This window comes from Nyctereutes procyonoides, unplaced genomic scaffold (genome assembly GCF_905146905.1).
Source record: "Nyctereutes procyonoides isolate TBG_1078 unplaced genomic scaffold, NYPRO_anot_genome, whole genome shotgun sequence".
NCBI lineage: Eukaryota > Metazoa > Chordata > Mammalia > Carnivora > Canidae > Nyctereutes > Nyctereutes procyonoides.
In genome coordinates, this window is record NW_026575035.1 from 14710640 (window position 1) to 14998997 (window position 288358).

The 288358-nt window shown below is 38.4% G+C and overlaps 2 protein-coding genes across 2 annotated transcripts; one reads left to right on the forward strand and one right to left on the reverse strand.

Annotated features, from left to right (window-relative positions):
- Positions 1-6753: 6753 nt before the first annotated feature.
- LOC129505294 (cytochrome P450 7B1) lies at positions 6754-183581 on the forward strand. Its single transcript, XM_055318287.1, has 6 exons — positions 6754-7064; positions 149595-149731; positions 157907-158494; positions 159002-159208; positions 170131-170306; positions 177524-183581. Exons 1-6 carry the CDS (start codon positions 6952-6954, stop codon positions 177809-177811), a joined length of 1509 nt encoding a protein of 502 aa, XP_055174262.1. The 5' UTR covers positions 6754-6951; the 3' UTR covers positions 177812-183581.
- An 8812-nt stretch (positions 183582-192393) lies between these two features.
- On the reverse strand, positions 192394-193790 carry BHLHE22 (basic helix-loop-helix family member e22). The gene has a single exon (XM_055318303.1). It carries the CDS (start codon positions 193700-193702, stop codon positions 192611-192613), a length of 1092 nt encoding a protein of 363 aa, XP_055174278.1. The 5' UTR covers positions 193703-193790; the 3' UTR covers positions 192394-192610.
- Between the last annotated feature and the right edge of the window lie 94568 nt (positions 193791-288358).

A 288358-nucleotide genomic window follows, 5' to 3' on the forward strand; every position in this document is an offset into this window, starting at 1 on the left:
ATGTTCCTAATCAGAGTAAATATTTGAGTGGACCTCCTAGAGGCTTTCCTTGTTGCAATATTTCCTTGTTGCAATACTAAAACCTTGATTCATAAATAGTATATAGTTTTTTCTTTAAGATTAGAATCATTTAATAAATATGATTGCTGTATCATCTCAGAAGCTGAGAGAATAGTGTTACTATAATTCTGCTAGCAAAAAAGAAAACTCCAGGGATGTCTGGGTGGCTCAGCATTTAAGCATCTGTCTTCTGCTCAGGGTGTGATCCTGGGGTCTGGGATCGAGTCCTACATCAGGCTCCCTGCGAGGAGCCCGCTTCTCCCTCTGCCTATGTCTGTGCCTCTCTTTCTCTCTCTGTGTCTCTCATGAATAAATAAATAAAATCTTAAAAAAAAGAAAGAAAACTCCAAAATGAATGAATCCAAGAATCATTACTATCAATGTGCTATTTGCCCCTGAAATATTTCTTTTTCTTTTTTTTTTTTTAAGATTTTATTTTCAAGTAATCTCTTCACCCAATGTGGGGCTTAAACTTACAACCCTGAGATCAATAGTCACATGCTCTATCAACTGTGTCAGGCAGGTGCCCCTGCCCCTGATATATTTCTGTAGCACCATAGTAGACCCTATGTATTTAGTGGGCACTGTGTTGTGTTGCTCAGACTGTCTGTCAGAATGGGAGGATTTGTACTTCCAGCTTCTGGGTTCACCAGCTGCTTTCAGAAACTGTCTTCAGCTAAAGAGAACTCCCTTGTCTAAGCTCACTGTCTTCACTATCCTGAGGACAGTCCACAAGCAATAGCATATTGCTATTGTGCTCTAAAGATCTAATCCTTCATCCTATTTTGCAACAAACTCAAGAGAGCCATCTGAGTTCTAGTTATCCTGAGGGGCTGAGTCTTGTTGAAACTTGCATCTCAGCCCAAATTCTCCCTCTGTCCATGTGTTTGCTTTACTCTCCCACCCCTGGTGCTGATTCTGAGAGCCTGCCCTAATAATAAACTCCTGCACTGGTCTCTCTCTGAGTCTGTTTCCCAGGACTTCTCCTGTAACAGGTAGAAATAGCAGAAGCTAGTAGGAGAGAGGTGGTGTGGGCAGATTTTACTTCATTTTGTTGCTTCTCCAAGAACCAGCCTGACTCCAACAAAAAGAAAAGAAAAAGTTTTTGAGTCTATAGAACTTTCCTTTAGTGAACAGAACTCTGCTATAGCTGGAGAGTGAAGGTAGTGGGAATGGTTCACATGTAAAGGAATGCTCAGAGAAATCCTTGTACTTTCTGTCCTCAGAAATCTCATTTGAAGGGTTGATTGGGAAATGAAATGTTGGAAAAGGCATTAAGTGAGTCAGAGACAGAGAGAGAATAAATCTCAAATACTGGCATAGGAAGTAGGGTCAGATCGTGAGAATGAAGTAAGGTTTAACACAGGATTGTGAATTTATAAGCCAGAGTATTCAAAATTCAAGTGTGTATAAGTAATGCCAAGACTATTAAACAAGAAATGACAAAACTATTTAATCTATTCCTTGCCTCTTAGAGATAATCAGAGCCATCTGTTCTACCATTTTTAAAGCTGCTTCAAAATAATTACATCCCGGTCTCACCTAGAATTGTACTTTTTAAAAAAGAGATTTAGGGATCCCTGGGTGGAGCAGTGGTTTGGCGCCTGCCTTTGGCCCGGGGCAAGATCCTGCAGACCCGGGATCGAATCCCACATCGGGCTCCCCGTGCATGGAGCCTGCTTCTGCCTATGTATCTGCCTCTCTCTCTCTGTGTGTGTGACTATCATAAGTAAATTAAAAAAAAAAAAAGAGATTTAAATGTAACCGTCTCTATTGTTGGGTCACTCTAGTCACTCAACAGCGTTTTATTTAATAAGCATTTTTGCCTGCCATGTCTATAAATGTAAGCTGAGTGCTAACTTAATACTATAAACTGACTTTTTGGGAGAAGAGAATACTAAAAAGAAAATAAGTACCATTGTTTAAATTGTAAAGAAAGCCAGAATAAGAGGAAGTGATTGTAATTTAAGATAACTGCAGTCAGGTATAGGGCTAGTATCTAAAATGCCTCACTCTTTACATTGCGACAACTAAACAGTAACTTCCAGGCTAATAGCCATCTCAGGTCTTAGTATATACCATTATTGTGGCCATCTCAGCCACAAGCAGGATAGTCACCTTAAGGAAACAAGAAAGTGGCACGTTTTATATTTTAATTAGGCAAAAGTAGCATATCTACATGCTAACACCTCAGCTGGGCTGAATTTGTCTGATTAACTCATTTCTACTTAAACCCTATGTCAGTGAAACGGAAGGTGTTCGAATGTGAAAAAGGGAGAAGATGCAGGCATTTCTGTTGTCATATATCTACTCCTCCCAACTTAATCCTCATAAAACTAGAGGGAAGGTAATCTTGTATCATTTTACAGATGGGAAAACTGAGATTAGCCTCAGAGTTGGAGCTGCTGTAGGCCAAGTTACAAAACAGAGGCCCATTTGTCGTCATGGGGTATCTTGGTTATGGGCAGCTCCAGGTAAAAACAGGATTCATAAAAATGGAGATAAGAATGACTGAACAGATATGGTGAAAGGTTAGTGAAACTCTAAGGAAGCCAAGATGATACAGCGACAGGAGGGGCAACTTTGCGGTGGAATGGAGGAGCAGACTAACCACGAGTGCTCTAAAACTGAGTCTTGTCTCTCTGTTATGTTAAAGGAAATTAATACCTACATTTGAGATCAGTTTTAAAGATTAGATGAAACAATGGATGTAACATAAAGCAATACCTGGTACTTGGCAGGTCCTCTCAATCCACGTTCTTTTTTCCTTTCCTTCCTCTGCTTCACAATTTTGCTCAGAAGGGGTCTTAATTCTACAGAAAGAGAAATGAAATCAAAGTCAAGACAGAGCTCACAAAGAAGGGGGAAAAGATAACTACAATAATTATTTAGTTATAGATAAGATGTAAAACCCAACAGATATTTATGTCAAAAGTCGACAGTACCTTTCAGGCTTGAGTAATCATATCCAATTTTAGGAACTTGCTGATATTGGGGAAAAAAAATGTGTGGAGTCCACTTTAAAGTTTTCACAGTGGTACTTTCAAATATTTCCCAACAACTGAAGCCAGAATGTAATCTACTCTTTCTCTAGCACATTATTTGCTTCCCAGGAATTCACAAAATTAAAGTCATATGAATGCATGTGTTTACAATCTCCCCATTGTCACACCACAATCTCATGTAGACTGGCCTCTTTTAGTTCTTCTTTCTGATGTCAATCCTTTTTGTTTTCTTAGTCCCAGCTCTGAAGGAAAGGTCATCTCATTCATTTTTATAGTTCCAGCAGGCCAAGTATAGTGCCATGAACAAAATCTACACTTAACAAAATGTTGTTGACTACGAAGGTGGATTTGGAAGTGTCAATCCAGTGTATCAGTATTATCGAAGATAATAGAGCAGAAGAATTAGAAGATATGTGAAAAGCAGAGGGATAAATCAGAATTCAAATTTTGAAGACTTCCAAACATACTCTTTAAAAGGAAAGGAAAAGGCCACAAGGGAAATTGGGCCAGAATTCAAGATTAGATTAGAAAGGGCAGAGAAAGAAGCTGGCAGCTCTGGCCAACTGGCAGATGAGGGTCACCTGGAAAGGTGGGGGAAACTTTGGTGGATGATCTGTCATCTGAATTTTCATGGCTCTTACTTTAGAGACTTGAATATATCACTGTCTCTCTTTACTCTCTCTGATTTTTCTGTTTTTTTGCTTGTATTTCTCTCTCCACATGTTTCACAATCAATATTTTCTGGAGGAATATGACTAGGCCGGATGTTTTCTATATCAAACATACTTCCACATCTGCACACCTCAAAGTCTAAGTGCTACTCAATGACTCTTCTAGGTCCGTTAACCCTGGTCTAATTAGTATGGCCAAGGCACATAAGACACTAACATTGGTAAACAAGGTTGAGGAAAAACCTGTGGTTTGTTTCTGAAGGGGACTGCTGGCCAGTCAGAATTTTTCAGTTGCCTCTCCCATATACCTTATGAACCTCTGTGTAGGAATTAACCTAGCATTGACAAATTTAGTAATAAAAATATAGGATTCCCAATTAAATTTGAATTTCATATAAACAACAAATAATACCAAATGCAGTATTTGGGATATATTTATATTACTAAGCTGGCTGTTTGAGTTCCAGGCATAGTGTCCACGTTCAAAGCAGTGGAAAGGGGAAGGAAGGAAGCAAAAGGGTCTGTTCATACCTGTTAAGGACACTTTCCTCAAATAACACTTGAACTTAGCTTACTGGTGAGAACTTGGCTGCATAGTCACATCCAACCACAAGAAGGCTGGGAAAGCAGTCTTTTTAATGGAAGGTCAAATGTTCAGTTAAAAATCAAGGACTGTTACTGAGAAGCAAGGGGGAAGCAGAAACAGAGGAGCAACTACTCATCTCTGTCAGAAAAGTGATGAGAATTAAGGCATTTCAGAGGTAAAGTAAACTGAACTAGATTGAATGTAATGATGCTGATGCTGGGTGACAAAAGATAACGATAAAAAATGTCTTTCAATTTTATTTGAACCAGGTCAGTTTACAGAATGGAGGTCCCTTTTAAAATAAATGGAAAATATAAGAGAAACATACATTCAAAATGTATTAAGTGTATACCCTAAAGTGTTCAAAGTAAAATATTATACAGATACTATAGGAATATGACACAGTTGCTAACCAAATCTAGTAGGTGACAGTGTGGTCTTCCTTCTTCCACTTCCCTAAGAGAGTGTGATTAATGGCAGGTGTTTGTTACTATTGCTATGAAATAAAATGTTTAGCATGGTGCCTAGTACATAGCAAATATTTAATAGATGGATTAATGCTTAATATTTTTACCTATATTTTCAAACAGAAGCATCATCCAGGAGATCAAATGGAAAATGAAAGAAAAAGTTGAGGATCCTTGTGAAAATTAGTGAGAGGTGTTCTGCAGTGGTTGTAGAGATGCACAGTATGGATATCATCCTGGTCCTGTAAACTGGCTCTGCTGGCCAGTGATGGAAACCAATTTGTTTTCCCTTGGAGGAGACAAAGTAGCTGTTGGCTCACTGTATCCTTTTGGATTTCCTGGAAATTTGAATTTACAACAGGAGGAAGGAAGGAGAGGCAGTAGAAAGACCCTGGAATAAAAATCAAAGAAGATACTCATAACCATTGGAGTTCTAATGCTAGCCCAGCCATTTACAGCTTGAAGGCCAAGGACAACAGTGCCTCAGTAATTCAGTTATGGAGTATTAAGAGCCAGGCACATGCAAATACTTACAACTATGTCATATCAACTCCAGGGTGGGGATTCGGGTGGGGGAGGCAAGAGAGTGGGTGCAGACAAGGTTGTCTGAGAGATGGTTCCCACCTTCCATAGCAGGAAAGACAGACTTAGAAATAACTCAGACATGATAGAAAAATGTGACGGGGCACAAAGTCGAGATGGTGTTCAAAGTATGGAGGATGAAGAGCTTAATTACAAAAGAAGAGTTAGGGATAATTTCTAGAAGGAAGTAGGATTTGAATTGGGCCTTGAGTGGTAGGTAGAATTTTTAGTATTTAGGGAAGAGAGGAAAACCGTTCAGGCAGAGTGAATATCATAAGCAAGGGTGTAAAAGGGCTGACTGTGATGAAGAAGGAGGCTCAAGATTTAGTGTACATGGAACTGTACTAGCTGTGGGAGTTATACAATGGAGACAAACGGTGGAGGGCTTCTCATCGCAGATGGAAGATTTATGAGTTTGTCACAAAGGCAATCATTAAGAGCTCTGAACAGGGTAAAAGCGAATAGAATAGGTCTGTGTTGTAGGGATGTGCAAGGGGGAGGATGGACTGGAAAGGTCAAAGGTCTGAGGTATGGCCATCAGTCCCTAAGTTGTTACAATAGTCCGGAGAACCTTGTTAATATAATAAAATCTTCCATAAAGTAGAAAACACAGTGGGCTTGGAGTAGTCTGGTTAGAAAGGTCATTCGTTACTTATGAACTGAGCAACGAGGGTAAACTGGCCAGAGTGTCATTATATGTTCTCTAAAATACTGCCAAATATTGTATCACAAGTTTGGAATGGAGGGTAAATAAACACGTGTCAAGTCCTTGCTGAGTGGGCCTTACTCCGGCAAAAGTATTTTAAAAGTTCCTCCCTTATCCCTTGTAAGAACCACCTGTAGGGCAAGTACCACTTCTATTTCGGCCCTTCGCGTTGTTCTGCAATAGACTGGTCTTTCTTCTCTCCTCGGGGACCTGTGTCCCTCGTGGCCCCGCTCTCCATTCCCGGCCCCTCGGACAAGCCTCTGCACGTAGTAGGCTCTCAACAAAAGCGTGTGAGCTCTCAGGCCGAGCGGGCAGAGGCGCCCCCCCCCCCCCCGCAGGGGACCACAGCCGCTCTGCCCGCCCCGGGGTCGCGGCCCCTGAGCCCCCGCGCAGTCCCAGCGCCGTGCAAGGGGCCGGGGGGCGCCCTCCGGAGGAGGGGCGCGGGCTGGGGGGCTCGCTTCCAGAGCTGAACAGGAATCTCCGTCCTGCAGGCCTCCGGAGGTTCGCGGTCCGCAGCTCCTAACCCCTGCCCCCGCTTCCCGGGCCCTCCTTCCGGCCCCCAGGAGCCCCGGCCGCAGTTCTCCCGGAGCCGCGGGGCCGGAGGCGGTCGCCGAGCGGGGCGGTGCGCGCGGGTGGGGGCTGGGCCGGGGGAGGGAGGGGAAGGCGAGAACTTTGAGACTCGGCTCGGGGGCCCGCGGTGGCATTCCCGGCAGCGCCGCGAGCAGGCCCGCCTCTGGCGCCCGGACCGGGGCGGGGGTGTGGGGAGCCGCCGAGAGCCGCCGCGGGAGGCAGCAGTGTCGCCGCCCCGAGCGACACCCCTGGCGGTGCGCTGCGGCCGCGCGGGAACCGGGCGGCGGAAGACGAGTCCGCGGGCATGGGCCTCCTCTCGCTGGAGCCGTCGCTGCCGCAGCTACCCAGCGTCCCGGGCCTGGTCCTCGCCGCGGCCCTGCTGCTCTGGGTCCTGTGCCTGCGCGCCCGGCGCACCAGGTAAGCGCCCCCGCGGCCTCGCCGCGCGGCCGGGCTCCCGGGCTCCCGGGCCACGCATGCGCCCTGGTCCCCGCGGGCCGAGCGCGACCCGGGCTCCCGAGGGAGCCCCCCGCCCCGCCGCCCGCCGCCCGCCGCCCGCCGCCCGCCGCGATCTCAGGTGCGCCTAGTCGGAACTTGCCGCGGGCAGCGGCGTCTCGGGGACCGTGTGTCCTGACAAAGGCTCCTTCTTCCCCTCCCCGGACATCCGCATGCATATTCAAGCGTTGGGACCGAATTCGCCTCGCTGCTCCCGCGTAGGTCGTAGGTAACGAGCGCTGCCTTTGCATTATTCATCATGCATCGCGCACGGCTTCCGAGCAGACGCAGTTTGGTGCTGAGTTACAATGAGTTACTTGATGCTTTATGGCCTAGACCTCGTCGAGCGTTTCGAGGGGGAATTCTCTTAACATTTCATCCAGCTAAAAGTGAAGAGTTTCAGGAAAATGGCAGGATGCGGTCTGGTCCATATCTCTGGGTGTTTCGCTGTGCCTCAGTTTACTTCGTGGGAGTTTGGTGACTCCTACATGAGTGTATAGTGTGTATTTTGTGCAGTTACGGGATTCGTGTCGTTAGAGCAAGAGCGGTAACAACACACTAAAAGCGCGTCACTTCTTTGACTGATTTGAAATGTGGAACTAGAAACATATTCAAAATAAAAGCATTCAGTCGACATCGTTGTGTTTTCTGTTTGTGATTAGATCTGACATACACGTGTGTGTGCGTGCGTATGTACATATACACTCAGACGTGTTTATATGAATAAATATGTGTGTGATACAGGTTGTTTCTCAATAGTTTGGGGAAAATGGCACCGTTGTACTGCGTTCAAATACCTGTGGACGTTTCTAGAATGTGCATGGATGAATACTCCAGAAGGGAGCTTTTGCTATCCCCCCCCTCCCCCCCCCGCATGAACATTTTTAGTGATTTTTCCTGGGATGTGCCATTCCCGCCCCCAGGTTGTCTTTTCCAATGGCTGTGCCCTTGCTTTGGAGCCCAACGTGAGGATTTAGGATAGTTAGATTTCAGTGTTACTTGATTCTTTGTAGGTTCCATCTTCCACAGTGTCTATGCCTCGCCCACACCACATTTAAAATCGATAAATTCAAGATATGATTTAGGTGGTGCTAGGAACCTCGGTTCATTTCCAGCAAGTCGATAGATAATTAGAGACATATGTTTTTAAAAATCACCACTTTTTACTAATAATTGACCTACGTATAGATACTTTCTAAATTAGTATAAAGACAACATATGAAAACAGAGTCTGGTTAGCAAGGCCAACTTGAAAACAAACATGTCTCTATTATTCTTTCCCTACCTCCCATTCCGTGTAAAAATGACAAAGTCCTATCAGAACAATATAAAATAAATATAAAATGGGTAAATTCTTCTAAATAAATGAAATACAGAGTGGCACTAAATTATATATGTGTTAAAGGGGACACTTAGAATTAAAGAGCTTATTAGGAATAGAGGAAAGTGTTCACAGAAAATATGATAGGGAGGGGGCAGTAACAGATTTTTAAATCCTGCGGTTCTGGAAATTAGAAGTCTGAAATGGGCCTTAGTTGATGAAGTTTTGGAATATAGGTGAGGTTTGGTGGGGTGAGGCCCAGAGCCAACGACCAAGATAGAATTCTTGAGACGTCTGTGGTGCAAAATGGTGGTTTTATTAAAGCACTGGGACAGTACCTGTGGGCAGGAATAGCTGCTGCTCCAGGCCTGTGAGAGGTGGCTCTTTATATACTTGGGAGTTGGGAGAGGTTTGAGGATCGTGTACTCTCTAAGGAATTTTGGAAGCAAGGTTTCCAGGACCTTGAGGGGGCTGGATATTGTTGGGAAAAGATCACTTATTACCATCTAATAAAACCTGAGTCATGAGACCCTTCAGATGTATATTGGTGGGCCATGTGCTTAGAGGATGATTGCCAACACGTATCTTGGGGGTTTAGAGATAAAGGGAAATTTCTAAGGGAATTTTTATATGTTAAAGTAGGCTTAGAGGATCCTGGGGGGTCGGGCTAAGATTGCCTTCTGCCTTGGCAAAGTGTGAACATCGAGACAGTTGAGTCTGTAGAGGAATGCCACTCACCTATTTCAAGGACTTGTCAATGTGCTTTTTGTCCTCAGCTAGTCCTCTGTTCCCCCATCATACCGGCCTCTATCAAGGTGTTGGCAGGACTGCATTACTTTTGGTGGACCTAGGGAGAATCCATTTCCTTATCTCTTCTAGTTTCTAAAGACCACCAGAGTTCATTTTTTTTTTCATACTCTAATACTCCTGCCTCTATCTTATAAAATAGAAGAACCCTTGTGATTATGTTGAACTCACCCAGATAATCCAGGATAATCTTCCCATCTCAAGGTCCTTAATTTAGTCACATCTGCAAAGTCCTTTTTGTCATGTAAGGTAACATATTCATAGGTTTGGGGGATTAACACATGGATGTATTTGGGAAACATTATTCTTCCTCCCACAGTACTCCCTCTAACCTCCAAAGATTTATGTCCATTTTACATGCAAAATATATCACCCCACCCAACATTCACAAAAATCTCAACCTATTACAAGGTCCAAGATCTCATATAAATCTCATTCAACTCGAAAGTCCCAAATCTCACCATTTAAATCATTTAAATTACTGTGGGGATCTTGATATGATCCATCCTAGGACAAAAATTCCCATGAACATCATGGGTCTTCCATGTACGGAAGGACTGACTCGATGAGAAGAGGTTCCTCCACAGATTTTTCTTGGATCATACCATTTATATTCCTGGCTTTTTTTTTTTTTTTGTCATGGCTAAGGGGAAACAGTCACATGCATAATCTTTTCAATGATTGACTAATACGCTACATGTGAATGAGTGTGTATGACTGAATGTCAAAAGTTCAAAATAGCCAATGAATCACTGAAGTAGTAATTAGTAAGAAATAATTGTGCACACACCAGAAAGACAGTTCGCAGACTGGAAGTGCTCAAACCAGAACATGGAATGAGTCTCGGGTATATTTTTATAAAGTGGCTTATGTAGTGAGAGAGCAGTGAGTGTTTTATCTTCACAGTAATGGATTACATTATTACAGTTTTCAGTGGTTACCTCATATAAACCTTGGGAAACAATTCAAGTTTTGCTTATCATTTCCAGAGGCATAGGCTAGAAATAATCCAGATCAAGTTAGCCTCACAAAATAAGCTAAATTAAGCTTGGCCTGAATGACTAAAAACTAGCTCTATCGAGGGAAGCTTTAAGGCTGGTCTCCATCTATCCCTGATTTTACCAGAATACTCCATCCTTTTGATTTTTCCCAGGCACTAGAAAAATTTGTCCAGCAACATGCTTGGCTTTCTCTCCAGAGCAGTCTTTCTTGACAGTTTGCAGTCTGGATAGGCTGAGAATTTCCCAAAACATCAGTTCCTGGTTCCTTGGTGCCCAAGAATTCGTCCCTGCTTCTACATTTTTCCTCTCACATTTTACTATAAGCAACAGGACAAACTGGGCTGCTCCTTCCACACTTTGCTTAGAAATCTCCTCAGCTCAATATCCAAGTTCATCCTGTATAGATTCTGCTTTCCACATAACTGCAGGACGCAATGTAGATGAGCTTTCTGCAACTCTAAGACAAGGATCCCTTTCGTCTAGTTCACAATGGCGTGTCCTCATATAATCTGAGCCCTCACTAGCTGTGCCTTTAATGTTAATATTTTTACTTATGGTCTATTCAGGCTTTAACTTATGATCTATTAGGCTTTTAGATGATATTTATGTTCTCTCCCACAGTCCTCACTTTCTTCTGAGTCCTTATTAGGGGAGTTGCTATCATCTGTATTTCTACATCTGTTCATGGCAGTCTGGATATTTTTCTGTCGTCTTCCTCAAAATTCTTCCAACCTCTGCCCATTCCCCAAGTCTAGGTATTTGTCACAGCAGGATGCCACTTTCAACTACCAAAATTGCACTAGTTTCCTATTGCTGCTATACCAAATTTTTACAAATTCAGTGGTTTAAGACACACAGACTTATTTTCTTACAGTTCTGGAGGTCAGGGTCTTACTGGACTAAGATTAAGGTTTTGACCGAGCTGAGACCCTTCTGAAGGTGCTATTAGAGAATAGTAGGTCCTGAGAGCACAACTGAACTTGCACTATGTAAATCTTCAACTGGAAAAACACCTCAAAGAGTGAGCCCAGAAGAGGTTGCCTCACCAAATGACATTTTCCAGACTACCTCAGAATCTCCTTCCTCAGCAGGAGATTCAAAAGATCCATGAATTCTGTGACCCCTGACTATGCCTAACTGGAAAATGGAAAGAGCAGCTACCAAACAAGGTAGAAGTGAGAAGCGAAGTGCATGAGAAATGTAAACACAATTTGTAAAGTATGATAACAACTTCAAAGACAATTGACTCATACCTTTAGGTTTCTTTGTCACTACCCAGAAACCTTTTTATCCTAGTTACTGTTTAGGAGAAAAATGGGATGGTTTTCCTTTCCTCTTGCATCCCTCTTCCCCAACACACATATCCCTTTGCCCCCCAAATGCTGTAATTGGTAAGAAATAAGATTTAAATGCTGTTAAGATTAGTATGAGCCAAAGTAAAAGTTCAGTGATTTCAAGTTGTAAGATGTCAAGGTATATGGATAATGTGTTATTTTGAAATGTTGATTTGTTGACATCACTGTATCACATAGGTCAGTTATTTCCTCATTCTAATGGATTGCTCCCAAACAAGACCCATGGTGTTCTGGAACTCTCAAATTGTTACCACTCCCTAGACAATCAGAAGAGCTAGGTTGCAATCCCTGTGGATTTTTTCTTGTTTCTTCCTCTTTTCTCATAACAAAGTATAGGACAAAGATGTGGGCAGCTGAAAGCAAAGTAATTTTCTACTCAAGATTGTGCTGAATTTAACAGGTTGGGTTTTAATGTTTTTACATAGGAGGTGCTAGAGAGATATCCAGGCACATTTGTGGCAAGGAGTAATCAGTTATGCATGGTGCTACACTTTCCCTTATGAAACTTAAGTGTTTGGATTGGTCTTGTTACCATTTGAGACAGATTTCAGGCTTGCTTTGCTGTTTTATTTTATAACTTAAAAAGGAGAAGGTTCTGAAGGTAGAGAATCTTCCAATTGTGTAATTATAGGAACATGTGAGCTCGTTGAAGACACTTCACTATTTCTTTGTGTGCCCTTCAAGGTGACCATTTAATATGTTGTGAATTGGGCCAGCACTAAGGATTACTGAATGCTGTGATCATATTTGCTGATAAATCATGGCTATCCCTTAGAAGATAGTATCTGTTTGCTTAAGAAAAATCAATTCAGAATTTATACTAGGTCAGGGAGCTAGGTGGCTCAGTCAGTTAAGCATCTGCCTTTGGCTCAGGTCATGATCTCAGGGTCTTGGGATTGAGCCCTGCATTGGGCTTCCTACTCAGCAGTGAGTCTGCTTCTCCTTCTCCCACTGTTCCTCCTCTCTGCTTGTTCTGTGTCTCTGTCTCAAATAAATAAAATCTTAAAAAAAAAAAAAGTTATACTAGATCAGCATAAATCCATTACCTCTATAAGAATAAAATCTTGGAGTGCTGACCTTAGAAATGTGGGACTATTTATGTATGTCAAGTCCTCCATGACTTTAGTGTTTCCCAGCAATGAGACCTTCTTGTAGAAGACAGTGTAGTGTAAGGCAAAGAGCATAGTTATAAAGCCCAATGGACCTGGATCCAGTATCCAGCTCCAGCCCACTAGCATGTTGACTTTTGAGAGGAAGATAAGGGAAGACAGAATTGAACAATGTTGAGGCACTACTTTATGCCACACTTTCTCCTGAGATGTTTTGCATATATTATCTCATTTAACCTTCACTGTGGTTCATGAGATAACTGTTACCGAGATATTTTTCAGAAGAAGAAACTAACACATAAGAGATTAGCTCATTTGCCTAAGGTTGCAGATTGACTCAGAAGTAGAACTGGGTTTTTGATTCCAGGTCCATTATAGCTGTGGTAGATAAAATAAAGCCCCCTCAACCCCAAAGTTGTTCTCACTTCATTCTCAGAGCCTATGAATCTGTTAGGTTACTCGGCAAAGGGGAGATTAGGGTTGCAGATAACATGAAGGTTGTTAATCAAGTAATCTTATCCTGAATTTTTGGATGGGCTCAATGTAATCACATATTAACACAGGAAGAAGGAGGTGGGAGAGGAAGTCTACTAACCACTGGTAGCTTTGGAAATGGAGTAAGGAGTCCAAGAGACAAAGAATGAGGGCAGCCTCTTGAAGCTAGAGAGACAAAAGAAATAGATTCCCCTCTAGAACCTCCAGAAAAGGACCAAGCCCTGCTAACATCTTGGTTTTAGCCCAATGAGACCCACTTTGGGCTACAGAGCTGTAAGATAATATTTGTGTTGTGTAAGCCACAGATTTGTGGTAATTTGTTATAGTAACCACAGAGAACTAATACAATGGCCGTATCTGCCATGCCCTGGGCCTTAAACTACACTGCCTTTTGCAAGAAAGTTCAGAGTGGGAAAGACGGGGCCTTAGGTGACTTTGCTGGTTACCTATTAGGAGTAGGACAGAAAATAAATATTTCTAAATACTCAGTGCCTTCATCACTATTTTAATGAATAGTAATTTGAGAACTTGAGGTCCTAAACTTCACAGATCATTATGGGCTGCTCATCAGTCTCTCCTACTTATCCATCAATATACAAGTAAGTTTTGAATGCTTATTATATATCCTACATCTCTGAATCTCTAAAGTCATTTTGAAAATAAGTCATAGGCTATAGACATTGAGATCCAGATGTGAACTGGTCAGATTTCTGATTTCCCAGACGTGGTGCATCCCTGCATCCTGCTGTCCACAGTGTGGAGGATAAAGCAAAGAGGACTCTGAGGATTTGAAGGGACCTAGAGGGATGGGATGCTGCGCTTCACTGACTTCCCAAAAGTAGTAGAGCAGAGAGAATCATCAGCTATAGAAGAAAGATTAACAACCTCTTGTAGGAGAGTATTTTTGTATTTTATACAAAGTAAAATCCCACTGAAACTACTTCACGTTACTCTTGTGTGAAAGGCAAAGGACAAAATTATAGAAAGCTACTTTGCTGAATAAGAGAAGGTGACATCTATTATATTGTGCATTTTTATAGCCAGAGTGCTCATTTTTATGGCTTTGGCATTTTTTTCAACACAGAAATATTTGGGATGGGGTTTCTTTCTTTCTTTCTTTCTTTCTTTCTTTCTTTCTTTCTTTCTTTCTTTCTTTCTTTCTTTCTTTCTTTCTTTCTTTCTTTCTTTCTTTCTTCTTTCTTTCCTTTCTTTTTTGGTTTATAGGAAAGTGGAAAGGATTAATTAAGTCTATAATTGCTTAATACAGAAATTAATAGAAAATTTAATAAAAGTGCAACCATAACAGGATTTAAATCCATTGTCATTTCTCCTCATAATTTTATCCTAAATAGTTGATAATAATAAAGAAGAAACTTTCAATGCTTTACTGACTAGTTTCTCAGTGTATATTTGTCATAAGAAATGAAGGATGAACAAATAAATGGACAATTCAATGTGGTAATTCTTTATTTCTAATGTGAATATTTTAGAGTTGTAGATATTGATGTCAAAATACACAAACTGCATACAAAAATGATTCATCAAATGTCAAACATAACACGTTTTCTGCTGCTGTAATTAAAAAGTGAAGATGTCATAGCAAGTGCTTACGTATCATGAGTATTTATAAATAGAGAACCTAACAGTGCAATGGTTATTCTTTAGCATAAACCTAACTGAAAACATAGCAATTGGAGTGCAGCCAAGTCCTAAAATTCCTGTTTCTTCAAATTCAGAGTTTAAACATAGGTACTATTAACTTTTAGTTCTAAGTGCTGGATTTGATAACTGTGCTTATGATTCCCTTCCCTGGCATAGGTGGACAGTGTACTTTATTTAACAGATCAGAGCTCCTTTGAGAAAGGGCTGAGCCTAGTTTGGTTAATCAGATAAAATCACACGCATTTTGGTCCTTAGTATGCTTCAATAATGGTAAGATAATTACTTATAAACTATTAGAAACACCATGTTTTCTGCTTGAAAATCAAAATTGTCCTGGTGAAAGCATTGCTTTGTATTAGCTGTAACTTGGAACTATGAACATCCAAACAATTTTATCTCAGGAAGACAAGTGACTTGTTGCTCAGTCTTGTCTAGTGAGGGTTTAGTGTCATGATATTGTATTTTGGCAGTGCTGTCCTTTTGGGGCAAGATGTGAGGGGATTAACTTCTTTGGACAATGGACAGTTACCACTTTAGGGTTAGCTACTATAGTATTGTTGACTCTTATCTGTTTTTGTGTATTGAGTATATAATACTATAAAATTATTTTTGACTTGTTATAATAATAACAGCCAACACTTTTGAGCACTTCCTATGCCTACTGGACATAGAGGCAAGTATTTCATATTCATTATTAAATTGTTAAATTTATTGAGTCTTCCCTCACAATAACTTTTCTCATTTTGTAGAGGTAAAAAGTAAGTCACATTTAAATAATGTTCCAAAGTCATACAACCAAAATGTAGTGCAGTCTAGTATTCAGATCCACCAAGTTTAACTTTATGTCCAAAAATTTAACACTATTTTATCTTTTTCTCTTATTCTTTTTAAATCTTTGCAATAATGTTCTGACATACACATTTACCCTTAACTGAAAACTAAAGTATTAAGATCTAATACAACTTTTAAGCATTACTAGTGGAAATTTAATTAAGACTAGAAGACATATTTTAGGACTTTAAAAGAAGAATGTGTTAAATCTAAGAAAAGCAAATAATGATAGTCTATCTGCCTCTTGCACTAGACTGTGTGAAAGTCACATCTGATGGACAATGTGAGAAAATACGTCTTTTTCCTTATCTTATACACTGGCTTTTTCACCTATTCATTTAATGATTCAGCAGAGAATTTAAGATTCACTTCTTGCCCAGACTGCCCTTTTTTCAGATACAATGGAGAATAGGACAAATGATCCTATTCTCCTAGGTCCCCCTGCCCTTTTTTTCCCTTTTGGACATAGACAAGTCTGCACATATTTAATATGTAAAATTTGATGAGTTTGTAGTTAAGTATACATCCATGAAACTGCCATAAACATGTCCATCACATGCAAATTTCCTCCCATCTTTATTTATGATGATGATGAAAAGAACACTTGACATAGTATCTATGCTCTTAGCAGATTTTTAAGTATGTAATATAGTATTCTTAACTCTAAGCACAATACTGTACAGATCTCTCGGAGTTATTCTTCTTGTATAACTGAAATTTTATACCCTTTGACTAATACTTCTTTGTTACACCCTCTTCTTGCCCCTAGTAATGTTCATTCGTTCTACTCTCTTCTTCTGAGTTTGACTATTTTAGATTCCATAAATTATATGTGGTATCATGTAGTATTTATCCTACATTTGGCTTATTTTTCTTAGCGTAATGTCTTTCGGCTTCATCCAAGTTATCTCAAATGGTGGGATTTCCCACCTTTTTTAGGGGTTACTAATATTCCATTTTATTTATATATCACATTTTCTTTATCCACTTATCTGTAGATAGATACTTAGATTGCTTCCATATCTTGGCTATTGTGAATAATGCTTTAATGAACATGGGAATGCATATCATGGGATCCTGATTAAAATTTTTTTTGAATATATACCCAGAAATGTGATTGCTGGATTATTCAGTAGTTTCATTTTTAATTTTTTGAAGAAATTCTGTATTGCTATTCAGAATAGCGGTACCAACATTCCCACCCATACTGTATAAAGGTCCCATTTTCTCCACATATTTGCCAACACTTGTTATTCTTTGTTTTTGTTTTTATTTTTTTAAGATTTATTTATTTAAAAAAAAGATTTATTTATTTATTTGAGAGAGAGAGAGAGTGCACATGGGTAGGAGAAGTGGCAGAGCAAGAGAGGGAATCTCAAACAGACTCCCCACTGAGCATAGAGCTAGACAGGGGGCTTGATCCCATGACTTTAGAACATGACCTGAACCAAAATCAAGAATCAGAGGCTTAAGTGACTGAACCAACCATGTACCCCTTGGTTTTTTGATAATAGCCATCCTGGGTGATATCATTCTGGTTTTTATTTGCATTAACCTGAAGATTAGCACCTTTTCATAACCTGTCGGCCATTAATACATCTTCTTAAGAAAAATGTCTGTTTAGTACCTTTGTCCATTTTTAAATCAGTTTTTTGTTTGTTTGCTTTCCATTTGAATTGTAGGACTTCCTTATACATTTTGGAGATGAACGCTTCAGCAAATATATGGTTTGTAAATATTTCTCCCATTTTGTAGGTTGCTTTTTCATTTTATTGTTTCATTTGCTGTGCAAAAGCTTTTTGGTTAGATGTAGTCCCACTTCTTTATTTTTGCTTATTTCTTGTGCTTTTGGGGTCATCTCCAAGAAGTCGTTGTCAGGAAGCTTTTCCTCTATGTTTGCTTCTAGTGGAACATGCCTCTTGACCACAAAGAATAGTAAGCAGGCCAAGAGACACCTTAATCTATGTGAAAACTTGTAAAATTTGATTCAAGATCACTGTTTTCAGAGGGTTGAAAACAATGTTGAAGCAACCTGAAATCAAAGAGTAAGTCTTTTTCACCCTTTGGGAATCAATTAAAGACAGTTTAGTGTACTTCCCATTTGAACAATTCTTTAGAAGTGGATTATACAAGCTGTTGCACCTATCATTGCTGCAGTTACTGTTGCACTTGCAGAAGCAGCATTAAATATTGTGTGAGAGAGTGTTATAGACAGTTCAAATATTACTCGATGTAGCAAAGCGTAGTGGTTCTTGATATGTCTCTTGAATGCTTTCAGGTCTATAGTGAACTTTCAATCTTGCTTTGGATTTTGATTGACTTTTTTACATGGACAAAAATCTCAGCACTATATGCAGAATGTGTAACTTTGCCCTTATATTTCTTTGCAGGCATACATGCAAATTCTTTCACTATACATTCAGTGTGTGTGTGTGTGTGTGAATATATAAATGTATAAATATATGTGTGTATATATGTGTATATATTTCAAACTAGTTCTACCCTTTTTGCTTGTCAGTGTGTTGTGCCATATGGTATAGAGCATCATGCCAAAAGATAAAAATATTTCTAGAACATATGAAATCACCAGTCAACTGAAGAAGGGTAAAGACTTTTGACCACAGCATTTGTGACTCTGATGCATTTGTGGGCAATAGAACGTAGCTTAATACCCCAATTCTAAAAACAGGACATATTTTGAAGTTGAAATGGCACTTACTTTTTAAGGGAAGGAATCCAGAAGCAGAAGCTTCGAAAATTTTATTTTTCTAAAGGAATTGATTCAAATCAGTGTTTTCTCTCTATACTGAAATTCTCCATATTTATTTATAGAACTTTCCCCCTCTTATTTTAATCTCTAGAGTTACCATACAGAGAGGCCTTGGAGATGGAACCTACCCCACTGCAGGTGGATAGAGTCTTTTGGCTGTGGATAACATGGCCACCACATAGCTTTTCTAACTTATTCTGTAAATGGGATGTTTTAACCAAAAAAATAAAGGTGTGGAAAACCAGTTCTCACAGCATTCTTAGGGACCATGGAATAAAGCCATAATAACAATGATTCAGAGCTATTTACTCTACAACAGTAAGCAATAAGCATAAGCAACCTGCAGGTGGTCTATAATATGTGTTACTATGCTTCTTGGATTTTCCTCATTTTAGGTCTCAAGTAAACCTGGATTCCTTTGTGCCACATTGAATCTTGTTTTCAACTACTTAACAAAAACGAGGTGAAAAAAGTTCAGCAGTTTATTTGCTAGCCAAGGGTTGAGTGTATTTTTTTACTAGAGAGATAAACTATTACATAAAAAAGAGTGTCATTGCCATGACATTTGTGATTAACAGTTCTGTAAATAGTAATCATGTTCTTTGACAAAGATCCAGCCCTAAGTTTTCATCTCTTCACAAACTGTTCTTCTTTCGTATTTATTCACCTTCCCCTATTGTCTTTTTGTTGTTGTTTTACAAAATGACACTACATGGGCTTGTTTTTTTACAAAATGAATCTATAATAGAATAGTCTTGCTAGAGTGCATCTTAGCGCAATACTCCTTCTCATTTTATGCTTGAACCCTGGTATATTGTGATTGACTTCGTAGGCAATGTTTGCCTTACCTTGAGACAAATATAGATCCCAAAAATATTCAAGCAAAAAATCGTATTCTAGAAGCATCTATATATTTTATTTGTTCTTGTGTTTTCCCCTTTGTTCACTAGAGATCTACTATAGAAAGTTTCTCTAGTTCTAAATATAAGTTAATGAAGTTGAGGAGGTAGGTGAAAATGTTCTTAATTACACTGCATTGGAAGATATATGTAAATTATGCTCCACTTTATAGGCAACTATAATATTTTTAAAGGGCTAGTCTTTCCTTTTTTAGGAGCTAAAGTGACTGATTCATGTCAGTTTCCTCAATCTGCTTTAGTGGGACTAAGATAACTCAGTCCCTCTTTGAAACTCTGTATTTGTACTCCTTTAAAACAGTCATGTTTGAGAAGAAATGCTGGCCAAATAGAACCAAAAACTGAAATAGTGTATATTTTTGGACTTTAAAAATTGTTCGTGTCTTAGGAACACATAGCCAGAGAGTCTCAAGCACTGTTTATATGATAGGGTAAGAGGGCCTTCAGGTATTTTAGGATAACTCAGATTTGTAGGATATCTCATGACTTCTTTGGGAAATTTAGAATAATGCTAGGTTATTTAATCACTTAAAATTGGGGATGCCTGGGTGGCTCAGTGGTTGAGTGCCTGCCTTTGGCCCAGGGCTGATCCTGGAGACCTGGGATCGAGTCCCACATTGGGCTCCCTGCATGGAGCCTGCTTCTCTCTCTGCCTATGTCTCTGCCTCTCTCTTTGTGTCTCTCATAAATAAATAAATAAATAAATAAATAAATAAATAAATAAATAAATAAATAAAATCTTTAAAAAGAAATCACTTAAAATTGATCAGTCTTCATTTGTCAACAGCTTTGAACAATGACACTTTTATTACTCTAATATGATATGCATAAGCTTATCTTCAAATCCCCCTCCTTATTTAGAATTTATTATCAATAAAAGGAAAAATAGGTAAGAAACATATAAGGAGAGCTGTCTCTGTCAATTCCACAACCAATTCCCACAGCATTCTTAGGGACCATGGAATAAAGCCATAATAACAATGATTCAGAGCTATTTACTCTACAACAGTAAGCAATAAGCATAAGCAACCTGCAGGTGGTCTATAATATGTGTTACTATGCCTCTTGGATTTTCCTCATTTTAGGTCTCAAGTAAACCTGGATTCCTTTGTGCCACATTGAATCTTGTTTTCAACTACTTAACAAAAACGAGGTGAAAAAAGTTCAGCAGTTTATTTGCTAGCCAAGGGTTGAGTGTATTTTTTTACTAGAGAGATAAACTATTACATAAAAAAGAGTGTCATTGCCATGACATTTGTGATTAACAGTTCTGTAAATAGTAATCATGTTCTTTGACAAAGATCCAGCCCTAAGTTTTCATCTCTTCACAAACTGTTCTTCTTTCGTATTTATTCACCTTCCCCTATTGTCTTTTTGTTGTTGTTTTACAACTGCCTGTCACAGGTTGACTAGAAAAATGACTAGAATTTTGGCTACATCTGGAGCTTATTTTTCACAGGTCTCTGAAGCCTTGGTAAGATCAAGTAAAGAAAAATCTATAGTAGTGAATGCTTTTCTTTTCCAACTACTCTCCAGGCTTTCATTGGAATTCTACAATTTACCAGGTTAAGGAAATAACTTAGAGGGGCTCCTGAACCTTCTGCCTTCAGCCCAGGTCATGATCCCAGGGTCCTGGGATCGAGCCCCATGTTGGGCTCTCTGCTTGGTGGGGAGCCTGCTTCTCCCTCTCCCTCTGCCTGCCGCTCCCCCTGCTTGTGCTCTCTCTCTCTCTCTGACAAATAAATGAAAGTATAATCTTTTTAAAAATCCATTTCAAAAGGAAAGAAAAGAGCTTAGAAAACTTATCTTTATTAGAACAACTAGGATCATGATATTTATGAAATCAGAAATAATGGAATTCCCATGACAGAGGAAATGGCATGATAATATTTCTCACTCTCTCTGAGCCTCAGTTTTCACATGTGTAAATAAGGAAGTCAGACTAGATAATCACTTTGGGAATAATTTGATTCTATAGGGACATTGCCATTCTCACATTAACCTCTCAGATTACACATATTTCAGCTATACACAGTGTACGTGTCCTCAAACACAGTATGTCTTCTGACTCCATTGCAATACCCTTCTTTCTAACCTTTTAGACCTAACATAAAAGCTGCACCTCTCTGGAGCTTTTCCAGCTTCTTCTCAGGCAAAGTTTACTATCTCCTTCAGCCTCCACCAGCACCTTAGATTTCACATCACAATGTATTATAATTATTAATCAATATACATTGCTCCTTGGCCAGTGTGTCAGCAACTAGGATGAGAATCAGAGTCTGCTTTTTATTCATCTCTATGTCCCCAGCACCTAGAAATAAATGCCGGCTTATTGTAGGTACTCAATAAGTAATACATTAATAATTTAAAAAGAACTATCCTTAAATAGAACCAATGCTCATCACAATATGGACTATAAAGCCTGTGGACATTTTTCTTTTTAGTCATTTTTGGTTCACAAAAGGATATGAAACCTGACATACACAGTTGGACTGTAAAGAATATGACATATGTCTCCATGTGAGTTAGAGCTAAGCCAATTATTGGGAATTACTCTTAGACTACTTGTAAACTACAAGAGTAGTTTAAAGGCACAACATATAATGATTTTAAGACCTTGAATCCCATAGTGAGTTCAGGACCATAAGAAACATCTCATTCCTGAAGACTGAGAACAACATTCTTTTTGAGAATTAGAGAAAAGAGTTATTTGAATGGGATTGGGTAAGGACATTTGGAAATCTAAGCATGTCCCCAGAACTCAGATCAGAAACAAGAAGTCCATTTCAAAAAACAAATCAGAAGAACCTTGGTACAAAAGTGAAATAGAAGAGGGTGAGGTATTTGACCACCCATATTTACATTTATTCAGAATATTTCAGGTGCCAATATGGCAGACTGTTTGAGAGTAAGGGCTTTAGAACCAGAGAGATAAGGAGGAGTTTGAATACTACCTCTGCTATTTATTTGAGGTAATACTTTCCACAAGTTATTTTACCCCGGAGGATCAGAAATAATTTTGGAGGCAGATGGATGAATATGAAAGGTTTCTTTGCTCAGACCCTTGAAGAAAAGCAGATATGCACTATTTAGTAAATAGTTATTGAATTCCTGCAACATGGGATGCCTCAAGGTGAGTAGAAAGGAGAATAAAATACCATTTCTGCCTCCAAAGAGTTTATAACTGAATTGGGAAGATATATACAAATAAGTCCCAATCTCAGTCTTTAGTGTTCACATTTCCCTACTCTATTAATTCAGTATTGCTTAACACCTATATTGGTCCATGTTTACCTACTTAGTTTCTTTCACATGATCTTCTAAGGCTGACTTGCACTGGGAGGAGAAGTTGAGGCTACTGGTGTCAGCTGTTAGTACTGACATGAATTTCTCAACAATCATAAAGGCAAAAGAAGTAGATTTTCTATCCCAACACCTATCTCTTAAATCCATTAGTTTCCCCTTAGTATGTTCTTTTTGGTTCAATTGAACAAATATTTATTGCTTACCTACAGAGATAAAAGTCAGTTTCTGTCCTCAAGGAACTCAAAATCTATAGAGACACATAAATAATCAAGCAATTCCACTGTTCAATATAATAGATAATCAGGATGGAGATAAAGCACAGAAAAACAAGTGTTGATGGTGGGGGGCTAGATTAAAGAAATTCTTAGGAGAAGGAACTACTAGACTTGGCATTAGATTATGTGTAGATGGAAGGAAGGGGGTGGGAAAGGTGTAAGGATTACTGTTTTGTTATGGTCTGAGTGACTGGAACTGGGCCATTTGATAAGATAGAGACTGTTTACTAGGAGGATTTGGGGCTAAGAGTATGAGTCCACTTTTTGGATATATTGAATATTCAGTGACTGTGAGATGCTGTGTTATAGTATTATCTTTGTATAATTATCTTTGCAGTTGTATGCATAGACATTATTTTTCCTTCAGTTCTACCTTCATGGTTTTTATTGGGAAAAAGGAAATAGTGATGGGTAGTTAGTAGAAATAAATTGAGGTAACTGCCAGCTCAGGACAATGCTCATCAATGTCATATCTTCACCAACATCTTATGTTACATATAAATGTTATCTGCCATTCTTTCACAAGATATCTCTTCTAGGCCAAAGTAATTGGTTAAAGGTAAGGCATATGACCTGAGTCTTCCACCTGAAATTTTCAAACTGCAGTTGACAGGGTATATCCCATTCATTTATGGTCCTAGAGTTGTAAAGATGTGAACCTGGACATGACTAACAGCCATTTGTCTTATCTTGAGGGAAGCAGTTCTACATTAGGAGAAGATTTAGCTAATAAACAAACAAAAATCAAAGAGATTAGCTGAACATCATCCTTCTTCATTCACTCAACAAATGTTTCTTGAGTGTCAAAATATGTGCTAGGCATTGTTTTAGATGCTTGGGAAATGCCAGTGAACAAAACAGACACAAAAAATCTGCACTTGTGGAACTTGGAGACAGACATTAAATACAAACAAAATAAATAAGTAAATTATATATATATATATCATGTGAATAAACACTATGGAAAAAGTAGAGCAGGATAAGAGGAATCTGAAAGTGGGACTAGTTGTAATTTTAATAGGATCATAAGTTAGCCATCATTGAGGAGGTAATATTGAGCAAAGAATTGAAAGAATCGAGGAGGAGGAGATTGTGAACATTCCAGTAAGAAGGAACAACCAGTGTAAGGAATGAAAGGTGAGGCATGCCTGGTGTCTCTGGTGTATGATGAGCTGATCAGCATTGCAGGAGAGAAATGTGATAGATGTTGTTGAAAATCAGGTCAGAGGACTAATAATAATAGTCAGATTGTGAAAGGCCTTCAAGACCATTGTAAGGCTTTGGCTTTAATTCCTAGGAAAATGAGGAGCCATTGGAGTATTAGCAAGAGTGGAATCAGGTAGTCTGATTCGTGATTTAAAATGATCACTCTGGCTGCAGCATAGAGAGAAGGGTGGAGGCCACAAACAACCAGGAGGTTAAGAAGTGATTGTGACTTGGGTCAAATAGGTTTTTGGCAGTGGAAGTAGTGAAAATAGTCAGAAGCTGATTAGATTTTGAAGGTAGACTTGTCAAGATTTCCTGGAAGAGAGAAGTGAGACTCTAAGATTTCTTGACAACTGAAGGATGGAATTGCCATGAAGTCATGTAGAAAACTGCAGATTGGGTGGATTTGGGAGGGAAGATCAGTGGCTTTGGACAGTTAAATGAACATGCTCTGTGGGCAGTTGGATATTTGAGTCTCAAGTCAGGAGAGAGGTCTGGATTGGAGATACAAATTTGTGGGTCATTAGTATGTAGATAGAGAAGTAAGGCAAAGATAGTAGATGAGTGTAAGGGGATAGTGTAGGCCTAAAAGAGCAGAAGGACCAAAGGTTGAGCCTTAGCTACTCCCACATTCAGAATTTAAGTGAAAGAGGACTGGCAAGGGGCAATCAGTAAGGTAGAAGGAAACCCTTGGAGTATGGTGTCCAAGTGAAGAAATCATGTCAAGGAAGAAAGACTGACGAACTGTACTGAATGCTGCTGACAAGTCAGGTGAGAAGAGGACCAAGAAATGACTCTTGAATTTACTGAGATAGAGACCACTGTTGATCTTAACAAGATAAGTTTTTGTGGAGTGGAATTGCTGAAAACCTGTTTGGGGGAGGCTTAATGGAAAAAGGGAGGAATGAAATTGAAGGCAGTGACTACAGATAAATCTTTCAACAAAGATTGTTCAAAAAGTTTTGTTGCAGAAGGAATCAGAGAAATGGGGGCAGGAGCTGATGGGGGGACATTTAATTAAGCAAGGTTTTTTTTTGTTGTTTTTTTTTAGATATATGTAAGAGAAATGACAGGATGTTTGAATGCAAATGGGTAGGATCCTATAGAAAGAGAAAATGATGATATACACCAGAGAGGTAAGAATTTCTAGACAGAATTTCTTGTGTTAATGAGAGGGATGGTGTATTAGTCAGGGTTCTCCAGAGAAACAGAACCAATAAGGTTGTGTGTGTGGGTGTGTGTGTATAATAAATACATATATTATAAAGAATTGACTCATGTGATTATGGAAGTTGGCAAGTCCAAAATTTGCAGCCAATAGGCTGAAGACCCAGTAAAGAGCCAATGTTGCAGTTCAAGTCCAGAGGCCATCTGCTGCAGAATCCCTTCTTGCTCAGAGGAAGTAACCTTTTTTGTTCTATTCAAGCTTTGTGTGTGTGTGTGTGTGTGTGTGTGTGTGTGTGTGTGTGTGTGTGTCTATTCAGGCCTTTAACTGGTTGAATAAGGCTGATCAACATTATGGAGAGCAATCTGATTTATTGAGAGTCTACCAATTTAAATGTTAATCTGATCCAAAAACACCCTCACAAGAATAGTCAGGATAATGTTTCACCACATGTCTGGGCACCAAGGCCTAGTCAAATTGACACAGAATTAACCATTCGAGGCAGGGTCTCATGTGCAAGAGGAGGGTTGGATTACACAGGAGCCTGAATTGTCCCTTCATAGAATAAGGCAGGAAGGCAGAGCATGGGTGTGCAGTGCTGGTTGGTGGCTGGATATGGTGCTGAGAGCCTGTGAAGGTTGTCCTCAGATTACTTTAGTTCTCCTGTAAAGTAGAAAGCAGTGTCATCGGATGAGAGTAAAATGGGGAGGGGGCGCAAGGTGTTAGAAATTTGAGGAACAAAGGAAAGAGAAAATATGATTTAGTTGTTCAGCAACATGGGAGAGTGAATGGAGTAGGGAAATGTGGCATGATTGCTAGACAGAATTCAGGGCCACTTGAGATTTGAGGTCATTGATTTTTTTTTTTTTTTTGAGGTCATTGATTTAAAGTGAGACTCATCAGCAGGATTATGCTTTTCTCTGGCCATGTTCACTGCACACGCTAGGTGAGGAGAAGGCAGTGCTTCCTGCTGTGCATTTATGGCTTTGCCTGTGAGCTGCCTGTCATGCGAGAGGCACAGTAGTTGAAGGAGTAAGCCGGGGAGTGATTGGCAGGACTGGGCATAGAATTTGAGCTAGGAAAACAGGCACAGGAGGGCATCAAGTGGGAGAGAGACTCCAAAGGTGGACATCCTGAGGGCAGTAAGCTCCTGGTGCATCTCACTCCCAGGGCCACGTTCGCTCCTGACTTCAGGTATAAGAGCAGGCTTTCTTTTGAGCCTAAGTAGGTTGGGTTTCTGTCCCTTGAAACTGAAAAAATTCTGCTAGTCTGGGTAGAAAATATAAGAAAAAAAGAGGGAAGGACCTACCTGACCAAACATCTATCTCCAAACAAGTAGCTCTTAGCTCTCACAGTGTATCAGAATTAAAGTGTATTGATTAAAAAAAAAATGATGCTCAGATCCCACCCCTGAGATTCTGATGCAATTGGTGAGGACTGAGGAAATTGTTTGAGATTCTGATGCAATTGGTGAGGACTGAGGAAATTGTTTTCAAAACTCCCCACATAAGCCAGTGTTCACCCTGGGTTCAGAGTGATAGTTCTAAATCCTCTCAACTAAGGTCTTTAGTGACAGCTTCAAATTATTTACATGCTGCAAATTAATCTTTGAATTAAATGATCAATTAATTTTTGGATTATCTCTGCATGCTACTGGGAGATTTATGGGAGAAAGAAAAGGTGTTCAGATTTCCCCTGGATAGTTTTTATAGCTCTAGTGACCAGCCGTGTGTGAAGCCTAAGGAGGCCAGTGATGGACTGTGGGTTCACCCACAGCATACATGTGACCCTGGTGTGCCAGGAACCGTGGGAACAAATGCATGGCTATGCTCTCCAGGAGCTTGCTGGGGGTTTTTATTTGTGTTATTGTTTGTTTAATGTTTATTATGGGGAGTATATTGGTTTTAGATTTATGGTTCAGTAGTTTTATTCTTTATGGTAGATGAACACTTTATTGCAAATTAAGCCTCCTTAGTCAGTGTGTAAAGTATGCATGCCCCTTTTAATAGGCATTTATAGCAGGACAGCAGAGTATACTAGAAAGGGCTTTGGTCTGTGTGTCAACAGAGCTGTGCTTGAGTTCCATTCCACTCTATCCAGTTCTGAAATTCAGGGCACATTTCTCACCATCTTTGTGCCCTGGATCCCCACCTGTGAAGTGAGGTGCTTGTACTGAAGATCTCATATCCATTATAGCCCTACAGCACTATGACTTAAGCCATAGTTTTATTTCTCCCCCAAATTCCATTTGAGATATGGAGGTGTTGTATTTTTTTTTTGGTTTTATGACACACTGTTGGTCTCACCTCTGGTTTATGTGTTACCCCTTGTTATTGGAATAATGCATGGTGCCAAGTAGAAAACATGAATCAAAGTCTACTTTCCTTTATAACTTTTAGGGATGTATTGTGTTGAATGGTGAGGAGATCTATTCACAGAACAACTGAGTGAGAATACTAAGCAATAAAGATGAAGTAAAGAATAATGGTAGGAGAGGTGCCTGGGTGGCTCAGTCGGTTGAGCATCTGCTGTCAGCTCAGGTCACGATCCCAGAGTCCTGGGATGGAGCCCTTCATTGGGGGCTCCCTGCCTAGCAGGGAGTCCTGCCTTTCTCTCTCTCCCCCCTGCTCATGCTCGCTCTCTCCAATTCTCTCTCTCTTTCTCAAATAAATAAAATCTTAAAACAAAAAAAAGAAGAAGAATGATAACACTGGTTCTCACTGGACGTCAGAAAGGAAGGAGAGAGAGCTGTTCCCATGTTGTTGTGAAAGGACTTCAGGAAAGAGCTGGTAATTGACCCAGGGTTTGCAAGATGAACGGGATATCAGTTTTCAGGAAGAAAACTGTGTGTGTGGCTGGGGTGGTGGAATGAGGGTGAAGGCATGGGCCAAGGCATGCCAAGCGGGCTGAGGTGGAGGCAAAAGTTATGTTTGGAAGATGGGTGGAGCAATCATTTTGCTTTGGAGAAGCAAAAGAAAAGACTGGTGGTGATACAGAAAGGTTGATGTTGAACTGAATACCGGTGTTTGACACTGCTATGAAATGTAATTGATAGAGCTCATTCAAATATTAATTATTTGTTAATTCTTTTTATTAAAGGTTATACAATTATAATGGGGAATGGGGACTTAGCAAGAGAAATCTTTGGAAAAGCAAAATACAAAGTGAGGCTTGTACCTCCCTGGGAGGACACACAGAGGACAGTGTGAAGGTAGTTTGGGGCTCTCAATTTTTCTATACTTTATAAACTTTTAGTCTAACACTGATATGCCCAGAACATGCTTGAATGCTGAGGAGACTCTCCTACTTCCTCTTTTACAATCTTCCAGCTCTTACTGAATCTAACCATTGTCTCAAGGTATAAAAGCCTCTTGGGTGGGGGAAAAAAGTGAAGATTCAAAATGTGTTTGTCAAGATTCCTTTAATTAGGGCACTGCACCATCCTTCCCATGCATTTCATTAAAGGATTAGATTCCAATAAATTTTGCTTTTTAGGTTGAATAATAATGTGTCAAAATGTGTAATGCATTTAATTTGTTTTGTTCAATTGTGTGCTGCTAATGATTGAAATACTTTAATGATAATCTAACCCAGATGAACATTTTTAACAGAGTATGATGCCCATGAGCATTAAAAACAGTATTTTAATTTTTAATAGACATATTTTTTTTTTGCAGAGATGTGTAATGGGATGATCTAAAAAAATGCTAGTGTGTAGCTAATAATCCTGTGTAATTGATTTTATACAGTTTGTAGTCCCACCTTGGAAAATCTGTCAGGAATTGGAACCACTCAAAGGGAACTATTGATTTGTTTTCATTTTCTGAATGGCCAAGTCTGGCCAAGTCCGGTGGCTACAGAGATGGCTCTTCCCAGGGCTAACCCTAAAATCAAACAACCTTTTGAATTCAAATATAGCCAGCTGCCAACTATATAATCTTTAATAAATTGCCTAACTTCTCTGGGCCTCAGTTTTCTCCTAAGTAAATTGGGGATATAAGACATACTCATAGTTTTGATTTGAAGAAGAAATGAGATTGATAAGAAGTGCTCAGTACAGTTTCAGGTACATGTAAGACTGTCAGTCAAAGGTCTCGCTCTTTCTCTTGCTTCATTACGTATAAAACCTCAAGTTGATTGTAGATCAATCATTAAGTTAAATATAGCTTTAAAAAGTAATTTTGCAGGTACCTGAGTGGCACAGTTGGTTAAGGAGCAGACTAGGTTTCAGCTCAGGTTGTGTGTGATCTCAGGGTTGTGAGATCAAGCCCCTTGAGAGGTTCCATGGTCAGCCTGGAATCTGCTTCAGATTTTCTCTCTCTTTCCCTCTGCCCCTCCCATTCATGCATACGTGCCCTCTCTCCAAAATAAATAAATAAATAAATAAATAAATAAATAAATAAATAAATAAATCTTTAAAAAAGATAACTTCACTTGTAAAATATCATAGAAGGTGAATAAATTAGTTTTTTTAAAAAAGAAACCAAGTATTGGAAAGGCATCAGAAGAGCAAGTTACAAAATAATTGCTCCTTGAAATATAAATAATAACTTTGTTCACCTCATGTTTTAGATTTTTTGTGCATTATTCATATCCATCTATCTATCTAGCTACCTACCTACCTGTTTATTAATGTAAGAAATAGCTGAAAAACATTTTTTATCCACTAGTAGTTATAACAATGAATAATAAAATAGGGGGGAAGAATACTACAAAATCTTCTAGTTAATTTCTGTTTATAAGATTAATGCATACAGCAGTTATCTGAAAGCTGATTGGAGGTATTTGAACTTTTAGGTGAATAATGGCCACCCAGAATGGTTTCTTCTCAAAAATGTATGCCTTTAATATTAAGTGTGCAAACTTGTGTGATAGCAAACAATTGGCAGCCTTGATCTTTGCATCATTTAACCAAGGTTTCAAATGAATTATGAAAATTTAGTGAAATAATCCATTTTCTTACTTATTTGTATTGTCCTTTCAAACTAATTCACACAAGTGTTGATAATTCATTGTCTTGATTTCCTTGCAAGTAAACTACTACCAGAAAGTCTAGAAACTTTTTTGGCTAGTTGTTTGGTTAATATAAGTAAAATTGATCATTAGACCTGTAATTGAAGAAAAGTCAAAAATCAATATGATCACTCATGAACAGGTAGGTTTATTCTCAGACATCAAAATAATTTTAATACTTCCCAATGACCCTTTTCAGACTTATATGCAGCTTAGACTTATATGTAGCTTTACAAATAATTCTTTTAGATAAGATTGCACGCATAATATTCTTACTGATGCACTAAAAAAAATCTACCATAGTAGGTTTTTGAGCTGTAATTAGGATAACTACCATACTGTGTGACTCTCCATAAGCTGAATGTGTATGTTCTGTGCTATCATTTATAACAGTTTTTGCAAACTAAAGAAATTTTCACATTTGAAAATTTGGAAAGCAGTTTCAGAATCTCAACTTTGGAACATGCCTGTCTTTCTCATTTCCTGCCTCCCTCATAATCCCTGCATTTCTCCTCACCATGGAATATGCATAGGAGCGAATGGTTTGAAGACAGTACTGTACACAGTTCACACAAGGTCTTGTTAAGAAGATGGGACTGCATCTTCAACCATATGGAGTGCTGAAATTTTTGGGAACAAACCAAAATGGTAATCTGAAGTCTTATTTAGGAAACAAAACTTGTGTGACTAGAAATAGACCAACTCCTAAATATATTCTGGTTTATGTGCATTCTGGTATAAACCACATGTCACTAAGTAGGGTTTTAGGGGGTCAGTAGAGGGCAGACATATTTTTTACCTAAGGAATATGTATGCCAAGTCCATGAACTGATTATATTCTTTTCTAGCTTAATAGTTTCAAGTCTTCTCTACTCTACTGACAAATCTATTCTTTAAATACAGATTTTTTAATATTGTCAATCCCTTTGAGGAAATGAGTGTTCATTTTAAGACAACTTTGATTATAAATTATGACTTCAGAAACCTTATTTCTACGTTTCGATTTTTAAATTATCATATAAAATATAATCTGAAATATTGGTTTTCTCTTGGGCTTAAATAACTGAAAATAAAATTGAAAACTCCTACTATAATTTTTACTTTTTTCACCAAATAATCTGTTACCTGTGATATGCAGTTATGATAAAGTGGGTTCAAACTGCTAGGCTTTGAAGCATCAATATCTTTCTCATTAATTAGCTTCTTTATCTTAATGCAAATTATTCAACTACTGTGAACTTCAGTGTCCTTGTTCATAAAATTAAAAAAAAAAAATGCTGCGGGGCGGGAGCGCAAATCCAACAACACAGGCCCCGGAGCACAGGGCGCCGGGACACAGCCCAGGATCCGGCCTCCCCCGGGACAGGCAGAGGCCGGGAGGGCCCAGGACAGCGAGGACGCTCCTGCCCGAGCAGAGCAGATCAGCGGCCCCGCCCCGGAGCCTCCAGGCCCTGCGGACCGAGAGCCGAGAGCCCCGAGCCCCGTAGTTCCTGCGGAGGCTGAATCCAGGCTTCCAGAGTTGCCATAGCAACTGCTGCTGTTCCTCCTGAGACCTCACGGGGTAAACAACCCCCGCTGAGCCCTGCAGCAGGCAGGGGCAGAGCAGCTCCCCCAAGTGCTAACACCTGAGAATCAGCGCAACAGGCCCCTCCCCCAGAAGACCAGCTAGAGGGACCAGTGATACTCCCCCGTGTTCCAATACAACTTGTTTTTGGCCACTCTGCACTGAGCAAAATGACTAGAAGGAAAACCTCACCTCAAAAGAAAGAATCAGAAACAGCCCTCTCTCCCACAGAGTTACAAAATCTGGATTACACTTCAATGTCAGAAAGCCAATTCAGAAGCACCATTATACAGCTACTGGTGGCTCTAGAAAAAAGCATTAAGGCCTCACGAGACTTCATGACTGCAGAATTTAGATCCAATCAGGCAGAAATTAAAAATCAATTGAATGAGATGCAATCCAAACTAGAAGTCCTAACGACGAGGGTTAACGAGGTGGAAGAACGAGTGAGTGACATAGAAGACAAGTTGATGGCAAAGAGGGAAACTGAGGAAAAAAGAGATAAACAATTAAAGAACCATGAAGACAGATTAAGGCAAATAAATGACACTCTAAGGAAGAAAAACCTACGTTTAATTGGGGTTCCCGAGGGCGCCGAAAGGGACAGAGGGCCAGAATATGTATTTGAACAAATCCTAGCTGAAAACTTTCCCAATCTGGGAAGGGAAACAGGCATTCGGATCCAGGAAATAGAGAGATCCCCCCTAAAATCAATAAAAACCGTTCAACACCTCGACATCTAATAGTGAAGCTTGCAAATTCCAAAGATAAAGAGAAGATCCTTAAAGCAGCAAGAGACAAGAAGTCCCTGACTTTCATGGGGAGGAATATTAGGGTAACAGCAGACCTCTCCACAGAGACCTGGCAGGCCAGAAAGGGCTGGCAGGATATATTCAGGGTCCTAAATGAGAAGAACATGCAACCAAGAATACTTTATCCAGCAAGGCTCTCATTCAAAATGGAAGGAGAGATAAAGAGCTTCCAAGACAGGCAGGAACTGAAAGAATATGTGACCTCCAAACCAGCTCTGCAAGAAATTTTAAGGGGGACTCTTAAAACTCCCCTTTAAGAAGAAGTTCAAGTAACTCTGAACGTGAATGGGCTTAATGACCCCATCAAAAGGCGCAGAGTTTCAGACTGGATAAAAAAACAGGACCCATCTATTTGCTGTCTACAAGAGACTCATTTTAGACAGAAGGACACCTACAACCTGAAAATAAAAGGTTGGAGAACCATTTACCATTCAAATGGTTCTCAAAATATACCCTAAAAACTACAGAACACTTCTGAAAGAAATTGAGGAAGACACAAAGAGTTGGAAAAATATTCCATGCTCATGGATTGGCAGAATTAATATTGTGAAAATGTCAATGTTACCCAGGGCAATTTACACGTATAATGCAATCCCTATCAAAATACCATGGACTTTCTTCAGAGACTTAGAACAAATTATTTTAAGATTTGTGTGGAATCAGAAAAGACCCCAAACAGCCAGGGGAATTTTAAAAAAAGAAAACCATATCTGGGGGCATCACAATGCCAGATTTCAGGTTGTACTACAAAGCTGTGTTCATCAAGACAGTGTGGTACTGGCACAAAAACAGACATATAGATCAATGGAACAGAACAGAGAACCCAGAAGTGGACCCTGAACTTTATGCTCAACTAATATACGATAAAGGAGGAAAGACGATCCACTAGAAGAAAGACAGTCTCTTCAATAAATGGTGCTGGGAAAATTGGACATCCACATGCAGAAGAATGAAACTGGACCACTCTCATGCACCATACACAAAGATAAACTCAAAATAGATGAAAGATCTAAATGTGAGACAAGATTCCATCAAAATCCAAAAAAAAAAAATTTACTTCATGATCTAAGACTCATTCCAGGTCTGAATATCCATTTTCACAGAGGTCTAACGTCCCATCCTCATAGTTTGATCATTTTTCATATTTTTGTCTTATAATTTACCTGTCAGATTGCTTATTTGCTGGTTCTCATAATTTAGCATATGGCTGTTTTCTTTGTTGCTGGCTGTTCCTTTGATCTTCTGGTATATTTCTTGTGCAGTTATAGAGGGGAGCCCACTAGAATTTATTGTTGTGGAAAAGTATAGATATTTAGAGATACATGTGATTATCAACAATATTCAGTCCATCCATTAGAAATGAGAAAAGTTGGGATGCCTGGTGGCTCAGCGGTTGAGCGTCTGCCTTTAGCCCAGGGCGTGATCTTGGGATCTGGGATCGAGTCCCATATGAGGCTCCTTGCGTGGAGCCTGCTTCTCCCTCAGCCTATGTCTCTGCCTCCCTATCTCGCTATGTCTCTCATGAATAAATAAATAAAAATATCTTTTTAAAAATGAGAAAAGTTCTAGCAGAATTATTGAAAGACTTGATTTTGGTTTAGAGGGAGGATCTATGAACTCAGATTAACAGGCTGATGACCTTTCACATCAGTTGGATGTACGGCCGTTTGGCTGTGTTCTCAGCTCTAATATTTCTACTCTGATGTAATCTCTGCTGGTGACATTTATGAATAAATCTTTGGTTCTGGTGACCTATAACTATTCCAGTTTCTGTACCCAGGGCTCCATTTCCTCCCTCCCTCATTGGTTCAGAGCTGACCGGGCTATGGAGGCCACCCTAACAATTATTTTGCTTCCTCCTCTTCTGCTTTCCCACAGTACAGCAGGACCCCACAATGCTCCATGAACTCCTTGGACAGCCTTTGTTTATCAGCAGATTCTGCCTTGGGCTTGTCTTCCTGTAGATAGTGGTTGGAATGGTCGGATGCCCCAGATAGGAGGCAGCATAGTGTGATAGGAGGAGGGACTGAGGGGTTTGCCTTTAATTAGGTAGGTGATTTTGATTTCTTAACCCCACTGTTTTAAAAGATAGATTTTATTATTATTCAGATATAGTGAATAATATGACCACACAGGGGAGGAGGAGGAACAACACCCACCAGCAAGCACCAGCGCTGGTCAGGTGGTGAAGAAAGCAAAAGAAAAACATGGGGAAAAGAAGGTAGGCAGGATAAGTAGGCTTTAAGATTGGCGGGTTTGAATGATGTGAGCAGGCTCTGGGGCATAGGAGTTATCCCTAGTTTTCTGGTCCTTGGCTCTGGGGTGATTAGGGCAGGGGTATAGTCACCCAGATGAGAGCCCAAGGTAAGAGGAGATGGTCGGGGCTTTGGGGTCTAGATAGGTTGGTTTGCATATGAAAGATATGCTAGCAGGTGAGTGATTTATTATCAATGGGAATTGGCTAACCGGGAAGGAACTATCCCTTCAAGGGATTGCAAGGCCCTAAAATGTCAAAGTGTCAAAATATGGAATAAAGAGACATGGTTAATATAACTTACAAAGCCTCAGAATTTTTCATTTGAAATAATATGAATAATTATATTAGTAATAATCTTATAACTGAAAACTGTTAAGGTCCATTTATTCACATTTGCTCCTCACCACAATGAGGAATGAGGTGTGAATTTATCCTTTACACAGATGTAAAATATAAAGATAGGGGTTTACTTGCCAGTTTTACCAATAAATCATTGTGTCTGTTCTTATCTGTTGATCGTGTTTCAAAATAAAAGGGGAGGAGTGTGGGTGACTCGGTTAGGTGTCTGACTTGACTTCAGGGTCCTGAGATCGAGCTCCCCTGACAAGTCTCCCAGGTTAATCCCTTGGGGGGAGCCCCTTACCACATCCAGCCCCCCTTTGTGGAGCCCCTCACTCAGCAAGGAGCCTACCTCTCCCTCTCCCCCCACCCATGTTCTTTCTTTCATATAAATTAATAAAGTCTTTGAAGAAAGGGAGAACAGAATAAAATTTATCGAGTATCTCTTATGTGTCAAATATCTTCTTAGGTGCTTTTGCATATTATGTTATTAAATATTAAGTAATTAAATTTAAATGGTACTAACTACACTTTATAACAATGTGGAACAGAAATTATTATGCCCATTTCATTGATGAGAAAAAATGAGGTTAATGAAATTTAGGAAAGGTGTTTCAAGCTTACATACTTAAGTGGCAGAACTGAGATTTCAACCAGCTTGGTCTCTTGTGTCCAAGGCAGCAAATGAATTTCATTTCAAGCATCAGCTTCAGTTAGTTGGCAGAGACGTGTGAAGTAGCAGTTAGGAAAGGATTCTGGGACTATGTCTAGGCTCACTGGAAAAGAATGTCACCATTAGTTAGTGACTGTTGTCACAGGAGCAAGGGAAGAGCGACAATACCCAGTCATTTATTTCTCATCCTTGAAGTAGATTCCTCTTTACTGTCTTTTCAACTCCACGAATCTGTTATTCTAGGTAACTGTCAGAATAGGTGATGTCTTAGCCCACATTTCCCTCAGAGCAGATCATGACACAGAGGCTTGTGTGCCGGAAGTCTCTTTGAGGATATGACCCAGGGAGCAAGAGCAAAAGGTGGGGAAGGTGGGGAAGCCAAGGTTGTGTTATGGAGGAGACCACCACTTAGAGGGACAAATGCATCGGGTCTGACCTCTTGGGAAGCTGCATGAAATGTCTTTGAGCGCTCTCCATATGAGCGGTCACTGGGGAAGTATTTATGCATAGACTTCTGTGCCATCTTGCACTGGGCCAGTACAACGAGTGTTAATTCCTCTATACTGCCAGGTGGCACATGTGTGTGTGTTTAGGAAGGTGATTGTGTGTGGTCTACCCGTAGTCTCAGTGAAACCCAAAAGTAGAAAGCAAGAAATAGGCATTGCAGATCAGGGAGGTGCCATTAAGTTGCACGTGAGTAAAGCTGATAGAAGCGTGTGCTGTACTTGCTCAACTCAGGAGTGGCTGGTGTAGGCAGTGGGACTAAGGTTGTTGAAGTGGTAGAAAAGAGGACACTACACTGACCATTGTTGAACTCTGTAACTCGCATAAGGCCTGGGAGACTCCATGACCTTGAAAAACTATGTTTATCCCAAGGGAGTACTGACTGATATCTAGTCTTAAGTACTTCCTGAACTTTCTCTCTCTCCATCCTTTTCCAAATAATAGGAAGTTGAGCTCATGAATATCAGTCTGTTTATAAAAGAGTAAGGACGTTGTGGTTTTAATAATCCTATCTTTTTTGTTTAATCTATTATGTGCCAGTCCCTATGCTAGACTCTCTAAGCCCACGATCTCACTCAATCATAACCACGCTGTTGTAGGCAGGTATTGTTTGCCTGGCCATCTCAGAGGAAACAGGAGAGAAGCCCAGCTGAACTGAGCAGGGCCACCCCCACAGAGCATCCAGCTGAAATTCAACCACACTTCTAGCTGATTCCTATGCTCACATTCATTTCACTCTGTAGGTTTTCTGATGGCGTAAGCCTGGACTGTCCTTTGCCCAGTGCAGTTGAGCTCTCACTGTGGGACTCTACGAAATGAACTCACTTCTGTGAGTCAGCCTCGTCAGCATTTTGCAAGTGAATCAACTGGAGACCTGGCCTGTCTCCACCATTAGTGCTGGAAATCCCCACCACATCTCTGACTCAGAGATGTATTTCTTAGCCCATGAATCTTTCAGCCGTCTGGGTAAGCATACACTGAAGTTGAAAGTTCCTAGAAACTGTACCTTTTTTTTTTTTTTTTTCTCAGAAGTCCTGTAAGGCCACATTTTCTCTAGAACTGAGAAACATGAAACAGCACATCTGAAACTGAAGCTAAGGTTCCCAGGAATGTGGCTGCAACGTATCTCTCTCCTTGGTATTTAGCACAGAGCAGAATCTGAACCTGGATTTGCCACAGCGAGCGAAACTGACAGGTCCCCTTTTTGCCTTCCTTTACTCCATTCCTTGATAGTTCTTCATCCCATCCTAGCACCTATAAATTCTTCCAACACAAACCCTGTGCTAAAAAAATGGTTGGACCGGGGATCCCTGGGTGGGTCAGCGGTTAATCGCCTGCCTTCGGCCCAGGCCGTGATTCTGGAGTCCCGGAATCAAATCCCACATCAGGCTCTCTGCGTGGAGCCTGCTTCTCCCTCTGACTGTGTCTCTGCCTCTCTCTCTCTCTCTCTGTGTCTCTCATGAATAAATAAATAAAATCTTAAAAAAATAAAAAAGGTTGGACCTTAGTGTGAAGGATCTCAAAGCAGTGTATTCTCCTCCTCAGGTATATTTGCATATTGAGATTTGCATTAACTGGGAAATTAAAAGATGTGCCCTCCCATTAAAAAAACTTCACACATCAGCCAATTTCATTTTTTTTAAGATTTTATTTATTCATGAGAGACACACAGAGAGAAGCAGAGACATCGGCAGAGGGAGAAGCAGGCTCCCCTGGGATCACGACTTGAGCCAAAGGCAGATGCTCAACCACTGAGCCACCCAGGCGTCCCGCCAAATTTCATTTTTTGAAGAATGATGTCTTTCTGAAGCTCTAAAACCATTCCATTGGACATAAAATGCACATTACCCATTTGGCCATCATAGCCTAGGAAAGAGCACTTTTTCCATCAAGGACATCGGTGGGGAGGAAGGATGAGAGAAAGGAGTGGAGAGTGGAACATGAAGCCACCATGGTCACACTATGGAAACCAGACTCTCCTTTCATTGTTGCTGCAAACTCACCAGGTATAAAGCCTACAAGATAGGCAAATGACGTGACTGTTCTAAGCAGAGGCCAGGAAACTGTGATCCAAGTCCAGCTCAATGCCTGTGTCTCTTTTTTATAGCATGTGAGCCAAGAATGGTATTTGCAGGTGAATATATACAACTAATTTGGTGATTGAGAACACTAACTTCAATCAAGTGAAATGTTAATCCTCTCAAAAGAATTTGATTCCTTTTATTAAGACCTATATTATTAAAAAATCATACTGTTATTATTATACTTTAAATTTCATCAGTGAGAAATATGAAGAAATTTTGTCCCCCTCTTCTTATATAAATACCTATATAATTGATTTTAACTCTTGGGCCACAATGCTTGAAATATTCACTATCCAACTCTTTACAGAAAAAAAATGTGCCATCACCCTGTTACAAGGAAAAGAAACAAGACAGTAGAAGAGAAAGGCTATGGGAAAGGGTAAAAGGAACAAAGGCAAATGAAATGATGCTACAAGTAAAATAGAGGTGGAATGTTCTTTCTGTACTCATGTGAAGCACTTACATAGAATCTTTGAGGACTGGCTGTCTCCTCCCTACCCCACCAAAACATTATCTTCTCTATTAAAATACACAGATGCACGTGCACACATACACAGCACATGCCTGAAGATGGCCTGCTATGAGGGAAAAGTGACCCTAAGCCAAAATCTCAACTTTGCCATGAACTCATCATGTGATTTGGGGAAGCATTTCTCCTCTGGCCTCACCACAATTCCCTAAAGTGCCAGCGGAACTTGTAATTATTAAAGCCAATGGGTTTTCCCGCTTCCTGATCTCCTTAAGACCTTATCGCTAACGCTGCTCTCATAATCTTTTATTCTGGTTCTCTACACAAATCTAGGCCTTGCCTAGACTTGTCCTCAGAATCCTGCCCTCGTGTCTTCACATTTTTCCTCAGAGAGCTCATTCCTTCTCTAATCTGATTACATTATAGCTTTTCACTACCCTAGCAAATGTTACACAGCTATCTGTGGTATATGAGGCATTTACCTCCGCACCTCCATCCTCACCAACCCTAACAGATGCATGCATGCTGTCACCATGCCTTCTTCCAGTCATGCTTCAGCATTGCTAAATGGCTGGCCTCAAGATCCCAGGGCTCATGCCTGCCTGCCGGCTTTGTCTGCCAGGATCCTCAGCCTTCTCTCCTCTCACGTGTGCTAGACCAACTTCTAGCCTTCAGATCCCCGTCTGCCTCAACTCTTGCCTGTAAGAGAAGGTATGTTGAGCATGTAAATGTCATTTTAAATTCAACATATTAGATTGTCTTTTTGAGCACTTGCAGTTACTGTCAGGGCAATCACAGCTCCAGGGCTAAGACATTCTCAGCTGCAGAGACCTTGCAGATCTGAAAAATTAGATTGATCAACGTACTCTGTCAAGAATGCAAAAATATTCCAATATTAAAAAAGAGATCCTGCGCTTTGTGGGCAGGCTTTTAAAAACTTAATCAGATCCTGTGTGCTACCTCTCCACCTCAGACTCTGCATGGTCTTCTGTTTCTCAGAAGAGAATGCACAGGGCACCAGCCACACTGGCCTTTTTGTTCCTTAATGTGCCAAGCTGTCTCCCCTTTGGCACTCCTGCTCGTTTGACTACAGCTCTGCCCCCACATTCCCATGATGGGCTTGAGACTGTCATCTAAAGCACAGCTCAAATGTCATCTCCACAGAAAGGCTTTTACTTAACCACCCTCTCCAAAAGCTATCCTCTCATTGTGTCAAGTGAATCCATTTCGTTTTCTTTATAAATTTATCACAATCTGAAACTTTCTGGCTCATGTGTTTGTGTATTTATTTATGTCTATTTGCAACAACTAAAATGTACACTTCATGAGAGGAGGAATCATGTCTCTTTTGCCGTTATGATGCCCCTGTTGTCCTGGCACATATTCATTCCTTTAGAATGAACAAGCAAAAGTCAGCCTGAAAAGTCTGATTCTAGGTGCCTGGTTGGGCTCAGTTGGTTAAGCATTTGATTCTTAATTTTAGCTTGGGTCATGATCTTGGGGTCCTGAGATTGAGCCCCATATAGGGCTCCCCACTCAACGGGGAGTCTGCTTGAGGATTCTCTTCTCCGTTTGCTCAAACTCTCTCTTAAATAAATAAAAAGTCTTAAAAAAAATGAAAGGCCTGATTCATTCTATATAGAAAATGGGTTATTTTTCCTCAATGTGAATGTTAATCTTTGGTGTAACAGGGTTACATATTTCAGTTTGAAAGAAATATTGTGTGTACTTGGCTAATACATGGAGAGGAATCAGGTATGTTTGCAAAGTGGTGGGAGCTGAAGCAATGCTAAATGATTGTATAATGCTTCATATTTTAATAAAAGAAAACAAATATTTGTAGCTTATCAGTAAATTAGAATCAAGAATAGCTGAAGATAGTTTTTGGCATTTTTTTTTGTTTTGAAAAATTATTATAAAATTCTCTTAAGAAATTCCTGTCAGTCTTTCCAAATCTGAGTCCATCATCTTCATTTTTTAAAAAGTGTTAGCCATTTAAAGAGAACCATTGAATTCTGATACATTGTAAGAAAAAGTCTTCTCTTTAGATCTTAGAGAAGAACATTTCAAACACTGGATGACCTTAAAAAGTTCATATTTGAACTTTACCTTTTGTACATTCTGTTAACTTTTCCAGATTGTTAATCCTGTGTGTATTTGGGAAGGAGGCATTTCTCTCAACATTTCTTCTCACCCTTTTAACATATAATAGGAGTAGTACATGCATGGTGAATTTACCAAAGCTGTCATAATCCCTGACTAGAAAACCTAAATGAAGATATTCAGTAAGAAGATATTGTAAGTTGCCATTAAAGTATAGAAATTTCTCAGATTTTACTTTCTTCATACATTGCAAGAGAAGTGGTGACAAAATTATATATAATATATATAAATATATAATGTTTGTATATAGGGTCAAAGTTGCAGATATATAATATCTATATATATGTATAGACTTACATATATAGAAAAAGACATAAGGTTTTGCAGTTTTCCTTCAAATACCAAGTGTATAAATTCACACAGAGAACATTGGAAAAAAAAATTCTATCCTTGAGTCCCATTCTGTATCCCTTACCACCTACCTCAGCTCTACATAATATCCCATATGTCTTTCCTCATTACTAGCATATTTTAAAGTCATTAGAACTCTGTGGGTGGCAGAGATACATTGGAGAACAGCTCATAATTAATATAAACCTCTTGAGGGAACTTTAGAATTTATCTTGATATATACATGTACATATACATATATACACACACATACACACACACGCACACACCGAACACACTATTTTAACAGAAAGTTCGACATGTCATTTAGTTATGAAAATATATTACAAAGTATGTAGCCCGGCTTGTAAGTAAACTTCCTTTACATAATTTTTACATAATCTCAGCTGTGTACCAATCATGATCCAGCTAGAACTTTGATTTGCTTACAGGACCTGGAACCTCACACTAAAGACTTTTTCTGGTATACATCATGGATCAGGTAGTGGCATCTGCTGGCAATGAGTGATATTGCCTTCTAATTCTATAGGTGGCCTGGCTTTTCATCACAGTATATCCAGTATATCCCTGGAAAGGAGATGACGGTGCTTTTTTTTTTTTTTTCCAAACATATACATGAAAAGATAAATAACAAAACAGAATGGTGATGGTAATTTATGTATTGACTGGCTTGTGACATATGGAAGGAAGAAAATGAACTTTTATTGGAATTTACTGTGTGGTTATGTGGTGGGTCTTCTTTCACATGCTAGCAGAGGTAAGAGATCAGAGAGGTTAAGAAACACTCCCAGGTTCACAGGCTAAGGAAGACTTGTGCTGTGGTAAAGAGTTAAGATGACCTAGTTTCTGAGGAAAGGAAAGAAAAGGCTATTCAAACCAGGATTTGGGTAACAACGAACACTGTCGCGTACTGCTAGTTGTAGCCTATACTGCTTCAGTTTTTCTGAAGGACAACTTTTCCATATGCATTGAAAGCCTTGAAAACATTCATGCCATTTGAAGAAACAATTCTTATTCAAGTAATTTATCCTCGTAAGTAATCGTAGAGGTGCTTGAATATTTATTAATATATATGATTATTGCGTCTGTATGTATGTATACGATATATTATAGCATTTACTGTAATAGTGAAACATAAATGATCCAAACAATAACTAATAACAAAGGATTATTAACATAGATTATAGTATGACCCTAAAAGGAATTATATTCACTTGCAATAAGTATGTTGTATAGGAATATTCAGTGACATGAAAAAATGTTTATTCCATGTTAAGTAAAAAAAACTAGTTTATGATGTATTTTCAACATTTTCAAAGTGCCATTTTCAAAGTAAAATTCTACATATAGACATATGAGTTGTATGGGTTTATAAAGAAGATATACCCAAATGGCAGCAATGGTTAAGATAAGGTGACAAAACACATTTATTTTCTTTTTTCCTTCATCTTTATTTTATAAATTTTCTTCAGTGAGAACACATCACTTTTAAAATTCAAAACCTTTTAAATTTTATTCTATTTTTAAAATATTTATTTATTCATCAGAGACACAGAGACAGAGACAGAGGCAGAGAGACAGAGGCTCCCCGTCGGGAGCCTGATGAGGGACTCGATCCCAGGACTCCAGGATCACCCCCTGAGTTGAAGGCAGATGCTCAACTGCTGAGCTACTCAGGCGTCCCCAAAACCTTTTATATTTTAAGAAAAGAATTAAGAATATGGTCATAGGAACCAACCAGGGGACCTAGAATACAGAGAGACTTGAGGATAGAACAGGGGCCGAGGGAATGATGAACCCTGAAGCAAGAAGTTAATGGAAAGTTGATGTAAAACAGCAGAAAAATTCAGTATTGGGCATAAGATGGTATCTTAGCATGTCATCAGGGGCAGGGCAAGAGGCATCTGTAGGGATACACAGGTAGCATCAGAGATGTTTAAGTGGCAGCCGTGGTTCCTGGAGAGTAGCCCTAGGATATAAGCCATTTTTGTCCTCCCACAGGGAGAGCAAAAGTTAGGAATTAGGGTTGGCTCTGAAGCGGATGTAAAAGCCAGGATAGAGGGAGAAGCAAACCCAGTTCGATACTGGTTGCTGAACAAGTGTCCCAGGACTCTTCATGTTTCCCCTTGATAATGCTCCAGATGAACTTTGTTCCCTCTCTTGCATCTCTGCAGAGAAATGAACCACAATATATCGTGTACTAAAGCTTGCTTAAGGCTACTAATGTACTTGGAATGAGTTGGGAAACATACAGATAAAACTAAACCAACAGATGGAGCCAATATCTTTTTTTCCCCACTTAATTTTTCCCTAGGCAGCAAAGGTGATTAAATTCATTCCTTTGACTTCAGACATGCCCTTAGATTGGGATCATTTGCAACATCTACATGTTTTAAACCTTTTGAAAGCTTTTAATTATAAACTTTTGTAGAGAAAAAGACTATTGGCCTCAGATCAGTAGATCTAGATCCTTTTGTGCTACCAGGCCTGACTGGGAAGGTGACTTCAACTTTTTAGATTTCAATTCCCTCATCTGTAAAATGAGATAAAGTGAGATAAAGATGGAGGATTCTTTCAGCCCTGAAACTCCAGAATTCTCTGGACCTGAAACTTTGCTCTCATTTTCATATCCATATCTTCTGTCATATCTACCAACCCCTAGCCCCAAATAAAAAAGCCACAAAAGGGAAAATCAATCACAGAAATTCAGACTGAAGGGAGAGCTGGCTCTTTTCTCTTTTTCTGGAATATCCTTAAAGACTGATTGCATGGCTAAAAACCTAGGAGCATTTTAGCATTCGTTTATTCACCTACACATTCATTCAAGAAACACTGAACACCCCAGTCTTGTTGCAGATACTGTGCTGGGTTTTAGGTAAACAAAATTTGAAAGGATAGTTCTCCTGCTGTCAAGAAACTTTCTATGCAGTGGAGGATTTTCAGTTCTCCTACTATCTATTCCCCTGGAGATTTTGAACTTCCTCCCTCTTCTCTTCCCACTTCTACCCACATTGCTTTTTGTAAGAAACATTATGATGGAAGCTGATTGAATATATGGATGGTAGGTAGAAAAATAGGGAAAACCACTGACTGGGTGCAGGAGACAGATTTACAAATTGCTGTCATACAATCTATAACAGGGTGATACTCTTTGGGTCATGGAGCATAGCCATGTGAACATGCCTGATCCCATGTTTTCTGCCCTGCTTCTAGGAGTTTGTTGCATATCCAGATTCAAGGCTCAATTAACAAGTATTGTAGATCTCTTTAATAGATTGCTCTGAAGTCCATCTATTTCTTTCTATCCCCTATGCTTCTCCCTTAATCCAGTTTTCCATCATCATTTACCTAGATTAGCATCTTCTAACTCCTCTCCCTGCCCCCTTTGAATCCATTTTTCACATGAGAGACAGAGTGAGCTTTCTAAAGCACAAATTTGGTGTCTTTTTTCCTGCTGTTAAAGACTTCAAGTAGAAACCCTCCGTGCAAGTTAGGCTAACCTTCTCTGTGCATTTATCTCTGTGCATCATTCAATATTGTAATTACCTACATAGTTATCTTTCTTCTAGACCACTACAGAAAGCTTTCTGAAGATGGAGACTTGTTTATTTATTGGGAAATAAAGGAACCTAGCCCTGTGTTTCTGGCACAGAATGAGTGCTTAACAGTATTTGCTAGATGAATGCAGCATATAAGTTTAGAGGTCATATTTGGTTGAAGTTATAGGCATAGATAAAATTTGGATATAGGAGGTACTCAGGATTTTGTTGAAGGAATAGATAGATAATGAAGATTGGTAAACTAAGAACCTAGACAGTAGAACCCCGAAGAGACACTAACATTTTACTGGGTGATGGAGAAAGGTAAATCTGTGAGAGGGACTGAAAAGATGGTAGGAAAGCAAGGAGAGAATATTGGAGGGGTGCCAAGAAGCAGAGGATCTTAGTAAGTGCTTCTTGGTATCCCCAAGGCCCAGGACAGGGGCAAGTAAATGAATGAGTGGAGTAAATGGTTGTCACAGATTCGGATTCTGCAGCACAGAGACGGAGAGGTGTTCTTTGGATTTGGCAGTTAGGGGATTTTTGGTAATCAAATGGATAATTACAGCTTCAACGGAGCATTTGATGCAGCTGCAGAGGTCCAGAGTGGGACACTCCAGGAAGGAGATGAGGAAGGAGAGCTGGCGAGTCTAGATCAAGCTTAGAAGGAAAGGCAGGGAGAGGAAAGGGGAGTTTCTGTTTGTTTGTGTTGAAAGGTGGGCCATTTGTGATGATATATGCACATTGGCCTTGAAAAACTTCACCTCCTATCTTGTTGCTTACCTGGAGTCATTGCACCTCAGCAGATGCTGAATGGTGCTGTACTGTGAGTTCAGGGAGTACAGGTGTTTACTAGGCAGCATCAAGTGAGAGAGGTTGAAGTGGAAAGTGTCTTAGCAATAGCTGTGCTCTGGAGGTCCCAGAAACATCTGATAGCCCCCAGAAGAGGAGTTTTGTTGAGAAGGGTTAAGCACAGATCTGGAAGTTGTGAAGGTCCTGCTTCTTCCAGACTAAAGCACAGAAAGTCACAGACTAGGCCAGGACCTTAATTTTTCCCTTTCAAGTGCTCAGCTTTGCCCATTGGGTAACTTGATACTTCCTTCTGACAATGATGGTGATGGTGATGATGATAATAGTAATCATAAGCCAGGTCCTGTCTTAAGTGCTTTTATTTTATTTTATTAAATATTTTATTTATTTATTCATGAGAGAGACAGAGAGAGAGAGAGAGAGAGAGAGAGAGAGAGAGAGAGAGAGGCAGAGACACAGGCAGAGAGAGAAGCAGGCTCCATGCAGGGAACCTGACGTGGGATTCAATCCCGCTTCTCCAGGATCAGGCCCCGGGCTAAAGGCGGCACTAAACCGCTGAGCCCCTGGGGTCGCTCCTTAAGTGCTTTTTATAAGAACTAATTTAATGCAGCTAAGAACTCAATGATAAAGATAAAATTATTATGCCCATTTTATAGATATGTAAAATTAGTTGAATAATTGAATATTTTTTATTAATTTGTAATAAAGTTAATGACAAAACAGAATTATTTATATAAACTTATTTTGTACTCAAATTTTAGGAATAAAATCTTTCATAAAGTGAGAGTATATACAGTGTTGTAGATTTATAAATGCAAATTGGGGCTAAATATATTCCACAAAAGACAGTTGGTAACAAGAGTATGTCAAAATGTTCCTTTTAGTCTCTTTTTGTCCTTAGAGAGTTATAACATAAACAAATGGTCTCTAGAAAAAAATATGTAGCATTGGGTTAGGTGCCTTTTCCAAAATTTTATATCCCAGGCATTGAAAAACCTTGATTTTAAACTTAATATCCCGTTTCTAATAATTTATTTTTGAAATTAATTCTCCTGGCTAATGGGCAAAACTTTTTACTATAAAAATGAATAGGTAAAGCAGTATTGGGATGATAGCTCACATATAAAACATAGATATTCTTTCTTATAAAGCACCAAAAACTGAATATCTTTAGGATCACACCATTGCAACCAACTGAATACAAAATATATTTTAATGTATTTTATAAATGAGTGATATTAACACACAAGAATGGCAGGGTTTCTTGTGTTATCCTCTATGTAATTCTCAGAAATATTTTTTGTTGTTGTTGTTGTGTATGGTAAAACAAAACCAGGCAAAAAATACATTGCTTTTAAAGTAATCTTAAAGACCTGTCTTTAAATAGATGACAGCAGCTAGGAGACCAACGCCGGGGGATCCTAGCTGCATTATTAATCTACCTTTCTGTGTTGCAGAATTACTGCACATAACATACATGAGGGTCTACACTGCACTTTTAACAAAAGATCTTGGCTGTACTGACTTAAGAAAAGGATTTTATTCTCACTTCCTACATACCTACTTCTTTCTTTTTAATTCAACTTAGATTCAGCAAAAGAATTTAAATACATTTGAAAATTTTAGTGGAGAGAAATACTCCTTAATATGAAATAGATGAAAAAACATGCGTTGAATGCTTGACTCAGGGGCTTTCACTAAACTGGCCATGAATGCTGAAACCATCTGTTTTTCTGGACGTTGTCAGGGTGAGTGTGGCAGAGGCAGCTGTTTGAAAAGGGACGCTTTGGATGATGAACCAGCCCATTGTTTCTAAGCAATTCACTTGCATTCAGAGGCTCTACCCAAGCGTACTATAGAGCAATCAAAATCAAACTATTGTTTGTACCAATCATATTGATCTGAAAAGAACGTGGTGGGATGACCACATTGTAGATGCAAATAGTTGTTCTGAGCAGCTGTATGCTGGCCAATATGTACCTCAGTAGGAAACAGGCTTGGAAGCTAGAGGGCTCTCTGCACCCTACTGGGGGAGGAAAAAAGATTATACCAGATTGAAGTGCAGTTTAAGGGGACTGAGGAGAATGAAGACACAGGTCTGCTGGTATCAGTGGTAATTTTCTCTTGCAAAAAAAATTGTCAACATGAACTCTATGGTGGTGAAGCTATTTTTATATTAAAGCTTTCTGCAAACTAGAAATCTAGAATCTCCATAAAATTAGATAATGACTTAAAACTATAGCACAAAAAGTGATTTACTTTGGTTGCAAATGTCAAGTCCTGACTAGCTCTGCAAATTAGAAAATGCACAATCTTGCCCTGTCTGGAATTATTCATATGCTGTTTAAAGTTTTATGATTTATTTACAACTCAGAAAAATGTAGAAACAATCTTGATATTGCAATATTTGCATGAATATGCAAAAGGACAGTTTTGTCTTCAGAGAGGAAATGGAAGCACACAAAATGAAAATTATATTGTTTCAGGTTTTGGGTTTTTTTTAATAACCTGAACGCTATCTTTTATCCATTAACATTTAAGCTTTTTGGTTGTCCTTGTCACTTCATTGCATGCATGCTAATATCTTCTCATATAAAATTTAATCTGTTGAACTAAATGAAGGAATTAGTATCTGAAAGACATCTTTCATTAAGCAATTAACGAATCTCTCCAACAAATCTACAAAAGCATATGTGTTTATATTTAATAATTATTTGTATGATCAGCCAGTTATAACACATGCATACATTTTGTTTTAGTCATGATATTTATTACTACACCTAAACTTATTGCCGTTGTACTACAGAGTCCTGTAGTACTGTGGTTAAAAACTGATTATTTGCTAAAGAAGATATACATCTACAGTTTATCGACTTTTGAAATTCCTTTGTACTTCAGAATAGAGCAAAGACAGTTCCTCCAAACAGAACTATTTGGTTGTGGATGAAGTTTTGCCTTATATTTTGGTGAAAACCAGAAATAACATGGTAAAGTTAAGATAATTCAGAGATTTATGAAATGTGTTTAAAGGAAGTTTCAATATCATGTGCCAACCAATCTTTATTGTCAAATATAGAGGCCATGATAAGACTTTGAGTCTTTCTGAATAAAATAAACTATCTTATCTGAATTATCCACAATTTTCATTGCTTAAATAAAATCACTTCTGAGCAACACTTTAATTAGTAGCCTCTCCTTCTTCTTCCTGAATATATTCAGTTATCTTGGTGTCACTGTGAGTATGGCATGGTGTAGAGCCTATGGAACATTTTATCATGGCAAATTAAGTCCATCACTAGGTTGGTAGGCCAATGTAATATGAAAGAAAAATAGTACTTTTAGGAGAATGAGACCAATTAGAATTTTTTTAGCCAATGCAAAGGATTTATTCCAAAGAGCAATTCCCAGTTTATATTCCTAGTATGAGTAAACATTTGGCCAAATTTCCCATGCCTATATGTAGAAATAACTATAACTATAGTAAGTAATATTTTAATTGATGACAGCCTGAGGTTCCATAGTGACATGTCAGCCACCAAAGAATAATTAGATCATGTTCATAATACTGTACTTAACAATAGCCATTTATTACTGGATTTTACTATGTGCCTATAGGGAAATTCAGTTTCTGTATATGGAAAGAAACGATGTCCTACTCTAAACTAATAAAATGAAAAATATATTAGTGTGTGTTATGGACTGAATTGTGCTCTCTCCCTAAATTCATATCTTGAAGCCATAACACTCAGAATGTGATATGTGAAGGTTGAACCTTTCAAGAGGTAATTAAGGTTAGGTGAGGTCATATGAGTGGGCCCTAATTTGATCTGAGTGGTGTCCTCATAAGAAAAGGAATTTGGACACAGAGAAACACCAGGAATGTGTATGCACAGAATAAAAACCAAGTGAAGGCATAGAAGACAGCCATCTACAAGCCAAGGAAAGAGGCCTCAGAAGAAACCAAACCTGCCAACACCTTGAAAGGTAGGTTTTTGTTTTCAGTATACATAAGGAAACAGAGGCTAGGGAAGATTCAGGTTGACCATGAGTTCCACAAGGAATAACTGGGAATCTTGGTTTTGAACGCATGTTTTTGTGTTTCCAAAGCCTTTCTCTTGACCATTGCTCTCTCTCTCTCTCTCTCTCTCTCTCTCTCTCTCTCTCAAGCAAGTAAAGGAGTGTATCAATGCTTTTGAGAAAGAATTTCAGCAATATATGTAGAACTATAAAGCGTCTTTATGTTTTTAACTCTTATTAATAAAACAGCTAGCTAACAAAAATAGTTGTAATAATATTACCAAGATTTTTGTTAATATAGACTAATATTACATGTTAAATATTTCACCTTTGGTAATTTTATTTCTATTAGTGAATTCAGAAAAAACTCGTATTGATTCTGTAGTATGTAATCTTAACAAGACAAATTCCTCCAGGAAATGCTAACGGAAAGAGTTTAAGTCTATAAGAAAATTGTGCCTAGATATAGAATATTGTATAATAAATAATTTAGGAAATTAGTAACATTATTTTTTAAAGAACTAAATGTGTTTAGAGGGAAGTTCAACTTCTTTATATGGAATGAAATGATTGACTACTCTAAGCTAATAAAATGAAGTGTGTTAGTATGTGAACGTTGTGTCATTTACACCATTTTTTAAAATTTTGGCTGAACTATGTGATTTAGAGGGTGGTTAGAAGTTAAAGCCAAGAAAACAATAAAATAACCTACTTGATATTTGCTCATATATCCTAGGAGTTAGGGGGACCATAATTTATCCAAAAAACTATGGACATAATGATTCCTTTTCTTTTTGATTTCTGTCCTGTCATCACCTGATATCTTAAATACTTGTCAAGAAGAAAAACATTCAGAAAATCCTATAGACCTGGTTTTTATTCTTTAAACATACAAAGAATGCTTACTTTAAAGTTATTCAAAAGTAATCTTTTAAATTAAAGGTTTGCGATAGATCAAGGAAATAAGAAGCGCTACACCATGCACTAATCAGGAAATAGAACATTATAAATAATACTGACAACTTTTTTTTTAAGGAGAGATAGAGAGTGTTCATGTGCATTATGGGGAGGGAGGCAGTGGGAGAAGAAGACAGAGAATTTTGAGCAGGCTTCATGCTCAGCACATAGCCCAGCTCAGGGCTCCATCTAATGACCCTGAGATTATGACCTGAGCCGAAATCAAGAGTTGGATACTTAACCAACTAAGCCACTCAGGTATCCCAATACTGACAACTTGCTAAAGGAAGTAGCCAAAATTGGATCTCCTCATCCCTTCCCGTGGAATTCTTATCTCCTTGATCATGGGTCGGCAATTGGTTTTTCCAAAATATTCTGGACTAAAAGGAGTTCCAGAAATCCAGCCCAGTACTCTATAGTGTATTATGCCAGTTGTCTAGACTATTTGAACTTGGAAGCTTGAACCTATATTATAATAATTGAAATGTCAGTAGTCAAGACTATCCCATACTTTCCATCACAGCTCAGAGTCTGTCCCTTGCTGAAGATGCATTATTTTTAGTGTGGAGTTTATAGCAGAGCCTTTAGGCACACATAAGAAGAAAGCAGAAACCTCTTGCTGCTGACAGTATCCAATGGCTGTATTAATGATTATGGTAACCAATGTAATGTTAGAAGATATGAGAGTAAAATTTTCTATTAAAGTATAATAGAAAATATAAAAATATAAAAATCCTGTGTTATAAGAATTTTGTTGTGTTCCCCCTGAGGAAAGAACAGCAGTAATGACACTGACAAATAGTATCCCTGAGATATATTTATATTAAGAACATGTTACCATATAAAATTAACTTATGGAAAGCTGTTTCTCCTTCGATTTGACTGCTCTTTCCTGCAGCTCTTACAACTAATTAGCGCTAAATCAAATAAGAAATATTGAGGCAACTAAACAAACCTAATTCTTTCTAGTATCCTTTTTTTTTTTTAATAAAGAAAACAAATCTTTATGATTGCCCAGGAGCCATCTGAGAAACCTTAGAAATTGTTTGGGTATAAGAAATAAATTCAAAAAAGTTTTTTTGGGGGGAATCTATTCTTGGGAAGGCAAAATCAAGAGTTGTTAGTGGAAATTTGGCCAGTTGATTGGGAGGATCATAGATGCCTGGAAAAATGGATGGTGTTAGCTACTTATAATCAGAGTGGCAATACAGTATTTCTAAGTAAACATAGAAGAAGGGAAAAGAATTATAATGAGCCTGAGCAGTCTTAGAAACAAGAAACATTTTTACTGATCAAGGATATTATAAAGTAAGCAAAAAGCATAGAAAATTATCCTGATAACATATAGTAGGATACAAAGAAAAATAACCCTTTCATACAATATACTGAATTCTCCAAGACCAACTTGACATTTTAACAGAGAACAAAATTCTATTTTTCCACTAAAGTGTTCATGAATTCTTTTTTCTCATGAATAAGCTCATCAAAACTGAGACAGTTTTCCCAAAGTTTTAATGTATTTCAGTGCTTCTTTTCAGTCTTATTATTTGCAGTAATTGTAAACCAAGACAAATGAATTTTACAAAATTCCTACAATTTTCTGTATGCATTTAAATTATGTATTCACTATCCTCTTTTGTACTCTGGAAAAGCCAGATACTTTACGTTAGGGCAAAACTACTCTTTTTCCTTTGATAAACACATCTCATTACCTTGCATAGACAATCTATTTCTCTGCTACTACTACTTATATTAATTATAGTTTATATATTAATATAACTATTAACTATATTCATTATACCTTATAATTAATATAACTGTATTAACTATATTAATTATAACTTTTATCTAAGGTAACTTGTTTTTCAGGAAATTTTTTATTTTTTTATGTTTTTTATGTTTTTGTTATAAAATATTTGTCAGAATTATATTTCAATTTAGTCAAACACATGATTTTCTATTTTTCATCATCCAAGAGCTTTTTTTTTTTAAGGTTTACTTCTAGATTTATTATTTGAAGAATAATCCAGCAACTCAGTGTTAAATAAAGCCAGCTAAGAACTTGGCCAACTTGATTAGAGTCAGTTTCAGTTTTCTGAAATTCTCATGTCTTTGGAAAGTCACATGAATGTGCCAGGCCAAGATGTCCATGAAGAATAGCCTCAAATGTTTTAAGATGCTATAAAACAATGACTATGTATATGGGAATAATGATAACTTATATGATAAGTAAATCAGTATTAGAAGTTTAGGGAGTTTATATTAGTTTGTCTTTGTTGATGTCTACCAAATAGATTGCTGGGATTTTAAATGGGATTGTGCTGAATCTATAGATCAAGTTGGAAAGAATTAATATCTTCATATTGAGTCTTCCAATCCATGAACATAGAATATCTCCCCATTTATTAAAATATTTTAATTTCTTTTTTCAGAGTTTTATAGTTGTATATGTATAAATCTTGTACATATTTTGTTAGATTTACACCTAAATATTTTATTTTTGCTACCTTTGCTAATGTAAATGGTCTTGTGTTTTTCATTTTAAATTCACAATTTTCCCATTGCTGGTATACAGAAAACAATTTTCTTTTGTATGTTTCTCTTGTATCATGTAACTTTGCTATAATTAATAGTGCAAGGATTTTGTTTGACTCTCTGGGATTTGTATATAAAAAATCATGTCTTCTACAAATAAAGACAGTTTTGTTTCTTCCTTTTTCTCTGACTCTCCCAATAGGTATACTTTTTGTTTCCTTTTGTGGTCTTACTATACTAGCTTAGATTTCCATTATGATGTTAGGAGTGGTGAGAAGGGACATCCTTTCCTTCTTTTCTATCTTAGGGGGAAAGTGTCCAGTCTTTTACTATGAAGCATTATGTTTTTGGTATATCCTTTATCTAGTTAAGGAAGATCCTTTTTATTCCTAGTTTCTTGAGAGTTTTTATCATGACAGATGTTGGATTTTGTCAAATGCTTTTCTCCATCATTTAATATTGTCAACTAATCAGTTAATATTATGACTTTCTTTTTTAGTCTGTTGATGTGGTAAATTACATTAACTGATTTCCCAGTGTTGAATTAGACTTGCAGACCTGCAGTAAAACTTACATGATTGTGGTGTATAATTCTATTTACACATTGTTGGATTTGACTTGCTAATATTTTTTGAGGATTTTTGTGTGTATGTTCATTAGACATATTGTTCTGTAATTTTCCATTTTCATAATGTATTTATCTGGTTTTAGTATTAGAGTGAGACTGGCCTTCTAGGATGAGTTAGGAAGTGTTCTGAAAGGTTTGTAAAAATAGATATCATTTCTTAAAATGTTTGGAAGAATTCACCAATGGTACCGTCTGGGCCTGGTGCTTTTTTAAAAAAATAATTAATAGGGTTGGATTTCATTAATACATATAAGCCTATTCAAGTGATCTGTTTCTCCATTTATGAGTTTGGGTAGTTTCTGTCTTTCAAGGCACTGGTGCATTTCATCTAAGTTATCAAATCTATGGGCACAGAGCTGTTCACAATATTCCTATATTATTCTTTTAACATCCATGGGATCTCTAATGACCCCTTTTTCATTTTTGATATTAGTAAATTATGCCTTCTCCTCTCTTTTTTTTATAGTTATCCTGGATAGAGGCTTATCGATTTCATAGATATTTTCAATGTACCAGATTTTGGTTTGGTTGACTTTTTTTCTCTTTTTTTATCTATCTATCTATCTATCTATCTATCTATTTATTTATTTATTTATTTTAAACAATTTTATTTATTTATTCGAGAGAGAGGCAGAGACACAGGTAGAGGGAGAAGCAGGCTCCATGCAGGGAGCCTGACGTGGGACTTCATCCCAGGTCTCCAGGATTACACCCCGAGCCAAAGGCGGCGCTAAACCGCTGAGCCACCCAGGCTGCCCCTTATCCTATTTTTTAATGCATGCTTTATGCTTAAATTGCTGCTCTTTCTCTGATTTCTTAAAATAGAATGTTAGATTATTGATCTTTCTACCTTTATGACATGTACATGAAATGCTATAAATTTCTCTCTAAGCTTGACTTGCTGTATCCCACAAGTTTTGATTAATTGTATTTTCATTTTTACTTAGTTCAAAATGTGTGTAATTTATCTCAGGACTTCTTTGATCTCTATGTTCTGTATGAACCATGTAGCACAAAAGTGTATCTAATTCCCAAGCATGTGGGGACTTTCCAGCTATCTTTTTGTTACTCATTTCTATTTAATATCACTGTGGTCTGAGAGCACACTTTGTATGTTTTGTGACTTTTTAAGGTGTGTTTCCTTGTCCTTCTTGGCAAATATTCTTTGTAAGCATGAGAAGAATGCTTATTTTGCTGTTGTTCTTTTTCGAGTGCTCTTTTTTTTCTTTATGTAGAGCCAAGCTTTTGTCCTATTATCATTTTCCTTCTCTCTCAAGAAACTTTTCACATTTCTTGCAGGGCAGGTTGGCTGATGATGAATTCCTTCAGGTTTTGTTTCTCTGAGAAAATCTTTATATCTTTTATACCTTTGCAGGATAATTTTGGTGCCTTTGGAATTCTGACATTTTTTAAGAAAGATTTTATTTTTAAGTAATCTCTATCCAATGTGGCACTTGAACTTACCAGCCTGAGATCGAGTCACATGGTCTAGGAACTGAGCAAGCCAATTAGAATCCACCCCTATGGAATTCTTTTTTTTTTTTTTTTTTAATAATTTAACACTTAATATTTCAATTCGCTTTCTTCCTTCTTGCATGAAGAGAGAAGTCTGCTGTAATTCTTACCTGTGTTCCTCCTTAAGAGTAAGAGGGGTATTTTTTCCCTTCTAATTTTTTAAAGAATTTGTCTTTGGTTTTCTGCAGTTTGAATATGATATGCCCAGTTATGGATTGTCAGGATAACTGCTTGATACCCTAAGTTTCCTGTATATATGGCTTGGTGTCTCTCATTAATTTTGAAAATTCTTAGTCATCATCACATCAAATATTTTTCCATTTTGTTCTCTTTTTTCCTTGGTATGTATTTAAATTATGTAAATGTTGCCATATTTTGAAATTGACCCATAGTTTGTAATGCTTGATTATGTATGGTTTTAAAGATTCTTATCTTTTGCATTTCAGTTTGGTAAGTTCCACTGAACTATCTTAAGCTCACTAATTCTTTGGCTGTGTCTAGTTTATAGATAAGCCCATCAAAAGTATTCTGTGTCTCTGTTACTGTATTTTGATTTCTAGTATTTTCTTTTGGTTCTTTCTTAGAGTTTTTATCCTTCTGTCTCAAACATCTGTGCTTTCATGTTGTATACTTTTTCCATTAGAGCCATTAATATGTTTATCACAGTTAAATTCCCTATCTTATAAAACCACAATCTGTGTTATATTGGAGTCTGGTGCTGGTGCTTGCTTTGTCTGTTCAGACTGCTTTTCCCCCCATTGATTATTAAGATAATTTTGCTCAGTTTCAGCATATATAGTTATTTTTATGGTTCTGCACTGTGCAAAATGAGGACTGCCTCTGTGTGTGTGTGTGTGTGTGTGTGTAAGTATTTTGATCAAATAATGAAGTACTTAGTGTAGGAGGTCCTGGGTTAATGTTTTCATTTTGCTTTGATATACCAAATAACACAAAAACATCTGAACATATTCTTTAAATAAGCTGTTATCCTTTAGTTTCTCTTTGATTTCGTTGTGGAGCTTTCTTTCCTCAGTCTCAGATTGTTATAGAGTAGAATTCCTTCTGTGAAGTTTTCTTTCTTAACAGAACTTTTCTATAATTGCATTATGAAGAACTGAGAAAATAGCAGAAATTCCCTAAACATATTGAAATTGAATTTCAGTTATTTTCCTGATTTTTTAGAAGCATGTGATAATTCCCTGCAGTTTTTCTTAATGATAGTAATAATTATAATAATAGCATCTAACACTTACTGAACATTTGGTCTGTGTCAGCTTCTTTACAAAGAACTTTATATATATTATGAGAGGATATGATGCTTTTCTTCTACCCGACAGACATAATAACTTGAAACTCGAATATAGCCAGAAGAAAAAAATCTTTTACACATCAATATTATTGATGCAAATTATATCTTAGACTTTTTCCCAGCTGAAGCAAGGGGCTGACAGAGTGTGAGGAAGAATCTTTTTAAGATCCAGGCACTGTCTGTTCCCTGCATGAGACCATGTGGCTCTAATGGCCTGAGACTTGCCCTTGGGAGAATGGGTGCAGGAGCTGCTCACTGAAAGCAGCAAGGAAATCTAAAATTTGATTTTATGTTACTCTTAGTTACAGCCTACTTGGTAACTTGGTTGTATGATATAAAAACTTACACACAGCCCTAGTTTAGAAAAGGAACCAGCCTACTGCCTGGAGATACTGGCAATGCATGATAATTATACTCTCCAAATCCTCCCATAGAAAACTCAATGAGCTGTATTTACTTCTTTCTGGCATTATAAAAATTATGTATCCTTTTATGCGCAGAGACAGTTCCTTGGGGATGAAGAGTTATGCATGCTCATTAACAGAAGAATATGTACCACAGCAGGTACTGCATGCTAAACCCAAGACTTATGACCCTATTGTCCACATGAGTGGCAACCATAACTTCTCCATTGTGGTGGTGAATGAGAGGATGAAGAGATAATGATGATAATGAAAGAAGATAATTTAAATGTTCTTGCTCCAAACTTTGGTTGAATATTCAGATACATTTCCAATTAACCATGCTTCTTCAGAGGTTGGAATCCAAGTGTGATTCAGACATTACTTTTTTGCTTAATTTGCTGTGTTTTGAAATGGAAGATACCTTGGAATTCTGTCTTAGAATTGGCAAAGCACTTTGCCCTAGCTGTGAACTTTGAGTATCTGTTTTTAGTCTTGTGGGCTCAGAAAGATTGTTCTCATTGTTTTTTCTAGGCCGACCTCCTCTGATTTAGTTGGCAAGTATGTTAGCATGGTCTTTGCTTAAAGATTTTTACGTGGTCAACTGTTCCGTATAGTAGTCCCTTTCAGTTTAGAAGAATGAAGTAGTGGGACAGGTGCGGTCACTTTGATGTTGGAATCTTCACGATAATTATACTTTTCAAGAATTCAGGTCCTTTGTTTTGTTTACTGTTATGATCAATCTACATATTGTGTGAAGACCTGATGCATGAGAATGATAATGAAAATTGATTCATTGGTAATACATACATTAAAAGATCTCAAGTGAACAGAAAATAATTTGTGAGGAAAAAACAATTTAAGGAAAGCAATGAATGCTCACAATTATGTCATTTTGAAATGTAGTCGGCAAAGAGAAATGGCAAATTATTACACGTATTCTTTAAAAGAAATAAGTGGTAGGAAAATGTAAGCTCCAAAATTAAGTAAAATAAGTTACAAGGGACTTTGTAATAACACATTTTATTAAGTTGGGGCTTTTAGAAGCAGAACTTCTGAGAAAGAGCTCCCAGGGAAGCCTTAGGGGAAGAGGGAAAGACAGGGAAAGGAAGAAGCAAAGGAGAGGAAGGGGATCTCAGGCAGAGTTCCCCAGAAGTCGGGCTTTAGCCTAATCCTGCAGAAGAACTCTGGAATATGAATTATATTTATATGTATTGAAGGCTTATATTCCCTTACCACATAGGGTGTGTGGGAAGGTCATTGACCCTCAAGCCCTTCCCATGCTCTACCTGCAGCAAAGTAGCCTCAGCAGCCTGAGAGTTGTCTTCTAAAGAGCTGCAGGCCTGGCCATCAAAAGCACTAGGTTACAAATTCAGGGGGTGGGGTGCATACAGAAATGGCCAAAAATAATGGGAGGGCGTTCAACATTGTCTGCTAAACAGATGATCCTAAGTTACATAAGCGTAATATGAAAAAATATGTATAAAAATTCAGTGAGGATAATTCAAATCTGTATAATTTCTTAGATTAAAGAAAATCATCAAATCAGCCATATCAGGAATCTTTGTTGCTTTGTTCTTTTATTATTATTATTATTATCATTATTATTATTAATTTGACACAGCACAAGCAGGGGAAGTGACAGGCAGAAGGAGAGGGAGAAGCAGGCTCCCCACGGAGCAGGGAGCCTGCCGACATGGGGCTTCATCCCAAGACCCCGAGATCATGACCTGAGTTGAAGGCAGATGCTTAACCTACTGAGCCACCCAGGTGCCCTTGTTGCTCTTAATCATATAACAAACAAACCCTAGTATTTATTGAGCCCCTGCTGTAGGTTGGTAACTGTACCAGGCACTCAAAGTGCAGTAACTCTTTGATCCTCAGAGCAATGAGTATGGGTGTTAGGAGGGTAGAGACTCTGCTGAGTGTGGTGGTATGCCAAAAATGATTGTTGAATGAGCAAATGGACGAATAGGCCATATGGAATCAAACACAGCCTGGCTATGTACTTTTATTCCATTTATTTCATTAAATTGTAGCTAGTAAGTAAGTGGTTCACTCAAAACACAGGTGTATGTCTGTCTAATTCTAAAGCCCCAGGAGTAGTCAGTTCCTGTACACTGCCTTTCTAGAAGAAAACTGTTTTTAAATACATTTAATCTCTATTTCCCAAATAATAATAACTCTCTGCAGTTGTACAGCATTATACAGTTAACACACCCTTTCATTCATTATCTTTCATTCAGTCTTCCCTCTACCAGAGAGGTATAACACCCTCCTTCCTCACAAGTTAGACAGCTGATGTTCAGAGAGGTTAGGTAACTTACTGAAGGTCACAGAGCCAGCAAATAGTAGGGCTAAAGCCAAAACCAGCTCTCCTGAAGCCCAGTGCTTTTTCCAAAATAGGAAGTTGTTTTGATTATGTACCTTTTTTTTTTTTAACATTGTGAGTTTCCCTGTGGGATTCCAAGTATTTTGCAGAATTTGTGCCATTACAGGATCCTTAGTCAATACATATTTTCTATTCTGATTTCTATGAAATTGCACTGAAATGAAGGACTTTCTGATGCCCCCAAGGTATGTGTTCAGTCTCTTTAGTTTCTCAGATACATGTAGCTTTATGGGTTGGCCTATGGTTCATTTTAAATCACTTCCGAAACAATTTGCTAATTAAAAGATGAAAAGCCTAGGGAATAAGGGAAACAATGGAGGGATTTTTTTTTTCCTTTAAAGATCAGAGGGCTCTAAGAAGGTGTCTTATCCTACAACTTGTTCTATAAAAGGGATATATTTTTCCTTTAGTTTCATCTCAAGAAGACAATACCTTAATTAAACTCCAGTGGGCCAATTTAATTAAAAAATGTCAGTTAGATCCTCATAAGGGGACCAGATACCCATGAAACACACCGTCTGCTTTCTTTGTGATTACTCAGAAACTCTGACCCCACGGTGGGCAGAGCACGTTGAGTTTCCACTGCTGAAACTGCTGCAGAGCAGGCCTTTGGTGGGCCAGTGAGCTGGATCAATAAAGAAGGGATACAACATAGCTCATTAGGACTCCGATTTTGGACATTGAGACACTTGTCTATCACTGTACCAAACTAAGAGATTCGTAGCATATGTTCTTTTCGCAAGCATACGGAGAAGCTAGGAATTGACCTGCAAAGCTATCCATGACTGGAAAAGCTTCCAACTAGACGTACTTCTTAGCCATCTCTTCTTCTTTATTTAGGAAAGTGGCTTTATGGTTTTAATCTGATTATATCAGAAAAATAGCTGTTTTTATTGAAGAACGTTGAAAAAATAATTCTCTTTGTTATCAGCCAATCTTCCAATCCCCTACTTCCTACTTGCCTCCCCCCTCCGCCAGCACCTTCCATGCTTATGTCAACAACCTGTTAACATATTCTTTCAAACCTTTCTTCAAAAGCATATAATCAGAACAAACTAGCATGTGTGCACACGTCTATGAATAGGGATTTTGATATTGTTAGTTTTTTTTTTTTTTTAAATGTGCTCTCTGCATCTTATTTTTCCTTCAGGAGCACATTATGGAAAAAAATTCTGGTCAACTGGTATAGCTCTAACACTTTCTTTGAAAGCTATTTAATATTCCATAGTGTGGAGAGTCCATAATTTTCTACTTTTGTTTCAGGTTTTTTGGGAGTTGGTTTGGTTTTCTTTTTCCTTTTTTTCTCCCCTAAGAAACGTTTACTACATATATTTGATTACATAGGATTTCATAATGGTGCTTTAATTTCTATGGGACAGATTTCCTAGAGGTGAGGTTTTGGGGTTTAAGAGTATATGTATTTTTTTTTTTATTTTAATAGAGATTTCCAGATTGCCCAAACAGTTTCTAGGACATGTGATTATACCTTTAATCAACAACTTATCAGACATACATAAGAATGGATACTTTTGTTCCCAACTAAAATTTGGTTTTCACAGACCTTGACTATCCCTTGTCAAATATTACAAAGGTTTCAGCTGAGAATTAGGTAAAGACTGGAATCCATAGGAACAAATTGAAACAAATTGTCAGAGATAGTATGTTTACTTGGTTACACCCCTACTGAATTTTTGGGTTACTTAAAACTCACAAAAGTTCTACAGATATTATTTAGTGGGCATTTGGGTAGCAAATCAATCGGGGCATTTATTTATAGACTCTCTCTATGAGGAACCACTATAGAATCGTAAGAGTTTAGGGCTAGAAGTGTGACATTGACAGTTCCCCCATATATTATAGAGAATCTCTGGGACTCACATCTTGATGAGATGTGCCTTTGAAGCATGCTACAATGTTATCTCATTTAGTGCTTTGCTGAAAGCCTATTTCCAAAATGTTTTTCAAAATGTTCAAGTTTTTAAAAAGAATGAGACATTTATTTAAATTTACTTTAAAGACCACTGATTCAGGGCTAATGATTGTATAGTTTATTAATCAAATGTATTTAGCAGAAAAAAAGCCAGCTACAATTCACTTACAATTGAGATTTTACTCTATTTTAACGTTATTTTAATGAGCTACAGATTTGAATGTGGGCTTTGTTCATCTGTTGCTTCCGCTCAATTGCAGTTTCACCCTAAGAAGACACAAGACAGATTGATCAGGCTCCCAGTCATTGTGAGGCTTAAATGAAGTGAACAGGGCCTTATGTTTCTAAACCAAATGAGAGGATTAAGGCAAAAAGAAAAAGAAGGCAAAAAATTTTTAAAGTCCTCCCCCCCCCCCCGAAAACACTATACATCCTTTAAATAATCTGTTTGCTATTCTTGAATTTGCTACTACAGTATCCCAGTTTTCCTAGGAGAGCATCAGAAGATACCATAAAAATGAAAATCGCAAACATTCCAGACAATTTAGCATGGGTAGATGTAAGGAGAAAGCTACTGTCCCAACTCATTTTGAGACACACTACAATTTCAATGCAGAAGTAAAAGCATTTTAATTATGTTGGATTTTCTGTAGTAGATAATGTCCTATGTCCAAATTTTAAAAAGCTAGTTACCATCTAATACTTTGTTAAAACCTATTCCACATATATAGAATTGATTTAAATGAAAATAAAATTTGTTTGAATTAAAAGTGATTTGGGGGATGAATATTTATACCCATATTTTCAACACTGGGTATATTTTGGGGGAACTTTTCTGATGGGCTCTTTTTCTGATGGGCCCTTTAAGTTCTGCAAACACATAGTGATCAGGTTTGGGCTACTCTTGTTTTTAATTTGCTAGGGTGGCCTGGAGAGGCCATAGCTTCCAACATGCAGTTTTCCATTGTATTTATACACTAACTATGCTTTTTGAAGATGAAAAAGGAACTTCCAGGAAGCAGAACTTACAAAGTGGCCTTAAGGCTGTGGGAAGCTTTATGGCAGCTGTGGCCAACCGCATAAAACAAGAAATTAATCATAGTTCCTGAAGTTCCATGATTTAACGTTCTGATAAAGCATTGCATTTCTTTTCTTTTTAAATTGTAAATGGTTTATATTTAATATGGGTTTCATAAGTTAAGTTTTTAGTTAAGAACAGCTTTTTTTTTTTTTAAGAACAGCTTCTAATTAACAATAATCCTATTTTTGTGAACTAACATTCTTGGCAGAGTAATACAGATTCTATGGACTTATTTGAATAATATAATAAACAAAAACATTTGCAATAGGTAATATACTATAAATATGAAATATTAGTTTGTGTATTAGATATACTCTAGGACAGTTGTAAGTAATTTATATTTTTAAAACTGCAGATTTCATTAGGGGAGCTCACTACTAAAGAATTCCTATTGCTAATGCCTTGTATTACAAATATAATCTTTTAACCATCCTACACCTACATTTATATGTTGCTTTTGCTTAAAGTGAGACAGACCTATTTTAGTTTTCCCTGAGAGTTTGTTGCTTATTTTAATTTCTTTCTTTCATACTGATAATAAATCGATGTGGTAACACCAAAAACAATATAAAGTAAAATATAGAAACTAGATATTTTTAAAAAGGGTGGAGAAACACTGTATCTGTGTGATTCTGACTGAGCAGCACCACAGAATTCACTTAGAGCTTCCTGACAGGGCAGATGTTTATCTTCTACTTCAGCTAGTTGTGTAACTTGGTGAATGACAGAGTTGTTTGTAATTTCAATGAAGATAAATTTTGTTTCATTATTTGTTAGTTAAAATTAATGTTGAAGTTTCAACACATCCTCTATTAAAAATAAAAACAATCACAGAGCAAAAATAGGCAAGAAAGTTGATACTGATTTATGGATAAAAAACTAAGTCAGGATCAAGTGTTTTTTCTATATTTTGCCATTCGTGATTATGTGTGGCTTTGTAATATTTTAGACTTTAATCTTCTGTTTTGCTTTTAATAATAGATTTTGTTTAAAAAAAGTTTTATTTATATATTTTGATAAACTTTGCATAAAGAAGAAACCTATTTGGAAGTAATTTACAAATAGATTAAATTCAGAATATAATTGAGAGGCTTTTAGCAAGCTCTGTTGAAAAATTTTGCTGAAAAATTGTATAATACTTCCATTACACAGAGACCATTATGCTAGTTATTAATTATGATAAAATTTAAAATGCATCTACATGTAGTTTTATAATTATAAAATGTAAAGGAATACTTTCCTCACGAGAGATTTATCTTTGTTTATTTAGTGTGTCTTTTGAAATATGCACATGACATACGTTTTGGCCTCAGACAAAGATGCATGAATTAAAATTATATAGTGACATACAACCAACCTTACAGAGCTTAATATCCTTTTGATGACATGTGTGTACACCATTGTGTAGATGTTTTTGCATTGCTTTGAGCGTTAACATTTTCTCTGAATATTCTGTGTATCTAAGTAACCATGATTGTGGTTCATTTCACTTAATGGTCATTCATATAAAATTAAAGCTTTGAGAATATTAGTATTTGCTTCAGGTAATACCAGTTATATTACCCTTTTATAGGATGGCTGATATTTTCACATAACAGATTTTCTCAGTCCCTTGACTTTTCATTTTATTGTGTTGTTCCTTTCATTGAAATACACTCATAATAAGTTCAAGGTGAAGTTTTCAGTCTCAAAGTGGAAAGTCAGTTTTCACGTAAACAATTGGCAACAGTCATCTTTGACATCATCCTTTTATTCATTCATTGGGTTTTTCATTCTGTGATGCAAATGACCATACCTGTATGTTTTTTTTAAAAAAAATCATTCTTGCTAATGGACATATTAAAAAAATTCCTTAAGTATTCAGTACTTTTCTGCAAACAAATGTAAAGCGAGTATATTGCACCCTAGATTAAATTTAGGCCAGCAAGGCAGACAAAAGGGACACCATTGCAAATTAAACCATAAAAGTCTGAAGTATTATTAAGAGGTTCACAGATACTATGTTCCAGTCAGGCTCAATAAGGGATGAATTCCTATTATGTTTCTAAAGCTTCCAAAAAACATGGGAAGGGACCCAAAGTTAAAGTCGTCAAATAGAAAGCACTTAGGCCAAGAGCACATGAATGTATGACTGCGTAATGGGCCTTTCATCTTTGAAATAAAAACAGTCCAGTTCAATTGGAACCAAAGTTTCCCCCTTTGAGAAAGTTTATTTTAATGAGTTTCCATTTTATGCGTGGGCTGCTCTTTAATCCGGGCTGTTCCATTGAAGTCTTCCCGAATGAAGACGCAAGACAGATTGTCCTAGCTTGCGGCTATTGTTAGGGGTTGATGAAGTGTATGGGCCCTTATGGTTGATAACAGAAGTAGATGGTCAAAGCCAATAAATAAAACTTTAACTCTGATTGTTGAGTACTTTATGCTGAAAAGGTTTCCATTAGCATGGATCTTTGGTTTTGAAGGACTTGTGAACCCAAAGGCAGCTTGTAGCTCTGTCACACAAACTAAGTCACTCAGACAAGCAGCAATCTGTCCTAGCCGATCAACTCAGTTTGGATTTTAAAATTCTAGACTTCTTTGTAGAAATCAACACTGTTAATATCTTGACAGACAATTAACTTAACAATATGTGAATCTGCTGCACTATCGATGTATCACCAAAGTGGCTTAAGATGGAGGGAGTTTGTGCTTTGCTCTGTAGAGTCTTAATAATGAACATTTTAGTATATTTTAAGTTGTTGATATTTGAGTGTTGGGGGGGCGGAGGATATTTTACAAACAGTGTCAGTAATGAGACCATCTCAAGTGTCCTGTATTGGTTGCTCATCTAAACGACATTCATAAGCTCTCTAAATTTTTGTCCTTGTAGATCCCACTTAATCTAATTTTTTGGATGATGGATATGTACCCATAACTGTCCTAAAACCTACCCAAACCATTTGCGTGAGCTGAAGTTCCTTAAAAATTTTCACCATGACCTTGAAATTATACAACATTGACTTAGCACTTTAGAAGCCACTATATCCCATGACTGTTCAAATCTTGATTATTGTAGCTCAGCAGGTGGAACCCTGAAGACCTTGAAGGCATAAGTTTACCCACTGTTGCCTTGAAATGTTAGTTAGGCCCTTAAGGAAATCTCCCTCACATTCACCTTTTCAGTTACCCTGTGGAAAATCCACCTCTGATATTTTTGAGGCAGAGATGCCAGTGGCAGCACATTCTGCATCTGCCACTGTACAAGGGACCTTGCATACCTGGAGTGGACCACTCTGCCCATGGGAATCATCATCAGACTTGACCCACCCCCAACAACTGCCACTGGCTAACTACAGACCTGAAGGTGAACGTGACTGTGGTATGGAGAAATAGAGGCAGAATCCTGAGGTTGTGGCAGAATAGGATATTCTCTTTTCTTTTCTGGATTTTGTAGTAAAGTTTGTAAGAGTGAATAGTGACTAGCAAGGATAACAATGAGAAAAATCAGAGCCAATGACTTTGAGGAATGAGGAAATGAATGAGCCAATGAGGAAATGAAAGAAGCTGAATTAGGAAGCTTAGTGAGGAGAGGGCAGTGGGAGTGTTGTTTGCTTATTTATATAAATTATCCAATGAGTGTCCTTTTCCGTCCACTTTCCCCTTTAAAGAATACAGCTTATAGTTTATAACCATGTTCACCGTTAGTGATTTCTCATTCTTTCTCAATAATATTACAATTCTTTTATAGCCTTTTAACATTTCTCAATGGTGTCAGACTTTATGTATCATTAAAATTTTCTAGCATTTTTTTTCTTCCAGAAAGGAGAACTTAAGTAATTAAATGCTCACTATTATTAAATTATGGTCTTTGAAAAGTGACAAAAATCCTAATTGCCATCAAATTTCCAGGTAGATATCTTAGGAAGCAACAAAGATGCTTCCAGAATTCTAGCCTATAATTTATTGGTTGGAGGCCTTGGGAGTCTTTAGGGTCTGAGTTCTTCCACCAAATTCCCCAACTCCCTTATTTGATTTGTTTAGTGGTTTGAATTCACAAACAAGGAGCAGGGTCACCTTTATTCATACATAGGGAGAAAGGAGTCTTCATCTTTCTATAAGACATCCCTTCTCTCTGCATCATTAGATTAAATATTTGTTTACAATATGGTTAAATGTTGAGTTTATCTTGATTTTTTTTAACCTTCAAAAATCTCATTATCATTGTATACAGCTATTTGTCTGAGAGTAGAGTGAGGGGGACATCAGTTTTCATATGGTATGTGACATGGAACCAGAAGTGGGATATTGCATGTCTAGATCTGTCCATCATTAAGGAATGACCTTAGACTTACTGATCAATTCTGACAAGTCACTGACAGTTTGCAGGGAAAGCACATATGTGACAAAGGACAAGCAGAGGCTACATGTGTCAGTAAGAACCTTAGGATTCTGAATAGGAGTCAAGTTGCTGACAACTCTGGTATTTGGATACTCTTGGTTTTCTTAAATATGGCTTCAGAAAATTACAGGTGCTCATTCTTCCAGATACAGAGTTTTCCTGTTAATTTAGTCAATGGCTAAATGGCCACAGGTCACTCTGATTTGGATGCTAACATGTTCTTGGTATTTTTGCCAGTTTTTTTAAATAAATTTGCATATATTTGCAGACATTAATTCTGGTTCCTGGTTGATAAGGGGTAAATTGATGTTATTTATAAAAACCACAATGGAATCAAATCATTTTAAAATCATGTTTTGCATAAAAATGGACACTTCTGACTCAGGTTTGAGTCTTAAAGTGTTCATGTTTATCCCCTGTACAGGTAGAACAGAGGTTGTGTAGCGTAGTGGATAGGAACTTGGATGTCTAAGCCAGACTCCATGAATTTAAGTCCTGGATTCACTTAAGAGTTGGGCTATGTTGAGCACACCACCTGATATTTCTGGGAATCAGTATCTTTATCTGTAAAATGGAGATAACAAGCTCGTACCTCCTCAGGTGGTGTGGATTATGTGGGTTACTACCTTGGAAGCTTTTAAAACAGGCTCTGCATATGGCAGGTGCCATGTAAGTGTTTGCAGTTATTATGTTGCTGAATTTTTACATATCCAATATTCAGTTCCTATTGGATAGAATCATGTAAAAAGAAAGGCTACATGAGTTTAGAATTTTGATCAAATTTGGAAAAATTTGAACCATTATTCTTTGAAAATGTTCGTATCTCACCCCTTTTGCTTCTCTCCTAGAATTTCAATTGCTCATACTGCTTAAGCTGCTCTAAGTTGTCCCACATGTCATTACAATTCTTATTTCTTTTGTCTTTTCTCTCTTTTCTTTCTTTTGGATAGTTTCTATTGCCATATCTTCAGGTTGACTGATCTTTTCTTCTATAGTATCTAATCTAATCTACTGTTGATCTTATCTAGTATTGTTATTTCATTTTTCATTTCTAAAATTTCCCTTTTTTGAATCTCTCATTTATCTTTATTCAAATTCCTGTCTTCTACAGTCTTGAAGAAATGGAACATGTTTATCTTTATCATTTTTACATCCTATTTGCTAATTTTATCCTTTTCCCCCATTTTCATTTTTTATTGAAAGCTTTTTATAGTAGCTTCTATTGATTGATTTTATTTTTTGTATTTTCCTGCTTCTTTGCATGTGTGATAGCTTTTATTGCATACTGAACATTGAGGGTTTTATTTTGGGGTGCTGAGTTTTGTTGTATATCTTCTAGTAGTGTTGGGCTTTGTTTTGGCATGAACTTAAGCTTCTTTCTATCAGTGTGATTAATTCAAAACTAGCTTTTAAACTTCTAGGGTTAGATCCTGAAACAGATCATTTGACAGGTCTCATACGATACATTGACAATTTTTGTTTGATGGTGCCACATATTAACTTAGTAATCAGCTCTCTCCCCATTCATTCAACTAATGTTTTATTGAATTTCTCTAATATGGTAGAATAAAGATGAATAAGGAATCCTCAAAAAACTTACAGTTTAGGAGAGAAGATCAGTGATATGCCCTGATAGAATTATATGCAAAGTGCTATAGAATCTGCTGGTATCTTACTTTCCTCATGTGTATATATGATGTTCAACCAAAATGTACTCTCTTATACTGAATTTTCTTTTCTCCTTGACTATTCTGTCTTGGCCTCACAATGTTTAAGAAAGTTTTAGTATTATAGAACTATACATATATAAAATGTGGAGAAAACAACATCTCCTTTTATAAAAATTCAAACGTTTATTCAACAAATATATCTTGATTAGCTATAATGTGCCAGTTCACAGCTGGAATGACAATCATGAACAAAACAAAGTCCTTTCAAAATGCAAATTCAAAGTACACAAATCAAGTAGAGTGATAATATATACCATATTTTGAAATTATGGCTTTGTATTTATCTTACTGCTTTGAAAGTGACATGATGATTGAGTTAATAGTAGCAAAATTGCCCTTGGGCAGTCCAGCTTGTTCCCTGTTCTGAGCTCCAGATTATAAATGCTGCTGAAAATGGCTAGTTCCAGAGAAGTGTTTTAAAAAAGGATTGCTGATGTATCTATACTTTTGTCTGTGGGAGTGCTATTTTTGCAGATACAAATTGGATTCCTTTTTTTAGAGTTTTAGGGTATGAATTTCAAGAAGATTCTTAATTGCAAAAGGAAAGCCAGGCTAGAAGCTACTACTACAAATGTTACTACTACTGTTATTGCTGCTGCTGCTGGCTATAATTTCCTGAATTGTCAACATCTGCCAGTGCTTTGTGATGTTTTTGACTTAATTTCTTTCATCCTTAAAAGAATCCTATGAGATGTAGGATATTTGCAGTACAGAAGAAAAAAGTGAGGATGGCCACAGAATCATTTTTTAAAGTATTTATGAAAATGAGACATAGTCACTGTCAACCTTAAAAATAAAATACCCAGTTATTTTACTAGCAAAATGAGTTTATTTGGGAATAACCGAGGAATTGTAATTCAAAACCTGCAAGCTCTGGCAAACCATAGGCAAGCCTCAAAAGACAAAGGGAAGATCAGCTGTTCAGAGGTTTTAGAAGAAACTGGGAGGATTGTTTTGAATAGTTCATTGGAGAACCAGAGTTCGAGATTGTGACAATTCTCATTGACTGCAAGCAGTGGTTAGTGTGTTGTTGCTGGAGCAGGGAGGGATCTTCCTTCTTGTTCTTAAAAGCAGATGGAATTCCTGTATGAAGAATGTCCTCCCTTGTCAAGATAATTCTTATCTTCCTTCTTCCTGATGGTTATGCCAGCAAGCAATGAGCGGTTCACGTGTGAGAGCTCCCCCTTCAGGGAGTCCTGACTCTGGTTTAAATGAGGTGTCCTTCATCTCCACAGTAATAAAGACAGACATCCCTGCATTATCAAAAGTACTATAATAAGACTATTAGCACATGCTACATTGCATATTGTAAATTACAATTAGCATTATTGATTTCATGACTAAGTAGACGGCTTCCTGAGCAAGCCTTATTTGGAAGATTCAAATAAAATTCTACATTATTTTCTAGAAGAAAGGTATATTATAAGAATATTTGGAACTGGGCAGCCCTGGTGGCGCAGCGGTGTGGCACCGCCTGCAGCCTGGGGTGTGATCCTGGAGACCTGGGATCGAGTCCCACGTCCGGCTCCCTGCATGGAGCCTGCTTCTCCCTCTCCCTGTGTCTCTGCCTCTCTCTCTGTGTGTCTATGAAAAAATAAATAAAATCTTAAAAAAAAAGAATATTTGGAACTTAAAATAGCCTTCAAAAGAGTGCCTTCTTAGTGTCTCTGCCTTAGTAAATGGCAAATATCTCACTTAGCTAACTTTCCGAGGAAGTAACAGAGTTGAGTGGGAGGCAAGATTTGAATGGTCAATGGAGATGCACACAGGGATTATTTTCTGCAGACCTCTGCTTCCCTTTCTAAGGCAGAAGCTCCTTTCAGATAGTGACAGCTGACAAGATCAACACCAGGCAGATGATCTTCCCTTGATAATTTGCCCTCTGGTAGCAAGCACCACCATTTGCCCCTTCTTAGCAAGTGGAGGTAGGGGGTTGCTCTGCAGTAACTGGACCCAGGGTGGTGGGGTTGCTGATCTGGAAAGACACCAGTGGGTTTACCTTGCAGATGTGAAATTATTTTCACTCAGAAGTGAAGTGTGTAAAAATATAGAGTTGGTTTGCAATGATTCTCCCGTTCAAAGTGTTGTAGCAGATCTTTTTACTTATCTGTGCTGAGATGATAGAAAATATTACTGATAATATTAGAGCTAAAGTTTCAGCACCTCCAGCATTGTCTTCTTCTGGTAGATTAAACCAAAAGATTAGAAAATGAAACTTTTACTCTACCCCTCCACCCAGCGCTCTCCCTCTTCTAAAATTATGAAATGGAAATGTACTTACTGCTATACATGCAATTTGTTATGATGGGAGAGAAAGTATTTTTAAGCTGAAAAGTTATGTGACTTTTATTTTGTAAGATGTTGCAAAAGTTTTCCTGTTTTAAACTACAACAAAGAAGTTATTTCCTTTTAAAATTAGTTTACTTGAATATTTATGTAATTTTAAATATTAAGCTTAATTTGAAAGTAAAATATTTTATCTGTTTTTATAAGGTGCTTTATGCTTCTGTATGTTTATATTTATATGAATATAATGTAAATAAATATAAATAAACATACTATCTGTATTTTACAAGGTGCTCTATATTTACATTTTCATCTGTAACTCAACTAGTGATAACCCATGCATGAAATTTATCAAGTTCCTGTTATGTGCCAAGTACTGTGAGCCTACAGTGATATATGAAACCGTTTTCTGAACCTAAATATGATTAAGTGTCTTAAGGTACAAAGTGCAGAATTGAAAAGCCAAGATTGCTTTCCAAGTAAGATTAAAGGATCTAGTAATGTAAGATTAGTTTAAGAGAGAAAGTGCCTAACACAGTGCCTGGCATACAGTAACAGCTTATACAGAATTTGCTCCATGAATGAATGGTGAATGAACAAGTGAGAGAGAAATGGCACTTGACCATGCAAAACAAATCAGTTGGACTTGAAACAATTCCAGAGCAAAGGCAATCATGTGAGCAAAGAAAGAGAAGAGAAAATTTAAGGCAAGTTTAGGGAGTGGTGAACAGTTTCGTTTGACTGGACTTCAGGGATGAGTGGTGTGTCTTAAAAATAGGTCAGAGCCAGATAGTAGATGCCTCAGACTCCACTCTAAAGATTCTGGCTTTTATCTGTACCATGGGAAGCCTTGAGAGCCTTTCAGAAAGAAGTGGTGACCTGACAGATTGGTGCTTTAAAAAGACCTAGCTGGTGACACTGTTCAGCCAGGAGGAATGAGAGATTCTAGAATCACTGGATTCTGAGCAGTTAGCTGGTTCTGAGACTAATGCAGTCATTGAGATTGAATCTGCTGTGATTGGCTGCTGCTTGAACAACACCCTCAGAGTGAACTGAGCCCCATTGTTGTTATCTGACAGAACTGTGTTTGATATGGCCCACAGAAAAATGTCAACCAAATGCTGTGGCATGACACAATCAGTCATGAAATTGGACTGAAATACATTGTTCCCAAATGGTGAAAAACAAGGTGAAATAGCTCATGAAAAATAAAAATCTATAAGTATAATGAAACTTAGAGATAAAATCCTTAAAAAAAAAAAAGAAACAAAATCCTTTGCCATCTTGTTGGTGCTTCATTTTTGACAGTGTTACGTGCTTGAGGGCAGTACTTTGTAAACTGATATTTTCTTTTTCTTTGAAAAGACTACACATTGTTTATACCATTTATTCTTTTTCTTGTGCTTAAAATGTAAATTATGGTTCCATCCAGACCAGTGCTAAGCAGTTTTAATATCCTGAAGAACAACTTCATCCTTTGTAAAACATACACAATCAAAAATATTAACATAGAAAGTAGTCCAGTTTTTCATGAACAGCCTTATAAGTTCCGTAATTTTAATTTCTTAATAATTTTCACCATGACAGTAATACTTTACACATGTCCTGAGTAGATGAAGGTATTACTTGAATAGACACACACACACACACACACACACACACACACACACCATTAGTTTGGCAGGGAGTAGTGACAAATCAATGCACAATGCTCCTTTCTTTGCCCTCTATCCCATTTACTCAGAAACAACTGATAAATAAGCTAGAAGACAGAAAGTTGGAAATAAAAATATTGAATTTAGTGTTCTTCAAGCTGGTTGGAAAAATAAGGCTTGATGTTTGTAGCTACAGGGATTTGCTTAACATTCTCTATTTCTGCTCTTCTTCCCAACACATGAGGGTGATGGCCCACCTATGGAAATCATTGTGTTTTCAGAGCACACACATTTTACCAGGAAGATAACTGTCCCCCTTGGTCTGGAGCTGATATGGCAGAAGAAAAGATACCCCCACTTCTACTTTTTCAAGATTAGCTCCACCCATTGGAGTAACGGGGACCAGTGCTTGTCAGATCATAGTCATCCACACTTAAACGAGTTAGCATTTCTTCTTTGTGGGGAGGCAAATGAGGAAGTAAGTACAGGATAGACCAAGAGAGTGATTGTGTTAACTAGGGAAAATCCCTCCACCTAGCTACACAAATCAGTAGAAGGCACCTTGCTCTGTAATACACACATATATACACTCTCATTCATAAATATCTTCAGGCTTCATTTGGAGGGAAAGTTTTTGGAAATATTTTTGACTATGATTTTGCTATGTGTGTTGTGATTATAACTAATAGTTTTAGTTTTGAATATTTAACAGATCAGAATGCATGTATTATTACATACTTATATACATCCAAGAATGAAAAATACATTAAAGCTATATTTTTAAAAATAATGAATTTTTAATAAGGCATTAATTTGGAAAAGTAACAAGTTAAATTTCAAAAGTCGTTAAAATATTAAATATGAAAATTATGGTATTGTTTTAGAAATCCTAGTATAGCTTATGATGATCAACAAAAACATTTAACTGCTCAAACTTTGTTTACACATCTTATTCTTAGTTCTTCTTTTATTACCTTTCCTGGAAGCTTTTCATGTGCTTTTTAATTTTGTTATATGGCTTCTCTCCAGTTACCTTCTAGAAAGTCTTCATTACTCAGGATCAAATGGCTAACAGGAAGATATCACACAAACAGTGCATAAAGCAACAAACTGAAATGTCGAGACTACATAATAGTCCTGATATTGAGGTAGTACTGATACTGACATTAAACTTTGAGGAAGTGTTTTATTCATACTTTTGTGGTTTTTCATGGGAGACGTCTTAAAGATTTCGGTTACAACCAAGTAGTGAAAAATACATATAAAATAACAGGAGTACTTGTGTGGCCCAGTCTGTTTAGCATCTGACTCTTGATTTCGGTTCAGGTCATGATCTCAAGGTCATAAGATGGGGCTCTGTAGTCAGCAGGGAGTTTGCTTGAGATTCTATCTCTTCCTGTCCCTCTGCTCCTCCCCTGCTCTCTAAACTAATGAATAAATGAATCTTAAAGAAAGATAAGTTTTACAAAATACAAAGCACAGTGGGATATTGGCTGTTGTGAATGGAGTAAGAATATCTTGTTGAGTAGGATGAACTGGGAGCCACAATGGAGGCAAAGTAGAGAGAAGATGATATCATAGCACCACCAAACCCAGTAAATTTAAGAGAGTAAAGCTAAGATTTCATTCAAATCTTTTATAATCCAGGCAGCCCAGGTGGCTCAGCAGTTTAGCGCCATCTTCGGTCTAGGGCATGATCCTGCAGACCCCGGGATCCAGTCCTGTGTCAGACTCCCTGCATGGAGCCTGCTTCTCCCTCTGCCTGTGTCTCTGCCTCTCCTTCTCTCTCTGTGTCTCTCATGAATAAATAAATACAATCTTAAAATCTTTTATAATCCCATGTGAAATATATAGATTAGATAAAAGTAATACTCAAGAATTTAGATAAGATTTATACTCTATTGGGGGACCTGGGTGGCTCAGTGGTTGAGCATCTGCCTTTGGCTCAGGTGGTGATCCTGGGGTCCTGGGATCGAGTCCCACAGCAGGCTCTATGCAGGGAACCTGCTTCTCCCTCTACCTATGTCTCTGCCTCTCTCTCTGTGTCTCTCATGAATAAATAAATAAAACATTTTTAAAAAAAGATTTAGACTTTGTTGTCCAAATCTGTTTCTCAATCCAGATAACTTGGTGCTGAGACAGACTGAAGGACAATCAGTCAAGGAAGGACAGAGAAGTTCCTTTGCCTCTTGCTGCCCATAGCCAGTGCACCCAGAGGCCATGGTATATATTTAGATATTTCAAAAGAAACAACAGTGAACCTGAGGGCATTTGAATTATGTAATTAGCACATCTGACCCCAGCATAGTTCCTATAGTTCCCATCTCTGCCCCCCCCCACCTCATTGCCCATTCTACACCAGTGCGTATTTCTCTTTACAGTTTTCTCTTTACTTTGGTAGCAAATTATGAAAAATGGTTTCATCTCATTTCCTATGTATATTTACCAGTACCTTCTTCAGAAGTCTGGAGTTTCTGATTGGTCAGAATAGAGAAAATTTTACATTTGATTTGGAATTTTAAGTCTTTAGAAAAACAAGTTGGAGTCCAAGAAAATGAAATAAAAAATCCCAATGTTAATATTCTGGTGAAATGGTTTACTAGTATGGCTTGGGGATAACTGACTCTATCCAGTTGATCCCTGCCAAGTTAGTGACTAGGGAGACTCTTCATTTCAAATGGCAGTGAATTCCATTCCCAGTGATTAGCTTTTGATTGCCAGTCATGTTTGCAATACAATCTATTGAGTTTTTAAATAGCTCTAGTCTGATTGGGCTTGTGGGGTCTCTGTTTACTCAAAAGAGAGGAAGAGGTTACTCTTTGGTACCAAATAAACCCCCTTGGTTTACACTTTTGCCTAGAAAAGAACTTTCACCTGGAGATGACATCGGAAAGCTGACTAGTTAGTTACCAGGGGAATGTGGCCTTGAATCAGAATAGATAATAGACTCTGGAATTTGGGAAATAATGTTGGCTCAGATATTCATTTGTTGGCCTCTAGAGACCCTCAAAACTAAATGAAAATGAACTCCATTAAAGATGAAAGTATTATCTTAGTAGAACTCTCAGACTTTCATTTTCTTTCTTGCAGGCTTGTTTGGTACACACATATGTTGCAGAGCATATGCATTTTGAGTTATTCAGGTGTAGATTCTAAATGCATACTAATTTGTTATTGTTTTAAAGCTGAATCATTCAGGGTTTCTAATACAAATTTTGATTCTAGGAGCTACTAGATGGCAGTAAGTAGATGAATTGCTCAATTCCATTTTTTATAGCAATTTAAATACCTTCTTTAAGAAAACATTTTTCTGATAACAATCCTTGCTCTCATTTCTAAAGGGCTTACCATGTGCCTATGAAGCACTACTATCCCTGTCCACTTTAGAGATGCAATTCAAAGTAGTAGGACACATGTATCATGTGAATAGCTGAGACAGGCACAATGCAGGTCTTCTTTGAAAGCCTGTTTTTGGTAATGGTGCTGGACAGCCTCTCTCTGAAGCAATGTCATTGTTTTATTGGGGTTAGTTTAATATTTTTTAATAGGGAATGAAGTGGACCTAATTAAATCCAATTGATAAGAATACTAGGCTGTTATTTAGGACAAAAACTTATTTCCATTATCCGGAAGCAACAAAAGAATTTCTTGCTGTAGCTTGCTTATCAGAAACCAAATAAGTGAAGGAAACTTCCATATTTGATAAACTTTTGATAACTATTTCTATGCCATTAAAACTGGGATATTACCAAAGTTAGAAAGATGAGAAGTTTGTACCTAAATGCTAACAATTGCTCAGTTAGTAGATGGGAAGAATAATTGTTTTAAGAACTAGCTTAAGCACGTTAAGGAGCCCCTGAATTAAATTTTTAAAATTAAATTACCTCATTTTACTTGAATCTCATAGTCAATTTTACCAGGAACTCTGAACTTCAGCTTCACCTTTGCATTCTAAAATTTCCTTGAGTTCAGATCCCATTTACCGATAAATAAGGTATTCATTTGTTTCAAAGACAGTGCTACTGAATATATTTTCAGAGAATTGTTATTGTAGTAACTACAAACATCTAATTAGAGACATTCTTAATACTGTTTTCTTTTTCTAGCAAAGTGTTTTCCAATAGATATTTAGTAAAAAGTAGTTATTATATAAATAAAAAATTTAAGGTTTATTTTAGGTCTCAAGGGTTATCATAACCTGTTGGAGTTCAGAAGTCTTCTTCCTTTGAGAGAAAGAGAGAAAGAGAGTGCACAAGCTGGGGGGAGGGGCAGAGGGAGAGGGAGAAGCAGGCCCCTGGCTGAGCAGAGAATCTGAATCAGGACTCCATCCCAGGACCCCAGGATCATGACCTGAGCCAGGCAGAGGCTTAACTGACTGAACCACTGAGGTGCACCTTGAGTTCGGAAGTCTTAAATGTACAATACAATGTTAAGTGCTCCAAATATCAAAGTGCCATGTTTCTGAATTTTATTGTTCTCACTGAATCACTGTATTATCTTGATACTTTCTAGCATTTTCAGTACAATTATTAAAACAGTTATAGTGGCTCTAAAGGAATGTAATTGGAAAAGAAAGATGGCCTGTACTGGATGAAATTCTTAATTAATCTTTCACTGTTAAATTGTTCAAAATTAATCAAGTATATTGCCTATAAGAAGGCAACTACACTTTACATACCTCAGTATTATCATCACCAAGCCATATATTAAAAGTTAATTTCTGATTTAAAAGCGTTCTTTAACTGCAAAACCATCAATCCTAAATAATTCCATTACCCAAAAAAAAAAAAACTTATAACACCAAAGAACAGGATAAAGTAGTTTGCGCTTATCGTTTTGAGATTTCTTTTTGATGTGAGCTTTGCAACATCAAATTAGGATATACATTTTTTTTTAAATAACTAACTTGAAGAATACCATTTATTTACTCACTGATTCCTTCCTTCCTTCCTTCCTTCATTCATTCATTCATTTCTTCAACAGTATTCATTAGAGAAAGTGAGGTTCCAGGCATTCAGAATAATGACCATGAAATGCAATAACAATTCTCTGATATATAAGGAGAATATAAAACACTTGAATTTTAATCAAATTCGTTGATAAATATCCTTGGGACTATTTCAGAAAATTATGGAAAGGTGGTCTTCCCCCAACTTGTTTTGAATTATGAAGATTATACTCTCCACTGGTTCTCAATATTTTTATCACTGCAATACACCAGAGTGACAAGACTCACTCCGCTAGACACACTTAGCCCCTAGGACAGTGCTTCTTCACAGCTGGAGGGAAGAAGTCACTGGTCCTTTGTCTTGAGCTGCAGATAAGGGAAAGAGTCCCTTGGCTGTCTGCCCCATTCATAGTTTAAGAATCACTGCTAAGTGTAAGCGTGCTTAATTATTGAGCAGGCCAGGGGTGCCTGCTGGTGGTGGTTCAGTTGGTTAAGCATCCGACTCTTGGTTTTAGCTCAGGTTGTGGTCTCAGGGTTGTGAGAAGGAGCCCCAAGTGGAGCCCATGACCCTGGGCACTGTCCTCAGTGGGGAGTCTGTTTGTTCCTCTCCCTCCCCTTCTGCTCCTCCCTTCACCTCCTTCTTTCCCTCCCCACCCCCCATCCTTGCTCAGCCCCTCTCTCTCAAAAAAAAAAAATTAATTAAATCTTAAAAAAAATTATTGAGCAGGCCACAGAGATGAATGCCTCAGTAGATCCAATGCAAGGTTCATATGGTCCAAATTCTGACAGTAGAACTAGGTGAATTCAGTTGATTTTTTCCCCCATTAAAATCAGTTAGTTGTTCAAGTTAATCCATTAACTTAACCAGACGTTTTTGGGCCACACACAAATAATCAAGATAAAATAAATATATTATTTGGTTGGATATTTTGTTAAGATGTGATTGTGATCAGGATCATTTTATGATAACAAATGATGCTCCTGTAACAGATGCTCCTCAAAACCAGAATAGCATGAAATACTGGATTTCATTACAGTATTTCAGTACAAGAGTCAAGAGTCAAGTCTAAGGTACTTTGATGCTAGAGTGCTCTTGATCTTTTTGAAGGTGTCAACAGCTGCCACCTGGCTGACAAAGATTTTAAGAAGCTATTTCAAAGAAGTAAGATGTTAAAAAAAAAAGTGCTGTTGTTCTTATCAATGAAGTAGGGGGTAATACCTTTTCCTAAGCTTTTTGTCTATGTCTCTGCCTTGCCTCTTCTCTAAAATAGAAGTGCTTTCCTGAGAATTAACTTATCATTCTCCTAACAAGTTAGTATGAGTTAGTCTGATGGCTTTCTTTACTGACTAGGAATACAGAAAGAAAAATGCAGAAAACAAAAGGATAACGCTGAAGAAAAACTTGAGCCATTTCTCTGGTTTGCTTAATCTCCTGTCAGGACTTCATTTATCACCTACAATATTAATTTTAGAAAACAACTTTAAGGAACCAGCAAACAAAACGTTAAATAATGAAGATGAGGTTCTTCTACAGTTACAGTCACTTGTGTGATTTGAAATGTGAGAATGGATGATGCTCAATTAAAATTTGTTTAAAATGACTTCTTTTTAAAAGGCAGACCATTGCGTTAATTATGAATTCTCACTACCCAAAGTTTCCAAAATAAACACACACTCTTGCTATAAAGATAAGAAGACTGGATTAAAACAATCAAAATATGCCAGAGTGTTTTCTTTAATATTCATCTATTCTCTTTCCTTTCTGGATGACAGAGCTGTGGCTTTCTAATGCTTCATCCTCGAGACAAGGGATTTGTCCTGATGGCCTAGCGGCTACTTAGATTTTCCTGGTTTCTTTTGCATGGTCTTAAATATGATTTAGAGATGTCATCAGATTTCATTTGCATTAAAGGAAAAAAGCAAACAAGCATGCAAGAGTTGGACAGTTTTATAAGAATAGTAGAGTATCACGGTGTGGAAGATTAGTCTGTGTTTCTGTTGTAAGAGTTGGGCAATTCATTGCAAATCAAGGTAATTTGTCTTAGAAATCAGTCGATTAGTTTTCTCCTATTGAATAGGGGCTATCTTTTATTTCGTTCAAAAATGCATTCTTACCTTACATGTTGGAACTGAATAGAAACCTTTAAAAAGATAGAATTTTGTATTATCGAGAGAAATGGGAGACAAAGCCCCCAACCTTTTCATAAGCCTCTTTCAGTCCATCTCCAACATGGTGACATTGGTACAGACAGGGTTTGTCACCCATAAATTTACAGCTTTTTCCAGTCTCTTCATAAATTGACTAATTTTTTTGAAAGAAAAAAAATATATAGGTGTATAAAATACCCAGTTACAGGTTGTGTTCTATTTAGCCCTTGATTGAAACGTATTGCTCCTCAGTATCTTTTAGCTATGAAAATTATAATATGGAACAGAGATTAGAATGAAATTATCATGGCTAGAAGGCATTTACTCAGTGGTGGCAGCCACATAAACCTGGGTCCTGAGAATGATGATAATACATTAGGTTCTGCATGCCCGATATTATTGCCGTACATTATGTATGTTTCATTTATACTATTTCGCACACACCAGCAACGCTGACAGATAGGTAATTACTCTCTGCGCCAATGAACAGTTATCAGCACCACCGCTGTTTATTGCTGGAATGAAGTGCGTTTGTCAGTCAAGGTCACTTGTTTGTGTGTCCTCTTTAATAGTTCCTTCACAGTTGTTGAACTTTGCACGCAGTTCTTATTGCAGGGTTCCTGGAGGTTACTTTACTGCATAATGCGTTTCCTGTGTTATCAAAGTCACTTGTATTTATCAATTTAATTGATAAACAACGAAGTTGCAGGAAGCAGAACTGAAGATGCGAAAGAACATATTTTGCTAGTCAGCTGATCCCACTAGGTATTCAGTAATGAATGCTCTCGAGAAGATGCATTCAGCACAAACCCTCTTAGGTTGTGATACGCCGTCAGCCTGAGCTAGTGAGATTTCATTTTTATAACGTTAACCTTAATTTCAGCCGCTGATGGATACTGCCACAATTTCATGACTACTATAGACCACATTTGTACCCTCTAGAAGTATGTTTTTGTTGTTCATTTCTTGGGCAGTGCAGAGGTTATTTTCACGTTTAGTATACTTACATAATGGGCTAAATCCATTTGGTTTGACTTTACACCGATCGTGTTTATTTTTTAGATACGTGCCATTAAGCCTCCCCTTCCCATAAAAAATGTTATCAGTCTAATGCCGGTTATCATCGTTGTGTTAAAACCCCAGTCTTGTTCCAAAATGAACATTGTATGGTGCATTTTTGAGAGTAAAAATAAATTCAGTGCCATTGTGTCTTATCCTATGCAGCCTGTAATTTCATCTGTTAGAAAATAAAGAAAATGGTTGATCTTTTTATTTTTGTTTGTTAGCCACAGTGCTTTATTAGAAACTGGAATAACCTCTAGGATATAATAATTTATCCAGTCAAGATAACTGGAGCTATTTCCTTAAGCCTGTGATCAGCTTGAGTTTGTGTGTTGGGAGATTTATACTGCCGTTGCTTATTACCAAAGAAACAGTTAAAAAGGATTTATGGTGGTGCACATTATGTGTGTGTCTGGAATTTTTGTGTATTTAACTTCTTCCCTTGCCTAGCTCTGTTTTTCCTCTCTTAACATTATTGTCAAATAGAGGGAATATCTATACCTACTATTAAATGCAAATTTTATTCAGGCATTTAAGCAGAATCACATTCATTCATTAAACTAAATGATTCTTTTATTTGAAAAAATATATCAGCACATGGTAATATCACACCCTGTTTACAAGGGACTCTAGTTCTCCGGCAGTGCAAAAGTTTACTATTTCATTATTAAAGGATTAAACTATGGCAAAAGGTGCCTGGTGACCGTGAATGTTTTAGTTAATTTGATTATACCCATAAAAAAAGAATTTAATTCCAGAGCAGCCACTGGGTCGTATGCCTGGCGGTGTGGTTCCAGTGCATCACGGTTCTGATCTTGTCCTGGGAGGGACTGAAATTGCCATTTGGACGAGGCGTGGAGGAAGAGATGAGCAATTCGGTTCACTCGTGAACCCAGGTTAACACCATGCCTCGACGTTTTCAAAACGCTTCCTTTTCTTAGTTCTTAGTTACCAGAGTGTTACAAAGAAAGGGTTTTGATCTCATGTAGATAGCATAGCATTAATTACCCTGACACTAATTAAACTGCATCAAACAAATACCACCGTGTTCCTCAGGGGGACAACAGAAGGCAGTTTAAAATAATTACTGGAGCTTCATGCATGTGTGAAGTTTTCATTACTCTTAGGACACAAGCAAAAGAGATTTGATAGCATTAAAATAGCCACCCTTTAGTGATTGCAACAACAACAAAAAAAGTGACTAAATTTTCCTTGGAGCATATTGATGTCTAAATAGTAGTGGCTTCAATCCTTGAGAATGGTAACTTTTCCTTAAGAATTGCAAGTCTGTGAAGCAGGAACAGGTGTTCCAGTTCACATTCTGGTATGATTATGTATTAGCTTATGTTTGTCAGACCATTTCATTAACCACCCACTGCTATCACATATACATATACTTTGTTCTTTCTGAACCATGAAATGAAATGCATATATCTTCACTAATGCTTGCTATCAATGTAAATGAGAAAAAGAGGCTTATTACCAATCATGGCTGCTGTGAAGCCCACACCTCTGTACACTTACAGGTAATAAACATCTTCTCGTAAGTAGGACACAAGATATATTGGGTTCTGCCTGTAATAAGAAATGGCGATCTTGTCCTACTTTTTGTATTAATGGATGTACTTCCCATACGTATTTAGACACCATGCAATGGTACCGTTTTGAAGGAAGCTTCTTCTCTCAGTACTGGAGGTAGTCATTATTTTTTGAGACCTTTTGTCATCCTGGAGGTAAGCAGACCTTTCTGGTCACAGGTAGTGGGTTTTTTCTTTCTTTTTTTTTTTTTTTTTTTTTTTTTGCAACTGGACAAGTGCACCAAGTCAGTGGCCACTCTCAGAGGGATTGTAGATGGTCTCTGAAAGGGAGCTATTAAGAAACACTGAGGTAAAAATCCACTAAATCCTAGCTCAGTGAAGTCATGTAAGTGACTGATAGTATCATGGACAGGTGCAGTGGTTGTAGAAGTTGTACTTTTGATTCTTTCAGTAGCAGGTGTGCCAGTGAGCGTGGGTATGCATGTTTGTGCATTCGTGTATCCCCGCACATGTGTGCATGCGTGTGTGTGTGTGTGTGTGTGTGTGTGTGTGTGTATGGTGGATTTTCCCTTCCGGTCTGTTCTGCATATATACACATTGCATAGTCCATGATCTTTACTTCACAAGGTCACTTATCCTGTTTGTTTCAGTGACATATGAGCAGTGGAATCAAGTTGCCTGGGTTCCAGCACCAGGTGCCAGCCATCCTCCCTAAAAGGTATTGGGAATTAAATCGAGAGAGTGGTCATTTCCAGATTTATGCAACTCATATTTCATTCGGTGAATGACTCTTTGAATGTGATTATGGAGTGTTTCTGCGTATGCAGTACTGCATATTATAAGCCATTTATTTTTTACTTCCCTCTGAAAGCAATAATTTAAGGGAATTATGCATTATGAGGGTTTTCCAGTGATTTTTTAAAAATTAAAATAATACCAGATATTTTAGGAAACCTGTTTAAGAAAATAACACTGAATTAGTGTTTTATAATTGTCACACTAAGCAAAAAATGGATCAAAACTGATTGTAGAAGAATAAAATTTAATCCAGTTGTAGAAATTTGATGGGTCCAAAAAATATGCAAAAAATATACTTTTGTTCCTTTATAAGCCAGATGGTTTGTCCTATTTTAAGCCGATAGTATCTTCATACATCTCTCTTGAATGTCATTGGTTTTAACTGGCAGACAGTGTCTACTATTAGAATTTTCCTTATTCCTGGATGATCTAAAGTATATTTTTGGAACATTTGGATGATCATACTGTACACCAAGAAAATTTTTTTCATTACACTTAGCTCATACTCAAAAAAGTGTTTATATAATTAAAAAAAAACCTCTAAAAATGAACAGTTCTTTTGACATGATGTTGACAGAAGTCACTTTGATATAGTTTAGAGTCATGAATTTTCTATCTGTTCCATTTTTCCTGGGGCTCCATCAACTCAGACATCCTGATCTGTCATTTTCCAACTCTTTGTGAAGGCCTTGACAGATAGAGGTTTTGACAAGTGCTGGACATCAGCGGCAATGCAGAATAAGCAGTGTATATTTCTCCAGGTAAAGTGACAAAATGTCTAAAAGCGTCAGAGGAACTGTGTGGTCTTCAATCATATCTAATATTATAAAGTAAGCCTTTGTTTATGTTCGGTGTTTTAGGACTGTATCATGGAGAAGATTTAAAATTATGTCAGAACCTGAGATTAGAGATCTGTTACCTTAGTTGCCAGTGTTTACAGTAATAAGAGTATTTCAGTCACTAGAAAAATTCTTTACATTCCTACTGAGTGAATGATGGGAATAATCGCATGATGTACAGGAGTCTTTAAAACTGTAACATGTCGTTATGTATTCTTTTTTCTGTGTGTCTGCTGCACTGATTCGAGTAATTCTGCTTGATTAAAAATACTTTCTCATCCTTCTCCAGAGTTGACAGTTCAGAGTTCAATTGAGAACTTTCATTGAGCACTAATTAGAACTGTTGACAGGGCATTAACTTTTTAGACATGTCAGCATCTTTCATTGTTATATCCTCTGTTAATGGCTATGTAATAAATGTAAACATTGTCCCACTTATCGAATATGTTGTTCTTTTCGTATAATTATTTTGCGTCTGCATTCGCTCAAGAAACAGCTGTTGAAAGTAGAGTGGGATGCAAAATGGCAAAGCCTGAAGATGTTCTTGTTCATGCAGCTAACTCCTTTTTGATGTGATACCTACTGGCAGGGTTGTGCGATGAATTCAACTTCTTTGACAGCCATCAGCACTACTGACCAGTGGTTTCGGGTTTTCTAGTGATGAAAAAGAGTAAGAAAGGATTCCATAGTTTAGTATTTTTCCCCCTGCTGCTGGATCTAAAGCTTCTGCCAACAACCATCTAAATCAACACCATGCCAATGTGCTCTGCAGACCGAAGGTCACCCCAACATCTGGCCCCACTGTCTGCTTCTTTCAGGTTTGTCACTGGGCAGCATCTGCTTATGGATTCTTTCTCAACCTCTCTTTGATCTCTCTGACAGTAAAAAGAAGCTTCTATCACCCATCATGCGTTAGGATTTAGGGGAAAAAAAAACATTAAAAAACATGGAACATTGGAAAACAAGTGGAATTTCACAGGTTTTCAGCTCTCTTTTTTAAGTTGAGCATTTTGTTTGACACAGACACATGGAATGAGGTGATTCTACTCTTGGTTTTCAAAAATATTGTCACAATCAATAAGTCTAATATGTGAAGACATCTATTCTAAATGAGCCCTATTTTTTTCTGTTTTGGTCAGCCTTTAAAGAGTAAAAAGGTAAATCGTGTGAACTGGTTTTGTTTTTGTATGCATTTTGTTTTTTATTAACGCTGAAGAATCAATGTTGATATCTATTGCCTGCTTTTCTGACATTTCTATCAGTGGTTAAGATTTCACACTTTTTTTTTTTTTTATCCAGCAACTTGGAATACAGAGGACAGTTTGGGGATGCTATGTAATCTGTGGATAAGTATTGGCAGATGTGGTCACTATTTACCCACCTGAAAAGTGAAGCTCCAACTGAGTGTCCTCCCGAAGGTTTAGGTAGTATGCTGTTTACAAAGGTGCACATCTCCTGAGCAAGGCACTAAACCACCTCCATCCCTCTGTAGCTCACTTCCTCTTTCAACCCTTCAAGCCTTTGCCCTCCAGATGGGCTCTTCTGGTTTCCAGTCTGGAGTTCAGCAAATGCAGGGTGAATGTTCACGCCGCACCTGGAGCTATCCTAGGTGCAGGGCACACCGAAGTAGACAAGACAGACACACTTCCTGTTTTCGCAGAGTTCAGTTTGGATTGATAAGGGGGTCTTCTACATTTTCAAGACATGAAATCTCTGAATGGTTCAAAATGTGTCTGGCCTTCCCCAAGAATTAAAAATTCATTGTTTTTAGGTGAGTATAATTGTGATAGTTCTCAGCTATGTTTATGACAAGAGTTTAATTCTTATCCAGAGCAAATGCTAAAACTTTCAGGAGATACATTCTTCCACCCCTAGCACAGAACCTGCCACTCAGTACACATTTGTGGAGATAATGGGTGATTTTCTTCTGTTTTCCTTCATTCTCCTCAAAAATAGGTGATTTCGTTCTTTTTCTTTCATCTTTCAGAAAACTAAAGCAAGAATTTTTTTATAGCATTTACCACAATTTTCAAAGCACTTTTACTAATCTGGCATCATTTGTTCTTCACACACACACAAAAAAAACACCACAGAAATTTACAAGAAACTCAGAGTTAAGTTTTAAGTCCATGGTAATTAGGAAAGTATTGGTGCCAGGAATCTGCATATATTATTGTTATCATTAATTAGTAATTTCTCATTTTCATTCCATAAAAGGAATTCTCTAGGAGTTTGTTCTGTCTGCTAGCAAATGCTTCTGAAAGTCCTCAAATAATTGCTACAATGTAAAAAAAAATAATGTGATATGTCTAAAGGAATGAGCCTTTTTCATCCGGGAATCATTCTAAATACAGTATAGTCACAAGTCAGGGCTAAGATGCAAGCGGAAAGAACATAACTTGAGGACTATTTCTCCTCAGTCGTCTGTAGACTGAGAGAGTCAGGGGAGTCAGATTCTAGCTCCCTCTTCCCTGAACCAGTACAAGGACCTGGTTATTGCAAGTCATTTGAGCTTTCTGGTTCTCAGGTTTTTATTTTTCATCTGTAAAACAAGGCTTCAGGAGTACATGGAAAAAATGATTTATATACAATTTTATTTATTTATTTATTTTTGCTTTGGAGGTTGTAGAATTACCACATGTGTTATCTTCTGTATCCAGAACTTATGGTTCTAACATTTTAGGAATCTGTCATTTCCCCTGAAAGGATAAGTGCTTATTATGTTAAATAAAGCCTTCATCACAGGCATCAGATTATAATGATTCTGTTTAATGACCTGATACCTGCTTTGGAAATAATCTCTGTAGAAATAGTCACCTAAGTGATAAGCACTAGTATTGGTAAAGAATAATTATGGACCTATTAATAAATTTAATGAGTGTTCTTTGTTCTGAACATTTAATATTACAAATTCAGAAGATGAATTTCTGTCTAATCAATTACAAGAATTATAACTAAATACATATCATATACACTTAATTTAAGAATAAAATCTACATTTTGCACTTTCTTTGATTTATATGTAATTACCTCATGTGAAGTACTCCAAAAAGAAATTGTACATCAAAGAAAATTATTTTCTTTTGAAAACAGCCAAATCACAAAAGATAACTCTTTTTTTTTTTTTGTTAACAAACCTGTGAATTTACGTATGTTCCTTTGGCCACTAGAGGGAGTCCGCATTGTCATGAAGCCCAAGAAATCCGGTAACAGGAAACGCGGGCAGTTTTATAGAGTGTTGATAACACATCCATTGTCTCCTGACAAAATTATATGCAATCAAAATATCATGGTTAATCAGACTTAATTTTATCGGGCCCATTATCTCCCCTCCCCCCAAAAAGGAATTTTCCATCATACCTCCTTTTGTCGTTAAAAAAATGTGTAACTTTCAAAAGGTGGTAATTTACAGTGCTTCCTCAAAAAGACAGATTTAGCCATCTGAACGATGAGGATTAAAAAGCCTAATATTCACGATCACCGGATCACTGATTGTCTTAAGTCAGTTTTAGCACGGGTCAAAGAAGGAATCTGGAAATGAAAATCTTCCCTTTCTCCCCCAGGGCCTCACCACATAGGCAGCAGATGTGCTGGCTTTTTTCATCCTGACCTGCTGATAGACATCACCCCTAACCTGCAGGGACTTCCTTCTAGGGTGAGAGGGTAATTGTGTCTCATGTCCGGTCAGTCTTGTGCCCCTCTTCTGAGACCACCCAACAAGTGGCTTCACGCGTGTATATTTTTGCAGAGCCAGTTTATAAATGAGGGCCTGAACTGAAACCACCTGCTCACTTCACCTCAGCTCCCAAAAAGCAGAGGGAGGGTGGGGACAGCCATGCCTGTCTCAGCGTGGCCGGTTTTAGTCGGCAGCATCTGATCGAAGAGTTCAAATGTTTAAAATTTCAGGTTTTCAGCAGGATCCCTTGGGTTTATGCTTAAATATCTTACCTTGTACGATGATTGACATTTGATTTTATTCATTTCTGGGTTGTTTGCTTCCCTTTACCCAGAGGATCACAATGCAATGGATAATCAAAAGTGTAGGCAGTTATTACAGAGCTATATTTCTGTTACCTTATGTTCTCACAGTGAGATGTAGGTATCCTTGAAATTCTAAGAAATCACTATATTCCTCCCACATAAAACATGACTCAGAAGACCTGGTGGGGTTGGCTAACACAGTGCTTCTGTCTCTGCACTGTCTGTGCTGAAAGACCAGTTCTTTTGCTTCTTTTCCAATTTGTCGTGGATCAATACTTCTGTAAGACACAATAAAAACAAATGACTAGAAAAGTGAAATAAAAAAGCATTTGTGATACTACCTCCTTTTTTATTATTATATTCAACAGACATAAAACTGCTCTGTGAAATTGCTATAAGAGTTTCTAAACACAGGGCGCCTGGGTGGCTCAGCCCTTTAAGCATCTGCCTTTAGCACAGGTCATGATCTCTCGGGGTCCTGGGATGGAGTCCACATTGAACTCTCTGCTCAGCAAGGAACCTGTTTCTCCCTCTCCCTCTTCCTGCCACGCCCCCTGCTTGTGCTCTCTGTTAAGTGAATAAATAAAATCTTTAAAAAAATTAAAGTTCTAAACACTTGCTCTCCTTTTCTGTGTCTGATGGTGGAGGGCATGCACACTGGTCATGGGTGGGCTGCATGGATGTTGCAGTGGCCGGCTGGTTTTCTTAGTTCTCACTGCAGTTCCATACCTGCCTACGATCCATTCAGAGAGTAGGTGACACTGCCTCCCAGACTGATGCAGAACAGCGACAGGCTCAGAACTCCCTTATTCTCCCTCATCTGGAGCAAAGGAGGAGCTGGAAGGTCGTGCTTCGGGGCCGAATGCAGGGCGGGGGGGGGGGGGGGGGGGGGGAATAGAAAGGGAGCTGTGTGAAAAATTAAAAGGCAGGGTTGATGGCAGTGCCAGCTTAATGAAAATAAGGTTTCAAATGTTTGACCCTGAGCATATAATTAAAAGTTTGTTGCAGATGATATTTTCTAATCACCTCACACTACAAAAAGCTTCAAAATTAAAATTATTTTTGTCTTATGAATTTGGGCCAGGAATGAAGTAATTAAAGGGGGTCTTCATGTGCATGAAAAATTCAATAGGTATAGAATCTGGAGAGCTTAGTAAAATAATAGACTGAACACATTGTCTTATTTTTCTCTTTCTTTTTAGTTGCCCTTTTGAAATGGAGCTGATGGTAATTTTGTCTCCCAAGCCTCAATGCATATTGAGGATAGATTAACTAAACAAACACACTGGTCTAGGAATCAAGGACCCCAGTTATCATCTTGTCACTACTTACTAGCCATCTGGCCTCCAATAGATCACTTTAGACCTCAGTTTTCTCTTCTTAAGATAGGAAGACTGTTACTTCTCTGTCTTACTCAGAGGACTTCTCTGTCTTTCTAGGAGGACCAGGTTAGTTAGTGGACTTTGGAGATCATCATGCATGTCATACACACTTAGATATGTGTACATATCTATGTACGTGTGGCATCACTCTTCATTTTCATCAAATATTTATTTTCTTGAGCTCTCTTGAGTACATCCTAAGTTTATTATTAACTCATCCATGTATATTTTAGGGGCCTTTCATCCTAACCTCAGTATACCCATGACATTCAACATAAAAATTTTGTATTCTTGTTTTAAAAGGTAGAGGAAAGAATGAATCATTTAAATATCATCTCCAAGATGAACCTCATTTGACCAGTGATGCTAAGCATTGCTGTGGTGCTAAGCTTCCTGGACTGGATGAAAGGGAGTCCTGCACGCACATACACACCCAAGCCCTTGACACTCAGCTGTCTCATGGTACCCCTGGTCAGGCCTTCGATTCCCACATGATCATACTTTATTGTCCTTGTTATGCTTCACAATTGGTCACAATGGAACTTCCTTTGGAGAACAGTCATTGCAAATGAGAACACAAAGGAGGTCATTGCCCTGGGAACAAAGAAGCAGGTGGTCTCAAGGCTATGACCCTTGGCAGAACCTAGTCCTAATCAGCCTCTTTGACCCCTGGGGAGAGAGGTCTGAACAACCTAAATCTAAATAGGAAAAGTTCTGGAAATGGAAAATGGAAGAGTACTTTTCACCCTAGTAACTGGAAGGATCTACATTAGCCTCCAGAAAAGTTACTTAAGACTCAAGAACAGGTTGGAGGATCCACCCATCCATTCAAGTATTATTTGAGCACCTATCCTGAACCAGGGCCAGTGCTTGGTGCTGGGTAAAAAGAAACAATGATCTGGATCCTGCTCCTGAAAAATACAGATTATTGTAATATCACATGTGGAAATAGCTTCAGGAAACTTGTTTTCCTTTTCTGCTTTGAAGGTTAATGCCGTGTCATAAGGTCAGAGGAAGTTGCAAAAGACCAGCTTGAGTTTATTTTCATCTTTATACAGTTATAGCTGTGATTTGCTTAGACCACTGCTCCAGCTTTTACTATGTTCTGTCCACTAGACATTCTTCAAAATGTCTGTGCCCAGTTTCTGTTGTTTTTAGGGCTGAGCTAGCAATGTCAAGGGAAGCATTTGACAGGCCAGAGTGAGGTCCTGGCTCCCTCCAGGGTGTGGTTCTTTGTCCTGCAGTCCAAACACTTGCCTTTGTCAGTGATCACAGATAAAGCATCCTCTTGTGGATTGATGTATACTTATTGTCTAACAAGAGACATGAGTAAATGAGAATGCCCATTTGTTAATTTACAATTGGGTTGGACCCTTTCTGAGATATAAATGCTTGTATATTATAATCGGGACAACTCCTCACTGATATTCAGGTAACTTGAGGTCATGCTGGTCTTCCAGAGGCTGCTTCCTGAGACTGGAATCAAAAGCAATGGCAAATAATCTTGGGGCTACTTGGGACAGGCACCTAATGTTAATGTATTGTGTTTTCATTTCCATGATTCTTTCTCTTTACTTCATCTGTAAGTTTATTTTCTGATCATGTTTTGCCCACAGAGGACACTTGGTTAATGCTGACTGCTTGCAGGCCTTGAGAATCTGGAATCTAGAAATCTGCACTCTGTACTTTCCAGTAGAAACACATTTGAGGGATGCCTGGGTGGCTCAGCTGCTGAGCGCCTGCCTTTGGTCCAGGGCGTGATCCTGGAGTCTTAGGATCAAGTCCCATATCGGGCTCCCTGCATGGAGCCTGCTTCTCCCTCTGCCTATGTTTCTGCCTCTCTCTCCATGTCTCTCATGAATAAGTAAATAAAATCTTAAAAAAAGAAACAAGAAACACATCTGAATTATGTCAAAAAGTATAGCCCTTTGGGTGTCCCCAGGAACTCTTTGACAAGTCTGGTCGGTATTGAAGAATCTGAGTGTGGAAAGCACCTTGATCTATGAGTTAGGAGGCAAGAGGCTTGGTCTGGCTCCTCCCCATTGGTGCAACAGTGGCTTAACTCCTCAGCAGGAGGAGGAAGTTAGAAAGGGTGAGCAGTAAGGACTTGTAATGTTCCAGTTATCCTGGGCTGCTGGAGCTAGACACAGACTTGTTAGTTCCTCAGGCTACATTGAAGTGGAAAGTACTCTGTGTGCCATTGCCATTTTGTTAAGTGTATTCCTTTATATACCTACTATGTCTCAAGCACTTGGGAGTCAGTGGTGAGCAGAGACAAGAGTATTGCATATAGACTTGAAAAGGACTCTGCAGACCATCCATGTCCCACATCTAACCCTCATGATCTCCCCACCCCCATTGCCATCACAACCAGATGTTTGTATTGGTGCCTGCTTATACATATGTTGGATGCATGTGCCAGTGGGATGCCTGCTTTTCTGGCAATCTGTATCCTTTGAGAGTGGACAGAGGGGTTAAATAGAGAGATGTGGATATCTGTTTGGCTTCTCTCGTCTTTTATTTCAGAGCTTTTGGGAGAGCTGATAAGTCATTTTCTGCTGTGGTCACTAAGCCAACTTAATTTCCTTAACCTATATTATCTATTTAGTGGTTGAATTTGTGTTGATAAATGAGAACATTTATACTTTTTGGTAAAGAATACAATTTTGATAAATGTTTATGTCAATTTAGGCTTTTTGAAACCGTTTAGAAACTGTGAATGTTGATGTAGAATGTTTAAATTATACTTAAGCTATTTATATGACTCTTCTCACTTTCATTGTTAAACTGCCCCCACCCCCAGCCCTAAGCAGCATTTCACCCCAGGAGCTGCACCATCCCAAAGCACTGAATTGTTATAAAATCAGCAGGGGGGAAGGAGTGCTGAATCCCGGGCACAGTGACACACGTGCAATCCCTTCATACCATGAGTATTCGGTTCCATTTCTTACTGGAAGGCATAAAACTAATTGCTATGTGCATTTTTAAACCACAAAAATGTCCTGGCAGAAAATGAATGCCTGGGGATATTTGTATCCACATCCCACAGTGGAGTAAGCAGGAGAAGTACTTCCAGTGAAGGGAGAAGCATAAGTCTGCCTTGAAAAATCTCTTCAATTTCCCAAATTTATTTTATATATTCTCTTTTGAATAGAACAAGTTTCAAATATTTCTTCACAGCTCAACAGATATATGTTATTGAAAGTGCATATTATCCCTTCAAGTTTGGGAATGAAGAATACATACATTTTCTGTGGGGTGTGTGTGTGTGTGTGTGTGTGTGTTTAACCAGCATTTTCTAAGCAGAAAAGGGGATTGCAAATACAAGGATCTTAGAGCTACTTGACTTAAGTGTAGACTGCAAATAAGAGTTGCTCTCCATGCTTCAAAATACACAACATCTGGGTTTGTTCATTACTTTTTAAATAGAATGTTTTATCGTAAACATGGAAAACGTGATGACATTGAATAGTTGGTCTTATTTTAAAGACTCTGTAGAGCTGGGATATTCTTTTCAACTTAGAAAAAAATATTTCATCAAAATGTATTTCTCCTTATTTATAAGGGAAATAACATATTTTAATGTAGGAAGTACACCGCTGCAATTTATTTGAGGCGTTTTCCAAGAGTGGAGATGCCAATTGAAACTCAGAATCAAATACGTTTTTTTGCTAGACTATTACCCAGTGAGGGGTTGCGTATAATCAATGCAGACAATGGGCATTTTAACATTCATTAATTTGTTTAATAAATAATTGTGCAGAAGAGAAAATGTATCATGCTTTTCATGATTTAGGAGATAATAATATCTCTAGGTGTCTGTAGGTGTCAGCATATAAGATAGGTCCTTCTGGTTTCTGCCAATAAACAAGGAGCTTTGCGTGTAGGTGCATTGTGTGAAAATTCAGTTGTTAATATGTCCCCTCTCCTTTTTAAGGAAATTCTAGAAAGAACATAGAATTTGTAATCCGGGTATGAGTATTTTGAATTTATATTAAGTATTTATTCATTATTTAAATATTGAGCATCAGTAGGACATTGTAAATATAACCTATTTGAAAGTTTGATGTTCATGTGTATTTTAAAGAATTTATCTCAAAAAGTATGCATTATATTTTGAAGTAAATAAAATTTTGAAAAGTTAAAAAAAGTAGATAGCTATTTTATAAAACCAATTAAACACTAGGAAAGAAATGAAAGGCTATTTAAATTTAATGACAGACATTTTAAGAATTTATCTTTAAATCAGAAAATGTTTAACTGCCAGTGCTAGAAACACAGAACCCCAGAAACTTGTACTTCTATGAAAATTGAACTAATATAAAAGCTTACTGGGAGAAGTGCCTTTCAAAATGAAGTGTAAGCTCCTCATAGGTATGTCTTTCTTTTATTCTGTGTATCGTTTTTTCACTCAGTATATCCTCAATGATCTTCATTCAGTGTTTCGTAACTAGTCCATATCTATTAAATAGTTCTTGCTAAATTAATAGGTGAATTTTTAAAAAAGATTTTATCTATTTATTAATGAGAGACACAGACAGAGAGGCAGAGACAGGCAGAGGGAGAAGTAGGCTCCCTATGGTGAGCCTAATGTGGGACTCAATCCCAGGACCCTGGGGATCAAACCCTGAGCTAAAGGCAAACGTTCAGCCACTGAGCCACCCAGGGGACCCAATAGGTGAATTTTTAAAAGGTGAAGGAGGAAAGAAAAAAGGAAGAAGGGGCCTAGAAAATGGGAAGCTCCACAGAAAGTGTTTTAGATGCCTTTTACACATTCATTGTAGCCAGCGACCCAGTCTCTAAAGCTTTGCCAGGGGGAGGTGATGGAGATGAACGGGTAGAAGGACGCTTGCAGGAGCTGCTGCGGAAGCATCACAGGCACAATGATCCAGCTTGAATTTGGGGTTTCACGTGCAGATATCTTTACTATCACCATGGATCTCGCTGAGTCAGGAACTGCTTTTATGCTGATGACAGGAGCTGAGGGCTTAGGGAACAGTGGTTGAGTACTACTATTCGGTACTAAATGTATTTGTCTGGATTGTGATTTGGGCTGAGAGAACTCTGCAAACCCAGGGTGATGGCTGGGAAGGGAAACAAGACTGGCAGGGTGTTACCTAGGCTCCTTGAACATCATGTCCTGACTCCCTTCCCACGGCCCAAAGCAGTTGTTAAGCCACATGCCTCATACTGAAGAGAGTTTTGCAGATAACTTCAGGTAAGTCCACTGGAATGCAGAAATATTTTATCTGGAGAAAAGATCTATAACAAGCGAGTGAGACTTATTTATCCCTCCTTTCACAATGTTCAAAGCAGGTAGAGTTATTTTCCCAGCTATACAGAGTAACACACACTTGGAAAATGTTTAGAGGGGCACCTGGGTGGCTGAGTGGTTGAGCATCTGCCTTTGGCTCAGGTCATGATCCTGGGGTCCTGGGATCTAGTCCCACATCAGGCTCCCTGGAGGGAGCCTGCTTCTCCCTCTGCCTATGTCTCTGTCTCTCTCTGTCTCTCATGAATAAATAAATAAAATCTTAAAAACAAACAAATAAAAAGAGCATGCTTAGAGAAAGTTTGAATTATCCAGGAGTAATTTTTTTTAAAGAAGCTTACATTTCTTTTTTTTTTTTTAATTTACATTCTTGAGCATCTGTTGTATGCCACATACTTTTAGATGTTATTGAGTTTGGGTTTTTTTTTTTTGCATTGATTTATTTTCTTAATTGAGATATAATTCACACACTGTAAAATCTGCCTTCTAAAAGTGTACAATTAATCATCTTTCAGTATATCAATGAGGATGTACAACCCTCACTACCATCTAATTCCAGAACATTTTCATTATCCCCCCAAAAAAATATCCCATTACCAGTCACTCCCCATTTCTTCTCCTCATCCCTAGGTAATCAGTAATCTATTTCTATTTTTATGCACTTGCCTGTTCTGGACATTTCATATCAGTTGAATCATACAATATGTGACCTTTCATGTCTGACCTCTTTCACTGAGCATAATGTTTTCAAGGTCCATCCATGGTGTAGCATGTACTGTACTTCATTCCCTTTTATGGCTAAATAGTATGCTGACATGTAACCATAGACCGCATTTGTTTATCCAAATGAATATTTGGATGTTGTTTCCTTTTTGGTAATTAGGAATAATACTACTATTAACATTTATGTCCTAGTTTTTAAGCAGATGTATGTTTGCATTTTTTCCCGTGTATTTACCTAGCAGTGGAATTGCTGGTCTTTTTGATAGTTCTGTGCTTAATTTTGTCAGGACTCTTTTTCACAGTGGCTGTGCTACATTACAGCCATCTAAGTGGGTGTGAAGTGCCATCTCACTGTGGTTTTGACTTCCATTCTCTAATGCCAGGGATATCAAGCATCTTCTCATGTGCTGATTGGTCATTTGTACATTATCAGAGGTGGAAAAATGTGGAGGAGTAATTTTGTTTAGTATTATTATGCGTTTCTGAATTATTCCAGGAGATAAAAATTAACAGACTTCAATTCTCTTCATCATCGAACATTTATTAATCACCGTCTATGTACCTGCTGGCAATTGCTTGGGAAGATGGCATTCATTCGTACTTTTGAGTGAAATTGTCTCTGAACTCAAAAGAAATTTTTGGATGCTGATTATGAGTTTACATATTTTTATTCTTTAAAATATTTTTAAACATATTATTTGTAAATACTCCTTACACCCATCATGGGGCTCAACTCACAACCTTAAGATCAAGAGTTGTATACTCTTCTGACTAAGCCAGCCAGACCCCCCGAGTTTGCGTATTTTTAAAAGTAAAACTCTTTATTATGTCTGATTTCTATAATAAATTGTATTTTACTATTATTTCTGCTGCTTAGAGAATCTATTAACTTAATTATTAACAAGTCTGTATACAGTGTTTGGTGTTTATTTAGGCATTGTTGTAAGCATGTTAAAAATGTCAATTCATTTAATCCTCATTACAACGAATAGTAGATATTGTTATCATTCCCATTTTACAGATGAAGAGACTGAGGCAAAAAGAGATCAAGTAACTTGCTCAGTGTTACACAGTTAGTAAGGCGGTGTGGCTCTGGAACCATGCTCTGCCGTCCCTCTTCTACTATATGATCTTACTCATGTCAGTATTTGGGATAAGGAATTTATAGCCCAATCATGTATTTATTTAACAAATATTTGTTGAATACCCTCTGCCAGCCACATTCTAGGCACTGGGGAAGCACCAGTGAGGAAATTGAGCAGAGCTCCTGCCCTTAAGGAGTTTCTCTTCTAGTCCATAAGATAGACCATATTTTATAACCAGAGAGACCTATTATCTATAAGGTGGTATTTTCTTTTTCTTTCTTTCTTTCTTTCTTTCTTTCTTTCTTTCTTTCTTTCTTTCTTTCTTCTTTCTTTCTTTCTTTCTTTCTTCTTTCTTTTCTTTTCTTTCTTTCTTTCTTCTTTCTTCTTTCTTTCTTTTCTTTCTTTCTTCTTTCTTTCTTTCTTTCTTTCTTTCTTTCTTTCTTTCTTTCTTTCCTTCCTTCCTTCTTTCTTTCTTCTAAGTAACACAAGGTAAGGGGAGAGATAGTGATGAGGTGGTATGAGAAGTGGTTAGGTAAAGAGTCAGGGGAAGCTTTTCTGATTAAGTGGCATTTGAACAGCAAAGGGGAATGAAGTGAACCATAAAGATGTCTAGAAGAACAGCATTCTAGACTAAAGAAACTATAGGTGTAGAGGCCCTGAGATCAGAGCTTCACTGGCAAGCTCCAGGAACAGAAAGGAAGGTGTTTTTAAAGGATTGCTAGAATTGATAACTGGAGAAGAAGCTGTTGTGGGGCAAGCATTCAACCAGGGACAGGCCATTGCAGTTGTACAGGAAAGGGGTGATGCTGGCCTAGACCGGGATGGAACACTACTTGGATTTAGGAAATATTTTAAAGGTAGGACCCAAATGACTTAGTGATATTATGCGAGGGTTATCAGAAAAAGATAGAGTCAAGATTAAATCCAGATTTCTGGGTCTGAGCTACTGGGGTGTGTGGGCCTGCCATTTGTCAAGTTACAGAACCACTGAAGAAGAACATTCTTGGTAGGAAAATTCAGAGCTCATTTTGAATAGGTCAAATTTAAGATGCTGTTAATCTCTTAGTGGAGATGTTGAATCAGCCCTAGGATCAGGAGTCTGGCATTCAGGGAAGAGGTCCACCTGGAGGTTCAAACTCAGGTGTTTTCAGAATGTCAGTGGTACTGAGCGAGATCCGAGGCACTGGCCTAGACACCAGGCTAGAGCATTTGGAGAAAAGAGCAGAGGTCTGAAAACCAAGCTCTGAGCTGCTCCTGTGTTCAGGGATACCCGAGATGGGGACATGGGAAAGGAGATTGCAGGGAGGCAGCCAGTGAGGTAGGAGCTAAATGAAGAAGCAGGATAAAGAGTGTTTCCAGAGAAGTTAGTGAGGTGTAAGCCCAGCTGGGCTCTCAATGGTTGAAATAAGGAATGGAGGAAATATTATCCCAAATCAGAAATGAGCAACTCTGCTAATCTGTGTTGCTAGCAGTAGCAATGGGTGGTACCTTTTAGTTAGTTTCCTACTTAAAAAAAAAAAAAAAATGCTTCCTTTGTCTTGCATTACAAATGCTTTACTACCTGACTCATCCCACCTCTTTTCTAACTACATCTTCCACAATCCACCACTCCCAAACCCAGACAACTCTATTAATCTGGCAGTAACAAGCTGCTTCTGCCATTCCATCTGTGTGGCCCATCATTTCTTCCTCTTTATTCCCTAATGGGAATAAATATACAGTTTAGGTGGTATGTTCAGTGGAATACTCCAATAAGGACTTTCCTGGGCTTTCCTCTTAATACCTATATTATTCAGGGTTCTCCAGAGGTACAGAGCTATATATATCTGAGAGAGAGACTTTAAGAAACTGGCTCATGCAATTGAGGGGCTGGCAAGTCTGAAATCTGCAGGGTTGTAAGGACTAATGTTGCAATTTTGAGTCCAAAATCCGTAGAGCAGGCCAACAAGCAGGAAACCTGATAGGGTTTCTATGTTACAGTCTTCAGGCAAAATTGTTTCTCCCTCAGGAAACCTGTTTGTTTATTAAACTCCTTCAACTGATTAGATGAGGCCCACCCACATTGCAGCCGTTAATCTGCTTTACTTAGAGTCAGTTTATGAAATGTTAATCACATCCACAAGTACCTTTACACCAACATCGAGATTAGCATTTGACCAAGCAACTAGTCACCTTAGCCCAGCCAAGTTGGCATATAAAATTAACCATCACAATAATTTCATAATTTGCTTGGTCTATGATTCTATTTCAGCTACAGCTCTTTCCACTAGACTTACGTCTTGGGCTGTCTCTCTGTTCCAAATGCATATTAGTTATCTATTGTTGTGTAATAAGTTACCCTCTGACCCCAATTTTAGCAGCTTAAAGCAACAAACATTTGTTACCTCACAGTTTCTGAGACTTGGGGGATCTGTGAGTGGCTTCGATATCTGGTTGGGGCTTAGGGTCACTCATGAGGTGGCAGTCACAATGTCAGGGGGGCTGTAGCCATCTCAAGATGTCACTGGGGCTGAAGAATCTGCTCCCCGTCCAGGCCTTTGCAACACAGCAGCTTGTTTCCCAGAAAAGTGGTTGGAAAAAGAGAGAACCCAGTACAGAAACCACAGTCTTTTATAACCTAATCTTGGAAATGACATAACTTCTTTTCTGCTGAATATCACAATGTCGCACAAACCCATCCAGTCCAGTGGGAGGGTGTGAATACCAGGAGGTAGAGCTCTCTGGGGGCCATCTCGGAGGCTGAAGCACCCCTGTCTTCTCAGCTTCTTCTCCCACCACACCAGTCATGGCGTATGGCTTGCAGAGGACACACACTCAGTGGATGTTTGTGGGATGAATAGCTGATCGAATGAGGACACAAACCCAGAGAATGTGAGGTTGTGTTGAAATTCTGATGGCATTTTCCACTAAAAAATAATGTGCAAGGAGGAGGCATTCCTTTCCCTATATTATTAGAAATGTTTGCATTGCCAATAATAACCATTTATGTCTGCAAGTATTTTAAAACTCCTGTTAGGGATCCCTGGGTGGCGCAGCGGTTTAGCGCCTGCCTTTGGCCCAGGGCGCGATCCTGGAGACCCGGGATCGAATCCCACATCAGGCATCCCGGTGCATGGAGCCTGCTTCTCCCTCTGCCTATGTCTCTGCCTGTCTCTCTCTCTCTCACTGTGTGCCTATCATAAATAAATAAAATAAAAATTAAAAAAAAAATAAAACTCCTGTTAAAAGTCAGAATGACCCAGTCACTTTGCTTTTATTTTAAACAGTTGAAATAATTTCCACTGAAAAAAATAGGGATTTTTTTGGGGGGGTGGATATTGGGTGATGTCTGGGTCAATAAGGAGGTAATTTGGGAATGGACCCAGTTTTAGGTAGAGTGGATCTGGGTGATACTGGTTGCAGCAGTACAAAACTTGAAGTGGCATGCATGGATTGGGTACTGGGATTCTTATGCAAAATGGGATTGGAAGGATGCTTAAGAAAACCTTCCTTTCTCACGAATATAGCATTGTTAAATATTGCTTCAGATTTTAATTTCAATTTTGAAAGCTAAGCAAAAGTGAAAGTATGTAATGGTCAGGATCCTCTGGGTCTTCTTATTGTCCTGTAATGTGCTTCATTGGAACCATACTTCTGGATAGAATTTTGGAAATTGTGTCACTGGCAACTGTTACCACCTTTCTTTATTTTGTTTTTAATTCTCTAAGGTCCCATGAGTTGATTATGAATTCTTAGAAATCATAAAAAAATTATTTTTGAAATGAAACAATGCCTCAGTGCTGCAGGACATGTAAATTTTGATTTTCATATTTTTAATTTAAATAAAGTAAAAACTTTGGGGCTTTTCTCTCCTGGTCGCAGACCTGAGTGGGGCATGGACTGTCATTTTTCCCTCTAATAAGAAGATGAGGGACTAGTCCAGCTCATTAGTGGGAAATAGCATAAGAAACATACCAGGAAAATAAGTGTATTTGAAAGGAAAGCTAACTGGTTAGAACACAGTAGCATGTACAACACTGCAGAGAAAAATGAAGGTATGATGCCAAAAAAAGCTTAAAAGAAAAAAAAATCACAGAGTGACTGGGAGAAGAGGCTGGTTATCCTAACAAAGAATAAAATCTTCTATACCTGAAAGCAAGCAAGCAAGAAAGAAAGAAAGAAAGGAATCAAGGGGGAAAAGTTTTCTTTTTTCTTTAAAATAAAATAAAAAAATCAGAGGGAACCTGGATGGTTCAGTGGTTGAGCATCTGCCTTTGGCTCACATTGTGATCCTGGGGTCCTGGGATGGAGTACCCCATCATGCTCACCTCAGGGAGACTGTTTCTCCCTCTGCCTGTGTCTCTGTATCTCTCATGAATAAATAAATAAAGTCCTTAAAAAATAAAAAAGAGGGGCAGCCTGGGTGGCTCAGCGGTTTAGCGCTGCCTTCAGCCCAGGGCCTGATCCTGGAGACCCGGGATCGAGTCCCACGTCAGGCTCGCTGCATGGAGCCTGCTTGTCTCTGCATCTCTCTCTCTCTCTCTCTCTCTCTCTCTCTCTGTCTCTCATGAATAAATAAATAAAATCATAAAAAAAGAAATCAGAAAGCAAAAAAAAAAGTTGAAAAACTTATAATAATTTCTATTGAAAAGGACTTGAGCTATCTCTGCTAGCATTCACCCAGTTGAACCTTTTGCCCAAAATGATTACATTTTATGAATCATATTTAACTGATAGCAACAAAAATATTTTCAAAAGCAAGAGAATATTTTAAAGCTTTTCGTCTACTTACATAACACTAATCCTAGGGAAAGGTTCATACGTTTAGTATGTGGGGCTCAGAAGGCCAGCTGAGGTGATCAAAGCCAATAGATTTGGCATGTATTTACAGACTCACAACATCTTCCTTTTACAGAGAGTTTCCTAATTCACTGTTCCCTTGCTCCACAGGCCTAGTCACCAGCCAGTGAGGTAGGGATGACATAATACCTGTCTACTGACTTCCCCAAGAAGTCCATTAACTGTCAAAGTGCAGGCTGCGTTTGGCCATCACTTAAATCTTGCAGGCCTACTTTAAATGAATGTGGAGGTCTATTGAAGCTGAATTCCAACGGAAAGATTGGGAATTTTCTAGGTCTATAAATCATCAACTCTATACTTTTCTGCCCCCCTAGAAACTCAGAACATAGAAGGGCTGTCATAATTAAGCAACTAAATACATTTTCTTAAGGGTCTTCTGCCCAATTGCTAGTATGCTGTCTTTCTTTTCAGAAACTGGTTCCACAATCTCTACTTCTCTCTCTTTGATGATAGGTAGATGATAGATATACGTGTACACACATACACACATACACACACACAATGATCTTGCATATATATGGGATTGCTTTTATTTTTTTTTTTAAGATTTTATTTATTCATGACAGACACAGAGAGAGAGAGGCAGAGACACAGGCAGAGGAAGAAGCAGGCTCCATGTAGATAGCCTGATGCGGGACTCGATCCTGGGACTCCAGAATCATGCCCTGGGCCTAAGGCAGGCGCTAAACCCCTGAGCCACCTAGGGATCCCCGATATCATCTTATTTAAACAAAAATAATAATCAAAATGTTTAAAGAGAGATGCCTGGGTGGCTCAGTGGTTGAGCTTCTTGACAAGCAGGAGTGAGCCCTGGGCTTCATGTGAGGGAGGTTTTGCTCATAGCCCGGAGAATGATATGAAAGACAATGTTGGGGTGATGTGAGCATAAAAAGCAAGACATACAGGTCAGAGAGCCTCAGTCCTAAGCATTTAGGCAAAGAGGGTGAATTTACACAAAAGATGAGAATTTGGAACTAGTGTGCTAAATGAGAGCAAAAATATGTAGCAAGAAGGCTAGAGACAGAATTAGCTGAAATTATTTTATGGTTGAGCCACAAGAAATTCTTCCGGGGTTCTTTTAAACCTTCGGAAGGAACCATGAAAAGCATTGAGCTAATTCTGACACCACAATAATAACAACAATAATAAGAGCAGCTAACATTATCAGACACTTTCTGTGTGCCAAAATGTATGCTAACTGCTTTATAACAATGATCTCATTTGGCAGACCAGATTTTATATTTAGTTTATTTGAAAATGTAAGTCCTGCGATATATTTCTGTGTAAAGAAATCAAAGAATGTAGTTCCTTCTTATGCATTCCTTACAGCACATAACCTTTGGGAATATTTTGATGAATCCTTAATTTTCTGACATGCAATGATTTTAGATTAGATTTTTAATGTGATGGTGATAGAGCTTTTACGGCTTGTCCTCCTCAGTTGCTTGAGAACGTTCTGGTGAGCTGTTAGTTCTGTACTTGTATATAATTGTCGTTTCTCTGGCAATTGGCTAATATAATCATCAGGAAATCATTGCTTTTTTAGCCTTTAAAAATGTGCTATTTACCTCATTTCTATGGCTTTTCTCTAAGAACTTTTAATTCTTATTTAGGTGTTATTTAAACATTATTATTACCTCTCTTGACAGTTTATATTCCAGCATATCATGTTGGTCTGCTTTAAAAGGTTTAATTTTTTTCTTAGGATTTCTGATTGTCCAGAGAGCACATGAGACTGCTTTGTTCCGAATTTTAATGACCAGTTAGGGTAGCAAGCGCCACTTTTTGTTTTGAATATATTTTGCCATGAGTGTATATTTTTTCCCTATAACTCAAAATATTGTATGCGCATTAGGCTTATAACAAGCTTAATTCAAATCGTACATGTAAATATATTTTGTCTAGTGGGCTTTTCTGTTAACATTCCTGAGTTTTTGTTTTAGCATCATAATGTGCTGCCTTTTACATTAGAACAAAAGCCCCCAAATGTCGGTTCATCAGCTGACAATACCAGTTTTGTCTCTTAATTAGAAAAGAGAATAAAGCTGTTTAGGGGTGTCAATAAAATGACAGATGCATCATTAGCAGACGGCTATGGTGGATCAGTTCTGTGCAAATACTTGGAATGGAATTAATAGGAATTTCGGCTAGCATATTTAAATCACAAGCTGGGGGAAGAAAGCAGTGTTTTAATGCGGTGAAGTAGTAAAAGAAAACGGGAGTGAACGGCCATTTAAGACTGAATTAAGAGTGTAAGAGAAATCAGGTTGCAATAGATAATAAATTACTGAGAATTTTATATATTATTAATATATCACAAATGAGCCATTATGGGTATTGTATGATTAATTCATTTAATAAATATTTATTGAGGGTCTACTACATGCCAGGTGGTAAATTTAATGAGAGAGTACAAGCCCTGAGTCCAAACCCAATGTGACTGTCCCTTGTAATTAGTAGGACAGAATTTCAGTTCAACCATAAATCTCTGAAGAGGTTCTTTGAAGTTTTTGCATTTGGATGGTCTCACACTGTGTAAAACCCAGGTCACTCAGTGTGATTCAGAAGAGAATTCCATTTAGTTCCTATTTCCTCAATGGTTGGCGAGGTTGCTTTAGCAAGCTAGGCAGGTGCACATGGGTGTGTCCTGCACAAGGTGTTAAGATCATGTTATTCAGTGATCAAGAAGCACTTTACTCACAAGACTAATCACTATGCTTATTCAATTATTATATTCCCAGTACTTCAAATAGTGCCTCCATAGAGTAGGCAACTGTACATACTTATTAATAAATGATTGAGAAAAAATCCATATGAAACTGAAATCAAGCAATAGACTAATTAGATAAATTGTAAGAAAAGTATGAATTATGCTCAAAGATCTTCATTTTGTTTGAAATCTATTCAGTGCTTGCTCACTCTGTCAACGCTTAGAACACCTGAGTTATGCCATATACTGTCATTGTCTTAGAGGGTTGAAAATGAAACATACAGTCCCTGCCCTCCAGGAGCTGCCAGTTTAGCCTTTCTTTTGGAGTGATTCTGGCCAAACTAGAAATCCTCCCCATTATGTATGATCCTATGAAGTAGAAGAATACAAAATCTCACAGACCTCTAAGGGTTGGCCTTGGAGCTGTGTAAAAATGCCACTTTTTGGTAAATCTCTGCAAGAAAAATGTATCCACCCTGAGTCAAGACCCACATACATAGTATTGTGGGTGACCCTCAGATTATGCCTGGAAATTTTAAGTGTGCCCTCTCAGGAATTGCCATGCTCTCTCTTTTACCTCATATCCCCCATTTCAGCCACTTTGTTCCAATGATGTCTCTAGTGTGTTTAACACCTAGACGGGATTTTTAGCACTCGTTTCTCTATATGACAATATCATCTAATGATAAATGATAAAGAATCAGGAACAAGTATTTTCTTAATATTTTAGTTTTTTAAAAAAATTTAGTTTTTACATTAATAAAGAAATTAAATTTAATGGGTATTATTCAAAATCAGTAAATAAGTAGGAATAGGAATAATAGGTATTATTCAAAACCAGTAAATAAGTAGGAATAGGAATAATAGGTATTATTCAAAATCAGTAAAATACTTCATGTGTGAGCTGAAATTTTCATTTCGCAAACAAAAGTACTACATCTTGCAGTTTGCAATGTCTCATTGTTTAAGATTTTAAGCATAAAAAAAAATTCCAGAGGGTTGCAAAGAATGGCAGAATTGTGACTGGTTCTCTTCCTTCATCATTACGATCACTGTGCTATCACATATATTTAGAATCTACTATTTAAATAAACCACCGAGGTTAGGAAACATTAATTACATTAAAAGTGAATTTATATATTTTCAAGCAGTTAAGAATTGTACTCTTGAAATAAATGCATGTAGTTGAGTCTGGGTCAAGAGAGACAGCTATATAATTGGTAATTCTTCTAATTTAACTTTCTTGCAGAATACCATGTTCATAAAAGGAAAGGTAAGAAAATTGCTTATTTGTGTAAGCCCAACAATTACTTAGACCTTAGGTCAATAAAAGGAGTACTTATCTCTTAGATTGTTTAGAAGTGTTGACACATGGTAATGATAAAAAGCAGACCTACTTTTAATAGTTTCATCATTGTTTCTCAATCGTCTGTGGAGTGACCACCTTATTGTCTGTGTCCTGAGTAGATAGCTCCCACCATTCTGCCCTTGGTCTGCCATTGTAACTATCTGCCAAACCTGTGGACCAAGACTTACCTGAACCTAAAACCAGGGTTCTCCTCAAGCAGACCCTAGCAGGGCTTGGTGGCCTCACTCTGACTTCTTTTTGGACCCTGATCTGTGTGGGACCACTTGGTTGGTCCCTGAGTATGAATCTCTGTTATTACCCTACCCTAGTACGATTCCTTGACTTCATTGACATTCTAGACTTTGAAACTTGTCTGCCTGAACCTGCTGTGCCTAACTGCCCCTCTTTGTCTTCTGTGACAGTGGTCTTCCTATCTTTTCTTACTAATCAGCTCACATCTGCCCTTTGCCTTTGTCCACATTTTGTCCCTGGCACACCTACCTTCCTGGCTTGTTTGCTGGCCCAGCTTCATTACCACTAATTTCCTTAGTTTGGGTAGTCAGCACTTAAGGAGGAGCACATTGATAAATCAGAGTATGGTTGTATAGATTTCTTCCAGGTCTGCTGGTAGAGATGGGACACAGTGTTGCTTTGACCAGATGAGCACACTGGCAAATGCCAACTGACTAAGGCAAAGGGCAATGAAAACACCTGTCTGCCCACTGTCTCCTGCTGCCTATGTACTGTTTCACTAAAGTGACCAGGTAGAGGGTTTTTAGGTTTCCCTGGTTTTTCAAGTATTTTCTCACTTTTGCTTATTTGTCAGTGCCACCAGAAGGATTTTTAAAATAATCCATCCTCACTCCTAATGCAAAACCTTTAATGACTTGACCTTTTCAGTCTGATAACAAATTTTCCAGCTGGTTTACAGACACCAGATTGCACTCTCTACCCTAACCTTCACCCTTCACCCACCCACAACCAGTTCCTGCCCCATGCTTGTATTGTGTTATTTCCATCTCATCCCCTACTCCATCTGCTAAAATTTTGCTTAGCCTCCAAGGCATCAGTGCCTGGGTAGACTCCACGTCTACCCCCTTCCTATTCTATGCGGGTCTCTGCTGTCTTCTCTCTGCCCTGCGGCCCATTTGTGGACACCTGTGTTTAGTACTACTACATTGTTGGATTTTTGTATTTTTTGCATCTGGGCTTTAGACCTCCTAAAAGAGGGACTGTGTTTTGTTCATTGTATATATATATATATATTCAGTGTCCAGCCCTGTTGTTGGTGATAGAATTTTTTAAGTGGTTAAAGAATGAAAGAGAGAAACAAAAATAATGCTATAGTGACTTTGTGAATTACTGTTCTTATTTATTAGAGCTATGTTTGTCTTAGAGTTTAGAGTGAGGATGGAGGTAAAGTGGTCCAAACTGCCAAGTTTAAAGGGATCAAAAAGAATATAGACAAGCAGCCCTATGAAACTTAGAGGACTGAAACAATCACTGTTGTACAGAATACGATCTGATAGTTGCTATTTATGGTTAAGACCTACAGTCATGAAAAAATATTTAAACTTATGTGATCATTGTTTAATGATACCAAGTCAGGGAAATTTGTGATAAAATTTACAAGTACTACTATCCTGAACATTTTGTAATAGAGCTATACAAAGCTGACTCATCAGAAATATTTCCATTCCTCTGTGATCCAAAACAAAGGTATTGCTTTATTTTTCACCAGTAGCACTTCAAGTATATGTCAGTCTTAATTGGCAGCAGGTCTACTTAGAGCTAGGCCACTACGAAAGATTCTTCTACTTACTGCATAAGGTTACATACATTGACTTACTTAGTTTCTGCAAGGAAGAAAGTGCTCAGTTCACTTTATCTTTCCTTTTTTTTTTTTCACACAATAACCACAAGGTGAGGAAAAGAAGCTGTAATGTCAATGCCATCACTTATTATCACTGATTTTTTTAAGTTATAATTACTGACTCATTCACACATTCATTCTTTCAACAAACATATATCAAACACTTGCCATATGTCAGATACCTTGCCAGGCTCCAGGCGAACTAGATCCACCAAGGTCAAGGGTATATGGTATCAATAGACAAGGAACTGTCCTCTGTATATTGGCATGGCCTGTACCTATGGCAGAGATGGGCCCTCTCTGCTTGGGGAAAATAGGCTCTTTTGGAAATGGGAACACGAAAGCACACAAGAGAAAAATGGAAATGAATTTAAAATATCTGTCTCTGTGTGCATTATAGCTATAGTCAGTACTCAGCTGTTAAATCCAGCAAAAATTCCATTGCTTTAATTAATTTCTTTGTGCTGATTCTTCCTAGTAAGCCTTAATTTTAACAAAGTTAATTAGGTTGAAGATTAAAAATCCCATTAGTGTCGATCATTCACTTCTTGGCTCTGTCAACAAGGTGCTAAAACCTTGCTCGGTTCCGGAGGGGCAGGGGAGGAAAGGGGCAGAAAGAAGCACTCAAGCTAGCCATTTGGCATTCTTCAGAACCAGATATTTAATGCTGTTTTTAAAGCTTTAAATGGATATCTGATACCAGTGTCATTTTAAAGCATATTTTTTGTACTTTTCCAAACATGGCTTATCTGAAATTCTTTAGACCCATGGCTGTTTGTTTTCTGAGAAGTCTATGGCAATTGTATGTTTGCTGAGAAACTCTATCCCATCTACTCTGATTATCTAATTTGCAGGTTTGCAGAACATAGATTTTTAATCAAGGACCTGTTTCTACTGTCACCTCGTCCGTCTGTTTATTATGGTTAAAGACTCAATGGTGGCTAATATCTCACCCAGAGCAGGAAAAAACAAACCATTAATAAATTCATGAATTATCTACAAGCCCTAAATTGTGTTCAAAATACTTGTTTGTTCAAGTTATACTTTCTGCTTTGGCTCCCATACCCAACATAGAGTGGCAGGAACTGCAGAAATTCAAACACATGCTGTCGACACTCACTCCCAGGTGGTGGCTATAATGCTAATGCAGCAGCCACACAGATAGAAGGGGGGCCAAGACCAGAGCAAGGGAGCCCAACTGCAGGCCTAAATATATTATCTTGCTCACAGTGGAAAGTTACTGGTGAGGAGGAAGCCAGAGAAGGTGGAGGAGGTGGGAAGCTATTGAAATCAAATTCAGACAGGGACAGGGCAAGGGCACTCCACTTCTGACCGGAGTAGAAGGCCATGGGAAATTTGATCAAGGGTTAAGATTTGAAAAACAAAGTAAATGTTATCCAGAACATTTTTCTCCAAGCAGATGCACCTAAAAATGAAGAACAATCAGAGCAAGGCATAGCCCATAAAATTTCTCTGGGACATGTGAGCCCACAAAAGATGGAGGAACTCCAAAAGACTAGAGTAAATGGGAGGACAAGTAGGTAGCTTGAACCCTCAACGTGTGTGTGTGTGTGTTTGTGTGTGTGTGTGTGTGTGTGTCAAAGGGAGTGTGTAGTGGTACATAGAATGTTCTGCACATAGTGCATCATCAGAAGTATTGTGTTCACATGGGAAAGCAGAACTTCTTTCCTGGAGCTACTGCACATAAATCCCTACCACTGGCATTACTATTATGTAGACAGGTTAAGTCGGTATGAATAGGTATGATCACAACAGGCCAACACATGAAATGCAAAAACGGGCGCCTGGGTGGCTCAGTGGTTGGGCATCTGTCTTTGGCTCAGATGGTGATCCAGGGTCCTGGGATCAATTCCCACATTGGGCTCCCCACAGAGAGCCTGCTTTTCCCTCTGCCTGTGTCTCTGTCTCTGTCTCTCTCATGAATAAATAAGTAAAATCTTAAAAAAAAAAAAAAGAAATGGAAAAACACAGAGTTTAATTTATAGATGGTCTCTAGCTATCATATCTTGGAAAACTAGGGCCTGGATCAAGCTCTGTAGAGATGGTTTCCTGTCAAAAACCTATTGATAGACTCAGGTGGGTTGCCTCCACCCGGAGAACAGAAGTACCTATTCATGGTGAAGCAAGATGGGATTTCTTCAGGGGAAATGTGTTTCTCTTTGAGCTTTGGGCTCATCATTTAAATAATGAAGATGGGAAACTCCGTTATTTCTGTGGTCCAATTTAATTATGAAAATCTCTGATTCTTGGCTCTATGAGTGTTGTTATATACGCTTATCATTCCCTTTTCCCCTCTTCTTTTCTGAAAAAACTCTGAATCTATCGCCTATGAATCCACCCCAAAACATAGCCTGCTACTGTGGAAATCCTGTTCAGACCTGTTGGGCAGAGTATTCTGTTTCTCAGAGCTTAGGTGTTAATTAAGCCTTTAGCACCGCCTCTTATCTCTTCACACACTCCCTGTTCTGGTCAACCTCTACTGCCTATGAGAGTCTGCTTGAAAATGTTCCAACGTACCTTCTCTGTTCAGAGCATCAGCCTTTGCTCATGCATTTTGCATCACAGTTCAAGATAGGAAGGAAAGAAGTTGTATTGACATCTTGCAAAGGGACAGACTGCACAGTCCTAGCTCACTCAGTTAATTCCTCTCAATAAGTGGAATCATTGTTTTAATGATTCTCTGCTAGAAACTTTTTGGACATTTAAAGATGGTTTCTCTGCTAGAAACTTTTTGGACATTTAAAGATGCCAGTAAAAAAAAAAAAGAAAAGAAAAGAAAAATAAAGATGCCAGTAACTTACCTGGCCCTATATTTGCGTGTGTGTGTGTGTACTCACTTAGCATATTCTTATGTGCCAAGAACATAAACTTATGGACTTTAAGCCTGCATTTCTTGGGAGACAGATATGGGTCTGGTTGCCCCATCTGAAATGGTTCTGTCCAGGTGTCTCCTAATGAATATGAGGTACGGCTCTGAGATGATAAAAATGTCTCTTGGGTTAAGGTTTGAAGGAATCTCAATTTTCTATCTGCCTCCCTCCCCTTACACACACACACACACACACACACACACACACACACACACACAAAACAATTCAATAAAAAGATAGTGTGATTGTTTAGATAGTAGAAATCATGGACGAGAAAGATGAAATATGGGATCTTTTCTCCCTGATTAATAATCCATCAAGTCTTGTGGGTTTAGGGTGGGTGAGTATCGGTATGCTTTGAGGAAATGAGGGGAGGAATGAGGTAGGAAGAGACAGAATAGGGTCTGCTTTGTACTTTGTCTACCAACTGTGTTACATCATATTGTTTTCAAATTAGTGCAGGTAAAAGGCATTGCATACCCAGAACGACTTAATCAGTCACCTCCATTCATTAATCAAGTCAGAAACAAGAGCGTCCAGGTCCATGTTGATGTAATTTCAGCTTGGAGGAAAGACTTTCTTCTCATTAAGGTCTTAAACTTGGCTCGTTTCTTAGTTACCTAAAATTAGAATGGCCAATCTTCCATAAGTACATATTATTAATCTTCTCATTATTATTCAAAATAATTTATTGAGTGCATACTATGTAAATCACTTTGTACAAGCTCTATGAAAGGAATGAAAAAAAGTAATGAAAATATCAACTCCTGTTTCAGTTTAAACATCCCTGCTTCAGAGAAGCCTTCCCAGACCATGTGGTCCAAATGCAGCATTCCAGCCACTTGCAATCATATCCATCTTGCTTTATTTTCTATGCAACTTTGTCACTCACTCTATTTCTTTCAATTGGTGATATGTTCAGGTGATAACTAGTTTTCCCCAAGGAGGATATAAGTTCCATGATAATAGAATCTCGTTCAGTTTTATATTAATCGTCTCCAGAGAAACAGAATCATTTGGACATATAGGTATATGTATGGGTATATGTATATGTGATATGTATACAAGAGATGACATGGATATATGATATTTACATATGTATGTGTATATGTTTTATTTTAAGGAATTGGCTCACAGAATTATAGGAGATGTCAAGTCTAAAATCAGTTGGACAGGATGGCAGGCTGGAGAAGTTGATACTGTATTCTTGAGACAGAATTTCTACTTTCTAAGGAAAAATACAGTTTTGCTTTTTATTTTTTTCATAGAGACGGTGACTTTATTTTTTTTTAGATTTTATTTATTTTTATTTGACAGAGAGATAAAGAGAGCCAGAGAGCACAAGTGAGAGGAATGGCAGAGGGAGAGAGAACAGACTTCCCACTGAGCAGGGAGCCCAATGCTGTGATTTTGGGCTCAATCCCAGAACCCTGGGATCATGATGTGAGCCAAAGTCAGACGCTTATCTGACTGAGCCACCCAGGGCACCCTCAGTCTTGGTTTTTAGACCGTTCAACTGATTGGATAAGTCTGACTCCCATTGTTGTTGGTAATCTCCTTTACTTAAAGTCAACTGATTGTAGACATTGACCACATCTATAAAATACCCTCATATCAACACCTAGATTAGTGTTGGATCCAGTAACTTGGTACTATAACCCAGTCAAGTTGACACATAAAATGAATGGCCATACCTCTGGATCTCTACAGTTTAGTACAGTGCCTAGTGCATGGTAGGTAGTCATTAATATTCATCAACTACCTACTAATTAGTTCATTGTATAGGCTTTACAAAATACCCTATAAGCTACAATGCTGCCCTCCTGTACTTATGATCAAGATCGAAAGATACATCCCATGCAAGGAAATTAAGCCACCAGCACCAGGCGGTGTGTGATTCAGAGCTAACATGAGTGATACTAACACCAATTAAAAAAAAAAAAAAAAGACTGGGTACTGAGAGAAGGGAAGATCCTTGTTAGCAGGAGGAATGTGAAAAGTCCTGTTTGGGGGTCTGGTAGTCTATGTCAGGTTGTTATTTCATTGCCATTTTTTCACTGTTTGACAATAACTAACAACCCAGTGGGGTGGCTTTTTCTTTGCCCTCTCTGGGTCTGTAGCTGTCTGTCTTCAATTCATCTCCGCAGGTGAGAATGGCAATGAACTGTTTTCTTGGGGGGACGTGCCTCTGTGGTTTGGTTCCTGCAGAAAGAGTGGCCCTTCTGCCTTCTTTGAACTATCATCCTCTTGGATCTTGTGGGTCAGCTCTTAATTGGGTGGGTGAGGTGACTCATTTAAGCTATTTTGTACTTAGTGACTTCAGTGTTAATACTTTACTGACTGCAATAAATGTCATTTTGTTAATTAGTTTGGGAATCTTTTTATCTTGGAGAAAATAGTGGAAACTATTTTATGTACTTGCTCAGATCATCTCCTATAAAAGTTATCCTTCTTAAGAAGCTAGAAGGCTTTATGTTATTCCACTATATATGATATTAAAAGATAAATATAAACATTTAAGGAAAAATGATTAGGAAAGCTGGTGTAGGCTGAAGTGTATTCATCCCTTTGCCTCTATTGCTGGCTGCTTCTGACTTACAAGGGAGGGTATCTGTGATATATGTATGAGATGAGGGCACCCCGGGATTATACAGAAGCCATGTGGTACAGAGCAAGAGACCTACTGTTCTCTGGGATCTGACACTGGGGTGTGGCCTTTAGCAAATGCATTGTGGGGACAAATTCAAAATAGTTGGAATTGGAATAGTCTTTAAACATTTTTAAGTCCTGAAACACTGTTTACACAAAATTTTACATTTTTTTAAAGACTTATTTATTTTACTTTAGAAAGAGAGACCACAAGTGAGTGAGGCAGAGAGAGGGAGAGAGAATCTCAAGCAGACTCTATGCTGAGCATGGAGCCCAAGGCTCAGCCTCACAACCCTGAGATCACAACCTGAGCCAAAACCAAGAGTTGTGTGCTTAACTGTGTCACCTAGGCACCCCCACAAAATCGTACATTTAATTCTAATCAATGAAACAGCGAAAGCCAATGCTGGAAGCCAGAGTTGGCATGGAGGTGGCTGGGTGTAGGTGTGTGTATATGTGTGTTTGTATGTGTGTGTGTGTGAGTGGCTGAAGCCCACCAGCTTCGGCCTTCATTCTCTGTCCCGCAGGGGACTTTAGAAAATCCCTAAGGCTTCAGAGTACAGTGTGCAAACTATAAATTCAATGAAATGGAATGATGCCTTTGCCTGCTTTGAAATCCTCTGGGAAAAAATATAAGTGACATAACTCATAAATGAGTTTTTACAAAAAATGTTTTCTTTAAAATAATAATTATGTAAGAAATATTGGGACATGTCTTGCCGTACAATGTTAAATTGATACAGGAGTATCTAGAGTTACAGTGTGAAAAACCCCTTCAGTTGGCTTCTCTTTCCTGCTTCTCCCACGCTCACCCAAGCTCTGTTGGGAGTTTGGTGTGAAAGTTCCTAGATCTTTATTGTTGCATTTACTTTATTAATACATGAGGGGAAAGGAGGCGTTTATATAAATTGGTTCATATAAGACTTCTTACTCTATAACTTTCCTCTTTCACTTAATAGCATGCCTTAGAAGTCTTTCTGTGTCAGTAAGATATACCTTATTTTTTCTAACGTTGTGTGTGAGAATCCCCATTTACCCCATGCTATCAGTAGCCCTGGAAATTATCAATCTTTGAAATATTTCCTGTCAGAACAGCAAATTTAAAATCTTCCTGTTGTTTTATTTTCTCTGATTACTCATTCATTTGAGCATTATAAATTGGCAAGGTAGATTTTCCAGATCTGTTATGTTGAAGGCTGCCTAATGTCTAAAAAGAGATTTTAACCATGGAATCTGTTTAACAAATCTATTAACTGTTATGCTTTATGTCTCTCAAAAGAAAGTAAGGCCCTGAAACCTATAAAGCAGTTTTCTTCTAGGATTCAAACATATATTCATGGACTTATAGTTTTTTTTTTTGTTTTTTTTTTTTATTTTTATTTTTTTTTAATTTTTTTTTAATTTTTATTTATTTATGATAGTCACAGAGAGAGAGAGAGAGGCAGAGACACAGGCAGAGGGAGAAGCAGGCTCCATGCACCGGGAGCCCGATGTGGGATTCGATCCCGGGTCTCCAGGATCGCGCCCTGGGCCAAAGGCAGGCGCCAAACCGCTGCGCCACCCAGGGATCCCATAGTTTTTTTTTTAAAGATTTTATTTATTTATTCATGATAGTCACAGAGAGAGAGAGAGAGAGAGAGAGAGAGAGAGAGAGAGGCAGAGACACAGGCAGAGGGAGAAGCAGGCTCCATGCAGGGAGCCCGACATGGGACTCGATCCCGGGTCTCCAGGATGGCGCCCTGGGCCAAAGGCAGGTGCCAAACCGCTGCGCCACCCAGGGATCCCCATGGACTTATAGTTATTAGTGGTCTTGAGTAGAGAACATTTTATTAATTAGAAGAAACTCATTGTTCTCATGATGAAATGTAAATAAAATTTGAATTAATAAGTGCAATAGTTACCATCCCTACTTTGATTTAAAATGCCAGGTCTAATATTAAAGTCCCAGCATTCTCTTTTTAACTGGGTTTTGGGTTCGTTTGTTTGTTTTTAGATCTTATTTATTTATTCATGAGAGGCAGAGACACAGGCAGAGGGAGAAGCAGGCTCCCTGCAAGGAGCCTAATGCAGGACTCAATCCCAGGACCCCAAGGATCACGACCTGAGCCAAAGGCAGATGCTCAACCGCTGAGCCATCCAAGCATCCCTCCTTTTAACTGTTTTTGGCCCAGTTTACTTGTCAGTGTAATAGAGATTTTTAAAATAGAGATTTAATAGATATTTTTCCCTTTAAAGGCAAAACAAAACAAAACTGAGTATCAAGCTTTGACTTCTTATTTCATATACTAGTACATCCAGTAAGTTGCCAAACCAATCCATCATAAGGGGGCACAGATCTCCTAAGTAAATGCCACTAAAAAGGAATAGACTTAGTAAGATTAATAATCATTTTAATTTATAGCACTCTCTCTCCCAAAGACACTTGGGAAGCTTTGCAAACATTTGAACCAAAATGTACTTTAAACCACTGGGAAACAGATATGTAAACTTGCTTTAAAAAAAAATAAAATACGAGCCTCTTAGAGTGGTCCTTCATATTCAGGGATGACACATTCATATTATATAGTTATCAGTTCAACAAGTTTTTACTGCATTTTATTTGTTCTCCCCGAAGCCTTATTTTTGATAGATGATGCCTAAGATATACTGGGAGCGTCCTTTCAATATCGTGTGACTGATGAAAGGCAAAACAAAACAATTTATCAAATCACACTGCACACATCCCTATAAATTTGGAGAGTGATGAATCTGTAGACCCATAGAACTTGGCATGTCATGTATTCATCAAAGGTAAAGCCCCAAACATCTCAAACACTCTGATGACAGGAAGGCTGATCTTACATGGGGGGAAAAAAGAAAGTAATTACTCTCTGCAACTATTCCTATACTATAAGAATTCTTTGAGAGATTGAGAAGTTGTCTGTAGAGTTTGAGTTCAGAGATGTATGGAGAATTTGATATGAATATTTGAACAGAGGATGATGTCATCATATTCCTTTCTTATTTAGCAAAGTAAATGGGTTTACAAAAGGGTCAAAAACACCTACTATGCATTATGCTCTGTCTCATATTTATAGCTGCTATATAAAGTTCCAAATAAAACACTTCCATTCTGCTCCAAGGAACTAAAAGATAATTATTTTGCCCATCACAGATATTTTACAAATGCAGATAAGAAACATATTGACCTAACTTCATTCTCTAATGGCAAGGTGCCCACCCAATACCTAATTAGAAATGAGTTTCATCCCTTGTAACTTGGTGAGTAGACTAATGAATTTTTGCAGTGTGCTTTTTTAGTACAAAAGGATCAGAGAATCATTGTCTTCCATGTCTGCTTCAAAAGCTCAAGATTTTTAAAGGTCAGTATTATTACCAACTCCTAAAACACTTAAAATATTTCCTGAAAGCATTAGGTAAGTGGTGGCTTTCTTTTTTTCTTTTTTTTTTTTTAAGTGGTGGCTTTTTAGGATCCTTTGTGTTAGGATGTTCAAAATAGGCAAGAATTAATCTCCAGCTCTTGGCGTGGCCCTCTTGGGCCAGGATGCTCTGTCGAACCATACACTGTACTAGTACAAGGACGTTAATATAGTGACCCCTGAGGGAATGTGTAATTCTGCCCAATTTGAAATAACCTAGGTATTATGAGATCCTTGCTTCAAAAGCCTTTTTATGCCTGTTTGTTGGTTGGTTTAGTTCTACTAGCACAACTTAGCATATAGTGATAGGGTGGTGTAAGGTTTTTTTTTCCTTCTATTTTCCCCAGGCATTCAGAACTTCCCCCACTTGCTTTGAGAAGAAGTAGTTATATTTAATTAAAGAAGATATCTTCCATATTTACCAGAAACCTTATTTTGGTGGATAGCCCTTGATTCCATGAGAATCCTGGCTTCTTTCTAGAATATCCTGGTAACTTTGAAGTTGTTTGAGTGAGAAGCTGGATGACAATAAATGCAGTTGAGTGGAAATATCCTCTTACAGGATTGTGAAGACATTAGAACTAGAACAAATGAACATTTCAGGGTAGATACTTTTTCACCTCAATTCCCAGATTAATTAATAATACTAGCTTAACACAACTTTTTTTTTTTTTAATAGCCAACAATATTTGTTATCTGGTGGTTTGTGCACTTTTTTCTTAAGGCAGATAACTAGTCTAGCAGACTAACTAATCATGTTGTTAAATAATAAGAATCATCAACACTGTTGAAAGGAGAAAATCCAAATAAATAATTGGATACTAGACTGTTTTCTCTTCAGTTCAATTCAGTTTTTTTTTCCTGTTGGTAAGTTATACTCATTCTCCTTTACTAAAACAGCTATAAGTTAGTGTCATCAAAACTCACCATTCTGCAAAACACAAACACACATTCCTGTATGGTCATTTAAAAATTTTCTCCTTCCATTTGCATTTCCTCTCTTGAGTTAGATCCTATAAAGTACATTTGTGATAACATGAAAATTAGGCTTGCCTGGCAGTGTACAGTATATTGGCTTATTCCAATTCCAGTAAAATTTAATGATGCAAACCTAAAACAATATTTTAAAAAATAGTATGTATGTACATGTGTGTTTGGGTGTATGAGTAATTATATTTATACAAGCTTGTTTCTTTTTTATAAAATCTGATACCCTAAAAACAGGCTCTTTAATTATATATCTCTCTTAGTTATATAAAGAAAAAACTCATACGTGTTACTTTGGGTTTTATCTCTGAAAAGAAGTAATGGAAAGGATTTTTTACACTCCCCAAAAATTTGCTTGGTAATTGCCATAATTATTTTTCTAAATTGATTACCATGCTCTAGGTGCTATTCTTCAAATATGTTATCTCTTACTTACCCCTAACTACCACTTTACCATCATGAGGGTGGGGTTAGTTCCTTTCTCCAGATGAATAAGGTGGAGTTTAGAGAAGCTGAGTAGGAGCATCTCCAAGGGAAATCTGGGGTTCATTCCAGGGCCAGTTGACTCAAGCATCAGAGCTCTTTGCCCCTGTCTCTCATTGCCTTGAGTTTCTACTAGTTACTCTTTTTTTTAAAGATTTTATTTATTTGAGAGAGATAAAGTAAAAAGAGTGTGTGAGCACAAGGATTGAGGAGGGAGGGCAGAGGAACAAGCAGACTCCCCACTGAACAGGGAGCCCAATAAAGTGGGGCTTCATCCCAAGACCCTGAGATCATCCTGAGCCAAAGGCAGCTGCTTAACTGACTGAGCTACCCAGGTGCCCTCACCCCTTCCTGAGCTAAATACTCTTGAGGACCGATTTAGTTACCAGCAGACGACAGTTTATAAGTTCCCATGAGATCTCGACTTCCTCATTGCTCCAATTTCTCTCACCCAGTCCATCCTTCCCATCAGAGTACTCCAGCCCTATGTCATTAGTCCTGCCACTAGGCTCAGCTAGGTTCCACCCCAGGGCAGAAGCACGCTTCCCGCTCACCCCAGCTGGACGCTCTTCCCCAGTGCGCCCTACTCACCTTCAAATCTAGCCCCAGACACCACCTGCTCTGCCCTCTCCCTGCCACCATTTTCATCATGTTTGTTCCCATGACTCTCTTTCACAGGACCCTGTTCCTCTCTTTCCTTTATGTCATAATGATATGTATGTAATCTATCTAAGTCATTTGATTTCTTTCCCCTCAGTAGACTGCAAACTCCATAAGGGGACTGTGACTCACCTTTGCATCCATGACAAGGACAGTGTCTGGCATGTGAGTGGACTTACATATTTGTTAAACACGTGAACTTACTAGCTGTGACTCTTTATCTAGAATAACACAGGTAAAGGACCATTCTGAGTAACTTTTGTGCTTTTAACTGGTTACAGAACAAATTTATCTTTATTCCTGGAAATTTGGGAAGCTCAGAAAAGCACAAAGAAGAAAATGAAAATTAATCATAGTCCCAATACCCAGAAAATATCAGTTAACATTATGGGGAAATCCTTCAAGTCTTTTTTTTTTTTTGTCCTTTTTTTCATGTTTTTATTTAAATTCCAGTTAGTTAACATACAGTGTAATATTAGTTTCAGGTGTAGAATTTAGTGATTCATCACTTCCATACAATGCCCAGTGCTCATCACAAGTGCCCTCCTTAATCCCCATCACCCAAAACCCATCCACCATCCACCTCCAGTAACCCTGTGTGTTCTCTGTAGTTAAGTCTGTTTTCTGGTTTGCCTCTCTTTTTGCTTCCCCCTCTGTTCATGTTTTGTTTTTTAAATTCTACATGAGAATGAAATCATATAGTATTTGTCTTTCACTGACTTATTTCACTCAGCATAATGCACTCTAGCTCTATCTACATTATCACAAATGGCAAGATTTCATTTTTTATGGTTGAGTAACCTTGTACGATATATACACATATACATATACACACACATACATACCTCATCTTCTTTTTCTATTCATCAGTCAATGGACATTTGGGCTCTCTCCATAAATTGGCTATTACTGATGATGCTGCTATAAACATCACAGTGCATATATCCCTTCAAATCACCAATTTTGTGTCCTTTGGGTAAATATCCAGTAGTGCAATTGCTGAGTCGTAGGGTAGTTCCCTTTTTAATTTTTCAAGGCACTTCCATCCTGTTTTCCAGAGTGGCTGCACCAGTGTGCATTCCCACCAACAGTGCAAGAGGGTTCCCCTTTCTCTCCATCCTTGCCAACACTTGTTGTTTCGTGTATTGTTGATTTTAGCCATTCTAATAGGTATGAGGTGATATCTCATCAAGTCTTTTTTCTGTTAGCAATACACTTATAAAGCAAACCATTTTAATTTTTTTTTATGATAGTCAGAGAGAGAGAGAGAGAGAGAGAGAGAGACAGACAGAGGCAGAGACACAGGCAGAGGGAGAAGCAGGCTCCATGCAGGGAGCCCGACATGGGACTCGATCCCGGGTCTCCAGGATCGGGCCCTGGGCCAAAGGCAGGCGCCAAACCGCTGCGCCACCCAGGGATCCCTAAAGCAAACCATTTTAAATAAAGCATTAACATTAAAGAAAGAGTACCTCAAGCTTTCAAATATTTAAAGCGCATCTTCCATTTGTTAGTGAGCTAATATTTTAGGACTGGGCAGTCATTTAAAAAAAATTGAAGAAATTGTATTCATTTTTTAAGTTGCCCTGAAGGTGAAGCAGTTTGTGTGAGTTAAAACCATTTGCCCAAACTCAGTTTGCCTATCTTAGTTTATATAGCTTGTTAGATGTTGACATTTTTTTTTCAAATGACTTCCTCCAGCGTTTCTACTCTTTGACGTAAAATGCCCCCTCTTTCTTGAAGACTTTCCAGATCACTAGAGAGGAACCTGACCCTGATCTCCAAAACTTGAGGGTACCGGATACTCCATGTTTAATCTCCCCTGAAGTCATCTGAGTTTATCCCCTCTTCTTGATGATGCACTCTTAGCAGACGGCAAAAGTCCTAGCTTTTCATCTAGCTATTGCACACGGAGCCTGCCACAGCATCTGTAACACACTATGCATTCAGTAAATGCCTGCCAAATTAATAATTATTAATATGTGTCCCACTGACAATAATAGACTAGCATCATTTTCATATATGACACATAGAAAATAATTATAAAAGTTGCCAGGGGGCAACCCAGGTGGCTCAGCGGTTTAGCGCCGCCTTCATCCCAGAGTGTGATCCTGGAGACCCAGGATTGAGTCCCACATCGGGCTCCCCGCATGGAGCCTGCTTCTTCCTTTGCCTGTGTCTCTGCCTCTCTCTCTCTCTCTGTGTGTCTCTCATAAATAAACAAATAAAATCTTTAAAAGAAAAAAAAAGTTGCCAGGGTCCAATTCACTGGCCAGCCTTGGTGGTCTGGGTTCCTTTCTTATGATGATGCCAATGTGATTGGCAGAGACAAATTTTAATTCCATGCATAATCAAGCCAAATTTCAGTTGGCTTGTGTTCCTTTGGACAAACTAAATTATGCCATTGTTCTGTTGGTATTTCAACTCTATAATCTGTCTCAATGTTTCTCATGCTTCAGTGCCTTTAGGACAGACAAGAATTTATAGATAAAGGACAGGTGCAACCAGAGTAACTCCCTCATGGAGATTACTGCTCAGCTCACGGCCTTGTTCTTATTACAGAGCCTCGAACACACATGTACCCCTTAAGTCAGCACTGAAGTGAAGAGCCATGAAACTTGGGGGGAAAGCATCAGCTTAATTCAGTAGCAGTTTTGGGGTGTGGTTTTCATGTAACACTTAGCCTACTGACTGGGAGCCCAAGTCCAGCTTGGTGGCTCAGCACCACTCAAATGCCAGCTTCTCTGCTGTGCAATGTGGGACAAGTTTCTTATCTCTCCATGTCTTGGCTTTTCTCTTTGTAAAAAAAGAAAATTATAAAATCTGCTTCAGAAGGTGATTGTAAAGATTAAATAAGATAATCCATTCAAAGCATTTAGCATGATGTCTGATATAAACAGGTTCTATAAATAATAGCTATTATTATTAAAATTGAGCCAGAAGCAATAGCAGTGTGTGTATGTCTGTGGGTACCTGTGTGTCTGTAACTAGATATGGTGTGGCCTGAAAAAAGGTGAAGTCTTGTTGGCTGAATTATTCAAATTGCAAATAGGTCAGATTTTAACCCCATTCCCTTTTCCACACATATATACGCATGCACGCTTACACTCCACAGCTGACCTTAGGCGGGGACAGTATGTGTGATCTGAGACACAGCAATGAGAAACAGTGCAAGCAGGGATGCCTGGGTGGCTCAACGGTTGAGGGTCTGCCTTGGGCTCAGGATATGATCCCAAGTCCAAGGATCGAGTCCTGCATCAGGCTCCCTGCAGGGAGCCTGCTTCTCCCTCTGTCTATGTCTCTGCCTCTCTCTGTGTGTCTCTCATGAATAAATAAATAAAATCTTTAAAATAAAAAAAAAAGAAAGAGAGAGAGAGAGAAACAGTGCAAGCAGCCTTTTCCTTTCCCTGGCCTGGGTGAATCCAGGAACTGCCCAACTGCAGTCTGTATTTCCAACTCTTCTGGAGTGGGCAGTGTGTCTGACCAGGGAGAGCAGTGGCAGGGACAGTGTGCTGAGAACCAGGGAGCATTGGACACCTGGGTGTCAGGAGGCAGGCAAGAGAGAACCATGGTGCTTCCAGGTCAGAGTGAACAAAAACTCTTGGTCCTCAGGATCTAAGGAAAAAGCTCAGTTCAACCTGGTGGTGCCCTGTAGTGAAACAGTCACTGAAACACGCAGAACTTAGCCAAGAAAGGATGAAGAGCACGGCTGTCCATGCCCTTGCCTATGTTCTGTCTATGAAACACACCTTGGTGTTGTGAACAGTTTGGATGCTGGTTGACACAGGACGGGTGAGAGAGCTGGAGAGCTCAGGGCAAGAGGACTCACTCTATTGGAATTACCTGAGACGAAGTTTTCTTTGTATTTGGAATTTTCAGGATTTAGAAGCATTTCTTGGCTATTTAATGCATGTTTTAAAACTTGGTATTTAGATCTAGAAGGCCCTGTCCACAAAAGAAGACAAGTGAATCATGGCTAACCATATTTCAGGAGCTTTGAAGTCTGACTCAGAAATGACTGCTGTTGATTTAGTTCCTGCAAATTCCTGAGTGAAGCCCCCATTTATCAGTCATTCATTCATGTAGCCATTTTCTTGACTATTTAAGTGTCAAGCACTGTGTTAAAAGCTGGGAAAACAGAGATAAATATTAGACACATCAGTAGGCATTTAGGAATAATTAGTTATACAAAATGAATCAATATATGATTCTCTGTTACCATCTATTATAAAGAAATGTGTGTAACAAAATAAGGATACAGCCTCCTCACAACTATTTATGAAGTATCATTGAAAATAATCATCTTCCAGCAAGGAGAGGGTGGTGGAGGAAATTTTTTTTTAAAAAAGAAAAAGGCCCAGAAGAAGCTGACTCTTAAATGATATCTTGAAGAAGCTTGCCAGATAAGCAAGAAAAATAAAGAAATTCTGGATATAGGAAAGAGAACGTTTCAGAAATTGCCTGTGTTCTAAAATTGCTTGAGCATAAGAGTAGAATGCAGGGAGGAGAAGGAAAGGGGAAGAGGAAGCGATATGGGTTGGTAGACGTGAGGTGTTAAGAAAGGCAGAGTGGCAAGGAGAAAATACAGAACATGGTTTGAATCCCATTTCTGCCAATTGATAATTGCTTTGTGACCTTGGAAATCACCCCGAGGTTTCATTTCTTCACCTACCACAATGAAAAGCACACATCTCTTACAGGGTTGAGGTAAGAATTTGTAGCCATGTGGACATGTAGGAAGTGCTCCATATTCGACTATGATAATTTTTCTTTAGCAAATTTGTGCTTCATTTGCTTGTTGAGAAGAGTCAAGATTTCAGTTGGCGAAGTGGCACCGTTTGCATTCATGTTCTAGTTGAATGGGAAGAATAGAATTGACTTAGGATTTGAGTCAGCTGCTCATCCTCTCTGAGTTTTTGCATCTGTAGAATGGTCAGCAATAGAATTTACCTTCCCACCTTATTATGAAGATTAAGTGAGATTGTGAACAGCGTTTAGCATTTAGTACCGTGCCTAACTCAACAGGAATCTCTCAGTATATGTTAGCTATTGTTCTGACTCTCTTGATAGGGGTGAGGTTGAAAGCAAGGAGACCAGCCACTGGGGGGCCTTTGTTAGAGTCTAGTTGAGAAGCAAGGTAGGGCCAGGCCTTGTGAGATGGGCTGCAGAACCAGATGTTAATTTAAGAATGAAAATCTACAAGCCTACTATTCATTGAACGTGGAAGATAATCTCGCTGTTGATATTCTTTTCTTCACAACGTGCTTTTTCCTCTCCAGAATAAAAACTGTCACTACAGTTATTTTTCTAAAGTATGCATTTCGTATTAAAGGCATACATTTCCCAAACAGTCAGGTCCACATTCCCTGAATGTCCCTACGAATGAACCATTGCAGTTGAGCGTCAGCTTAAAGGAAGAGGTTACTTTGAGTTCAATAAAATTGGAACAAGTACTAGAGACCACAGTTGGATTTAACAAATCAACAGAAGTCCAGCAAAAGCTGTGACTTCCAATCTGTACCAGATCTGCCCCCTTTACCCTGCACACAAATTTAAATATATTAAAAGGATTATTAGCCACATTAAACAGTTTAACAGAAATCAGCCTAAGTGACAAAACCATCTGGATATAGCTAGGATCAACTACTCTGGCTCCACTATAATAAAAAAAAAAAATGTTGAAATCATCTCTGGTTCTCAAAAAGAAGGACACAAACTAAAAGCTGGCTTCCTTGCAAACAAATGGCAATAAATCGTATCGGAGTTCTTGAACTAGCAGAAACTAACTTTCAAGAACACCAGCGTGGCCATACATCGAAGATTTGGCTGTTGTAATCCAAACATTTACAGAGTCCTTTTTAATCTTGCAAGGACTTTAATCTAGAAGAAACCTACAACATTTGATCTAACCTCTCATGTTCAGGAAGGGCCACCGTTGTACTACTCAGACTTGCAAGAATATGTGTGAATTACAGTCTCCATTTTTGCACTTAGCAGTTCCCATGAAGGCTTTGCCCTTGGGGCACATGGGTGGCTCAGTGGTTGAGCATCTGCCTTTGGCTCAGGTCAAGATCCCTGGGGTCCTGTATCAGGCTTCCCACAGGGATCCTGCTTCTTCCTCTGCTTATGTCTCTGCCTCTCTCTGTGTGTCTCTCATGAATAAATAAATAAAATCTTTAAAACAAAAAAAAGGCTTTGCCCTTCATGCTTACATAAGACCCTGCATATTGCTGTGAAGGTCACCAGTTTTCATTCTCGTTTAAGTTGAAGAGCTGCAAATCATCATAAATCCTCTTTCACATCTGTAGTACTCCAGTAAGTTTCTCCTGGATTTTCTGAAGATGTTAAAGTGTTTTTCAACCTCTCAAGTGTTAGCTGTGTGAGTTTTCTCATTCATTATATTTTCCAGGTTATATTTTTCCCTCATAGCAGCTCAAGAACTAAAATGATAGCCTAGATTCTAGAGTATTGCTCAGTAAAGTGTAAGTACCCATTCCTTGGTTCCTGAGTCCTTCTAGTTAGCCTGGTATGATGCTCACAGAATGTGATGAAAGAAAGAAGCATTAACTCCTTCTCCCTCTTATTTGGGAGGCATCTGGTGATCCTTGACTCCTCATCCCTTTGTATGTTCCCCTCCCTTTGAGTGTGGGCTGGTCTTAGTGGCTTGCTTCTAACAAATAGAATACAGCAGAAATACTGGGATGCCATTCTAGCATTTGGCTACAAAAAGATTAGCTTCTTTAGGCACTCACTCATTCACTCTTGCTCTTTTGGGTCACTCCCTTTGGAGAAGCCAGCACTTGTGACACAAAGCAGTCCTATGGAAGGGCCCATGTGTAGCAAGGGACCAGGGTCTTGCAATGACCCTACCCAAGCAATCCTTCAAGTGAAGGATCGTCCACAGCCCCAGTCAACACTTGAGTACAATTTCATCAAAGACTTTGAGCCAGAGACACCCTAAACCTTGCCTTGATTCTAGATTAACAGAAATGGTGAAATAAAAAAAGTTTATTGTTTACGCCTCTCAGTTTGGGGGTGATTTGTTATACAGCAATGATAATAAATACAGAGGCTAAGACTATAGATTCTGTAAACATAATATATGCATGAAAATCTTGCCTGAATCATGCATTAGTAAGTGGCCGAGGACTACTTATTTAATTTTGGTAAGCCTCCGTTTCTAATCTATGGAAAGTCTATACTAATAATAGTACCTTTTCATAAAGATGATTATTTGGGAATTAATTGAGATAATAATATACATGAAGTGTGTGACAGACCATCTGGCTCATAGAAAGCCCTCATTGAATGTTGTTTTATTATTATATTTAATGCTTACCACTTTCAGATACTGATTTTTGCCTAGGGTTCTGTCCTTTATCTTTCCATGACTTATCTCTGGGTGGTTCTCTTACTCCAGGATGTTACTTCCCACCTATGTACTCATAACTACCAAGCCTCTGCACCTCCTACAAACTCAAGATGTATGTTTGTTTCCTACTCAACAATTCCACCAAACTGTCCCACTCAAGGTATCTCAACTGAGAAATTCATTTACTTTTCCTCTCAGCCTCACACTAGCTATGGCTGCTATGTTGTCTTACTTAGGAGAAGCCATCATCTAAGAACCTTATTCCGAGTATGAATAGCCAAGATTGTGATAATCCTTTAAAACAATTACTGCAAGCACACAGTGCTCAATGTACAAAGATATTAATCATAATGTGCTAAAAATTAGGGACTGTCTAAGCATCCATCAATAGAAAATCAATTTAAAAAAAAGAAAATCAATTAAATTATGCTCTAAATAATAACATTTATTTAGTCCTTGCTATGTGGTAGGCCCAGTGCTAAGAGCATTATATATATATATATATATATATATATACATATATATATAGTGTCACTTAAATCATAGCAAGCCTGTTTATATTCATTCATGGAATTCACACAGCCTGTTTTAAAGGATGCTAGAGGTGTAGATTTACTACTATAGAAAGATACTCATGATATATTATACAATGAGAAAAGAAAATCATGAAAGATACATAGAATAGCACAACATTAAAACACATCTATGTACAGATGTGAGCATATATATGGTAAATAATTTTTCATTACAGGCACTTTGCACAGTGTCAATATGCACAAATTTTCAGTTACCATGATTTAGTGAAGTAATGCCAATTCCACACCAGTGCAATTCAAATGTCGCTTGTTATGGTATATTTCTGTGAAAAATAAGGTACAGAGTTCATTTGTAACTCTTCAACCCACAAGTCACTATGTAAATAGCATGCACATTATGATAGGTGACCAGTCACATCGTTCTTTCAAAGTCAGTTGGTGATCAGGTTCTGCACACCTGTCATTCAGTTTATGCAAGTGTATAGTTGTCTTGCCACCTGGTCTTCAGGAGAACACTTGGGGTACTTGAAAGCGAATGAACCAAGAAGGACGAAAGTGCAGCAAAGAGACAAAAAGTGACAGAACTGCAAGTGAGGTATGAATATAATGTGAATGGAGACAGAGCAGAAATATCAGCACCACCACCATCTGGAGGTTCCATGTGGGCAGCAATTTAGTGGATGGGACCTAGCAGCACAAAGGAGGAGAGGGGTTGTGATGAGCAGATATCTCCCAGGTGAAGCAACCACAACAAGTAACTTACTTCCCATGAAAGGAACTCTCGGGGTTATTTCACAGCACTGAATGCACAGAGGATCTAATGTTCGATGCTGATCCAGAAGGAGAAAGGAGTGTGACAATTGGCCAGGGCATAGAAAAAAGATGCTCACACCATATCCAAATGCTGTGACAAGAAGAGGAAGGCAACCACTGGTCAAACGACTCAAGCTTCTTCTGTAAAACAAAGTTACTTTTCAGTGTTTCTAATGTTTTAAATTACAGCACCCTAAATAAATATCAATGTTAATGATTTTTTTTCATATCCCTTTAGATTTGTGGCCGACAGTAAGAGAGATTTTAATGCTTTGACCAATCTTTTAAGGATCCTAATAGTCCCCAGCAATAATTAAGATAATTTTGCACAGTTTTATTTTACACAGTTTTATGGTCCTGTACTACTGGGAGAGCAGGAGTTGTCTGCATATGTTAGTTAAAAAGAGAGAGAGAGAGAGACCCCTGGGTGACTCAGTGGTTGAGCATTTGCCTTCAGCTCAGGTCATAGTCCCGGGGTCCTAGGATCAAGTCCTGCAGTGGGCTCCCCACAGGGAGCCTGCTTCTCCCTCTGCCTATGTCTTCCTCTCTCTCTGTGTCTCTCATGATAAATAAATAAAATTTAAAGAAAAAAGTCTTTAAGATGTACATTAAGATGCTAATGATACTGTTTTGGAATGGCTGGATTACACGTGACTTTTAGTTACCTCCATTTTGTAATGTCTCTACAATGAATATAGATTTCTAAAACGTAATCTAATCATTTAGGCATTTCTTCTTTAACATACATTTTTTAAAAAAGATTTTATTTATTTATTTATTCATGAAAGACACAGAGAGAGAGGCAGAGACACAGGCAGAGAGGGAAGCAGGCTCCCTGTGGGGAGCCTGATGCGGGACTTGATCCCTGGACTCCAGGACCATGACCTGAGCCAAAGGCAGATGCTCAATCCCTGAGCCACCAGGCATCCCTTTAACATACATTTTGAGTCCCTACTAATTAAAGGAATTTGGCAAGTGCTGGACATTTAAGGAAGAGAAAGACATGGTCCTTCCCAGCAGAAGGTCGTGGAATAGTGCCACCGTCTGCCACATTACACAGGATTTTCACACTGCATTCCAAGTATAGTAGAGGCATCAAAACCAGTGAGAACACCGTAGAGAGATCCCTAACTGCCTACAGAAGTTGGACAGGGCCTCAGGCCTTTTACCCTCCAATGTTTTACCCCCAAGGAAAAATGGACCCTAAATGGCCACACTATTTTATGCTGGAAATTACTAAGATCCATAACCCACTTTCTACAAAACCCACTTTAGTTATAGGGCTCACAGATGAAAAAAGCAAAGTAACACTGTAAGGTAAAAGTCCACTGAATCTCCTGCCAAAAGTTATTCGGATACTTTTTTATCTGCTTCCTTCAGTCGTTGAACCTCGACCAAAAGGCATCTCACATTGGTTTGTTTTGTTTTTGCTCTACACGCAGTTTTTTTTAGAAAAGCCAAGCCTTTGTAATCAAAACTCTGAATAGCAAGGAGCACTGAGGCTATTTGGTCTGTTCTGGGCCTGGGGATGTAACTATCACAGACTGCTTCTGCACTATTCCAGTGCATTGTCACTGTTTGTGGTTTGCTTTCCATTTTGAGAGTTTCTAAATGTGTTTAGAGAGTTTAAAGTGTTTGTGGTGGCTTAAAATTCAATGACTTCCGCAATCTCACTGCATTTGTGAGGTCACCTTGTTATTAAACTAACAACACCAAGTAGGGATACTTCCTAACATCAATAAATGGAATTCAGAAACAAAAAATCTGAGTACTGGATGAAAAACCTGTATGATTGGGGTTTTTCCCCCCTATCTCTTCCCTGAATTCTTGTTGGTTAGAATGGTTTTATCTTTGATTCTGTGGCCTTATTTAGAGCACTTCTTCCTACCTCATATATTGAGGTACGATGGTAAATGAAAAACCTCACTGGTGTCTTGGCAAATGAGGCCTCCCGAGGTCAAGAGGCAATTGTGTGTGACATCAACATCAAATCATCTTGTGAAAAAGTTAGCCCTTTTCTAGTTTGCTTTCAACCTTATGAAGTCAAGGACTGAGTATCCTCTGCCCATAACACTTGCTAATCTTCCTTTTAGTTCAAGAATAGGTTCTCAGCTTAAGTTTTCAGCAGACTAGCACATTTAGCTAGAATTTAATATGGTGTATTTAATGTGGTATTTAATCTGTGTGGTGGTAATTTATTTATCTAAAAGAAATGGGCCCATTTAAAGAAGGATGCAAAGAAAATAGTATGAGCATATGTTTCATGGATATGGCCAAAAATTTTGCCAATGGATTCTGAAGAAGTAAAGTTTGGGAATACCAGTAATTTGGAAAAATTGTAGGCTGGGTCTTTGTAATTTGGGGGTGGTTGCAAGTCATAACATAGCTATATCTCAGTATTCTCATCAATTAATAGGCTGTTACACGTGATTCATAATAATAGCTATCATTAATAGAACCTTTCTTTTAAAGTTGACATGCTCCTAAATATTTTATATATTTATATTGAGTCTTCACAACCACCCAATGAGGGATTAGCCCTACTTTGCAGAAAATGGAGCCAAGTTACAGAAAGATTTTGCTCCAGAAATATCCAATGAGTGGGGTAGAAATCAATCAAATCCAGATAGGCTCCCGATCTTGTGCTCTTAGCCACCAAGATTATCAACCTAGGTTCTCTAGAAGCATTGCAATATTTGTTTTGAATTCCAGAGTCTCATATGTTCATCCACTTCCCCTAGATTACCTTCCAGCAATACCATTTTATTTTATAGAAATAGCTTCAGCAATTAACATCCTTATTCACGCATCTTTGGAAGTTTGACAGTTGATGGCTTTACAGTATGGAATCTACCAATCACTTGACTCTCCCATATCTCATTCAGCAGAGATTTCAATATGCATTTTGGAGAGTTAAATTTTTAGAAAAAATGTACACTATCTGATAGATCAAACATGGGTAAAGTATTTCAACACCTCTCACTAAACTGATTTTTTTAAAAAAAAACTGCTTTTAACATTACCTTCTTATGATATGGCTATTATTATATCACAAGAAAAATAATTATTACAGAGTTGCCAGTGACTAGCAAAGGCTAGAACAAAATAAGATGAATCGAATATACTAAGTTCCTACTTCACAAAAATATAGCAATAATAATGAGGGGAGGGCATTGAAACACTGCTTAGCAAGTTCAGCAGTTAAGTAACATGTTAATGACATGTGTTGAGAAAAGATGTGAGTATATATTGCAGGATTGTGAATAAATCATTCTGGAAGTTGCATGCTTATTTTGGGATTTGAGCAGAGTGTTGTGTGGCCAAGACAGGTACATTCAGCAAATATCATTGTATTTCTGTTGAGCAACAGTATTCCTTTGGTGAGGGTATATGGACACTAGATACAGAGGGAAGAGAAGCAGATGCATGGATGAGGGTGTTAAATTCAATAGAGGTTAATGATAAGGAACAATGAATTACAGAAGCTTCTGAAAATCTGAAATCAAAATAAGAAGTAAGCTACAAGTAGAAACTGTAATCCATAATAACGCCATCACAGTGTATCTTAATTATTTGTTTGTATATGGCTAACACCTACCTCCATCAACCCTGAGGTCTCACAAGAAAATCCTGGGACTCTTATTCTTCCTTGTGCCCTTGTCATGTGGAGTACTATCTGATACAAATTGAGTACAGAGTAATTGTTTGAATTAATAAATTGATTGATTCAGTGATTAATGGATGACCCAACTAAGTGAGATTGCTACAAGTAGCCAAAATTTATTTGACATCATTGGCATCTAAAGGGAGTCATATAATCAGATAAGACACAATTTCAGGACCCCCTGTGATGGTGACCAAATTAAGGTAGAAGATTTTCAGGAACAAAAACATGCATATTAGTATAAAACAAATATATACCTAAATGATTTATATGAAAGTTGATATTACATGTATGTTGCAACAATTCATTTTAAAATATTCATTTTTTAAAAATCACTATCACTAATGTTGGAGAGCAGTATATTTAAAAAATCTTCCTGATGGTCCTGTGATGAATCCAGGGTCAAGTACTATTGGATTAAAATTGGGGAGAAGAAAAATAACAGGAAGACACCTTTAGGATCATTCAACAAGGTAGACAATAGGTAGAAAGTAGGATAATGGGTTGTGACCCAATAGTGGGACTTGAAATGGATTTAGTGGCTTCTGGCAAACATTTAAAAATTTAAATAGAAAATAGCAGAGTACATAACACATAATAAGAGTAAGTATTGTTTTGTGACTCTACATATGTACATATCCATATATGTATATGCATATCATAGTGTACATGTTTGATAAAAAGTGTTTATAAAACATTGGTTTAAGATGATGGGAGTATATATCAACATTTTTATTTTGCAGTGTGAGATCTGCAAAGTATCATATAGTCCATTAATAAGACCATTCTTGGGGCACCTGAGTGGCTCAGTTGGTCAGGTCTGCCTTTGGCTCAGGTCATAATCCCAGGGTCCTGGGATTGAGCCCCGTATCAGGTTTCTTCTTCAGTGGGTAGCCTGCTTCTCTCTTTGCCCCTCATTCCACTTGTGCTCTCTCTCTCTCTGTCGTGCTCTCTCTCTCTCTCTCAAATAAATAAATAAAATCTTAAAAAGAAAAAGAACAGTCTCTTTTTGTTTAGCTATTGTTTCAGTCATCTTTGGCTAGGTTACACTACAGTGACAAAGTAGCTGGGTGGCTTACAACTGAAAGATTATTCATTGTTCAATCTTTTTGTTCAACGTGAGTCATAGTCTTCATTCCAGCTTCCAAATCTAAGGAGAATCTCCGTGTGGGATATTTTTAAAACTGTGTAGATAGGAAGAGAACATAGTAGAACTATATGATTGTTCATAAAGCTTCTGGTGGGCAGTAGGATGTGTCACTGCTCTCAATTTACTGGCCAAGGAAAGTCACATGGTTAAGCCTGGCATCAATAAGGCATCAATGAATAGTGCCCCCGAGGAAGAACAGTGGGTATTTTGAACAGTATGGCAATTTATCACAACCCTTAAGCAATTTCCTTGAAATTTTATGTTTGAGGGATATCGAGTCCTCGTACTTATTTTTTGTAGGAGTTAACTGAGATTTTGGTAAGAATTAGTTTGCCTGAGTCCTTTTGGGTAAATACTGCTGGTCTCTCTCAGAACTGGGATGCCACAAACCATTCAGTCTTCTGTCACTTTGCTACAAACAATGCAGCCCTCTGAATTGATGCTATTGTAGTTGAAAACTTTGTGAGACTCAGATGTCCTCATCTTTTCCTGTTCTTCGATACCTAATGGTTGGCCTTGTATTAAACTTTGATCTACTGAAGGTGATTTTTAAAAGCAAACATTAAACTAGACTAAGATTCAATTTAAGAAATTTTCTAGAGATACTTTGGATCTGGAAATGCAGAATAGGTATGGATAGGTGGTAGAATTTGGAACTCTTTAGCTACCAAACTCTGGCTGGTACCAACTGGCTCATTTTGTTTCCAGAGAATTAATGTTGTTTCCAAAAATTAGCTCTCGTATGGCTCATTCAGGTAACCAGCATTGAATATGGAAATTAGATTTTTGTTCATACAAGTTTATTACATTATAGTTTATGAATCATAGTGGCTATGTGCCAGACTCCCTTTCAAGCTAAGCAACCTCTTTGCTATGTTATTCCAGCTGAGTCTTTTATTTGAAGTGTTTCTTCATCTTGGCTCATTTAGCCACAGACAGAAGTTGCCCTATGGGAGATAACATCTTATGTTTATTTACTTTATAGGATGATCACCTTTGGGCTCATTGCAAGAGCAGAACATATCAGAAAAGAGAAAAATCTGATTTCAGAAAGTCAGGACTCCGTTAACCTTGACATGTGCCTATCTTTCTTTGAGTAGTGTGATACAGAGAAAACAAATCATTGGATTGGGAGTCGGGAAACCTGGACTCTGATCTCTTTTGCTGGTTTGTTGTGGTGTGACTGGACAAGTTATTTTACTTCTCTGCTTCTGTTTTCTTATTTGTAAAACACATGATGAGTCTCCCCAAACTTCCAGTTTCAAGACCCTATTCTACTTATGGAGTTTTGTGGAAGTCATAGATGGCTCAGCATAATCGTTAAAGGAGATTTCTGTTTAGAAAATATGAAATAAAAATATATTTCCTCATATTTAGAAATGGTACGAAAAACAGAAAATCTACTGTTTAAGTTCTGTTAAATGATCCTTGCTTTTTCTTTGCTTAATGACAAATTCAAATTTAATTTTTGGCATGATACATTTTTTAAAGACTTGTCTGATAATTGAGATATTTAACTAATCATACAAAATATCCTTTTTTTTCCCAGCAGGCTCATTGAAATATTTACATATCATTAAATTCATTCACTTTAAGTGTACAGTTTGATGGGTTTATTAAATTGATACAGTTGTGCACCCATCATCGTAGTCCAGTTTATTTATTTATTTATTTATTTATTTATTTATTTATTTATTAAAGATTTTACTTATGTATTAGAGACAGAGAGAGAGGGGCAGAAACACAGGCAGAGGGAGAAGCATGCTCCATGTAGGGAGCCCGACGTGAGACTCAATCCCAGGACTCCAGGATCACACCCCCGGCTAAAAGCGGCACTAAACCGCTGAGCCACCGGGGCTGCCCCATAGTCCAGTTTACAATACTTCCATCATCCAAAAAGTTTCCTTATGGTTCTTTGCATTTAATTCCTGTTCCTACCCTCAATCCCAAGGGAGAACTAACTTGCCTTCTGCCTCAATTTTTATCTTTTCTGGAAATTACATATAACTAAAATTATGTGCCTGGCTTCTTTCTCTTAGCATAATGCTTTTGGGGTTTATCAGTACTGTTGCATACATCAGTGAGTTGTTCCTTTTTCATTGCTGAATAATATTCTGTTATACAGCTATACCACCTTTTGTTTATCTACTCACTAGTTGATAGACATTTGAATTGTTTCTCATTTTGGCTATTATGATGAATGCACCTGTGAACATTCACATAGGAGTCTTTGTGTGGACATATGGTTTTACTTCTCTTGGGTGAAGAGATACCTAGAGTTGGAATTGCTGGATTGTACTATTAGTGTATTTTTAACATTATAAGAAATTGCTTGCCTGTTTTCCAAAATGATTGTACTATTTCAAATCCCCACCAGGAGTATATCAAAGTTCCAATTTTTCTTCATCTTTGCCAACAGTACATTCTTTTTGATTTTTTTCCATTTTAGCAAATGAGTAATAGTAGTATCTCATTTTAGTTTTTAATTTGCATTTCCCTAAAAATTAGTGATGTTCAGCATCTTTTCATGTGCCTGTTGGCCATTTGTTTATCTTCTTTGGTGAAATATTTATTCAGATTTTTTGCTCATTTTTATTGGATTGTCTCCTTATTGCAGAATTATAAGACTTCTTTACGTATTTGTCCCTAATTTTTAAGAGATTATCCCTGCTATTAGCATGCATGTGTATGCACTCTCACACACATATATAATATGCATTTATTTACTTACATAAAATTGTATATATATATATACACACACAAGTATATATATGTGTGTGTGTGTGTATATATATATATATATATATATATATATACTTACATACTTACATGAAATCCTTTGGAAATAACAGAGTAGAACTTTTAATTCTGGGAAATAAGCAGAATTAATTTTAAATGGTTGTTAACAATCATTAAACGAATATTTTAGTAGTCACCTATAAGCTCTCAATATGTAGAATGGTCATTTACAAATCAAAAAATGGTTTCTGTTTTTTTAGTTTGTACCCTATTTAAGAGGAGAGAAAAAAACACCTTCTATAAATGAGTGAGTCCTGTCAAAATTATGTATTTCTGAGGAGGGATGAAGAAGTATCTGAGGAACTAGAAGGAGAGAGCTACAAGTCCTTTTTTAATGCTTTTTACTCTACCAGGAATTAAAACATCTGCTATATGAAGGGTGGTCTGTGGAAAGAATTAATGTTTTTCTGACATTGGTATCACTTTAAGTCACAAGTCAAAATAAAGTTGCATGTGCACATGTGTGTTCATGTGTGCGCATGCATGTGCATGCATGTGCACGCATACACACACTTCCCCCATGAGAAAAAAGAATATATCTGTACTTCAGGTTTTTCTGCCAATTCTTCCTATTCCTTCCAGCCCTGAAACAAGATAATATCACTTATAGGAGTGTTGGACTAATTTTGGGAACAGTGAAATAATAAAATCCCTTACTCCACCCTGCAATTCTGACAAATTTGCAAACTGTACAACCCATCATCTGTTCCTCTTTTCTGACCTCTTATGCCAGACTTTCATATTGTGATATCTTCCATCTCTTCTCACCACTGTATGTAGAAATGAACTCTAAAATTTTTTATCTACAAACATGACTGCAAGTGACTTTGGCAATAATCTCCAAAAAACTATAATTAAGACAAATTCAAAATTGGTTACTGTTAACTCTTTACAGAAAATGTGTTTACATATAGTTGTATACAATATTCTGTTCCCAGAGTCCCCAAAGCAAAATTAAAATTCACGAAAAGTTATAGCCTCATCCATTTAAGTAGCAAAGATAGGTCATTCATTAAAATGACTAGGTCACTTTCCAGTTACAATATGGTGAAGTCCATCAGCCCCACCAACACCCACGCAGCAGTGTCTCTCATGAATAAATAAATAAAATATTTTTAAAAAAGCTAAGGATCATGAGACACTTAGGAAAGTTTCCATCTTAAAAGAGAAAAAGCGCAGCAGAGAAACAAAAAGAAGAGCCTTGTAGGAAACAGACAATTTGGAGACAGAAAAAACAACTCCCCCAAAATTATACTTAGTAGTCTTAGAGAGATAAGAGAAGAAATTGCATTCATAAAACAAGAATGGAATTTAATTTGTATAATGTATAATCAGAGAGCACAAAAGAACTCTGAGAAATTAGAAATCTAAAACTACAAATAAAATAATCTGTGAAAGAGATTAAGTCAAGAAAGTCTCTCATTAAATGGAGCAAAAGAAAAATTGATGGAAAATAGGAGAGCTATATGAAAATTGCAAGACCATATGTCTGACCATATTGAGAGAGATTTTAGAGAGTACTAAAAGAGATTGATAAGAATTAGTGATGGGTTCACAGAAAACAAAGCAAACACAAAAATGAAGCAATTGAGCATGCTTTAATAATGATTATGGTATAAATACTGAAAATTGACTTTACAAAACAGTGGGAGAGTGCACATAAGAGAGGATAGCATGAGCAAAGGACATTTGCAGTGTATTATGTTTAAAATAAGTAAGAGGTTATCTTCAATTTTAGAAATTGCAAACCTTAGTGATTTCTGTGTATAAATATGATGCCGAGTCTTATATGTTCCATGTTGTAATATTGGTGATGATGGATTTCCTGAGGGAGTCATATGCTCCTTTTATGTAGTGGCCTAAAATCATAAGGCAAAGTTAGGAACCAATCTTTGGAAACGAATAGTATTTTTCCCTTTGAAAAGCCCTCTCGTTCATGACTAAATCAAAACATTGCCCTTCTCAGTGCCATGTGCTATGTTATAAATACAGATATAATATAATATATAATATATTATATATTATATAATAATATATAATAATAATATAAATACTATTAACTTTTCCTATGCTAAGAGTTGACTCAATGTAAAATATGGTTATGAATTTTTGCATTCTGAAGCAGATGTAGCATATGGTCATCAGGCCTTTTACTAGCTTCCCACCTCGGCAAACTGGAGTACCCTTGTATTGCCTTTTCTATGGTTCTGGTAAGCTGTGCTTGATTATTTCAGTCTAAACCTTCAGAATGTGAAACTTCGTGTCTTCATTGGCTTTACTTGTTGAAATGTCACTTGATAACTTGACTATGCATTTATGTGGGCATTGATCTCTATATTGTCATTACCAAGGCTTTCTGGGTTGGCCTTCTGGTATGATTCAGTTTCCACAAAACTGTGGGTTCTGAGTTTTGATTAAACATTTCAAAATCAAACAATTTAATCAAATGTAAGAAATGATGAGTTAATGGAATTGATATCTCTTCCATGAAGTCCAATCAAATCTCATCTGTAAAATAAATTAGCAACTGATCATCTCAGAAATTACAAATTCAGTTGCATGGTTTTCTATTTTAATTAAAGAGTTGAAATAACTTTCAATTATGAATCGATTTCCCTCTTTCAGAATTGTCTAGGCTGTTTAAACATTCTTGACTGACTTTCTCCTAAGATGCAGTGCTCTTCTTTTTTTTTTTAATTTTTTAAATTTATTTACGATAGTCATACAGAGAGAGAGAGAGGCAGAGACACAGGCAGAGGGAGAAGCAGGCTCCATGCACCGGGAGCCCGACGTGGGACTCGATCCCGGGTCTCCAGGATCGCGCCCTGGGCCAAAGGCAGGCGCCAAACCGCTGAGCCACCCAGGGATCCCCATGCAGTGCTCTTCTGAGCCACTTTTGATCCTTTAAGTATGTTTGCCCAGAGAATACAAAGCCCAAAAAGCTAGAGTTACTTTCCAAGTGATACATGGTTCTAGTGCCCCATCCCCTGACCAGCAAATCATAGATTGCAGCCCTAAACTAATACCTAAATTAGGCAAGGAAGTATGCAAGCAAATGAAAAAAAAATCTTAAAAATTGGTACTCAGTTGAAAACTTGGGGCACCTGGATGCCTCAGTGGTTGAGCATCTGCTTTTGTCTCAGGTTGTGATCTTGAAGTCCTGGGATCCAGTCCCACAGGGAGCCTGTTTCTTCCTATGCCTGTGTCTCTGCCTCTCTCTCTCTGTTTCTCATGAATAAATAAAATCTTAAGAAAAAAAAAACTTTTAGGAAAGAGAAATCAGGAGAGAACCACAATTGGATTTGTATTTTAGGTGATCTCAGGTAGTGATATGGAGATCAATAATAATAGTAACAGTTAACGTTCTGAGTGCTTCCTGCATGCAACTCATTGCCCTCAGTTCTTTACATGCATGAACTTATTTTTTTACATGAAGAATGCACAGCAGAATATCCATTTTACAGGTGAGAAACTCGAGGCACAAATTGGTTAAGTAAATTGGCCAAAGTCAGCAAACTACTGGTGGTTGGTAGTCTGAACCATGCAGTGTGGCAAGATCAATGAGGAAGCTATTGCAGTAGTGCACATGAGAATGGATGAGGGCTTGAACTAGGCCCTGCAAACCGAGGGTCAACTTCATAAAAAAACATCTTCCAGTGTTGTCGTCATTGTGGGGCATGCCTGAGACTCAGTTAAATTCTAAGTGATAATTACTGTGTTGGTGTGTGTGTGTGTGTGTGTGTGTGTGTGTGTGTGTGTTTTAAACTATGTCTTGACATTATTCCAGTGGTGCCAACCTAGGCATTCCTCCCAGATTTTTTTTAAAAAAAAGGCTCAATCATAGACTTCTCTAAAATCCTACATAGATGTGGTTTGGCTTCTTATCCAAAGAAGCACTTATAAATCACTCAGTTGATCAAGGCATTAGTATAAATCTGCTAATGGAACTGAGTTTACAAGGCACGTTCCACAGACAAAGCTTTGTTCAGATCATACAATCACATAGATGAACTGACAGCCAAAGGTTCAACTGAAATATGGCTTGAAAAGTTACATTTTCAGGTGTGAGGATATAGGCATGTTTATATTGGTTTTGCTATGATTCCATGCTAATAATGGAGAAATTTGTGACCATTCATCATTGCTTGCTGTTACATTTAATGCTTTGATCAAAAGTGCTTGAACAGTGATATCTTTCCTACCAGGAAACTAAATCAAGTTTTTTTTTTAATCAAGTTTTAAGTCAATTGCCATCCTGATAGAACCAAAACATTTCAAGAGTAAAGACTGCAAAGGTAACAGAACTTTCTAGAGTAGTACAAAAGTTATCAAAGAGCAGAGGGTTGGATCACTGAAAAAGTGGCTTTTTTATCTAGGGATTTTTCATTTATTCTCTGTGAGGCAGAGGTTGTATGAACACCAGATGCCAATCACACAGCACCAGTGGATTTGCAAGATTATAAGACTGGGGGAGAGTGAAGGTTAAGCACAGGGTACAATAGAGATTACTTATGGTAATGAATTGTATATTTTTTCTAGACAGAGTTGGATTAATGTTCATCCTGAAAAGAGATTACAATAGTTCTGATTCTTTCAGCAAACAATTAAGCAGATCATCCATGTTCAACATGTGAATCAAAAGTCCTAAACAATATATGATTTATCATATACAAGGAGGAAAAATTAGCCCACTACCTAACTGTAAGCATGAGATACCCTGGGGTGTTGTGAAGCAATGGAAGCAGTGTGCTGTGTGCCGCAAAGTTTCTTTGTCCGAGTGCAGCCTTGAAGAGATCGGGGAACTCAGTTGTCACAGTCCACCAGTTACAACCCCATTGGTAAAGAGCATTCCTCCCTTTCATGGCTGTCACAGAAGTCAACTCTGCCTGCCTCATTAGTATGTCACCTGGCCTCTGGTGGAAGTAATGAGGTATCCCAGGTGGCACTGCGTGTCCATATTTTGTGCAGTTACAGAACCTGACCCCAATGTCTGTTCTTCATTTTTGGGATGTGGGTGAGGAGGGTGCTGTTTGTCCTTATGGTGAATCTCAGGCTGATTCTTTACTCACCCGATTAGGAATGTTGAGCTCATTTTTTAAATCTGTCTTTGATTCATTTGTAGAGTATACTTTTTTGCCATCGACTTCTTTTTAGAAGATAGTACCTTCTGTACGTGGCTTTCATCTGACCACCAAAAGAGCATTTTTTTTTCACACTGAGAATGGCACATTGCTTCTGAGATTTTTCCCCCAAATGTTATCACCTCAATCTTATCACGAGAAAACATCAGACAACCCAAATTGAGGGACGTTCTACAAAATGATTGGCAAATATCCTTCAAAAGCAGTATGCTTGTGCCATGCAAATTAGAAGATACCAGTAACCAAACCCCCATAATCTTACTACCCAGCAATAATGACCATCGACATCTTCAGGTATACCGGGTCTTTCTCTGTGTGTTTATATTCCTTCCCACATTTTTGGGGGGAGGGAAAGAATATTATGCTGTTGTGCTTATGGTTACTTAACTAACTTCTTTATTCTTTATTCACTTAAAGATATATTGTAGACAAATTTCTTTGAAAAGTCAATATTGACCTACTCTTTGAGTATCATATGGTGGCCTATGGTGTCTCTGTCTATGGAAAAGGACTCAAAGCAGATAATCTCACAGCCTTCACATTATGCCATTGCTTCTACCTGCCCCTCTTCATACTGTGAAACCAGTGGACACCATTAGCTCAGTCCACCAGAGTCTTTGTCCCTGGGGAGTGACTCCATTTAAGGCTTTAGCTCCTCATCTTCATGAGGCGCATTCATTCACGGAATTATCATGATTTGCTCTAATACACCTTTCAGTGAGATTGAGGATGAGAAATGTCTTGATGGACAGCCCTGGTGGATCAGCGGTTTAGTGCTGTCTTCAATCCAGGGCATGATCCTGGAGACCCGGGATCGAGTCCCACATCAGGCTCCCTGCATGGAGCCTGCTTCTCCTCTGCCTGTGTCTCTGCCTCTCTCTGTGTGTGTGTGTCTCTCATGAATAAATAAATAAAATCTTAAAAAAAAGAGAGAGAGATATGTTTTGAGCAGGTTTTCACGCTAAGAACAAGTGATTCACTTCACAAGAAGTGAATATGGTTATGTTCTGCTCAGTACTGCTTTCCTTGATCCTTTAAGTTGTCTATCAAAAGGGATCTGATGACCAGAGTATAAAAGATGACTGTTAGGCTCCATACATCCACCATGAAGCCTTCTTACTTTTGGCCTTGGAAAGAGTTCCAAGGAATCATAAGGAGCTGCCACACATTATCCAACTTATTGCCAAAGGAGAATTCATTGCTGTAGCCAAAGTCTGCAGCCTTGATGTTCATGTCAGTTTCCAATAGTTAGTTTTCTGCCTTTAAGTCTATGGACAGGGATCCCTGGGTGGCGCAGCGGTTTGGCACCTGCCTTTGGCCCAGGGCGCGATCCTGGAGACCCGGGATCGAATCCCACATCGGGCTCCCGGTGCATGGAGCTGCTTCTCCCTCTGCCTATGTCTCTGCCTCTCTCTCTTTCTCTCTCTGTGACTATCATAAATAAATAAAAAAAAATTAAAAAAAAAGTCTATGGACAATACCTTTTTGGTGGCAATATTTTGCTGCAGACATTCTCAGCAGAATTTGCCTGGGGTCTCTTTCTCTTTCATGCTGCCATGATCCACCAGGTAATTGGATAGCTTTTCCCTACCAGCTATTGACAAGGTAGACTGTTTCTGTCTCCATCACTTCAAATAATTTCAAAATGTTGGGGTGATCCAAGGCCCTCATTATTTTGACTTTATAGGGTAGTTAACAAGATTGATTTGTTAATGATTGTCAAGATCATCTCTTTCCCAATCAGATGTGTTGGACCAATTTTACCTTGGCAAATATATCCTTGCCAATGGTAGTTGCCAATAGGGTCTTTTCCTCAGCAGAGATGGCCGAGAGGCATGGCAGTGTGTTGCACTTAACTTGGAAGCAGCGTGTCCCAACATCAGCTTAAACCTGGGAAAAACTGGGGAGAAAGTTGATCCAAATTACCTGAAAATCACTTTCAAGGCCAACTTGAAAAAACTGATCTTTATGATGGAATTGACATAATGCCAAAGAAAAATAAAGGTAAAAAAATTTAACAAATGAAATTTTAAAAATCAAAAAAAAAAAGAAAATAAAAAGATTAAAAGAAACTTCTTTTATTATCAAGCTTTTTCAGTTTTTCTTTAAAGTAAAACAGAATAGATAAAAGCCCTGCAGTGCCAAGGAAGAAACTAACTTGGATCAAAGTCCCCTCAGGTCATTGAAAACCAGCCTCCTTATCTAGAAGGTACAAAATCCTCAGTCCTGCCAAGGTCTTAATAGGTGCTTTAGGATTCCTTAACAATGGCTCCTTGTGAGGTCATAGCAAGAAATGGGCCTCTTGCAGCTGGGGATAATCCACAGCAATTTTCTCACTTTATGAATTACCCTATACCCTCAAAAACTTTTTTTCAATTTAAATTCCAGGTAGTTAACATACAGTGTAATATTGTTTCAGGTGTACAATATAGTGATTCAACACTTCCATACATAACCCAATGCTCATCAGGTCAAGTGTGCTCCTTAATCACCCCACTTATTTAACCCATCCCTCCACCCACCTCCTTTCTGGCAACCATCAGTTTAGAACTCTTTACTCTGAAAAAAGTACTGTATTTTTAATCAATTTACGCACTGCCCGATGCTTTAGAATTGCCCGTCTTTTTTTAAATGTACTTTTTTGAAAAATGGAAACTTCATATCAGTTTCCTGCTTAAAACTTATTATTATATATAGGTATCTATATCCATATAGACAAATACGCTTTATTTTATAGAGCAGTTTGAGGTTAATAGAAAAATTGAGAGGAAATCGTAGAGCTCCCTTATACCCCCTCCTCATCTGCCTACTCCTATAGTTTTCACAAATATTAATATCAGTAGTATAGTATATTTGTTACAGGTGAGCCAACATTCATACATTAGTATCAACTAAAGTCCTAGTTTACATCAGGGATCATTTTTGTGTTGTGTATTATACGGGTTTTAACAAATGCATAATGACATAGATGCATCATTGCAGTAACATACGGAATAGTTTCACTGCCCTAAAAATCTCATGTGCTACACCGATTCATTCCTCTTTCCCCCAAACCCCTGACAACTACTGATCTTTTAATAATCTCCATAGTTTTGGCTTTTCCAGAATGTCATATAGTTGTAATTACAGTATGTAGCCTTTTCAGATTGGCTTCTTTCACTTAGCAATATGTGGTTAAGGTTCTTCCGTGTCTTTTTGTGGCATGATAGTGCATTTTTTTTATCACTGAATAATATTCTACCAACCAGATTTACCACAGTTTGTTTATCCATTCACCAATTGAAGGATATCTTGATTGTTCCCAAGTTTTGGCAATTGTGAATAAAGTTGCTATAAACATTTGTGTGCAGGTTTTTGTGTGGACACAAGTTTTCAACTCATTTGGGTAAATACCAAGGATCACAGTTGCTGGGTCATATGGTAAGAGTATGTTTAGTTTTGTGAGAAACTGCCAAACTGTCTTCCACAGTAGCTGTACCATTTTGCATTCCCACCAGCAAGGAGGGGTTCTGTTCCACATTTTTGTCAGCATTTGGGGCAGTCAATGTTTTGAGTTTGGCCATTCTAATAGATATGTGGTGGTAGCTCATTGTTGTTTTAATTTCCTGATAATACATGATGTGGGGCATCTTTTCATATGTTTACTTGCCAGCTGTATGTCTTCCGTGGTAAGGTGTCTGTTCAGATCTTTTGCCCATTTTTAATTGTTTTTTTTCCTCCTATTTTTGAGTTTTAAGAGTTCTTTGTGTATGTTGGTTATTAGTCCTTTATCAGGTATGTGTTTTGCAAAGATTTCTCTCCCGGTATCAAGCATGGGGTTCCATTCTCTTAACAGTATATTTTGCAGAACAGAATTTTTTAACTTTGATGAAGTTTTTTCTTTCTTTCATGGGTTGTACATTTGATTTTGTATCTAAAAACTCATTGCCAGCCCCAAGATCAACTAGATTTTCCTTATGTTGTTTGCTAGGAGTTTTATAGTTTTGCACTTTACAATTAGATCTCTGATCTATTTTGAGTTAATTTTTGTGAAAGGTATAGAATTGTGTCTATAGTTATATTTTTGCAGGAGGATTCCCAGTTGTTCTACCACCATTTGTTGAAAAGGCTATCCTTTCTCCATTGAATAACTTTGCTCCTTTGTCAAAGATCAATTGACTATATTTGTGTTGGTCTGTTTTGGGGCTTTCTCTTCTGTTCTACTGATATGCTTGTCTATTTTGTCACCAATACTGCACTGTCTTGATTACTGTTGCTTTATAGTAAATATTGAAGTTGAATAGTGTCAGTCTTCCCACTTTGTTCTTCTCCTTCAGTATTACATTGGCTAATCTGGATCCTTTCCCTTCCCATATAAACTTTAGAATCAGTTTGTCAATGTCCACAGAACTATTTTCTGGGATTCTGATCAGGATTGTGTTGAATCTATAGATCAGGTTGAGAACTGACATCTTGACAATATTGAGTCTCCCTGCTGATGTGGATGAGTTAACTTTCCATTTATTTAAATTTTATTTGATTTCTTCCATCACAGTTTTATAGTTTTTCTTATGTAGACTTTATACATATTTTGTATACCAAGTATTTCAGTTTTATGGGTGCCAATGTAAGTGGTCTTGTTTTTTTATTTCAAATTCCACTTATTCATTGCTGGAAAATAGAAAAGCAATTTACTTTTGTGTATTAACCTTGTATTCTGCTACCTTGCTAAAATTGCTTATTAGTTACAAGAGGGTTTTTTGTTGATTCTTTGAAACTTTTTTATAGACAGTCATGTCATCTGCAATAAGAACAGTTTTAATTCTTCTCAATCTGTATGCCTTTTATTTCTTTTTCTTGTCTTACTGCATTAGCTAGGACTTCCAGTATAATGTCAAATAGGAGTGGTGAGAAGGGCATCTTTGCCTTATTTCGGATTTCTAGTTTCTCACTAATACGTATGATGTTAGCCGTAAGGTTTTTTGTAGATGTTCTATATCAAGTTGAGGAAGTTTCCTCTAATCCTAGTTTTCTGAGAGTTTTATCATGAATACGTGTTAGATTTTATTAAATGATGTTTCTGTAACTATTGATCTGGTCATATTTTTCTTCTTTATCCCTTTGAGGTAATGGATTACATTAATTACATTCATTGATTTTTGAACATTGAAACAGCCTTACATATCTGGAATAAATTTCACTTGCTTCTCATATATAATTCTTTCTATACACTGTTGAGTTCAATTTACTATTATTTTATTGAAGATTTTCACATCTATGTTATGTTTATTGATCTATAATTTTCCTTTTTGTGATGTTTTTGTCTACTTTAGTATTAGGGTAATGCTAACCTCATAGAATGAGTTAGGAAGTCTTTTCTCTGCTTATATTTTCTTGAAGAGATTATAGAGAATTGGTAGTATTTTTTCCTTAACTGTTTGATAAAATTCACCAATGAGATCTAGAACTGCTACCTTCTCCTTTGGAGAATTATAAATTATTGACCCTATTTATTTCCTAGATGCATACTAATTGAGATTATCTATTTCTCCTTGTGTAAACACTGCAGAGGCTCTCATAAGGCTGGGTCTTAGATTTTATATCACAAGTTAGTTCTTGCTTAGGCTCCAGGAATGAGTCAATTACCTTTTCAGTGTCTCTCGAAGGCTGTAGAAGCAGCTTCTGCTCCCAGTAAACTATGATCTTCTGTATTCACCTGTCTCTGTAGCTTTCAGGGCAGTGGTTTACGCCCTGTGGCATCAATTTTCCAATGAATCTAAGAGGAGTTGTTGATATTCAGTTTCTTCAGCTTTTTTCTTGTGGTGAAGATGGGAGTGATGCCTTCCAAGCTCCTTTAGTTAGCAGGGTAGGTTGACAAAACAGTTCATACGGAGAATAGGAGAGCAAAACCACTTATGTGCAACTGCTTCCAGCATATGAGTAGCCGGAAAAATTAATCCTGCTCTGTATATCAGCTATTTTCAAATACTGTCTCCCAATCAGAATGGTAAACCGATAAGGTTGATACTATCATTCTTATTTTCAAGTCAAAACAACAACTGCATGTCTACATAGCTTGTATACTGGATTTAAAACTTCTCAGTATTAGATATGCACAAATGTAATTTTCTGTAACTGAATTCAAATTTCTTATGAACCCCTATTTCTGCTGATGGCAGAAAACCCTATTTCTAGTGAAAAGTAGTTCCAGTCACTTTGAGTTTAAAACTTGTTATCCTTTATCTGCATATTAAATGAGATTTAGGGTTCTCCCTTCCCCTTCTTTTCTGTTGACCTGGAGAGTCTTGTTGTACTGATGTTTGTGTGGTCATCTTTGGCTTCCCAGCATGCCTCCTGGCTAGGACTTTGAGTGTGATCCTCCAACTTTGCATCCCCTTCTCAAGTGCCTCCACTTGGTAACCCCCACCTAGCTTCCAGGCAATGCATGTGATTCTGTGTTTCGTTGGCCCCATGTAAACTCTCACAGAGGCTTCAGATATGCCAGCACACTGCAGTGCCTTCTACTCGCTCCTCCTTTTTTTGGATCTTCCATCTCAATCCTGCAAAGAAGCCCCTTCTCCCCGGTACCCTGAAAAACATATTGATTCTCAATTATCCAGCCTTATGGGAACATATTTAGCATCCTCATGCCTGCATTGAAGACCAGGAAGGGTAGAAAAATAGAGGATGATTCAAAAGTACAGTTGCAAGAGACACTATGAACCAAATTATATTATCCAATTAAGTAGCTTCTAAATTAAGGAAAGGTAAAATAGCAGCTTCAAAAGTTCTTTGCTCAACCCAAAGTTTGTTCAAAAGGTTGGTATTATAATCAGATACTGCAATGCGCATCAGTTGTGTAGCTTCTGAAATTTTAACAATACGTGCAAAAGAAAATATTAATTAGGAAAAATTTTTTAATTATTAAGGCATTGTTATAGATATCAGATGACCTAATACAAATATTTTATGTCTTCAGAAACTTAATCAATGCATAATTTTTTTCCTGAATTGGGGTACATGTGTAAAAGTTGAGCAACCATGTGTAAAGGTTGAGCAACCACTTACTTAAAGGGTTGTTACAATAACTCGGATTCCTAGCATAGAACGATCCCAGGAAAAATAAATAAATAAATGAATGAATGAATGAATAAATAAATAAATAAATAAATAAATAAATAAATAAAAGAACGATCCCAGGAAAAGTAGAATAGAAGAAATTTCTTTTTTTTTAGAAGAAATTTCTTGATAAATATAGATTGCTGTGTAAAGTGCTGTCCTTAAAATGTCTAAGGGAACAACGTATGATAGGCCACTCACCAAACCTATTACCTATTTATTTAACTAAAGATTAGCATAAAGACAAACTGCAGCTATTATCAAAATTGAAGTATACTGTGTTGGTTCACCTCTTTAAATTTTATGTGCTTCTTTTTAACCAAAGGAAAATGTCTAAACATCTTTTATGTTTCATTGCCATTTTATGTATTTAGACTCTTCTCCACTATTTGCTTCCAGATAAATTTAGACTGTACTTGACATTTTTCATAAACTTCAAGATGTATCCCACTATTTGTATAGAAGAAGTTGCAAGTGGTGATAGTTGTTTATGCATAGAACTTGGATTTAATCATTGAAAATCTTTGTACTTCTAATTTGTATAACTTATAAGACATTTCCTTCTAGTGTCCTACCTCAATAGTAAAGAGGATGTTTGAGGAAGTATATACTGTTGGAGTGGGTGGGGTTAAGCGGGAGTGTGGGAGCATGAGAGAGACAAATAACAGTAGTTGTACTTGCTATATGTCAGCAGGTCTTTCTGGACCATTATGGTGATGTCTTTCCTCTCTAAATAATTTTTACAAAATACTGATGAAGACAGATTTCTGTTGCCTATCTTCGATGAGTCATAGAACTAACATTATATTTTTTCCTGAAAATACACAGTTGTGACATTGTGTTTTATAGTTTTAAGCTCATTGCTGCCAAAATGAACACAGCTGTAAGAAACGATGATCCTCTCGTCTTTGTAACAATAAAATGGCTTCCTAATGTGTTTCTCTAACCCTGAACATTAACTTAATATTCCTCTGGATTTCTGAATTCCATCCTTCCCTTGCCCCCCCCCCCACGGAAATCCATGAAGAATACAGCTTTTGACCAAATGACAGAGCATAGAGGATGAAATTAGTTGCATTAAATTATGATATGACAAAAAGCCTTTCAAAATCTTTGTCACAATGCAACATTCAAGCAACATTAAACAAAATAGCATAAAAATAGACCATGAAAGAGAGTTAATATTTTGAAAGGAAATTTTGTGAACTAAGATCACTTGCAAATTTTGAAAGCCATTGATTGATACCCTGCATGCTATGGGAATTTCTGACTTGGAGATCCTACTCTACAATCATATATGTTGTCTGGTTTAATCTTTGGATACAGAGTTAACTGTTACTATACTTTTTGATACACTTTTATATTACTTTCATGTTCATAAAATGCAAGTCTCCATTGGTAAAGCTAGCATTTAATAAAATAGCAGGGAAAGGGATGATGCACAAGATATACATTTTTATGTAGTGTTTCTAGTCTTCCTATTTCTTTCTTTTTCTTTTTTTTTTGTCTTATTTCTAAGTACATAGATTTAAATGACAGCACATATTTTGTAAATTAGCATAAAAATCAGTTGTCTTCTAAAAACAGAAAGGAGAGTTTTGATACCCATTTCCTTCATTCCTATCAAACCTTAGGTTTAGTTTGTGTTCTTTTTTTTTCCCCTGAAAGATCTGATGTTTATTTTTTATTTTTTAACCCAACCATGTTGGGTTGTGGGGAAATTAAAGCTTTTGATAGGGTTAATCTAGCTACATAAAAATCCATGTTGAGTATGATCATAATCTTGATCTTTGATTAGGTCTGAGCTAGTAATATCTTGTGATTAATCAGAATGGGTTGTACTGCCTATAGTGTAAGTCATCTTCACAGATGGGCTAGAGAATCATCAGAGTTCTCCTGAATATTTGTTTTAATCCCTTCTAGGATAAAATGGCTTTGGATTTTTTTTAACTTTAAATCAGATTGAGTACACCAAATAAATGAAGAAGAAGAAATTTTGGAGTGCAGTTTTGCTAAGATTATAGGTCAAAAAGAGACTTGTTTTTTAATTCACAGTATTTCAGTGTTTCATTGAATGTTTCATATGTCTTATAAAAATTAGCGAATATTCCTATTCATTGTAGTTTGAATAAAAACTCTATAAAAGAATATAACAAGATATGCTTCATGGAAATAGTGTTGAGCTTTTTATTCTCAACAGCATAAAAGATTTTTCAAGATTATTAACTGCCCCTCTTCTAATTATATAATTCCAGTCTAAAGTGACATCTGATAACAAAGAGCTTTACTTTGGCAAGTAAACTACCTGACATCTAACACTCAGAGCAGCACAGCAAGAGCTCTCATACATAAAATGTTTACTGAATGTAGCTGTCATTTCAGCCAGCCATTTGGGTCTTACAAGATAAAATTTCTCAAAAATGTTGCTCACCAAAAGCTGTGAATTGAACCGTCTACCCAAAGTCACACATACTGGTGGAGCTCAATAAGTCCATGTCTATGATTATATAACAATCATTAAATAAAAGAATTGAAAAAACCGTGCATTTCATCCATTCACTTAGAGACTGGATTAATAATACATGTGTATTAAAATAAGGAAGGACTTAATTTTTTCTTGTTTTTGTTTGCTTTTTAGGAGACCTGGTGAGCCTCCATTGATAAAAGGCTGGCTACCTTACCTTGGAGAGGCTCTGAAATTACAAAAGGATCCTTTAGGTTTCCTGAGAACTCTTCAAAAGCAACATGGTGACACTTTCACTCTTTTCGCTGGAGGTAAGCAGCACTTCTATAAGTACCTTCCATAAATCATAAGCTCTCAATTATTCTTTAAGTTATTACATTTTATATAGGCAAAATATGAAATATTTATATTATTGTTTTGTTTGTAGGTTAATACAAAAGAAAACTGTTTTCGAGTACAGTAATTTTCACATTAAAAATGAATTATGAAAATCTTGAGAGTATCTTAGGGAACCCTACTCTCCTGCCATCACCTGAGATTTTGGTTTGGTTTGCTTGGATTGGATATAAGAATGGTTAAAAGAATAAAAAACCTAGAATGTATTAACAGACTTCATTTTGTAGAGCAGTTTTAGGTTTAAAGAAAATTGATCAAGTCTGAGATTTCCCATATATCCTATTTCCCTCAATCATAATTTTCCCTGTTATATCCTAATGTATTATATCCTATAATTTGTTACAGCTGATGAGCCAATGTTGATACATTATTAAAAGTCTGTGGTTTACATTAAGGTCCTTTCTTTGTGTTGTACAGTTCTTTGAATTTTGACAAATGCGTGTCATGGAGCCGTCATTCAATGGATATTATTCACTATCTTTGAGAATAGTTTAAGGGATCCCTGGGTGGCGCAGCGGTTTGGCGCCTGCCTTTGGCCCAGGGCGTGATCCTGGAGACTCGGGATCGAATCCCACGTCGGGCTCCCGGTGCATGGAGCCTGCTTCTCCCTCAGCCTGTGTCTCTGCCTCTCTCTCTCTCCCTCTCTCTCTGTCTCTCATAAATAAATAAATAAAATATTTAAAAAAAAAAAAAAGAGAACAGTTTAACTGTCCTAAAAATTCTCTGTTTTCTAAATATTTGTGCCACTTACCCCCCCAACCAAAACCCCTAGCAACCACTGTTGGTAGAATGTATTTTTAACTTTAAAAAGTTTGTTATGTTATGCTTCTAACATGAATAAAATGCTTACAAAAGAAAAAAGAAAACTGCAGCAAGATCATTAAACATCCCGGGATCCCTGTGTGGCTCAGCGGTTTAGCGCCTGCCTTTGGCACAGGGCTTGATCCTGGAGTCCTGGGATCAGTTCTCACATCGGGCTCCCTGCATGGTGCCTGCTTCTCCCTCTGCCTGTGTCTCTGCCTCTCTCTTTCTGTCTCTCATGAATAAATAAATAAAATCTTAAAAAAAAATCATTAAACATCCCAACATCTTAGGGCTAAGAGGAAAAGTTGGAATGTTCTTCGCTCATCCTCATTTAAGGCCCATGTTGTCCAGCTGTATCTGCTATCTATTGCTGCATGACATACCTGTCCCAACTTAAAGCAACAGTCTTGCCCCAGTCACTTTTTCACTTGAGTCATCTGGCTAGGCCTCCTTTTACACATTATGCTTCATTCTCAAGAAGATGCCCTTACATGGCAGCTAGTATTTTAGGTGGGTGAGAGGAAAGGCTGCAAAGCCTCTTGAGGCCTAGGTTGAGATATACGAACCTCACTTTATACCACATTTTATTATTAGTCAGAATGGTCACAGGCCAGTCCCAACTCAAGGGTAAGGAAATACACTCCACCACTTCCTGGGAAGAATGGCAGAGTCCCATTGCAAAGGAGCACATGTAGAGAGATAGAAAGAATTTGCTGTGGCCATTTTTGCACACAATCTTCCATATCAGCTTATCAATGAACTGGCTATACTTTTGCCTCACTTTTGTAGTCCTATGTCCCAGAAGTCTGATCTTTACAGACTAGATTATCTACACTTCTTTGCCTGAGCATTCTGGCTGGGAGGGCAGCAAAGGCTGTGTTCCAGGTCCCCATCTCTCACGGGGCTCTCGCAACACAGTTCACCCTCCTTCTTTTCCTTCTCAAGAAAAATGAAGGCATCGGGTATGATCTCACTCAGACTCTCACATATCTGCCAGATAGCCCTATGTCTCACAACTGTCTTCATTATCTTTTCTCCAATTTGAAAGAATATTTAAGAAAATCCATTATATGGTCTCATTCATTCAGGGAATATAAAAAATAGCGAAAGGGATTAAAAGGGAAAGGAGAGAAAATGAGTGGGAAATATCAGAGAGGGCGACAGAACATGAGAGACTTCTAACTCTGGGAAACGAACAAGGGTGGTGGAAGGGGAGGTGGGTTGGGGGTTGGGGTGACTGGATGATGGGCACTGAGGGGGGCACTTGGCGGGATGAGCACTGAGTGTTATGCTATATGTTGGCAAATCAAACACCAAAAAAATATATACAAAAAAGAAAATCCATTACCTGTCCCCATGACCCTTACTTCCTGCCTCCACAGGACTGGTGTTCATTATTTATTCCTCCCACACATATATCTTTATTTTTTTTTCTCTCTTGGGTCCTACTTGTAGCTTAAAACCATGCTTCTCCTCTATTCTCCTAGTTACCTTTCATTTCTTTTTTTCCTTTTTTGCATCCCAATTTTTCAAGAGTTTCCTACATTTGCTGACCATGCTTTATCTCCTAGAGATCTCCTACCTGGAACCAACCATCTGCCTTGCTGAGGCTATTTATGGACCTTTACCTGACTAAACCTCTCTACTTGGTTTGACAATGCAGATCCCTCATTCCTTCTTAAAACACCCTATTCCTTCTCTCTCTTGACATTACACCTTCTGATTCTTTCACTGACTGCATATTGCTTATCTGGATCATCTTTACTTACATCCCTTTCTTTTCTCATCCCTTTTATATCTTCCTCTAACCAGCCTTGGAATTTTATGATCTATTCCTAAAGAGTTTAGGTAATTTCTTCTTACTGTAATTACTTTGTTGAGTATCAGAAGCAACCTTTTGTGCACAGGGCAACTTCATTTCACTGCCGCTGTTTTAATGTAATTGGGAGAAAAAACAATGATCCAACTGGATGACACTGTCAGGATGGCTGTGTTCTCACATGAACAGGCAATATCCATTTCTTCACAAGTTACTCCTTTGCCTGGCAAGTCTCTTCCAACAGTCTGATTTCAGAAAAATTGAAATGGAAAAAAAAAATCATGTATCTTAGAGCAATTGTAGTGTATAATGTCATCCTCACAACACTCTCTAAGATCTGGGCTCCTCCATCTCTGGCCTACTCTCTTGCTGCTGCTTGCCTTGTGCTTAATGCATTATCAAGTGCACCAAATTATTTGAAATTTCCCTCTCACACGCCATTCCCTTTGTGCTTGTGTTTTCTCTTACTGTTTTTTCTGCCTGAGTGCTCTTTGTGAGTCACCCTAAAAAGATGGCTGACACAGATTCATCTTTTGAGGCTATAGTTACATATCACTTCCTCCCAAAAGCCTCACTGACCATCTCTTCTCCTAGTTTATGTTTGATGCCTCTTCTACAGGCTCCCATTACTCAATATCACACTGTCATGGCATTGAATAAATTGTGAATTTATTGCTAATTCATTTGTCTGTTTCCCTTCATTATTCTTTAGCTCCTCTATTGCCAACATTTAGACCAGAGTTCAGCACTGATTGATCCATAACAAATATTTGATGAGGATATTCCCAATACTTTCGAGCTGTTGAAATACTTCCTATAATACAATAAAGGCCATAGCTGGTGCTTCTTATTCTAAGTGAGCTTTTGCCTTCATAATAACAAAATTCTATTCTTCACTTTAAAAATAAGTTACTCTTACTTTAAAAATTAAACTTTATGTTTTAATGAGTAGATATAACAAATTATCGAACTTTTCAGTTTTCCCTTTTAATACATTATACAAAAATAATCTAAGCTGATTAAGCAGAAACTTGTGGCAATGAATTTTATTCACTGTTCATACATCAGCCAATTTCTGCTGATATATGATATTTTAATCTTAGACACCCAGAAACCTTGTTGAATTTCTGATGTCCAGATAATTTGCCAATGGCAGTGTCTTTGAACTCAACAGCACGCAAACACAGGTTAAATATGTACTGCCTATTCCCTTTGGCTTCTTACTAGAGCTTGAAGAGATTCCTGTCAGGAAATCCTGTAATGTCTATGGTTCTAATGATCAGTTTGCAAATAGCTCCTTTGGAAAATGTGAAATGAGGACCAGAATCTTCCACCCTTGTCCCATAATGTAGTTTCAGTTAGTGTATGTTCTTGCATGATGAACAAATGATTGTCATCCCCAAAAGTCTCAAAGGACACGGATGTCATCTTAATAAAGAAATTAAAAGGTACATCTTTTCATGAGAAACCACGTAAATTCGTGACCTGTCGCAGAAAATAGTTCTCTAATTGATTTTGTGTGGTGGTGCAGCAGAGTTGTTTTCCCTAGATGTCACCCCAGCGAAGCACCACTGTACATCATTGTCAACAGCTAGAGAAATCTCCCTAATAAGAGGGGGAGTATGTAATGTGGTCATCCTCATAAAATAAAAAGTTGGTTCATATTCTACTTTCCAACTAATATTTTCAGCTTGATTTTCTAAAAAATTCTACTGAAGAACAAACTAAGCATGAAAATTAAAAGCTTATAATCATGGAAAATCTCTTTAAAACCAAATTCATCTCCTATTTGTTGACAAGACATGTCTAAATCTAAATGCTCAAATAGTTGATCTGAATTCCCATGAGTGTTGTCTCTGTATAGCACCAAATACCTGAGATGAAAACATCAAAATTTAATTTATAATGATCAAGATGTCAAACTTTTTGTATATAAGACCTTAATCAGGGTGAATGATTTAATTTTTTTACACTTAATGCATCATGCAGCTCCACCTTCCTATAAGAAGTAATTTTGGAAGAAGTGAAAAGGCTGTTGAGTTAGTAAAGGATATGTGCAGGTTATATAGGAATGCTAGAGTAAATATCTTAAGACCCAGTCAGCTCTGAAAAGGGAAGAGAATAAAATTAGTGGCAAAGAAGACATTAAAAATTTTGACCCCATTTCAAATTTACTGCTCAAAAAAGATGATTATATATGTTACATGTTATATATTATATATAATATTACATATTATATATATTTATATTTTTGCAGAAGTGAGCCCCATTTTGACATTTCTATTTAAGACAAGTGCAAACTCTGAAATTCTTTAAATCAATATTTCATATCAACTACTGACAGCATTCTTTTCTCTTTTGAAAACATGGCAATGGATATTGTTTCCACCTTGTGATCTTGGTAAACTAGGCAACTTGCCTATCGACACTTGGTATTCATTTACATAAAATCACACTGGAGCAAAAGTTAATTTCGCTCCAAGAATACATGGCCTTCAGAATAACTTTTCAGATTTCCTTTGTTAAGAAATTTAAATTCATTTTATGAATGTATATGTGTTTTCCTAACTGTCTGATTAAAGATTACAAAGAAACTCTGGTTTTGCATCTCACATTAGCAGATGGTGGACAGATGGTTTAAATTAATATTAATTTTGGAAAACTTAGCTTAAATTGTTTATACTGAAGATTAAAAGTTGGAAAGCTAAGTAACATCTCCAGGGTTATTAGTACTTCCAAACCCACTTGAAAAGTAAAATCCAGAAAATCAAAACGTCTACTTTTAAAGCAATCCACATCTTAACTCAGAAAGACAGTTGATAAAACACAATGCCTTGAGGTTGAAGAAAATTAAAATAAGAATGAGAAAGAGAAAATACAGATCCTAGAGTATAAAGAAACTTCAAGAGTGAGAATTTTATCTACAAATAGATTTTTAACTAGTCACTGATGATTTTTAAAAAGAATCTATATGTAATAACTGCTTATTTTTTTAAAAATATTAATAATTGGCTGCTAACTGGAACCAGTTTTTCCACATTTAGCTTTTATTCCCTTTATTTGAAATGATCTTAGAGTTTCTTCCTGTATCCTTACCCCCAAGAGTGAGAGAGAGAGGGGGAAATATATGTGTATTTGTGACGAATTGTAGACAAAAACTCACATGTACACAGCCTCTACTTCAGTAGGCCAATGGCCAGTAGCTGTCATGGCCGAACACAGTTTTATCTTTCCACTTGGATTTTAATGAATAAAATTAGTAGGAAAAATTCAAAATATTCCCTAAAAATTGTGTGTTTTACAAACTGAACCTTTTATAACATTCTCTGAATTTTAGTGACTAATTTAAAATAACCCTAAAGATATTTAGCAAAATCTTCTCATTTGGTGAAAGGAGGAAAGTATGAATCACCACCTGTGAAAATACATAGCTTTGCCTAAAATTATATCTTTTGCAAAATAAGAAAATTCACTCTTTTTTTCAATTATTTGTTGGGCAGATGCTGGCAATTTTATTTAATTAAGATGCTATGGTAAAGCAGGTGTCATAAAATATGCTCCAATCCAGTTGAGTCCTTTTTTGGGGAAAAAATCCAGTTTACTTTATAGATGCAGCTTTGGGATCTGACCAGAATGAAGCCACTTCTAACTTTACCCTTATATCTAGATTAGCCCACCTTATTAAATAAATCAAGCAGAAATATGGTGAATGCAATTCAAGACATACAATTTATTTTTAGAAAAAAATCTTTGCATAGGTATATTAATGTACATTAAAAGCTTAAATTATGTTTTTAAATTGTAAAACAAAGACACATTTATCCTATTTCAAGAATTAAGTTGAAAATTCTTCAAAGCTTGATTCTAAATCCCATACCACGTTGAATTTGATTTCTGTGTTGCTGTTTGAGTTACCAGTAAATAACAAATGAGATGTTGTTGGTCTAAGAAAGTAGTCACACACACACACACACACACACACACACACACACACACAGAAATGATAAAATGAAGAGGAAAGTGTGGATGATTCTACAAACTTTAATGTCCATTAATTGTTTTCTAGAAGGCAGTAAAAAGGTATTAGCATTTGTAGGATCATCTAAACTTCATGTGATGTGTGTTCTTGGAAAACAAGAAGGATTTATTAAATGGCATTATTAAATATATTTGCGTAACACTTCTAATTGGGAGTCTTTAAGCAGCACTCCAGTGAAAAGAAGTCAACATTGGGTAAGGAAAAGAACAATGCATGGGCAGTGACTCCTTGTCCAGGCTCTGCTACTAAGAATGGCAATGTGATCTTGGCCCTTTAACCTCTCTTTGACTTTGTTTAGCTTTTTCTACTGGTAAATGTAAAGTGCATGGCATTGGGAGGAGAGGGGCAGGGGAGAGCTGAGAACTCCTACCAGTTTTGCCAGTTTTGTGGGCCCTACCCACCATAGTGTTGACTATGTTCCTCAGTATGCTGCCTTTAATCACTTGAGGCCCCTGTTAAAAATGGAGACTTGTAGGGGCCACATTTAAACCTTATGAATCAGAATCAGGCAGGAATGTGTATTTTTTACCAGCACCTTTAGTCTTTTAATTGGGTAAATTTGGACAACACTGAGCTATGAAAAGACTTCAAATGTCATCACCTCAAAGAACACTTGCAGATGGGGAACTCCAGGCAGACCAAAGCAGATTTCACTTTCTGGTTCCCTTACATTGTGTTCACACCTCTGCTATAACACCATCCATGATGATACAATGATTTCTTTACATTTTTTTATTTTAAAAGGAAAGAGAACCAAACAAGTATCTGAATCTCAATAAATGTTGAATGTAGGGGTGAATGCATGAATGGACAGGTTCTAGTTTGGAATGCTGTTTTAGTCACAAATCAGTAGGTAACCTTGGACATGTTACTAAATCTCCATGAACCACTGTTTTCTCATCTATAAAAAAGAAAATGCTGGCATTTGTGATTTGGTATTAATGTCACACTAAACATTAACTTATGAGTACCTGCTTCATTCCACATAGTTACTTGTCTGAGTTAAAATTGTATCCAATCAAAGCTAAGATGATGTCAAGTATGAAAGGGTTCTTTATGAAGTGTAAATAATAATTTGATTTGTTTGTTTGATGTTTGTTTTCTGTTTGTATTATTAGGGAAAATATGAGAAATGTTCAAGTCAAATGGTTCTGAGGATATTTTAAGGGTAGTTTAAATATTTGGGTATTTAGTTAAAATAAGAGTATCTTTTTAAAAGTCATTCAGAATTTAATTTTTCCCATTATCTTCTGTTTTTAAAGGAAACATGTAAGGAATCTTTGAACAAAAATGGATTTTATTAAACTTTGCACATTTCTAGATGTTAGTTTTTAAGGTCTTTGTAATTTTTATTAAAATATTTTCAAATTTCAGGATTTTGTTTATCTTGCTACCAACTGAGCTCATATTCTCATTTATTTCTTTTAGGAAAGTATATAACATTTATCCTGGACCCTTTTCAGTACCAGTTAATAATGAAAACTCACAAATTAAGCTTTCGAATATTCAGTAATAAACTATCAAGGAAAGTATTTTCCATCAAAAAGTTGGAAACCACTGATGACCTGAGTAATGACCTCCATGGCTGCTATCATCTTTTACAAGGGAAGTCTTTGGATGTACTCACAGAAACCATGATGCAGAATTTAAAACAAGTTTTTGAACTCCATCTATTAAAAACCACAAATTGGGACATGGCACACCTGTTGACATTTTGCAGCTCAATTATATTTGAGATCACGCTTAAAACCATATATGGAAAATCTCTTGCTGGCAATGGAGAAAAATTTATTACTGAGCTAAGAGATAATTTCTTAAAATTCGATGACAAATTCCCATATTTAATATCAGATATACCTATAGAGCTTCTAGGAAATATCAAGTCTATTAGAAAGAAACTTATTAAACACTTGGCATCAGAACACTTAGGTAAGACACAAGGATGGTCAGAAATTGTTCAAATGAGGCAAGATGTCCTGGAGAAATACTATACGCTTGAGGACTTTGAAGTAGGAGGTAAGAAAATTCTGAATGATTCCTTGTCTAAAATAAAATAATTTACAATAGACCTTTGAAATAAAAAGAGAAAATGGTGACCTTGAAAATTTTTATGCTCTTTCTAATTGGCTAATGATAAAATGTTTTACTCTGAAACAACCGTCTGTGATAATTGATTTTTTTCCTCTTTTCTTTCTTTCTTTCTTTTTCTTTTTCTTTTTTTTTTTTTTTTTTTTTTGCTGAGGTGGTAAAACAAGATACTTAATGGGGATAATGAGAAAGAGTATAACTAAGCTGCATTTACTCCTCTTATCTCATCCCCCACCTCCCCACCCCCCACGCGCACATTACATTTTAAACTATTCTCATTAAGCAGAAAATTAGACTTCAGAAGCCTATTGGTCCTCATTAGCATGCACTGATCCTTGGCTGGGTCTGTGTCCTAACATCTTTTAATTAGCACACTGCAAATCTAATCAGTGTAATAAACGCTATTAATCTTCCTTTTCACTTATTTTCTCCCAGCACATCATTTAGGCTTTCTCTGGGCTTCTGTGACAAACACTATTCCAACTATGTTCTGGGCGATGTATTACCTCCTACAGCACCCAGAAGCTATGGCAGTGCTGCGTGACGAAATTGACCATTTGCTGCAGTCAACAGGTCAAAAGAAAGGGTCTGGATTTCCCATGCACCTCACCAGAGAACAATTGGACAACCTGGTCTACCTAGGTAATTTATTTTTATCTGTTATGAAGAAAAGAAGGTACCTCTCTGCAAACTCAGTTTATCACTCAAAGCTGTTTACCAAGAGGTGTAGGACACAGCTGCCTAATTGACATAATAACACCCATTTACATCAATTATAAATTATGTAGTTTATAGCTGTAGATACTCTCATTACATGTAAACATTAAGGCCTAGGTAATTAACTATGCAAGGTATGCAAAAGGCTAACCCAAAGCTTTGCAATTATTTGAAAAAAAAGTTTATGCCTATTAAGTCATTTGATTCTGAGCATCTGTTGGTGTGCTAACGCTTTCCAAACACTGCTACACTATCTTGACAAGAAAGGTATTTGGGGATTGAAAAAGAAAGTATTTCAGAAAGGCAACTTGTGTACAAGATGTATTTATTCTTCCCTAAAATGGTGTCTATATTTTCAGGCAGAGGTTAGAATTTATACAGCTTAAGTGTATGATTCTCAAAAATGTAGTAAAAGTGATTTCCACTGGAACTCCTTGATTTAAACATACTTGATGGGGAAAAAAGGATGAAGATAGGGGGAAAAAAAAAAGGAGGCAGGTAGGAAAAGAAGAAGCAACAGCTACTAATTACTGCATGTGAAATATCAGTATTTTAGAAACTATTCACTGACTCGTGAGATCTGCATGGTCACTGTTTCAAATATGTTTGAGCTCAGGAGTGACTATCATTTGTGTATTTCTACATAGACATGTTCCTATGACAGGGACATGAGCTTTTGATGACAATGGATTGTATTCTCCTTTTACTGGTTTTGATAAAATGCTTCGTGTCTTTGTGTAATAAACTTTAACTCCCCAAGTTAAATTCCATATTAATGAGCTCCTTCTGTATTGGCATTTCCTCCTGTGGTACCCTATACTGTACAATAATCCAAGTCCCTTTGGAAGCATGTAAGAGTAAATCTTTATATATCTCTGTTGCTTCACTCCTCTGATAATATAGGCAAGTATTTTAGCCTATGTTGGCCTCAGTTTTTCTTTTAAATATGTTCCAGGTTCTTTGATGGGAACTTCTGGGAGATCTTGAGTGGTGTTGACTATCGGACAACATTAGAAAGGACAGCCTGTGTGTTCTAGAAATTGTTCCCACGGAGTAGGCTAACATCCATCAGAGGCAATAGCAGGAGGAGGCTTGTCTTGTATTGACAATTGGTTAGCTTGTTCAGTCAATTGGGATAAATTTGTCACCTTATAGTTTGCTGTTTTTAGCATACATTAGCAAATTAATTTTATATTTGCATGGTGAAAGAAAATAATCTCAACATTATTAAACTACAAATATTATTGTGGTTTGGTTTGCAAAATTATTGGTGAACAAATCCAAAAAATTTGCATAAAATTCTGGGCAGTAACCTTCACATGGATACACAGTATTTTCTGAGTAGAAGATTTATAGTTCTATGAAAATCAAGGTTGGCTTCCCATGTATTCAAGTAATTTCAGTTGTATTTTATGAATCAGGTGATGCACACCGGGAGGTAAAGCAAATAAACTTAAAGGAATGTGTTTGTATTCTGTACACAGTTATTACCCTTAAAAATTTAGTTAAATTTCATCAACTCTCAGTGTCTTATTGAAAGAGAAGATCATTTTAAGATTATGATATTGAAGCACAAGTGTTTAAATGTATTTGACCAGAAGAAATGACAAGTTCCAGAGCTACAGTTTGGGTCCATTTAAGCCCATAGTTAGATCTCGAGATTTTCATGCTTGGAGCCTCATAAATTTATGGCTCAGTTATCATCAACAAATGAACAACAACGATCTCAAGAGAATGTGGATCTACCTGGATAAAGGCAGCACCTTCAACGGTCTAGAAAAGGTGGACGTCTGTTCATCGTGACCTTGGTTACCAGCAGAGGCCAGTGTTGTTCATTACGAGAATATAATCTTCTAGAAAATAAGGTGCATTTTTTCTTACACAAGATAGACAGTTTTAGGTAGATTGAAACAAAATTTTATATGAATCAGTTACACAACAGATAACCTCTGTATCTAGTCATAGCTCAATTGTGATATTTCCTTATGGCAGAAGAGTATGAACTATATGTACAAAGGGAAGATTTACAAGATTAAACATTAACAGTGTACCCCATGGTATGGGTGTATGTGTTTCCCCTTTTTCATGTCTTTAAGGACAGAGTTCTATGTATTCTAAGTACATTTTTTTAAAAAGAAAGATATCTTGAATCTTCAGTTTTATAAGGAAAAAGATCACAAGGATGAGATGAATGCTTTTTTTAACTAGCAAGAAGAAAGATTTTTTTTTAACAAAGATTTTGCATGTCAACATACATTGATTATAAAGTAAGGTTGAAAGGAAAGTTAGAATGCCATAGAAATGAGTGACTTATTCCTGGAAAAAAAAAAAAAAGATTTCTCTTGTTTAGAGTGATTATAAAAGAGCCCAATGGAGCATAGGTTTATCATGATGTGAGTAATTGTGCAAATTTTATTGACATTTGTGACTCAATCCTGTGGGCTTGCATGTATCCAATTTCCTCTGACATCAATATACACTTAATGTCAGCAAAAGTTAAAATATGTAACATAGATTGGGCTTTTAAGTACCAAGCCTGTTTAAGTAATTCAAAGCAATCATCTGTTGTAAGGGGATGTGAGGGATTTATGCCTTTTTCCAGTGCTCTTGAGAATCTTTCTATAAAACCATTCTACTCTTTTCTTTTAAAGAAAAACACAACTTTCTATTTTCGTATATTTATGTACCTTATTATAAGGATTCTGCCTATCATGACCTCACTAAAATTTTATACCTGTCAATGTTTTTGTAAAGGTCTCTACAACTTAATTTAAAAATAAATTTAAAATCAATTAGTAAATTTAAGAAGGCTCAGAAAAATGTCAGTTGGGGCCTAAATCTCTATAGGAAGAGTTGCTGTTAGAACGGAAGTTTGAGAAACTCTAAAAGTAAGAATTTTTCAGTTTTCCCAAAAAGAAAAATCTGGGGTGGAAGTAGGGTTTAGAACTACAGATTTCATAAATAGGCAAAGGAAAAGGAGAAAAAAAATGAGTCAGAGAGAAGGTAAGACAAAAAAATGCAAGGAGAGGAAGCTCTCAAAATTAGAATGTTGGCAAATGGATAGCAAATAATCTCACTGAGCACTACTTCATACTTTACATTTACCTAAATTATGTATGTAAATAACTTAAAAAGTATAGATTCAGTAAATGTTATCTAATGCTATCACCAAAATAATATTTAACCTCCATGCCATCCCTACAATGGTGATGTTGTTTTCTTCCTTTTCAATTATTTGTGAACCACGCTGGTTGCAAATTCAAATCTACCTTACCTCACAGGAGTAATCTTTCTGTGCATCACAGAGAAAAAGAACAAGCATACTTTAAGAAGTACATACGTCGAAGTGGATTATAACTTCTGAACTGAATAACTGAATAACTCAGGCGAATTGCAGGCACCTAATCTTGTTCAGTTACATATCTGCAAAATGAGAAAATCTGCACACGTGGCATTAGTGTGTGTGAGGTATTAGAATAAAAGGAGGGATATTGGAATAAAAGGAGGTGTTATAAAACTAAAGTTCAGCAAAATTTGTAATATTTTTTGAAAGGAGATTGCATATTATAAAAGCCCTAGAATTATGAGCTTGCAATGATTCTCCAACAAAATTCTATAAAAAATTGCTAAGCCCATTGTTTGTAATTAGTGAGGAAAAAGAAACAGAAAGAAATGATCAGTTGGAAAAGATAAAGATCCTTTAATAACAAATAATGAGTATTAGGTGTAGTTGGTATTAAATATATTAATGACTTCAAAATTTTAAGGCAGTTTTATGAAGACTCAAACATTGTTTCATGTGATCTTCACCAAAATACTAGGGGACTGGGGCAGCTATTATTTTGTCATGACTTTTACAGATGAGAAAAATATTAGAGTCCTAAATAACTTGCATGGAAGTAAAGGGTTTTCTGTTCACGCTCATGCTTTTCTCTCGACTTATCTGATAGTAGAATCCTTGGAGTCCTTTTTCATTATCTAAGCTGAGAGGGGAGAGGGAATCTTTGTATCTTGATTCAGCAAAGCTAGCCATAATATGCACATGTACAAGATCAGATAATTTGAACAAGATGACGATAGTGTTAACTATATTTTTAATTTCCAGATGAGACAGTATGAATGACAGTGTTAACAATTATCATTTTATTTCATGGTAGGCACTGTGCTACCTGCTTTACATATATTAGCTTATTTAACCCTCAAGTATTATTATCTTCATTTAATTATTAGGTAACAAGATTCAGAAAGATTAGTTAACCAGGTCAAACCATGTAACTAGACTGTGGCAGGACCAGAAATTGATGCCAGGTCTAACTTAAATGCTACCCCATAAATACTGTCACTTCAAGGGGAAAATGCTCCAGAACTATACCAGAGAACTTGACCACTATTTACAAGGATATGTATCACTAATTCTCAGATGCAATTGAGTTTGAGAGTAAGGATGGGGCTAGGGATTCACATCAGAATCTCTGTGTTTTTTAAATAAAAATAAATCTTTCATCTTAGAATAGATTTATATTTACAGAAAAATTACAAAGATGATAGAGTTCCTATATACCCCCCATGCGCACGCACACACACACACGTACAGTTCTCCTTATCATTAACATCTTACTGTGGATGTTTGTCACAATTGTAGGTATTATTTTGAAAGAGTCCATTGAGTATTAAAAATAATCATGTATTTGAAAAATCATACAGGGCACCTGGGTAGCCCAGTCAGTTAAGCAGTGGACTCTTGATTTTGGCTCAGGTTACAATCTCAGGGTCCTGAGATCAAGCCCCGCATCCAGCTCCCCACTCAGCAGGGAGTCTGCTTGAGATTCTTTCCCTCTGTCCCTCCTTTTAGCGCATGTGTGTGCATGCATGCTCTCTCCCTCTCTCTCAAATAAATTAATTTTTTATTTTTTTTTATTTTTTTATTTTTTTTTTTATTATTAGAGAGAGAGAGCGAGAGAGGCTGAGACACAGGCAGAGGGAGAAGCAGGCTCCATGCACTGGGAGCCTGACGTGGGATTCAATCCCGGGTCTCCAGGATCGCGCCCTGAGCCAAAGGCAGGCGCCAAACCACTGCGCCACCCAGGGATCCCTAAATTAATTTTTTAAATGAAAAAGTATACATAATTTAGACAATTTGTTTAATAAAATCCTGTCTTCTGGTGGGTATGTTCAGAAGGTATAAATTCTTCTTCATTTAGAAAATTCTATCTGGAGAAGGAGAGAGAAGTATCTTCCATAAGGGGGTACACCAGAGATCAGATAGTGAGATTTTTCTAGGTAAGGAAACATTGGTCAAAAAGTGAAAAAGACTGATTTGCACATGTATCAGGTTTTCAATTCAGCACAAACCTGAGAGGGTTAGATAGTATACTGACTATTGGAAACATGAATTGAGAGGTCAACGATGAAAATGCAAGGAATTGTACTTAGGTCAAACATAACTGCCTAGGAATAGGGCAAGAAAATGTGTGGCTTACCAGAAAGCTGTTTAAAGCAGTGGTTCTTAACCTTGATTACTCATTGGAAGCAACTGGGGAGCTTTAAAAACTACTCATACCTGGTCCCACCCCCGGAGGTTCTGATTTCATTGGTTTAGAGTGCAGGCTGATGGCTTCAAAAGCTCCCCCAGGCGATTCTAATGTGCAACCAAGGTTCAAAACTACTAATGTAAAGATTTAGTTAATGCAGTGGTTCTGATTCCACTGGTCTAGAATGGAGCATTTATTTTTTTAAAAGCATTTCAAGTGATTCTAATAGGCCACAAGGGCTAATAACCTTTGGGATATCAAAAAGCTTAAGGCAAGTCAGTGGTGATAAGATTTCAAAAGTCCATTGTTCCTCTGCTCCTAAAAACATTAATAGAAGTCTAGTATGCAAGGTAAAGAAAGTAGTTCCTCTCTATATTTGTAATTGAAACACCACGCCAATTTCTGCCACCTTTTAAGAGGCACGTTGACTAATTGAATTCATCTAGGATGTCAAAACACTGAAGGCCGTGTCATCTCTGCTGTACAGTTTAAAGATGACATGATAGTTGTCTTTAAGTATTTTTAGAGGGCTGTTATGTGGAAGAGGGATTAGATTTTTTTTTTTTAGCCCTGTCTTTTTGAAAGGGTAGAAATTAAAAGGAGGAAAGTTTCAGCTAGGTACCAAATGCCATCTTTAGAAGTATCTATTCAGAAATTGTGCAGAATCTTCTCTGGGATCTTGTGTCGCATTCCTATTTATATGTACCTCCCAACTTTGAACTACCCAGATTACAGTGTCCATGAAGGCCAAATCCATATGCTGTGTTTTCTTTTTTTCACTAGTAGAAGTGGTTCTGAAGAGAATAGGACCTTAATAAACATTTATTGAACAAATGAATGTTGAATTTCCTTTTCTATATACTTTAGCAGGAACAAAGGTTGTGTCTACAATGCATAGTGAAAGTAGACATTTGTACCAATTCAGATTTAGTTTTAACTTTATTTAAAACACAGTTGTTGAGCCAAAAATTAGTTATTAGTTGCTTCAGGTTATCGAATTGTTATAATTTCTTTAAAAAAATATTTATGATGTATTTATTTGAGAGAGAGAGAGAGCCTGCAGGGAGAGGGGCAGAGGGTGAAAAATCTCAAGTAAACCCCCCACTGAGCAGGGAGCCCAACACAGGGCTCAGTCCCACCACCTGAGATCATGACCCCAGCCAAAACCAAGAGTTGGATGCTCAACTGACTGAGCTACCCAGGCATCACTGATTATTATAATTTCTAATTTACCGTCTCACTTGTCTTGAAAGCAATTATGTAAAAAATGTGCGTGCACACACACACACACACACACATCTGGGGCCTCACTCCATTTCTTCACACCTTCTATAGTACTGCCTACAGATCCTCCTCTCCCCCTTTCTCATCCACCTTTGTAAGACCGCCCAAGTGTTCAGCCCCAGTGGACTGCAGTGGGTCTTGGCTGTCCATTTCACTCCAGCCATCACCGCTATCCACTGATCACCATGGCTAATCAGATGGTATGACAGTCTGCACCAATCATTAAGATGACCCAAATTAACAGCCTGGCCATGTCACAGTACATTCATTCCACATATACAGACATGGCCTAAGTGTGAGGCAGAAACTTGGATGTGCTTATTTGTGTTTGCATCGTTACATGCATTATTGATTGTCATGAGCTGCTTCAGCACTTTAAATCTGCAAATGAGAATCATCTGTCAATTATTACAGCCAGAATGGAGATCTGAGGGCAAAAGAGAAGGTGTACATGCCTTTTTCTACCAGCATGTCCTTTCATTTGCTATTTTCCTTCACAGTTATGGTAAAGCATCTTAGCTCAAAACGTTTCCAGCTTTTTGCTTAGAAGGGATACTTTATCAGAATATTTTTAGACCCTGAAAAGAGAAACAAATCTCTCCCAGCCAGGTGAAGAAGAGAGTTCAGGCTCTGAATTATAAGCTCTTTGTGGGAATTCTGTAATCCACTTTCCTACTGAATACTGCTTAGTAAAGCTCAGTTCTTAATAAAACACAGGCAGACTTATCTTAATCGCAACCGCAATTGTTGGCACCTTGTGGTGCCTGGTGTAAATTGTCCCCAAAATATTTGCATTCTTGATAACCATTTCTCTACAATGCATTTAATAAGTAGAGGGTCCTATTACCTGCTAAATGTTAGTATAAATTAACAATCCATTATGCACAATAAGTTTTATAAAACATTTACAGATAGAGATCATGTTTAATTAAAATTAACTTGCATATGAAAGCCAAGTGTACTAATGATCACAATGACCTTTTATTACCTACAGTCCCTTGTTTTGGCTGGATGATTGACAGCTTGCTGTTTGGCTACCATGTTGAATTTCAGCTGACAAGACTTTTCATTTTAACTCAATTTGCCCGCCTATCACAAGCTGGTGGCAGGCCAGACCCAAGTCACCCAGCTTTGCCTCAGCAGCTTGCTCTACTTCTCATTAGTACGCATTTATTCAGTGGAAATTGGAAGACAAATGCTTGAAGGCATGTGAACTAAGTATAGCAAATTAGGTTTAAAGACTGAATATTTATAAGTATATGGAAAGTTTTTTTTTTTTTTAATTCTAGAGCGAATTGAGAACTGAGTGCTAGCTTTGGTATAAAAGAAATGAAGATAGAAGGGGGAAGGAAGATTCTAAGAATAACAATACTATAAGCTTTTCCTTTCCATTTTGGAAATATGTAAAATCTCTCTGACAACACCTTATCAAATACCAACCTGGCCTCTCTTTCGTGGAGTGCTTGCACAATGAAGTTTAACACCTCATGTGTGAGAACGGGGAAAAAAATGAGGGTCATGTTCATTTGTTGCTTGGTTATCCCTTGGTATGTTTTAAATTGCCTTGTTTGTTCGGCACTAGCACAGAAACAGATGTTGCTCTACCGTGCAGGATAATTTACTGTACCTCCTGGTGTAGCATGGAAGTCCTCCCAGGGCCCAGCTGGTCTGTCAGTGGCACTGGCTGGTGTCTGCTCAACTATGACAACTACAAGTAGAGGCTGCAGTTTTTTTATTGTGCAGTTGTCATTCTTCTCAACATATAGCCCTGCCCGCATTCTTACTGGGGCTGGTGGAAAAAGCTGCTGGCTTTTGTGTCTGTGTGTTGTAACACAGAGCCATGGAAGCTCTCCTCTCCATTGTTGATAATAATGCAACTCATTACTTTTGTCATCTAATGATTATCGGCATGATCGCTCAGAGCGAGAGCCAACCTCGTCTTGCACACATAACTGGTACTGGAAGGTAAAACAGATTTGTCATTTACGATCTGACCGCTAAGCCACACTTTGTGCTCCATTATTGTGATTAACTTCTGCATAAGATATGCTTGCCCAATTGTCATTTGTGATACTGCAGTGGGCACAAGCTGCCATGCTTCCCTCGAGCACGTCGGCCAATCGGATGTGACCATGTTATTTGGATTGGTAAATGCCCACCCTGTCACCGAGCCACCCCACAATTATTTTGCTTTTGTATTTCTTCTTCCCACACCCCTACTGGACTTGTTGGGTGAACAGCACTGCTACATATGTCAGCTACCATCTCACACCACAAGCTACAATGACGCTATCCTGTCGTTGAACCAACAGAGCCAGCAGCAGTACATGGGAAAGCTGACCCTTGCTTTTCACCATAAAAATGTTGGTCACTGGTGTCCTGCCAGCTGAAATCCGTCGTGTCAGGTGCCTTGTGGCTATCTGCAGTAGAGTCCATAGTCCAAAACCAAAGTTCTTTTCTGGCCTCATCACCAACAAACCGATTTGACTCCGCCTGATTATAATAACGAAGGCAGTCCAAAAGAATATGCACAGCCTCACTGTACGTCACATTGAATCACCACACTGACCACACAGAGCTGACCGCAGCCTCATTTCTTTAGACAAATGCATGCTTGGGGGAAAAATGTCCTGGGAGAAGGCACCCAAAGCTACTTGATATCCTGGGCGAGAGCTGTGCATAGATCTAAATTTCAGTGAAATTGCATGTATTTTTCTTTTTGGGCTGATCTAAACCCTCACTGACCAGTGCACTGCTCTAATCTAACAATTGAGTGCTCTGTGTTTCAGAGCTCTGCTGAACACTAAGACATTGGGGTACGGGGTGTGTGTGTGTGTGTGTGTGTGTGTGTGTGATTCCAAATTGCAAGCCATAAACAACCATTTGTTACCATGTGAAAGGGGGAAAACACTCAATTTGGAGCTTTTTTTTCCACATTGCTGATTAGAAAGAATCAAGCTTTATATTCTAGGACCCATTCACGCTGGTGAAAACATAGTCAGTTTTGATTATGAAGGCAGAGATGCAGACCTAGACAGGAGCTACATGCTGATATGCATGCTATCAGAATGATTTATGCAAATTATGCATATTATTCCCAAAGGAATTCCTCCTCAAACTGCCAGGATAAATTGCCGGAAATTAGCCATAAAATCTGTCGTGCTAGGAGCAAAAGGTGAAGGCCATTGGGAAAGCAAGGACATTCAGCTTCTGGAATCTTCCAGGTTATGATGGTGGCTTTATTTTCCCTGGATGCTGAGGAAAATACGGTTTTCTTCTGAATCCTATAAAACTCTCTTTTCTTTGAAATTTTTCTAACAAATGCTGACCCACATTTTATTTACAGCTAGCATAAAAGAAATTAAGTGTTAAGCCATCGCAGAAAGCACTACTACAGTTACTTTACTATTAACTACCTAAGTGGTTATTAAATGCCTAAGCCTGGCTTTAAAGATGTAGCTCTGGTAGCCGTGGTGGTGAAGCGGTTTGGCGCCGCCTGCAGCCTGGGGTGTGATCCTGGAGACCCAGGATCCAGTCCCACATCGGGCTCCCTGCATGGAGCCTGCTTCTCCCTCTGTCTGTGTCTCTGCCTCTCTTTCTCTGTGTCTATGAATAAATAAATAAAATCTTTTAAAAATAAAGATGTAGCTCTCCTGTAGGGTAGTGAAATAACCCACCAGCAGTGTACTCCAGCTGGAATATGGTTTTAATGTTCAACGGATATACATATAACACAGCATTCCCTCTTGCAAACCTTTCCTTTCTACAAAAATTGTAGCTAATGACTTTCTGCCCAAGTACAGCACAGCAGCCTCGTGTCTGTGACTGGGGTCAGGTCAAGGCTCTCCCCTGCCTCCTCCTTGCTCTGGTCATCCAAAACCACCAGGGCTCCCTTTTGGTGTTCAATGGATCTGATTAGGAAAGGGTTCCCTTTTCAGTCAAAGCTATTGATAATGAGCTCACTGAAAAACTGAGAGCACTGTTCAGGAGCAGTCATATTTTAATAAACTGTTGCTTGCTTGTGTCCTTCAGAAAGCACCGTTCTCGAGGTTTTACGAATACGCTCATTTTCAAGCATCATTCGTTTTGTTCAAGAGGATTTGACTCTACATTCAGAGACGCAGGACTACTGTTTGCGAAAGGGGGACTTGGTAGCCCTCTTTCCTCCAGTCATACATTACGACCCGGAAATCTTTGAAGCTCCAGAGGTAAACAAGCATAAAGCAGTCGTTGCTACTTCTTAGATAACTGCAGGCATATTTCTCTTCCTCGCATTCTTTTTTCTGTAGCTTCCTTCTACCATCTTGTTCCAGAAGGAATCTGAGATGGATTGATGACTTCTGTCTGCCTTCAAGGGGAAAATTTTCCTATTTACTGAAGTGTTTCCAAAGGATCTCTCTTCAAAGGGTTTGTGGTCTATTAATAGAAATAGAATGATGAGACTAAATGCTGGCTTCTTCAAATGAAATGGGCATTGTACCTTGGCCATCATTACCTGTAGGCCCAAAACAGGTTTTGCTTGGCAGAGAATTATTGAAAACCATGGAGAGCCAGCTATTGACAGGTGGCTTGGAGAATAAAGAATGATGACTGTTTTGCTAAGTGTCTCTAGAGTAGGGTTGACTGTCCCCAAATCAAATACCATCATTGCCATAGTTAAGCCCATATACTTTTTCACCTCTTACCAAAGGTATATGCCCCTTTCTGATCAATCAGGGTGGCATTATGAACCTGAGATTGTAAAGCTGCTGCTCACGGGTGAAGCTCTGAGGGTAATTGTGTCATCTCCTTGTATTTTTTTCTGAAGCTGGAGTTAATGAATATCAAAGACTGGAAATTAATCCACCCTGGCTCATCCCTTAATACCACTTCAGAGGTTCACCACCTGCATGCAAATTGAATGCACTCGATTCTGCCTGTGTGTCTCATGAACTAATGTTGTTGCGATAGTGGTTTTTTGTGAATAAAATGCTATTTTTCAAAGGTAAACTTCTGTGCTCTTTGAGCAGTTCATAGCTGGATCACTTTTAACCCATTTCTAAGTTTGATGCTTTGTAGCCAGCCTAGATTAAAATATTATTGAATTTTGGAAATTAATAAGAAGAGGACAGACTCCAAATACAGTGAGATAATTTGCATCTGTGTCATCAGCAAAGGCTAAATTTTTTAAGTGAAAGTGTACATATGGTTTCTATATGTTTCAGAAGAAGAGACATTTTATGTATGGTGATAGCAAATTGGAAGTAGGGTATTAGTGAGTGAATGAACATTCTGTGGACAACTAGCTTTGTCTCCACGTTTGTAAATATTTAAAAAAATTCCATATATAGATATTCCATAAATAGGGCAAGTTATAAGCTAATATTTGAAAAATATTTTAGGTGTTATCTCTATAGTTTTTTTATTATTATTATTTATGATAGTCACAGAGAGAGAGAGAGAGGCAGAGACACAGGCAGAGGGAGAAGCAGGCTCCATGCACCGGGATCCCGACGTGGTACTCGATCCCGGGTCTCCAGGATCGCGCCCTGGGCCAAAGGCAGGCACCAAACCGCTGCGCCACCCAGGGATCCCATCTCTATAGTTTTTTACATTTATTTATTTTCCATTTATTTTTATTATGTGACTATTCCACTAGTCATTAAGTTTACCATTCATATCATGATAGCAAAACAACATTAAAGTTATCAGCAAAGCCTGGGTGGTTCAGTGGTTGAACTTCTGCCTTCTGCTCAGGGTGTGATCCTGGAGTCCCAGGATCGAGTACCACATCGGGCTTCCCGCAGGGAGACTGCCTCTCCCTCTGTTTATGTCTCTGCCTCTCCGTGTCTCTTGTGAATAAATAAATAAAATCTTTTTTAAAAACTTAAAAATAAAGTTACCAACAAATATTTGGTAAATGTTTACCAGATTACCACTGATATGCAGTACTGTTCTTTGGTCTCCAAAATTAACTAGCTAATTTTTTGTGAACATTGTTTTTTTTTTGAAATTAGTTGTGGAATGCTGATCATTATTGGCACAGAAAAATATGACATGGTTCAGAACCATTTTTATATGATTTGGCAAGTCCTTATATAATTATTCATTCTATAAACATTTACTGAGCACCTACTGCTATCAGGCATATAGATTTATTCCTGTCATTTTTATCAACTTAGGATGATAATAAGTAGATGCTATCAATGCTCATCTGAAACCACCATCCACTGACAGTAAAAAAGAGGAGGAAATCCTAGGAAATTCTGTCCTTGTCCATTTGTCACTGAGAGTATTGGCCCAGAACCTCTTCAGAGGCTCATATTCCTCACTGCCTGTCTTTTGTGCCCTATGGATCTTGTATGGGAAGACCAGGCCTTACATAGAGAAAACAGACAGTAGCTATTAGTCCAGAAACGTGAGGAAGACTACCTACAGATGTAAGTATAGTTATTCTTGGAGGACACAGAGACTGAAGAGCCTTAGCAGAACATAGGTTCTCCCAACCCAAAGAAGTGTGGATTCAGGATGTTCAAGCCCAGGAGTCTCTAGAATATTACATTCCAAAAAGAGTCCATAGTCTTCCTTCATACACCACCCTATTCCTAGAATGTTCATCCTTACTTGTCCACCCAGGAGGTTCCACATTACTCCACAAGAATCAGTCTTAATCACCTCTTCTTTGGCAGTGTTACTGATTCCCACCTCATTCCTCCGAGAATGAGGCCACTCTGTGGCCTGTTGTACCTTCGTTATAGTGCATACCACCTGCTGCTTTCCAAGTACTTGTGTGTTTGTCTGTGTTAACCATATGCTCTAATCTCCAGAAGGAGAAAGATCACATTACTGCCTCATCGGCATTCTCAGTGCCTAGCTCACGAGGGTGTCCACAGGGTGAATAAATAAGGGGATGCTGGAATGGATGGCTGTTCTAAAAATGAAGATACACTTGAATTAGAATTTTAAGTCACCACCAATATCGCATATTCAAATATGTACTAGGCCTAACTAGAACAAATGGATGAAGTGGTTTATGCATAAATGTAACCATATTATCAGGATACTGTCAGGAGTGGTGAGGACTATGGGGAAAGGAGACCCCAGGGGCATCTAAATAAGACCATTTGGGTACTTTTGAATTAACCTTCAGCTCTCACAAGCAGGTAGACCTAGCATGACTGAGTCATTTGAAAAACAACTCAGAAAACACATTTTGGGGTAAACTAGAATTTTTTAAGGTTTGGAAAAATAGTGTTTAAAAAACACAGCATGAACTAAACAGGGATCTAATTGGGGCTATACACTCCCAACATGTACCTTCTATATGAAGAATTATTCTTTCTGAATATTGGCTGCTTAGTTTATTATAATATTAGCCACTCAGGTGGCCCTTCCCTCTATGGGGAATAAATTGGCAACTAAAATTGAAGACAATGAGAGAGGGCACAGGAAACACCCCTTCTCAGTTTTCCTTTCTCTCTCTTTGTTGGTCTAAATGCAATTCAAAAAAGTCTAGGTAATTTAACTAGAACAGAAAGCCTTTTAAATTTTTCTGAAGGCTTCCTCAAATTGACATCTCTTATTAGCCAGAATTCAAGCAACTGGCTCTCGAATAATCCATAAATAGTGATGATTTCCTTTCTGCCAAAGTGCAGGATTTCCACCTGGAACTAGGGAAAGGAGTGCGTCTACTGGTTGGTTTTTCTGTGGCCAGAGGTGGTAAGGTACAAAGGGAAGCCTAGGCATACTGTGGAGCCAACTTTTCAGGTGGTAGCACTTTGTAGCAGTCACACAACCTCCTAAAGGGCACAGAGAAACAACAAAGTAATTACAAAGCTATGGGGCACTCCCAAAAGCTCCAAATTTGCACGACCTCATTTGACCTCATGCAAGTCTGCTCTAGCTAACTTCTCAGCCATCTAGGGATTATAAAATGATAAATGAATTTGAAAGCCCTTGAATAAATCCCAAGTCACTATAAAAAACTACTGTATCAGTATTATTCCGATTATTGTCACCATTCTACGAATATGCTAGTCGTAACAAATGAGGAAATATTCTGATTTTGTCTATACCTCAAATTGGAATGGAGATTATGCCACCAAGATACTTCAAGGAAACAAATGTATACTGAGAATCTGTTATCCAAAAAGCACTCTGATGGGCATAATGGATGGCACAGAAATTTAAAAGGCCCTTGTCTTTAAGAGCTTAGAGTTTCAGGAATTGGCCTTAGCATATGGCTATGTTCTCAGAGCGAAGTGCTTCCTGTTGGAGGGTTTCTGCCGAACCAGTATATTGGCCTCCACACCTACTATGTTGGATCCAGCAGGGTGCTGGTAAGACAGCAATTGGAAAAACTGATTTTGTCCATTTTTGTGGTTTCAATACTCCCACATGGCTGACTTCATGTGAGTAATATGAAGACTGTAAACAGAGTTGGGAGATGTGGGCAGTCTGCTGAGCTAGTACAAACTAAATGGAACCTAAGTCATGCAGATAAAAAGGAACTCTGTTGTCCTGCTCCCAGCAGGACTGACTGTGAACGCAGGACAAGAGTGCAGCCCTTTGGTCATCCCCTCAAAACACTGACAGTTCTTATTTTGGGAGGTCGTATCTTTTGTCTAATCTGGAATCCTACACCCAGAATGATGATTGAGTGAATATAAAACTTGATTATATTGTATGTCACCTATCTCAGTAAGACTATGTTTTATTAATGTTTTTTAGACTATGTTTTAATGCCTTATTTTAACTTCAAAGTCTCACATACGGGAAATGTTCAAAAAAATCTCTTAAACTGAACTAAACACAATATTTGGAGCATACAAATTAAGGGGTTCAATGTTCCTCAGCCACTTGTACCAAAACTCCTTTCTATCCAGAAAATTGTGTCATCTCTCCTATCTTGATTTCTAGTGCTAAATATTATACCATTCTCTATTTATGAACGTTGAATATTCATCTACGCTTCATTCTCTACATGTTTATTTACTCATCCAATATCTGTGTTTTCTTCAAAAGCCTGAATATTGCTTTTAAAATATACTTTATTGTCATGTATTTATTCATTAATTCAACAAATGTATATGGAACCTCTACTGTGCGCATAGCACTATGTTGGGTGCTTTGAAAATACAGAGATAAATAAGACAATGTGACAACTCCGATCTCCTGGGATTTCTTGGCTCTGCTATCTCCTGTGGGTTAGCTCCATCTTTAATGCGGTGGCCATGGCAGTCGCAGGCATCATATTCACATATATCTAGGGCCAGAAGAGAAGAGGTGATTAACCATTTTTTAGTTTGTTTGTTTTTCTTTCTTCACAAGAAAGAAACTTCTCTCAGATGTCCTCACAGACGGTTCCTCCATAGTGCTGACGAGGCCAATTCCCACACCCTATCTTTTTAATCAGTCAGAGGCCAGAGCAAGTGTGATTACTGTGATTGGTGCGTACGCAAACCTTGTTTTTCCTACCCTAAATAGTGCAGCTACAGTGACACCTTTGTCCTATATATCATGAGGAAGTTAATTTGAACTGACTTGGCTAAGTGAGGAGCTCTTGTGGAGTATTCTCTCCTCACATTGGTCAGTGAGAAGGAGGAAGGAGCAGTCCTAAGTTCAGGCAACAAGCATGGGCCCCAGTAATGGAAAAGGTCATCAGGAGAGAGTACCATATTGTACTCTATCTCCAGTGACAAAGTGCATGTCCACAAAAGTGTCCTTGTCATTACTACAGCGATGCATGGTTATTTTTAGTTCAGTACTGGTTAGATCCCATTCAGATACATCTCAGCACCGTCTGTGGGGTGGGAGAAATACTTGTGTTCAACTAGCAAGTTGAAGGGGAATTGAAACCATCCAAAGGTGTTTTCCAAGCCTGTATATTTATCAAAATCAGTATCTAGGTAAATGAAGACAGACCCAGTACTTTTAAGAAAATTATTTTGATGTCATTCTTACTGAATGACTTAACCCAGTATTTTTTTAAGATTTTTTTAAATTTATTCATGATAGACACAGAGAGAAAGGCACTGACATAGGCAGAGGGAGAAGCAGGCTTCCTGCAGGGAGCCTGATGCGTGACTTGATCCCAGGACCCCAGGATCACCACCTGAGCCAAAGGCAGACACTCAACCACTGAGCCACCCAGGTGCCCAAACTTTTAAAGGAAATTACTTTGATGGCATTCATATTGAGTGAGAAAATTAGATCGTTGTGATGGGTTCAGAATCCATCCACATTTTGTAGGGTTTTCGCTATAGCATGAAATGCTTTCTATCTGACCTGCTTCTTTGCCTCTGACTTCATGTAGTTCATATCAAAGTTGTGTGCTGAGCAGGTTTAATGCTAATGAGCACCACTATGGGAAATACTTGGTCATTTTCATGCATGCCACGTGCATTAATTTAATCAATGGCTTAATTCACCATGGGCTGAAATAAGGTCACTCAGTTTCTTCTCAGAAACTCAAGTGAGAGTAAATTAATGCCAGGCTAAACACCCTAGATAAACCAGTCCCATAATTTTCTGTAACAAGTAATAGAACTTTTTAATAAAAACATATGGGAAATAACCTGCCACCCTAGAGTTAACCCAAAAGAGAGTCCATTGTATTAGCACCGTGAGAGGAGAAATTCAGTACAACACCAAAAAAGAAGTAAGATAGATTTTTGTGGCTTCGTTCCTCTCGGGGACTTCATATAAGTTTCAAATTTCATTTTATGTCTATTTAAAAACATAAGCACTGAATCCTAAGCTCACAGTCCTCATCCTTATCCATTGGTAGCTGACTGGGAAAAAATAGAAAAAGCGTATTGAGCAGCTCCTGTGGACAATAGATCATTATTCCATAGTAACAATGGCAGCAGCACAGCAGCCCTTACCTTTTACCCAACATCAGCCCACCAAGTGCCCATCAGTTGACCCTTTTTAGGGAACAAAAATACAGAGACTACCTCTAAACTTAGGAAACTGAGAATAAGAGAGAGATGTGAGGGGTACGCCTGGGTGGCTCCATATAAATAGTTAAACATTTGCCTTCAGCTCAGGTTGTGATCTCAGGGTCCTGGGATCAGGGTCCCCCAGCTCAGCGGAGAGCCTGCTTTTTCTCTCTCCCCCAAAAGTGCTCTCTTGCTCTTTCTCTGTCAAATAATAAATAAAATCTTAAGAAAAAAGAAAAGAACTTAAAAAGAGAGAGAGAGAGATGCAAATTGGGAAGAAGAGTCCTATAGGTGTTAGCATTTCACTATGATAAGGGAGAAATCATTTCCCAGTAGTATTTGAGTTAGTTGAAAGTTCATATATAATCTATAGTCAAGTTTTGCTTTCTGGCATCTGCAGGATTAAAAAGAGCCTTTTAAGACAGCTGGCAACTTTGTGGACCTGACCTCAAACTATTTCATGTAAATTTTGCATTTTAACACTCCTTATTTCTTCTCTCTAGGAGTTTAGATTTGATCGTTTTGTAGAAGATGGTAAGAAGAAAACCACCTTTTTCAAAAAAGGAAAAAGGCTGAAGTATTACCTGTTGCCGTTTGGTATTGGAACCAGCAAATGTCCAGGCCGATTTTTAGCAGTTGCTGAAATAAAGCAATTGTTGGTTGTACTTTTAACTTATTTTGATTTAGAACTAATTGATGATAAACCTGTAATAGCAAACCGAAGCCGCCTTTTGCTTGGTGTTCAGCATCCAGCTTCTGATGTTTTCTTTAGGTACAAAGTAAAAACTTAAAGGAGCTAAAAAGAAAGAAAAGAAATCTATCCGAACTAACCTAAATATCCTCAGCTCATCTATTTGTTTTGAATTTCTGCAAATATAATTGTTTTATTTTTTTGTTTAAAAAGTGCCCACTTATATTTGACCTGTGATCAGTCCAGTTTGTACTTGGTCACAAAACTCATCATAAACTAAAATACGATGTCGACATGAAAATAGACATAAAAATCAGCATAATGATAAACTCAAAATAGCATTTTTATGTTTTTCTACATATTGTGATTTTCTCCTGTCATAGCAAATGTACCACAATAAATTTGGCACTGTGAGATTTTTTTTAAGTCACTCAGATTCTTCTCTAATATGTAAACCCACACTTTATGTACTAGTGGAAATTTGTGCTGGAGATGGACACAGTCTAACAAATTCAAAGTTCTCAGAGAAGAAGGAAATTAAATTTTCATGAGATAAACTGGATGAAAATGTTCCCTTCAAGTGTAATATCAATAATATCTACGTCGGCTAGGTACGCTTGCCTTAAATGAGTTTTGCAGTAGATTAAATGCTTCAACTTCACTTCAATATTTAATCATCCATAAATGTCCTTTATTACTTTGTATACTATAGCTCAATGCAACAAAATTTCTTGTCATGTAAGACCACTCATGTTAAGTTAGATACTGATAAGATTTAATGTATAAGAACACACAAAACCTATTATATTTTTAGCAATTGCTGGAGACATTAGTATTAGGTTTGTTGTTAAGAGCAAATGTTGAAATCATGACAGGATTGATGGTAGCATTTGATTTAAGTGTAAACTATGAGAGTTATGCCAGTATTGCAATGAACTCTTTCCTGAACGCTTCCATTTATATAAACTGAGAAACCAGATAGGGGTATTTGTTCTTGACACATCACCTTTTTGACTTAGAGTTTATCTGTATTCTTTTGAGTTACACCATTATGTAATGCCATATAATTTTATATGCCACAGTGCAGCATTGTGTCCACGATTCAGTGCTTTCTAATTTCAGGTTACTGGGTGGTGGTTTAGCATCTGACCTAAATGATGCTGCTGTATTTAACAGGAAAAGCAGATAATAAGATTCAGTTAATATGCATTGCATGGATTGGAACTTCTACTATTTCAGCTTCATGCTATTGTTTTTAAAAAGGAAACTGATTTTTAAAGTAACATATATAAAATACTTACAATATTTAATAATTAATAGATGTTCTAGCATTTATAGTCTCCTTCTTGAAATCCATGCTCTGAACATTTCTTAGTAAGGCTTTGCTGGGTTTTGATGGATTGGAGATGTCTTTATTTTCGCCCTTGTTCTTGAAAGATGTTTTTGCTGTGCATACAGACCTCTTTCCTCCCAGCACTCTGAAGATACTGTGTGTTCTTAAGGCTTCCACTGTTGCTATCAAGAGGCTAGCCCTTAGTTTAATTATTCAGAGGGCAGTCTACCTCTTCTCTCTGACGATGTCAACATGTTCTTTTTGTCTTTGATGTTCTTAGTCTCTATCATGCTTGCATGTCATGGTGCCTCTTGAGTCTGAAAATGTGTGTCTTTTAGGAAAGTAGGAAATATTCTTAACCATCACCTCTGAGTAATACCTCTCCCAGACTCCTTTAGATCCTCCCACTCTGCACGCCATGTTATTTGACCTTTCCTCCCCGGATTTTCTACTTCTAATTTACATCCTAGGGCATTTGTTTAGATCTCACTCTCAGTTTAGTCTCTGTACAGTGTACCTAATCTGCTCTTTATCTCATCCATGGAGTTTGTTTCTTTCTTCTTCTTCTATCTTTTTTAAATATCTGTTTGTTTATTTATTCATGGGAGACACAGACAGAGAGAGAGGCAGAGACACAGACAGAGGGAGAAGCAGGCTCCATGCAGGGAGCCCGATGCGGGACTTGATCCCGGGACTCCAGGATCACGCTCTGAGCCAAAGGCAGACGCTTTAACCACTGAGCCACTCAGGCGTCCCTCTTTTTTCTTTTTTTTTTAACTTCATGGGATTGAGTAATCATATCCCTTATACCTCTTAGTTCTTGGTACACAATTATGATTTGTCCAAGCAAGGCCTCTCTGACTTTATCTCCTTCTATCTTACCCCGAATCTTCACTATTATACTCCTCCCCATCATAAGCAAACATTCTAATGTTTTTGATATGTATCTTTTCATAACTAAATATTTTTATAAAACATATTACCTATGTGCATGTTAATGTACATAAACATACTTTCTATAGATGAGATCCTTCTTAATTTTCTTATTAAGCTCTGTGTTTTTAAAGATATATTCATATAACTTTATATATATATACACACACAAATATATACAGATGTATATTAATCTGTTGCTTCTGACACCTGTGTAGTATTCCGTAACATGCACCCACCATGATTTAATGATCTCTTCACCTTGGGATGGAAACTATATCCATTAGACCCTTAATTTGAGGGAGAGGCCAAAGCAAGAACTAAAAACTCTACCCCTACCTACCCTCCGACTGCTGTGTCCACCATCCACTACCCTGCGCTGCCGCAAACTCTGTTCCCAACCCTTGTGGTGTGCACACACACGTACACACATGCACACACACAGTTCACAACTGCCTTCATTCACCCTTTGTATGTGTGTATGTGTTACTAATTTGTTACTTTCTATCCTCAGGTCCTTACGACCCTCTCCCTTCTGTGGGTTGATTCTGAGCCAGAGTGCCAGCTGCCAACTTATCAGCTTTTGGTTTTTCTGATCCCACTGAATTTGCTAAGTTCGATGATTACATTTTCAGTTTGAGAATTCTCTTTTGTTCTTCATATCTTCCTGGTAATTTTTGATGTCTTTTCCCTTCATCATAGGCTCAATATCCTCTTTCATTTTTTAAAGTATATTAAGAAACCTGTTTTATATTATGTGTCTGACACTTCTAAATCATTAGTGTTTTGTGGGTCTGATTCTATAGTTTGTTTGTTTGTTTAACTCTTAGTACAGCATGCTTATTGAGCCCATATTCCTTGGAATTTTATCTCTGGAAGCATGTTTATTGAGCCCATATTCCTTGGAATTTTATCTTTGGAAATATTTTAAGTCCTGAGTTTAAAACTCACTCCTTCAGGGAGAAGTCGAGTTTCTTTTGTCTGACTGCTGATGTTATTATCAAACACAGTTCACTTTAAGTTTGCAGCTTGAGTATTTTGGGAGGGGATGAGGGATGGGAGATACATAAGTATTGTGTGTGGGTTCTAGCCTTGAATCAGCTACAAAGCTCCCTATGACTAGGAATAGACAGGAGAGACTTTCTGTTTTGTTTTTGTTTTCCTTCACCATCGCTGAGAGAGGCAAGTCTACTCACAGTTTTGCTCTGTGGAACAAGGTTTCTTTCTAGTTCCCCTACTAAGGAAATTCGCTTTGCAAGTTCTTGGCTTTGGGTGGCAGTCTTGGATTTCACACATACACACCCAGCTTGGAACCTAGGCTTTATCTTCTGCCTGCCACAAAGCATAGCCCCTTCTTTTTATACTAGGAGGACATCTAGCCCACCATATGACCTGAAGCAGAGACCTCCATATTCTTCTATTTGTCTCAGTAGTACACTTCTGCAATGGTATAGTAGAGAGAACACAGGAAATTATTCAGTTCTAATTTCTGCTTAACATATAATTAGAAGTGTGTATAGGAATGTAGAATACAAAGTAAGAATAAACAAAATGAGAAAATATTATATAAAAGGGATGGACAGTAGAAACAAAATAAGAGAGTCTTATTATAGGCTTACAGCTAGTCTTTAAAGTGTGTTTATGAGTAGAAAAAAATACCATGGATAAATAAGTTTAAAAACATGGATTCTAGCTATGATATGACTAGTTTGTTATCATCGACCAGTCATTTTGCCTGTCATTGCTCCAGTTCTTTATATGCAAAATAAAAATAATAAGGCTTTTTTGACTTGAGGGTTCATGATAAGGATTAAACATAGTAAGATGTGTGAATTTATTTTGAAAAGTGTAATGCAGTATGCAAACATGAAGTCGTAAAGGAGATAATTTAACAAAGTTGTGTCTTTTTAAGACTGTTCTTATGTATTTGTTAAAGGGAATACTTTTTTTAGTCATACATAGTTCATTATTCATTAATTCAATCAAACATTTATTAAGCATTGCCTCTGTTCTAGATATGTTGCTATGTACTGGATTACCCTTATTCAAGAACACACAATGTATTGGGGAAAACAACACATACACAACTAATTTAATGTATGTGTCCTTGTAAGAAATAAATTCATCTCTTTAAAACAGTTCTACAACTCTCATCTATCACTAGATCTAACTAACCTTACATCACTCATTCCAAAGTAGTGTTCTATAATGAGAAATTACTATGTACATAATTATACACAATAAAACATATACACTGGGTATTGTGATTATATGACAAAAATAGCCAAACCAAATCATTGAGACTCTAAAATGTTTTAAAGGGGATCCCTGGGTGGCTCAGCGGTTTAGCACCTGCTTTTGGCCCAGGGAATGATCCTGGAATCCCGGGATCGAGTCCCACGTCAGGCTCCCTGCATGGAGCCTACTTCTCCCTCTGCCTATGTCTCTGCCTCTCTCTCTCTCTCTGTCTCTCATGAATAAATAAATAAAATCTTAAAAAAAAATAAAATGTTTTAAAAACAATAGTTTACATATCATAAGAATCCATCTTTTCATTTTTACAGCCTCCCTTAAGTTTGAAATTAAAGGAAATGAATAATAATACTGTTTTATGTCAGTGACCAACAGTAATAAAGCATTCAGTTAGCAAAAACTAAATGCTCTGAGGATATTAAGAAAAAGCCTGTTTACCACTAAATAAGGCATGCTGCTAAGCAACCCTTATGGGAACATTTATTTGCCTTCTTTTGGCTTTCTTGGCACATGTAATTATATTTTCTCCATTTTATCATTAAGTGTGAGGTCACTAGTCTAAGGTAAAGGAGTTTCCATACCGAAAATCTACATAATTACTCCTGTTTATTTTCTCATAAAAAATAATTTGGGTAACACTTCTTGTAAGTGTCTTCTAATTTAACAGTGGAATCTTAAAACCAATTTCAAAGATCAAAGTACAAAAGTTATTCAGGTTTTGATCTTAGTATAAAATAATGTCAATAATTATAAAAGAATCATTATGCCCTTAGAATGAGCACTGTTTTTAACCTATTAAATTCACACTAAGGCAAACTATTATTTACTTGAACTGCATTATTAGGTATTCATATTCACATACTCAATTAAGAAAAAGTTAGCAAGCCAAGATTACATTCCCTGTAGCATTATTTTAAATTATAATGAGCAATCACATAAAACTCTCTACTATTTCTCTAAAGTAATTATTACTCAGTCTTCTTCATAGTGTTAATCTAAATCAGTGATCAATGATGTTTGGCCTTTTAGCTTAAATCTTTATTTTGTTTATAATACTTTTCTTGAATAAGATACATTTAATTTGTGAAAAACTCCATTGTACAATTTTAAATAGATAATTTGGCAATACTTATGTTTAAAAATATTTTTTAGTCAAAGGAGTGCTGTATATTCCAAAAAACTGTTGTTCTGAATTGTTTAATATTACCCTTTGATTCTAAAATGGTATTTATGTGGATTTATGAGGAAGCAAATCTTAAAAAGACATTAGGTAAGAAATGCAAATGCTTTGTAAATCTATTTAATTACCTTTTATTCACAACAATAATTCAATAAATCAACTTTTAAAGCACAGGTGAATGACTATATGTCCTTATTTCCCTACTAGGAGTATGTTCGGTAACAGATTTGGTTTCAAATAACAAGTTATTTGGAAATCATTTTGCTGTCTGAATATCCTCATATCCCTGTCTTCCCCCCACCTCAAACACACACATAGACACACACACACACACACACACACACACACACAATGTTCTTATTTTCTGATATTCTCCCTAAAAGTACATTTGTTGTTACATTCAAAGTATTTCTCAGTATATTTTAACTTAGCTATTTCATGTGGGAAATGATAAAAGCAGACCTAAGAAAGAGCAGGGACTGATAAGTTTTAATAAGTTTCTTTTAGCCAGGCTGACCTTGCCAGACCATAGTTCTTAATAATTGCAGTCATTCCATGGAGCGATGTAAAAGAACAACAAAAATGGAAGAGAGTGGTCTTTGTCTTCCATAGATCACTTATCAATATCATGAATGAAGCTGAATAATACTCGGACAGTATTTTATTTATTCATAAAGCTGAAATCCAAAACTGTAAATAAAGCAAGTACTACAATGGTGTTGATGAAGACTAGATGTGGCTCCTTCCGTAACTGTATATAACAGCGTTTCACTGGACACTTGGCCTAAGAAACACTCCCGTGAGTCATTAACATTTTACCGGTACTTGTCTTAGACTCTAAAGGTGTTCCTGTGTATTTCAACTAGTCAGTTCAGTGTTGTTTAACAACTAAGATAAATTATGTCAGTAAATGGGCAATCTGTGAAATAATCAGCTCTGCTTTCAATTCTATTCTAAAAACACTTAGTGAGTAAATAAAAATTGTATTTTTAATTGTCTGGAATTAGCCCTGATCATGTGAGTAATAATATGCATTTTCTATTCAGGATATGGCTGGATAGAAAAAAATGCTCAGTGGTTATGCTGGATAAGTTTAAGTGGGTTTGATATAGTTTATTGTTAATTATTATTATATTCTCAATTCCTAAACATATTCATTTTTATAAGGAGAGATATAATATATTACAGATGATACAGAAGTGTTTAGAGATACACTCATGAAGCATTTTTCTTATAACATTTTGTGCCTTTAGAAGAAACTAGAGTTAAAGGTAACTATAATCTAATAACAGGTATATAACAGGTAAAGGTATGAATGATTCATTATTTAGTCAAATTTAAACAGTTATAAAGTATGTATTAGTTTGAGATTTTTATTTATTTACAAGAGAACATTTAATCCATATAACATTTATTTCTAAGAACTAGCCATTATAGTTAACAAAAATGTCATTATTACCTGACAACACGAAATTTTAGTACATTCTTTTATCTTTTATGCTTAATGTTTAAATGAAATAGACCTTTATTTCACAAATTCTAAGAACCATCCAATATAGTTAAAGTTTTCCAAATGTCTTTGCCTTTTTATTTTTTAGCTAATTTTTTCTTAACCTTTTTAAATGGAATTTTAAAAAATATTTGAAATCACTTTTGAAACTTTTTAAATGAATCTTAAGTATACGGAAAATACTCTGTGTTTTGAAAATTAAGTATCCATTTTGTTAAACTTTTTATTTTGAACTAATTTTCGATTTACACAAAAGCTATGAAATAACATTCAATTCTACAGAAGAAAGTCCTCAGACTAAACAGTGTTTGCAAAAACCATAAGAGTGGTCCCAGGACTTAGCCAGTTGAAGACCTTACTTAGTTAATCCTTGAACTTTGGAGATGTTCATCCACAAAAACTACCCTGTAGGACAACCTACTGTAAACAAGGATTGAGTGGCAGAGATAATTTGATTATGTACGCCATGCAGATACTCTATAGTCCAAGTAAGTTTGGTTTTCAGAAAACATTTTTTTAATTTAAAAAAGAGCTTACTTTGATCAGTAATTCTAGATTTTATTTAATTTCACTCTCGAGAAAGTATTTAGTATTTCAGTATTTTAAAAGATATATATGCCTGATGCTTCACCAAAAAAAAAAAAAAAAAAAAAGTTACTCCCTGACCCTACTTCCTGGTATATGCAATATTCAGAAGATAGATTTCTTTTCCCCTTCCATGGCTCTTCATGTTTCTGTGGAGGCCTGGTTGGAAAATTGTTTCTTTTCGTGGATGTCTCAGATGGAGGGCACAGGCTCAGCCTGATATCAAAATTTTGACCATAGCTCTGCAGGGAAACTGTACATGGCAAATATAGTTGTACTTACTTAAATAGTCAGTGCATGATTTAATGTTTTAACCAGTTAGGTATACAATCTGAGTCTCTCCCATTATAATAAGGTATTATTTATCTTCTCCCTTTAAAGGAGAGATGAAGATATCTAACAAAGAAATCCTTATACCAAGTGTTTCAATAATTGCCAGAGCAGAATAAATGCATAAAATGAGCTTAGGCCATGAAGCATTTTTATGTTTAAATCTAAATTCTCATCTCTAAACATCTCTATTAACACAGCAGATTTGCGTTACAACCATCCTCCTAATAAAATGTGAAATCTTTAAGATTGTGAAGCATTTGTAAATAATGGATCCTTTAAATATCCCTGAACTTTATTCAAAAACTTATAAGGAGAAATAATAATTGCTTTATATAACCACTGATACCATTTTAGCATTTGATGAAGATGTTAATTTATGGTTGGTTAGCAGTTTATGGCTGTCATTAGTTTTTCAGTTTGGTCCACATTAGAAATCTATTTTTCTTTTTTATTTTAATCTGAGACAATTATATAAAGATATGGTTATGTTTTATCTAAAATGTATCATTCTACTATAGCATTTCAAATTATTCACAGATCATAGTTCTTATATGTGCATATATGAATTTAAAAATACAGCAATAAAATGCTTGAAACAGATCATAAATTTGCTTCATATTTTATTGCATCTCTGAATCAGGTTGAGAAGACAAGGGCAACTATGGTCTTTGGGAAAGAATTAACTCTTTCCCAAGCTGGAAAGGAGAATGATATCACAGTGTGCATAATTAAAGCTAACTCCCCATCAACGCATCCTGGAGGCTTACTTGTAAGATAGGCATGTCTATTTGATTATATGTGGAGGGGGGAGCTGCAAAATCCTCTTTCTCTTTGCAGTCTAACCTTTCCAGCCCAGTCATTTCTCATAAAGTTTCTAATCTGTTTTTCCATATTGCCCGAGTTAGGGGCACTATAGTGGAAGGGAAAGAAAAGTCACACACACGCACATGCACATGCACTCAAGGGTACCTGATAATTTTGTAATAGTCCAGAAATCTCCTGGATCATGTTAAGGCGAGTAATTTAGAATTGAACCCAAATTAAACCTCAGGAAAAGCGAGCAAAGAGTTTCCCTGCCTTGTTAGGAAGCGAAGGGCTCTTTGAGGTTTAAAAACGGGTCGTTTTCACAGAATTCCTGGGTTTAGTTAGCACGGCTGTGGGGTGCTCCTGACAAGCCTGGCATCTGGACGTGAGGCCACCTGCCTTGAGGGCGCAGGGGACACCTCGATCTTAGTGCCACCTCTAGAAAGAGAGTTTGAGGCAGGGCCCCTGAACTTCGCTTTTTGTGCGAAGAAACTTGGAGGTTGGCTTTTGCTCGGTCTGGAGGGGCTGGGAACCCAGTCTGGGGGAAGCACCGGGCGAAGGGGTGCTCCGCGGCTGCGGAGACCCAGTCCCTCCCAGGGCGCGGCGCGAGCAGGGCAGCGCGGTGGGCACCTGTGCTGTGCGCGCTCCGTCTGCACCCTCCCTTCTCCTACCCTCCCAAATCCCCAGTCCCCACTCCTGGCCTTGGGGAGAGACAGACACCCGGTTACTCAGCACAACCTTGGAACCCTGGTTCCAGTAATCACTCATCAGTGGATCAGAAGAGCCAGAGATCCTGCGGGAAGAAAAGGACGCTCACCCTGAGAGTTGTTTTTGCTCTTAAACTTAAGTCATTGTCTCCCGGTTCCCCCACCCCCGCTCCCCTCCTTCCGCCTCCTGTGCCCAATGTCTGATTTAAAAGGCCACATTTAAATCAACCTCCACGTCATTGGCTTGGCAGATCCAGGGGCATATCTGAGTTATAAGTGCCAACGCAGAGCGCGCAGGAGACGGGCTCATTTATTTTGCGCACACAACAAAAAAACTGTTAATTGATGTAAAGTTCCTTGGCACGTGGATAATTTAATCTGACCTGCATTTTAATTAAAAGAAAACTTATTTATGTTTCTGATGTTTACGTCTTGCAGTTTAATTTTGTTTGGTGGCGTTCTTGGTGCCCCCCCCCCCAGTACCACTCCCCCCACTGAAGCACAGCTTCATTACAGGTTTCGCTACAGAGGCTCGTGACCAGGATTCACCACCTCCTTCCTGCCTTCTATGAGCCCACTCGCGGGCTCTCCTCACTCGGGCGCTCCAGCCGGCAGAGCCGCCACAGTGTGCTGCGAGCCGGGAAGTGAACTCTCATCATTATTTTTCAAAGTCTGGGAAGTGTATTACCCTTTTTCCTAGTGGTAATTAGTTACCATAGCATCTAATACGTAAATGTGCCCAGAGCACACCATTAACAGTTAAACGGAGGATTCAATTTAACACATGATTATATCTTTCATAAGTCATTACATTGGAAAAGTCAGTGCCAGTCATGCTAGAGCAATCTCGGGGTCCGGGGCGCGTGGAAGGGTTCGGTTCCAGAATCCGAGACCAAGAGCGCGTGGAGAAGGGAACCCCGGGAGCCTGGGCCCTCCCCGGTGAGCTGTCGGCAGTTAGGATGGGCGGTGGGTGGGATAGAAGGGAAAAGAATTTAAGCTCAACACGGGATCTTGGGGGGATGCCCAGCTGCGGAGAGTGAAGACTGCGGCACGGAGTGCGCGCGCACTCGCACACACACACACACACACACACACACACACACACACACACACTCTGAAGATGGGGAGGGGAGGGGAGAGGAGGGTTAACCCGCCAGATCTTCGGAGATGATCATTTGGTGGTCCTGGAGGAGTCCACGGATGGCCCCGACGCCTCTGTAGGTGCCTAGTGTCCAGGTGGAGATGGGACCTAAGTAGGAATTAGAATGTAGAGAAGATAACCGAAATTAGAGAAAATTCGAGAAGGAAACCGGTGGAATAGGAGGCCAAGTGGGACCCAGGGTCCTCCCTCTGCCTCATATGCCTACTTTCTGTTCTCTGTGACAAAACCGGAGGAGCAGGATGCCTCCGGCAGGTGGCTCAGGACGGCGCCCAGAGGTGCGTGGGTGTGGAGCAGGCTCAGGGGCGGGCCAGGTGCCCGGCAGCCCGCGAGCCTCCAGGCGGGCCTGTCCTGTCCGCGCGGGCCCAAGACCACACGGCTGCCCCTCTACCCCGCCACTCGGTCCCCACGTGCTTGCTCCACGTGCTTGGGGCACAGGTGTGTGGGCCAACTTTCCAGAGGGGGCCCCAATTCAGGACTCAAGTCTCAAGAGAGGAAACGGCGCCGGCGGGGGGGGGGGGGGGGTTGGCCGGGTGGGGGAAGGACAGTTTCTCCAACCAAAGGTTCCCTTCTCTAAAAGCTGCTGCTGAAGAAACTTTGAGAAGTTTGAGGCCCCCATGGAGGGCCACCTAAATAAATCCCTGGAAGGAAACCCCTCTCTCCTTCCTTCCAGATGCCCTACCTTTATTCCTAGAACCAAACGCTGGCCAACTCCTGGACTTGGAAGGAGAATTGATCTGTCTGAAATTAACATGAAAATGGGTATTATTAACCCTGCTATTTTTTAATAATTGTGCATATTCGTCTGACATTTCAACTTCTTCTCAACATTGCTTCCCTTTCCCCAACCATTCCAAGTCTCTTTCTGGACTAAGACTGCAGATTGAATTATTAAAGAGCGAAAGAAGGATGAGCATTTCTTTTTCTCCTGAAGTTTAAGGTTTGTTATTTGCACATTTCCTAATAATAGTTGCACAGTACAGAGGTTACAGAGTAAGCATTTCAAGGAGGCCTTCTTAATGAGAAGTATTAAGCAGTAAACCTTGCAGCAAATGTATCCCCTATAATGTTAATATGCAAAAAGGAAAAAAATTCAACTGATGGTGGCTGTGGTTAATTCCTAATCAGAATGATGGACAGCAGGGCCAGAACAATACAAACTAATGGCTGTGTTGCTGATCACTTTACCCCTTGATTAAAGACACCCAATTATGGCGCAGAACAGTGTCGTAATTATGTTTCTTAATCACATCCAGGAGGTTTAATTGCCTTAACGATGTGTTTCATTAAATGAATTTAGGTATTATAGTCGACAGTTTTCATACACAGTTGTTTTCAAATTAACATAATATTAGACATCGTCATGGAAATTGTTTTAATAATCATAATTAGACGCACCCAGGCTTTGTCTGGTAAATGCTGAGAGACGGTCTCTTCCTGCCTGGGGGCTGCCCCAGTCTGTTCCCTCCCTCTACCCCCACTCCCTGACTGGGAGGGCTTCAGCTTCAAGGCCCTTCGCTGTTATGTTTTCTGAAAAGTTACAGGTTCTGATTAATCTTTTTTGATGGCAAGTGGAGCAGAAAATATCCTCCCTCACCCCCCACTAAGTTTGATGTCATTTAGGGATATCATTATGAGCTGAGGCTATGCAGACAAAAATGCATGTAGCTTTTTCCTGCCTACAGAGGAAACACCACCACCACCACCACCACCACCACCACCACTACCACCACAGTAAAAATCAAGCCTTCTATATTTGAAGACATTATTAAGGTTCAAATACAAGCCTACACAGACAATCCCATATAGACCCTAAAAATCTCATTAACAAGCAACACCAGTAAGTTCTGAAAATCTCTATGGGCATTGTTTTACACTTATAATTAAACCTGGTTGATTCTCCTGTTACCAAAAAAAAAAAAAAAAAAAAAAAAAAAAAAAAAGAAAATAAAAAAAAGTGGAAAGCCACAATAAAATCCATTCTCAGAGAATCCAAGTCCATCCCTTTTCCTTGGCTTTCAGGCAGTTGGAACTATCAATTTTGCTTAAAACTCTTTAAAAAAACTTTACCCTCTTCAGTGGGCCCTGGCATGGTTACCAATGCCATACAAGTGGGGAAAAAGAGTTCAAGGGACAGCACGGCCTTCAAGTTCATGCCAGCAGATAGGAACTCTGAATCTCCTCTGGGTCTCACCAGTGACCCCATTTATCTCTCCTCCAATGAACAGGCCCAGCCATCATCCTATTAACAAGTACACAAGTGAACTAGGGCTACTCTTAATTGTGTAACCCTGCCAAAACTTTAGTTTCACCTTCTCTGAAACTCCTTTCTTTTTTGTTACCTTTCAAGCAAAGAGTAACACAGAAGAGAGGTGATTGCTCCTTCCACAAAGCACAGCATAATAAAATGTTTGATCAAAATATTTTAATAAAGATTCTTTCTGACATAGATACACATACAAATGGTCGTACATAGCTGTCATAGTCTGATTGACCTATTTAATATATATATCATTCTTTACACATCCAAAACCCGCCAGTAGATCCATCATAGCTCCCAACTCGCCATCCAACCTGACAAACTGAATTTGTATTATCTGCAAGGATTGGAAAATAGCAGGACTCCATTTTTAAAAAAGGTTTTCTTGATTTTCATAGGATAGAAAGGCAGGCAAACAGCCATGCAAACTAAAACTGAAAGCTCACTTTGGGTAAATAGCTTCTTGCTCTTCCTTAGTTTTATTTTATTTCTTTTTAAATTTTATTATTTTTTTTTAGAAAAATAACAAAGGATTTCACACCATAGGCAAATCAAACCAGTCTTTTAACTTAAATAATTCTCCACAGTTAAAATAACTTATATATGTACATATACATTAAAAGCGATTAAATTAGACCTTTTAAAAATGCACAGCACAGCCTGGAAAAATATTTGCTTAGCATGTTCTTACTTATAGGATCTATTGCTGTGATGTCTTTCCCTTTTAGAATGCAAAGGAGTCCCCTTTCAAAAAAAGAGATCAATTCATTCATCAATTAAGAATACACCTTTCCTGTAATTTTTGGACTGAAGCAATTTATTAAAGCTCAATTTAAATACAGGGATGATGCAACTGAAAGTATCCAGGTGACCTTTGATAAACCTAAGCAGCTCAGATACATCAATATGTCTCTTCATACTTGTTGGCAAATAAACCTTTTAAACACTTGGCACACAGTATAAGTTAATCTATAAAACAGAATTTTAGAGGCATTAAAAAAATCTGCACATAAGACCCATGACCTTAACACATGATAAATACTGTTGATGTGGAAGGGTCATTGAAGAATAACAAATAAATACCATGAATTGTTAATACATCATCGCAGAGTGAAAAGTAACAAGGTGCACATAAATATTTTTAAATGCAATTCTTTCAGCCACAGTCAGTTTTTTTTTTTATATCACTCTTGCCAAAACTTTTGAGCATTTTCACAGGATTAAAGTTCAGAGACAATAAAAAATACAAGTCTTTTCATAGCAACGTGTCTCTTTCTGGTTTTTTTCCCCCACTTAAATAAGTCTACATTTCAAGTTTTTTTTTCTCCTGGCTCAGAATCAAAATTTATTTTCAAGTGCCCTTTCTGATTTGTCTGAATGAATATTCTGTCCCACAAGCCACCCAACCCCGGACTCCTCCTCTGCCCCTCAGCACTAGCCAAATCCACAATCATGAGTAGGATTAGTATTTTGCCATTGAATAAATAACGCTCCACGCTTAATAACCAAGCGACTACTTCCCAACTTATTTTTAAGCTTCCTCTCGGTCTGGGCTGCCACCGAAGTCGCCACTTTTATGAGAAAAAAAAAAAAAAGACCCCCCCATACTTCATCCCAACTCCACCTCCCTCCTCCCTCCCTCCCCACCCCGAAGACCGAGATTCAGGGGATGTCAAGGCTAAGAGTCCCGTTTGTCTCTGATACTGCTCCTCAGTTCTCGCCTCTGCTTTGTTAGCTTTGCAAGTGTTTCACAACTACGAGGGGACCAAAATAAAAGGGGGGGGCAGCTTTTCACTTTCCTCTAGCTTTTGGGTCGGTCTTGGGTTTCCCGGGGGGGGGGGGTTAAGGCTTCTCCGTGCACTGTTTGCAGAGGCTGGAGGAGACGCTGTTGAACAGGGCGCACTTCTCCGGGCAGGAGGCGGCCGGGGGCAGCCCGGCGCTGAACGGGTAGCCGGCGGCCTGCTCGTAGGCGCCGAGCGCCGGGTGCAGGGCAGCGGCCGCCGCCGCCGCCGCCGCGGAGCTGGGCAGGGAGGCGGCCGAGATGGCCTGGCCCTGGTTGAGGTAGGCGACGAGGCGCCGCATCTCCTCTAGGGCCTGCGCCTGCATGAGGATATAGTTCTTGGCGAGCAGCAGCGTGGCGATCTTGGAGAGCTTCCGCACCGAGGGGCTGTGCGCGTAGGGGATGACCGCGCGCAGCTCGTCCAGCGCGTCGTTCAGGTCGTGCATCCGCCGGCGCTCCCGGGCGTTGATGTTGAGCCGCAGCGCCTTCTGCTCTTTGGACTTCTTGCTGCCGCCGCCGCCGCCGCCGCCGCCGCCGCCGCCGCCGCTGCCCCCGCCGCCGCCGCCGGGGCCCCCCGGGGGGGCGCTGGCGCCGCCGTGGAGGTGGGCGTTGGAGCAGCCCTCGGCCGCCTTGCCGCCGCCGCCGCCGCCTCCCGCGCCCGGGGAGCCCCGCGGGTCGCCGCCTCCGGCCCGCAGCACCAGCTCGCAGCGGCCGTCGCTGTCGTCGTCGGGGCTCTGCTCGCCGCCACTGCTCTCGGCCACCGAGCCCCGGCCCGCGCTCTCGCCGTACTTGAGGCACAGGGCGGCCCCGGCCGGCAGGCTGCTCAGGCTGGGGTCGCCCCCAACGCCCGCAGAGCCCGCGAGCAGCCCGGGGACGCCCACCCCGCCGCCGCCGCCGCCGCCGCCGCCTCCCCCAGGCGGTGGCAGCAGCAGCCCTGCCCCCTCGGGGTCAGCCGGCTCGAAGCAGCCCAGGGGCGACGAGGACGACGACGCCGGGCGCTCCCGGGGCGGCGGCGCCAGGGACAGGTCCATGCCCGGGGGCGTGGAGCGGAAGGCCGCCTCCAAGCGCTTGGCGGTGGAGGCGCTCAGGCTCTTGTGCAGGAAGAGGTCGTCTTCGCCCGCGGCGGCCGCGCCGAGGTGCAGCCCGCGCTCCATGGTCCGGCGCCGGCGCGCAGCCCCAGCCCGCCGCCTCGGCTGCGGAGTCAGGCGGCGCCGCGGACGCGCCCGAGCCGGGCTCCCGGGCTGGTGCGCGCGTCGGGCCCGGAGCTGCTGGCAGCCCTCTCCCCTTCTTTTTCTTTTTCGCCTTCCCCCGCGCTCTCCGCCTCCTCTTCTTCTTCTTCTTCGTCTCCAGCCGATGGTGCTGGCTGCTGGGGCTCACCATGGGCCGCGGCCCCGCATGGTGGGAGGGTGGGCGCGGAGGGAGTGGAGCCGCCGCCGCCGCCGCCGCCGCCGCCGCCGCTCTGAGCCCAGCCCCGCGCCGCCTCTCCGCACCGTTTATCTTGCTTGGATTCACCTTCAAGAGATTTCCGGACCCATCAACCAGCCGCCGCCACAGACGGGGGAGTCTTTTACATCATTATCTCTGAGTAGGTTATTATGAAGAAGACTCGCCTGTTGGGACAGCGCTTTCTACCCAATCAGGTTAACGTTTTAATTAATAGGATTAAAACGGTAACAAACAATCGCAGGCGCTATCTGGCCGCGAGTCTGAATAGTTTCATTTCCCAGGTCTGGAGACAGGCAGCAGCTAGAGCTTTATAAAAGGCGCCTGCTCCATTATTCTGCGTGCCATCTGTATACACAGCTCAGCGCATATGTTTGCAAGGCGCTGGGTCCTGTTAGTAACCCAACAACTGCCTTTAGCTTGACATGTGTGGCGACTTTCACTCATCAATGAGCACACTAAAAGCCCTACTTAGAGCCGAGGATGTTCTTTGCTCCTTCAGCAAATTGTAGATCGGCGGCAAAGCCTGGGAGTCCCGGGGAAAGCAGACGCCCCCCACCCCCACCCGCCCACCCCACCCCCACTGCCCTTCCCTCGCCGCCGCTGTCTCATCTTGTGCTAAATTACCCTTGCGGGCGAGAATTCCACTCCACCCCTGTTCGTAGGATGACTCTGATCTGGATTTGGGGATGGGAGTTTCCAGGGGAAGTAGGGTCCCGCTGGCTCGCCCAAAATTCACCCAAGGTTCTCAGCTAGTAAGGGAGCAGAGCACCGGGCCCCCTTGAGCACACCGCCTTACTGCCACCCGCACGCCCACTGCCCATTTCCTATCCGGATGGGGGCGGGGGGGGAGAAAAAAAAAGGAAAATGGAGAGCAACTTGATTATGCAGCCCATTAGATTAAAAAAGAAAGAAAGAGAGAAAAAGGAAGGGGTGCTTTTGCAGCCGTCTCCGAATAACTGCGACAGTCACGGTGATTGGGAAGCATACGATCTCCTAAACGGCAAGAAACCGATTTCTCAAACTTTGCTCCAGATTGTTACAATCCAGTGGTTGCAGGATAGCCAACTCCACCAGGAGTCGAACCCTCTCACTCACCAAGTGGGGCACTTGTGCCTCTCTATTTACCCGGAAGCAAACCCGACAGCTAGGAAGCGAGTCAGGGACCTCTGGCTCTGCCTCGGTGGTTCCTGGAGGGCTGGGGGTGGGGTGGGGTGGGGGAGAGCTGGGACAACGAGTGCTCCTTCCGGGGTGGGAAAGGGTGCACGCGGGCCCCTCGCTCCGGAGTTCCATCTGGGAGCACATGGTATTTAGCGGCTGCTTTCCATCCTTATGACATAAGTAAAAACAATATTTCCCAACACCTCCAATAAATCTTTCTCATGTGGCAGAACTACGGAAGCCTATGAAATTTTTGGTTTCTCCGGGTTCATTAAAAACCTTTTAATTGTGGCTTTCAGAGTTGGCCTCAGGTGTTGGGCTCTTTTCATTACATTTTGCTCTAATGTGATGAAATTCTAATTCTCTCCTTACCATATGGTTAAATTTCCCCACTGAGAATTAGTTGAAAAAGGAGAAATAATCTATTAATCTCTGTAATAGATTCACAAATGAGGTTCGCCACAGAACCTGTTTTTGAATGGTAATATCGGAACAGTTGGGCGCCTCGTTTCGTAGAGGAGGGGCGAGGGCGACGCTGGCGCGTCTGCGTTCTCACCTGGAAAGAGTGCAAAGGGGGCTCAGCGGTATCTTTCCGAAATAACTGCCTGAGATTCAGTCTCCTGGGGACAGAAATACTCCGCCGCCGTCGGTCACTTTCGCGCCTTCGGGTTTCCCGGAATCCAAAGCCCGGGGAAGAGCCAGCGGGCTGCGGGAGGCCGCGCAGCCCAGGCCCGAGGCCGGGGTCCTGGGAGGCTGCTGCCGGCCCACGTGCCTCGCCCGGGACTTCGTGGCCCGTCGACGCGCGGGGCGGCCTCGGGCTCAGCGCGGCCCTCCCCCGCCCTCCCCGGGCGCCCGCAGCTGTTAACCTCTCCCTTTAGGAAGCTACAGACACGCTCCTGTTATTGTTTTCCAATTAGCAGCTTTGTTTTCCCTGGGACCGTGAACAAAGGTTCTCTGTAAACGTAGGTGGGTCCTGTGCGCCTGCCGGTCGCTCCCCAGAGCCCTCGGGCCGCGGGGCGAGGGCCGAGGCTGGCAGCGCGGGGCTCCGGGGCGCTCCGGGGCGCTCCTGCCCCCTCCCTCCCCGGGCGCTGGCCCGCGCCGCCAGCATCCCTGATGGCCCCGAGCTGGGGGCCGGACGGGCGGGGGCTCGGGCTCAGCTCGCGGCCGCCCACCAGCGCCGACGTGGCCCCGCCCGGGCACCCCCGAGGGTGGCAAAGGCGCCGTCCGCCCCGCGGGGATCGCGGCCCCGGGCCCCAGCCTGGTCCTTCGCGGCCGCCACGTAACCCAGCCCCGCGGAGCACCCGGCCGCGGCCCTGCCCGACCCCACCTCCACGCCTCTCTTCCACCCCCTGCCCTCCCCGGCCACCCAAACTTCTGGAACAAACTTTTGGCGCAACTTTATTTCACTCGGTAGGAGCCAAAACACCTCTCTCTCTCTTTGGTGGTTCTGGGAAGTCCTCCCGGGCTCCCCGGAGGAGGTGCCGCTTCATGGTCCCTGGGAACTTAGCTTCGGGAAGCCGCGGGGGAGAATTTATAGAAGCTCCAAATGCGGGCCTTGTAGCAACCGTCGGGGAACGGTCTTGGCGAAGGTCTATGCGCTCGGGAACTTTTGCCGATTGCTTCTGGGAGGTTGTCAGGCACCTAGCACTGCATTTATCTGACAGGGCAATGCAAACGCATCTGCCTGGCGCCTGGTTACCGGGCTTACCCGTCGCCACCCTCAGTCACGGCCTAGGCTCCCTCTCCCTGCTTGAGTGGGATCCCGCCGCCTGGTTTCGCCCGGCAAAGGCCCGGCGTCGGCCGCAGGAACTCGGGGTAACTGCGCTGGAACTTTACTCCGCCCCGAGACCGGGAAAGGCCCCGAGGGCCCTTAGCAACTGGCAGGTGAGAAAGGTAGCAGGGAACGAACCAAAATAAACACCCCCTGGCTGCCGGGAAAGAGAGGGCAGGAAATAAGGCCGCGGCGAAAACGCGTGACCCACAGATGACCCCCTGAGGGTGATGCACAGGAAGCCAAATGCTCGGACTCTGTGCAGTTTCAGAGAATGTCACCGTGAGTTACCAAAGCAGTTGGGGGACAGGAAAGGGGGTACTGTCTCCTCCGCCCTCAGGGTGGGGGCGGTCAGGCCACAATCGGGCGGGCGGGAAGGGCGGGCGGGCGTCCTCCACCGACCCCGCGGCAGGGGGGGCGCCCCTGAGGCCGCCCGGGTTGGCGCTGCGAGGCCCCTGGTCCTGCACGCACGCGGCCGGGGAGCAGGCTCCGCCGAGTGTTGGATACCAAGTCCGCAGACGCCAGGGCGTGCCGTGCAAGGGTGAATTCAGTTTTGTTACAGCGGGAGGGGACAGACCTAGGGCTACGCCAGCGCGCCAGAAACTTCAGCGGTGGAATTAGAGAATCGAACTTCAGACCAAACTAATTTTTTTCGGTCACATTGAAAGTTCTTAGTGATCATGATCATCTTTATCAGTAGTTGCTCGAAATTCAAAATAGGAACCTAAAAAAAGAAAAAAAAGAAAAAAAAAAGTAAGAACCGAACACAATCCAATCTACTTTTAAAGAGCAAAACGAGGAGCTTTTCTTTGTTATTTCTCTAGCCCTGATAAACAGTCTGTCTAGATTAAACAGTGAGGAGAACCCTCGAACACTGGGATTTGGGGATCTGTGTGCGTTTTCTGAAAGGGAAAATCGTCCCGTGCGTGACAGAGAAGATTCTAAAAAGTAAAAGCAAAGTTTGGCAAAAAGAAAGAAAGAAAGAAAATGCCATGAACTTTCGCCTGGGAGCTGCCCTGGAAAAGCGAATTTCCTGAGAGTGATGAGAACCGTCTCGGGGCTGGGGCTGCGCTTCCCTGGAGGAGTCCTCGGCCTGCCAGGTGGCACGTGGCGGGGCCCGCAGAGAACCCTGCGCGGCTGCCTCCGGGGGGCCGCCGGGTGGGGGGGGGCTGTCCCCGAGCCCTCCCGGACCGAGGCCACGCGCCGGCAGGCTGACCTGGAAGGCTCACTTGCCTGCCCCTGCGCCTCGCCCCCCCCACCCCCACCCCCCCGTGCTGCCTGGTGGCACTTGGGTCAGCCTGAAGCCCGCACAGCCGAGCTTCGTCGCCCCGCACCTCCCGGCGTTTGGCAAAGGGGATCCCATCGGGGGCGGAAAGATCCATCCATGGAGCGCGAGTCAAGCCTTTGGGTGTGTCGTTATGTCATCAGCATCTTCCCACCGTCTTCGCCAGGTCCTGCACAGCTCACCTGCAGAGACAGACTGTGGTTCATGTGTGTCTTGGGGACCGGCGGGGCCGACGAAGGGGGCAGCGGGGGTGCTTGGGGCCACGGGAGCTGGAACCCTCCTGGCAGCGCGCCCAGGGCCCCAGCGTTGCAATCGCTCCGAAGTGCGTGGCAAGTCCAAGGACTTCGACCGTGGAAAAGTTGAAACCTGTTGATCTAAAGTTCTTTCGGGAAGACTTTCCTTTTTTCTTTATTTTAAAGAAAAAAATAAAAAAGCGTTGGCCCTCAAGACAGTTTGAACACACAGAGAAGAGAAACCCTCAGAGAACCCGGAGAAACAGCTGATCCGCACAACTGTGCGCCCCACCTGGGCGCGCAGGTGGTTCCCTACCCCGCCACGGAGGGCTCATTTGGCTCCCGCGGGCACTTTCCGATTATGGGGACTCTTATGGGGCGCAGGACGGCCAGCGTAAAGCGGGCTTGCCTACCGGTGCCGAGACTGCGGAGAACGAGGGGACGTGCGGATGGAGGTCGCGGAAGCCGAGTCGCTCCCTTCTTGGTTACCTGGGACTTACTCCTGCGTTCAGTTGCCCTCCCTAAGGGCTGAAACATCTATTCGTGTTACACGTGTTTCCTCCCTGGAACCTCACCTTCCGCGAATATTGGAAAACATTTTTAAAAGAAAATTTGTTCGCACACACGAAAAAAAAAAAAAAAGGTGAACAATTTTAAGGCTCGCCTTGTGGCCACCAATTAAGAGACACCGGCGAGGGTTCAGTTTGGCTTTAGGATTTTAGCGCGGCGATTTAAAACCCACAGCGCCATCTCCTGGCTATAAGGCGAATAGCGCGGTGGATGGCAGTAACACTTAAATGCTGGAAATGAAATATTCAAGTATGAGACACTTTATTTTACGCCTCCAGAATTATTTCAGTGATAAATTGATTACAACTACAAAACGTGAGCTGGAAATTTATGATCATTAAGTTTTCAGACAGTCCTGGAAGCTAGTTATTTGTAAATAGAAGTTTGTATATTTACACACGCAGAGTTTTGACGGAGTTAGGTATATAAATCTTGTTCTAAGGACTTATGATAAAATCTGATTATTTAATTTGTCATAAATACATAATTTAAAGGAAGGAAATAACCAGAGCTTAATTTTTAAATCGGGATTTTAATTAGTCATTTTATGCAAAAGATACAGTAACTTTATAAACACCTCAAGTGCTCTCAGGAATTAATTGCCTAGTGAAACCCAAGTGCTGAATACTCTTGAGATATTTTAATCACCAAAGGATTTATTTTCCAAGTGTGGATATTGTCTGTAAAAACAGTTCTCTTCTTTTGCTTTCTGTGGACACTACTTATCATATATGGTAGAAAGGAGACTAATGGGAGATGATGGTGTGTTGAAATATGAATTCTCCTAATAATTCATTGAATTTTACCATCAACATTAGTAAATAATATTCCCCCATTTTTCTTCATAGCCCTTTGCTTCCTCTACTTAATAGACTTCTTACCACACAGTCTTTCAGAATGTCTTATTTAGGTTTCCTGAGCTTGAAATATCATCCGAAGTCAAATTTTTTCCTCAAGTTTAACGCATATAATAGAATTATGGATACCTAATGCTTTTATGAATTAAAATGTTTCTGCAGTGTATTTTCACAAGCTTTTATCCCTTTTATAATTACAATTAAAATCCAGTAAAACTTTGAGATGATATCCTAATTAAAAACATTTCTCATCTATGATTATATACACAGGCCAGCTGCTTGTAATACAAATAAAAGTAGATATGCTTTGGATAGTGTACAAAATATTATGAATATCCTTCAAAAATATTGTAGATCAAACAGACAAATGTAAACTTTACTTCAGTTGAAAGATTAATTTTATTTGATTCATTAAAGTGAAAAATCTATTAAGCCAAATATTTGGACTCATTTACTCTGTCAATGTAAGAGTTCCTGTTTGAAAGAAATTTGATTATGTATAGGAGAAACTAGATAAACAGATGGTTAGCTAGAGAGCTTTTCACAGTTAAATTTTGAAATTTAACATGGATAAGTTTGACACCTTCTCAAACATTTTTGATGAGGTCACTTGATCTACTCTAGCATTGCAGGATTATTGCACATAATCAATTTAACTTATGTTGAGGAAACATTAACTGGGCTTTTCTAGTAATGTGTTTGGCTGAAAACTGTACTGATTGAGTTGTCCACTTGGACATACACACACACACACAAGCGCGCACACACACATTTGTGCTATATTTACACAGTGGTAAGCAAGTATTATAAAAAGGAAACCAACAGTGCTGATCATGACAAAAGTGCCTTAACATAAAAATAACATTCAGACTTCCTGAAGGAGACCATCATTTGCAAACAACCGTGTTGGCAGACAATTCAGATACTATGTCTATGGTAGAACAATGCGATATTGCTATCGCAATGGATATTGATATCCATGGAGAGAATGGATATTACTATGTGGGTGGCATGGGGACATTAAAGTTAATCCCCAAAGTGATTTAAGAACCTCCTGGTCTCAGGTACTTAGGAAAGAAATCTCTTCCATTATGGATGGGAAGTCAAGATTTTCCCAGAAAGATTATTTTGTAACCCATATACTCACACATTCTTACTCCCTTGTGTCACTTCCCATATTTATTTTTAAAGATTTTTATTTATTTATCCATGCAAGACACACAGAGAGAGGCAGAGACATAGGCAGAAGGAGAAGAAGGCTACCCGTGAGGAGCCCGATGCAGGACTTGATCCCCGGACTCCAGGATCATGACCTGAGCCAAGGGCAGACGCTCAACCACTGAGACACCCAGGCACCCCCGTCACTTCCCAATATTCCCATTGTTTTTCAGAACAAAGATCATGGGGAGACAAAAAGGAAGAAGGAAGGAAGGAAGGAAGGAAGGAAGGAAGGAAGGAAGCTTTGAAGCCAAAGAACGCATTTAGTACATTCAGTGTTTGTGGAAGGTCCTTGTCTCATGAAGATACCATCAGCTCTCCTTTTGAAAAGACGTTTTTGGATGATGATTTTTACCTATGTGCAAACCTGATTGCACTGCTCTGTAAATTGCTTTAAAAGGTATGAGTAGGGGGATCCCTGGGTGGCGCAGCGGTTTGGCACCTGCCTTTGGCCCAGGGCGCGATCCTGGAGACCCGGGATCAAATCCCACGTCGGGCTCCCGGTGCATGGAGCCTGCTTCTCCCTCTGCCTGTGTCTCTGCCTCTCTCTCTCTCTCTCTGTGACTATCATAAATAAAAATTAAAAATAAATAAATAAATAAAAGGTATGAGTAGGTATAGTAGAAATAGCAGATCCTCTGCAGTGTAACTATGTAATCTTTGGCAATTTTTTTTGATACTGCTTAGCTTCAGGAGGAATATGGATCCATTCATCATGCCTTTCCTGACTGGCTCAAATGAGATGATGTGGAAGCGTTTTGTAAACGTTAAAATGTTTTGTGAATTTAATGTTAACACTTTACTATGTTTCTTTGCCTGTTCCATCTAGAGCAGTTCAGTCACCTTTAATTATCATTATTGGTTTGTCTTTTGTTTACTTTTTCTATCACAACTTTCAGATGCTGGCAGACTTGAGAGCATCTTCCACTGCTTCCGCATGTTGGAGGGTCATGGGAGTAGGAGCCGTGGCTGTTGGACACTTTACATTCCCACATCTTCAATGCCCATATATCCATTCCCCATCCCTTCTAAATATCCCTAACTGCCCTGCTTGTGGAGTGTTTGCTCTCTTTCTGCTCTCTTGAACTGAATGGATTTGTCTCTAATCAGTTACAAAGTAGTCACCATAGTGTGATTTGATTGAACTGGTATATGGATAGAGAAATGGCCATGGATTTAGCTCAAAGTCAATTCTTACTTAAATATCCCACCGTATTTCTATCCTTCACAACCATCTTCTATTATAATGCTTCCAAATGTGTGGAGCACACTTTTCAGTTCAATGACATTTGTTAAATTAATGATTACATCATTTTCTTCCTTCCTTCTAGATCATTGATATAAAAGCTTTGCGAATCCAGATCTATCACTGATCTTAGTATGGTATTTGTTTCTTCCTCACCGCTCTATTATTTTTCTGTTGTTTATGGTCCATCAGGCAGTATTCAATTCAGTTGACAGTATTCATCTCCAAGCCAATTTGAATTAATTTTTTATGAAAGATTCATGGAGACAATGTATGTCAAAGGTCTAAATTTATCACACACCTTGCCTTCCATTACTCCTAATTTAGTTATTTTTATCAAGAAAGGAAATCAGGTTTGTCTGAATTAATTTTTCTCTATAAACCTCAGCTTTTTATTGCCCCCATGTTTTAATATTCTTTATTTGAAGAAAACGTCTACTTAAAATCTGTTTTATTATTTTATTAGAACAGAGTTAAATCAATTCCATGTAGATTGAGAATACATTTAAAGTAACACAATGGTAACATACTATATTTATATAGATAGATGGTTTTTATACACAGGGTAGAAAGGCTTTCCTAGGCAAGGCAACAATCCAAGGACTCACACAAGAAAAGGGTGACACTTTTAACTACACACACACAAAAATTAAATTCCCGTTCTGCAAGGAAAGACACCATAAACAAAGTTAAAAGACAAATGGCAGACTAGGAGGAGAAAATGAATACATCCAGTATACAAAGAGCTTCTACAAAACAACAAGAAGCTATCTAGTGGAAAAAAATAGGAAAATAATTTAATCTGGCAACTAGCAGAAGAAATTTAAATGTCCAAAGCATGATATTAAAAAATGTTCAGGATCATTAATAAAAAGAAAATACAAATTAGAACAATTTTTAAAATAGGCCTAAGTTTTGAAGAATTTAACAATGTACAGAGTTGTCAGGAAAACAGTTTTAGTCAAAATCAGTACAGTTTTTTTGGGAAGGTGATTTGCAATCTGATACCTAAGAATGTGTCCTATAGAAAAAATGGACTGAGCACCATACATATATGTATAACGATTTTCTAAGGATGCCTGGGTGGCTCAGTGGCTGAGTGTCTGCCATTGGCTTAGGTGGTGATCCCGGAGCCCCAGGATGGAGTCCCGCATCGGGCTCCCTGCAGAGAACCTGCTTCTCCCTCTGCCTATGTCTCTGCCTCTCTCTGTGTGTCTCTCATGAATAAATAAAATCTTTAAAAAAAAAGATTCTCTAAAATGACAGAAAATATGAAACAACCTAAGTGCTCTTCAGTAAGCAAATAATTACATAAATGATGCCTCCATTCTACAAAACAGTATGCTTTTATACAAAGTAAATGAACTGACCTGAAAAGACATTCCTGATGCATAATTAAGTTCAAAAAGAAAGATGCAGAATATAATATGGTCATTTCTGGTATTATGAAAGGTATGTGGGTAGGTACATGCAGGAAACAGTCTGTAAGAAGTTTACTTACAGTAAACCCCGGTTCCCTTGAATCAGAGAGCCAAGGGTGAGGTTTCTTATGAGTTACTTTAAATATTTTGATAAAAATTATGGGTGATGGGTATTTGCTGTTATGTGTATAGTTTTTTTTAACAATTAAAAAAATCTTAAGAATAAAAGATTAAATAAGGTGCTTATATTTTCCCTAGGTTCTTTGCATCATTATTCTTTTTTCCTTTTAAAATATTAAAGATAGGGCAGCCCAGGTGGCTCAGTGGTTTAGTGCCGCCTTCAGTCCAGGGCCTGATCCTGGAGACCCTGGATCAAGTCCCACATCTGGCTCCCTGCATGGAGCCTGCTTCTCCCTCTGCCTATCTCTGCCTCTCTCTCTCTCTCTCTCTCTCTCTCTCTCTCTCTCTCTCTCTGTGTGTGTGTGTGTGTCTCTCATGAATAAATAAATAAAATCTTTAAAAAATATATTAATGATAGCTTTCTTAATTTTAACCATTTGCTCTCCATATTTTTGTTCCTCAGATTTCATTACCTAAAACCATTTTCTCTCGTGTCATTTGGATCAAAAATGCATTTCAAAATAATAATGACAAAAAAAACCCCAAAATAGTAATGACATTTACGAAACAATATATATTTTCACTTACAGTTATCTGCCATTTATCTGCAATTACATTTGTGAAAAAAAATCGATGACATTAAAAATAGTGATTGTACCACATCAGTGACTTTATTGCATTTCAGTAAAGAATAACATAGTTTTACTTTGTAAATTGAGCCATTTTATGATTTAGCTCGACCACAGAGCTGGTTTTTAAATATCAGAAGAAATACAGATTTTCGTGGAACAAGAATTGTCACTTTCAGCTCTGCCTAAGTGATTCTGGGGTCCAGCTTCACCCTTTCGGTCTCTTTCCATGCATTTGTATTATCATTTGCCCATTCTGTCTACAGGTTCAAGAGCGAAAGAACAATGGCTTTTGCCTTAGAGGTTACTAAAATTCCTGCTCTAATCTTTCAGGGAGTGGTATTTTCCAGTTCCACTCAGATGTCTGATTGTCAGCTTTATGTCTCAGGAAGTATTCCTCGCAATTCAGGTACAGTAAAGTATCTAGCTCCCGCTAGCCTCTGTGTACTATATAACTTTTATAGTCATTATAAAAAATAATTTATTGAAAAAACTTAAACCTTATCCAACTCAGGTGACTTTTGATTTAAATGTCTGTGAGCCTGGCTATGGTAATCAGTGATGGCAGGGTTTTTTTTTTTTTTTCCTGAATTAAGTTTGCTGTTTATATCACAAAGTTAGAAGGTATGAAAATAAAGTCATCTCAAAGATAACCAGTTAGAAGAAATGGAGAGTCCATAGCCCCCATTTTACCATTACTGGCTTTGGAATCACATTTAATACAAGGCCTGGAGAAATTTCCTATTCTTTGTGTCATATTTTTTCTCTTCTATATATTTTTACTTTATTTGCGCTGCTACATACTAAAGCCTAAAATACAGCAAGCCTCACTCCCTATGACTATTTATTGGAAATACTTTGTTAGATGAAATTATGAGGAACAACGTAAGCTATTAACGGTAATATTAGAGGTTCAGAATAAGAATTAATTATTAAAAGATTTTTAGGAGGTTATTTAAAGGTGATGGTATAGGCAACAAATCTCTATGAATGCTTAACTGCTTAACCTCTAAAGACATAAACTCTCGGTATATTGTGATCTGAATTTGAAGGTGCTGTGCTGACAGCAGTATTTCCTATGCACACGGATGGAGCTGACAAGATCAATGTGTCCTCTGCACCCCTTACACACTCCGGTTAGGGATTGTATCCACTGCTTACAAGGTGTGTTTCACTACCTGTGGGTCGCTTTGTTACTTAGACGTTAAACATCAAAATGAAATCACTCCTTACTGAAATGCAAATGCAAATAGCACCAAGCTATTTTTATATTTGCCAACTGAGCTCTTCTGACTCGGACTGTGGTCAAAGCAATTAAGTCATCTTTCATCTGTGGGTAGTTTGATGTGCCAAGACCCAGAAATATCATTTGTGTTGATCATGCTACCATTTAAAAGAAAGCAATTTGCATACTACTTAAGGTCAGAGCGGCTCTTCACTCTGTGCATGTGTGTGTGTGTGTGTGTGTGTGTGTGTGTTTTTGTTGTTGTTGTTTTTGACACTCTCAAACTCCTTATATTTTCTAGTTACCCATGCTGATGTTACAGCTTTTTTTTTTTCCTTTTAAGTGCATGGGCTTATTTGTTAATTTCAGAAAGATCTTATGATGCAGAAATAGACATGTCGAAAGCAATCTCAGACGACAGTTAAGAGGATGAACGTAATGAATACAGGCATCTTTGGTAGAACCTGATGCCGGATAAGGTATGAAGACATAATTGTTATCTACAGAAGCTTTAAAATCAGTATCTTCAGTCTACCTCAAATTATGTTGAAGGATAATGAAAGACAAGAGAACAAAACTTTAAGGAGACACAAAGAGATCTGAGAACTGCTAACTTAATAGAGCATCGTAAATGAATATTCAGAAAAAAGAGCTTCTCACATTAAAAGAAGCTTCAGAAGAGGAAATGTATCAGAGAGGCTTACAGATGACAATGTATGCAGGAAAGCACTGATTCTTAGTGAGTGGGACTCATGACAGAGGTGACAGTTTTGAACCATGGGTAGGTTCGAGAGGGAAGAGAAAAAGCAGAGGGCTCCAGCAAGAATTTCATCAGCCTATTTTTGAAAAGTAACAGTCCTGCAAGGAGAAACTATGCTCCAAAGCTCATTAGCAGGATAAAATTTGATCTTCATCTTGAGAAGAGTAAGCAGACAGTTTAAAACTCACCTGAAGGAGAATCAGGAAAGCTCCTGCCTCTACCAAACATGTCAGAGTAATTTTGTAACCTAAATTAAGGCAAGTGGTGACAAAACCTATTTAAGCATTCCAGCAATGCATCTATCTATATTAACGTGATTCAGTTCATGCAGCACAATTCAACTCAATTGGATGCAGAGCAACGCTGCAAATATTCAGTCGTCATGTACAGAGCTTTTTTTAAATCTTGAGTCTCAGATTTCTGCTCCTGGAAATAGATACCTAATTAATCTTTTTTGGCTAATGTGGTTGTATTTTAGTAATAACCAAAAAAATTCCCAATGAGACATGTGTTAACTGTCCAGAAGCTCCAGAGAGAAGGTGTTGCACAAGATGAAGCTGTCTTAGGAGGTCAATGCTACCCTAGATGGTGCCACTGCCACCTAGTGGCACGCATTTATAGACGTGGTACATGTAGTACATAGAGAATCTCGTTAGTTAATTTGATACAATTCCAGTAGCTGCGACCATTATACCAGACATCATAAAAAGAAAATTTCTATTAGAGATAGAAAATATCAAATTGTAGCTTTTTCTTTACCTCAAGGAAAGACATCCCCTTTATCACAGTCTCCCCTTCTTCTTAACTATATACACTCCATTGCCCTTATAATTGCATATACATAGTTTACTTTGGGAAAGATATAGAAAATAATCACAGTCTGCAAGGCTTGTGAATTTATTTGGAGGTTACAAAGACACTTATTGCAAAATGGGCCATTAGATAGACAAACAGATACTTCTTAAAATCTCATTTTATAATATAAAAATGGATTTTATGGATTTTACATTTGCTCAAGTGCATAACATAATTTCAACACTTCACATCCTTGTAATTATTTAAGGTTTTTGAGAGTGCCTGGTGAATGCCTTCATATATCTTAGTTTTTTTCTGTTTCACTTATTCTCATCTTTATTTGTTTATAACACATCTGTAAACACACATTTGATATTTTATATTCATCATATTCAGGTTTCATCTTATTTTTATTGTGATCTTACTTTAATTTGTGACTGTGAATAATTACACATTCTATCTTATGTCTTAAAGAGAAAAAAAATACTTGCAGCCTTGTTCCATAGTTTTTACATACAGAGATGCAGATTGCTCCATTACTTGTCCTTTTACATTCTACAGCCCTGTTTAAAATAAGTAAGCAAGGACCATCTTCGGAAGCACATTGAAACACGATATTCATAGGGATAGAAGAAAACAAGGTGAATGTTTGCCACAGTAAGCACTTTCTTGATTTTCTATTATGAACTTCAAGAAGTCCTGGTACCTGGAGTCTTCTTGTTAAATTATATGACCATTAACAAGTCTTTTTTTCCTGACCCACAGTTTCTAAATCTATATAATGAGTGTAGTGTTTTCCTATATGGCATGTATCAGAGGGAGGAGTGGGCTGGCTTCAGATTTCTTCATGGCAATATTCAGTACCAAAGACAATGGAGTAAAAAAAGAAAAGCTATTTCAGAGGCAGAGGTGATCCAAGTATGTAACATGCATCAAAGCTGTCCATTAAGTCTGAAGGCAAAGAGGCAGCTGTTCCCTAACAAGAATAAACTCAACGCTGTTGAGTCCATCCTGGAAGCACCACTTGATATTGAAATTTGGCCAGCCATGCAATTAATTAAAAGAACTCAGGAATTCCGAAGATTTGATAAAAGGAATGGAGGTGAGTATTTTATTCCAATGGAAACTAAGACAAAATATCTATGAGGATCATTAGAATTGGGACAGAAAGTAAAACATCGTAGCCCAAAGAAAATATTTAATTAATAAAAAATGAAATGAAAGTAGGTAAACGTATTAGTGTGGCAATTTCCTCATCTTTCGACATGAATCAATACTATTTAAAAGTGAAATATTGTTTTAAAGTAGCCATAATAATTCCAACTGCTCAATTTTTTTCTGTGATTTTGATTAGTTTTTGTGGTAAGTTGAATGATTTTGAAATATGCAGAAAACAATTCCTATTTTATAGCCATTTATATATTTTTAATTTATAAGTTATCAATATTTATGCATATGGGATGTCTAGGCATATGCTCACTTGTTTAATAAGTTCCAGCTAGTCAAATTGAAAGTCGTTACTTCTTTGTTTCTTGGCTTAAAAAAAAATATATCCCACTTAGAAAAGTAAATTTTAAATAACAGAATAAAGTTAGTTTTAATAAAATAGAATAAAATAAAGTTTTAACTTTAGCTCCTACCATTTCCTTTTCTTACGATTTTTGGTTTGAGGCTTTGTTGGTCATAGACTTGGAATGAAGCATTTAAATGCTTTGTTAATTTGGGTGACTGAAATAACTGGTACTATTTGACATGCTGAGTGCGTACCACAAAGATAGTATTCAAATTAAATATTATACCAGATGTACCCACGCTCCATACGGGTAGTTTGCAAATGTTGCTTATTGTGCATTATGCATATCATGATTTCCTTTGATACCTAAAACTGTGAACTTTTGTTAGAATATGCATTATTTTGCTTTCAAACTCTTAACTCTATGTTGTTAAAATTGTATATGTTAAAATGCGGTCTGTAATAGGAAGGCTCTTTGGGCTTCTCAAATGGAGTCAGAAAAAGGGTTAAAATCAACTTAAGCAAAAGTTATTTGTAGTGTGAACATGGAAATGTATTTTAAAATTCAATATAGGTTTTGAGAAAAACAAAGCATTTGGAAATCTTTGATAGTGATTGACAATATGATGTTTAGACTTTTTGAGTGCACCCACTTAAAAAAATATTAGGATGTGGCACAGAGCAAGAATGTGCTATCCTTGTCTACTGACAGTGACAGAGCTTCCACTACCATCAGCATGTGCAAATCACTCAAGTAACCCTTGCAATTATGTATGCTGTTCTGCACAATCTACGCCATCAATTGCTTTTTCATCTTGGTTATTTCTTGATTATCTTATTATAAGTTTTTCTTTAAAATTATGTTCTTTCTTTCATTTATCTTCCTTTGTAATATTTTTATTTTATCCTCCTGTGAATATTAAAATAGCCATAAGGAAATTAAACCTATAATCACTGTTGGACGTCTTCAATATACTTAAATGCTGTGCAATGCCTAGTGAGATAAAGGTAAAAAAAAAAAAAAGATGTATATAATATACTGATTCTGGTTTATTTGTCACCAAAGTGAATATTGTCTCATTCCCTAAAGTGATAACAGTTTTCAAGTATAATGAGAAGATGAGTTTTTAAGTCACACAGACATGAGTTTGAACCCTAGTTCTGTTACTTAGTAACTGCGAATTGAATTCCAGTTTGTTCAAGTTAAAATAAAAAAAGGAAATGATACCGTATGCAATTATGATGTGGAATAAATGAGAAAATATTTGTAAAACCAGTCCACTCTGTGACACATTGGGTTCCCTTGATAGTAATTAGTTTTCTTCTTTCTCACTTTACTCAAAATGCAAGGCAACTATCGACTACATTGCCTGTATCTATGAAAAAAAACTATCTTTTCCTGCTATGTTTTGTCTCACTATATTTCACACCTGTGTTCTTATATATGTCTCTATCTCTGTATCTATCTCTGTCTCTATCCTTGCCAGTTTCCACTTTACTTGGTTTTATACATTTTCATTCTTATTTGATTTTACATTATCTTGACATTATTCCCATTTTTAATTTTTTTCATTATTCATCAAAACATTATTGCCCATGGTAAAGTCCCCATAATGAGAGCATGCAGCCATTCCTCCCATAACCAAGTCCGAACTAGTTCTGCTCGTCCTAGGACAAGCCTGTAAGTTGTGAGGCAAGATGTTGAGATATGGAAAGTGATTTTATTCAGAAAGCCAGCAAACTGAGAAGACAAGGACTATTGTCCTAAAGAACCATTTTTGCCCAACTTGAAATTTGAGCTTGAACATTAGGAAGAGGGGGAAAGCGGGAAGGGGCTGGAGTCAAGATGTGACTGATGCCTATAGACTTGCAGGTACCCACAAGGATCAGAGGAAGGTTGTGATATTTTCTGTCCCTTCCCAATTCAGTTGATCTTTGCCCACAGCATTCCAGTGATGATGCTCCTATAAATCTTAGACATGGCAAATGCTATTCCCGTACATACTTCCTTATCTCCTCAGTGGAATGTGGGTTTCAGATAGGAGAGGTTGGCATAAATGTTAACATGTCTATGTGTAGAGTGAAGCAGAAGTTTTGAAGCAATCCATCACAGCAGCAAAGGAAATCAAAACAGTATCGAGTTAAATATGCACACATCATTTCTATTCACACTGCATCAGCCAGACTAGCCACATGGCCTCCCGTAGACTCGAGGCAGCCCGGTGGCAACACAACCTCTAGAAGGGGAGTGCGGATCTTCAATGTTAGCCAGGCACAATTTATTACATTTTTCAACTTTTATATGACTTCAACAATTCTCAGTAATGATTACATTTACTCTCCCAAAGGGTAATTAAGTGCTCTTTTGTGTCTCACCAATGATCACCATTAACATTCATTGTTATTTGAGATGCTGATGCATTTAATGTTATAATGAGGTCCCAGGGAATGTAGCAGATTGTCTAAGGAGAGACCTTGTCTGTAGCTTCTCTCAAGTAAAACAGCTTTCTAGTGCCTCTCTGCCTCATTGATTCACCCTCTCTTTTAAAATCTCATCTGGAAACATGCCCTTATCCCTGGACTATGCCTCTTGATTTATTTCTTCCCCTGGTCTTTATTATTTAACTTTGTACAGTTTAATTAAATTAGGTTACATTATTGAGTATTGAAGATGCTATTCAAAGGAAAGCTGTTATGCAATGTTCAGCATTTTTATTTCACTTGATGTTTACAAAGCCCTTCACAGTATTAGTTAACCAATATTCACAACATTCTGGGGGGCTAAATTGATTATATCTTTTTTTTTCTTTTGAGAAATAGCCCATCTCAGTAAAGAGATATACTTGGCTTCACAGATATATCTATATTAAATAGCTTTCCTTGGTTTAGACCAATGAACATTTATAATGATCGAAGTACTAGCAATGATTTCTTGAAGTCCTATAGTACATCAGAAACCATGGCAAATACCTTGTGCAGGCTAAATCTTCAAATCTCCAAATGATCCTAACTGTGTACTTGAGGTATTGTGCCTGAGATCACCCACCTCACAACCTGAGTTGTCCCATTCACATTTTTTTTAAAGATTTTATTTATTCATGAGAGAGAGAGAGAGAGAGAGAGAGAGAGAGACAGGCAGAGACACAGGCAGAGGGAGAAGCAGGCTCCATGCAGGGAGACTGGATCCCGGGTCTCCAGGAATCACGCCCTGGGCTGAAAAGGCAGCGCTAAACCGCTGAGCCACCCCGGGCCACCCGGGCTGCCCTCAGTCACATTGTTTAAAGCTGCTCATCTAGTGCAGCACTAGGTGGGTACCTTGCAGTTCATTCTAGGCTTGTGACATCAACATGTTTTAAAACTCTTCACTAGTTATCCAAAACTTCCCTACCAAGGTCTTCTGAGGAAAAGGCCTCTGTGTTGATAGGTTTCTCTGTGGCATAGAGCAACTTAAGTAGAATTTAATCCAGACTGTATTTTATATTCCCAAGAATAATTAGGGTTTAAGACTGGCAAGCTAGCAATCTAGACTATCCAATGGGCAGCTTCAAATTGGATCATAGGGTGTTTTACTTTGGGTATCTTAAGGCCATTTTAGTAAGAAATCTCAAACTAATGAAGTCAAACCCGTGCAAAATTTTGAAGTATCATTTTGATGCCACGTTTCTGCCTATTCTTTTCTGTACTCTTTTCCCCTGATGGTGAGCCCATTCCATTTAGAAAGTCCCTTTTCTGAATGTGTTCATTCTTTCTTGTCCTGTTGAACTAGGTAGGGATGGATTAAACAATCTCCAGCCAGTTGAGATGACTTCATTATACCAACCCCTTCTGAGAACTTTAGAGGACTTTGCACATTCACACACACACATTCCCAGGGGTTCCTCCCTTAAATCTTGCCTTGCTTGGTCCCACATGACCCTACATTTTTTAAAGCTAATTTTAACACTTTACATAGTAGAAAACCAACAGAATATCCTTCTCCTATAGGGGTGACTAGGTAATTATGTAAAGGTATTAGTGTAAATGTAAGGAGTGGAACAAATACGGGCAGCCCCGGTGGCTCAGCAGTTTAGCGCCACCTTTGGTCCAGGGCCTGATCCCAGAGACCTGGGATTGAGTCCCACGTCGGGCTTCCTGAGTGGAGCCTGTTCTCCCTCTGCCTGTGTCTCTGCCTCTCTCTCTCTGTCTCTCATGAATAAAAAACAAACAAACAAACAAAAACCTTAAAAAAAAAAAGGAGTGGAACAAATATACAAACTTTCCTAAAGCTAACTAAATAAGTATGTGGATAAATAAATGAATGAATGAGTAAACAAAATGAAAAGAGACCACATGATACATCGTAAATGTAACAGACAATAACATGGTATTATCAGTAGCAAATATATCAGTAATATCAATAAAATTAATGGCTTATCTCAATTACCAAAAAAAGGTGATTCTTCTATCAACTAGCAAAGCTAACCCAACTCTATACTACACCCATGACACACAATTAAAATAAAAATTCTAAAGGTTAAAATTAAAAGGATGGGAAAAGATATAACAGACAAATGTAAGTAAAAATAAAGCAGGGTTTGCAATTTTGTTTTCAGAAAATATAGAATTCTGACCAAAAAACATTAACCAAGTTAATGAAGTACAGTTTCATGAAGCTGAGCCCTGCAATTAACAACAAATAGCATAATAGCAGCAACTACAAATCAGATGTTGCAGGAGGAGGGAAAGGAAAAATAGAGACCAACTAATAAATAGGAGGCATTAACATACCTCTTACAGAACAGACAAAACAAGTAGACAAAATTTAATAAGTATATAGAAAATGCAAAGAAGAAAATTAATGAATAACTTGATAGGTATATTTTTTTCCCTCAAAATGAAAGAATATCCCTTAAACAGCGCACGTGAATCATTTATAAAATATTGACCAGACTAGACCACAAGGAAAACCTCAATAAATTCTGTATTAAACAATTTTGAATCAAGGGGAAAATTAAAACAAAGTTGCAAAATATCTAGAAAATAATGGCAAAGAACACATGACACATAAAAATCTGTGGAAAGCTGCTGTGCCTGGCTCCGTCAATTGGTGGAGCATGCAACTCTTGATCTTGGGGTTGCAAGTTCAAGCCCCACATTTGGTATAGAAATTACTTTTAAAAAATCTATGGAAAACTGCTAAAAAATTTTTTCTGAGGAATATTCACAGCATTTAATATTTGTATCATAAAAATGAGTAAAGAAAGTAACTTAAAATTTTAATCCCAAAGCTAAAAGTGCTCAGCATAGCAAACCAAAAGAAAAGTAAAAAGAAGAATTAACAAGATAAAAGTAAAGATAAACAAATTAAAAAAGAAAAACAATATAAACACAATGAAAGAAAAGAATATACTGGTTCTTTGGAAAAACAAAAATTTGAAATCTAGCCAACTAAATTTAATGAAATGAAAATGAGAATGGAGGAATTTTACAATGAAGCAGAAAAATTTTTTGAAAATCACTATTGTACAACTACATCTGAATAAATAATATTGATAACTTAGATGAAATGGAAAACTTTTTAGGATCATATAATGACCAAAACTGACCCGGCAGACAAAAAATCTAAACATATCAATTATTGCAGACAAAACAGAGAAAAAATTGAGTATTTTCCTTTAGAAAAAGACCAAGATTATTAGAGGATTGTAATAGGGAATTCTACCAAACTTTTAAAATTTAGATATCAATTTTTCTTAAATTGCTCCAGACAATAGAAAAAAAAAGATAAACTCCCGATTTTTTATTATGTAAATATGACATTCGTGTCAAACTGATGATTGCACAAAACGTAAATTGATGAGCAAATCACACTTAATTTTAAATTTACTCTTATTATTGGTTTTAAAATTCTTAAAATAGCAGCAAATGATATCCTTCAGCACATTAAAATCAACATAATTTTCAAGTGGAGTTCATTGAAGAAATGCAAAGATGTTCGATATAATCATCTCCACCGAGACAGAAACGACAAACTTGAACACTCATTCCTCAAAAAAGTTCAGTAAAATGGGAAAGGACGAATCCTTTCTCACTTTTTTTTTTTTTGAAATTTTATTTATTTATTCATGAGAGACACAGAGAGAGGGCAGAGACACAGGCAGAGAGAGAAGCAGGCTCCATGCAGGGAGCCCGATGAGGAAATCGATCCCAGGACTCCAGGATCACGCTCTGGGCCAGAGGCAGGCACTCAACCCCTGAGCCACCCAGGTGTTCCGAATCCTTTCTTAATATAAAATATATACTCCTCAGCATGAAAGACAGCTTCACACTAAACGAGAAATTAAATCCTGCTGAAGTCAAATATTGTCATGAAATTAAAGTTCAAGAAGAAAACACGATTAATAACTTCATAATCTGAAAGTGGGAAGAAACCCAACTGTGATTCAAAATTCAGAAGCAATAAAAACAATAAAAAATAAGAAAGATGATATGACATGATATGTTACAAAGCTTTTGTAGGGCAAAAAAAATCAAAGCAAATAACAAAAGGGAAACATATATTTACAATTTTTATAAAAAATGCTGCCAAAATATTAAAAAGTTTCCTAAAGCAGAAAAAAAGATCAACCATTTTATGGCTAAGTAAGCAAATGATATAAACAAATATTTCAAAAACATGAAAATCATTCCTAAACACACACAAAAAAATTGCTTAAATAGATCCAATATAAGACTGAAGAATTTTAAAATGACCCAAGAGGAAATCCCTGGGTGGCTCAGGGGTTTGGTGCCTGCCTTCGGCCCAGGGTGTGATCCTGGAGTCCTGGGATCAAGTCCCACATCAGGCTCCCTGCATGGAGCCTGCTTCTTCTCTGTGTCTCTGCCTCTCTCTCCCTCTCTCTCTCTCTCTGTCTCTCATGAATAAATAAATAAAATCTTAAAAAAATAAAATAACCCAAGATACACTTCTCACATTGCAGACTGACAAAATCCAAAGTTTAGTAAATTCTCTTTTAATAAGGCTATGAAGAAACAAACACTCTCACAAGTTTCTGGTGGGAATGTAAAATGAAATAACTTCTAAGGAAAAGAATTTAAAATCATTACATAAACATTTTTTCTTGATTTAGCAATTCCATTTTTAGGAATCTGAACCAACATAAATAGGTAAAAATATTAACTGATTTATGCATAATATTATCTACTATGACATTATTTGAAATAGCAAAATATGAGAAACAATCCTAATGTCTATCAAGAGGGGACTGGTTGAATAAATTATTGCTCATCTGTACAGTTGAATACAATGCAGATGTAAAAGGCAAATAAAAAATACAGTAAGTAGATTAATGGTTACCTGAGCTTGAGGTTAACAATATGGATTATCTGTAAAAGGGTCTGAGGTATCTATCTTATTGGGCTGATGAAAGTGTCCCCAAACTGGATTATGAGGTCAGTTGCACAACTCAGTGAATTCACTGAAAAATCATTGAATTGTGTACTAAAGAGTGGATAAAGTTTATAGTGTGTAAATTATATCTTAATAATATATTTATAGCCTAAGACACAGCAAATTCTTGTATAAATTAACTAAAAAAAAAGCATGATACAGAACAGTATATAAAGTATATAGATTTTCATTGCTTTCAGACAGTTTTAGTGAACATAGCCAGAAAATACATATTTTTGAAATAGGAAAGCAATCGTGAATTCACAATGATAATTCCAATGAAAATTTAACATTACAGAATTTATTTTATTAAATACTTAATGAAAATATTATTTTATTTTGAGCTTTTAAAAATATTTTACTCCTTTATATGTTTTATTTTTTATCGAATACATATAGAAAAGTTTATGCATTAGTCTATGTGTACGTAAGTATATATGTAAGTGTTTTTATAAAGTAAACACATAGAAGTAACTACCACCCAGATAAAGAAATAGTACATTTTTGGAACTCCAGAAATCTTGCCTATGTCCCTGCCAGTTGCTACTCCTTCCCCTCAAAATTATTCATCCTGACTTCAAACACAATAAACCAGTTTTGCCTGTTTTTATTCTCCATATAAACAGAATCATACACTGTGTCCATACACTTGTCGGGACTTCTTTCACTGGACATTACATTTATGAGATTTCACCCATATTGCTGCATGTAGCACTTGTTTGTTCATGTTCTTTGCTGAATTGTATACCACTGAATGAATAAAACACCATCAAGTCTGTGTTTATAGATTTGGATTGTTCCCAGTTTTCACTATTATGAATGCTTAAGAATGTGCACATTCACGTACTTGACTTCTGTTTTTCATGTATCTGCTATATGTATACCTAAGAGTGGAATCGCTAAGTACTTGGCTATGCATTTGCTCAGTTTCTTTTTTTTAAATTTAAATTCAATTAGCCAACATATAGTACATCATTAGTTTCAGATGTAGAGTTTATTTTGAGCTTTTAGCTTTTTTATTGTACACTAAAGTTCTTTATTCTTATCATTACCATAGACTTATTTATATTATCCTGCAATAATATATTATCCTGCAATATGCACATGTCTATATACATATATACACACAAAAAATATACATTGTTTATATTGGCTAAAAGGAACACCTGGAATAATAAAGAAAATTAAGTTAAGATGGTTTTCTACTGGGGAAGAAAGGAATAGAATAGGGGAGCAGGAAGGGATATGAGACTCTTCTAAATAACGTTCTTTATTTTATCCATAAGTAAATATAGAAAATATCCTGCATTCCATATATTTAACGATATTTTTAAATAATCAAAAATACATTTTGCAGATAGCTTTGGAAGCATAAATATTTTGCATAATTGAAAAAAAATATATGTAAAACCAGTGGTCTGTGAAAATAGGGAGTAAAAGGAAATAAATGTACCTAAATACATCAAATTGCAGACAGAAACATTATTTCAAATGAGTTTAGAATAAACTATTTTGATTATATATCTTCAAAGAAGAAAGAAACCTTTTTTAATTAAAGATTTATTTATTTACTCTAAAGCAAGCAAGCAAGAGAGCACAAATGTGGGGAGAGGCAGAGAGAGAGAAAGAATTTCAAGCTAACTTTGCTGCTGAGTGCAGAGTGGGACACAGGCCTAGATCCCACGACTCTGAGATCATGGTCTGAGCCAGTCTAGAGTGGACCCCATCCGACTGAGCCACCCAGGCAACTCCTCCCAAGAAGTCTTAAACTATATTTAGTAGTCTAATTATCAGTTAAGTTATTGGTATTATTATTTTGAAACTATTTTTTATACAATGTAAAATCATATATTAAGTAACAATAACTATAGAGAAGGAGCCAAGGTTTTCAGTATAAGAGAAAAGAGATAAAAGTATAAAATAACATAATTAAAGTGAAAATCCTATACTATTAACTTTCCTTTGGAAATATCCATATGAATTCATTTTTCTCCCCCAAAATGTATTTTCTAGCTGTATTTACTGAAAAAGCCTAAGGGCAATGACAGTGTGATAGCACTGAGCATACTCACTCTTCAGTTTGTTGTCTTTAAATATGATTTCATCTTCAGAAAAACAAAGTTCTTTGAGGCAGGGCTGATTACAGATCTGGGATGGGAAATATACAAGATGACTTCAGATATTAAAACTATTAATAATCAAGACAAGTCTGAGAAACTATCACAAGTTCTTAGCTGAGAAGTCTAGGGAGACATGACAACAAAATATAATATGGTATTCTGGATGGAATCTTATAGGCAGACATAGAGCATTAGGTAAAAACTAAGGAATTCTGAATAAAGTATGAACTTTAGTTAATAACAATGTATCAGGATTGACTCACTAATTGTGGTGATCTTACTATACTAATGTAAGACGGTAATAATAGGGAAAAATGGATTGAGGTATATGGGAATTCTTTGTACTATCTTTGCAATTTTTCTAATGTAAAACTTCTAATTTTCTAATGTAAAACTTCTAAAATTAAGTTTATTTTTTAAAAACTATTAATTGTATGTCAAAGGACACAGAAGCCAGTGTAAAAGTTCTCCCAATGGCAAAAAATGGGGCAATCTGTAAGTGCAAATGACGGTACACATTGAATACACAACAACTCCTAGGTTTGTGATGAATTCACAAAAACAGAATTCAGGGCAACTACACACCTATACCTATTGTGAAAACAAAATTAATCCACTGATCAAACTTAACATCAGTGGAACAATTAGATGTTGTTTGACTTACGATATGATGTTGTATGAAGCTTAAAGTAAACACCTATTAAGTATTCTTGCTAAAAAAATAAAAATAAAAATAAAAAAAATCTAAGCCCAAGTCTAATGTCTCTAGAGCAAGCTTCTATTGATAGGAATTATAAGAAGAAAAAAATGAGTTAAATGAAACCACAAGAAAGTAGATAACGACTGAGAAGTGGAAATACTATTTAGGACAATAGATCTAGGGTCTCCCACAATTCAGTGATATCAACTCGTTTCAACAAGAAAAAAAAAAGAAAGAAAAAAAAATAGGCGAGAACTTCTTAGGTTAAAAGAGATCTACAAGATGAGAAATTCACCAAGTCCTTTTGGGCCTTATTTAGACACAATTAAAAGCCACCAGCTATAAAAACATACTTTTAGGTCAATTAGGGACATTTAATAATGATTGAAATATACCATCCCAAGGAATCATTGTTAATTTTGTTATTTGTAAATATTACTGTGGATTTGTAACAAAGTTGTTTTTAGAGATGTATAGTGAATGATACAGAAGTAATAGGGTGCTAGGAATCTGCGTTTTGCAATACTGTGGCAAAAAACAAACAAACAGAAAACCCCCAAATACAAAAAAAATCAAAAACTGGAAAAACAAAAACACCTGGTAAAACAGAACTAGGGATAAATACAGCAAGAGTTGAAAAGGCTTCATAATTGTTGACTTTGTAATGGGCTTTTGTAATGGGCCTCCATTTTTACATACATTTGAAATTTTTCATAATGAAACATTTTTTAAAAAGTAAATATAGTAAATATTTCTAATACTTGTGCCAGATGGGAAAGACTTTTTGAAAATGACACCAAGTATAGAAGCTATAAAGGAGAAATGTAAAGGTATGATCATGTAGAAATTAAAGTTTTTATAATGAAAAAATTAACATAAACAAAGGTCAAACACAACTATATTTGGAGAAACTATTTGCAACACATATGCAAAGTTAATATTTTTAATATCACAAGGATTTTCTTTAAATAGGAAGAGTATAAAATAGGAAAAAATTAGAATAGAAAAATCAGCAAATTTATGTTCCATATGTTAAAAAAGAATTACCAAATAAAGCGATGGGAGTTATACATATTTTTTACCTATAAGAAAGACATTGTTCAAAAAGATTTGTAACATTTTCTTAAGGGTATGGGAAAAATAGTACCTGTAAATTACTTGTAGGAATAAATTGCTACAGCTTTTTAAACCTATACATTTATATTTTAAATGGGTACACTTTGACTTAGTAATTCTACATATGGGAATTCATGGGAATTCATGTTAAGGAAATAGTTGGAGACATATACAAAGATGTGATTAGTAGGATGCTCTCTGAAACATTTTTAATAAAAATTAAGTCTTGAAAGGTACTCAATGCCTATCAGCATGGAAATGGATATATAAATAATTATACATTCCCACGATGCAATATTATAAAGCCATTAAAATTGATTATGTAGATCTGTATTTATTGACAGAAATATGCCACATGGGAGATGGCGTGGAGGTGAATGAGCCAATCTGCTTTGTGATCCTCAGAATTTTTGTTTTAAAGATTTATTTATTTTTTCATGAGAGACAGAGAGAGAGAGAGAGAATGGCAGAGACACAGGCAGAGGGAGAAGCAGGCTCCCCTCAGGGAGCCCAATGCAGGACTCCATCCAGGATCCCAGGATCACGCCCTGAGCCAAAGGCAGACCCTCAACCACTGAGCCACCCAGGCGTCCCAAGTGATTCTCAGAATTTTGAATTAAATTGCCATTTGGGCTTACTACATAAGAAATATTTCCAGGAGTGAGAACCTTGGGAGAAGGGGCAAGAACAATTCGAGTTCTTTCCATCATATTGCTTGAATGATTTCAGAAGATGTATATTAATTTATGCTTCTCAGAAGTATCATTTTTCCACACACTTGCTAATCCCTGAATTTTAGCTTTAAGAAATCTTTGGTAATCTGATGGATGAAAAATAGCATCTCATTATTGTTTTAATTGAATTTCCTTAATTGCTAGTACTTTGTACATCTTTTTCATATGCTTACAACTGGTTGATTTCATCTTTTGTGAAGTCCTTTTTCATCTCATTGGTCATTTTTTTTTCTACTGGTGTTTTCACTTTTCTAATTTTTGAGAGAATTTTAATACCTCAATTCTTTCCTTATCGTATGTTGCAAATATTTTTTTCAACTGTTTATGTTGCTTTAATTTTTTTCAGAATGGATCTTTGATATACATAAGTTCTAATTTTTATGTGATTAAATTTAATGATATCTTTTCTTTGAAAAAAGAAAATGTTTTTGCTTTTGGCACAATCCTTATAGACCCTTCTCCACACCATGATTATATAAATCATTGTTCCTACTTTCTGTTAACATTTTATGATTTTATTTTTATATTTAAATCTGTAATCCATGTGGAATTTACTTTGGTGCTGTATAATATATGAACTACTGTAATTTGTCATACAAATGACTGGTAATGTGTTTCAACATCATTTAGTGAATAATACATCATTTCCTCAGTGATCATAAGTTCCGGCTTTATCACAAAGTGTTATTTTTTAATGTAGTGTTTATAATCAATAGTTAATAATTTATAAAATTTATTTCTTCTTCGCTCTTAATAATATGGCTTCCTACCCCTACTTTTAGTCTAGTGATTTTGGCTACCTGGGAAAGAAAAAATAGGATATTAATGGGGGGGGATGTTATGTCAGGGCTCTGAAGAAGAGTTGTATAACTAATATTATATGTCACACACAGCACCATAAAAGATACCACTGTAGACATAACTTAACTCTGGGTAGAACCATACAATTGCTAGAAAAAACTTGGACCAACTTAAGCTTGAATGCTACTTTGAGTTTTGGTAATGAATGTTTTTCTTTTGGGGAGAGAGGGAATAATTTGTATTAAATTCTACTGGGAGTAACTTGGAGTACTCATGTTGTCTTTCCTTTAGTTGTGAGACATGTACTGTTGATCTCTAACAGGGTATATCTTTTCTGGAAGGAATTAAATATTTGCACAATCTGAGAAAGGGAAATGAAAAACATTTGCAAAGTACTAATGGAGAAGTTTGAAGACCACCCAAGTAGAAATAGTAAATACAAATTTGGAGGACTACAAGAATCTTGTAGCAAGTAATTTCTCCCTGGCGCCATAATTTTGCCCAGGATAGAACTATGTCCAGACTTGGAAAGTTCTGCTTTTGAGATATAAAAGGGCATTTTTATTTTTCTTCTGTAAGTGAAGCTAGTTTCTACCACCCCTCTCTTTTACTTAATCAAGAAAGTTCGCAGGCATGATTCACTCCATGATGCTGATCCCAGAGCTGGCTCTGGAAGATGCTTTCTCAGCTGAAACTAAATGATACTTTATGTGTCTACCCTAAATAGAGAGATTAGAAAGTTATATATATATAAACGTGCTAGGGGAGCACATTAAATATGTGATAAAGTAAGTGGTTTTGTAACTGATTTTATTACTTAAGTTCAAACACTTTTTTCTTAGTAGTCTTTGTCAACTATAAATTAAGATAGAAGAAATTGGACAAGGGACAACCAGAGCAGTGCAGAATGCTTCAGAGATCACGTCTTTAAGGGTTATTAAACACAATTTGTTTTTGTCAGATTCCAATTTATCTGTATCTTAGAAAATCCAGGGAACGTGAGTTCTGACATCTTGTACATCCTTATTAATTATTCATGCTTGAGATTCTGTACATGCTTGACCTTAAGGAATATGTGCTGTTTACTCCAATGAGAATGGAATAGAATACTCTGCCTACTTTGAATGAACACGGCTGACTTCCTCCCCACCCACTTTGCTGATTTCAGACATAACAAATATCTGGTACCCACCTCCCTCACCCTAGTCCTTCCTTCAGAGAAAAAAACAGATAAAAAATAAGTGGAAGTAGCCTTAAAGGGATAATATAAACACCCGGGGAATTTTTTTAAAGTTATAAAGTTCTGAAAATTCAATGTTACAGGCCCCAGAGAATTTTATTGTAGAAATAATCACTACACATCTGAATTTTGCGATTATGCTTTTTAACCCTCTATTTCCAAGAATCCTTCTGATGTGCAAAAAATAATGTAACTTCCTTCGTGGCTTATAACTGATACTATCTGGCACCAGAGCTCTCCTTCTCTTTGATGAAGTAGGGAGAGGGGAGGGGTAAACTAAAATCTTCTATAAAAACATAATTCATTATCCTATCCTCTAGTTTGCAGTATATCCCTTGGTAAATATTTAACCAATTCAAAGATCCAATCCCTTTTGGGAGCGATTCCTTTTTGTTACCTACTCCTCTTTCTCCCTTCACCTTCCCAAATTGGTTCATCAGCGCTCTGGGAAAATCATAGACAGCTTTGTTGACAGGGAGGGCTGATAAGAGCAGGTGGCTCTGGCCTGTGTGCTATTCTCCAAGTATTGGCTACACCTTTGAAATCTCATTCCCTGGGATCCATTGGGTATTTGGTGCTGGTGCCTGCCAGGATCTGGCCCTGTCCTGGTCTTTCTGCTGACAGCCCAAGACGAAGGCTATTGTCCTTCTTGCCATAGCCAAGTTATCAATGTCCTGTACCATTGGAAATTCTCATCTCCGAGAATCTTCTGATGCCCCCATCCTCTCAGAATTGTTCACCTCACCACTCATACGTCTGCTCCCAACTCAGCAGGGAGCCTGCTTCTCCCTCTCCCAATCCCCCTGGTTGTGCTCTCTATCTCTTTTTCTCTCTCTGTGTCAAATAAGTGAATAAAATATTTTTTATTTTTAAAGATTTTATTTATTTATTCATGACACACACACACACACAGAGAGAGAGAGAGAGAGAGAGAGAGAGGCAGAGACATAGGCAAAGGGAGAAGCAGGCTCCATGCAGGGAACCTGATGCAGGACTTGATCCCAGGACTCTAGGATCACTCCCTAAGCCAAAGGCAGATGCTCAACTGCTGAGTCACCCAGGCGTCCCAAATCTTCTTTAAAAAAAGAAAATCATAAGGAAGAGAAATATATTTACAGTACTATACTGTACTTAGAAAAAAACAATCCCGACATAAGTGGACTTATGCAGTTCAAACCTGTGTTATTCAAGGGTCAACTTCAGTCAGTCATTGTTTCCCTAGTTTTGTTTCTATGGAGATAGTGAAAATACAGCCATCACCCCTATAGTTCACGCTCCCTGTCCCTCTCATCCCCTACTTTGGAGGACAAACTCTGTACATAGTTGTGTACCACCAACCAGGAGAAGAAATATTGGGTAGTGTCTGCAAATGGCCCTTCACTTCCCCTGAACTCCAGGAGCGCTCTTTACATCTTGTCTTCAGTACATGGTTGGGTAATTATTTATAGTCTTTCTTCCAACTAGACTAGTTAGATAGGGGCTGGCTGTTCCTCATTGTTTAATCCTCTCATCACAGCACAGTTCCTGGCACATAGGTCCTCAATGATATTTGCTAAACTAATGACTGCAGGGATCTCATATTCCTCTATAAAGTGGACCCTCTGACTCTCTTCTTTTTCTTCCTCTTCTGACATCTTCTCTTCCCCTTCAGCTTATGCTCTCCTCCAGGCACAATCCTTTTCCCCAGAGAGAGACTTCCACAGTGTGTGATGGTGGGGTTTTCATCTGACATGCAACTAGAGTTCTAGAGTTCTCTGCAACTTCAATTCTTCCTAGTCCTAACGATCAATTATTTCTCCCAGATGATTAGAAGGCATAAGAAGGCCTTGGTACCTGTTTTTCCTGAAATTATTTTTAACCATCTCAGTCTCAGTATCGTTTCACTGGCTTTCATGTTTTTAAGACCTCTATTCATTTATAACTACCTGTTAGTTTGGTTAATTATATTGCCCTAAGTAATGGGTATGATGTTAAACCAAATAGGAGGAGAGAGTAGTTACAAAATAATGGATGATTGCCAAGGTAGCTACAAAATCTACTAGACATGCCTGTGCTTGATCACCTGGAAGGTTGTGTTTCACTCAATCTAAGCCACCACTCGTGGGAAGAATTTTTGACATTATTTTATATACCACTAAAGAAGAAAAATTGCTGCCAAATAAACTATAGCATAATAACTCCTTATCAGGTGGAATATTCATTTTATCCTTGTTGAAAATAATTCTTTTAGCTTCAATTAGACTTTGATTAGATATCTTTTATCACATATCACTTTGTATGCATACCTAAAAAGGAAGCCAGAAGCAGAATAAATTGGTCACATGTCACTAAAACTTAGTCGCACTACAGAGTAATTCTTCAGTATTACTACGTCAAAGTTGCCTATGATTATTGATGATGCAGCAGTTTGAGGGGAGCTTTGCTATTGTTTATGGAATTTTCCTCAAACTACTGAACTCTGTTCTACAAGTTTCGGGGAACAGAGTGGGTAGTGGCAACAGCAGCATGACTGCAGACAGGCTCGATTTGAGCTCAGTAAAGTGTGCCTATGCACTCATTTTTAAGTTGATGGATTTTTTAAAAAGATTATTTATTTGTTTGTTTGTTTGTTTGTTTATTTCACACACACACACAGCACAAGCAGACCGAGTGGCAGAGGGAAACAGAGAAGCAGGCTCCCTGCCAACCAAGGAGCCCAATGCAGGACTCAATCCCAGACCCTGAGGATCATGATCTGAGCTGAAGGCAGGCGCTTAACTGACTGAGTCACCCAGGTGCCTCCCAAATTGATGGATTTTTAAGTGGATTTATATTTTCACATTTTTATGGGTAATTTAATAATATTACAGAAAGTTTTGAAGGCAGGTAAGGGGGAAAAATGTTCTAGATGTAACTGGACCGCTGGCAGTTTCATGTAGATCTTAACATACATGCAGATATAATCATTGATTGAATGAAATCATGCACATGCATTTCCTCCTGTATGTGATATTATGTAACAATAGTTTTATTATTTTAAAGTTGCTGTAATATTTTTATAACCATCATTTAACATTTTCCTGGAGAAATTCTGAAATGGGATTCAGTCTTTTCCATCCAGTGTACCTAAAAGCATTGATGCTCCTTCTTCTTGGGTTTCATGTTTCTTCCTTCTCAGAAGCTTGTTGTAACTCATTACTATGGACCCTAACTTAGCATTATTTATAGAATTTTTAATTATCTTTTCTTTTTCCCAAACTGGTTAGAAATTGATCCTCTTTTCCTATAGCAACCTTCTTTTTCAAGCCATCTCAGGGTTTTCTTTTTAAATCCAGCTGCCTCAGTCATTAATTACAAACTTAAATCTATTAGCCAGAAGTAAAATACAATCAGTCCAACTATTTGTCAACATGAGGCTGACAGGACCTTTGGAGAGGTGGAATGTTCTGGCTGTTTGAGCCTCACATAGCTTGCACCAGGCAGTAGGCTGGGCTGTACCATGATTCTGTTATCTGCAAGGCTTCAGAGTTGCTTCCTTGATTGGCACGAAAATGGCTGTCTTGTTTCACTCTAGGTACTTGGGTTCAAAGTCCTGGCCAAGAAGGACATCTGTCAAAATAAAGATCATTTGTTGTTTGAAAGATGATTAAACATTCAGATTTGATTCATTAGAACAGGAAAACAACACAAACACTTTCCTTCTAAATATATAATATGAAGCAGTTGGGAAGATTCATTTTAGGATCACTGTGTCAATACTTTCCTGAAAATAGTTTCTTATAGCTATTTTGGACCTATAGACACTCAAGCAGAAGGATGCACTAACTCTGAGAGTTCAGATTTTTATTTATTTTTTCTCTGCTGTGGCTTGAACAAATAAGCCAAACTGAAATTACCGTATTGTGAAATATATCTGGCTGATCAAAAGATTAATCCTTCTGTTGTTCAGAGATTTTATTTTTCACTTAGGAATTTCATATTTCACTTCTTTCACACCCCAACAATCCTGTCCAACTCATGATAAGAGAGTCAAAGAGAGGGACCAGGAATCATGGAATTATATTTCTAGCTGCCTATTTGCCACTCAAAAGAGAATAAGAGCAGACAAAAGAGAGGAGGGCAGGTGTGGCTTTTGGGAATCTTCATTTCCAAAATTTTGGCCAGTGAAAACCAATGAGTAAAAAGCAAATCAGCAATAAACAAAAACTAAAAAAATCAATGTGGTATGGAGTAGTATGATGTAATAATATATTGGGAATGTTCATTAGGATCACCTCCATTAATTTCTCCTCTTTCCCCCTTCCTCCCATCCCATTTGTGGCCTCAGGAAGAGATGTGGCATGGTACCAAGCAAATGGCACAGTCTACTCTTAGCCTGCCTCCACCCTCAACTTCTGTTTTCATCCGCTGAAAGGCAAGGATGGAAGGGTAAGAGCAGGTTGAGAGTCTAGAACCTTTCACCACCTTCAACTAGAGAGTGACACTGAGCTTGGGCAGAAGGAAGGACAAAGGCAAGTAATGAGAGTGTCCATGTTAGTGGGTCCTGGACAGTTGGGTATTATTCTCAGACTTTGTGGCAAAAATCTAGAGGTTAGTTTCCTCAGGAGCAGATGTTAAGTGGAAGATTACTGTAAAAGTACTTTATTAAGGAAGGGCTCCCAGGAGATACTAGTGGGGAAGTGAGCAGGATGGGACAGGAAAGGGGAAAAAAGCCATGAAAAAGTACAATCTCAGACTAACTTCTAGAGCCCCAATCTTGCAGAGATGCTCTGCAGAGTAGGTTATGCCTTAGTTGTCCTGACCTGAGCAGGTGAGCTGTCCTTTCTCACTTCCTCAACATGAGCTTTTGGACAAAGGTCTCCCTCCCTTCATGCACATAAATGTCTGAAGAAGCAGCAGCTTCAGTTGTCCCAGGCCAGCCCTCCGAAGGGCCACAGGTGCTGGTTGTTGGTATGGGAAGTGAAGTTTGCAAAAAATAGCAAAAACAAGATCTAGGTTATTCTAGATAGAGACCTGAAGTCCGATTCAGCCAGGGAATAAGGAAAATAATACTATAGTGATAGATGATAACTGTGTATATAGCACTCCCTCTCCTTGCAACATTCTCTTTTCTGATCTCCCTTACAACCCTGGAAGATATTAGAATATATTGGGGTACGTATTATGATACCTATCTTAGATAGGTAAAGTTGACATATACCACCATTAAGTGACTTATTTAAATGATAAAAGCTCCAAACCCAGCAGTCTGTGTGTGAGTTTCCATAACTCACTGAAGTTCTCTAAGTCTTACTTTGGTTATCTGCAAAACTGGGCAGTGTTAGTAGTAACCATAAGGGGTTAAGTTGATTCGACAAGATGGTATTGGTAAAGTGCTAAGCTCAGGGCTCAGCAAAGAGTAAGTTCCCAATAAGCATTTTCTATTATAATTTCATTATTATTAATCCTCAGACTTTCCCTCAAATTACTCAAACTCAGATCCTTTTTCTAAAAGGATGTCCCCCCCCCCACACACACACACCACACTGAATGTCAGGGTGGACCACTTTTCAGGAGTTGAAATTGATTCAGCAAAGTGAACCTTTTGGTTAATGTTGTTTACTGAAGTGGGATTTGAGCTGTAGCAATTTAGACACTTGGCTGGCAGATGGTGGATGGCCTTGGGAGGCTATACCATTTGCTTAGAATACAGGGTTTGTAGTCTCTCTTCACCAGTCATTTCAGAAATGAGTCTCACTTAGTATTTCGCAGAAGCAAATGAGCCTGTAGTTAAAATCCTGGTGAAACAGCTCCTAGTTTAGTATTTATTTACAACCTAGAAACCCAGCAGGTACAGCCCCAGGTGTACTTAATCTTAAAAGCAAATTCTATAGTTCCCTTAGAATTCCTGGTTTCTGGGGCATCCAGAAAGATACATTTGAAAACCAGCTTCCTTTCAGCCCTCAGCCCCATGACAGAGATTTTAAAAAAAGAAAAAAACAGGAAAGAATTTTTCTCTCTAATTTGTAAAGCAAACAAGAGAAATAAAAAGAACAGGAGGAAGCCAGCTGCTAGAATGACACCCAAATAGAACAGTTTTGAATAGGTGAGAAATCACAGCATGAATGAAGCCAGAACAAGGGTGGTCTCCAGGCTTTCAGACCTTTCATCACATACATAAGAGGCAAGAAGCACCAAGTGATGATTGAGGGACCCTGATGACAGAATTGAGATGAAAAATAATGGTTCATCTGTGTAAACAGAGCACAAGAGCAAAGCCTGCTGTGAAGGCTCTTCCATCAATCATGGAGGCCTAACGGGATAATCCCAGAACTGCAGGACATAGAGGGGATTCAGGGCAGCCCCTCATTCAGATCGTGGCCAGAGACCCAAGGGAGTTGTCTTTGCCCTGCCAGCGAGACCTATGCACAGGACACACGCGTTTCCACATTGCCACAGGCCAGCCTCCTTCCCAGAGTGCTAGCGGGCGTGAAACTACCTGCTGGGAGCTTTAGTAGGAAAAGGGGGATAGTGGAGAACATAGTTAATGAAAGAGATCTTGTCTGTACTGTGCTTTCCTGTGTGCTTGGAGCTGCTGGGGTCTTAATATACGTTATCTCAGCAGTCTTCAAAATGACCCTATCAGGGGCACCTGGGCGGCCCAGTTAGGCTGTGCCTTCAGCTCCAAGTCATGGTCCTAGGGTCGAGCCCCAAGTTGGGCTCTCTGCTCAGTGGGGAGTCTGCTTCTCCCTCTCCTGCTGCTGCTTCTCTTGCTTGTGCGCTCTCCCTCTGTCAAATAAATAAATAAAATATTTTTTAAAAAATGATCCTATCAAAACTGCACTTTTCCTGTTTTATAGGGAAAGGCACTAACTTTCCAAAACTAGTAAGTATAAGTAACTTACTAGTGACTAGTAAGTGGCAAAACTCACCTCTCATCCCAGGAATTCTGTTTCCAGAGAGCCTGTGACCTATACTGACTGTCTGGCTATGCTAGCTTACAGCAAAGAAAACTCCTTCACTACAGATAATTTAATGAAGCCTCCCAATGTCATGAGAGGCAAAGAAGAAAGAAATGTGCACAACTCAAGTGCTTCTCTGGTGAGATTTGCTTTATTCTTTTAGGGTTATACCACAAGACTGAAAAACAGGGGTTGCTCTTGTATGGAAAAGAGGAATGAATAGGCCTGTGTTCACACAGTGGAAGTGGAGTTGGGAGCTGGGTAGGACAGGAAATAGGGCCTAGCTGTCCAGACCCTTACAGAGATCCCCTTCTCAAGTCCCTACTATGCGCCAAACACTGTAGAGATGGGAGCAACGGAGGATGGATAATAAACAATGGTTTCTTCTCATGAGAATCTCACCATACCAGGGGAAAGTCAGACAAACAGATCATTACAAAGCAGTATGTAAATGTTACAATAGTGTAACAGTGGTAGCAGTGTAATTGTGCTAAATTTTAACCCAGTCCTTAAAGATCACAAAACAGATATGGAGCAAAGAAGATTTTAGCTCAAATATGTGGATGAAAATGGCATTCTAAGTTGAAAGCAATGATAGAGAAAAAAAAATTAGGTTTTAACTTAATAAGTTCCAGAGAAATTTAAGTTCTTGTTTTTCAAGGAAATTAGTAAAATAGATAAAAAGATAGAAATCCAAGGGATTCTATAATCTCTGAACACAAAAAAAAAAATAAAATGAAATAAAATAAAAAATAAAAGCTATATAAAAATAATTTAAGGAAAGATAGGAAAAAGCCATATAACTATGTTCTTGTGACACCACTTATAATAAACTACTGACATGTCCAACAATAGGGAAATGATTAAATTAAGCGAGACAAATTTTTTTGGTGGGATATTTTGCATGATTTTGGAGAGACTTTTCAAGTTATTAGCATTTATTAAGTACACTGTGCTAGGCACACAGAACTCAGGCAAGAGTTTCTATCGCTGAACATCTTACTTGAATATGTACTTAGTTCTCATGTATCATGGTTTGATTTCTTTGATCAGAAAATGCATTTTATCAGACATATTCCCCGTGGATTAATTTTAGACCTGTAAGATGCTTTTGGTTTTGGCAAATATATACAGTCATGTAATAATTACCCCAATTTCCTTCATCCCCCTTTGCAATCTCCCCTTTACTAATTCCAGCCCCCCATGACCACTGATATGATGTCTGTCTCTATAGTTTTGCTTTTTTTTTTTTACCAAATGTCAGATAAATTGAGTATATAGTTTTCTTTGTCTTTCCCCTTTCATATAATATAATGTGTTTGAGATTCATCTATGCTGTTGCATATATTGATAATTTGTTCCTTTTTATTGTTCTATTCTATTCTATTCTATTCTATTCTATTCTATTCTATTCTATGGATGTTCCCCAATTCATCTATCCATCTACCAGGCATTGAATATTTGACATTTTTGACAAAGACACTGGCATTCATGTCTTTGTGTGGACATATACTTTCATGTCTTTGTTAATATATCTAGGAATAGGATTGCTGGGTCATATGGTAAGTGTATTTCACTTTATGAAAAATTGCCAAGTTGTTTCCAAAGAAGCTGTATAATTTCGCATCCCCACGAGCAATCTAGAAAGTTCCAGGTGCTTTCAGTCCTTGCCAAATTGTAGATTGTCAATTGACATGTCAATCTTTTTCATTTCATCCATTCAAGTCGGTATGTAATATTGTTTCATTGCATCAGCCAGCGGTGAGTAGGAGGGGTGGCGATACTACCCTTAGGCTTGGTGTTTTGCAAGAGGAACTTTATAGGACTCAAAAAAAGCTGTTATATTCATGGTTATAACTTATTACAGTGAAAGAATATACACTAAAATTAGCAAAGGGAAAAGGTACATGGGGTTAAGTACAGGGGATAGCAAGTGTAAGCTTCCAGGTGCACACTCCAGGGAACATGCCTTAATTCTTCCAGCAATGACATATGACATGTGCGAAATGTTGCCAACTAAGCTTACTGGAGCCTTGGTGCCTAGACTTTTACTGGGGATTCAGTAATGTAGGTAGGCTGCACTTGTGTGACCTCAGATACCCTCATTCAGGGCCTCCCTCTCCCTCCAGCAAAACCAGGTGTTCCCTACAAATTGCTTTGTCAGGATAAGCTTGCCTGGTCAAATTGGAACAGTGTGATCCAAGGCCTTGGGTGTACAAAAATAGGTTTCCAACATAAATGTAGCATGACTCAAGGGCTCAGACATACAAAAACACTGTCAGGAGGCAGGAAGAATATCCATGGAATATTCCAGGGGTCAGTCGAAAACACAGGACTTTCTTTGAAATATCCAGGGTTTGGGCAACCCAGGCCCACCCTGTCCCAAGCACTTGGGATCTTAATTTGCCTTCCCAAATGACTACTAATGTTGAACTTCTTTGCATGTGCTTGTCAGTCATACATTTTCTTCAGTAAAGTGTCCAAATCTGTTGTCATTTTTTTAATGATTTGTTTTCTTTTTATTGAGTTGTAGGAGTTCTTTGTATATTCTGGATAGAAATCACTTATCGGATTATTTTGCAAATAGATTCTCCCAGTTTGTGATTTGTCTTTTCTGTTACTTAATAGTATTTTAAGAGAGCGAAAGTTCTTGATTTTGATAAAGTCCAATTTATTAATATTTTGTTTTATGATTTGTGCTTTTGTATCTTTTCCAAGAAATCTTTTCTATATCAAGGTCACAGACTTTGTCTCATATATTATTTCTGGAAGTTTTATAGTTTTAACATTTTCTTGTAGTTCTATGACCCATTTTGAGTTAATTTATATATATGATGCAATGGAAGAGTTGAAGTTCTTTTCTTTTTTTAATTATAACATGCAGTTCTTTCAGAACTATTTCTTGAAAAGAAGATCTTTTCTCTCCATTAAATTATCTTGGTACCTTTGTCAAAAATCATTTGATTTATGTTATCCATTTATATTATTATGTATATTTTATATTTATATACAATTATATTAACATATATTATATATTTATTTATATAATTATATATTAACATATATTATATGTAGATATTTATTTATAACATAGATATATGTAGATAATAAATATATAAAAATATTTATAAATAAATATTTATAAATTGTATATAATATATATTTCATATATATATTCCAATTTATATATTTTATATAAATACCATTATATATTTTATTTTATTTTATTTTTTAAATTTTTTTTTATTTATTCATGAGAGACACAGAGAGAGAGAGAGGCAGAGATACAGGCAGAGGGAGAAGCAGGCTCCATGCAGGGAGCCCGACGTGGGACTCGATCCTGGGTCTCCAGGATCAGGCCCTGGGCTGAAGGCAGGCGCTAAACCACTGAGCCACCGGGGCTGCCCCCCATTATATATTTTATAAAAACTTTGAACATATTCTGCTGGGTTTATCCCTGAATATTTCATGTTTTTTGACCCTTTTGGAAATGACAGGCTTTTTTCAATTTCCAATTGTTTATTGCTAATATATAGAAATGTAATTTTTTTGTATATTTTCTTTGCGTGTCTTGTAATGATGCTAAATTTACTTATCAGATATAGCAGTTTTTTGGTTTTGTTGAGGTTCTTTGGGATTGTTTCTGTAGATGAAACAAATGTATATGCTAATAAGGACAGCTTTATTGCTTCATTTCCATTCTCTGTGTATTTTATTTATTTTTTTCCTGCAGTGGCCAGGACCTCCAGTCCACTATTAAGCAGAAGTTTTATCTTTGTCTTGTTTTATTTTATTTATTTATTTATTTATTTATTTATTTATTTTTATTAGAGAAAGAGAGATGAGTGGAGGGCCAAGGGAGAGATAGAATCTTAGATGGGTTCCATGTTCAGCATGTTGACCCTGAGACCATGACCTGAGCCAAAATGAAGAGTTGGATGCTTAACCGACTGAGCCACCCAGGCACCTAATCCTTGTATTGTTTTTGATCTTTGTAAGGAGGCATTCAGTTTTTCACCATAAGTGTGATGTTAATGATATTTTTGTTATTGCTATTTTTCTTTTAATAGCTACCTGCCTGTATTAGCTTCCTAGGGCTGCCATAATGTACCACAAATTGGGTGATTTCAAATAACAGAAATTTATGGTCTCACTACTCTGATGGCTAGAAGTCTGAAATCAAGGTGCAGGCAATGTTGGCTCCTTCTGAGAACTGTGAATGAGAATCTGTTCCATGCCCCTCTCTTAACCTCTAAGGGTTGCCAGCAATCTTTGGCATTTCCTGGCTTATAAGTACATTTTTTCAATCCTTTACATGGCACTTTCTGCATCTCTTCACACAGTCTTCTTTCTATTCACATCTGTTTCTGTGTCTGAATTTCTCAATTTTATGAAGACACAAGTTATATTGAATTAAGGGCTACTCTAAAGACCTCAGCTTTACTCAACTACATGTGCAAACACCTTATTTCCAAATGAGGTCTCATTCTGAGGCACTAGGTATATAGGTATATTTAACATGTTTTTTTGGGGGGGGTTATAATTCAACCCATAATTATGCCCCTTATCAAAATGAAAAAGTTCTCTTCTATTACTAGTTTGCTAAAAGATGCTTTTCAAGAATTGTTGTTAAACTTTGGCAAATACTTTCTCTGCATCTACTGACATGATCATTTGCTTTTGTTTTAGTCTTTTGATATTGTGATATAGTGAATTATGTTGATTGGTTTCCAAATGTTGAAAAACTTTCAGATCCAGGGTAAATGATGGTTGTGATATCTACCTATCTGTCTATCATCTATTTATCTATCTATCTTACTAAATTATTACTAAATTAAGTTTGCTAATTCTTTTTAAGGATTTTTGTGTCTGTGTTTGTTACGGATTTTCATCTGAGCTTTGTGTTTTTGTTGTTGTTTTGTTTTGTGGTTTTTGTTTGTTTCTGCAAAAAGCTTTATAGTTTCCATTTGGTCCACAGCTTGGGAGAGGACTCCAAGGTGTTAAAAAAGCTGCGCAGTGGCTGCAGGGAGAGGCTCAGGCATAAGCCCTGGCACCAGGGGGATCCCAGAGGAGTGCTCCAAGGCTGTTAGCCTTCAGAGACTCCTAGTCATGATTGAGGGTGAGTCTTTCTTTTTCTTTCTTTCTTTCTTTCTTTCTTTCTTTCTTTCTTTCTTTCTCTTTCTTTTCTTTCTTCTTTCTTTTCTTTCTTTCTTTCTTTCTTTCCTTTCTTTCTTTTTAAGATTTTATTTATTTATTCATGAGAGACACAGAGAGAGGCAGAGACACAAGCAAAGGGAGAAGCAGGCTCCCTGCAGGCAGCCCAAGGTGGGACTGGATCCCAGGACCCTGGGGACCACAACTTGAGCTGAAGGCAGATGCTCAACCACTGAGCCACCAGGCGTCCTGAGGGTGAGCCTTTGGAAGAGATCCTTACCCAACCCATCCTGGGAGCCAGCCACCTTGGAGAGGTTTGTAAGGTAGTTACCCCTCTTCTTGATGAGTTTCACCTCCTCATCCCGGAAGTGGATCTCCAGGATGTCTGAGAGCTGGTGGTCTGTGGCGCAGAACCCAGGGCATGCACATCCAAAAGGCGTGGGTTCAGAATCTTCTCCTGAACCATGGCAGCTTCCATGGTGTCCAGGGTTTTATGCCATTCATCTTGGGAGGGTTTCTGCATGCCCTGGAAGGGGGTGTCCATGCTGTGCTGGTTTTGCACCTTCAGGAGTGCAAAGTGCCCTTACACTTTTCCTTAGCCAATTTGAGGAGGAAGTGGCCCACGCCCTCCAGAGCCACACCATTGCAATGGAAATAGAAGCCCAGAGAGAGATAGGTGTAGGAGACCCACAGATGGATGTGGACCAGGTGCTGGACGGCTGCCTCCACCTCTGTGGAATAATTCTGATGTATCTGGGAGCTTATGGTTGATGGATAATAAGGAGCTAAGCCCAGAATAGGGTGTTGGCTGGTCCTGGAGGCAGAAAGTGGCTGGGAAGATGGCTCTGAAGGTTAAGATTAGGAAAAAGGTTGGAGATACCCTAGATGGGGTGTCTCTCGGTCTGTTCTATCCAAACACTGTTGAAGCAAGAGACAGATCTGGGGAGACTCCTAGGTGCATTGGCTGAGCTTTGTTCTTTTAATGTTTTTTTTTTAATTTTGAAATCAAAGTAATAAATGCTTCATTAAATTAAGTTGGGAAGTATTTTCTCCTTACCTAGTTTCTGTAAAAGTTTGGAATGATTGGTATTATTTCTTACTTAAATATTTGGTAATTCACCAGTGAAGTCAAATTGTCTTGGGATTTTCTTTGTGGGTAAGTGTTGAACCACTACTCAGGTTATTTCTTATCGAATAAGTTTTGCTTATTTGTGCCTTTTCTGGATTTTGTACCTTTCACCTAGATTCTTAAACTTATTGGCATACCATTATTTGTGATATTCCTTATCCTTTAAAATGTAGGGAGTGTAGTGATGCCCTCCTTTTTCTTTATGATATTGCTAATTCAAATCTTTTCCTCAGCCCAACAAAACCATCTCCCCTCATTTTCCAATATTCATTCTTTCTGATCAAGTTTGGTGGGAGATGTATCAATTTTATTGATCTTTTCAAAGAATTAGCCTTGGAGTACATTGATCTTTATTGTTTTTTCAGTTTTCCATTTCATTAGAAATTACCTTTATCATTTTTTTTGATCTGCTTACTGCAGGTTTCATTTTATTTTTTTTCTCTTTCTAATTTCTTAAGGTAAAACCTTAGGTCATTTCTTTCTTTCTTCTTTTTTAATGCAAGTGTTTAATGATATAAATTTTCCTCTAAGTACCATTTTATTGCATCCAATAAATATTGATATGTTGTGTTTTCCTTGCATTCAAGTTAAAATATTTTATAATTTGGGATCCCTGGGTGGCGCAGCGGTTTGGCACCTGCCTTTGACCCAGGGCGCGATCCTGGAGACCCGGGATCGAATCCCACATCGGGCTCCCGGTGCATGGAGCCTGCTTCTCCCTCTGCCTGTGTCTCTGCCTCTCTCTCTCTCTCTGTGACTATAATAAATAAATAAAAAAATATTTTATAATTTTATTTTTTCCCCTTAAACTTGTGGGCTATTTAGAAATGTATCATTTACTCTTAAATATGTGAGGAGATTTCACAGATTTCTGGTGAATTTCACTGTGGTCAGATAACACATATTTTATGATTTCATTCCTTTCATATTATTTTTTTAAAGATTTTATTAATTTATTCATGAGAGAGACATGTTTGGGGATGAGTAGAGTGTTCTATAAATGTCAATTAAATCAGTTTCTTTGGTAATGTTCAAGTCTCCAATATATTTACTGATTTTCTACTTGTTCTATTTATTGACTACTGAGAGGGAAGTATTGAAATATCTAATTTTAATTATAAATTTGTTTATTTCTCTTTTCAGTTCTGTCCATTTTTTTCTGTATGTATGCCAAAGTTCTATTGTGGCATAATCTTTGTTTATAGCAGTTCCTTTTGATTTTTAATTATTGTTTCCATTTCCCTGCAGAATTCCCCATGTGTTCACACATGTCCATATTTTCCATTTGGCTCTTGAACATATTAATAATCATAGTTATATAGTGTCCTTGTGTGTTATCTGGAGCATCTCTGGGTTTCTTTTATTTGTTTTATCTTCTGACAATACACTGATTTTCCTCCCCCCATGATTTTATATGTGTCTCATAATTTTTTATAGAATGCTGGATACTACATGTTGAAGAGCAGAGAGTAGATAAGTATTGTTCTTGCATGGAAATGGGTAAGCCTCTTTTCCTTTCACGTTGCTAGTAAGGCCTTTGAGTCGATCTGGTCTGTACTTGAGTTGGGTTTGAGATCTGCTGCTATCACTGCCTTCAGTGGGTATAGCCTTTCTTTTCCTTCATCAGTGGGCTACTTCTCTGCTGTGCTTGGTGTGGAGTTGTGTATTTTTCTCAGTATTCCTATCCTGCCCTTACCTTTCAGCAGATAGTGTATATCTGCAGCATATAGTGGTTCTCTCTCTCTCTCTCTCTCTTTTTTTTTTTTTTTTTTGCTCTTCCTTCCCTAGAAAATTGACTCTACTTGTAACCTAATGTGAGGCTTGTGGTGGGCATCCTGGTGCCAGTCTTAACCAATTGTAGCACAGCTTTGTATCTGAGCAAGATCCTGCACTCAAAAGTATTTCCTCCCCTTCAGAAGGGTTTCGCTGTAACTTTTTTTTTTTTGAGGTCTTTTTTTTTTTTTTTTTTTTTTTGATAGACATAGAGAGGGAGAGGCAGAGACACAGAAGGAGGGAGGAGCAGGCTCCATGCCAGGAGCCAGATGTGGGACTCGATCCCGGGACTCCAGGATCACACCCTAGGCCAAAGGCAGGCACTAAATTGCTGAGCCACCCAGGGATCCCCTTTTTGCTGTTACTCTTAGCAACAGTCTATCTTGTGATCTCAGCCTGCTGATGAGCTTAAGAAAATTTATGGTTTTGTAGACTAGCTAGATATTTCTTGTGTTTAAGATAGAGTGATAGAGTGATAGTCTCTTGTATCTTTCTACATCCTACACTGAAATGGAACTCTCATGAGCAACAGTTTAAAATGTGAGAAAAATGATAGGATTTTAACAACAGTTTCCCAAACTGGAAAATACTGAATACGCAAAACTCTATGTACAATATAATTCCAATATTAATTCATCTTCTATTATGCATTAGGCCTTTTGGTAGATACTGATGAGCAAGATTAATGTTGCCCCTTCTTTTCAAAGAAATTATAATTAAAAATTAAAATTCTTCTACATAAACACTGAATAGATTTGTACATCAAGAAATAGCAAAACCAGAATTAAAAATCCAATGGTGGGATGCCAATGGTGGCTCAGTGGTTGAGCGTCTGCCTTTGGCTCAGGTCATGATCCCAGGATTCTGGGATCAAGCCCCGCATTGGGCTCCCAGCGGGAAGCCTGCTTCTCCCTCTTTGTATGTCTCTGCCTCTCTCTCTGTCTCTCTCGTGAGTAAATAAAATCTTTTAAAAAAATCCAATGGTGTTATTGGGAAGATATATATTCTAATAAGTATGACACAAGTTAACATCATTAATGTATGAAGTACACATGCAGTAACTTATAGCAAATACTGTTGGTGCTTTACTCATATTCCCTAGGATCCTTTACTGTTTTTGTCCCACTGGCTTCTGGTACACTTTCCCTTCTAAATACTGGTACCTGCAGCTCTTGTTTGGAGACTTCTCTTAGCCCACTTGCCTGTCCTCCCACTCCCTGGGCCCGCCCCTACTCTGAGATAGTCTTTAGCCAAGGATGGAGAGTAAAATATCTCTTGTCCCCTAATCAGGACAATTTAGAGGTATGATCTCTATTGTCCCCAGAGTTTTCCTGGGGAGTTATGCCAAAGTTTTCCTCCATGGGACTTTATCTGATACCACATAGTCCTTTGGTTGCCCTCCCCTTCCTGTCTTATAACTTTTTCCTAGGAATATTTCCTAAGACGTCACTTTGGTACAACTCCTCATCTCAGAGATGTCTAGAGACCTGAACTATGGCATATATCAAAGTAAAAGTACTAAAAGTACAACAGGAAAAAAATGAGCTAAGGGCATAGACTGGGAATTCACATGTAAAATTAAAATATATCCTTTCCAAGGGTAACCTTTCTTTAGTGTATTTTGGAGGGAAAGGAGAATTTTGTCTCATCTGCTCTCTAGTCCTTCCATGGTTCATTATGTATCTACAATACTTCCAATCTCTCATTCCTCTCAGCTCTGCTTCAAATGTCTTCTTACTTTGATGCTGCCCCCCAAAACCCTGGGCCTACTTTCTTCCTTCAGTTGGTGGCTTACCTTGTGATGTTGGCCACTGTGGATGGGTGACGGTACTCTCAGGGTTCAGGAATAGGTATAACAATTTCACCGTAGAAAAAAACCCTTAAATCAAATGACTAAAAATGACTATTCCCAAAACCTAAGAGGGAAAACTTCAAAATCTTTCTTAGTCATCATGGTCGATTATTTCTTTGTCTTGAAGCCCACCTTACCCTCTACCTTTTCTTGAGAGAGTCTCTTCTTTGGTTCCTATTGTGACCACCTGCCACTCAGTTTAGGAAAATTCTGTTCTCTGTCATAGGCTAACCCTATCTTCTGGTTCTGATTCTCCATATCAGGATACCTCCTGGGATGAAATTTTCCGAAGTCTAATTTATCAGTCTAACTGATAGTATAGTTAGACTAATAAATAGCTTGCTGTGTATGTAGTAAACGAAGCATTTATAGAGTGGGATTGGAGATTTAGCAGGACAATTTTTATGGGATCTGGTACTTTTGCTTGGGAATTCTTTTTTGGGTCAGTGACAGGGAGAGAGAGGTAACTGTGTGTACTTCCTCCCACTATTCCTTCAGAGATGTCTTATTGGTAGCTTGTAACCAGTCACGGGGGAGCATTTACACAGTAGAAATCAGGAATTGCTACAAGTGGGCTTTTCTCTTACCTTAGAGAGTCAGTTGTTAAACATCTCCTAGTATACACTGTCCCAACATTTGAGGGGACCATAATCCTTCCATTCATAGCCTAGATGGTTCAGCTATTCCCTAGCTCCTGGCTTTGATGATTGGTGCAAAAATGAGTAAATATTCTCAGATGGGCTGATCAAAGTCTTCTCTGATTTTTGCTGAAATGATTGGGGAAAAGACATGCTCTATTTTTGATACCTTGGATACTAAGAGTCCATAATGTCTGGAGCTGGTGAAGGTTATGTGGGCCAGTGCATAAAGATAGCCTGCGTGAGAATAAAGCCAGTCTAGAGGAAAATAAAGCCTAAACAAAGAGTGAATAAATGACAGGGCTTGTGCTCATCATTTTAATTCCTGTATGGAACTTCTAAATTTCAATTACTGATAGCAACCAATGCCTATTATTGTTTTAGCTATTTTGAGTTCAGTTTCTGTCACATGCAACCATGTGAATTCTGACTTATATAATTGTGAAGAGTGCTCTCTCTCTCTCTCTCTCTTACACACACACACACATACACACACACACACACACACACACACCAAAGGCAGTAGTACCTGCCAGAAAACGGGAGGAAATTTTCCCTACAGACAATGTAGAGCATTACATTATTATGCAGAGCAACGTCAGTTCTCCTTTTCTCATCCTTCTACTTCCAGATCATGCACAGGGACTTACCAAACAACAGAAGCAGCAACTGTTAGTTATTCCAACACTAGGTGGGAGTTCTGAAATTAAGGGCTCTCATCCTCCATCCTCTCCCTCTCCTCCAGTTAAACCAGGTCAAAATGTTAGGCAGTACTCCTTCCACTCCCTAGATTATGTAGATGGAAGCAATATAGAAATTGATATTCTCCCTGTCAGAGCAATTTTTCCAAAAGAAGAGGGTGGTACTATGCACAGAGAACAAATGATGATTTTGCTTTAGGATGAAATTGTTCAAAGAAATATAAATTCAAACAATGACACTAGTTTACCTCAAGTCTTGATGAAATTAATAGCCCTTAGAGGAAGTGATTTGGTGAAATAAGCACTGTCTTATATAGCTGGATGGAAAGTCAGATGACACAACTTTTCTGGAAAACAGTTTGTCAGTATATATCTAGAATGGAAGTATTTCCATTTCCTTTTGCTGAACATTTCTACTTCTGGGAATATATACTAACTATATTATCAGAAAATCAGATGGAAATTCATACACTGATATTCTTTACAGCCTTGCTTATGATATAAAAAGGTTGGAAAAAAACCTAAATGCCCAACAGTAAATGAGTGCTTAAATAAAGTGGGACCTATCTATATAATAAAATATCACTTCCAAAATAGCCTTTTTAAGAATTTAAAATATAATCCTGATTATAACATTTAAGAAAAAGCCCTACACAAACTGGCAAATGGCGTGATCTCTCATAAAAATGCATGTGTACCTCATGACTCATCTTGATACAGGCTGAGAATATTCCAATCCCTTAATGTTTTTGCATCTGCTAAGCCCTCACCCACTTTCCCACCTGGTGAATTCTTATTTTTCCTTAAAAATCCAGCTCACATATTATACCTTTCATGGAATTTTTTTTGGGAGGATGGTTCATAAAGGGGGTCAATCATTCTGTCCTAAAGAACACTAAAGAATAGACTGTATTTCCTGAGAATCTCTAAGTCCCTCCCCTCCATCTAGACTATTGTTCTCTGCAGCCTCTCCCATCCACTGGCATTAGTACCTAAGGTGAGATGAGATCATTTGCCATTCTGCCTCTGTAATGTCCTGGGGACCTCTGTTAGGCTGTGGCCAGCAAGGGCCAATGAGCCTGTCCTGGTTCCCGTCAGCAACAGGAGCTTACAGATGGGTACTCTGAGCAGGAACACTGTAGATGCATATCATTTTTAAAAGACCTTTCTACTCTAGAATGTAATACTTCATAACTGTGAGATGTTGATATACATTACAAAATATGGACTTATGCCACTTGTAATGAGTCAACTATTGGGTGGATTCCATGAATAAAATCAGCCAAGCTTTAAAAATATATATAATTGTCTCTAGAAACCATAAGGGAACCATGGAAATGACTCTTCTGTTACTAACACAAACAGCAACCGAGGGCCTGCTGCCTCAGGCGATATGAAACCACAGCATGGTGTGACAAGTATACTGAAGGTGAATCCTTACCCTATTCTTAGTAGTCTGTGAAATGAATGAAGGATGCTAGAAGTAAAGTCCCTGCACTTGCCTTTGACAATGTGTCTTCACCAAAGGTCATTCTTCTTACTGCCCAGGCTGTCCCATTTTTTGGCACTATGCTGTTATTATTGTTATCACTACTGTTTTGCCAATAATTGATTGCTAATGACACCAAAACTTACTTTTACTATCATAATATTTTCCTAAAGGATTGGTAGCTTTCAGATAGGCATACCTCTGCCTTTTCTGGTTCTGTATTCTTGGGCAGTTTTTTTAAACATCCTTGAGGACCAATTGGAGAAATATTGGGGGTAATAAGGTGACCTGATGTTGTATAGATAGACTGCAAAGATTATGAGAAATCTGCAAATGTTTATTGCCAACTCATCAGATTAAGTGACAAGATTCTGATATAACATGGGATAAATAAGGGAGTACCTTGAAGGGATTTCTGGTCTTGCATTCCCATAGCCCTTTATTTCTGTGACCAGTGTCACTTATCAAAGAGTTGTTGTGTCTTTCTGTGCTTTTAAGGGTAGAAATAGAGTCCATTATTCACTTACTCAGCAAATAATCTACTAAGTGATCACAATGCCTTTTGTATTTCTAGTGCCTAGCAGAGTAGCTGGCACATAATTGGTTTGTAACACATGTTTGAGAAGTAAATTGGAAAACGTATGTAGTGTTATGACATGTGGAAAAGAGGATTGCTATGACCATAGTGAGAGAGCCCAATGTATAGAGAAGGAGGTCATTTAGAAAACTCCTCAAGAATGTAGACATACTACAACCAAATAGTTAAAGTTGTGGTTTAGCAAGTGAATATAGCCTCACTGAGCAAAAATAGTGGTGACAGTAGACAAGTAGGATAAAAGGAATAGGAAAAAGAGAATACTAAATTTAGTATTGGATTGGATAAATACTAAATTTAGAACACAGTTAGCCTCTTGGCAGGAGGGAAGAATTGGGTTTTGGGAAGAGCATATTATGGATTTTATTTATATTTGTAGCATTTTCTTTCTTTCTTTTTTTTTTTTAAAGATTCTCTTTATTTATTCATGAGAGACACACACACACAGAGGCAGAGATCTAGGAAGAGGGAGAAGCAGGCTCCCCTCAAGGAGCCCAACATGGGACTTGATTCCAGGACTCCCACATTACAACCTGAGCCGAAGGCAGACACTCAACTACTGAGCCACCAAGGCATCCTTGTAGCATTTTATTTCTAAAGCTGGTATTAGGTGAAAATACTCATAGTATTTTCTCTATATTTTTCATATTTTATTAAAAAAATAAAATGCTCATTATTGATGCTTCATCACCTCTAGGTATTTTTATAATTTTATTAAAATTTACAGAATTAAAAAATGAGTCACCAAGTTTAATCAGGTTGAGGTCAGTAATATTCCTTCTACACTTAGACCCACCTACTCAGGACCTTGGTAAATTCTTTTCAAGGGCTCAGTCATTATTTTCTAACTGTTCTGACCTCAGGGTTGGCTCTTTCCGAGCCATTCCTCATTCTGCTCCAAAGAGTTCTCCCTAAAATGTAGATCGTGTCATTTTTTTTTTTTTTTTTTTTGCTTCTAAACAGTTTGTGAAGCAAAGTCTAAACTTGCCAACCTAGCATTGAAAGAATGCCACAGCTTAGGTCCTATTTAACTCTTTGGCCTGTTGTTTTCCGCTATAGGACACTTGCCACGAACTCACTTAGTATGCTCTCATCATTCTTTACTCTGTCCATTACACTTACTTTTTAAAAAAAATATTTATTTATTCATTCATGAGAGACACACAGAGAGAGGCAGAGACATAGGCAGAGGGAGAAGCAGGCTACCTGTGGGGAGCCTGATATGGGACTCAATCCCAGGACCCTGGGATGACGCCCTGAGCCAAAGGCTCAACCACTGTACCATCCAGGCACCCCCTGTCCATTACACCTTTAAAGATGAGTGCAAAAACCAGATGACTTTACTTTTCTTGTTCAATTTGGGAAGATGCCTTCGAATAAATGAGAGTCTTAGGTAAGGAGGAGACTAATTTTAGACATTGGGTAATATATTGGTGTCCATAGCATCTAGAAAAGTCCATTTCCTTTTAAAATCATCAGCTTTCAATATAATACCTACTCAGTGAGAAAGAAATGTAAGCAAATATTGAGATAATAATAATAAGTCCACACAATATTTAAAAAAAAATATTGTGCAAGAGCTGAGGATTTGATTGGTGTGTTTTGTTTTCAGGATTTCTTGCATATGGCTGTGTGTGATTGGTAGGTAGGTTGAAGATATGAGATAAAACACTAGTTTGCAAACTTTGATTTCAATTCTAATTTTGCAAGAACCTTATTTTATTCAAATGCTTAAATTCTTAGAGTTTCAATTACCTTCTCTATTAATCAGAAATAGTCACACAACTTTAACTCCGGAATCTAATCTGTCATGGGTTTGCAAGCCTTGTGTCCTGTTTTACTGAAACCTAGTAGAAAATCCTTACCCAGTTCCTACTGCAGAACAGCTTGTCCATGAGGGATGAGTTTGCTTCTAGTGTTTTATGAATCCCTTGTAGTTATATGAGTTCAAGGAAATAGACTTAATTTGTTACAAAAGCTGTTGACTTAACAGTCATGGTTTGAGCAAATAAGATCATAGCATACTCTCCAAACTAAATTAAACTCATTCTTCACCATGCTATCTTTAATAATACCTGCTGCTGTAGTAGAGTCCAAATGGCGGCAGATGTGTTAAGAGGAATGACATTTACTACCTCTCTGGTTTGGTTTTAGAGAACCCCTGGAGGTCCCAGCAGCTTCTTTACACTCAACTCCAGCCCTGAAATGCCATTGTAAGAGTTTTCTCTTTATTTTTAAGACTTTCATAGATACTACCTATATTAAAAACTCCAGCTGGTGTTAAGATCTAAGAAAAGACTTTGATGGGAGAAGGGAGAAGTAATAAGAAAATCTTTAAAATAGAGAAGGAAAGGTTATGTGTCCATAAGAAATAGAAAAGGATAAACACTACAGAGGTGGGAAACCATTGGTATTTTTACTTGTTTCTCAATCCTACTAAGATTCAGCACTTGTGTATTATTATTATTTAAATAAAATCCATGTATCCTAAATGAGAAGACGTGATATTTTATACAATGGTAGATATGGTTCATTGGGTTGTTACTCAGCAAATATTCCCTTCCTACCTTCCCTTCTGCACCATCTCCATGGGAGAGTTATACTTTCTTTCCCCATAGATATTGGGCTTGGCTATGTGACTTGCTTTGCTTCTAATGGTTAGAAACTATAAAAAGGTCAGACAGATATTTTACCTCATTTGCAAAGTAACAAATTATTCTGCTGAAGTTTCATGGATGCTGCCAGGAGACATGAGACTTCTATGTCAGAGACAAAGAACTTTATTACACCATTAACAGTAACAAAGCTCTGTGTTTTCTTGGGTTGGTTCCCCAACCCCCAGCCCTAGTTTCCATGGGCTGATATGAAGATGGTCACCTGACATCTGCACTCACAGTGAGTTGCATTGCATGCAAAAAGCCTGAGCTTAAGGAACTCAAATTTTTTGTAAAGGACTATGAGCATGTGTGCTTTTTATTCCAGAGGGAGACCCTATTTCTATTTTATTTTTTAGATTTTATTTATTTATTTGAGAGAGAGAGAGGGCACAAGCAGAGGGAATAGCAGGCAGGGGAAGAGGGAGAAGCAGGTTCCCTGCTCAGCAGGGAGCCAGATGTGGAGCTTGATTCCAGGACCTGAGCTGAGATCATGACCTGAGCTGAAGGCAGACACCTAACCAACTGGGCCAGGTGCCCCGACCCTATTTCTATCTTTGAAGGCTGTTTGCTATCCACCTTTGAAAGAAAAGTGCAGAATAAAGGCAATCAGTATCTCTAAGTACAAGATGCACAGAAATGTGAGTGATCTGTAGAACTCCTTTCCTGACACCAGCCTCTGCCACTTCCTATGGATCTGTTGCCATGTGGGAATAAGGCCAGCTAAGTTACAGCCTGACATAGAGACACCACTCTAAACTGAACTTGAATCAGTTGAACAGTAGTCAGCATGAAAATACATAAACATGGGAAAAAATGTTTATGATTGGGATGGATTGTTATGTAGTATTGTTGTAACAATAATTGAGTATATATAAATTGGTAAGGGAAAGGAGAGCCTCCCATATAAAAACCTCAAATATTTTGCATGGCTTTGGCTTTGGGATCACTCAGTGAGTGATAAGGAAGCTGTTTTAGGAAGTTGAAAAATGGTGATTTGTGTTATAGAATGACAAAATATTATGTAAAACTATTGCTTGCGAAGTGCTACAGGAAAAAGGTAAGCTCAGTAAAAACTGGTTAGTTTGGAAGGATTTGGAAGAAATTCAGAGAGCCCAGAAATCTCAGGTTTGGAAAATAAAAGGTGGGTTTTTGTTTGTTTGTTTGTTTGTTTGTTTAAATCAAAACTGAGTGTGGTCATTACAAAGACCAGATCAACAATGGATCTAACATCCTTTCTTAAGATACATCAACAGAAAAAAAAAAGATATATCAACAGATTAAAATGTGGCTTGATAGATCCTCTGAGCTGGGCAAAAGGGCTTCTAGAAAAATTAAGGTCTCACAGAATGCTAAAATATCCAAAGTATCTATAATTCAGTTGGTCTAGGGAGACATGCCTTGGAAAGAATTTGGGGTGTGGCTCTTCGCACTTGGATTTAGCTTGAATTAAGTACATAGAAGATAAACCAAACCTTTGAGAGACCTATATTGGCAAACCTAGACTGAAAGACACTGAGACTGTTACAGATATAAAAAGTCTCCTTGTGGGGTGCCTTGGTTAAACATCTGCCTTTGGCTCAGGTCATGATCCCAGGGTCCTAGGATCTAGCCCCACATGTGTGTGTGTGTTTGTGTGTGTGTGTATAGGTCCCTGCTCTCCCTCTTCCTCTGCCATTCCCACTCCTTGTTCTTTCTCTCTCTCTCTCTCTAACAAATAAATAAGATCTTAAAAAATAAAAAGACCCTTTGATTTCCAGTTTTATACAGTCAGGAATTGAGCTAAAATCAAACCAAATCAAACCACTTCCTCCAAAAAATCATGACACTGCTCAGCCACCAAGAAAAGCTTATTTTCAAATGCTTTCTTTTTTTTAATGCTTTCTTTTTTTAAAAAAAATATTTTATTTATTTATTCATGAGAGAAAGAGAGAGAGAGGCAGAGACATAGGCAGAGGGAGAAGCAGGCTCCACGCAGGGAGCCTGACGTGGGACTCGATACCGGGTCTCCAGGATCAGGCCCTGGGCCAAAGGCGGCGCTAAACCGCTGAGCCACCTGGGCTGCCCTCAAATGCCTTCTTTAGAATAACTCAAGCAGGATGATGGCAGAGGAAGGACCTCTAGGAGAGCCAACTCAAAGTTTGTGGAGAACGGTAGACTGAAAGCCTCTACCAGGGAGCAGTGCCAAGGTCTTATCAAGTACCATGACCATGATTCTGTTATTTGTGGATTCCAGATTAGCCGAAGATGAAGCAAATTACCCTTTCTTGATGCACATGATTGTACAGACACAGGATTACAATGAGTAGTCTTGTGCAGGAAGGCTCATCTGCCTCTTAAGGGGAGAGCACAGACATCATTCATTATTGTTCCTAGTCCTACTAGTTGCATTATAGTATGTAACAATTTTGGCCCCTCTTTGGGGCCAGGGCAGTTAGCAAGCAATCATTTAAGTTTCCTACCCAGTTTGAAGACTGAACAATATTTGCTCTTCAGGGTTCCAGAATTGCTATGGACAGTGACTATCATATATTACTTTTAAAAAAACAGGAGTTGTTTGTTGTGAATATCTTACCCAAGTTTCATCATTGTATATTGCGTGTTTGAGGGCAGACAACTTGTGTTTTTAGTTCATAGGTCAGTGGGTCAAAAGGAGTCACATTCAGACCACATGTAGCTTTTTTGGATTTTGACCCTTCATTCTGACCAGATGTAGTCCTGGATTTCGACTCTGATAGTGATTTTTAGTAGTGTAATGGGATGAGTTTGTTTTGCATGTGGGGAGAGAGTGACTACTTGAGAACCAAAGGGTGGATTGCGTTGGTTGGTTGACTAAGTTGGTTGATTGTTAAGTAAATATTCATTTCCTCATCCTCCCTCCATGGGAAACCATATCTTCCTTCTTGACATTGGGCTTGACTCTGTAATTTACTTGGCCAATGAGAAATTAGCAGATGTGATGCAAGGAGAGGCTTAAAATGTGTTTGCATGGCTGGATGTCCTCCCCTGGATATTGCCATAAAAGGCATGCTGGAGAAGCTGCTGGCCCTCCAGCCTTGCTCCAGTGTTAAATGCTTATAGCAGAGCTGCTCCCCGACCCACAGACCTATGGCCAAAGCAGAACTGCCTCAGCAGACCTGTGGGTGCATGAGAAAATAATATATGCCCCTTGTAATGCCATGGAGATTTTGTGATCATTTTCTTTACACAAAAAGCTGACTTATATTTAAAGACACAGAAAATGTTCACTTTTAGAAGACAATACTAGCAATAGTATGGATCATGGGTGGTGGTAGGAGGGCAAGTCCTGAATCTCAGGCCAGGTTAGAGCTCCAGAGAGATGATCTGCAGTGAGTTTTGAAAAAGGTCTATGGCCTTCTGAAATTACCCATTTCCTTACTTCCCAAATTGGCCTTAATGAATTTCCATCCTATCCCATGCATCTCTCTCTGAGGGTTCTTAAAATTAAATACTAGGTGTTACTTGTTTGTTTGTAGCGTATAAAGTGTTGGCATCCGCTATCCCTGGGGACAGTGAGCAGGAGTGGAATTTGGGCTCACTTGAAGTGCAGTGGCTTAGTTGATCATGTTTTGCAGAATTCTATTTGCAAGTTTAGAAAATTACCACACACAGTTCACCATATGGCACAACCGAGCTAGCTAAGGGGACTATTGTATTTGAAAAATCAAAAACACTCACTAAATTCCCAAATCTCCCTTTTTTTCTCTACTGTCATGGTTTCCATGACTACATTTCACAGCTCCATTTTACATCTTAAATGTAAATGATTTCTACTGAGAAACACTATATAGAATTTTCAGATGGAAGAAAGTGAAAGAGGTTTACTCGTCCAGGCAAATGGTATGTGCTGATTTCCACAACTCTGTCTGGGATTGGGTACAACACAAATGAAAAGCGTGATTTTTAAAGCATGATTTCTCAAGTTCTTAAGATGGATCATGTGACAGGCTAGAGATGTCAGAGATACAGAACTTCCAGCGGCAGATAGGGGTTGGTAACATTACACTTGCCTGTAGTGAGTTGGGTTCTCGTACCTCCTAGCAGCCCTTAAATATTCCATTAGTCTTTTATTTTTGCAGTTTAAAGAATGCTCTCACCATTACTTTGTGAGTGGGAAAAGGGAGAGTCACATATATTTTCCCCTCACGAATTTCTTGGAATAATAATAATTAAAAAAAAAGCAGATAAAATTTGCTGGTTTTTTTTTTTTTTTGTATTAAGAAAGGACATGTTAAATTTAATTCTATCCCCACTTCTTAAAAATATTCTTCAGGTCTGGCCTTTCCTAGTGTACCTTTCATTTTATTGAAGACCATATGTTGTTTTCAGTTGCATGAATACTGTCTAGTCCACAAAGTTATTATTGTATTTAAAATGAATACTACTCAGCTTCTGGCAAGCTGCATCCAGAGCCAGGGATCTTCACTGGTGTGTATTATAAACTCTGGTAAGGACCTTCCAGAGTTGCTACTTGAAAAGACAAATCCAAATGTGCGTCATCTTGCAAAGAGACAACACTGCATACAAGTTTCCCACTTGTTGTAGAATAACATCATGCTGTTTCCAGAGGAGTAACACTTGCAAGGTAGGCTTAATGCAAATAGACATTACTTTTATTCATTTGCATATTTCAAGGTTTCATGCCATTTCTTGTTGGTAATTAGCACAACTAAAATTGGCCCAACATTAGCCGTGCAATCTCTACCTAAGTTTTCTTAGGTTTTCAGTGAAGTCTACAGGTTGATTCTCCACATTGGGCAGATTGAGAACTGGGTGTCTTGAAAAATGCATGGGCCACATCAGAAGATAATCTTAAAGTATCTTAAAGTCCTAGATCTTTGTCTTCTATTTCATAGCAAAGAGTGGGTAGTAATGTGAAGAGAGACTTATTGCATTTCCAGTTTCTTTGCTCATTAACTTTTGAAGGCCCTTCTGATGAAGGTTGAATGGTAGTGGCATAGGTGGTAAGGTCACTATCCTTGTTGAAATTGCTGCCTCTGCCATATTCTGGCTCCTACTTGTTTCTCTCCTATGTAACTAGAGGTAAGTCAAATGATAAGCATGAAGAACAGAAATTAGTGCACACAGGGGGCACAATAAGAGTTGTATGAAGGGGTGGTTTGCATTTGTGTGTGTATATGTGACTCTTAGGATATTTTGTGAATAAGATACCTCCTTTTATGACTGTTTGTAGAAAACTGCAAATATGCATAAGTGTAAATGGAAATTTTATTAATAATATATGTTAAATGAGGTCCCAAGGAGAACTTAGAATTCCAAAACTAGCAAAAGTCTCCATATCAGATGAATAAAAAGGATGTGCATTGAATCAGGGGTTGGGGAGGGTTGTTTGTTGTGGACTTGATCAACCCTACATGGCAAGTTGACTTGGATGTTTAGACTGATGATGCCACATACTCAGCAAAAAGGCATGAAAATATTTAATGCTCACATAATGGGAAAGCAGGGAAAATGCCCAAGCTGGTCCAGGATGACATGAGCAAGAGATAGACTAAAGGCTCCAGTTTTTATTGAGGTTGGGGGTGGAGCTAAGGTGAATGTTTCCATGGTCTGGAGTCTGCTTGCTTTGAACATTCTTCCCTCCAGTGCCAAAGGAAGGGGTGCCCATGCTTTGTTATTGGTTTGCTCAGATATGGGCAAAAGGGAGAGAGGGAAAGGGAGGGTTGGAAGTTGTCAAAACATCAAAAATCATGGTAAAACATCAAAATGTTGTCAGTCTCCTTATTCCATATGTTTTCATTTCTTTAGGGTAAATATCTAGGAGTAGAAAAGGGTCATAAGGATCCTATATCTAACCTCATAGGAAACTATGTTATCCAAAGTCACTGCAGCATTTTATAATCCTAAACCATATATGAGAGATCTAATTGCTTTGTATCTTGTCCAAAACTGACTGTTCGTAGTCTTTTTAATTGTAGCTATTCTAGTAGATGTGAATGAGATGGTGTCTCATTGTGATTTCTATTTTTATTTTGCTGATGACAGTAAAGTTAAGAATTTTCATGGGCTTATTGGTCATTTTTATACCTCTTTTGTGAAGTGTCTGAATCTTCTCACTCTTTAAAAGTTGAATTTTTTTCATTACTGAGTTCTTTATATATTCTGTCATATATATTTCTTTCTTTTTTTATTCTTTTTAAAAAGTTTTTTAAAAAGTAATCTCTACAACTAGCATGGGACTCAAACTATAACTCTGAGATCAAGAGTTGTGTACTCTATCAACTGAGCCAGCCAGGTACATCTGTGTCATATGATTCTAATGGTTTCTTCTGTCTTTAGACTGTTCAAAAAAATTTTTTTATAATGTCCTTTAAATAACAGAATATTTTAGTTTTAACAAAGCCCAATCAATTCATCAATTTTTCCTTTAAGATTAGTGGGGTTTTTTTGAACACTAAGAAATATTTTCCTCAAGGTCTCAAATGTTTTCTCCTATGTTCTCATAGATGTTTTATATCTTTAGCTCTTACATTTAGGTCTATGATTCATTTTGAGTTAATTTTTGTTTATGGTGTGAGATAAAGTTGGCAAAGTTTAAAGTTCTTTCTTTTTAAAAATGCCGATAATGTAGTTTTCCCAATGCCACTGGTTTAAAGAAGAAAGCAATTCTTTTTTTTTTAAATTATTTATGATAGTCACAGAGAGAGAGAGAGAGAGGCAGAAACACAGGCAGAGGGAGAAGCAGGCTCCATGCACCGGGAGCCCGACGTGGGATTCGATCCCGGGTCTCCAGGATCGCGCCCTTGGCCAAAGACAGGCGCTAAACCGCTGCACCACCCAGGGATCCCAAGAAGAAAGCAATTCTTTTGCCACTAAATAACTTTAGCACTTTTGCGAAAGACTAATTGACCATATACACGTGAGTCTATTTCTGGTATGTTTATTCATTTTAATAATGTATATGTCAATCTTTACATCAATACTATACCAGCTCGATTAATGTAGCTGTAGAGCAAGATTGGAAATCAGCGCCTAAATGTTCTCAAACTTTGTTCTTTTTAGGCTTTGTTTTATTGTTCTATCATTGACATTTCCATATACATTTTAAGCTTAGCTTGTCATATTCTACAAGAAACGCTGCTGTGGTGTGAGTAGAGCTGACATTGAGTCTGTAGGTTATAATTGTTTGATTGTCATGTGCCTTGGCATAGTTTTCTTCATGTTTGCTGTGTCCTTTGCGCTTGGAATTTGTGAGTTTCCTGGATCTGTGAGTTTATAGTTTTCTTCAAATTTGGAAAAAATTTTGGCCATTTTTTCCTACAGCATTTTTTAAGTCTTTCTCTTCTTACAACTCCTTCAGAGGTTCCAATTGCAGGTGTATTTGACTAGTTGAAGCTATCCTACAATTAGCTGATGCTAAGTTTTATTCATTCTTTTGTCTTCTTGAATTTTTTTTTTAAATAGGACCTGATATGTCTTCAAGCTTGCTAACTCTTTCTTCCATAATATTTTATCTTCAATATATCCCATCCAGTATATTTTTCATCCCAGACATTTTAGTTTTCAACTCTAGAAGTTCAATTTGAGTTTTTGTTGTATCTTTCACAACTTTTCTTAATATATTCAGTATTTCCTATAGTTTCTTGAACACATGGAATGCAGTGATGTCTACTATTTTAATGTCCTTGTTTACTAGTTCTAACATTTGTGTCATTTCTGAATCAGTTTTAATTGATTGATTTTGTCTTCATTGTAGTTTGTATTTTTGTTTGTATTTTTGTTTCTTTTCATGATCAAAAATTTTGATTGGATGACAGACATTGTGAGTTTTACCTTGTTAGGTATTAGATATTTTTGTATTATTACAATTATTAAATTTTGTTTGGGGGTGTGATTAGGTTACTTTGCAACTAGCAGGTCTTGCTTTTAAGCTTTGTTGGGTAGGACTAGAACTGTATTTAGTCCAGGATTAATTTTCCCCTCCACTGATCCAAAACTCTCCTTAGTGCTCTGACAAATAACTCCCAAAATATTAGGTTTTCCATTCTAGCTGTTGGAAATAAGCCCTATTTCTTGACTTGACTTTGGTCTGAACACTTTTCCTTCTATTCCCTTAGCATGGCTCTTTCCCCGGGCTTTCCTCTCATGTAGGCACTGACTTGTGCTCAGCTCAAGATTTGAAAGGATCATATGCAGATCTCCAGAGTTTTCTTTTTATGTAGCTCTTGCTTCTTTGGTACTCGACTTCATGAACTCTGGCTTCCCAGACACCTAGTTCCTATTCTTCAATTCAGGGAGACTTCTGAGCTCTGCTTGGGCTCCTCCTCCCTATGCTGTCACCCAGACACTTCCTCAAGACAGTTATCTGGCCAGTCATAGTGCTCACCTCATTTGTTTCCCATCTCTCAAGGAGCACTGTTCTTTGCTGCCTGATGTCCCATGTCCTGGATATCATTGTTTCACCTACTTTGTCTGGTATTTTAATTATTTTACGTCAGAATATAAATTCCATCTGGGGAGACGTAGGATATAGAGCTTGGTAATTATGCCTGAATGCTCCTGAAACATGTCCTCAATAATTTTAACATATTAATGGGGGATATTAGAAGAACAAAGCCAGCAATTTCAAACTGCAAGAATTTTCCCTTCTGTGTTACAGGATGTGGGACTTAGGGCAGTCTCTTCCTTTGAAATGGGAGAGCCCCATAAAAGGAATCATTTAACTCTTTAACCATAGAGCCCAATTGCTACTAGGAAAGCTGCATTGGTGTCACTCTAAATGACTAAATTGCTACTACAGATAATCTAAAAATTTTTTTGTGTTGTAAGCAGAATTGTACTTCTTCTGTGTTTGAGTCTCGTGAGATAAATTGTTTTGTTTCTTCCTGAAAAATTCAGGAGGAATGTGTTTCTTTCCCCCCTGGCGAGATGTCTGTTTTTTTGGATCAGGTGCTGGGAGCCAGATGCTGAAGGAACTGACTTCTTGAGACACGTGGTGAGACACTAGGCATGGCAGCTTTCCTCAAGGACTCAAGGGTGATACTTTGAGGAGAAGTCAGTACTTCAGACCAAGACATGGGACCTTGGGAGAATCTGGCACTGCTGGAAGCAAAAGCTGAGGAAACTAGGTAGAGAGTCCACGTTAGGTGTGCATGGCGGAGCTGCATGCTTACAGAAAGTGCTTGCAGCAGCAGTGGACACAAATGAGCTTGAGATAACACCTGGATATCCTCAACATTAACCCAAGACCCCCTGAAGGAGGCTAAGCCCCTGTAGAGAAAGGTAGAGCTCCAAGTCTTGATAATTGCAGCACTAAGGTAATGGCAAACTTAATTGGATCTCCCGGCTGGTGAAATCCACCCCATCCATGGTTTTATATGGCACTGCCCTCTATGAAGTTGGCAAGAAAAACACTGATCTTACCTTAAGTTCTAGAAAATAAGAAACAATGAGACACCAAAGATAATCAAAAGGCTTAATAAATACTGCAGTAAGATCATCTCATGGGATTAACCTGCCATTTTGTCCCACTTTATGCAGTGTGATGACCCCTTTTTAAAGGGGTCACTCTAGCACATACTCATTGTCCTGGTTGTTGAACTGATTTTCTTTAAAAGAAAAGCATTAAATGTGCTAGTTAGTAATCCATTACTTTATGGCAAGAACCACGTTTGGAAGCAGCAAGCCCTCCTGGAGTTAGCTGGGTTGAATTTTTGGCTTCTACATTTTTTCAAGGCCTATATTTTAAAATAAAAAGATTTGTTATCATGAAGTTTAGTACACACAGAGTACTGTTGCATTAAGATTAGTCTCTGTACATGTATTATCTAATTGGAAAGATGACAAGTAAAAGATAATGCAGCCTCTGTTATGGTGACAGTTATGCTTTCAATAGTTTATAGTTCTCAAAATGAAGGGTGAGTCAGATCAGTAAATTAAGTGTATAAAAATATAAAACAATATGAATAAAACATTTTAGAAATGAAAGGCTTTTAAACTATTCTTGCTTCATTTTTCTACTTGCTGAATCCCCTTATTAATAAGAATTATGTTTTTACTAACAGTCAAAGGAACCAAAAAGCTATTACCCACCAGCAAACTGTTATTACTGCAATGCATAAACCTTCAAGTGTATATACAAGAAGTTCCTCTGAATACCAAAAAAAACAAAACCAGAAATTGGATTTATTTTGTTTTATTTTATTTTAACTTATTTAGGGAATTTATTTATTTATTTATTTATTTATTTATTTATTTATTTATTTATGAGAGACACACACAGAGAAAGGCAGAGACATCGGCGGAGGGAGAAGCAGGCTTCCCACGGGGAGCCTGATATGGGACTCAATCCCAGAACCCTGGGATCGAGATCTGAGCCAAAGGCAGACACTCAACCACTGAGGCACCCAGGTGTCTCCAGGAATTGGATTTTTGTATACAGTATTTCAATAGTAAGTTTAGGCAAATAGGGGAAGAGTTTCCTTGAGGTATTGCCATATTGATCCTTGATGTAAGGGTTATGATCAATCAGTCAAGGGAAGTAAAAGCCAAGTAATGTCATGTGGTGATTATAACTCTATGGGATGGGATATGAAGACCCTTGGAAAACATTGTATGTCCACATGGTTTGTTGACTGAACTTTTTTTGGTTCCCAAATCTTTGCATTAAATAGGTTATTATATTGCAGATGTGTTAGAGATGTTTACTTCCTACAACAGAAAATTTTACTATAATTCTTAATATTATGATCAAGGTTCTGTTTGAAATTCCTGCACACTGGGAAAATCCAGTAGCATCTGTGACATAGAAGTTAAGAATCAACCTAAAGGTAAACTCATGTAGTTTTTTTCTACATGTTGTGTGTGTGTGTGTGTGTGTGTGTGTGTGTGTGAGTGTGTGGTTTATTACTTTTTTTTCTAACCACTTTCGGAGATGTTGGAAGTGACAGAATCAAAAGATTAGGGATCTTTTGGTTTGGAGTCCTGCCAAAACCAGATCCTAAAATGAGTATCTAACTACAGGGTTCATTTGGGAGGAGTTCACAGGAAGTGCAAGTGAAAGAATGGGAAAAGTGATACAGGGAACGGAGGAAAGAAATAAACCCTCTGTTAATGAGCAGGTTATTGCTGGACAGCGGGGTCTAGATGGGTCTGAAGAATCTCTGAAAAGCCAAGAGGGAATCCTCCTCAGTTCTCCAGCGAAGGATGAGGGGACTGGATGTATAGCCACCTATTTCCAATCCTCTTTGGTTGAGAGCTACCACAAACACATCACTTCCTCTGCCTTTCTGGGTTGCCCAGAGGGAGATGCAGTGAGCTCCCATGATACCAGAGAAAGCCCTCAAGCAGAGACCACTAGTGATGTGGGTACTGAGGCTCAGAGACATGCTGGGAATTGTCTGAGGCATCTACAGGGGAATGCATGTGGACCAAGGGCCCCTGACAATGGATGCCATAGGGACTGTCCTGACACGTCACTTTTGTATCTGGAATAAGGTTGTGAGATAGTTTGTATGCTGGCATGTTCCTACCTCTGACATGGTAATCAATGCAAATAGAGTGGCATAGTGTTAGTCTTCTTGAAAAGAAGAGAGATGATATCTTAAAATATGTTTGGCTTCTGTGAAAGAGACTGAAAATAGGAGTAGCTTATAAAGGGAGATGTTTGTTCTCTGCTCACGTATGTAATTTCAAGCTCATAAGCTGAATAATCAAGGGTTCAAGTACCTTCTATCTTGTTCTGCTATCCCTAGGGGATTGTTCTTTTCATCCAGACTAATATGGCCTACACCACTTCCTCTACATTCTGGCCATCAGGAGGTGAGAAAGGGAAGTGGAGGGCACACACTTTCCCTTCAAGGGTCCAGCTCAGAAACTGCACACAGAAATTTCCCTCTTACACCATTGGCCAGAACTTAATCCTTACTCCAAGAGGGCTTGGGAATGTTGTTTTTATTTTGGACATCATTTGCCCAATGATTACTCCACCAGGAAGAAGGGGAAACAGATACTTAAGGGCAAATAGCAAGTTCTGTCACAGACCCCACCTTGATTATGGTGCGTCTTACAGGGAAGATATGCCTGGATTTCCCTAGTCTCAAAACAGAATCTTTGAATTATATACAATCATTATTTAAAGTTATTTAATGCCATTGTGAAAGTTTTAAAACACTGTAAATATGTGTGCTTTGATTGTGTTGGTATTCATAAAGTTACACATCGTTTTTACTCTGTTGGGAGATTTTATCGTTATGGGAGTGATTTTATGTTACTGTGGGAACTTATATCTGTATATTTTATCTACCATAGTTTACTGCTTCTATCCTGTGGTTCTAATCTCCCTCCCTCCCTCCTTTCCTTCCTCTCTCTCTTTCATACACAAACACACACACACACACACACACACACACACACACTTAGATGTCTTCATGTTTATTGGTATTTGACTAATAATTAGCCAGCAGGATAAGGAAATTAATCTTGATGGAACTTTGTTTCCTTTTTAAAAAAGTATTACAATTAGACTTTCTCCTTTTAACTTCTTTTTTTCTGCTCAGTTGGTGCACCTAATCAGTCAGATTTTCTCTGTTTGCCAGCTTTTCATTTCTCCGTCTTTGCCCATATTTCCAGAAAAGGGACATTCCCATCTTCATTCCTTAGGACTGGAATAATCTTCCATTATTGACTGAAAGGCTATGGATGCCTGCTTCAAAAGTTGGGAAAAAATTTCCTCATTTGTAAGTTAAAACTCCTCACTCTAACTGGACGTTAGGATGTTCTTGGTGATTGTTGGAAAGGTACAGTGGAGTCAAGGCCAAGTGCTATGCTCCTAAGGGTGTAAAATATATCTATATCTACATGTACATCTACATCTGTGCCCAACATGTCTGTATGCTACAAATTGACTACAATCCTTAATATTGTGACAGTGATTTTCTTTGAAAATCTTTGTAGACCTGGAAAATTGATGACTTTCAGTAAGCGGCAGAGCTGGGATTTGAGTGCAGGCCCACGTTACAAGCATATGCTGCTGGTTTTAGATGGAAGACAATCAAGGAAAACTAGGTGTGTGACAGTAGGGTGAGTCTCAGGCAAAGCTTCAGGGCTGGGCTTCTGGAGACCCTGGCTTAGGTTCCTACGTTGGGAGTGTTTCCAGTGAATTTAAAGCCTGTCATCACTCAGATCCCCGGACAGCTCCCACACTTGATGGGTAATAGCACCTTCCCTTTGGAGAAGAAGATGCTATGGGTTTTTGCATGGGAGCAGCACACGTACTGCAACACAGAAGGCCTGCAGCCCTAGAGCAGTTGCAGAAGCAAGGAACTCCCTTAGGATACAGGGAAAGCCAGTCACCCCTCCACCCACTTCCCTACCCTCACCTCCGGGCTCCCATGAGGTGGAGTCAGAGAATGCTCTGGGCAGCATAGAACTACAAATGTTCTAAACATGTCTCAGTGGACTTTGGTGAATTTGCAGAGTGAACTTTTTGAGAAGGATTATTGTTTATCCTAAGTTGGGAGATCTGACCTCATAATAGAACTGTGTGGGTGCCAGAAGATGGCAACTTAAAAAAAAATGACATTTCTATAGAGCTTAAAGCTGGCCAAGTACTCCCTTCACATATGGCTTCTCATTTGATCTACTTTACATCTCATTTTCTTATCTTCATGATTACTGTTCCCATTTTATGGATGACAAGCTGAGGTCTACAGATTTCAAATGACTTACTGACACCCAGCCAGGAAATTCTGAAACTTTTGGAAGGATTGGGCTGTTTTTCCTGAACACATTCTATCTTTGAAACTCAGGACAGAAATGGGCTGGGTGCAAGTGTAGCACAAATTATAACAAATAGGAAAATTAGAAGGATCCAGTTATCTATTCCCAGGTCCTTTCATTTTCTCTCTGATTTATCTTCCTGATTATTTTTAAAGATTTTATTTATTCATGAGAGACAGACAGATAGGCAGAAACTAGACAGAGGGAGAAGTAGGCTCCCTGGGATCCCGACATGTGCCAAAGGCAGACGCTCAACCACTGAGCTACCCAGGTGCCCCTATCTTCCTGATTCTTAATTGCAAAGCCTAATTTGCTGCTCAACACTCTTGATACTGCAGATACACAACACTTTCTGTTGAGTTCAGAAAGCACTCCCCGCTGACTCAGGCTCATCTAGAATGCCAGGTGTCCTTACTATCCCAGTGCGGGCATTTCCTGAGGACCTCTGACCTCCAGGATCAGCCTATTCTGTCCTCTCAAGATGATGATAGCAGCCCACATGAGCACATAAAAAGCACCAAACGCTTGGATAAGATTTTTTAATGTATTATTGTGTTTAATCCTCACATATGCATTTAGGATATTGGTGATAACATTGTCCCATTTCATAGTTGAGAGACTTGAGCTTAGGATTTTTAGCTCACCTGCCCAAAGTCATGGGGTTAATGCAGAGTCAAGATGCAGACCCGGATCATTTCTGTCCCCAGAGCACCCACTCTTGGATACCTGGACAGGTTCTGTCTCCCTTACTGAGGACCTTGGGTCATTGGACACTGCCTTCCACTCCAACTGAATGATTTACATAAGCTTCATGTAAGAGAATACCATGAGTGTACCAAATACATGATGATACCCACATTCCTTGTTACCTCTGCTGCCATCAGCCGACAAAGGTGATTTCTCCTTCTAGAACTGAGTCCTTTTTCTCAATCAATGCTATTTCCCTACATAGGCATTTACAGTCTCATAATTTGTCTCCCTTGCTCCACAGGTTCCTAGTCATAATTCATCCTGTCCTTAAATTTCTCCTTGCCTCTACTACATCCTTACTTTTCCTCTGAAATTCACAAATGGCACCTCGCTCAGGGTGGAATTCCAAGCCGACAACAACCTATTGTATGTTTCATGAATCAATCTTTATAATACCTTTTAAATTAATATAGAACCCTGTAAAGGTAACACAAAATATGCAATTGAAAGCAGAATTATTCCACAAACAATTAAGAAATGGCTAGTGCTTTTTATGCTAGGAATCTCATCAAAATTCCTGATCTTGGTGACAAAATACATTTTTTTGAGTTTTGTTCTCTATTCTGGCTACATGTCTGCATTTCATTTTGTCTGACACCTATCACATTTTAGATACTCAAAAATTGCTAAATGATGAAGTCATAAATGGGTAGCTAGAATTCTTTATGAAAACACTTTCCCTGTAAAACCCAAACTTATTAACAGGTAGGGCTAATATATATGTATATGTATGTGTATATTTTGTACACACATATTTATATATTTTTATATATTATTTTATACATATTTATATATGATTTTACATATAAATTATATAAAATTATGTAAAATGTATGAAATAAAATGTTAACATATAAACATGTATGTAAAAGCCATATATATGAGGTAACTATATTCTATATAAAATAATATGTGTATACAATATATGTATAAAATAGTAAATATGACATGGATTTTATATGTGCATGATTATATATATGTTTCTCTCATACATATGATTTTATATGTACATATGATTTTAACATTATAAACAAAGCCTAGGGTTTTCTTGTAGACTAAAAGTGTCATCTCTGAAGGAATAATGACAGTATTCTGTGGTCTTCCCTCCTAACACTCCTGGGAATTCTCCGGCTGCCTAAGCCAAGAGTGGAACCAGGAGGGGTTCAGAGTGGATTCAAGGTGGTGAGATCTGGGTACAGCTATGAAGGTATTTAATGAGCATGTAATGAGTGTTCCCATTGGCAGGCCAGACCGAGTCTAAATGATTTGGGATAGTGCTCACTCCTTGAGGGCTATGGAAGTGTACCTCGTTTGTGTCCTGGCTCCTAAGCTTCTATGCACACGCCCAGACTGACCCCAGTTGCTCCTTAGGGGGACCTGCTCAGGCATCATCAGAGCATCACTGGCTTTATTGTAAGGAAGGGGATACCAATGTCTCCTTATGTAAATTGTAAACGGACTCATCATGGTGCGGCTAATAAATGCCAGAAACGAGGTTAGAGCTTAGTTGTTCTGTTTCTCAGTGTATAGCTTCTCTTCATCCACCTTGCTCCTCCTTGCTTCCCCTCCAGTTGTTAAATAGGCCTCCTACCACTCACGGGCAGGACAGGCAAGCTCGTTAGCACCGTGCTGTTTAGATAAGGTGTGTGTTACACTATTTTAAATAGTGTAAGTATGGACCACAAATAAATTCTTTCTCCTTTAGAAGTCGTGGTTTAAAAGTCCTACCCTGGTTGGCAACCTGCTTTCAGCGTCATGTCATTTTACACGGTTGACATATGAGCCCATCTCTCCTTCCTGTCCTCTCCCCACCCCCCTTCAGTAAATTGGGTTTATAATAGAAACACTAACTCAACGTTAACTAAAGTGATACTGTCAGGTGATATGATAAGACTGCTGGGTGATGTTTTATGGTAATAGATTCTCTTTGGGCTTCGTTTCCAAGATCATGAGATGTTGCCTCATCCCTTAAAGGGCAAATAGAAAGCATGGAAAGTACTACAGAAGGCAATCTACGGCAGGTACGTCTCCACTGTATTTTCATTCCTGGCTCAGTAAAACAACAGTAACAACCCCCAAACCAAAAAACCAACAAAAGAAAAACACCAAGCACAAACTGATGTTTTGTGAAAACAAAACACAGACAGGATTTTTTTAAGAAAAAGAATCTCTACGTAAGATGAGTCCTATAAAATGAATCATAATATTGTCCAGATGTCCAATCTTGCCTTCCCATGAGGTTGTTTAACATAGTTCATCTGGTCACATTCCTATGAACATCTTTATTTTAATTCCTTAGTGCTTGAAGTATTAATCCTTTCATTGGTTTCTTTTACCTGGTTTAAGACAGTTTTCAAAGGGGAAAAAAAAGGAAACCAATGCACAGAGAATGTAAAGAAATGTAAAGAGTATTAGAACAGTGAGGCTTGAGGGGCACCTGGGTGGTTCAGTGCTTGAGCATCTGCCTTTGGCTCAGGTTGTGATCCTGGGGTCCTGGGATGGAGTCCTGCATTGGACTCTCTGTGGGGAGCTTGCCTCTCCCTCTGCCTATGTCTCTGCCTTTTTCTCTCTCTCGGTGTCTCTCATGAATAAATAAATAAAATCTTACAAATAAAAAGAACATTGAGCCTTGAAATGATTTCTGCTCCTATCTTAGTAACTTCTGGTGCCAGGATTGATAGAATTCTGTAGCTACCTGGCTAGGGTTTGGTCTTTTCAAATCTGTTCCTTATGCCAGGCATCAACTTAAAACTTGGCTTTGGCACTTATGATCTGTGTGATACGTTGCAAGTTACAAAAACTCAATTATTTAGTTTGACAAATGGAAATAATAAGGAACATCTACTCTACTGGATCATTAGAAACATTAAATATTTCTAAGTACTTGCATAGGACTGACATAGAATTAATACTCATTAAATATTACCTATAATTATTGTCATATATCTTGGTGGATAAGACCAAGTGCCTGAGAATTTAGTCATCTTCTGTGATAACGTAAAAAGAGAGAGAGGATTCCAGATTTTCAACCCCTCAAGACCAACCCATTTGGCTTTTGCTTCTGGTCAGAGGGATGTATTCTTTTCTTAGGACCCTAGTGATGCAATGAAAGATTTTACCCATTAGTTGAAGTGTCTCCTAGATATGGGGGCATGGAAGCTTGTCATACTCTGTATAATTCTCTAAGAAGCCAAAGGCCACAGAAGCCAAGCAGAATAGAATTGCACAAATTTAACAAACCAAGGGTAACTTGCTCAACCTCTACAAGCCAGCAGGCCTTGTTTCAAATACGGAAAGCAACCCTTTATTTTTAAAACTATATATTTGTGTTATGATACATAGCGTAGAGAAACTTTTAAATTTGGAGGAAGATTTTTAAGAACAAGGTAGGAAGCTTATTGGGTTACTAACTGATGAAGGATTTGGGGGAAGAAGACAGCTATCATAGGGTTCGACTGAACCCTAAAGTTATACTGTTACAGTGTTAGATATTGGGTCAAACAGCCTTGCACATTTTTAAAGTCCCATATTTTGAAGACCCAAAGACACTATCCAGAAAATAAAGCTGTCTTTACAAACTTGCTGAATTTTAGAAAACCATGAGTCTATGACCCAAACCACTGCTATCTAGATACTCAAGCTACGGACTCACTGGTTGTGCTTACCATGTGTACTTGCTGCATGGAGGTTCTTGAGAATTATTTTTCTGGTCTGAGGATTTTTGGACAATTATACCATTTCTGGGCAAGAAGCAGAAAAATACTTCAAATTCCTTGTTTTGTTTATTTTTGTGGTGGGCGCAGAATAGATGCCACTGTAGGAGACAGCAGGGTGGCCTGAAAATTGTGTTTGGTGAGTGCAATAAGTGTAATGGTTATATATCCATTCTTGAGCTAAAAATCACTCTATTTGTACATGTTAGGTCTGGGAAATAAGGGTCAGTGGGTTGTGTCAGAAAGAGGGCAGATGGGGATCCCTGGATGGCACAGCGGTTTAGCACCTGCCTTTGGCCCAGGGCGTGATCCCGGAGACCCGGGATCGAGTCCCACATCGGGCTCCCGGTGCATGGAGCCTGCTTCTCCCTCTGCCTGTGTCTCTGCCTCTCTCTCTCTCTCTCTCTGTGACTATCATAAATAAATAAAAATTAAAAAAAAAAAAAAGAAAGAGGGCAGATGGCTGGATTTTTCCCGGCAAGCAGATTGCTCGACCCGCAAACCCTTGCATCTGATTGCCCTGCTGCCTGGTTATCTGGAAGTCTCTTGGATGACTTGGTCATTCCTACTCCACAAAGATAGGTATGCATATGTGCACTGAATTTTTTCAGTCTGGAAAGGGATGTAGGTATTTCCAGTGGATTTGCATCTAATCTGAGGAGAAACCTGATTCTTAAGAGCAAAATGCTACTGAGCAGGTGTGTGTACTTCTTTATACAATCCAAATGGCCAAGATTCTTCTCCAAATTTTCAAAAGAAAATGTGACTGCTGCTAAGCAGAGCCACCTTTAAATTAATTGTATTAGAGATCTGTTTCCTTTTTTTCTCTGCAGAGATTCTTTACAAAGTAGAACAATACCCTAAGGGTATCACCCACGCAGGGCAACGTGGAACTCAATTTAGACAAAGCCACTGTGATCAAATTCACCTTCACAGACTGCTCTGGTTGCAACTATATTACCAGGGCTTAAGCCTGGAACATTCTTTCTTTGCTCAGCTGCTCATGACAGCCTCTCAAAGGAGCAGGTAGTGTGGCAGGAATTATTGATGGGGAGAAGAGATGGATTTAAGAACCAAATCTGTGTAGCTTTGTGGTTCTGTGCCTTTCATGGAAGCAGAACAAGGAGGCTTAAAGATGAAGTTCAAAGTATGAGGTCTGTGATATAACAACTTGTCCCGGTATAAAATAAGTCTGGGCATCACTCTAATCTGTCTGGGACTGCAACTGAATTAGAATATCACAGTGGGATGGCACCTTGGAGGTGCTCGGACTATGCAACTCTGAACGAACCACACTGATCTTTGATACCACGGTATTGGAGAAGGGCTTGGGAGTGAAGGTGGGCTGGGGGCCAAGCACAGAGATTCTGGTGCCTGTTCCTGCCTTGATGCCACAGACAAGAAATCTCATTCTGGCTAAGGTTGCCTGGCAAGTAATTGCCAGGATGGAGTGCTAAGCAAGCAGCCGCAGTGTCAGAGAATCTGACCTTGGGAAGATAATGAGACAAGGAGAATTCAGAACAGATGAAAGCCAGGAGCACCTACTTTATCTACTGACAGCCAGAGAACACCTTCATGCTCAATCAGTTCCCGCTAATGAGACAAGATGGGGCAAGATGGTAAAACAGCAGTAACAGGCAAACTTTTTTTTTTTCAGCTTAATGATCTATAACTTAGTTAGATAAAATTGTCTTTTAGGTCAGACAGCAACATAAGTCTGAGTGTAAAAAAATACAAAAGCAACACCTGAATCATTTGGGTTTTGTTTACTTTGTAAGGGGAGTGCCAAGGTTGAAGGCAATAATGAAATCCCCGTACACTTTGGCCATGCCATTTCCCGATCGACTCTACTAGAAGGACAGCGTTTTAATATGGTGGTGCCATGGCCAGTGAATGCCTTAAATCATCCTCTTTTACAAATCCTGTCACTAGCTGTTTTAACGTTCAACAGGAATTTTAACATGCACCTGACACTTTTAATTAATCACTGCTTTGGTCTTCCTCTGCTGTGCTCTAAGTTATTACATGCCTCCTGGAGATGCCAGTGCAATTCCCATAAAGATTTGAATACCTATCGACAGGGGAGTTTTGGATACCTCCTGCTTTTGTTGCAGTTGCAGAGATGGTGCCCGGGCCCCTGGAGAAGGGACCATTTGCTGTGTAACTTTCACACGGTTGACATTTGCTAGGTGCTATATGCATAGTATCATTTGACCTGCCCCTCCAGCCCTGGGTTGCAGTTCTTACTTAGCTTTGCTTATTGAAGAGCAGCTGAGAGCTCACAGAAATTATGAAATTTCTCCAGAATCTGATGATTAGTTTGTTATCATTTGTCTTCTTATTGCCAACGTCCTGTCCTTTTCACCGCACCTTGATGCTAATAGACGATTTTTCAAGATAGATAGATACATGGGAAGGGATGAAAGGTATAACCCAGAATACCAGAATCAACATCTTTAGCACATGAGAAAAATGTTTCTGAATTGACTTTCTAGGAGAAATGTTTTTAAAATAGCCTGGTAAGACATTAGTATATTGTCATTGACAATACCAGTGACAACTCGTCTGGGTCAGAAGCAGGTTGGTGGCTTCTTAAGCAGCGGAAGTCAGTGTTCTTATTTGATGCTACTGATGTCTGCATGAGGGTTTCCTTGCCTTGTGAAGAGGGGAAAGGCCACATCATGGCCTTTATTCTCTCTCCCCGCACAACTCCTCCCTCAATACAGGCACACATGGATGCACATACGCGCGTGCGCACACACACATGCACACACACACACATGCACACATGTGAGATCACAAGCACACTGAAGGCTTCTCTCAGGAGTGATAGACGAAGGAAATTAGGGCTCCTGTGGAGACTTTGGAAGTGGACCTACCTTTTGCATATGACCTACTAAGATACAAACTGGGCCTCATCTCTGCAAACCTCAGACAGAGGGAGCCTTTGGAAGCAGTTAGTCGTTTCTTTATGTCAGTGAAAAATATGTGAGGAAGTATTTCTAATGACGGGAAGGTGGCTGCTTTCTCAGTGTGCCTCATGCTGACTCTGCTCAGTGGTGTCACAGGGTTAGCTTTCATAATAGAGTGACACCATGACATGGCCTTGAGGACCATGTTCAAGCCACTGCTTGTTTTTCTCAATTGCTTACAGAATCTGCCCAAGCAGCCCATGCATGGGTGGAGGAGATGGTTGGGTTAGTGGAAGGAAAGGGTCAGAAAAGAGAATGCTTTTACTGTTTATTTTGTAACCTCAGTAAAAAACAAAACAAAACAAACCCGTAAAACTGTCCCTCTTCCTGTAGGCAAATGCCACATATCCATATGCCTCTGTATCAATGATCAACCTTTTTTTTTCTGCATCAAATTGCTCATCCTGATATATTAGGGTTTTTGTCTGTCTCTCCTTTTGTTAAAATGAAATCATTTTTTTGTACAACATCCATATTTGTTGTAGTAAAAAATAGAAAATACGAAGAGGCAAAAAGACAACAATTTGACCATATTTACTCTTCTAGCGATAATCATTTTTAAAGGTGTTAAAATGTGTAGTATAGTCCCCTATTCCTATTTCTATTCACATATACTCTTCTCCACACACATATGTACACAAAGTAAAACAGTAACACGAAGTCCTTTTCTGTAAACTGTTTCACCACTTGATATATGCGAACCTCTTCCATATTAAGAAATGTATTTTCACATAACACATTCCACCCGACATTCCACAGTATGGAAATCTCATACTTTATTTAATCAGTTATTGAAATTTCAGGCTGTTGGAAAATTTCTGATATTTTTCAACAAGGCAGAGTTTATTTTTTACACTGCTCTCATTTACTACTTGTCCAATCAATTTCTCAGAACAAATGTCTTTAAATGGAATTTCTAGGTCAAAGGTTATGCACCTTAAAAAGCAATTTCCCTGTTTCTTGAAAAACTACAGAAAAATGGGTTTCCCATTGTTGTTTCGATTTGTAAATCCTGGGAAGTGCTACCACATGGGCATTTGGCTCTTGCAGTAGCAGTGCCCACTTCTCTTCCTTTGAAGAAATAGCCTTGGTCCAAGTCGATACTCCGCACATAGGAATACCACAGGGGAGTGGTTCTCGGAAGGAGACGGGGTCTTTGCGACACACGACACCTGAAGATACAGATGCACATGCGTGTGGCAGGGAGGTGAAGGGATGGTGTGGAAGAGAAGTGCTAAATCCTACAATGTGCCAAACAAAGCAAAAATAAATAAAAAATAAAAACTTCAGTTTGGTTACAGACCAACTTTAGGCAATTTATATTCCCAATAGCTGAGAAAGCTTGCAAAGATGGTCATCAAAACATTAATGATTTTAATACCCAAATGATTAAAAATTGCTAGGAGGTTGATGATGGGAAAAATATTTTTTTCCTTAATTTTAGGTAGTTGTACATTGGTTTCTGGTTGTTTTGTAGACCCATTTTTCCTTGTTTCTTATTTTGCCATCTTTTTTGGTATTTAATGTCTTCTGGTATCAGTATGCTTATATATTTTTTTAAAATTTTATTTATTTATTCATGAGAGACACAGAGAGAGAGGCAGAGACATAGGCAGAGGGAGAAAGAAGCGGGCTTCCCTCAGGAAGCCCGATGTGGTACTCGATCCCTGAACTCCAAGATCACGCCCTGAGCCAAAAGCAGAGCTCAACCGCTGAGCCATCCAGGTGTCCCATATGCTTATATTTGCAGCATTGAATTCTTTTGTGTAATTCTGTGAGATCTTCCCTTGTAGTTACCATTACTACATAAATTATCTTAAGACTTTAATACTCTATTTTAAACTGATAACAATTTGACTTCAATAGAATTCATATATTTTACACATCTGCTTCTTCTCCTCCTCACATTTTGGATTGGATAGGACTGCCAGCTTGGTTTCCTCCCCGTGTGAAGCTGTAGGATGGGCTTTGCAGTCTGAATTCTCTGGTCAGGCTCACTAGATGATGACAGGGACTGGGATCTGTATTCAGTCATATATGGGGCTCCGAATCAGCTTCCCTGCCCTAGCAGGGTCTATACAGGCTGTTGTTTGGGGGCCCACATCAGGCTTGAGCTGCACTGAATTCCCCATTTAGATGAGGCCACCAATTTTGCTCTACAGATGGGTGAAGCCGTGGGCTGGGCTCAAGAGCGGTTGTACACAGAGCTGTGGACTGGGCTATCTAGCTTCCTGGGGACCCTGGTCGGGTTCCTGGCTGGAGGGGCTGAAGGCTATATTCTGTGATGAGTGGGGCTACGGAGTAGATTCTCTGCCCGAGAGAGGCAGAGGGAGAAGCAGTTCTAAAATCAGTAAAATTCTTTGTTGTCCTAACTCAAACTGACTTGCACCCCAAATTCTCTGAGTGAAGAGGACCCCTGGCTTTGCTCTGAAAACTACTGGCTCTGCCTTTCTCTTGGTTTATGTATGCTGGGTGTCTTCACCAGCCCTTCTAGTTATATGGGACCTGAAGACTCCACAGAGAGTGGGGCCATTCTCAGGCTCCTTGCCTGGGCCTGGGGGAGGGGGCTTTCTAGTTGGGAGGGGCCAGGAGCTTCCTCAGCCTGGAGAGGACTGAATGTCCCCACCTGTACTTAGTTTAGCATAGGAAGCCTCCATGACTGATACTAGCTTTGCTCTGGGCGTGATGGCTCTGCTTGCCCTCTTGGCTCCAGCACCTTTGGGCTGCACAGCTTCCAGATGGGGCCAGGAGGCTCTCTCCTCCACAGCAGCTTGCCAGGGGTACGGGCAAACCAGCCTCTAGGGCTGGCAAAACTCGTTTGAGGTTCTGAATCAGGCATATCTGTACCCTGCCAAGTTCCCTGGTCAGAGTGCACTTTCAGCTTAGCTGTGCAGATGAGCAGAGCTGCTGGGTGGGATTACTGCTTGGACACCGCAGGTATGAACTCTTGTCCGCCAAGATCTATGTGCTGCCTTTTGCAATTCCCTCTCCCTTTCTCCTTCACAGACTCCCAATGGTTGAGCCCCCACAGATTCCCATGCAATCCCCATGGTACAAAATCAGAGTAGGGTCTCCTGCGAAGTGACCCACGATGCTGAAGTGTACTGGTTGTTCCTCCTGGGTTCTCTTTTCCCACTTGAGGAAACAGAGGCTCAAGGAAGACCTTTCTACTTGGTGCTGTGCCGCTCTGGGGGAGGGGCAATGAGGTCAATGTGCAGGTGCTCCTCTTAGACTTCTAATGCAGTCTGTCTTGATCTGAGGTGCCGGGGGGGTGCATCAGCCTCATGACCATGTTCTAGGATTCTCTCCATGATGTCTTGTTCTTGAATAGTTTTTGTTTTTGTCTTGATGCGAAGTGATGTCAGAAATGCCATATGTCACCATATTTCCTCTTAACAGAAATAACTTTTAAAACATCTGCAGCGTTCTGAAAATGGCATCCATTGACTAGGGGTAGTGAGTTAATTGCCACTCTTTATTGAAATTCTATATTCTGAGAGATTATGGAAAATATTTCTCCATTTGGTGAGGGCTTGTTCTAGATTACCATTAAAGTTCTGTCCAAATTAAGGTTCTATGGCTTGTTGGTAATGTTGTATGAATGCCATACCATATATCTATTTCTCCATCACAGAATGATATAAAAGGGGTCCATGCTTATTTTTATTTCCTCAAATAATAAAAGTTTTACACTTTCTCATATCTACATAAGTGTTCTTGAGTATCGATAAGATGCTGTCTTTCTGACTTATTTATCCATTTATTATAGTATGAATTTTTCCCAGATTTTTAAAATATTTGCTGGCGAAACAAAAACAGAAACAAAACCCAAATGAGTTAAACAAAAGTTGAAGTCAGCAGTGCATCGGGTCAGCATCAACTGAAAGGCATGACCAATTATTAGTAAACTGTGGGGCAGAGTGGGGACCAGAAGGAGGGCCAGTATACAATATTCAAGATTTATAAAGTGGAACCAAAAATTTTGCCATGGAGGTTCCAAAACTCTGCTACAGAATGGAGACAAGTACAGGAATCAAGGAACACAACCAAATACCTGGGTAAGCAGCAGAGTAAAGGAGAGCGGTTTAATTCTGTTGTACATCTTCCCAATGCCCTTAAGATATTATTATATTATATCATATTATATTATAAAATATAGTGGATTTTGTCCTTGTGGCAGATGGATTAATTCACTCAGTCTCTAGTAATTTCATATTTCAACTGTTTTCCTCTAAACACGTTATCTTATTATACCTTGAAGTATCCCTACTCCTTATAGGCACCTATTTAGCCATGTGTGTTCTTTTGTAGTTTGTCTGAAGGAATCTTAGACATTTTTGCATTGTAATGAAATCTACTTCTTCCAGTTGTTCTTTTGAATGTTATTTCTTGGACACTCTAACCACAAACTGCAATGAAAGGATTGATGGTCTTAGCCTTTGTCCTACTTTCCTCTAGGTTGTCAGAAATGGAAAAGCATCTTGGAGTGTTTACTTCCTAGAACTCTACTGAAGCTCAAACTCTCAGCTTAGCTCTCCTTAGACTTTACCCTGGGGGAAATCTAAAGAACAAGAGCTGAGAGGTCGAATCTTCTTTGTACACGTGAGTCACACATGCACACACTTCCTCCCCCTCCTCCCCCTGATCCTACCTGTCCAATGGTACCACCTTTACATTCCATGCTCCATCCCCTATTCCATCCCTCCAAAGCCTACAAGTCTCATAATCAGAATGTAGATGGGGAATAAAAGCTAAATGTGTTTCCTGCTTCAATTACTGGGAACGTTTTTGCATTTGAAAAAATGCTATGTGGATAATCAATTTTTAAAGAAGATTTTATTTGTTTGTTTGTTTGTTTGTTTATTTATTTATTTATTTATTTGAGACAGAGAGAGAGAGACAGAGAGACAGAGAGAGAGAGAGAGAGAGAGAGAGAGAGAGAGAGAAGCAGACTTCTGGCTGAGCAGGGAGCCTGATTCAGAGCTTGATCCAGGACTCTGGGATCATGACCTGAGCTGAAGGCAGATGCTTAATCAACTGAGCCACCCAGGTGCCCTGGATAGCCAATTCTTTCAATCATGAATGACATAAGTTTGACATCACACATTTCTATATACCAGCCCTGCACTGTGTCTAAATTTTACTTCCTGCCCTATTCACAATTAGTGTTGGATTTGAAGGGACTTAGCATTCAGGCATGCAGCATTAGTGATGAATTGAGAGGATATGGGGAAGTCTAGGCTTCCTATAAACGATGCCAAGTCCCCTTTTTTATGTCTTTTAAGAGACATTTCTCTTAATTTTTAAATAATTATAAATAGAAGATCTTTCTTAAACCAATCAAAAGCTGTTTTTATCCCCTTACTCTATTATCTTGGAAGCACTTTAAAGTTTATTATACCTCTTAATCGATCATATACTGCTATTGTTCCTTTAGACTATAGGTGTTTTGAAGGTAAAGTCTGTGTTTTGCCAAACTCCTGGCATCATAGGCCCTTTATAAAAATATTTTATTTATTTATTTGAGAGAGAAGAGAGAGAGAAAGTAGAGGGAAGGGGAGGAGAGAGGGAGAGAGAGAAGACAAAGCCCAATGTGGGGCTCGATCCCATGACCCTGGGATCAGGACCTGAGCTGAAATCAAGAATCGGACACTCAACCCACTGGGCTAACCAGGTACCCAGCATTGTAGGCTCTTAATAAGGGTTTATTAAATGAATAAATATTGTTAACCCAGTTGTGCTCTATGTGGCAGAATGGACCTTAGGCTGGGAGGCAGTGAATCTATGCTATAGATTGGATGCTGCCAGGAACTAGCTGTAGAGTCCTCAAAAAATTTAACTTTTCTCATCAGTTTCCTCACTGGTATAATAAAGGAGTTGGAGTAGCTATTCTCATCTAGAGCTCTTCGATGGCCTATTTTTCTTAGTGACATTTAAAGTCATTCTCCATCACCTATGATAAATGACTCTTTAACAGAGAAAAAAACAGGTAGGAGGATGTAGGGCTCCGATAAATCTGGGGCAGTGGACAATCCCCAAATCCTATTCCTTGCTTTTATAATTCAGCAGATGACTTTGCCCCTGTCCCCAAGTTTTCTTTACCTAATTGCTTATAAAAATGTTTAAAAGATTGTATTTTTCATTCTTTGAGTACCTGTCACTGATGTCAGGGGAAGGTGACTCAGAGTCATGCTGGGTAGCCCACAGAAGGAAGCTGGGTGAGGATTAAAATGTGACCACTACTCAGACATTGATTCCTAAGCCTTTGTTTTAGTCAAGTGATTTTAGCCACCTGGCTGGGAGCTATTTTTTTTTTTAATCTCTCTTTGTAATTGCACCTTCTTAGAGGCATGATGGATGGTCAGGGTGACAGGCAACATCTGCCCCTGACGGCATGTTATGTTGTCCTGCAGAGAGGCAGTGTGGCCCAGTGGACCTCTCAGGGTGGGACGAGTCAGAGAGTACAAGTTCTAACCCCAGCTCTGTCCTTCAAACTCGTGGGATGACCTTATAGAAGACACTTAACTAATCTGTAGCTTTTTTTTTTTATCATCCATAAACATGGAGGAAATAACAACTTTTCAGCCTTTAGTGGAGGACTAGCTAATAAATCATTAGAACGTGCTTGGCAATAAAATGCTCGGCAGCAAAGCCAAGGACTAACAGCATGCAAATGGAGTAGAAATTGCATTTGTCCAGGAAAAGTAAACCCTTGCTCAAATCTGTATGAGGGGAAGTGAACATATTCTCAGCAGAACACCTGTGAAACAAAAGTTTGACTTGATCTGTCTGGTTCCAGGAGGGAAGGGGCTGGCCCAGGGTGGGTTTCAGCGCAGCTTGAATTGAAGAATGTGGTCCCTTACGTAGTATTACGTGCTGTTGGGGTTCTAATTCTGCTATGAGAGAAGAATCTGAACTGAGATGCCAGTTCCCAAAAATCAGTGCAGAGCCTGGGAGCAGATAGTCAGGGAAGGAGCAGGAGACAGGAGGCCTTTGAAGGGGAGAGCATCCAGTTACATGGATCTTTTTTATGTATTCATCCTTATGCCAGTATGTCTGTGCCCTGAAGGCTAAAGCCCTTCAGTCTGAGTTCCTCAGACTGAAGAGATTGCTACCTCAGTAGTTTTTTTAATCCAACTAATATCCCCCCATGACCTTTGTTATTTAAATTTCTTTCTATGGTTATATAAAATTGCTTCCTCTCTCCCCACTTCTCCAATAAGAATCCCATTCATCCTCAAAGCCCCTTCCTCCAGTTGTTTCTCCCAACTATGCCAACTTTGGTCTTTATCTTCAATGATTTTGGACTCCAAAGGGCTTCCATATTTGGCCTCAGCTCATGTTGCTAATCTTGACTGCCGCTAACACGTGTGGTACCTTTGTGCAAATGACATAAAGGTTCCCTACCTGGCAGATGAGTAAACTACAAAACAGTCCACCTCTTTTATTCCAGCCCCCCTTCTTCCCTGAGCTTCTCACCTCCTCTCCTCATCTTCTTCAGTCCTTACTTTTAGTGCACAAACTGCTGGTTTCTATGTGGGGCTCTGGGTACAGTATTCTTACCATCTCTGGTCCTGTCAACATGTGGCTTTCCAGTGTTTTGGGGGAGCAGATACTGAAGATCATTTCTCTGCAAGCCCAGCTTCCTCAGTGCATGGGCCGGGGCTGACCAAGCCTGGTGGACTTGCTGAGGAGCGTGTAGCTGAAGGGCTGATCTAGCATTAAGCCCACATTTGTGCCATCATCCCTGTCAGCCCATGTCTCAAATCCCCATTAGTCTTTAGTCCTTATGGTTATGGTGTGGTCTTTTTATTCTCCCCAAATAATTTTGGTCTTGCTCTAGAAACAATGCATGCTCTTGCAGAAATAGTTGAAAAGTAGAGGGTACAAAATAGAAAATATAATTCAAACAGTGTCCCAACAACCACACCATTTTGTGTTACTTTCTAGACCTTTTAGTGTTGCACACACACACACACACACACACACATTTATCAGAAGATCATCTAAAATGTTTATTCTTATGCTTATGTTTTTCATTTAGCATGATCTCAGTTAAGAATGGATGGTACCTTTTGTGCTTATTATTAAATAGGATTGGGAAAAGTGGTTTTGAGTAGCTACATGGTATTACTTTATATAAATGTGTTATAATTTATTATCCATCCCCTAATGTTGAACATTAACATTGTTTCTCACTTTCTGAGCTGGTAGATAAATATAAACACAAATGTATCCTCAGTCTGTCAGCTTCTGTCCATGACCACTTCCACCCCCTATTCCCAGTGACCACTGTTTCCTGCACGCATGACTTCAGTCCAGCTCAGTGGTTCAGGGTGGGCTAGGGTCAGAATGCTTAAAAATGGATTCTGGCTCTGCATATTATAACTGTGGCCATGGGGAAGTGATTTGGTCTCCCTTTACCTCGGTTCCCTCATCTGTTCTATGGAGGTATCACTGGTAATGGCACTTGCTTAAAGAGGTATTAAGAGAAACAATGAAATACCACAGGGATGCCTGGGTGGCTCAGTGGTTGAGCATCCGCCTTTGGCTCAGGGTATTATCCTGGGGTCCGGCTCCTTGCTGGGCGCCTGCTGCTCCCTCTTGCCTGTGTCTCTGCCTCTCTCTCTCTCTCTCTGTGTGTGTGTGTGTGTGTCTCTCATGAATAAATAAATAAATCTAAAAAGAAAAAGAAAAAGAAATACCGCATATGAGGCAATTGGAATAGTGACTAGAATGTAAGAAATTTTCAACAAATACTATTTCTTCAAGAATTCAGTCATCACTCTCATACCTTCTTGCCTGGATGTGCTCCTTTCTCCACGTGGTGGCTAACATCTCATCCATGCACTTATCCAACCAAACTTCACAAATATGTGCATGTCCACTGAACATATGCAATATAACTTCTCTTTAGATGGAATGGGGGAGCTCAAGTATATGTATTATGGAAAAGGAGGTTATTCATCTCCCTATGCTTTCAGAGAAAAATGTGTTATGATTTGAAGCACTTTTTTTGGCATTCATTAGGCCTTAGAGTAAAGCAATAGGCTTTTGTTCTCTGCATTTTCCAAACATTATGCCACATATCACCATAATTTGTCCCTCAGTTCATCCCCACCTCAGACAGAAGTTTCATATTGAGGTCATTAGGAGTCTGTAGTGATTCATGGAGAACTTTGTGGGAGAAGGCAGCCCAGATTTTATTTGATAAATTCTTCAGAACATTAATTTAACATCTTGTTCTCTAAAATATGTTCTCTTTGGTGGTGATAATTATTGCGGATGTGAGTGAAGCTGAGTTTGAATCATTTAAGACCTCAACATTCACAAATAATGCCCAGTGGAGCTTATTTCTGAGATTGATATTTAGGCAGTAATTCAAATAATGAAGTCTTGTTGCGTTTCAAGAAAATCAGCAACCAAGTAAACAGTTTGTACCGTGGAGATGATTAAGTATAGGGGGCTCTGTAAAGACAGACATTCTCTCATTCAGCTATAGAAACATTTTGGGGTTTATAAAGTGTGCCATCTTTTGAAGAAACATTTGTTTGGGATTAGTAGGATCATAGGAGAAGTTTGAGTCAAATTATAAAATCTATCAACAATGATAAACTCGTGAAATTAGTCAAATGAAAGGGTACATGTAATTGCCAATTGATACTGAGAGATGCCCCCAATTCAGACTTTTAACACAGCCATTTCTACCAGGAGTGATTTTTGTCTAACTCATGGCAAGTTTCTTTACAACAGCTTAATCTCTTGTAGGTTATTTCTTTGGGTTTTGAAGAGTTGACAGTTTTCTAACAATGAATCAAACTAATAGAAAAATAGGGCAATTATGAAGATTAAGCATAGCATATACTTTTTGTCAGGAGCTCTGTGTGTGTGGGTGTGGGTGTGGGTGCGGTAGTGAGGCTATCTTTTGGGTGGGCACTCCAGGCAAGGTGGCCTGAAGCTATTTGGGTGAAGTGCAGATTAGATCATTTTGAGCAGGACGGGATAAACTTTGGATCAGTGGAGTCATTGCTTTCATTTTACAAGTAGAAAAACAGCTACAAGGACTTTAAAGACTATCCCAAAGTCACACCACATTTGTGACTTAGGGCAAATGGAAAAACAGCTTGGCCCACCAAATTTAGGAATAGTCAGTAAGATCACAATTTCTGATTTATTTTTTTGTAAAATTAAAAAAAAGAAAGGAGCCATGGTAAAACTGTTTCTAGTATGAGCTGTTTTGATTAAATTCAGGCCTGTCAAATTTCATGTTTTCCGAGATAGCAATAGCCTCTATTCAAACCACTAGGGCAGGGATTGTATCCCTGACTTGCCTTGGCAAGGAAGATGAATCATATTTCCAGAAAGCAAAATGGAAGGGAAGGCTGTAAGCATGTAGCTGGATATGAATGTTCAGACATATTTTCATACAAAAAGCTTTTTCTCTTTTCTTTGCTCCATTAGAGGAAATGTAAGTTTAAATCTCTCCTTACCTTTGAGGAAAAGAGAACCAGTTTCAGGCTGATTTGGGGTGTTTAGATTAAAGGGCCATCAGGGCCTGCCAGGAAAAAATAAAGAGGTGGTGCACTGAGGAGCAGGTGGCTGAGAAGGAAGGGAAATAAGTGGCACAGACAACATGTCTTAGAGAAGCAGTGAGAGAACAGGCTTTCCCCCTCATGCCCTGGACTAAAAATAAAAAGCTCTCCCCAGATCTAGGAGAAGGCAATGTTAGAGAGAAGCCTGTGAGTCTGTGGAGTTGGGAGCACTGAAGCCCTGTGTCCCAGCAGCACCCTTCCAGAGGTAAGGAGTTCTGAGGGAAAAGGAGAGTGGTAGGGTTCAGCTGGGGTGATCAGGCCAGAGTCTTTGCAAAGCTTCTTTGAGACCTGAGTGATAAGCAAGTGTGGAGGCCTGCAAGGCTTTCCAGCAGAGTCCCCATTGTCTGCACTGTGTTCTTTGCTAGTGCTCCCTTCTCTCAGAGGCTAACAAGGAGCCCAGCTCATCAACAGTGTTTTACCAGACAGACTTTATATGATTTGGGTGCCAAGCCCAAGCAGAGTTGGGTGGACGCTGGACACCTAGTGAGGTTAGGGTGGGGTCTGGAAGGTTCAGAAGCCTTTCCTTTTGTCTTTGGAGAGACTTGAGCTGAATTAGCTCAGACCTCCTCAGGTGGAAGTATGGTTAGTGACATCCCTCCAAACAGAGGAACCCCAACTCAGAATATCTCAAAAAGCCTGAGACAGGTACTGACAGCTTCTGTAAGTCCTGTAAGTCACTTTTATATCTCTTAAATTCACAGACTCTTAGGACCTGGAAAAATGGCATTTCTTAAACAATGAATAAAGATGAAAATCTCATTATTGCATATCAATGAGGCAAGCTTTCTCCCAAATCTCCAGCTCAGACTCTTTGAGCAAACCTCTTTGCAACATTTACACTAAAAAGGTAGAACTGGGGAATGGAGACTCAAGTATAAACAAAATAGACCCTGGGCTGGCTTGGAGCTCCATCTACTCTACACTTGATCTTGGTCAAAAGGCTGAGAAGCAATAGTTCCATCTACTTCCTTTCTTGACCTTTTACAACTCATCCACTTGGGACTTGCCTGAGACTTGCACCATTGACAGTTTCTAATCTTGTGCGCTTCCATCACAGTTGGACTTTGGTACGATCATTTATTAGCTTTCTTGACATGATGTTTCTTTTACCTGCAGCAGAAACAGGGAGGTTGAGATTATGCAGACCCCTCAGACGCACGTGACTGAGTGTCCTTTGGCTTTATCAAGTAGCCAAAATGACAAACCTAGGTCAGTGGGTGTCTCTCCGAATAGTAATAAGAGGTAAAAATACATTGATACACTGTACTCAGAATTTGAGCTATTCCACACATTCTACAGGGCAACTGATCTGGCCTTCTAAATAAAGCAAAGGCATGAAAAGGAGGGCTGTTATAAATTTAAGATGACTTTAAAAACATAACAGACAAATGCGGTGTGTGGGTCTTTTTTTTCTGATATTAATTCAAACAAACCAGCTGGAGAGAGATAGTTGTCGGACAATTGGAGGAGTTAGAATACAGCTTGGTAGTAGGTGATATTAAGGAATTGTTGATTTTATTAGTTATAATAATCATACTGTGTTCATACAAGAAAATACCTCCTTAAGAGCTGTTTATAGGAGTACTTATAGATAAAATGTCATGTTTAAGGATTTGCTTTAATCTGCTTCAGCAGATAAAAAGATGCAAATATGGAAAATGTTGATCATTGCTCATTGTAGATCATCAGTTTATGGAGATGAACTCTACCATTCTCTCAATTATTATTTCTATTTTTAAGTTTTCAAATTAAAAAGTTAAAAAAATGTATAGACACTGGTTTTTCAAAGCTTGTTAATGTGAAAACCCGGTGAGGCACTTGATTGCTTCAGTTGTTCCTGCCTAATGAATTAATTGATAAATAAATGTTATTTTGTCTGATGCACTTTAGTGCTATCACTGTTTACTTCTCTAAACATTTAGTACCGATTACTCATTTGTTCATTTATTCAGCCAACCCAAAAGGACTTGCTGCCAGCTGTAAGCATGAACAGAATGCTCTTTCTTTTCCTCCCTCAGGTTCTGGAACTCAGAGAATGATATTCTTCCCTCTGTTATCAGCCATTTCCCCTCCCAGCTTTGCTCCCGCTCAAATTAACCACATCATGGGGCTTATTCCTTCAGCATATTCCATTTGAGTGGGGAAGGAAGCATGGCAAAATAAAAAAGACGATGAACTTTAGAGTTGGATCTGAATTCAGTTTCTCTCTGCCACTTCCGTGCTCTGTAGCTCTTGGGTCCATGTCATACTTTCTGAGACCCCCGACAGTGATGCCTGCTTACTGCTGGTGGGGCAGATGCTGCAGGTGCCCCACCCCTGTCCCGCTGGTGTTCACGTTCCCATGTATACCAACAGCATCCCTGCAAGTGTCTCTGAGTCTGCCTGAAGGCTCTTTCTGGACACAGAGGCCTTTCTTTCTTGTGCTTCAGTTTCCCTTGTGTTCTCAAAATACAAAGTAAAATTTTATTAATTACTTGGGATCAAAATGTATGGTTAAGTGATAAAGTGGGAAGAAGAGCTTGGGAAAGAAAATGAAGCAATGGTCCAGAGCAAGGGGTGATAATTGACAACTAGGATTTGTAGATACTAGTCCTTAGAATTCTTAGAAGTATCTGGGGAAGTACTCTAAACTTTCTGCATTTATCTAAGAGAGGGCTATGATTATTTTCCTTTGGGATAAGTGACTCTGTAATTCTGGAAAACTTGGGATCATAAGTCATACCAAGCTTCCAAAATTAACATATTTGTCATCATTCAGATGATCTAATTGTAGAAATTCTGAAACCTCTCCAGTGGGTCAGTGAGGCACAAGCCTATTGGGAGAAAAAGTCTCAACTGTTGGGTGGCCAGCAATCCAAATCAGTGTCTAACATTGCTGAGAATACCCATGTGGTTCCAGGCAGTACATACAGTCTGAAACAGAACTCCAATAAGAACAACACTCTTCCTATGTATATCAATGGTTTAATTAATTCTTCCTTTGTAATTTAATAATAAATCAGAGATAATAATAGTACCACCTCAAAATATTGTACTAACAATTAAATGAATTTATATATATGAAATACTTATAACAACGTGTAACATACAGCATATGCAACGTAAGCTTTAGATAGTTACTATATTATCATACATCCTGCTAGGAGATAGATGTGGGAAAAGGAGGAAGTTTCTCAACTCAAGGTCAGAGTCTGGTCCCAGTGGGGAGACTGATAAATTTATCAGGGAACAGGGATCCCTGGGTGGCGCAGCGGTGTGGCGCCTGCCTTTGGCCCAGGGCGCGATCCTGGAGACCCGGGATCGAATCCCACGTCAGGCTCCCGGTGCATGGAGCCTGCTTCTCCCTTTGCCTGTGTCTCTGCCTCTCTCTCTGTATGACTATCGTAAATAAATATAAAAAAAATTTAAAAAAAATTTATCAGGGAACAGAGATAATCCTAGTGCATAAACTAGGCAAATTGGCCAGGGCTGGGAGAAAAATCAGTAACACTATGATTCCCAACCATATGGCAAGTATTGTCATACAGACACTGTCTTCCTAACTTTATCCTTAACCTAGTACAGAGTCTGGCACATACATAGTGGATACTCAGTACATGATTGCTGAATGAATGACTGAACGAAATGAGAGTGTAGGTGGAATGAATCTTATATAAACATAGCAAAATGTTTCCAGATCTTGTTCCTATTGTATTTACTTCAATTTCTTAGGACTGTTTGGAGGATGGCACCTAATTGCTACAGTTCAAGGCAACATGGCCTCCAGGTGACAGGACTTACGGAAAGGGGGAAAACAAAAATTCTCTCCTTTCTGACTTTCTTGCATGTCACCACTCTCTACAATTTTGGAAATCTCTGATATAAATCTTACTTAAGAAAAAGGACTTTATTTCTCTTCTCTCAAATCCCCCAACTCAACAGTGCTTGGATTAGGTGTCATATTGAGCTGCCCAGAGCAGCCTCAGTTAATTTGTTTGGGGTTTGGCAGTGTATCTGGTACATCTAGAAAAATCTCTTTACATATATGGATATATGCTTAGTCACCTGTTTTAGTGAAGAGGGCCCATTCATTTGGGCCCCCCAAATTTAGTGTTTTTGCACACACACACACACACACACACACGGAAGCTCCTTGGGTTTCCATGAACTTTCAAGTGATATCAACTAAGAAGCCTTCCTTCCAGCTGGAAATTGGTTTCCTCCTCAGGGATTCTTGACAGACTTCCTTTTGTGTGTGTGTGGTTTTAATATACCTCTGCTTCAAGACGTTTGCTTCCAGCTATAACTAAGTGGCTATATCAGTCTAATCTTCCCACTGGAAACAATTATAAAAGCTAGAGAAGATAAATAAAGTACAAATTTAAAGACATTGGGGAGTAACCAACACAGGAAAGGACATGAAGCTATGATTTCTGAGAGGAGGAAGCAATGGGGGAAGTGTTGCATTCACACCATAGTCCCCTCCTGCCCCGATCCCTCGAAGCATTTTCCAGTTTCAGCACAGGAGGATTGAGTCTCAGCAGAAACCAATGGGCTGAGCAACAGAGGTGTGAATTCAAAACTTCTAAAGCAGATACGACCAGAACAAAATCTTTGAGGGGAGAAAACCATAGAGAATTGAGCTAAAAAATCTGTTCACTGTTTCCCCTGGAACCCTGTAGAGGGAGACTCCAAGCAACCCAGCAGAAAATAGCAACTAAAAAGCTGAACTGCTGAGTAGATAGATACTTCAATAGCCATGTAGTGCTAGAGACAGAGGTCGCTGTCCAATTTCTGCCCTGGTGGGTGGGCTCTGGGCAAACATGTCAGACTTTCACTGGAGATCTCACAAGGGCCATGCTGTAGGAATAAGGGCAAAATTGAAGTAGACTAGCTACTAACAAAGCCAAAAACAGCTCTTGACAAGATCTGAATGATCTGGTACTCCACATACCTGCCAAAGAAACTGTAAGTCTCTTTGTAGGAAGAGGACATCATTTAGTACCCCTCCATACTCTTTCATATGGAATGTGTGGAATATATACAACATTATTTCTCACGCTAATAAAACAACAGGACCAAGTGACCAAGTGACTCTATATTAAAAGAAAAAATACAAGGTAAAAATAATACCGTGGGTGATTTAGATGTTAGAGTTATCATATGGGAACTTTAAAATTACTGATTAACATGACCAAGAAAGTAGAAAAGATAAAAAATTACAGATGATGCATGGAATCTATAAAAGTGAAATGGAAATTCCAGAATTAAAATGTACAACAGCTAAAATTGAGAATTCAATAAATGAGTTTAATTAGAAAATTAGAGCAGAACTGAGGATTAGAAAACTAGAAGTCAGGTTATTAGATAGAAAAGAGATGGAAAATACAGGACAGAGCAGAAAATACATACATGATATTGTTAAAAAGGTTACCATGCTTGTAATTGGAATCCCACGAGCAAAGAGGGAGAAGTGTTCAGAAGTAACAGTTGAAGAAATATAAAAACCAACCAAAAGAAACAAAACAAAACAAACAAAAAAACTACACACACTTAATTACATCAAACTATTAAAAACCAAAGACAAAGATAGGACATCTTAAAATCAGACAGAGAATGGGAAAAATATTATTTTCAAGAGGGACAATAATAAAATTCATAGCTAACTTTTCCATAGAAGTTGTGGAAGCTAGAAGACAGTGGAATATCTATATTAAGAAAAAAAACTTAGTAAATATAAGTGAATCAGAGACATTTACATACATAAAAACTGAGAATTAGTTGCCAGTAGACTCACACTGAAAGAAATATTTAAACAACTTTTTCAAGTGGAGAAATGTAATCCCATAGGGAAGCAGGGGTGTACGAGAAGGAATGAAGGACACTAGGAGAGTAAATACATAGATAAATATAAATAAATATTGATCATTTAAAACAATAGTGATGTCTTCTGGCATTCAGATCTATGAAGCGATATCAAAAATAATTCAAGAGGCACAGGGGTGATAAATAAGGGTAACCTGTGGTAGGTCCTTGTATGTTTTTTTGAGGGACTGGTAAATGTGTTAATTAAAGTAGACCTACTAGATATTCATGTGGTAATCTCCAAGGTAATAATATAAATGTTCAACTAATAAGCCAATAAAATTTGTGTTTGGGAGGATGTCCAGCATATTGTGGGGACTTATTAAAGGTAGACCTAGGGGATCCCTGAGTGGCTCGGCAATTTAGTGTCTGCATTTGGCCCAGGGTGTGATTCTGGAGTCCTGGGATCGAGTCCCACATTGGGCTCCCTGCATGGGGACTGCTTCTCCCTCTGCCTGTGTCTCTGCCTCTCTCTCTCTCTCTCTCTCTCTCTCTCTCTCTCTCTGTGTGTGTCTCATGAATAAATAAATAAAATCTTAAAAAAAAAAAGTAAAGGTAGACCTAAAGTCAATTCTCAGTGACCTTCACTGGGTAAGAGATGGAATGCTGACTCACGCACACTTAGCTTAAGGTTGTAAGAAAGCACAGTACTCCCATAACTCCCCAAATAAGCCTTCTCCAATTCTGTCAGTGAATTTTGGTTTTTCCTAGCATGGTGGTGGGGGAGGGGCTAAGATTGCATAATTTATTGACAAGCCCTGCACAAATGGCCTAGGACTTCTCTCTAGATTGAGGAACAAGAGCACCCACTCCTCAGCCTTTCAGCCTAACTGAGAAAGCAGGTGAAATCTCATGTAATAGCCTGCTCCAGCATGGTGCTCTTGCTTGTTCTCTTATTCAGGCATGTTTGCACAGCACAGCAGGAACACAACCAAGTCCCTGGATTTTCCTACTTGATCATCTATACTAAGGTCAAGTGAAAATGAAGAGGCCACATTATCATCTTTCATTTAGATATGAATTTAAGGTTTATAATGCATGTTTCACTTTTATGAACCTCATCATAACCCTATGAGGTAGTCAGAGAAGTTGTGATTAGTTCCTATACTCCAGATTTATTAAAAAATTTCTGAAGATCTAAGAAACTTGTCCGAGCTTGCTTTCTGGCCTCTTCTTATAAGGGCACTAATCCCATTCCTAGGTTACCTGTTCAGAGTTCCAGTAAAGACCAATGGGAGAAGGAGCTTAAGCGGTCAATCTGGTTGAAACAACATCCCACATGTCCCCATGATTCATGTTTCCTCATAGGCCTTCCAAATTGGGACTTCTTTCCACATTTGAACTCAGAACTCCTCTGGGTTCATAGTTTCATGTTTTAATAACTGGTTTGTCTTGTCCATGCAATTATCACTTTGATAGTGACTCTTCTACTTTAAAGTTCCCCTGTTTTCACAAAATATTTTCTATTGGATACTTTTTCCTATTTACAAAAGAAGTTCTATTATTATAGCAATTTTCAAATCTCACTCCCTAAAAATGACCATTTCTAATATTTGATTTATATCAAAAATATTAGAAAAAATTCTTTTTTTCTCTTTGTATTATACAATACATATTCTGTTACAAGACTTTGATCAGAGTTTCTGTAAACACTTTTTTGTTAAAAATACGTGAGGGGTGTCTGGGTGGCTCAGTCAGTAAAATGTCTAACACTTGGTCTCAGCTCAGGTCTTGATTGCGATGGTGAGTTCAAGTCCATTTTTGCTCCATGCTATGCATGGAGCCTACTTAAATATATATATACATATATATGTATATATATGTATATATATACACATGCAATATTATTTCAATAACAATGATAAAATTGCTTTATTTATTTCTATTATTGGACATATTTGCTTTTTTCTCATTTTTTGTTAATAAATACTGAAGTGATGAATGCCTTTCTATACAAATCTTTAAAGCTTTAAATAGATGAATAATTACTTCATCAGGATAAATTCATAGAAGTGGAATTTCTGAGTGAGCAATATCTTAGCACGGACTGCTCTGACAAAGTACCACAGACTGGGTAGGTTATAAACAGCAAAAATTTATCTCTCATAGTCCTAAGGCTGGACGTTTGAGATCTGAGTTCTGCTGGGGACTCTCTTATAGATTGCAGACTACCATTTTTCCACTGTGGCCTCACATGGCAGAAAGTGAGCTAACTTTCTGGCCTCTCCTTATAAGGGCATTAATCCCATTCCTGAGGGCTCTTCCCTCATGAACTCCTCCATAATCACCATAATCACCTCCCAGAGCCCCCCCACCGTACTTTAATATCAAGGCATTAGGGATTAGGACTCATCATGCGAATTTGTGGCTGAGGGGGCAGGGTAAGGGTGCAGACACAAACATTCAGGCAATTCTTTAAAAAAAATTTTATACAGATTGCCAAATAAGCATCCAGAAAGGTGGCATCAGTATATAGTCATGTCTAGTTTTTTGTGTGTTTAGCTGTTTTTAAGTTCTTCCCATGATTTTTTCCTCATTGCAAAGCTCTACCTTGATTTTCATTGTTTTCCTCTATAAAATAATTAGATGAGAAAAATAAAATAATATTGAAAAAGCAAATATGAAAGCCTATTTTTCTACTGTTGGATGTCTCTGTGAAGTGTTGGAGGGGCTCAGACATGTTCCAAGCTGTCACCATAGTCTGCCTTTCAACTTTCTAGGGTCAGTTCTCACCGATCTATCATGGTTCTTGAAAAAACTGAGGGCTCATGTGAATGCAGAGAACAATAACTCCAAAGACTCATTTCCCCTTCCTATGGTTTTCCCACAGATCTCCCATAGGTCAAAAGCTGCAGTTCTCCCAATTTACCACTAAGTGTCAGGCAGGGAATAGTCAATCGCACATTTTTTGCTTATTTTTCCAGACTTGCAGCCTCTTTCATATGGACGTGTTCAATGAGAAAGCACGTTATGTAAGCACACAGTGAACTTTCTCTTCCACTTCTCTTTAGATCCTGAGAAGAAAATAATAATGTGCTGCTCTTCTCTCAAAATTTTTTTAAAAAAATCACCTTTCTCTTCACAAAAATGTTCTTAAACTTCTCTTCTTTTCAGTTCCTTGGTATTTTAAAGACTTTTCAGTGATAAATCTTCATTGTAGTGTTTATATTTGCAAGAAACACAATCCTGACTGAATGCAAATCATGCCCAAACATTCCAAATTAATAAACTCTCTAAAAATAAAATACTTATTCGGCTCCAACTATATATTTGAAAAGACTAAGCTAAACCATCCCCCATCATTACCACTCAGGATTTTCCTAATGGATTATATCAAGAAGACAGACTTGTCAGGTGGTCCATAAAAAGAGCCATGATTCAAGTAAAAAAACATATGGCTCAGCACAGCATTGTAGTCAACAATTTCATAAATAACTTTTTCTGAGATGTGAGAGCCCCAAAGTTATTTCCTGCTGCTTAGAATTTTTTTTTTTTTTACCCACATCAACTCCTGATTCCAGATTGGAGACATTGACAATTATTGTGGAAAATTCATACCTTAAAGAAACATCCAGAGAAATTTAAACACTTTTATCAAATAACCGAACAGCCTGTAGAGTTAAAGATATTCTATTATTTGATTTGACTTTACCACACATTTAGATCTATTTCAAGGTTTACTTTTGTTGTGGGTTGAACTGTGTTCACCCAAAAAAGATCCACTGATGTCCTAATCCCCAGTAGCTCAGAATGGGACATTATTTGGAAAGAAGGTCATTGTAGATGTAATTATAATTAAAGATGAGGTCACATTAGAATAGGATGATTCCATCTTCTGGTGTGACTGGTGTCTGTAAGATGATTATATAAGGGCAACTGGTTGGTTCAGTGTGTTAAGCAGCCAGCTCTTAATTTTGGCTCAGGTCATGATCTCAGAATCTAGGGATAGAGCCGTTCATTAGGCTCCCTGCTCAGCACTGAATCTGCTGGAGGATTCTCCTTCTTCCTCTCCTCTGTCCCTCACTCCCCCACCGCTCACATGCACTCTTTCTCACTCAAATAAATAAATAAATCTTAAAAAAAAAAGTGACCATATGAAGACAGACCCACAGGGAGAATGAATGTCACCAAATGACAAAGGAAGGAGATTGAAGACTTGTGCAGTTGCAAGTCACGGAATGCCAAAGATTACTTGCAAAGGATTCCTTTAAAGGAAGGATTCTGCTACAGGTTTCAGAGGGAGCATGAACATGTCAGCGCTTTAATTTTGAACTTTAAGACTTCAGAACAGAGATATAATACATTTCTGTTGTTTTAAGCTACCCATTTTGTGGTACTTTGGTAAGGGAGCCCCAGGAAACCAATTAAACTGTCTTTAAAACAATACAGATTCATTAAAACTGCTTAACATTATACCTATTTGTGAGTTAGGGAACTAGTTCAAGAATTTGCTAGAGTTAATGATTAACCATGTATAACATACAAATGAATATATATCCAGCATTTTGCAAATAGTATTAAAGGGCATTCTTCTCAATTTGTTAATGAATTTGTTTTATAATGATGTAACTTTGTAATCTGACAGACTGCCATCTGATGGTGGTAGGAATCGATAACCTTATAGCATGCCTTCAAAAGGTGGGATGTTCATTTGGTATCTCTTTAGGTTTGCTTGTCCACGTGCTAACATGTCTCTGAAGACAATGGTCCTTCAGAAGGCCTTTCAAGGCCAATTTTCAAGACTGGTGGGAAGAGCGCAGATCAAGTGTGCTCCTGGGAGCATGCTATTCCATTCACAATGTCTCAAGTAGAGCTTTAGACTTCCAAGATGGCCCATAAATATCTGTTGAATGTAATTGAAAAAGGAACGAATTAGAAAAATATTT

Coding starts and splice junctions, on each gene's coding strand:
- LOC129505294 (XM_055318287.1), top strand. CDS start 6,952: ATGGGCCTCCTCTCGCTGGAGCCGTCGCTGCCGCAGCTACCCAGCGTC. Junction 149,732..157,906: donor TTTCACTCTTTTCGCTGGAG/GTAAGCAGCACT, acceptor TATTTCTTTTAG/GAAAGTATATAACATTTATC. Junction 170,307..177,523: donor AAATCTTTGAAGCTCCAGAG/GTAAACAAGCAT, acceptor TCTTCTCTCTAG/GAGTTTAGATTTGATCGTTT.
- BHLHE22 (XM_055318303.1), bottom strand. CDS start 193,702: ATGGAGCGCGGGCTGCACCTCGGCGCGGCCGCCGCGGGCGAAGACGAC.